Source organism: Xiphophorus maculatus, chromosome 23, assembly GCF_002775205.1.
Source record: "Xiphophorus maculatus strain JP 163 A chromosome 23, X_maculatus-5.0-male, whole genome shotgun sequence".
Lineage (NCBI taxonomy): Eukaryota > Metazoa > Chordata > Actinopteri > Cyprinodontiformes > Poeciliidae > Xiphophorus > Xiphophorus maculatus.
The window spans coordinates 4,613,132-4,901,489 of record NC_036465.1 but is presented as its reverse complement, the minus strand read 5'-3'; the positions used below and the strand labels follow the sequence as shown (position 1 = coordinate 4,901,489).

General features: G+C 38.0%; 1 protein-coding gene across 2 annotated transcripts; it reads right to left on the bottom strand.

Moving 5' to 3' along the window:
- Positions 1–128,049: 128,049 nt before the first annotated feature.
- On the bottom strand, positions 128,050–254,243 carry fat4 (FAT atypical cadherin 4). 2 transcript variants are annotated; one of them, XM_023328367.1, is made up of 17 exons: positions 248,853–254,243; positions 187,387–187,518; positions 178,750–179,011; positions 177,879–178,229; positions 173,535–174,457; positions 171,361–171,535; positions 156,716–156,896; positions 153,198–153,448; positions 148,096–152,445; positions 145,611–145,715; positions 145,050–145,357; positions 140,715–140,800; positions 139,519–139,698; positions 138,943–139,067; positions 137,285–137,502; positions 133,033–133,294; positions 128,050–131,089 (listed from the first exon to the last, which is right to left on the bottom strand). In XM_023328367.1, the coding sequence occupies exons 1-17, from the start codon at positions 253,953–253,955 to the stop codon at positions 129,177–129,179; spliced, it is 14,925 nt and encodes a 4,974-aa protein (XP_023184135.1). In that variant the 5' UTR covers positions 253,956–254,243; the 3' UTR covers positions 128,050–129,176. The 2 variants fall into 2 exon arrangements, with proteins under 2 accessions (XP_023184135.1, XP_023184136.1); XM_023328368.1 differs by lacking the exon at positions 145,611–145,715.
- Positions 254,244–288,358: the final 34,115 nt, after the last annotated feature.

Here is a 288,358-nt window from a genome sequence, read left to right as displayed (position 1 = left end):
CATCTATCATTCATCAGAGGAGACGTCCGCATCTCATTCAGGTGTTAACGCGACAAACCCCGCCTACTTGGGAGCGGCTACATATGCGCCGTTTTGGGGAATTGGTTTATCTCACAAAACTGCAATGGAAATACTTTTTTTCTTCCATCCCATGACTTACATGATCAATAGCCAGATGTTTCCACTGGCCCAATCCACAAAGAAGAATACAACAGGAAGTGGTAGGAAAATGATGGAGCATTTTTCTTTTGGCGACTTATCATGTGAGCAAACTTCTTTACATGTGATTTTGATTGTGAGTCTTATTTATTTGAAACACCGCAAATTACAAAGTTGTGTTTTTTTCCAACATTAACGGAATATGGACAAAGTTTTCTGCACGTTTGTAATGGAAACGTTGCTTTGTTTATATGTTGGTACCATCCTGCGCTCCCAGGCTGGCTAAAAGTCGTGTTTTGAGGTAAATGTGCGCGCCTGATCAGGGATGTGTTGGTGGCCTGGGCGGCCTCCCAGAGAACCTGCATGTGAGCCCAATGCAGCGTGCTTAGTCCTAATTCGGCCTGACAGCTCATGGCTGCAGCTCGGCTGCTGGCATTTATGAAGGGGGGTCTCGGCTTACCTCTGGGGTTGGCAGGGTGGCAGAGATGGAGTGTTGGGGTTCAAAGAGACCTCCAACAGTAGCAGAGATAAAGAGGGGCTACACTATGAACTCAACCAATCCTTTCACAACGCCTTGGGACAAAGAGGAAAGCTGAGGTGTAGCATTTCACCACCTAATTAGACTGCTAATGTAGTGTGAAATGAACTAAAAAGTCAATGTTTCCATTGAAATCCAGGCATTCTTTACTATATTTTTCAACGTGCCACTGAGAAGCAACGTTTTCCTTCACACAAGGTATGACAATGATGTTGTGTGGTGCCTCTAAGGTCCCCTTCTTCTGCCAGTAAAAACAAGTGCTATATAATTACTCACTTTCAACTCCCAAATCATCTCTATAGTGTTTAACACACTGACTCCAAGGCTGCTTCAGAAGAAAACAACTGCACACACTCTGGATGTCATCCCCTTGTGAACTCTCATGCACTTACAATAGCTTCCAGCTGTCTCTTTGGGACTCCAAAGGGGATAGTTTTCAAACCCGAAACCTCTCTGGCAAAAGCCTTTCTGTTGATTAGCAAGGTCTGATTCCAGAGGGAATCTAAACCAAAGTATTCGGACAGGAAATAAGCATTAATAGGATGATAGCGGTTATACAACAGCTATAATCATAGCTAAACCTTTGTTTGTTGTAATTTTATTTCTGTATTACCGTCTCCCATAGTTCCTAAGGGAAAGAATTAAGTACATTGAATTTGTAAATTCAGTTCATATATTCCATTTTTACATATTTATAGTTGGACCTTAAGGTTAGTTGAATTATTTAGAGTTATAAACAAAGGCTATGAATGCATTCTGTTATTCATGTAAACTGAGAGACTTTTTTCCAAGAACTTTTAAACAAGTGTGGTTTTAGATAACCAAAACTAAAGTATAGGGGTTTGTTTTGATTTTCTGTGACCTTCAGAATGACTAAATCATAACTCTTCCTCTCACTATCAAGCAGAGAAAAATTATACTCAAGAGTAGCATTACTTCAACATATCTTTCAAAGTAAAAGTAAAAAGTAGCCGTCCTAGAAATTAATCAAAAAAACGTATTTGGTAAAAAGTCTACTCAAGTATTGAGTAACTGATCAAATTATCATTTAATATTTAAAAAATACATTATCAAATGGATCACAATATAAGGGCAAGTGGAAGTTTTGGTATCTTAAGGATGACAATGTCATGAGGTGCGGTGTAGAGGTGGTGAGGCAGAACGCTGTAGACCCAGGATGCGATAAATGAATGATTTTAATGATGAATGTCCAGAAAATCACAGTCCAACATGGTCCAAAACAACGGGCAGCACGGCCGAGCGGAAGCCAGGGCTCGACATCAGTAGCAACCGTTACACAAATGGACGAGACGACGGACTGGGTACAAAGACGACAGACTAGAAGTCAAATGAGACGAGGACCCGACAAAGACTCACAGGTGACACTAAATACACAGGAGGTAATCAGGGAACGAGAAACACCTGGGAGTAATCGAAGGGAGACAGGACAATGAAGAGACTCAAGGACACAGAAACTCGAAATAAATACACAGAAAAACACAGATCATGACAGACAATGACAATGATTCATATATGTAACAAAAATGAACAAAATCAGGCAAAAGAAATTTTTTCCAAATCAGTATCTTTCATTAAAAACTCATGAAACTTTAACACAAAACTCCAGGTGTGTCTTTTTATTGTGAATTTTGGGTTAAAACATGTTTGTTCTTCATTCAAAGGGTAGGTAATCCAGGCATGTTAAAAGTAGACATGATTAATAATAAAATTACTCAAGTAAAAGTAAAAAGTGCAGTGTAGTAAAAATACTCAAAGTATTTTTTTTTTTCAAAAAAGTTACTCAAGTAAACATAGTTGAGTAAATGTAATTAGTTACTACCCAACTCTGCCCTTAAGATAGATCTGTGGACAAGTGTAAACATTAAAATATCTACTTAGTGCAAAACTATATTTTTACACTAAGTAGAACTACAGTACTTTGGTGTTGTTTACTAAATATGACTAAAGGTAATAAAGGCAGAGTCATGGCGTACCACAGGTCCCCATTCCTGGGATACTTCTGTCAACATTTGCATGATTCTGTAGCTCATATTTTGGATTACAGCAACTTCTTCTCCATTGTGTATGCTGACAACAGAGTTTTATATTACTGTATAACCACTGGACAGTAGTTCACAGTTGCTGAGATATTATACATCGAAATGATCCATCAGTGGATGAGTCTGAAATTCCTCTGACCCGATCCAGAAAAGACAGAAGTTATTGTTTTTGGTCCCAAAAGAATTCTATGTTAGACAGCAAATTAAACTAGACTCCATGGGGATAGAGTGGTAGCAGTTTTCAAGGACTCAAAGCTGAACTTTAACAACCAAATAAAGACTTTTAGTAAATCTGCCAGAATAAAGAGTTTCTTCAAAGGCATGAACTGGCACAGGGAACTTAACGTGGAACACGGAAATAAAAACAAAGAATCTGGCAGAGAATGGCAGAACATGAGAGGCTTAAATACTGGTGATTTCTGACAAGATGCAGGTGGTTGATTACAAACAGGGAGAAAAGACAAACAAGAATACTGTGGAAAGATGAATAATAAACCTAATCCTTTCAAGAAGCTAAACTAACATACACATTTTATTGCAATGCACTCAGTATATTGCAGAAGCATGCGACTGCCATTTTCAGGAAAGAAAAATAAACATTGATGTTATTTTTAATCAAAGCAGGTACAAAATGTCTCCCTGGCAGGTACAGATTGACAGCTCCATTTTCTACTTGAACAGAATGGTACAGAATAACCAAGCTAAAAAAATAGATGAAAAAAACAAAAGACCGAAATGTGCATTAAGAGGAGGCTACATAGATCTGAAGGATGTTCTGCGGTATATTGAATATGGTGGCAGATCTGTGTAAAAAGGTTGCTGCATCCACCACTTAACCATCGCAGATTTCACCTTAGTTTAATTTTAACCACTGAGAAAACATTTGCCATGCAGAAATTTGAGCTAAGCCAAATACGACCATTACTTTAATACTGGAAATTACATGTGGACAGGAAACACTGAGTGACATTTTGAAAAATTCCCAAGCTAATGTAAAACTCTTCTCTGGTTTGAAAGTGTTGATTGGTCCATTTAAAAATATTAGCGCATGCTAGGAGCATACAGCTGGGCTTCATAAAGAAAACAAATACTGATATTAATAGCAAGTGAACCACAAGAAAATATCACTGAAAGGGAAGAGTATGGTCAGGCAGGTCTGTGGGCATGAATGAGGTCTGGATTTCTGATTGTGGCTGAAAGAATGATAGAGCTAGACCTTTGGTTGTGTGAGATAATAACAACAACAATAATAATAATAATAATAATAATAAAAGAGCAAGGTTTTATTCAGAATGAAGCCATGGTTCTCCACCTGAAGAGGTGAATTCAGTCATTTTTTAATGAGAAGTTGATGCTGCTCCATCATGCAGCTGTTAATGTGAAACTTAAGGAGCTTGTTGATCGTTTATACACATTTTGAATCCCACACTGAACTCTATTCTGACCATTTTTCAATCCAGTTCTGGTATGACTCCGCCATCTTTATTTCTGTAGCAGCTGACTTTGCTTCATGATGACCAGTGGCGCCCTCCTCTGGATGGCAGCCAAACTGCAACACTAAAAGAATGTCTAGGCCAGTGTTTCTCAAACTGTGGTCCCTGGACCACTGAAGGTCTGTGGGCGCCCCCTAGTTGTCCACAAGGTACTGCATGTAAACAACCGTTTATTTACCATGACGACGCTACAGTCAGATTACAAAGCATTGTGCTTAAAGATAATAATGGCTAAATGGCTTAAAACTGTGTCACTGAAAACAGTGGAAAGTTTGTCAGGGTGAGTTGCAGAACTTTTATTTTGAACTCTATTACGATACAAAATGTTTTTGCCAAAGCAACTCAAGTCTATATATTTTTTACTTTGCTTCTAAATTACAAACAGCTCTAAAACATTATTAGAGGACAACAACAGTTGTAGCAGAGGTTTTTTTTATTTCATGTTGTAGATTAAAATGTTGTGTTATTGTGTGGGCAATTTCAAATTAGGTGGTCTATGAGTGTTTGTTAAATGAAGTACGTGGTCCTCGGCCTGAAAGCAGTCATTATTAATTAATTGATTGGAACTAATTTCAATCAAAGTAACCATTAATTCACAACCGAAGTTGTAAATTGCGTAAGTTGCATTGTACAAGTTAATAATAGTAATAGAAAATCTCCCAAATGTTATTATTCTTACAGGTGTTTTCAGAGGGGCCATTTAATGACCTGCTCTGCCACACCAAACCCTCTAAACATTCACATATTTCATGTTTTTCTTTAGCAACAAAATGCAATTTTTATTGGCATCCTATTTATTAGCTATATGGTGTACATATGGAGTACATCATATTGTGCTGATCTGCATGTTTGTTTTACCAAAGGTTTCAAGTCCTAGTGCTAACCTCATTATGTGTCCTAGCCTTGGAGCTGCTTAAGGAGGGCAGTGGGTTGTTTTATTGCAGAACAAAATGTGCAAAAAAGAACGTCTGAGTGGCACAAACAAACTCTGAGACGCAAACTCTTCAGTGTGTTGCAAAATAACGACCAATAAATGATAAATTCTAACGAGGCGTGCTCCAAACACAAATCCTAAAATCTTAATCAAAGAGGGATAATGAGTTCTCCACATTTACAGCCTGAAGCTGTTGTGTAATTTCTAAAATGAGCAATGAGTTCAACAGGGACCGAAAATCATTTTAAGGTTTTTCTAGAAACACTTCAAACCACTTGGTATTCATCTGTGAGTGAATCACATCGCCTTCAAACTAATTGGGTCTAATTGCTTTTGGATCCAGAATCAGGGGACTGCTTTACAATTTCCCCCTGCATTATTTTAGGAGAGAGGTTGCAGCAGGATATCTGATTCCCAGCCCGGACTTCCAGAGAGGGACGCTATCCAGTGAGTTCACTTCTCTTAACCTTTCATTCAATACAGCTGAGAATTTTGGTAATTAATCAAACTGTCATTTCTCTTCCAACACACAAAAACCACAGAGCCAAAACAATAGAGCTGAGCAGTTCAAACATTTGCTGAACTCTTGAGTAATAATGCAATTCCTGATTTTTGCCTCAGGCCTGTTTACAGTCAAAATAATGATACTTTTTGTAGTTTAATTTTAATTTACCAATGGGGGAAAACATGAAATTTGCCAAAGCCTGTTTCTCTCCACCCAATAAATGTACAGTAGCATTTTAGTTACAGAGATGCTAAAAATTCAGAGGGACAATTTAGCTGCATTTTGCCTTTAAGTCAACTAATAATAATGTCAGATTAATATTCAAATCGATATATGAAGGATGTCTGTTTGCATTTGATGTGTAACCTCACATACCTGCCATCTGATTGCCATCCTAGGTCGTCATATAGCAGCTCTCTTCAGACGTTTTTCTTTACTTTGCATTAATGCAGTTATTTTGTCCCTCATGTTTTCATAAAAATTATTTGTCTCCCAGAATACCAGTGTTTTGTGTTCTCTATTTAGTTTTATTTTCATCAGAAAATACTTATGACTCAGTTCTTCTGTGTCTCTGTCTCTTCCCATTTATGACTCCTCAATTTATGCCTTATCTGTAGTAACTGGTGCCATTAACTTTGCTTTCTGTCTTTGTTTTATGACCGGTTCAGTAGTTTAACTGTTCAACTTTCCTGAATAAAGTAATTAACTTTGCTATTAACTTTGTGCTATGGGATTCAAGATAATTCTCCATTTATGCATCATTTGCCATGAATGGAGCATTACATGTTTTTCTTTTGTTCTTTGTATCTTTATTGATTGGTTCTATTGTTGCTATGAACTTTGTACATTACACTCTCTGTTTTATTTCCAATCAAAAGCATTTTTGGGTTAGTGCTTGAGTAATTCTTCTACATCTCCTAAAACACATATAGCTTTGTTGTACATTTCTTACAGGGGATTTATTATGCAAAATCCATATTTTGCAAATTTTTGTACTTAAGCTTGATTCTCTTCTGCTTCTAAAAACAGTCAAAGAGCTTAAAAAAGCATCCATCTGTTATTTTTTGTCAATAAGTTAATGTTTTTTGGTGTTTGAAAAATGAGCTCTTTAAAAAACCTGATTGCATTCTTGTTGGTTGTGCATACTTCTACTTTTCAAAGATGAACGGTTGTATAATTGTGCATGTGTTTAAATCTTTTTTCATGTCTAAATGTAAATGTTGGGGGTTGTGGCCAGTAGCAACTTATTTAGGCCCTAAAACCACTTATTCTGAAAGAAGCTCAAAATATGCTGAACTGAGCAGACTGAAATGTCATTTCAAAGAATGATTATGTTCAAAAAATTGTAATAAACATGTTTTGTGTAGTCCACTCACCTATTCTAACCTCTTCAAGAATGCATAATTGGCCACTTTTAAGGACTTTCTCACTTTAGACATGCATCTAGTAGAAGTTTTCAGTAAATCCAGCCCTAGCTTTACTAGATAAGAGATGAGTTTGAGGAATGACAGCTAACATTAGCACTCATTCTGTCTGTGTTTATTAGACTTGTTGATAATTTGTCTCTGCAAAATTTACAGAAACAGTTGTTCTGCTTCATTAACTAAAAGCTTTTGAATGTTATTATTATTAATGACTCGGGTATGAGATCCAAGCTTTGAATCTGGGACCCTGTTATTTTGGTGACAACCCATATTTCAAGTCCATAGTTGAGAATCGGATCATAATGAAGTGGTAAATCAAGACATTGGCTTTTGGCTGAGTTTTTTCTTCACGATGACAGACTGGAGCTACATTGTATACTCCAAACATTTCCATTCATGTAACCATCTCACATTCCATCTTCTGAAAACTCATGAACCAAAACTTTAAAAGTCCTCCAGGTGCTCCGATTTGTTGTGTACCGTCGCCTCTGCCCAAAGGGTTATGAAGTTCATTACAAATTGCTGTTGGTTTAAATTTTGGAGCTGTTGCAAAATTAACCTCAGAAGTCATTTCTCATATGGAAGGTTTATAAAAGAGTGCACAGTGCAAGAGGATAATCTGTCATCCAAATCTAACTGTATATGTGCTTACTGTCTGACTTTCACTCACAGCTCTACAGCCCTGATTAATATCCGTGCGTCGCCGGCATGAATCTAAAACTGCCCCGATGAACAAACACATTCATCTGGATTTACAGAGTGAGGGAAGCTCATTTGCAGCCTCACAATCTGGGAAGCATTAAGTCCTGAATGTTTGACTTGCAGTCAGAATTTAAGATGCTTTCGGCTGCTTGCTGACAGTGAGACTGACCATGGCATCTCTTTAAATTACCACTTAAAATCTGCCCCTTCCACAGAGAATATTGGCCACAATACAAGAATTAAGAACTCCTTAGACGTGAGGATTTTGACATTGTTGTCATTACCAATACTTACCAATGGAGCTAAGAAGAGCAGGATGAACCAGACACTGCATGAAGACATGAGCCAACCTCATAATGCAGGCAAGGTGATGTTCTTTTTCCAAACATTTCTTCACTGACAGCAGTTTAGGGAGTTTTTTGATAATTTGAGTTGAAAACCTCTGGAACCTATAAGCAAACAACTAAAAAGGCCTACAGAGATTGGCACCATTATAAAACCTTTTGGTATTCTGAGTCACAGTGACAGTCCAAGTGTCAGGACATCATTGTCTGTGTCAACGCTGTAGCTATGTAGGAAAAAGAGCATGCTTCTTGTTCAAATTAAATGCAAATGCGAACGATCTGTAAAAGCAATGTGCGTGATCGGCATTAAACTGTAAACTATGTTCTTGGTTTCTTGACAGCAAAACAATAATGGTGCCGTGACAGTGCCTCAAAGCTCTTGGATTGGCTTTCGACCGCGGTCCTCGTGATCGTGTGGCTGCGCTTGGCTTGCTGGGAGACCCGAGCGAACCGGCTGAACTGAGGCGCTGGACGAAAACTTGTTTTTTTCCTCTCATATTGTGTCATAAGACAGATGAAGCTTAATATACATAGATGCCGTCTCGAGAAAAAAAAAAAGGACAATTTAAAATCACTACGCAGTAAACATGGACACATTTATGCAACACAAATTTTAGAAGACAAAAGCCACAATGTAATGTATCCTAAAAGCAGAGAAAGTGGTGAAATGCTATGGTAATGCTTTTTTTTTTGAAAACGCCATTCACGTGCTTGCGTTTGTGCAACAAATGTTTAAAGCTTCAATTTCTGGACGCCACCATCTACTGACAGCTCCAAATAAATGAGGTGCTGAGTTGCGGTGGCCATTTGTTTTTTAACCGCAACTCTTCCAACATACCTCATCACTACATAGCTAAAAATAAATTAGTGTCGTTTGATTTATTTTGTCCAGTTGGATTCTTGCTTTACTGCTAATACTAAAATGTTTCCAGAAAAACTAAACATGGACTCTATTCTTTGTATAATTTTGTTCATTCTGCACCAGATTCACAAAGCACAAGCTACTGGATTCATGCAGGAGAAAACGGTGGTCAAGTGCAGCAGATTTAAACAACTTGTAGCTTTTTTTGGTCATTGTAGCAGCAAAAAATGCAAAAATATCAGGCACACATCACTGAAAGTGAGGTCTGATTCTACACTTTGTCATGTCTATTTAATTTTTGCAGATTGCTTCTTTTTCTTCGTTGATGAAATTACTACCAGCTTTCTGCAACATCTGAAGCAGCTCTGGTTTTTAAGAATGCTTAGTCATTTTCTCTGGCTGCAATTTAAATAAATACAAATAACTATGATAAAACTTTCACATATATTTATGTACATAATACATCATTTAAATGTGATCAACCTGGTCAAACTGCTTGCATTTTTGATGTGCAAACAACTCTGTGAAAACAGCTGGTTTCTTAAGCCTGTGAAGTGTTATGCAACATAAATTAATTTTACTCATAAAATACAACTATATAAAAGCTACTTGAAAGTCCAGAAACAGGTCACAAAAATGAATGAATGATTATTAAGGATTTTAAATTTTTACACAAAAATAAGGTAAATCAGTTTCTACATCCTAAAACTTTCATCATAGTACGTTTTTAGATGTCAGAAAAAATTACATCACAGACATGAGTTATATAAGGGATTCATTCAGGACAAAGACGTCCCTTAATATATTTAAACTTCCAATTTCACGCCAGAATGTCATTGGGTGTTTTTAGTGAAAAAATAAGGTTAGCAAACTACAGTAATCTATGTTCAAATACAACAGAGAGTGTCAATCTGAGAGGCTTCAAACCAGTGGAAATTGGTGTGGGAGAAATTGGCAGTAATATTAGATAACATAAATACAGGTAATTAGTCTAAATATGCAAATCAATTGGTGTAATTTTGTGACGGAAACAGTGAGGCTGACCTCTGACTCGTGCTGAAAGAGCACTATGTTTTCAAGCTGTCTGGTGTTTTTTATTATCCCTGCCTGCAGCAACCACATTTACAGTAACAATCCGTGAATGTGTTCCTGAAAAGTCAACACGCCTACGAGTAAAAATCGCAAGTAATTACGCCACATTTAGCATTTAAACTCCAATTGCTGCTTAAAATACACACAGGAACCTTCAATCTCCAGTGAGTTTGGACTTTAAAGTTGATTGGATTAAGTCCTGAAAATAGTTGTTTTTCAAGCAGTTTGACTCGTAATAATCCGCTGCTGCAGGTCGAGCTGTGTTAGCTTGTCCCCCAGGATCCTCCTCATCAGCGTCAGCCTGCACTCAGGAACCAAGTCCCTGAATGTTCCCATTCACTGTGAAACACAATCCTTGGATATACGCACAGTAAGGTGGTTTCCGCCTCTTATTAACGTCCTTGTAAATCAAGCCAATTGGGTGTCCCGTCGTGCAGGAGGCCTCCTTGTCTGCAGAGTTGTTGCTGGTGAAGAAGTCTGGTAGATAATGGGGTTCGAGCCAACACCGAGGCACTGTGGGGGTGATGTTTTCTGGGAAATCTCATGGTTGAAACGTACAGGAAATTCCAGTTTGGGACAAACTTTTCAGCACGTCTTAACTCCATAACTACATGTTTTTGTACCTCTGGAAGTAATGGTAAAAATAGATCTCCAGAAAATAAAAATAAAAACACTTAAAAAAAATTGACAAGGTTAAAGGCAATATTAGTGCAAATAATACAATCTGCCTGTGTATTTTGTATCTTTTTTTTAATTATTGTACGTTCAGTACTTTTTTCATTTTCAGTATGAAGCAAATTTGATTTGATTGATTTGTACAGTGTGTGTACTCCAGTTATTAAGTCTGTAGGCGTGTGTTTAGCTGTGTAGCGTGACTAAAAAGTAACTTGTAGTATATTTTCTGTTTTATCTTGTTGAATCCATTTTTGTAACTCGTTAAGGGACTTGAGATACAAATTAGCTTATGCTATAATCTGGTGCAGCTCATCACACATGACATTCATGTTTGAGCTTATCCATTTTTAAAAAGTTTTACAAGTTGACGTTACATTCTCCAAGTTTTTGAAACGGGTAATTTTCCAGACACCAAAAAACATTTACTTATTGGCAAAAACCAGCCAGATGTTGTTTGTTTTAAAGCCGTAGAAACACAAATGGAAGTATAAAAATTTGCAAAATGTGAATTTTGCATTATATGTCCCCTTTTACCTCTCTGAAACTTTCAACCCAGGATTGATCAAACAGCACCAGTGATGTTAATGAATCATCTCCTGCCAGTCAAGAATCTGAACTCCAGCACAGACACATAGCATCCTGCTGCGTCCATGTGTTGTTCTCAGATTATCTCGGCCTCAAACCGACCGTAAACTAAAACCGATCCACTGATCCTCATCAGTCAAGAGCCTCGTTGTGACTGAGACACCGTATCTTCTCACAGAGGGAGATAATCTAACGCTGCAAAGTGCTCTGACTTTAGCAGAGTCTGACACCTTCACGGCAGATCGGGATGAATCTTCTTCAGCAACAAGACTACTAATGATGATGTGAGCACAGAGGGCAGCGGCGGTGCATCCATCACCACAACGTGTGGAGAATTTTATTGATTATGTGCATTTGTTATAATCCGTCACACATGTTGGGCTTGTTGTTAGAGGCCAGAGGATCACAGATTCAGAAGTAGCTACTGTGACTTAATGTCTTTAGCTCTTAGAGGAACTCTGTTTCTTTCGTGGGCCAGCTCATACATCACCTTGAGGAGAAATGCAGAAAGTGAGGAAACAGCTGCCCTTTCAGACAGTGGATGCTTTATCCTCTGATGTTTAAACAAAGCGGAGAGAAGCTGGTGAAAGCTGCAGCAGTACGTTTATCCTCCCTTTACTATGACAACATGGAGATTTAGCCTCTTATGGTGTTACTTTAGGCTTGTCGCGCAACACTAAGTGGAACACAAACCAGCATTTTCAGTAGAGGGGAAAACGGTTTGAGTACCAAGGACGATGACGTCAAGGCAGAAAAACACGCTTTCGCTTCCCTGGAGCTCAGCGACGTCTGTAACACTGTGTTTTGGAAAATTTCACAGATAAGTGTTTATCACCTTGATTAGGTCTCATAATAAAGATGGATAAATCACAGTTTTACAGGTTTTTATACATAAAGAAAGCCTAGAGCATAGTATATAGGACCTTTTCTTTATGCTTTTGTTATTTCAAACTTTATGATTATTTATAAAGTTTTTTCTCTCCACTGTCGTTGCATGCATGCTCAGGATGAAAGACTGCTGTAAAGGCGATTGTCTACTTCCATAAAGAGTGAATACTGCAAGGTTTCCTTTGATAGAAACATTTTAAACTGCTTGGAATAAATAACTGAGCGTACTGTACATTTTGATGACTAGGATCAGTCAAAATGTATGTGATTGAATTGAAATGACTTCTTATATAAAGAACCTTGATATTTACTTGACATTCGTTGTGAAGTTGTGCTATATAAATAAATTTAGTTGAGTATTTACATAAATCGACTCTGTTTTGTGGTTAAAGTCAAATTACTGAGAATAAAGTGGAAATAATTTCCTAAACAAAAGGGAAAATGATAAAGCTTCTGTGTTTTTCTCGTCCAGGTTTGACATGTGTTGCATATCAAGCATGGAATACTTATATGTTAAATTATTTCTTTCTTATCATATCTCATTCTAAAGAATAACATTTTAGCTCATTTACATCAGGTGCTCCAACTCATTTCATTTTTAATCCTGATAAGCAACAAGAACTAAAATATTTAATCTTCTTTGTGCTCAAAAAAACCAGAAGATATCCAAATTTGTGTGGGGCATAATTACATCAGATTCATAGATCACATATCTGATAGTCCCAACAAAAGTCACATTGTTACCATCTTTAGGATTCTTCTATTTTAAATCCTTAATGATAGATGGTTAATTAAATCAATGCAAAGATTGCAGCATCCATAATGCTGTGAGGCTGCAACACATGGATCAGCATCCAAGAGAAGTGAAGCTGAAAAACAACTGAAGCAACATTGAGCAGTCAATTCCATTAAACTTATTTCTATGTCAGATTTTGCTGCTCTTGATTTTGTGTGTGTTTTTATCTTGTTTGTAAAGAACTAGGGATAAACTCTGCATGTGCAGAAGCTGACAAGAAGGAAAATTTTCTTGGACTCTGAACTTATCCAGTTTTCCAAGATTTGGAGTTGGTTTGGCACTTCATCAGAAACATCAGCAACATTTGTGTTGTTGTCTTTTGCTTCTCTGCGTCATTCATAGTACCAGTTTGTCAGAATATGTGCATGTATCTTCAAACCTTCAAAAAAGAGAAAGTTGATCACAGCGTGGGAAAGAAGTTGTATTCCTAGAATATTGCAGCCAGAGATCCAGTCTGAAATTCCCACGTCTTCAAGCTACACGAGACACGCCGACCTGAGTTTCCATGGAGACATGCTACCAAACAAACAAACAGCTAGCTGCTGCGGTAGCGCCATTAGACAGGGTAGCTATTCATGCACGCTTACTCTCTTTGAGAGAACATCTAAAACACATCGCTGCGGTGATGTGAGTGGGCACCGGCGACCCGCTTCATGGTGGTTTGTCGTCACTGACATCCTGCACCTCCCGGCACGCTGCCTCGGACAAGACTTACAGCTTTACAGCACACTGTAAAAGTCACATCATATGGACAGAGCTGCTCCCCCTGACAGCGGCTATTAGATTATAGCTTTATGAGCAGGAACACTGATGGCTCTTAAAGACTTGATGTACTGACCCTGTTGTGAAATAATTTGATGGGAAACGGAAACCTCAGGACCTTTTGGCTCCAACTCTCCCAGCAGGCTGGCAGCTCTCATGATTCAAGAGGACACCGCTTCAAATTTCCAGCACTCCCATCTCACTTTGGACATAAATTTTAATGAGCTGGGGTCACTCGATCTATCGTAGTTATTTTAATGATTTCGCATCCAGGGAAGTAAACAAAAGACAAACTTAACCCTTAAAATCCCAAATGGGAGGTGAGATTTATTAGTGCAGAGCTGCAGCTGGTGTGACTGATCGGCAGGAATGCTCTCTGTTGGCCTGCATCATAAACGCATTTTAATGAAGTTAGCATTAGTTTGCGTCCGGATTCTGGTTTGTAAACTGAAGAGGGATGAATTAGGTCCAGATGTATTTAAAATGACTGTTTTATACTTCATGACTGAGTGGATTTTCTTCCATTTACACTGTCTGTAAACAAAAAATGATTCAAATGATACATTGACAAAGGAACACATGCTTAGAAACACTTTAATTGCACCTTTAAAACAGCTAAAATATTTCAATAAACAAACTTTATTTTACTATTTAATAAACTGTTTACAATTTAATTTGCCAAGTTTTAAAATTTGACATATATAATTAATCTGTAAATTATACACATATTGTTTTTATATGCACTGCTCTCCATCCGCCTGTGGGAAAATAGGCTCTGAACACTTCAAAATTTCTCGAAGATTCAGGAAACTCCTTGGCTTTATAGTCTTTTCTTACCATAGGTTGTCTGCTGAATCTAATCTGAGCCGCTGCACGTTTTCCTACAGCAGTGGAGTCTTGTGCAGTGAGTGTGGACACAGAAACCATGGTAAATTTTTAAATTACCAATTGTCTTTATGAGTAGACTAACTACTAATTCCATATCTTCCTTACGCCCTCTATGGGCGGTCCTTGGTTTGTGGACAGTGCCACCTAATACAGTTTTACTTCTGTTAGAAATCTTACTTGGATCATGGCTTGAGGTGAAATAATGTTCTTTCTTCTTCATTAAGAAGTTTTTAAATGCATCTGTAACCAAATACATCAGTATGTTTGGCCTCAATAAGATTGCATAGTTGTTGATGACATTCTTCTTGTGAGATACCTTGGAAATGAGAACATTTTCCAGAAGCTATGATTAAACCTGCTGACATTAAAATAATGTATTTTTAATAACTGGAAATTCCAAAGATACACTGAAGTATTTGGTAATCTGTGAAAAGGTTCATGGTATAGGAACAATACTTTAATAAAGCACTGCAATTAGCTTTGTTTCCATCATAAATGTGAACAAAACTTTGTCTCTTTTCCACTAAATATTTGATGTTTCTAATAGATGAGAAACACAATTAAAATCACAGGTGAATAAGTTTGTTGTCATGAAAAAACATGCGGCATCATCATCCTCCAACCACCTCAAGTCGTCTTCTTCTTCTCAGTTTGTGCCATGGCAACATCCGGTTGTTGATCATGTGACTCGTGTGATGTGAAAAATGTTTCCATCGCAGTTTTGCAAATAAACTAATTGGATACGGCCAGAAAAACCTCTTATCGTACCACCAAAGCTTTTTATTAAAAAATGAGTTTTTTCAAAATTGCCGTGTTTCCATTAAGAAAATTTATTTTTGAAATGTCAAATTACCCAATTATATGGTCAATAGAAATGCAACTAGTGATAGTTAGAAGCTAGTTACCAGTTCCTATGATTAATGCCAATGGTACTGTTTATGTTCCTTTCTCTTTCAGTAAAAGACTCAAAAGCTAAAATAATGCAAAGTAAAAAACTTGTTTTCTTGTTTATGTGGTTTCAACATGCAGTCAGACAGATCAGGAAACCAGCGCGGGACAGTTTGCCTTGCTAACATCTCTGCATCCTGTGTCTGCAAATGACTCCCAGGTGGTTTTTTCTCCAATGCTGCCCGGAGTTGGATTTACAACGAGATTATGAAGCTCCCCTTTGACCCTGGAGGCTGTGTTCAGCAAGAGTAAGACCATTTCTCCCTCCTTTCTATTTATCCACCAAGTGCACCAAGAACAATGCCTTATTCTCCTGCACAAGCGCTCCATTACAGGACCTGTGGCTTGGCAGCAGAGCAAGCCTCAGATTTCAACCACATGTAGTGCACTCAAATCAAAAGAGTCAGCTCTGGCAGTGTGGCTGCATAGCTGAGGGAGACACAGAGAAAAACTGTGAGCGAGCACACAGAGAGGGGAGAAAACAGGGAGGACAACTGCAAAAATAAGAGGAGGTGATGTAAAGAGTAAATAGTTGAGGGGACAAGGAGAATGGAGGAACAGAATAGAAGAAATATGGAGACAGTAGGAGTTAGAGGGAAACTTGACAGAGATTATAGCTTTCAAGCCCAAAGGTCAGGACACAGAGAGGTCGTCTCTCTGGGGAGTCCTTTCGGAAGGCAGAGAGGGGATGACCTCTTCTTCACCCCCACGCTGGATGTTCACATTGTAATTTCCAACTCCCATGGACAGTATCTTTTCAGCAGAGTCTAAACATGTCCACACAGCTCACACAGCCAGATTTGTGCTTGTTCGGAGAGGTTATTCGTCACACTCTGAATGTGCTTGCAGTCATCTGGGACCCTGAGAGACTCGCTGAAAGTTTGCGAAGAGGTTAAAAAGTGAACCGAAAATGAAAACAACGGGTGCTGCCAGTGTTTTCCAAACGATTGCTCACTCGTCTGGCACTGAAGCCAGCGTCTGCTTGGGCTCGAGCCGATGCATCTGCGCCTCGGAAGTTAACTGTCAAATGCAATATGAGCTTCAGAGGTAATTGTGTCAGTAATGTGACTACCAAAGTTGGATAGTTTTACCTTTCTGCCGTCAGTGGAAACAAAGAGTAGACAAACAGCTAATTATATGTTTAAACATCCACATCCATCTGTGGGGTTCCAACACACTTACCATTGTCAAAACTGTATTTTTCCAGAATCAAATTTCCAAACCTCTATGTCCTTTATGGAATGAATGGATGGATGGACATATCTGGAAGAATGAATTTATCCAAACCTGGAAAATATTGCAACATCTAATTTCAGCATTTTCCAAACTGGGGGAATCCTGCACCCAAAGCAAACGAAGCTGCTCATGGACCCAGACCTTCAGGTGCCCCCCCATCAGTGCTTGAATTTTAACACAGACCTGAGATCTAGAATTTTAACATTTATTTATTGAGATTTATAGCTCTATTAAATTTGATTTAACAGTTTCAGCAAAGAATTATATTATTCAACAATTAAATGTCTGTGCTTCTATGCACCACAACTCTGAAAAAAACTTCCAAAAAACTGCAAAACAGCTGAAACACTGAGTTCCTTTAAATCTAGACTAAAAATAATCTTCATAGTTTGACTGTTGTGTTTCCATGGCTACAATTTGATGCTATGAGTTCACAAGTGTATCCCAGTAAATAATAAGCAATTATCAGCTTTTAATTATCAGCTTTTAATTATCAGCTTTTAATTGTCCATCTTTCCCAGAGTCCACCAATTCTGTATTTTGTACATTTTTAGTGATAGTGATGTTCTTAAAGGGAAGTTTAAGGCTCCGTTCAACCTTGGGCTCGCCGTGTCTGCATCATATGATGTTTAAAATGAATTACTGCCTCCAGTGCATTCTAGTGTGAGGTAGCTTTCATAGTTCATATTTCATAGAGGAAACACAAAGAGGTTATCACCCCGTGAACTGCAGAGCAGCAGCAGCTTTCCTGTGGGAAAGCAGCCTGGATTATCACAGCACTTAATCTCACCAATTTAAGCTCACAAATGGCAACGACAGAAGTCCCACTGCCATCAGTCATCCACTGTGAGACCCCTTCTGTGGGAAAAAAAGAGAAAAGTACATTCAGGGACAGTAAATGCTGCCTGTAAGGTACATGTGAAGACATTGACCTCAGTTTTGAGGATTTTTGTTAAATTACGTCAGTGCCTGGAAGAAGCACAAGTGCATTTGGAAACTGTCTTGTGAAGAGAACTGTAGCCCTAACTACAGATAAAGCCAGCTGACACCAAAACAGATGTTCCACACTATCAGAAGACCATGTTTTCAATTTCGCCTCATTTACTCACACCCCTCTGAAATACTGTTTAATCTTAATTTCTTGTTCCAGCAAGTAGGGACCAGCACTGTTGCTTTCCTGCTGCAGGATCAGAACCAACCTGTTTCAAATAGATTTTAAATGCAACCATGAAGATGAAGGTGGGAAACGGACATAAAGATGTGTGTGGAGTCAATATCTTTTCTTCGGTCAGTTTCCTGTAATGGTTCACATCTGCAGTATTGTAACTCCCTGAAAGTCATGATTGTTTGATGTGAAGCTGTTTGATGTCAGATTGGATTTATTTGGATAAAATGTGTCAGAAAAACAGATTGTGCTCTACATCCGTCCTCTCCAAGTTGAGGGTTTTTTTGCCCTATAAATCTAGTTGAAGCTGTCCGCAGATGAGGCAGAGTCCCATCTGCTGCGGCTGAATCCAGAACAAATGTTGACTCGCAGGCAAGATGATTTAGAGAAAAGAAGTTCTTTCAGTTGTTCCACCAAACCATTCATTTTTATTCCTCCAAGATAATATCATGGGAATGGCAAGGAACTTAAAAACATTGAAGTTTCTTATTGGCTGGTCAGTGTAGAAGACATTTTTGTAGATTTCTGATGGTCTGATCTTGTTTTTTTTCTAATAAATATTTCTAATAATATAAATAATAATATAAATTAATCAAAAAGTTATAACCCATCTCCAGGAGAGGGCTGAGCTGTTTGCTACTCTGGCGTTACAGATTTGAATTCTGTTATTGTTTCTTTCGTGTCCAAAGGGAGGTTGGACTTTCATTGCATATCAGGTCTTGAGATTTTGTAAACCCATTAGTTGAGTTTGGTTTAGCTTGGTATCTTCCATTGGTGATAGAAGCCGATTCGACCTTGAAGACCCTGGTGCTGGATGCATAACCATGGCAATCTTATCAAGAAGTTGCAGTAAATAGTCCATGTTATATAGGTCATTAAGTACTTCACCACAAATATAGAAAATATACCTAACGATGAAGAGAATGGATCAAGAGTATGGACATGTGCTGGTACTGGTTATAAGAGTTCATAACATTTTATAATAACCACAGCATAAAGACCATAATAACACCTCAAAGGACCGAAATTATACGAATGCCTTCTGCATTTTCATACTCTTCTTATAAGAAATGGATGAGTTCATTGGGTTTCCAACACACTTTCATGTCAGAATCATTCCAGAAGCTTTATGTTGGCCTGCTTTATCCATTCCAGCTTTGATGTGTGTTTTTGATTATTGTCCTGCTAGAATAAACAGATATATGTCCATGATTCAATCCTGTAGATCTCAGCCGACCATAAAACTTTTTTCCAGAGGGGATTTGGCTTGTTGTTGTGGACAGCTGTAAATTTTTGCCAGATAAACTTTCCAAAGAGTTTTCACTTCTGTCTCATCAGTCCATGGAATATATTTGAGCTCATTAACATCTTCAGATGTTGTTTAATGACCTATTGGCCAGTTTGCCGAAACACTCTTGGAGTAATTTAGGTAGTTTGTTTTCATCAATTATGGCTTCTTACTGATTTTGTTGAGATTTTTCAGCTGTCTTTGATGTTCTATTTAAATTATTTCATATATCTACAGGTCAAGTAACAATCAGACTAAAGAAATGCTGGGCCTGAGTATTTCTTTGTGAAGTTTGCAACTTTTCCCAATGCATATACTGTTCTCACAGGATAATAAGGTACTTTCCCACTGTCCAGAGACAGATATATTAGGTTATTTAGTTTAAAATGTGCTTCTATGTGAGTGTGTTCTTGTTTGTGTAGTTGTGTGTATCTGTGTTTTGTCCCTGGGTTTCTGTCCAGCTTGGACCTCTTGTTGGTCCCTCTTGGCCTCCAGACAGACATAGGTGGAAAAGTCTTTTTTACTGTCAGATGTCTGAAAAAAGATAAAAGTTTCCAAATTCTTTCAGAAAGAAACTTAGAAGTTGAGACACAGGAGTGGAGAGGGAAATTTTATCCAAATTAGGTCTTATTCTGCCACAATTTAGAAGCTAAAAGCAATTACTATCTTAGATACAAACCTACTAATACAAAATAATCTCCACACAATAGCTTGTTAAACACTTTTTATTTTGCATTTCAAAGCGTTCTAGAACCAACACTCCTACATAAAGGTGTTTTAAACAGAGACCACCCCAGCATGTCCATGTTAATGAGGAGCATCTACTTGTTTTAGCATGATACAATGAAACATTTTGACTTGAGGCTGTGAACTTCAAGATGCAACATTTTCAGTAGGGACATTATGAACATGAAGTAATTCATTATATCCTGGCTGAACTGAATGTAGAAGAACTTTTTAATGGTGGACTGGCATAACGTTGTGCTCATTACTGCTGCTTGTTAAATCCACTACACCAAGGCCAACTGTTAACGGTGGAAATGGCTTCCATATACGATAAAGATTAACATGGCATACATAACTATCACCATATTGTGATAGTTATTTAATAATACACAGAAACCTGTGGTTGTGCATATGTAGCCCTTCTTTGTTTGTGTGACTGTGTCTGTTGACTTTCCAACAAACACAGTCAGATTAACTGTATTTATTTTAACAAGAGAAATAATCAAGTTAATGGGTAAGGTCAATGCAGCAGTTTCTGCTACTATTCATTAAAACACATTAACTAATCACAGAGCAAAAGCTCCCAGTATGGATATCAGTCAACATAAGTCAAACAGCGAACATTAATTATAAGAATTTAAAATATAAAAACATGGCAAATTTACACATAGAACCCTGAATATAATTAAATTAGTCTAAAATATATGTTAGAATACTTGTACTTGTAAAGAAAACAAAGAGCTGATCCTAACATAGCTACAGATGACAAAAGAAAAGGGGGAGGAGCTGACAGTTATGGTTGCTATGGTAACCACCAACTGTCAAGAGCAGCATAACAGACCTTGCACCAATAAAAGTGAGGAGAAAATAACGTTTTTGACTAAACAAAATGAATTTAAAGAATTAATAAACTAATTTTGACAAATTCACAGCTATAGCATTGTTAAAATAAAAATTTGTTACACATGTACGTATATTATGTTTAAAACATGTTTATTTTGCTCTGGTTCACAGTTTTTAAATGAGAGAAACCATGTATTTTAGTCCTAGCAGTCATAGCTCTCTGAGATTTTGTGACTTCATGATCTTGTTTGCGTAGTTTTGTTTACTAATATTAAATTTGGTTCTGTGCTTTTTAGCATTGTTAATTTTTAATATCTTAGGCTTAACAACAACCAACAACTTGTGTAAGTCATAATAACTAAAGATTAATTTCTAAACATTTTAAAGAAAAATGTCCACATCTTACAACATAGTAAGGCTAAAAAGCAGCCATATGCACAAGCAACATTTTAAATATTCTCTTGAAAGTCCTATATGTAAATAATCCAACTGATTTCTGCTTATTCCAGTCAGTGAAACCCAATCCACCCAACATTTCATCAGCTGAAGCAGACAGCAGTTGGTCCGCCGGGCGTGTCGGCATGCAGGCGACAGAAAAGTCTTGCTGAGCTGCTTTTCTTCAGCGGTAATATGTTATGTCTTCAGCAAGTGGCTGGGGATAGTCCACCCCGAAATTCTGTGAAAGGACTCGACTGGCAAATCTCCCTCTTAGCCCTTGACTTTGCCCCTTATTTTTTCAAGCTGGTCGCATAATTTAGGACTGTAAAAGTGGCTACAGTTTAACATTCCTGGTAAATCTCCATGTCGGACTGCTGAGTCCTGATGCTGACTATACCTGAGCTGTTAATGCTGCAGTAATTTACTGTTCTGCAGATGTTTTCAGTCGGTGTAAGAGATTCATAAAATATTAATAAAACACCTTGTGTTTCTGTGGTGTTCATGACCTCCGACAGTGCGCTAAAAAGCAAATATTTATGTCATCAGCCTACATTTTACTCTGCGCAAGCAGTTACCTGTGGGCTCGGACCAGAGGAGGGCATTTTCACTGATTCAATCAAAAAGCTATTTTAAGCTTGTGCAATATTCAGTGTTTCTCACAATGCTCCCACCCTCTCCTGACTGACTTAATAATTTGAGTTATGTCTTTTTGCACGCCAGAACCAAATGGAGTGCTAGCACAGCTTGAATTCCTGTTAGACGTCTGGCCTGACCAAAAACTAACAAGAGCAGTGTTTACATTTTAATCTCCAGAGGAGCACTTCTCCGTGTGGCACACAGGCCTGGTGGTGGGAGAAGTGACCTTGTGGTCTGAAAGTGGCCAGTTTGAATAAATGAAGCAGCTGCAGGAAAGAAATTGGAGCAAAAAACAAAGAACTGACATCCAGCATGAGGTTCTCTTGAGCAAGGCACTCAGATTACAACTGCAATCACTGGTGCAAGAAATAACGGAGCAGCTGCTTTTTTCATTTAATATAAAGCTAATTCTTATAATAAACTTGATTCGCTGATATTGAAATATTGGAACTGAATACTGAAAGAAAATCGTAAAAGAATTAATTAACGTATATAAAAAAAAGAAAACAAGGGGCCAAGACTAAATTATTTCACTGTGTTGCATTAATAAAAGTAAGGTTTAAATAATTTTTCATGCAGATTGATGTTAATGAAGAACACTGCAATAGGAGTAACGTTTACATACATATTAAATTAGAATTTCAACAATAAAGTTGATGTATTTCAGTGAATAAATTCAAGAAGTGAAATTCATTTAAGGATTCATTATTCACAGAAATATTTTTCAGCATTTATTTTTCTTTGATTATTATGGCTTACATGAGATGAAAAGCAAAATAAATTACTGTCTTGGAAAAATTCAGTTTTTCAGAAAACCAAGAAATGTTTGTGACCTAATCAATCAGAGGGACCTGACAATTGTCCAGCAGTTATTGACATCCTCCAGACGTACAGTAAGCCACAAAGGGAAGCTGCTATAGAATGAGTGCTGTGCAGAGAGCTGTACCCATGTATGTTGATAGTTGAAAGTTGAATGGAAGGAAAAACGTTTGTTAGAAAAAGGTGCAACTGGGAGAACCACAGCTCTGAGAGAAATGTTAATTCAAAGTGAGTTTAAGCATTTGGGGGAGATTCACAAGATGTTGACTGTGGCTTGAGTCAAAGCTTCACAAAACACAACAGATGTTATTAGACACGAGGTTGTCTAATAAACCACTGAGGCCTTCAGAGAATAGTTGTATTTATACTGACTTCAGAAAGCAATTGATTTTATTTAGGGGTATCAGTGACTAAATACAAATGAACACCATGGCTTCAGTTCACAATCATGCAATTCACAGATGAATACACAAATGTGTACAGGGGTATGAATATTTTTCCAAAAAAATGACATCACGGAGAAGAAAGGTCAACATTTGAAATAAATTAGTTTCATTATTTATTTGCAAATAAAAGAGATCAGCAATGAAGCAGCAGACTGATGTGTTCTGGATTTCTGTTCTGTAGTGTTTAGCTGCTCTCTGCTTACTCCTGTTGCTTTTTGTTGATTCTTCATACAGAGCTGTTTGCTTTGAGACATCTGTGCAGAAAACATCTAATTTTGAAACAGTATGGGTGACTTTACTCCAAAAACTCTGTTTCATTAGGGGAGCTTAGACAAACTCACCACACATGGCAGTGTGCCGAATGAGAAGGAACAATGTTGGAGACTCAGGTTTCAGATCCAGACCACTTGTTCTGAATCCCACAGCTAAAGTCCCTCGTGAACAAAAAGTGCGATGACAAAATGTCCATAAATACACCAGCAGGCTAATGAGAGCATTTAGGTTAAATGATCTGGAGAACACACATGCATAAACAAACACTGCGTTATGTTAACTACTCCCCTGATAACATGTAAGAAAATAATAATAATTGACTTTATTTGTTCAGCAGGTTTAAAAAATAATTCAACACACAACAAAAACATGTACAAATTGCACATATTTGCTATAGAAAATAAATACAAACATTATTAACTTGAAATTTGGCAGGATAAAAAGCTTCTTATGTTTTGTGTGTGTGGTCATGTATTAAATTTGTTTATCTTCAGTACAATCTGGATTTTACATCATTATGTTACTCATGTGTCTTTCTGCCTGATGACTAATTGCTTGGTGACATTTGATCAAAAACAGCAGAACCAACATCTTGCTGATGACTGAAGCTCAGGAGGAGTTACAGCGTCTGAATGCAGGTCCTGAATCAGTGGGCCACCAACGCTGCTCTTTAATGGTGTTATTTTCAAATTAAGCAAGCTTAGAATAAGTGCAGATTATTAAAATGCTGGAGAGCCATTTGCAGCTTTGGCAGGCATTGGGCAGTGCAGAAACAGTCCACAGGGCAATTTAGTCAGGCCTCATCATTAAAAAACGTTACAGATGTGTTTTATTCTAATCACTGTGGTTGTGTTACCCTCTATTTTCTCCTCTAGTCTTTTCTGTTAATGAGCAACATGAAATTACCAGGGCAGAAACTGCAACCTGGTAGCTCTCCAGGATCATTTACTGTAGTTTATTCCAGCACTTTGAGTAATCTACTAGATATTTACATCTACAGATTTATGCTTCTCTTTGTTTTGTATTTTAGCACAGACCCTCCTTTGGGACAAATGAAGCTCTGCCTTGAACTGTTAGACGCTATAAATGACCCAGCAGGGTCCTGTACAGTGAATAATGGTCAGAAAATAAAGGTAAATCAGGTTTTTACTCGTATTTGTAGTGCCTCTGAAACCTCTGATTAAGACTCCTGGTGTGATTGAGTGCAAAGCTCTAATTAATTACTACAAAAACCTAATCCAAAGTTGAATTTCTGTATTTATTCAGTCAGTGGAAAATTTTTGCATAACGAAAAAAATATGTTTTTACAAACCGTCCAGCTTCTCACAATTCCAACAAAATAAATAAATGCAAAAACTGTAAAATCAGCATTTTGAATAGATCAGATAGTTTATAAACTTTTCTTTGATAATGTAGTACTTCCTCAGTGTTGTGTATTGCTAACTAAAAAGTTAGTTGCATTAATATTATTCATCAATAATGCTAAAGCACTATCCAATCATCCATCCATTTTCTTACACCCTTGTCCCTAGTGGGGTCAGGAGGTGCTGGTGCCTCTCCAGCTAACGTTCCGGGCGAGAGGCGGGGTCACCCTGGACAGGTCGGCAGTCTGTCGCAGGGTAACACAGAGACAGACAGGACACACAACCATGCACTCACACCTAGGGAGAATTAAGAAAGACCAATTAACCTAACAGTCATGTTTTTGGATTCTGGCTTAAATACTTTCCTTAGCACTATTATTATAAGTGAAGCCGCCCAGTGTACTATAAGCCTGGCGGGCCACCAGGCTTTACTTTCCTCCCCACGGGGATGAGTGTTGCTTGTTCACTTTTGAGAGGTTTTTATACACCAGTGACAGTAATACAAAGTAAGCTAGGTCTATAGTTGAACTGAACTGAGAGTGACGGGGTGCTCAACAATTGCACCATCCCTGCACCTGCCTGTTGACCTCACATGCTATTATTTGCAAATTATGATGCCTGCTCATGCACATCCAAATTTTTGTAACCTTTAATATTATTTTAAACATAAACACACAATGGGTCGCTGGTGAACTACCCCATACCAACAGGGCTTAGCAGGTTTTTGGGGGGAACTTGGAAAAAGGACATTTTATTATTAACTGTTACTATTTTTATTAAAATGGGAACTATATTATCCATCCGTCTATCCATTGACACCTACAATATTTTCCACCTCGGTTTCCACTGTTTCCAAGTCAGACATAATCAGGACTATTTTTCTTTTTTCTTGGGACATAGCTGTCTGAGAGAGATCTCTCCTGTGTGTTTGCCTTGGACAGCTGTGTCGTCTCTCATGAATTTGACGTGCTTGATTGATGAACTTCTAGGGATATTGAATGTCTATAATTAGAGGGTTGAGTTGAGACACAGGAAACTGGTCTGTGTTATCTTTGGTCTCTGTCCTCTGTTCTTATAATAAATCTTTTGATCATTTACACGTCATTCTCTTCCCATTTGTGACTCATTTTAAAGTTTTCCATCAATCAAATAAACTAAAATCAATGTTCACTCTAAATCATAGATAAATAGTTTAGTGGGATTTAATTTCAAGCCTGCCATTATTGTCAGAGACCATCTACAATGCATATCTTTACACTTAACTTGATAGATTTAAGCTTGTAGTTTCGCTTTACTACTAAAAAATCTTGTTTGACAGCACTCAGTTTGATCATTACTCAGAGCAATGGAGAAAACCAATGAACTCCATAAAGAGACCAAAAAAACAGCAACAAAAAAAACACAGACACAAAAAAAAGATTTGTTTTTGTTATAAAATTGTTAGGGATACACAAATATGAAAACTTAGTCCGATATTGATATACAAGTTTACATGTGTATATATATATACATATATATATACACATACATACAGTATATACAGTATATATACTGTATATATATACTGTATATATGATTACTTGATTAATCATCAGAATAATCAAAATAAACTCGATTACTAAAATAATTGTAACTACTGTGGACCATATACTGGTGGACTTTCCATTCTGTCAGAAAAAAAAACAAAACCTAAAAGTGATATACGTTTGGTTTTTATATCAAACATTAAAAACCTTAAAACATAACAAAAACATTTAATTGTTTCTTTGTTTAGTTGTTGCTGGGAAGATGATAGAAACCCCCCCAACATATTTTACATATTTCTCTGTCATCTGTTACTCTCTGTGAGATTAGTGATGACAGACAGCTGGAACCCTGTTGGAAGTGTGTCCCTTTAACGTGATATTGTGTTTGCAAACCTTCATCCCTCGACTGAAGGATTTATGAAATGAGGCCACCTGAGAAGGATGCTTTTAAAACTGACCTACTTATTTCAACACAGCATACACAGGGACAGGAGTCATAAAAAGATATGTTTTACTTATTTTTTTCAGCCAGATGCATTGCTGGTTTATTTATTTTGCAGTAGTGTCATCTTTGATTGGTTTTGTAAGTACTGAAGATTAAGATTTAAAGCTGACCTCTTATGCTTCCATGAACAGATCAGGGTAGATTTATGTTCATTACATTGTCTGCTCAAACCCACTAGATAATAAGAATTTGGTCTGCTCAGTTCTGCCTATTTTGAACCCATTTCAGTATGAGCCATTTTAGGGCCTCTTGTCACTTTAAATCCAAATAAGCAGCAGCTGGCCACGCCCCCCAACTCAAAGTTTACACTCTCACGCAAAAATGGCTTCAAACAAATGTGCAATTATGAAGCCGTACATCTTTGAGAAGCAGAGGTGGAGCCTCCTGCACAACCAAGAATGCAGCAAGTGGTTTTTGAATATTAAGTCAGTAACAAAATACTTCTCTATTAGCAGCCATTGTACAGCAATAAAACCAGCTGATCAAATGTGCTGGAGCTCTGCTTGGGTTGCCAGGTGACGATGCAATGCTCATTGAATGTGACTTAACAATTGGAAAGTTTTTAAAACGGCAAATTTTCCAGACACCAAAAACATTAACTTATTGCCAAAAAATGACTGAGTGTTTTTTGTAAGTGCTTGGGCTGTTTTTAGAAGCACTTGAGACTCATAGAAGTACAATAATATGCAAAATGCGAATTTTTCAACCTGAAAAATCTCTATCCGTAGTAGTGCTTTTTTCTAAAATGGCCCTTAAACTCTCCAATTGGCTCAAAGTATGAACTTTGGCCTCCTAAATGTTTTAAATGTTGAATAAATTGTTTCAAAATAGCTTTTCTGTGAAAAGAGTCCTGAAGTGCATAAAACTGCAACATGGTGTAACTGGAACTCCAGAGATATTTTACTGATCCCTTTGCCTCCATTGGCAGAAGTAGTCCAAATATTTCAGGCATGTGTGAGTAATCAAATGGAAATAGCTATTTGATTAACTCTTGAGGAGGTGATTAGGAATCCATTAAAAAAAACAAAAAACTGTGGGTTAATTATTTCCTTTCCTTATTTTCTTTCCATATTAAAATTCACAGATTTGTCATCTTCTGTTTTTTATTACTCAACTTTAATGCATCAAAGACTGAAGCCTCTGCTTCTTCTGTGAAAACACTTCTTGCATGCAGATTTCCATCAATTAATGCATCCCACACTGAGCTTCAGCCAGTAAAGACAGACTAAGAATGGGAACCTGGAGAGATCACAGCTTAGAGCCATAACGGGAATAAAGTCAGGACCTCCTGAAGCTGAGCGTCACTCACGCTATGTGTTTGTAATCATCGCCTCCCCGAAGTGACGAGCACACAATTAACAGCATGGTGACTATCATGCTCATAATGTGACCGCTACTCACGCCCTCTCATCAGTTTCTCATTTCCAACTTTCTACTCACTGGTGCACCATAAAACCAAAAAAACAGAGAGAAACAATTTGTCTGGTTGACAACAGGAAGTGGTTGGACTGAGGGGGGCCTCCCTGGTCTGAGAGCTGCCAGATTGGAGTGGTTGTAAAATCCACCAGGAAAACTTCACCAGGATGGGGAAGGAATGAATTATGTCTAACTGGGTCAAACTGGGAATCAGTCATTGGGAGGATTTCTTTCACATAAGCTTTCAAAGCTCTAAACTTTGAATTCTCACCAGTGAATGAAATTTGTCCCCGTCTCTAAAATCATAAACACATTGTTTCCAGTCATGAATTCAACTTCTCCAAACTTTACCAACAGTGATGTCTAATACAATAAAAACCTTGGAGATGTCTTTGGATTTTATATTGTCACCTTCCTAAATTTTTGCTCTAAGTCATTCTGAGCCAAAAAAATCACCACCTCTGTTTTGTCAAAATCATATATAATGATCAAATTACACAAAAGCCAAGCCAGACAACCGTAAAATACTACTAATTTAACAAATATCAAAAATAGATATTAACCCCTGCTGACCCCTCTAAGGGACAAAGGTGTACAGAAAATGGATGGATGGAAAATAGATATTAAATTAAAAAGGTAGAAGTACTGCAAGATGCAAACATTGAAGTCTGGCACCAATCTGGAAAACATTTTTATATCCTTGAAGTTTGGGTGTTTACATTTTTTATCTGATGAGAAAGTTCTCACAGGCACAGACTGATTTATTGAGACCATATAGGTCCAAATTAGATACTTAATAATCCATCAACACATCTGTTAATCCATATTGTAAAGCCAGTGATTGTTTCCACTATTTCTCTGTCATTTACTGCTCATCTGCCTCTGTCTTACCTTAATCAGGCTGGCATTCCCTGGAATGTTTGAGCTTCCCACCCATTACAGTTATAATGCATAGCAAACTATTGGGGGATGTGGAGTGGAAATACTGAATGTTATTCTCTGATACATGTAAGTATCTTTGCAAATTAGGAAAGATGTATCTACTCTACAAAGGTTTGACGACGCTAGAAAGTCAATAACCCTAACAAGTAATCACTTTGACCTTTAACCTCAGAAAACCTCCAATTATTTTCTTTGGAGTTTGACTGAGAGCCAAAATATGCAAGATTTATGATTCAGTGAAAGGAAGACAAGAGGATTAAATCTTTAGCAGTGTGTGTTATTGTCTGCTGTAGAAAGCTTGTGGAGTAATAAAAAAATAAAATCAGCAGTTCAGAGAAAAAAAAAACAGGAGGCTTGTTGTTGGCGGCAGCTAATGTTTTTATTATTGATAATCTGGAAGTGGGAAATAATTACTATTGACTGCAGAATTCACTGTTACACAGCCGGGGTTTGGCACAATGGATGGAGAAGTGGATGGATCAACATCTTTAGAAGTTGACAACCTAAAGAGCCTTGAGAAAGTGTTAATATTCATATTTTTCTCATTTTGTTACACAGACTGCCTGAAATTTATATAGCCATTTTTAAAATGTGTATATTTTGTAAAGCCCCTTTTCTTTCTCTGCAAGTGTTTTGTATCCAACCAGCTTTGCAAATTTAGTGGTCAAAATTTTACCTCATTCTTCTCTGATTTCTTTTGCAAGGCATTCAAAGTAAAATAGGAAAAGAGGAAACTGACATCCCAATCGGATGTCATCCTATCTGATTCAGAGCTGAATCATGAATTAAAAACTGTCCTGATTAGTCCACATGTCTGAGCTGGCTTGTTATTGGGTCAGTATAGTAACTTTCCCTGTTTTTAGCTTTAACTTAACACCTTCCAGCTAAACTATGTTGCTTGTTGTAACTGCAGGGTGAGTCAAGTCCAAAGTCCAAATCTTCTGGGATGTGTGACTGATAGGAGCGGAGGAGAGTGGAGTTAGATGCGCATGCAGTGAGCTGCGGTTGTCTTCTTTCTTTCCTGAAGAGAATAAACTAACCCCTTTATTTAGACTAGATTAAGCAGAATAACTCGTCTTTATATTCTGCGTTGGACGTATCAACGGCTTAATAAAAATGAGCCAGATAAACTCACGCCAACCCAACCACCAACCATATCATTTTGGTTCAATCAAGTACAAATTTTGGGTCGGGGTAGACCATAGATCTATACACAAACCCTACACACAGTCAGCTGCAAACCTTTCCAGTTTGTGATGATGGTCAACGCTCAAAGACATCCTCCTCAAAAAGTTCATCTCTGAAGAGGAGATTCCCAAACGAGAGACTCTGTTTTACTAAACATTGAGATTATGTCCATAAAAATCAAAAGCAACATTATTGAAGCAAGTATTCATACAACAGCCTGTATAAATTTTCTATAATTTGCTTATTTTCTCAGACTTTTGTTAAAAATAGATCCAGCTAAAGGAATCTGACTCTCACCCAACAACCTTGTTTCAAACTTTTTAACCCGTGATGTCTAAATCTAGATTATCATACGCTGATTGGTCTGATTCAAACTCTGCTATTTATGGCATCACAAATGAGGTGTGACAGATGGTAAGCAAGATCGTAGCTTGATACCTTGTGTTATTTTGTCAAACATGCAACTTTTGTGTGAGCCTCAGATGCATTGAACAAAGTGGCACAGAAAGTTACAGACAAAATGGTTGGCTTTTAAACAGAAAAAGGGGAAAAATTGAATAATTTACCATAATTGCAACATTTCAGCAAAAACTAATTCAAAACTCAACACAGGTTTGAATTTAGGCTGCAGTACTCCTACATAACCAGCAGGAAATGACTGACATCAAGTCTAGACTTTGCACAGTGATAACATCATTTCCATTGGGATAAACTTTTATAAACAATCACTTACTGTGATATTTTATGCTTAGATTGTAATGATAAAATGCAATGTGATTCTGGGTTTTCCCCTTACTTGTATTATTACTTAGCTTTTTACATATGGAAAACTGTAAAATTATGAAGAAAAGGGGAGCTAGTGTCTTACCATGAAGGCCATTCCTGGGAAAATGTTACCATTGTTTTCTATTAGGAAAACACTGATGTAATGTGTTCTTACAGCTTATTGGGTGGGTTTCTAACTTTTTATTTAAACACGTGTTTATCAAGACACAAATAAGAGTTATCTGGGAGCAGGTGGGCTAAGAAATCATCTTAAAGCCTGGGAAACGTTTTACACCATTACAGGCTTAGATATTCTTGGTGGTCTATAATTAATAAGCGTTGGACTTTAACTGCTTTTTAAACATTCTCAGTTTAATCCTATATCTGACAATGGCAGAACTGGAAAGTGTTTGCTGAAAAATGATGAGAGTGGACATTTACAGGTCAGGACAAAATGGCTCAGCACTAAAAATAACTATTTCTAGCAGATGAGCAACATCTGAAACTCATGGGTTTTTTTTTTTTTTTTTTTTGTGAAGAAATAGGAAAGTTAGCCAACAAAGACCTCACACTGGATGCATCATCCTTCAGTTTTCAGCCAATTGTTGTTTGGGAATCACCTTGGTGATGGTAAATGTTATTTAATCTGCAGATGTAGGATGTTAATGACTAATCAACTGACCTGTTTTAGCAGAATTGACCTTTAAGTGGAGGAGCTTGCTGGCGCAGGAAACAGAAAATAAATATTATTTTTTTATTAGGGAACAGAAGATAAATATTATTTTTTAGTAGGAAACAGAAGATAAATATTATTTTATAGTAGTAAGAAGCGAATTAATTGATTCCACTGTTGCTATTTAGTAATGGAGAAGCCAAGATGGAAAAGCAGACAGTGAAAAAATATTTACACAAAGAAGTACAAAAGACCGGAGAACGAACTTTTAGCAGCAATAACACTCTGTCGTTGTTTTCCATCTGAATTTATCAATGATTCACGTTACTATGGGTGAATTTTGACCTTCTTTTCTCTACATTCTTCATTTCATCAGAGAGTGCTAGTCAAGCTTCAGCTCTTAAACAGATGGCCACGCGTTTGTCTCTTTCGACTCAATGTCAAGAGATACTGAGAGGAATTCACAGTTGATTCAGCTCAAGGTGTCGAGGTCCAAATCATCACCCCTCCACTGCTTCGGAGAAGATTTTACATGTTTGTCCTGATTTCCTGTGTTTAGTTTGCTCCAAACTTGGTGATGTGCATCGTGGCGAAACATTTCTATTATGCTGGCGTCCTCTATTTAAGGGCATTGGTTCATACAGATCCTGACAGAAGTATTGCAATGTGACTTTTTATCCTTTTTTCTGTGCAATTTAAATTTTCTAAACATTTAACATGCTAACTGAGGTCTGTAGAGTGTCCTAAAAAGATGAATCCCTTGAGCGCAACATTTCTCTGAATATCCCACCGTCTGAATTTCTTAAATCCGGTGAAGATGAGCAACTGTTTTAATTGCATCCAAAGTTGTTTATTTTTTGTTTATTTATTTATTTTTTATATATGATCTGCAAATGATTTGAAAACTGCATTATGACACTTTTGGATAGATAGACAGCAGTAGTTTCTTCTCTAAAGTCATCGCTGATGTCTTTCCGTTTCTGAATTGTATGAAAACACATCTCAGTGCTGCAGTCCATCACACTGGAGCATTTAGTTGACTTTTCACTTCTGCTCTTCTAAACTAAAGAGGTTCAGACAATGAAAAATATTTGTTCATTTTCTGTAAAATAAATAAAATCCCAGAACTGGAAGAAAATAACTATTTTCCGAAGAGGCTGAGCTCAACTGTTCCCTTAGCACTGATGTGAAGGTAGTTCTCATCCAGTGCGCTTCTAAGGAAGATTAAATTCCACATTTTCTTTCTTTCATAAAGATAATTTTTAAACAGCAATATGTTTTTACATATATATTTACAGCAATCTTCTTTGGTAACTATAAAAAGACACATGGAATCGTCATTATAAATGGGAGTGTAGGAAGAAAAAGATTGAAGATATGAAACAAAAGAAAAAGAAAATACTTTTAATAATTCACCAACAACTGATTTGTTCAACAGATGCTCCCGTCATCATGTCTGTAAAACAGAACATGTACCACAGGAAGCCACAAACAGAAACCCTAACCCTGAAGAAACAACAATCTGTCCATCTGAATTCTGGAGCTCAGCCTAAGTTTCAACAGGAAGAGTTTACACTCACAGAGTTTAGTTGCTAAGGATGTTTCAGCTCTGTGTACGTTGTAGCAACACCCTGGCACAATGTGAACGTTCGACTTTAAGGATATACATCACCTCAGCATAAATCAGACCTTGACGCTGTTTATTTTGGCTGCAAACATACTTGTGTGCATATTGCTGCCATGTAATGTGGTAACACCTATATAAAATGCCGTGTGAAGTGTTCTGGAAGCCATGTGTGAAATCTGCACAACATCACAGAGTGATTTAATAAACGGCTTGACTGATGCAAAATTAATTTTCATCAAATGTGATGAATGTCTTCTTTGCCAAATATCATTTCTGATAATAAACCACTACATCTGCACATTTGATCAGATAGCTTTTGAATGTGATCCATGAGTTTGCACGCGAGTTTCTCTCCAGCAGGTGCAGCAGTACTGCATGCACAAAGGCTGTTTTGTGCATAATGGTTTTGTTATTGCATTACCACAACTTGAGGTCAGATGAGAGCGTTTCTGTGATTAGGAGCTGAGACCACAAAGGGAGTCTAATATGACTTTTTAAGATATTATCTGTGCAGTTCAGATATGTAAAAAATATCCCAGTAAAATTTATATTCTGTAATCAAAGTTGCTCTGCTTTATGTGATTTGGAAGAATTGAAATTATGGTCTAATTTTAAATGTACATTCCCTTTTCACAGTCTCATGTTTGATTCTTGTTGACCACTGTATGAAACCTTTGCTTTAGTGTAAGTGTCTTAAATAAAATACAAAGATGAAGAGTTATGAAGGATGAACCATACCCCTTCCCACATTTCATCATTTTAACACTTCAGCTAAAACTGGAAAATAAGGATAAGAGTAACAGTAAGTGGCAAATTTAAAACAGGAAAATAATACTGTACAGTTATTAAAAACAGAATACCCTAAACAAAGCAGACGTGCAAAACATAAAAATTAGGAAAGGAAAAAAATAAAATTAAATACACAATGTGCATGTGTATTTGTCCAAAACATCAACAGATTTAAAGGAAGTGAAAATAGAATTTTAAAAAAGGCAAATTCATGTGTAACAACAGCACCAGGCATAAAAGTTCACACAAATAAGTTTTTAAAGTGTTAAAAACTAAATATAAACAGCCAGATTAAAGATTGTAATTATTATAAGTAATAGCAATATCATACTGTACAAAACTATAACAGAAAACTCTTTGTAGTTATTAGAAATCGGAATATTGGACTCGTGATCAAAAAGATGTACAACCAAGTCGAATCTTTTTCTAAAAATCTACATGTGCATGTGTACTGAACGTTAAAAGAGAGACTATTTACAACACAGACTGAAAAACTTCAGTTAGGTGAGAGCAGTGATGGTTATAAAGTCCATCAGAGCTGGGAGGAAGGATCTGCGGTAACGCTCCTTTGTGCCTTTAAGATGCAGCAGTCTGTCACCAAAGAAGCTCTCCAGTTCAGATCCAACTTCATACATGGACATTATATTTTAGCCAGATTTGTTCTGTCTCCTGCACTTGGTCAGAGGTCATCCTCGGACAGAGCTGGCCTTCCTGATGAGCTTTTCTAACCGTTTCCTGTCAGCTGTAAGTGGCTCTTCCAACATAGTTCATCATAGACGATGGCTGATGCTACCTAAAGTAAAAAAAAAAATCTTGATCCCTGTTAATTATCGTTCAGTTTATTATTTTCATGTAGGTTTAAAGTAAAATGAATACATGCTTTTTAAAAATATTGTAAGAATTCCAGAGTTGATTTTTGAACTTAGTATTATTAAAAAGAGTCCAACCTCTGTTTTTCCAAAGGCACTAAAGCAGAGCCATCTGTCACATACTCCTCACCCCCCATGCTGTGCTTGGCTGCATCTACACAGTATCCCAGCTGGGCCCAGCTGCTTCTGGTTAGTGATGTGTTCAGCTACCATCACTGGAACACCAGGGGGTAACGAGGTAGTAATTATCCACGTTTAACAACAATACAGGGCCACCAGTTCAAACTGTAAAGTGTAATAATATTTACATGTTTTTTTCTATCATTCCAACATTTTGGAAAATGTTACCCTGGTCTATCTTTTTAAAACTCTTGACCACCTTTGGGAGGCCTTGTTATTCCTGTAGTCTCTGCCCCTTTGATTTTAGCACTGTGCGACCCTGACCTTTGACCCTGTGCAGTAAAACCTCTGCTCGATCATGTGCCCCGGCGCCACACTCCTGTGAGACCTGAGCAGCAGCTTTAAATGCTTATCCTCGTGTCTTCTTGGGCGCTCGTGGCGTTGAGATGGGGATGTCAAATAAATTTCTGCTCAGCGGAGGTCCAAGACCAATAAATATCAGAGCCTCTCTGTTAAAGCAGCAGTATTTAACGTTTACTAAAAAACAATATGCTTCTTTTTTTCTTACATATTTCTCAAAACTATCACTATGTTGTGACAGTATGGTATGAGACAAATAATCTGTGAAGAACATCAAGCTCCTCTGCCTGCTCCCTATGGACCTGCTGTCATCTGAGCAAATCTTTAGTTGTTTCCGATGCTGCTCATCAAAACAACCAATCAGAGCCAATCGTATGCGCTGCTCACAATCTTCCCCTTTTTCTTTGCTATGCTACAGCTGGTTCGCCACAACCAGCCTGCCACAAATGCTAAGTCTGTTTAGCATGACCACCAATAATGGTGGATCAAAGGTTTTTCTGGAACCATATGTTGTTTCTCCACCATTAGCACATTTAGCAACACATACACAAGGATGATTGTGTATGTGCTGCCAATCACTCCTCCTGGCTGTGATTCGTTGTTTTTGAGTAGGAGCGGTGCTTTTCTTCAGATGGCAGTAGTAGCTCAGGGAGGCGATGGAGAAGCTCGATCTTTCATCAGATTATCTGCCTCATATTATACCATCACGACATTGTGACAGTTTCAACAAATATGTAAAAAGTAAATAAATACATAGTTACATATTGTAGCAATCACAATATGAAGACTGTAAGCATTTTTTGCTTTTACTCTTGTAAAATTTAAGAGAAAATTATCTCATGTTGATTTTATGACATCACTTACTAGGTGAAACTAGCCAGGATTTTTACAATTTACCATAAAAACAGTGACTTCTATCCACAAATAGAAATGCCAACTCTTGATCAGAAGTTTGTTTCAGTTGCATGTCCTCAGAGGTCCAGCTTAAAGCCCCAGACTGCCTGCTCCGATCCTGGAAGTCCTTTAAACTGAATGTTGTTCAATCCCTCCAGCAGCTCTGGAGCCAGGGCGTCATCATGGCCCTTGTTCCCTCTTCTGTTCTGCCATTCTGCCGCCAAACCTCTGGAGCCGACATCCAGTCCAGCCATCGTGTAAAAAGAAAAACTACAAGCTGGAAGCAACAGCAGTTAAACATCGATGGTGTGAGTAAACTGTTGCCTTCTTCTGATGATTTTTTTAGACATTTATGCTGTTAGGATCCTGAAACACTGGAGTTTTCAGTCTGGTTTATGAAGAATGTAACTGTGAGGATTCCGAGATGAAAGTCAGAATTGTTTTTTCAGTGGCCCTAATTCTTTTCCCTACTACAGCCACTAATTTTAATGTATTTTTCTGGGATAGATCAAAACAAAGCAGGACAAGAATCAGAATTGGAAGATGACTTATGAATTCAAACCTAAATATTTACAAATAAATAGTTAAAAAGCATAGTCACATTTGCGTTCAATCAATAGTAGAACCATTTTTAATTGTGGCTCCAGGTTTTTGTCAGGTTTGCATATCATACTTTTAGTTTGATTTGCTCAGTTGTAGTTTGAGGTACAAGAAAGGATCAGAACATGACTGGAAAATTAAACTCTAAAGAAAACCTTAAAAGAATATCATTTTAAAAGATCACAAAAAAATCTGGCTCAAGAGGAAAGTGGTAAAAGTTCTACTTTTTCATTTGTTTCCTTTTTTACTTTGACAGAAGAAAATATTTCTTAATAGATTTTATTCAAATTATAATATTTTTCTTTTTCTTTCATGAGTTCATCAAAAGCCCTCTAAATGTTTACTCCTAATGACACCAGTTTTCATGTTTTCTTGGTCTTTCCTGCCGCACCATGAAGTCGTCTCTTTCCACATTCGGAGACAGATTTGTTTCCCTTTTGGAAGGAGCCATGTTGCTCTGTTGGTCTCGGGCGTATTATCGTAATCTCTGCCAACATGCCACAGGCTGAGAGGGCAGCATGATGATTTACGCCAAGCTCAACAGATTTAAAAGTTCTTTAAAATGTTTTACTGAGCCAGCTTCTGTCAGGTTAGAAATCTACGCATGGAAGAAGAAGGGTGTGGATATGCATCATTTATTTATGTTTTAAAGAATACTACTTATAGTGGGCGAGGTGCTATACCCAACTGAAGGATTTAAGATGATGTATTTTAAAAAGTGCAGATATAGAAGTCATACTTTTTAAGGTAGAAATGTAATCATTTTCTTGGCTCTACACTGAGAAAAAGTGGCAGCAGAAGCTGAATCTGGTTTTGCTGAGCTGACATTGATGAAGTCTCTAAAGAAGTTGTAACCTTGTACGGAAAATCCTGCAGGCTAAACACACACAAAAACACATACTGTGTTGGTTGAAGTTTATTTTAGGAGGTGGCTGCAAATCTCTTTTCCACACCTCTGCTCCTGATGTCCTTTAAGATGCTGAAATGAAAAATGACTCCCAAAGTCAGTCAGGTTTATAGCCTTCACTGGTGACTGAACATACTACAGTGCTGTGTTGGGCAACCTTATTGTTACAAGTACAAAACATCCAGAGAGTCAGGTATTGTAGACTTGATAAAGCAGGTCTTTTTTCTCTATGGTGGACCTCAGTGTAAAATATCAACTTTCCGTTGAACTTAATCAGCATGTTCCACAGACATTACACTGCAGTTTGGCCAGAGTCCTGAGACTTTTAGAGTGTTTTCACACCTGATAGTCCGGTAGATCAAAATTATTACATTTTCAGCTGATCTGGTTCACTTTCATACTGCACTGTGTCAAGCAATCCCATCGCTCTGAAAACTCTGTGTTCTCCCCCTCATTGTGGTGGCGCTGTACCAAGAACAACTGAAGTAAAAGACACAAAAACCACAGAAGAAGACAATGTTCTTCACAAAATATAAAAAATGGAGTGGTATTAGATTTGAGTGGTGGTAAGATTTCTTTTCTGTCTTTGTAGTTATGTAATACTAAACTTTAGAGATTTCTTTGCCATCCTCCCCATTGTTTGTGTTGATGGGTCCTCATTCAGTCCAGTGGCTAAGAGACGTAGGGATTTTTCCAAATCATTTTTATACCACAGGGAAACAGAGACACAATGACCACTGAATGGATTCCTAGAAATTCAGATCAGCTGGCACAGTGTAGATCTGTGTCATCAGTGATTTTGTTGAAAAACGTGGGACATTTTCCACTGAATAAATGTTCTCACAGTAAAACTTGGATGTTTCTATGTTTTACAGTGTTGGATTATAGTACAACAATAAATTATGAGTTTGTTTTTAAGCTTTTTATACATGTTTAGCAGGGGTGCCCAGAACTGTACATGCCAACTCAGGAGATCTGCTTACACAAAATCCACAAGTGTTGGCTTGTAGAGGGTTTCAGTCTGTAACAGCCATTTTTGCTCCATATGTTAAACTTGAAGCCTCAGTAAATTTTACAACTGTAGTGGAAATGTTTGCCTCGGTTCAGATCAAACATGTCCAAAGATACAAACTCACCAGCTGTGTTGTTTGTCTGTTGGTACATCCAGAATTTAGAAACATAAACATCATAAATTAAAGAGCCACATTGATTCGTAGTAATAATCTTTTTATTTTATTTAACCTTTAGCTACTACCTACAAATAAAATGTGTAACAATGTTACGAGCTTGATTTAAGTGCCATAAAAATAAGCATTAAGCTTCAGTGTATTTGAAAGATTATTCCATGTACAAGGAGCATAAGAAGAGAACACTGTTCTAGTTCAGAAAAGATTCAGGGTACTCTAAAGTAAAGCCAACTGGAGGGAAGTAAATCAACAAGTGTTTCATAGTGTTAAGTATGCACTTAAAAAAGGGGGAGGTTACAGAGTAGAGCTTTGCACATAAAAATATAGCAGAGACACTGTTTTTCTAGGCTTAACAAGGGCCAAGAGACCACATTACAATGTACAGGATGACACATTCTCTATGAATTTGCTGTAAAATGTAAAAAGCAGTGATACACAGAGTCTAAACAAAATGTTGTGGGGGAAGCAACAGGCATATCAATATTTTTATTTTGCTTTACTTAGTCAAGAAGGTTAAATAAAGCAGATAAAAAGTCCCTACTTTACTTTTAACTAAGAGAGAGTAATCATCAGCATAAAAGTGCACTTTACCTGTAAAGTTTACTTTACAGGTATAAAGTGCACTTTACCTGTCCCAAACTAAGCTTTGAGAAAATCTTTTTAAAATTCCCATAACATTTTACTCTTCTCAATTTGCAAAAACACATTTATGTCTAACTTAAGGGTAATGCTAAACCGGTCTAAAGTCCATTCACTGAATCAGATCCACAGCAGCTCATGGTCAACAAATTCAAACATCTTAGAGTAAAACACAGGTCAGCACAAAGATTCTTCCCAATACAAACATTAGTTTTCTTATATTTTCACTTAATATGTTATTGTCAACAATGTTTCAGTTGAGATTTTATTTCATATTGAAGAATATTGACAAGAGGAGAAAGTTTTGAAATTGTACCACAACTCACACTATTTGCAATAAAAGAGCAATGCTATTGACATTTCATGATATTAATTTTCAGAATTTAAAATTGTAAGTCTAGTTTTACTACAAAGTTATTTAAATTCTAGTCCAAAAGAATGTTTTGAGTCAGGAAATTTTATTGATTGGTGGACTATCGCAGTAAAAGCAGGACTAATTAACCCTTCATAAATTGCAAAAACACTAAATGTTATCAATTACTTTTGTCTAGTTTTTAGAGCATGTATCTTAGTACATTTGAAATAAGACAAAACTGCCTTACAAGTAACTTTTCAGTAAGACATAGGAGCTTGTTTTAAATCAATAATTGCTTAATATTGATTTTAAAAAGTACTAATTCCACTGGAAAATCATTTTGTTTATTACAAAACATTTGCCGCAAGTTATAAATCAAACACTCTGGCAGTGGAAATAGTATTTTTGGTTCAATATTAAGCAAATTATAAACAGGCTCATATTTTGCGGGAAAGTTACATGTAAGTTCGCTTTGTCTTATTTCAAGAGTACTAAGACATTTGCACCAGAAATTAGACCAGAAATACTTGGTAAGATTGTGTTTTGGAGCATATAAGGTGAAAAAGTTTCTTCATATAAAAATTAAATCAGCTGATGAAGAAAAAAAATATTTTACCTCTTTTTTTAAATAACCCTATTTACAGAGGCGATTACTTTAATTAGGACCTTTGCCAGGATGTTCCAAAGCTGCCACTAGATGACAGCAGCACACTTGTATCCCTTTGCATTCTTCTGGCTGAAAACTGAGCAACACTATAAGGAAGGTGAAGCTTTAAAATTTGCAGCTTGAATTCATAAACAGAGTTAAAATACTCCTAATGAGTACTCAGCTGTGAAAACGAGGCGACCTTTACTTGTACCTGCCATGAAACTTCTGAGATGCATTCTGCAAGAACAAACAAAAGGGTGAGCTCTAGGAATCCAATGAAAGGAAGGAAAGCAGGGAGGAGGAGGAGGAAAACGGGTGCAGGAATGGTGTTTAGCTTCAGTCTTTTTACACACTGTTGGACTCGTGTTTGGAGTGGAAACACCCAGGAGAGATAAGGTGGGGACGTCACGTCTGGCTTTCATCATGGCACTGCCTCCTGCCTGTTGTTGCCGAGAGACTGGGAGTCACTCCAGTTCAGCCAAACTCCCAGTTACACAAACACTGCAGGAATCTGAGGTCACTCCTTGGAGAATGGCAGAAAGTATTGCACATTTTACATCCAAGGCTGTTTGATTCTCGTGAGGAGAAAACGCTTACCAGCTCTTTATTTTTAATCTTACAGCATCATCCTAAGTCCCACATGTTCCTTTACTCCGATGGAAGGGTTTGATTTATAACTGAATCTTCAAACTGGGTCCCCAGATGCACAACTCATCCTGACCACTTTTTATGACCTTCCATAAAACACATTTTAAAAGTTGTCTCTTCTCTTTGTCTTCAGTTTTGATTTGATCAGCAGGACTTCTCAAACATGATCACATTCGCAGTGGCATTCCCATCTCGCCACTTCCTATTTAATTTATTCTCTAAAATAACCATTCAATTTTTTAAAAATGCTATTAAAAATTACACATAACACATGAGCATCAGCTGGAGAAGCCTTGGAGTTATGTGCTGTGTCATGACTTCACTAATTTATGGCTGCATAGCCTTAACCAGCCCTCCCGCATTGTTGTTTTGTTGTTTTAATGAGGCAAACTGAGAGATGGGTGCTTTGTTTCTCCGGAGGCCTGGACGTATTTCAAGCTACAGTTGACCTCTGACCCCTGAGAGCAGGTCACGGCCCGTAGATCAAGCAGAATATTTTGAGAAGAGCGCCACAAGGGCTGCGAAGAGAAACTGCTGAAGGTTTGCTCGTTAATCTTAGCTTCAGCTTTGACAGAGAGAACCAAGACAGTCGAATTTCCAAACCAGTGATAAAAGATGGTAATCGTCACCGTACAACAAATGGCTGTGGTGATTAAGGATGTAAATGTGTATTGTTTGAGTTTTTGGATGCAGTTCAGAGAGTCACTTTTTTTGTCCATCTTCAACTCACAGTGGAGCAAAATCAATTATCTAAGCGGAGATCATTCACCCCACTTGTATAGTAGAGGTTTAGAGGTTTTTTGCTGGATTTATTTTCCATCATGAGTCATGTGATTGATGACATGACAATGAAGTAAAACTGAAAACATCTCAGATGGGAGGTGTAACATCTGCAGCAGCAGCAGAAGAAGAAGACTTGAGGACATGATTGTGTGTGTTTCTATTCTAGTGGGACTGCTAATGTAATCTCAGAGGAGGATACATGTTGAAAAAATAAACCCAGTAGTAATATTCCATTAAAATCAGAAAAGAAATTGGAGAAAATGTGGATTTTTATGGTTATTTTAGGCATACTTAATGAGTCATTCTGATTTAAGGATGAGTAATTATAAGTAAGAAAATGTCTTGCATGCAGTGGTAAAGATGTGTCAAAATCCTTCATATTAACTCATCTTCAACTGCAGTAATATAACCTGACATGTAAAAAAAATCAACCTTTTAACTTTTATTGGTCTGATGTAATATTAGAATCTTAAATGTCATGTTTTTATTTGTTTAAGCAGAAAATCATCATAATTACCAGAAGTAAAAGCTTAAAAACAAAAGTCTGTGTTGTTACTGTAAAATAATGTCAAGTCAAATTTATTGAATGGAACTGAAGACTCATTTAGCATGGAGTGAGGTATTTCAATTTCAGTGATTATGACTTAAAGATAAAGTGGATAAATTCTGTCTCTGAAAAATTTTTGTACTGTGTAAATGTGAAATACGCAAAGTTAAGTGGAAGGAAAAAGTGTGGTAGGAGAAGATTTGCTAGCAACAGGACTAACCACAGCCTTTACAGGATTGACAAGAAAAATGCACAAATTTGGGAGAAGCTTCAGAAGCTTTGGGAGAAGAATGAATGGACTAAGGCTGAAGTCGGTCCATCAAGACAAAAAGAGACCCAACCAAGTATTAAGCACACAGAAATAGACATACATTTCATTTCTGTTGAAAATATCATGTCTTTATCGTCAATGTAATATTCAAATCTTCTGATATATTGAATTAGACATGTCAAAAACTGAACTGTATTGCACTGTTTGATTACTTGGATACATTTTAGATAAAGGTTCTGTAATTGACTTGGAATCTGCATGGTTAAATTGAATATATATGATGCTTTTACTATGCTACATGTCCTGCATGTTATTGAAACCCTGAAATGCTAAACAACTTTCAGGTGGACTGCTTTTGGTGCTCATGAATAGACTTTTCTTGTGGAGCAGCTGTTTCAAAGCAGTTTGTCAGCAAGGAGTACTTGCAATTACTTATAACAAATGATTTCTGTGCAACTATAACAAAAAGTTAGAATGCAATACAGATCCCAGTTTGTTTTTAAAACTCAGTCAAGTTTCTGAGAAGAAATAACAAGGCTCTTAGCTTCACAAAAAGCCAAAAAGATTTTTGGAAGCTAATATTCAGAAGGGACCAAAACCTTTGCCATAAACAGAAGAGAGTGGATTCAGGTAAAACAAAAACAAACAAAACGAAGAGTAAAAATCTTTTTTGTTACTCGTTTGACATTGAAACTTTATTTGCTGATGCTGCACCAAGAAACTTCCTCTTGTAAGCTGCAGAACCACAGTGAAAAAAGCTGAGTGCACTGAAAAATAATGTTTTACATGCAAAGTTCTATTTTCACTGACTCAATAGCTCCGCCCACTTTCTCATTTGGGTAAATGTTGTTTTAAAATCACAGCATTGTAGGGTTCATTGTGTTTGGAAACATGTCGGTGATTACCACATTCATCTGCAATCAGATTTTGCAGGATGACTTGCAAAAATGTCCCAAAATTACCAATATGCATTTGTAGTTAGTTTGTGTTTCACTTCTCATCAAGTTGACTGATAGTTTTCCTTTCACCACAAATCAGTCATGCACAATTTAAAAATCCTCAGACATACAATCTTCCAAACGTGTAGTCAGAGATATTATTTCATTTAAGGCGTGGCAATAAAAGCAGTAAAAAGTTAGTGTTTGGATAATTGCTCAAGATATTGACAGTAAAGTAATTACTGTTCACATCCCAACATTTAGTGGTGTTTTTAAAAAAGGGGCAGATATTCACCGTCCAACAGGAAGACAACTAGAACTACATGACAGCATATTCAGTGTCCCAGTAAAAAGCCAACATAAATCCAACATAAAATCTGTCTTTAAATCCGGTGCACCGGTTATTCTTTTCTCCTCTTTATAATTATGCATCATCGTAAGTTAAAATTGAAAAATACTTTGTTGTTTTCAAAAGGAAATTAAATACCAATTACTAATTAATTTAAATACTATTGAAATTAATTAATTAATAACTTAAGTTGGTCCATATCAGAAATACCAACACAATACATTACAGTTTATGGCTATAAAGTGACAAATTGCAAAACACTGGATGGCATTTCACTATTCTGGACACTAATGGTGTTCCTTATAAGCAGCTGTGTTTATTTTCAAATACTCCACTGCCTATTTTTGCAGATGTTTGATGATAAAACATGTACATTTTGTGCAGATTCAGAAAACAGGGACATTTGTAAAAGTCCATTTCTTGTTTGTCAACCTTATTTGACCAGTAGCAGTAAAACATTTAGATGCATCATCCAGTTCAGTTTTAATGAGTCCAATCTCTAAGCTGAAAAAGTTTGCGATGTGAGCAGTTTGGGACTTTTTATTGGAATCTACCAACTTGTTTTGGACTTGTTTCTATTTTTCTTTTACATATTACCAAATGATAGTCTTCCAGACGTAACCAGGTTCACATTTTTCTCATTAGATTCTGCATATTTGTTGCCTGAGCAATGAACTGGGGTCTTTAATAAGCACTGTTGGAATTTATTAGAAAGCTGTCTGCAAGTTTTCTGTAAATGGAAAAATACATTGAAAAAGTCAACTTGGACCATAATTATAACAAGATGTTTTCAGGTAATTGGTAGTAGTGTGAATATTGTAACATACACTATGCAAGATCATTTGGGAATAAATATATATTAAAAACAGGTTTGTAATTGAATTTTACCAGTTATTTTTAAATCCTAAAATACAATTTTATACCACAAGTGAAAAAAACAGATGAAGTTTCATTGATAATGACAGCATTACCTGGAAGCTGTGAATGTTTTAGTGCATCCTGATTGATTTGCTGGCTCACTCACAGAAGCTGCAGAATGAATTTATTCATGTCATCTGCACGGATGCCAAGAGTTGCTGAGTTCCACACGAAGCCCCTGTTGCTGCAACACTCATATAATGTTTTGTTTTTTAAAAAACTTGAGCAACCAAGAGACAATCCATCATGCAAGCTTTATCTGCAGACAGACGAGTGAGCTAAAGCAGGTTTTAGTCAGCTCTCATCTCTACTGTTGGCTTTGTGCATAAATCCCAAGTAAGCCCAAGTTTGGAAAGAAGACAAAATCTTGATAATGTGGTTTGGAGACGTTGATACTGAGTGTGTGCAAAAACAATCTGACTCATTAGTGGAAGATAGTCAAATCCACTCAAATGCTCTCTTCGAAATAGACACTGAAACTTTTCGCTGAACTTCTGATGCTAAGAGGCCTGGACTTGGCACATTGAATGCAGAGAGGATGCATTTGTGCTGAAATGTTAATCATATTATATGTGGAGACTAAATGTAGTTTTTAGCCAATAAAAAAAATCAAGGTGGGGCTAGATCCAAAGCAGACAACAGTTCAGGTCAGAATTTCACATACAATCATCATAAGCATAAATGACGTGCTAATAAATGCAACAAGAGGAGGGAAGTAGTCATACAACTCCAATGTAAAAAAAAGGAGAAAAGTTAATGGGTGTCTGGTTCTGAAGAACTACAAAAGTGGAAACAACCACTCCGAAAATATAGATTAAAAAAAAAAAGGTTTTAAAAAGGGTAAAAGAAGGACTCTTTTGACTGCATGTCGTCTTCAGCTTGTTACAGATCTCTAGTGAACAACGTGTCTATATAGAGATTAAAGGGCTTCTAAGCCAATCAGAGTTAAGCTGAGCAATCAGCCCCAAAAAAGAGACACCTGTGATAACCAGGCATGACCAGAAAACATGAGATAGAAAGGAAATTAATGTTTTAGAAGAATTTAGAAAAAATAACAAAGCTTTTAATTTAATAAATACACTACAGGGAGATTCTGAAAGTAAAAGTATTAAGATTTGTTGCCAGACATTTTCTGATATTTGCTCATTGACATTTCCAGGCAGGAAGTTGTGCCTGCTCTTAAAAGAAGAGGTTACAGATAAACTATTGCTACAAAGGGAAATCAATTCTTTACAGACAAGCAACCCTAAAGTGCTTGGCTTTGGACTGTTGTCTTTGACTTGTGTGATTCCATGTACTCAGAAGTGCTTACATTTTATAGAACATTGTATATTTTTGTTGTTTGTCACTGATTATGCTCCTCTATCACAGGTTTCTCTTTTTTGATTGTCCAACTTGAGACTGACTTGCTTATATGACCTTTAATCTCTACATAGACACATTGTTTGTCACATCTGAAAGAAGCTGATGACAATATGTAGTAGAAATGCTTTGGGTGTTTTTTTGCTCTTATAGAACAGATAAGGAGTTAAGATCATACTAATTGTCAAAAAAGATCTGATTTCTAAAAAAGAATGAACACTTTTTTCATGTAACATTTCCCATTTTGAAAAGATTTTAATTTGCCAGTACAAATCTGAGCCTAAAAAGTTCTTGAAAATGCCGACGTGCGTCAAACATCTGTTACCTGCCCAGATGATCTGAAACTGCGGTCAAAGATGCACAAAATTATTCCAAGGACCATAAAGGGTCCCCTGGTCACACTGTGGACCCCACTAATTTTGATCAAAGCATATGCCTTTATTAATATAAAAAAAAAATAACCAGAACTTCAAAGGTTTTAAACAATCAAAAGCAGACAAAATTAAATGTATTCATTCAATTTGAATACAATGGACCTTACCACAGGGGCCGCTTTTCATTGGCTGATGCCCATTCTACGTGGTGTGTGTGGGAATAAATATGTTTAAATGTTTAATCATCCAACCACTGAAGCAACCAATAGACCCCAGAAAAAAGAATGCTTGTCAGTGGCTTTCTGTTTAAAAGTGAACTTTCTGATATTTAACAAGGAGTTCACTTATTCTTTGTAGATCAACATCTTTGCATGAAATATTTACAGAATGCAGAACTCGGGAGTATTAAATATCATACAAATTATTTAAAGCGTTATTTAACAACAACTCAATATACCGCTAAGAATTTGCATAATTTCAGAAATATGGTAATTACTTTCCCCCCTCACGGTAATCTGGTCCAATATTCTATTAACTGTTTATTATATCATCAAAAGCAGCACTGATACCAATGCACCTCTTTTAATGACTGATTCATTCCTGCTTTGCTATTTTCCCTTTCAGAGTTTTCCAGCAGATCATCAGAAATGGATGCTGCTCTTTTTTTGATCCTTTATCCAAGCTGAGGTCAGAACTAAACAAACATAATAAAATAAAAACACGTATCAGAGGATTTCAGACGTAATGTGGTTGCACTAATTAGATCTGCACTGCTTTCTCATTTCCCTCAAACTCTCACAATGCCACGTGGGCACACCCGATCTGCAGATCGGACCATGGGAAAATATGGTTCCCTGGAGCTGGTAGATCAGTGGCTCTATGTGTCATGGTGGTTTTAAAGGAAGGAATGTGTGATGTGTATTTCATGCAAATATTCTCATTCACTGACAGTTTTCCAACCTCAAGAAGCTTCTCTCTAATCAACTTACTCGTATTACATACTTTGCTCTACGTTAATATGTTGAAAATAATAGTTGTTATAAGCACATGACAGCTATGAATGAGATGCTATTAATACAACACAGTCATAGAAAATGTATATCTGTCGACACTGACTTGTATAGAACATTGAAAAAAAAAACCTTTTACTGCACACAATATACTTTCTGGTGCGTACTAAAAAGCATCTTATGCTCATCAGACACTCTGTGGTATGCGCTAGTTAGCATCTCTGGTGCAACACTGTCTGGAATGCACCACATAGCATCTGGTGCACACCAAATAGCATCTCGTATGCACTACAAAGCATCTCATGCGCACCATATGGCATCTTGTGCTCACCAGATAGCATCTCGCACGCACCAGATAGCATCTCGTGTGCACCATATAGCATCTTGTTCGCACCAATTAGCGTGTCATGCGCACCAGTTAGCATCTCGTATGCACCAGATAGCATTTCATGCACACCAGTTAGAATGTCATGTGCACCAGATAGCATTTCATGCACACCAGTTAGCATCTCATATGTGCACCACATATCTTGTGTGCACCATATAGCATCTTGTTCGCACCAATTAGCATGTCATGCGCACCAGTTAGCATCTCGTACGCACCAGATAGCATTTCATGCACACCAGTTAGAATGTCATGTGCACCAGATAGCATTTCATGCACACCAGTTAGCATCTCATATGTGCACCACATATCTTGTGTGCACCATATAGCATCTTGTTCGCACCAATTAGCATGTCATGCGCACCAGTTAGCATCTCGTACGCACCAGATAGCATTTCATGCACACCAGTTAGAATGTCATGTGCACCAGATAGCATTTCATGCACACCAGTTAGCATCTCATATGCACCACATATCTTGTGCGCACCACATAGCATCTCGTGCGCACCAGTTAGCATCTCGTGTGCAAGAGATTCTTCCTTGTGTGCACCAGATAACACATCGGGTCTTTCACAATATTTCAGGCTAGCTGTGTTTACTGAAAGGAAAATAGGTGACATTTCCAGCTTGGCCTGATGTACACAGACATGTTGCGTTGCTTGCCTGACAGATTGTCAATGGTGACCAGACATAAATGAAAAATATCTGAGAAAGTTGCTAGTTCTACAAAAAAATTTATTTGGTGCTCACAATATAGTATGCGGTGCACATGAGATACTACCAGGTGGACATCAGAAAGTTTATTTTTCCCTTAATGTCCCTTCAGAAGCTGTGTAGTTTTGGTGTAAATTTTGTTTTATATTTCTAAACTCTGAAACATCAAATAGTCCTTAAAAGACAAATTATGCTCCACAGAAGGAAAACACAGAAGAAGAAGAAAAAAACCCATCAAAAATATTTTTATAAAGTTTTTTATAAAGTTTATTTTTGCAAAGATTTTCCAGAAGTTCTCAGTAGGAGAGCCCATTTAGTAGAGCCTGAGGAGAGGCAGAAGACTAGCTGCATCCCAAAAGAATCAGCTGAGGTTGTCCAGTCATTTCACTGGAATGCCGCTTGGTTTCTAAGGCATGCCTCATTGGAAAGAGACTCCATAATATGGCCAAGAACTGGCTGCATATCTCTCCTGGCCTGCTAATGACTTTGAATTCCCTGGGAGAATATGAAGAGTAACTCTAGAGGAATTGAAGATCTGACTTTTCCTGCTGGTTGCGCCTCAACCACATGCTTTCTGTAGCAATCAATAAACTTTAGGCATGTCTAAGTGGATATTTGACCAATCTTCTTATCAAACTTGCTGGAGTCTATTTAAATTGTTTGATTTCCTTATGTGGATCCAAGTTTGACGTTGAGTTTACGCCATTCCAGCATCTTAATGTCAGTATGCATTATCCATTCCAAAACCAGTTTTGACTGGAGTTTTGGATCTCTGTCCTGTTGGAAAACTCAAATGTGTCAACCTTCTGACCTAAACCATTTCCCTCAGTTGAAAGAAAATTGTCAATATTGATTAGAAACAATTCAGCAGCCAAAAAGTGAAGCAATAAATACTAGGACACTAGAAGAAATGTAAGTGTTCACAATTTTCACTGCCGTAACATAAGCAGGCAGACAAACCAAATAACTATAAACCACAACAGGTTGTCAGCTAATCAAAAGTTTAGACATTAAAATCTCAAAATCTCTTCCCTTTCTGAACAGGCATTCACAAAGACATGACCCAATGAGGGAAAAAGCAAAGGATTTCAGTCTTTGAACATAGCAGGGAAATTGAGATGGACAAGCAAAGTCTATTACAATGCACCTCTGCTCCCAAAGTTAATCTCTAAAAATAAATTTAAGGATTATTTGTAAAAAATGTAAAGTGGTGAACCACAAAAAATCTCATCTATGCTGAACTGCAGGATCCAATGGATTGTTAACAAAGACAAAAACTCAAATTATGGTCTTACCTGATGTGATCGATGACATTAAGATAGACAAGTATCCTTCCAAGCCTCATACTAGCTTTTAATTGTCTTCCTCAGTTAAAGAAAACTGCTCAATTTCAAAATCTTATTTTCTTTACATTAGCAAAAATATTGACAAAGTTTTGTGTATATTTGTAATGGAAATACAGCCAATGGCCAGCTAAAGGTCCAACTCTAAATAAAAAATCCTCTCATTTTGGCATTTAGCAAACAGAACTTTGGCATTTATAAATGGCCTAAAATAGAAAAGAATAGTAAAAAAGAGTGCATACCTTTTCTATACAGTAAATCTACTAATTTTAGCTCTCCATTAATTGTTATCTTGGGCAGAGAAACACACCAATATAGTAAATAACTGTGGCTTGAATAATCAACATCACAACTAGATTTTGGACTTTCAACTACAGGTTGTCAAATAAAACATCAAAACATCTAAAAAGCTGGTTTCATTTTGTTAGAAATTTTTTGGCAACTGAAACAACCATGTTCAACATTATCTAACAAGCAAACTGATCTGAACAGCCTGCACACAGATCCAAGCCAGCAGGATATGAGGCCTCTCCTCGTTGCAACTCCTGCCAACATAAGAGCTGATTCATGCTGGCACCATCAAAGACAAGCACATCAGCAGGTGAGAGTATTAACATTCTTTGTTTTTGAACATGGGGATATGTTTACTCTCCTTTGCATGGCTAACGACAGCATCTGGAAATAAAAATCTCACTGAAGCAATCTGACCTTCCCTTTTCTGTTCTATCTGTTCTCACTTAATAAGGAAAGGAACATTTGGCAGAGCTTAAAGAGAAGCAGACACCCACCTGTTGCTGACATAATGAAACCATCAGTCATAGACTTTGCAGGTTTTAACGGGTGTGCAACAGGTTTATTTTTGTCACCCATGACCATTTGGGATTTCCCCATTGTTAAACTTGGTCACTTGAGCATTTGACAGCTGATGGCATACTTCACTTAAAGACAACATATGCACAGCATGAGTCATTCTTAAAGAAACAATGACAGGATGATCAATACACGCTGCAGGAATGGCAATAACAATTTCAGCTCATGTCATCTGATAAGATCAGATGTTAATGCAGAAAACTAAGAAGATAGTTTATAAACTAAAGAACATTGTATATATTAACTAAAGTAATTACTGTATACTTTACATTTTAGTCTATATAAATCCTGAAAACTTTAATGTGCATCTCACACAAAATATATCAGGCTATTGTACCTAAGGTGTTGATGAGACCACAAGTGCTTGTGAAGAACTAAAATTAGCACATATTTGAGACCTCTTTAAAAATGCTTATGACTGTCTATTTTAACCGTTTAAACATAAAACATACATTAAGCTGCATTAATACATTCTGTGGAAACTCTTAGTCTTGCCACTCGTTCAAGTTCAACCAATCAGCATCAAGGAGAATAAATACCTGCCAAAAACGGTCAATCATTTCTGCTTCCCATCTGCATTTTCGTTCGAATATTTTAGGTATGCTCTAAGAAAAAAATCAAATGGGCAAATATTTGGGTGTTACGTTCCACAGAAAAATCTACAGATAGGTGAATCCACAAAGACTGAATCGTGAATAGGTGGAGATCCACTGGAGATAGAGTCTGAAACAACTAACTGAACTTAATAAGAGAAAATTTGCTAGATGTTTATGCATTACTGGTTATATTGATGGCAAGAAGGAAGAAGAAAAAACAAAGAAAACATTTAAGTGAAAAAAAAATGTTTTCCAAAAACTGGAAACAATTGTTTTTGTAACAAAGTAAAAATCATCTGTTTTATTGTTTTGTTTCACATTTATTTTCATGACTTTGTTTATTGACTGCTGTGCAAACAAGGCATCGTCATTCATCTTCATTTAAGAGTCTCATCCCACTTCCATGTTTAATTCTCTTCATAAACTGGGATTTGGAAAATTAAAAGACCAACTTTATTGCTCCCAGAGTTAACAAACATTAGTGAGATGATTTACTCTGCTGCTATGTTTGCAACATTATTAATCCTACCCTACATAGAGAGGAGCCTGTTGAAACATCAGTCTGAAGGACAAACCATTTCATCCCTGGTGTGGTTTAAAAAGGCTTCACAACATTCCAGCATCTGCAATTAAGCCTCCTCTCTCCAACCACAAAACAAACCATGAATAAGTTAAAACTGATTCTGCGAGCAAGGTTAGCAGAACCATGCAAAAAAAGTTAAATGTTTTGTTTGTCCCCGCTAAACTTTATGCATATAATTCCTAATCATTTAATAAGTTTGACTTTGATGGAAATACATTGCCCCCTGAATCTCTTGTGTGAAATTAGTTTCTTGTTTATGACTCCACCAAAGGGAGGACTTAGAGATTACTCACCCACTCTTCCACATCCAATTTCAGTTGTTAAGAGGAGTCATGACAAGATTATTAAGATCTCTTGTATTATAAACATTTTATTCAGCTTTCACACAAAAATGGTAAGAAAATGCAACATGGAGCCATTAAAACCAACCAGTCTTTGCTTTCTACTTGACTGAGTTTGTGTCCCAGTAGTAATAGATGTGTAGGTGAACCCCATCTTCCTCTGCAGACACTTTTGGCTCGTCATAAAACTCACATTTTGCACGTTTTTATGCTTCTACTTGGATTTGTACTGCTTTTAAAAACAGCCTAAGTGCTTATAACAACGCCCTGTCAGTTCTTGGCAATTTAAAGTTATTTGGTGTTTTGAAAATTACCCATTTCAAAAAAGTCCAGAATGTAATCTGGATCTGTAATCACAATCAGCAGGCACTGCACCTCACCTAGCAACCCCAGTGAAGTCCAGCCCTGTTACCCAGCAACCCAAGTGGAATTCCAGCACATTTGGTCAGCTGGTTTTACAGCTGTATGCGCTGCACAATGGCTGCTGGAAAAGATAAGTGTTTTGTTAATGATTTACCATCCTGATTGTGCAGGTGCCTCTACTTCTGTTTTTCAAAGATGTGTGATTGGATAATTGCACATCTGTTTGCATCCATTTTCACATGTGAGTGTAAATGTTGGGTTGAGGGGGCGTGGCCAGCAGCAGCTTATTTGGGATTTAAAGTGAAAAGGCTTTAAAACAGCAAGGAGTTTTTCCCAACTAGTTACTGGATTGCATCCTCAGTTTCCTGTTTTCTGCTCCTTGGTCAAAGGTGTCACTTGTTGGTATTTAGTAAGTATTTACTTTATGTAAACTTTAGATAAACAGCTACATATGCAAATCATAGCAGATCAGCAACAGTTTCTAAAATACTTAAAACATTTGGCAACAACAACTTTCAAAGTCCTTTTATCACTTTTTTCCTCTTTCCTATGGTTGGTTTTATCTTCAGAAAGTTGTCTTCAACACATCTACAGTAGATCTCTTGTTTTCATGTAACTGATGTGATTTGTGGTAGTAATTGATTGGGTGTAAATTGGCAACTGGGTGTATATCTTTATATTTAAATTCAGTTTCAGATCTTTACCATCTCCACCACTGACATGAAAAGTCGACTTTTTTGCTCGACTCTAAATAGGGCGCTCTCATCATCATTTCTCTCATGTCTCTTGTGGTATTTTCCAGTATTTTTCAGTGTTTCCACAGTTTAGAGTTACAAGGTCCTTTTATGTTTTTGTTTGCTCAGACTATGTAGATTTTTGTTGGTGAATAGTAGGAAAGTTTTAATAACTTGGGTTTAAAGACTCCTTTTGTTACAATTATTTCTGTGAATTAGGTGGCAGCCACATCTGTTCTTTTTTTACTCTTTCTGGAAAACTACTCATTAAATGCGTATAACTTTGATTAAGTCAAACCATCTGGGCCTTTTATGTTACCTCCACATGCCCTTTGTGAGATGGCATACCAACCTATGAATGTAATGCAGAAAGGGTAGAAAAAGTGCTTTTGGTAACAGTAAGGAAGAGTTAAAGAGCTAATTATAACAAAAAACGTTGCTGATATCTATTGCATTTCGAACCCTGAAAGTAATGAAAGTCACTTTGCATGACCTACAACCTATAACTGTCTGTTGTTGGCCTGTTTAAAACTCACTTTGGAAATGCTTTTTATGGAGCAGGCAAAGAGTGGATGAATGTTGTACACTCTCACCATGAGGTAATCATTTTCCAAGAAAAAAAGGGGGAGAAAATGTAGGACTGTGTGTTGCTATTCTTGTTTTACTAAAATTTCTATAATCTGTAATGAAGGCTCAGCAGCCGTAAGCCCAGAGGAAGGGAAGTATTATGAAGGACCTGAAATTCAGATTTGTAACTGTTTATATTGACAAGTATAAATATTCCACTAGGTTTTACATGTGAGGGCTAGACAGTGTAACCCTCTAGAGGGCGCTAGAGAAGGAAAGGTACAGTTTCTTTATGCATTTAAAGGTATGAGTTCATCTCACAGGAAGGACTACAAAAGGGGTTCCCAAAATCAGTTCTAGAAGGCCGGCATCCTGCATGGTTTAGTTCTCTCCCTAGTGGTACTAACAACCTTTTCAGCAGGTCAATGATTTTCTTAGGCCATCATTTCATCCAGGTGCGTTAAACCAGGGAGAGAACTAAAACATGCAGGATGCCGGCCCTCAAGGAAAGACTTTGGGTACCGCTGGACCGCAAGCTCCTTTTCCTTACAACTAATAAGTAAAATATATTTAGACAACATAAAGTATTTTTTCTTCCCAAAATATATTTTATAAATATTCTATGCAAAGTTAGATTAACCTAAAACAGAGGATATTTCATTTTGGTTACCTTTCAATCACAGGTGTCAAGCTCCAGTCCTCAAGGGCCGGTGTCCTGCCGTTTTTAGATGTGCCACAGGTACAAAACACTGGAATGAAATGGCTTAATTACCTCCTCTTTTTGTAGGTACGTTCTCTAGATCCTTGCTAATGACCTAATTATTCCATTCAGATGTGGAGCAGCAGAGGCACATCTAAACGTTGCAGGACACCGGCCCTTGAGGACTGGAGTTTGACACCCTGCTTTAAATAATACATTTCTCCACCCGTTATTTTAAGTTTAATGGAGTACGAGTTAAGACCAAAAGAGGTGGAATCAATAAAAAGTTTCAGACCCAGAAAAGCGGTAGTGGGCACAGAAGAATTCAAATGGGATACATATGCAGTGGTTCAGTGAAAGTAAACTACCCCATCTAACCCTGTAACACACTCTCTCCCATTCTGTTGTTGTGGTTCAGCTGCTGGAAGCTAAAGATTGAGCCTCAAATATTACTTATTTTTCTCCTGTTGTGTTGAAAGGTAATTAAAATAAGTCATAAAATTCCTGTTGTTAGACTCTGTGAAACCCTAATAAACTCCTGGCAATTATTGAAGTTTAGACAGATTAATATTTTGAACATTCATTCCCTATTCAAGAAATTTGCCCTTTTATCTTATCTGTAATATAATTTAACACAGCTGATATTAAATATACTGGATTGTTTTTTATTTGAATTCTCCGTTGGTATATAGAGCATGCCTCCTTTTAGAAGGGAGCATTTATGTGATCATTTAGGAAACTGAGGTTAACCACCATGATGCCCTTGGATATTTAGCATTTAAAACACTAATGTGTGTTTGAATAATTTGTGGACTAAGTTACTTTTCCTTATAAGGTGTCTAGAAAGATTCAACAAGTCATTTCATCTGACTTCATTAATGGTCAGAAGAAAGAAAATTAGTCATTCTCCTGGAGTTGCCAGAACAAAATTACATTATTCTGCTTGTTCACCCCTGATTTGGGAATTGTTGCTTCTACTTCTTTACACATCATCTGGCAGAACAACTCAAAAGTTTAAATTGGATATGATTACTAACACTGACTAATGCTGGGAGGGACCAATGAGAATGATAACATAATACAAACTTCTGCATTGTATTATTGTGAAGTATGAAATAATGTATCAATGTTTTCACCTCCAAAACTATAAAAACATATTTTTCTGCATCTCTAGGATGTCAGTCCATCTGTAGGTGGGTAATACCTAGATATATTTACTCAGTCACTTTTACTGGAGTAACTTTTTGAAAAAAGAATGTCTATGAGTAATTTTATTGCACTATATTTTTCACTTTATTAAAAAAGCTATTGAACCAATATGATGAGATGTGAAGTTGCAAAAGTGAACTGAAAAGTTTATTAACATGTTGGTGATTTTATGAAGTACCATAAATGTTAAATGAATGCCTGCTAGTCAAACAGTGTCTGCTTCTTCTTCCTTGACTGATTCACACATCGCTAGGAAGTTACAAATATTTTAGAGGCTGTAAATATAAGACAATGAAATATCCATGTTCAGTATTCAGTTATTCTAACAAAGGCCGCATTGCCTGGAAAGGGCAGAATCTCTTAAAAATTGTGAATCATAAAGAATTAAAAACTTTAAGAGTCTGTAGAATAAAAAAAACAAAATAGGTAATGAGGGAATTAGCATTTTTATAAAAATGCTACTTCCAGAGCATACGTGGCATGAGAGAAACACAGCAACGTTGTGTTGAGCTGGCAAGAAGTTCTCACCCCCCAGGTCTCAATGAATAATTCCCAGTCATGTGTTTTTGATCATTTGAATATTTCCATAGTACTGTAAAGAAGAATCCCACCATGACTCAGATCTGCATGCAGCTGTGTGAACAAAGACATAAAGAAGAAAAAGAGGAAATAATGGCAATCATGGACATAAATTTATTTGTTGTAGTGACACCCTGCAGAGAAGCTCCAGCCGCAAAGTACCCGCAATCAGACCCCCATTCAACAGAAATGTTACATGTCACTGGAATGTTTGTACCCAGATAATTACCACCAATTAAGTTGAGTATGTAATTAGTTTGGAGATGTGTTCATGAGATGTGAAAGCAGTTTAGGGGTGCTTACTGGAACACATAAAGCTTTAACTTAACTTGAATTACTGCAGTAAAATAAAAAGAACCCCCCCCTGCCTCCTTAATACTTTCATTCTTATGGAGGAGAAGACTGATGTCACTTTTTTTGGAAGCGTTGGCCTGCTGATCTAACCAGAACAACAGGAATCCAGAAACCCATTATTATACCCAATTTAGCACCAAGCAAAAACAGGATATGATCTGTCATTGTCACATGTGCAAACAATAAAATCACTGCAGATGTGGAAACAAGTAAAAAAAAAAGTAGCCACAAGGCAATGTTCTGCTTTCCGCTCAGTGATTGGTGGTCTTGGGCCTCCAGTCAAAATTGGAGACTCCGATTAAAAAAAACAAAACAGTTCCTAGGTTGGCTTATCAAAGAAATCTGATAAAAAAGAACAAAGAAACACTTTTGGACAACTCTAACATATTACAAAATTACTATAGGGGAAATGTATTTTCTGTGTGTCTCTGGATTTAAACCGAAAAGGAAAAACATCATAGATAGCTTCAAGCTAACAGATTTCTGCCATTTTAAAACCATGCCAATGTTTGACTAAATTTAATACAACCTCCATCACTTTTCAGCACACTTACTTTACTTTGTGATCTTTGGTTATTTGTAGGAGAGTAAAGATACATTTGGTTCATGAGATCATAATATTTTACCATTATGTTCTAAGTAAGAATATTAGTTTTCACAAATGGGGTTTCACAGGCCAATCCTGCCCAGGACTAATCCTTACGTTCTAGTTTTCATGCATGTCTAAAAATTTGGGTTTCCTTGAACTGATCAACAAAATTATCAGGTCTCTCAGCATAAAAGAAAGAAAAATGATTCCTAGGCACAAATTCAAGCTGGGAGACTCTACCCAGCTTATCGGCATCATCCAATCACCATGCCCCCGCCATAGCCAACCAGCACCGGAGCGCCGCTCCGCTCCAGACAATCACCGTGCAAGGATTCCTTCAAAAGGACAAGCTACCTGCTTGCTGTGATCCTCAGCACACAGGTCTTCTGCCGGGTCAGAGCGCCAAAGAACTTCGAACCAAATAAAATCTTTCTAACTGATTACTTTTCTCTGTGTGAGTCTCTCCAGATTGAAATACTGGGGAATACTGGAGGTATTTTTAGTGTTTTAAAACTAGACGCTGTTAACACAACAATGACGAAACTTAAGTACAATTATTTTTAACTCTCAATAAAAGTGCCAAACATACATCTTCCCAAACTTAAAGAACTGACCACCTTCATACAGGGTTCATAATAATAATAGGTTATGCTTACTGAAACCTGATAAATATAACTACTTATTAACACTGTTAGGTCTAGTATCATCAAATTGTTTTACAGTACAAATTATTTACAATAAAAACCATTTTGGTAAATTGATTTTCCATTTGAAACAAATGGAACAATTTCATGAACGTTTTAACGTTGCAGCTGGCGGTAAAAAAGCTAATTGTGGGTCTAGTAATTAACGAGATGCTTTAGTGTTGGGGATCAAATTTCAGGAAGATCTCAAAAATTCAATCAGAAATGTGACTATGTCCATATGCAGATGAAATCCATAAAGAAATATTAACATGTGGTTTACTGTTGCTCTGGTAAACAATGGGTTAAAGAGAAGTTCAGAGATTTGTCATATTTTTGAATAATGAACCAACTGTGCTGAAATCCAATAGCCTTTGGTTCAGTTTTAAGTTACTTTTCTGTCAGATATGTTCTAAAATGCCATCCCTGTCAAGAGAAACATTCAGTCTGTACACTCAGGAATTATGCTCTGAAATCTTTAACATCTTTGACACAGTACATCCCTCCTTCTCAATTTAAAATTCATTCCCAAAGTGTTTCTAATGCAGCTCCAGCAATTGATAGCAGCTGTTCAACAATTTTTACCATATGTGAGGAGCTTAGTGTAAATATTGTACCACGGGAAGCCTGCTTTACATTTCAATTACTACATTTATGTAGTCAGCAAACATGATACACAGAAAAAAAATGAGAGAAACCTGACTCCACCTGCCGTGAACACAATTCATCTTGAATATTTCGGCATTAGTTACAGTGTTGGAGGGGTTTCTGCGTGGCTTCGGCATGAAACAACGATCAGCTGTCTCTCTGCTCAGTGTCCTACTTTGTGGGAGTGTTAATGTCACATGATGCCTGTATATCAGATTTTGTCAGAGTGACTGTGTGTCATTAGTGTCTATCAAGAATAAGTTTATAGCAAGTAATGTCTGTTAACAGTTTCTTAGCTTGATGAATAAGTATTTAAATTGGAAAAGTTTTGTTATTTTGCTGTGATTTATTTTATATTTGTTTAATATACATAAAAACAATATATCATACATGCTGACATCTAAAGTGTTATGAGTTGCAGTACAGATGTGCACAGATCCACTAGGAGATGCTAGAGCATCTGCTTTATTTCCTCTGAACAGAAAAGTGCCCTTCTGAAATAGTTTTAAGTTAATTTTTCTAAATTTTGTCTAAACAGAGCAGGACAATCAATGGCATCCCCTTCCCTGCTAGTTTTATCCAACTTTTACACCACTGACGTGGGACATGCATCATGATTCTGCACCAGAAGAAGCCAGATGGGGTAAACCCATATGTAAACAATGGTTGAAAGATATAATTATGAAATAATGAAAGAAGTCTGTCTCAGTGAAGCGCATCTCATCACAATCCCACGACTCCTATGCATCTAGACAGACTTTTCTGCAGAAGCTGCAGTGCTTTCTTTGTTGTTAGCTTCCTTCTTTTTATGATTTTGTGACAAAACTGTCGGCTCTCATTGCTCAACAACTTTAAAATCCATTCATCCATTATTACGTCTGCAAACAGCACACAGCTGTGTGACGTCTGCGTTCTTTTTCTGCACATACAGGTCACTTTGGGGTTGTAAACAGCTCACAAGTCTGATTGAGGTTGCATTTAATTAGTAGGATGTATGACCACAGGAAAAAAAAAAATTGACAACACAAACATTTTCAGTTACCTTCACAAACTGTTTTTTGTAAATTTATAAGTAATGTCATTGCCTGGTGTTAAATTGTTTGAATATATTTAGACTGGGGTTTAATTCGTAAAGAGTTGGCTAATCCCCAGTGGCTGCTCAGTCTAAACTCTGTCTACTTTAGAGTGGTTTGAAACTTTCGCATCCAGGATCCCCTAATGGCTTATAAAGCTAGAGACAGATTGAATAGAAATGCCCTTCAGCTGTGCTAATTATTGCCACCTGGTATGATTTCACCTCTCCTCTCACTGCTGAACCTCAATCATTGAGGTTCAGCAGTGGGATTGTTAATTTTATTACATTCACAATCAAAAATTTCCAGTAAAGTCATATTGGCATCAAATTGTTATAAAATTTGAGATAAACTGTAATTCCTTCCAAAGTACAGCATGAATCATCACCATCGTTATTTTAAAGATATTACTAAAATCTCATCAAATATTGCTCCAAAACAGTTTTTGCACTGCCCCAACCAGAGCAGTTTAAATTTGGTTTTCTGGAGACATTAAAATGCCTGCAGGATTTATAATTTCAAATTTAATAAAAAAATTGTAGCAAAAATAGAGCTCTGTTTTTCTAAACATTTTAGATTAAACAATTTCGGTTCAGTGTTTTCATGTTATGTATTCGAAGAGTCATAATATGAAAGACAGACTGACTTTATGTGGACATAAAGCCAGAAAATGAAATTAAATTTGTAGCCAGTATTGAGTTGTATCTTAGGAACACATCCTAAGAGAAACATGCTGTTCTGTTGTGCTGACAATGCATTGGCAGTCTTTTGCCAAGTTCTTTATATCCCTTAAACTTTTTCACATTTAGTTAGATTAAAACCAGAAACAACCATGCATTTCGTTGGGATTCTATGTTGTGTTAGATTAATACAAAGTAATGCATTATTATGAAGCTGAAGGGAAGGATATATGCTTTTCATTTTTGTTTTACAAACTCAAATCTGAAAAGCCTGTCCTGCATTTGTGTTCAGATCTGACAGAATTTAAGTTAATTCTTTGCACAACCACCTTTCTACCCGTTGTAGAAGAGAGTCTCATCTTCCCATTTACAAACTGAAATGTTTGCAAAAAAGCCCAAGTTTAGTCAAGCAGGACTGAGAGTGTCTGTGAACATTAAATTTAAAGTTTTTATCACAGATTCTCAAATGAATTGAAATGATCACATAAACTGATTAGATGCCCTAATCCAGTCCTTTAGTAGTACTATCATGCAAATTTTAGATACCGTTCTCCAAAGCACATGAATCAAATGAATGGTTGGTTACCAAGTCTCTGCATAGCTGAATGACTGAATGCTGGGAAGATGAAGCGCCACCCACTTTGATCTTTTGCAGCCTTTAATGGGATATTTTTCCATAATTGCGCTGTATTTAAACTTCATTCATCTTCCTATCAACTTTGATCAGCATTTCTGTTTCTGCTGAAAAAAATATTCACACAGCAGAGTGAAAAGTGACAATACTTCCATAATTTTTGACTATGGAAGTAAAAATTTTGTTGGATGATAAATTGTCCCTGTAATTATTGCAATAAATGATAATACTCCTTTTCAGTTGACCAAATAATTGCACGATTTGGCATTTCAGAAATAAACTTGTTTAATAGAATCATGCCAATCTCAAAGAAACTTGTCTTCAGATAAAGATTTGGAACCAGGTTGTGGTTTTTGGCTGTATTGAAATTGGTTTATTTTGCAAACTGCAATGGAAACACATTTTTTGCATCTCACAAGTCACACAATTAACCATCAGATGTTACCAGTAGCGCAAACCATAAACAAGATGATGGGACGTAGTTGGAGGATGATTGCTTAATGTTTTTTAATGTCTTACTATGTGAATAAACTTATTCACATGTGTTTTAATTGCATTTCTTATTTAATGGAAACACTCAACTGCTTTTTGGACATTAGCTTTGCAAACAGTTGTAATGGAAACTCAGCTAATGATGATTGTTCACTAAAGTTCACTAACTAGACCCATTTCACTCTGGCAGACTCTATTTACTCAATATAAGACTTCGGGAAGGTTGCTCATTATTGAAGGGTGACATTGCAAACAGGACCTAATTCAAATGCATTCCACACTTTATGAATTTCAGCAATTTTTTTATTCCACTTTCCATCAGTTGTGCAACCTGTTGTGTTGTCTTTATAGAATACATCAAGGTTGAACCTTACAAGGTCACTTGGAGCTGTAACCTTCCCCCTCCTGCAGTAAATGGTGGCTTTCGTTCTCCATGGTGCAGCTCTAACATAAACTCCACAGCTCATATCCTTTATCAGCTCATTGGTGGACGCATGTTTCTCCACAGGGGGCACCATCACTTTGAACGACGCAGACTAGGCTTCCTGTTCAGGCCACCTGCAGCTGTTAAAATGAATGAAAGCTTTATGAATGTGATTGCAATACTTCCAAGTTGGTTGTTTTTGGCTCCCATCATCCTGTGTGGTATTTCTGTTCTTTACAGGAGTGAAGCTGATGGTTTGTAGAGCTGAAGTCCCTCTGGTCCCAGAAGAGGAGAGCGGTGGTCTCCGTGGGTCAGAGTAAGCCTGCTTTTCTGCAATAAACACCAAAATATTTGTTTAAAAAAAGAAAACAAAGCTGATGTTTTCCCATTAAAGCAATAAATCCCCACAGCCAAACAGAGCAGGAATCCCTTTATTAATACATCCTCATGCTGGTTTTGGTGCCCATGTGAAATGATTTGTTGTAATGGGATAAACACACAAGGCCTGATTCAGAAACAGTCTGCTGCAGTGAACCTCTCAGCAGAGGTCAGTCTGTCTGTCTCGCTGCTTTGACTGATGCACCTGCAGCTTTATGGTCAGCAAGTGGACACTGCTTAAAATGTGAATCATTTTATCTCAATTTTAAACTGCATCTGTTTATTTAAGATTTTGACTGATGTACTGTGCGACCTGTTGAGCTTGAAATTATTGGATTTCCATACATTCTTTTTGGTGTGTTTTCCTGCTTTTCTTAAATACGTTTTCATTCTTTTTTTTGCCTCTGGTTATAAAATATTCAAGGTTATATGTTGAATAGCTTTAAGGCCTGCAAGGCCATATTTATATATTCTTAAGAGGCCAAACATTTTTTTTTTATCATTGCTTAAATCATAAACAGCAGCAAAGCTTCATGGGTTTCTCTCGTCAACTAACGGTTGTTTTTTTATGACAGGATCTCTGTAGCATTTACAGCAGTTCAGTCATATTCACGACTGAGGTTGTGTTTAAAATCTTTACCCATCCATCCATCCATCCATCCATCCATCCATCCATCCATCCATCCATCCATCCATCCATCCATCCATCCATCCATCCATCTTCTTCCGCTTTATCCGGGGTCGGGTTGCGGGTTAGCAGCTTCAGAAGGGAGGCCCAGACTTCCCTCTCCCCAGCCACTGGTTCCAGTTCCTCCAGGGGAATCCCAAGGCGTTCCCAGGCCAGCCGAGAAACATCGTCCCTCCAGCGTGTCCTTGGTCTTCCCCTGGGCCTCCTCCCAGTGGGACAAAATTCCTACTTGCTCTGACAAGTAGGAATTTAGCAAAGCAATTTTGAAGTCTGTTGATCAGTATGCTAAGTGTTGGAAGAAACTATAAGAGCTCCAAGATTCAAGATTTACCTATGGAAGATTTTTACCTATATAGCCTCCTGAGACCCAGCAATACATTTTTGTCCTCTGTGGAGCACATAGGTTTTTTGTTCATAACTCTGAAACCATACATGCCACTGTGTTAAATCCTGTTGGTCCTTAGAGAGGACATCCTGGGCCTCGAAATGTGTTCATATTTGCCACAAGAGAGTCCCGATGTCCTCTCCAAAGGACTCTACTCTAAAAAATAAATAAAAACATGTTTTGAAATTTTTTCAATTGTAGTGATGTTTCTTCACTCCAAAGAGTCATGTAGTGTAAAAAAAAAAAAAAAATTCAAAATCTTTTTTTTCTCTGGGTCTCAGGAGGCTATGGAAGATTTTTACCTATGCAGATTTTTATGTGGAAGCTCACCTCAACTTATTTGCAGAAAATCCACCAATAAGTGGATTTTTTCATGGCTTACCCAAAATATTTGAAAGACAAATTTATTTGGAAATCTGGAATAACTTGGCCCAATGATTCACGACACTTGGTAAAGCAGCCAACCCAGGAGCTGCATTTACTCTCTTGGCTGTTCCCTAAAGAGCACAAATAAGGAATAAGGACATCTTCATTACATCTTCGAACTACAGTAGATACTAACTTCTAGTGCCAAGACGCCTTCCACTGTGATATCAATGCATATCAAGGCATAGCAACCATTTACTATATTTGGTGTGTGAACTATTAAAAAAAGGCAGACATAAGCATTTTTAAAACAAGGTCCCAAATATCTAGGGATCTGTGGTTGTAGTGCAAAATAAACATGGTTAATGTAAAGAGTTATTAAAAAAATGTCTTTTTTTTTTCAAGCTTAGAGTTAGATTAATTTATGTAACCTCTGGCTTTAAGGATATCATTCCTTGTACAATCAATCAAGTTTATTTGTATATCAAATTTAAGCAACAAGGCAGTTCAAAGTGCTTTGCACTTTATGATGTATAAAAAAACATCATAAACACATCATATAATTCACAGCTGTGAAAACCAATAACAAACATTTACATTTTGTTGCATTGTAAAATAGTCAAAATGATTGAACCTTCTGAAGGAGCAGGGTGCAGGTGGATGTTTAGTAAGCAGTAGGAACAATCTAATCTAAAGTTAGAAAAGTAGCAGCAGCAGCATTGGAACCGAACTGTAAAGTCTGTGAGGAGTCCCCGCCTCCAAAACGTTCTCTTATTAAGACACTCACTTCTCTAAAACCACACTAACAATCCTTTTCCATGTTTATAAAATATTGTCCTAACTCTGCTTCCTGCTACATCTACCATCGATGTATCCTTGACCGGGACATTAAATGTAATTCTTCCCCCACTAAAAATGGTGTCAGCAGGATGGGAGTAATTTACTGTGTTTAGAGGCTCAGAGTGGGTTTTGAGAGGTTTTTGGAGGTAGGTCATCTTCATTACAAAAACTTGTAAATCCCATCAGTCCTCCCTGCAACCTTGACTGTCAGAGGCAGAAACGCACCCTGCACTGACTTGTCGTAACCCAATCTCCCAAAAAGGGAGAATATTTTTCCAGCCTTGCTATCAGAGTTGATATTGGCCCGACTGGAAAACCAAATGCACCATGTTATGAGGTTCAAGCGGAGGAAGTGTCTTTATTGAAACCTGACTTAGAAAACAGGCGTGTTGCAGAGAGAGTGGGCGACCTCTTTTTTTTCCAAGGTGTTTCTGGATCCTCTGACAATTCCTCCATCTTTCAGCTGAAACAGAACATGTGATGGATTAATCCAACATGTGCTGTTTTACATTGATAGTAGTGGGAACTTTAAACAAGCTAAAGTTTTCCCTCATTACTGTCTCATCCTATTAAGACAGCATTTGATGACATGTTCCTGTGCTGCATGTCTTAATACACTCATATCTTATTACAAAAGTGTTTATTGAGGCTGTTTTCCAAAAGAAATGAGTGTTTTAATCCAAAGAAACAAGCCAAAAGATATAAAAACAGATGCGTTCCCCTAAGGTCCTTGGTTTTTAAATAAATAAAACTTCAAGACAATGAAATTGGTTAGATTAATTGCAGTTTTTAAGTCCTTCCACAGAAAAAAACATTCTCAGATTTTCTTCTTTACTTCCTTTCTAGTTGATGGTGCAGAAAACAAGGCTACTGGGACAGTCGCCCACATCTTGGTGAAAGTCAGACCTGTTTAAACGACTTACAATCCCAGCAGACTTATTTTTTTATTTTGCTGATTTATCCACCATGTGCACATCCCAGTTCCTGAGACAGATTTGCAAAACAACGTTTGACAGTCAGATGTGATATGAGGAAAAGGAAATAGGATGAAAAAAATCTATTTCAGTCCTGGACTCTGAACTTGAAGGAGCTAATTCTTCTTTTTTCTAAATCTTTAAATTGCCAGGTGTAAATCCTTATTGGCTCAGTTCCCGACAGGAAGCAGGACTGGGTGGCAAAGTTTCTGCAGCTCAAAGCAAGCCGCTTTGAGTGGGAGTCCTGAAGTGCCTTTTGATATGATGAGTGTCAGTTATATCTTCCAGCTGCAGATGGGAGAAGACGGCTTTGATAAATGAGACTGAAGCAAATACCTGTCCGACCTTTCCTCCCGCTCTGAAGGAATTGAGCTCGGAAGATGAGCTGTGCCCACATTAAAGTCAAAAGTTTTACTTCAGGCTTAGGTTTTAACGTTCAGATGCTCCACATGTCCAGTTCAGTAAAACTTATTTCAATAAATCTGAGTCTCCTGAGAAGACTTGAATTAGCAGAAGTGAGAAGTTTCCACTTTGTGCATTTTATTACAGTCTCAAAACTGTTTACAGAATAAAATGAGACTTGCTTTTGTTTTTGAAGACAAAACTAGTCTGAAAAAACTTATTGAAATTAACTTTTATCCTGCTTTGGATGTTGATCACACTGTCATCAGGGTAGAATTGCAATACTCTGAAAACTGAAACAAATCATGTACTTAAAATTTAAGGTGACATTGGTTTGCAACAAGATACACAACAATGAAAATAGAAATAGTTTAGTGTAGATTTAGTTAGATAATCAACTTAAATACTTAAAAGAACAAAATATAATTCCTATTTGCTGTATAGACTGATATTAAAAATTTAATTTTAAAAAAGTTTATGAAAAAACATTTTTATAGAAATATGTCAGACTTTTTATAAACATTTTTCTTTGCTTTTTGACAAAAAAACTACATACATATTTTCTTTGGTTTGATTTAAATCATATTTCAAATTCTGAAAGGACATTTTACAATAAATAACTAAGGGAAACATGAATATATATATATATATTTTAGTTAGTGTGGTTTACATTTTAGTTCTTATTGTGAACAAAATAGTTTTCAAGGTCCTGTTGATGAAAACAATAGAGTACATACAAGGGACAAACTATGCAAAACAAGTTGCAAACATAGATAACTGGTAAAATGTTCTGAACTGGAACTTCATAGGTAATTTGATGTAAATGGTAAGGTTTAATACTTTCATTAATAGTTCCAGTAAGCCATGAATTGAACCAGTTAGAGTCTGAAAATAGCTCAACCAATACAAAGCAGCTGCTGGTAATGCTGCTAGTTACACCGCGGTTTTCATCTGAGGAAATACCAAACTGCTTGCAGAGGAGGTTTATTTCTTTATAAAGCTTCAGACTTTCATTGTTAATAATTTTGAGGCAGCATTAACAAATGATTAGGACTTTACTGCTCTTTTTTAACTCTGATATATCTACTGAAGTCATTGTGGTTGAATAATTGTGAGCTTGCCTTCAATAAAGTAAGAAAATTATGTTAATAAAGACATTTTTAACCAAGCATGAAGTATTTCCTTGTGCAGTGTTTCAAGATACACAACAATAGTTTGTCTCCCAGGATGCACTGCTTGTAGTAAAGTGTGATGGTATCACAGCCAAGCACTTTCAGATGCCGTTTGCTGAAATTACTTCCAAATGGGTCCGTTTCTTTTTTTTTCCAGTCTTATCCCTGTTTCCATACGTTTTTTTTCTTCCCCTGAAGGAAAACCAAACAGTGATTGTGAAGCCAGTTGAGGTCATGCGATAACAGGAGTCCACTTCATCTTCACGCTCTGGTTTTACGGCCATCCCTCTCTGCGTGATGTTGCAGCTCAGAGTTTGAGGCTGGACCAGAGAGCAGAACAGGAGTCTGGTAACAATATCAAACATCCATCTAGCACCAGAGGGAGCTTTTTGTTCTCAGTTGGCATGCTTTCCAATCACTAACCTACCAGAATGGGACCTTTTCACTGATAGCCAATGCCTTGTGAGCTTCACACTGGGGATCTGGCATATGGGTGACATCATCAAAGCTGTGTGTGCTTTTTTGTTCCCCTCCGAAAACAAATTTGACCGTGCAGGCCGGTTATTTCACCGCCGAACAGCCGAGCACCTCCTGGCTGTTTTGTTTTGGGTGGTTCTCAGAATTGCCTGCCAGCAGAATCCACATGCATACAGACAAAAGGCCAACGGATTTTCAGGCCAGTTCAGGCCGCCGTGAGGTTCCCAGCTACATAACAAGAACCAAATGTTTATGAGACACTGCTGTCTTTGACAGGATTCCACTTGAATGTTTCTCAGTGATCAGCTCATCGGCCATTTGTCATTAGGGCAACAACTGAGGGCAAAATAAACAGCCTCTGTGGAAAGATATGCAGCCAGAGAAGAACATCTGGGAGGCATTGCTCTCTTGACAAACCTAACATCTGATTTTTTTGTTAGATATCTGCTTCAAAACAGCTTGATTAAAGCTAAAACACTTTTCAACTTCACATGTGTGATGGATGCATTGATATTTAGAAACATTTTCAAAGCATAATTTGTCTGCAGGATGAATGGATGGATGGGCTATGGGAAAATATCTGGAAATACAAGCATTTCTCCCCTACAGTATTTATCCAATCCTTACCCAAACCAACGTTACTATAGTTAACTAAAACTAATGAAATAACAAAAACTGAAATGGAAAAAACTGTAATTAAAAGGAGAAAAAATAGCTACCTAGTGTGTTTATAAAACTTAAACATACTGAAATTACTTATTTAATATCTTTTGTTTTCATGTTTATGAATCTATTTATTAGCCTTTTGAACTGATGTGAAAATTTTTCCCCACACAGCTGTCGTCAAATTATGGCACTCCATACTCCGCCTGGTGACCCTCATGTCAGTCGACAAGATGGTGACAGAAAAAGTTGGGAGGAAAAGTCAGTCAGTCGGTTGTTCAACAATACTTGGATAAATTTTTTGAAAGTGGTATCTTCTTTGAGTATTCATTACCCAATTGATGTATACATAATCAAAATGCAATACTTGAGTTATTTTTTAGGTGCAGAATTCAAAAAGGTTAAAGCATGAAAAAACTAAAACTACTATAACTAATAAAAATTAAACAGAATTTAGCTAATCATAGCTAATAAAAACTAACTCAATCAAACAAAAAGTCACAATAAAATAAAATCCTGATCCAAACCTGGAAAAGACCTTCAAACAATTCCAGACTTTTCCGGACTGGGTGTAAACTGACACAAGTAAAAAAAAACTGAGTTTAAAAAGAAACTTCTGACATTTTCTCTGAAACACTGGAAGTCAGACTATTAAGGGAACAGCCACAAAACATTTCTGATGATTTCATGTTCATTTGAAATGACATTTCCTCACAGTTTGTTAGCTTAGAACAAAGCATGAGAAGCTTTGATGGAGTGGAGGATCACATGGGGAATGTGGATCAGACTAGGTCCATGAATACCACCCTGACAGTCCAAGGAAGAAATCCAAAACGAACAGTGCTTTTCACAAAGGCTGAAATGGATACAGACAAAGCACTACAAATACGCTTCATAAATTTCCTTGAGAAAACAGGTCAACGACCTTCCCTGTGAAGACCAAATTCCTCCGTGTTACAGCCTGGTCTGCATTGTTCCAATCTGATTTGGAACCAAGACTCGAAGCTGAGGAACAACTCCAAATCGCACAGGAACTAATGAAATATTTATGTTATAGCTAAAACACATCAAATATTAACATCTGGCATTTTAATTCTCCAAGTTGGAAAAAACCCTCTATCTCAATGATCTGATTTTCATGTTTAATGAAAACAGATTATATGGATGTTCATATAACCAAACAATGTTTCCTAGAGGTGAGTATGACAAAAAGAACATTCAATGTAACGCCTAAGAATGTATTTCAATTAAAATGTTTGAAAATAATTTGATCATGTTCATGTTACAGCTCCTTAAATCCACAGCAGATAGTCAGTTGATTGAAGACAAGTGAAGAGTCAGCAGTGGAGCAGATACGCACTGCAGCAAAGATCCTCTGATGGAGAGATCTCACACACGCACACAAAAAACACATGAACACCAAGGGATCCTGACAAAATATATATATGTCTTTGTATTTTTTAGCTGTTTTCATACTTAACTTAGAATGTTGTTGATAGCAAAAACACATTTATTATTGTATGCAACTGCAAACAAATTGAGACAACAGAGACTTTATTTTTAATGTTGCATAAAGACCTGAACACACATCACACACAAATATTTGCTATAAACATTACATAAACTAGTGCGTTTCCATAAATTTGCTTTATGGGAACACATTGACTTTGATGACTTTGAAGAGCCAATTTTTTTTAATCAAAAGTTTTAGCACTAGAATGAATGGTTTTTCAGCTGTATCAAAATTAGTGTATTGTGCTCAACTGCAGTGAAAACATTTTTCCCATCACACAAGTCATGCGAACCACAATTGGATATTTCTGCTAGCAGAAAGGACGAAGAAGATGGCAGGCAGTAGTGTGAGGATGATGGTGTGGTATGTTTTTAAACAGCTTATTGCATGAACAAACTCATTCACATGTGATTTTAATTGCGTTTTTTATTCAATGAAAACATTGCAATTGCAAAATTGTGGGTTTTTTGACAATAGCAGAATATTGACAAAGTTTTCAGACATTTGTAATGGAAACACAGATATTGGAACAGCCTTACAATAATAGAAAATCAATTGTGCTACAGGGAAAATACTCAGTTTCTCAAAAAGCAAATAAATATAGTGAAATAACACCATAAGGCAACCAGACCCACCAAGCAAGTTTATGACTGAGTAAATCAATGGGACATCTCAGATAGTGATTTGGAGAGAATGTTTGAGAGATGGATAAGACATCTGCAGAGGAAATATAGTAGATATATGTATTGGACAAAGAGCATTGAATATGGATTTTTAATAGAGGAAGAAACAAAAAAGATGACATAAGAAGGTCAATGATGTGGTGAGGTAGAGTATGAAGGGAAGTTGGACGACATAAGTGTAACAAAAGGGGAAAAATAGAAGAAATCTCTTTCATGAGAAAATGAGCTCTTCAGTGCACTCTCCCTTTCATTGTTCACAAGTGAATAAGTGAAGAAAAGATGCCAAACCTTTCCTATGATTGGAAAAATATTTCTAGGGTCATTTGTTTTGTTTTCAGTCATTACATCACAATGAGAAGTTTCTCGAAATGTGTTAGACATATTTTCTCTGCACAGAATTCAAGTGTACTTCAGCCCATTGTCCTTTAACTCTGATGTCAAGCTGAGTAATATTACCAATCAGATTTTTAATTAACCCATCAGAAGAACCTCATTGTTTCTCATTAATCCTGACAGCCATTTAATCCTGCCAGGACCCTAAAACCCTGTCATAATCCTATTTTAATCAGATGGTCTTTACCCTGCCGCAGACATCAGTGACAGGATTATCATTTTTGGAGACACATCTGTGACCAATTGGCTGTCATGAGAATGACCCTGTCAGATGATCCAGGAGATAAAACAGACTGCACAGAGGCCTCCTTCTAATGTAATCCTCTAAGATCCTAGTTTGGAACCACTAAAATGTATCGTATGTCCGCTAATCATTTTCTAAATTGTTTACTGAAAATACCCCTGAGTGCTGGATGCTGGACCCTGATGGAGTATTTTGACACAGAGTCATGTGGTGGAAATGTTCTGTCTGGTAAAGAAGAGAAGTATTCAAACTCTAGGTGGAAAATGGAAAAGTCCATGCATCTCTTTCCATCCATAACTTATTCATTCATTTTCTATATTCTACTTTTGTTTGTCCCCAGTTTCCCAAATAAATTATTTCAAATATCATGACCAATATCTGCTATAAATTCAGCGTAAATTTGTTTTCATTTGTATAGTTTAAAAGTATATTATTATTCATGTATTCCCACTTTTCCATATTTTTTGTTATTCAGATTTTACTGAACTTTCATCTTTCAAACATACAGAATAGAAGCAGACTCCAAACATAGACATATTGTGTAAAAAAAAGTAGTACTACCCCCCAAAAATCACAGTTAGCTGTCTATCTTATGATTTAATGAAAAAATAATAAAGTTTGATATGTTTCACCACCTCTCCATATTACCTATATTTGTATATAAGTGCTCTAACTGCTCATTTAGACTTATTGCTCTTCTTCTTCTGATTAGATAAACATAAATTTGCATTTGAATCTGAAAAGATTTGGGAACACTCAACTATATACAGTATATATATATATATGAATATTGTGCAGAAACTGATGTTTTCTCTGAAAAAAGCAGGATTGTTTCATAGCTGAGCTTTCTAATCAATCATCCATCCATGGTGTCTATCTCCAGCAGTCATTGGTCAATAAAGTCAATGGAAACTACTGTTATTGGATACAGTTTTATTTCCGTACTTTGGCTGCCTTGTCTTGAGCATCTCTGAAAGTACAAGACAACCTGCAGGGTCCTCGTGAGAGTTCAGGACATTTAACAAATAAACAATCAACAATGGAAAGATTCAGTCATATTAGAGGCATAGGAGTCTGAAAAAGACAGGGATTTGTTTCCACAAGAAAATATTAAATACATCTGACTGTTCTTAAATAATGAGAGTTCTCTGAATTTTTAGGTATGAGCATTTGACAAGAGAAACACTGAAAACAAAATTAAATAAGTGAACATTTCAGCTCAAAACTTGGTGGTTTTAAAGTTCATTTTGGGGTCTTTTCAAACTGTGACAAACCGCAAAGCGGGGAAAAGATTGGAATTGCCTTCTGTGTTCTTATTTTGCCAATAATGATGTTTTATACTTCACACAGAGAAGCAAAACCTGCCAACAAGGCCAGCTGCACAAATGTTTCAGCTGGAAATGTGTCATACCACCATTGTAATGAGGTGATTGATTTCTGGGATGCCACCAGCTTGACCTCGGTCTATTATCTCTGCATTACTGAAATCATTGCAACCAGAAAGACGCAATATATTAAAATAGTAATGAAAAAGAAAACTAAATAATCCTCCTCTGACAATTATCTCCATCTTTTGGTTTAAATTCTCTGCTGTCATGCCTCGAAGCTGTTAGAGTCACTCTTGGCAGAACAGATGTGGGACCCGCTGCAGTCATGTGCACTGTTCCTCACCTCGCCCACATCACAGCAAATCTCAAACAGAACCCGACTCCCCCCTTCACTGCTCTCAGAACATCTGGTGCTGTGCGGCCACCTCCAAGCGCCGGTGGAGGTCTGCGTCGCTGCAACACATCGAGAACAGAACCAGCTGCATGATCACAACAGAATGCGCTGGCAGGTCTGCAAAGTTCATCATGGTATCATCTGCTGCCTTGGCAGAAGCCAGAATTTTTCATCTCTTCTATTATTTCATAGGTTGAGAATAATTTGTGATTTGTGTCGTATTCTGAAGTGTGACGCAGCACCGCAGCATGGAAAGAGTTCGGTCCTGTGGTCACATGTTGGTATGAGAGCAGCTGCTTTATGCACGTGCTTTGGCTTGACTACTAAATAATCCTCCTCCTGTAACACTGAAAATTCATATTGTTTTAATCTGCCATATGTAGAGGGAAACAATGAAGTCGACAAACATGGGTGTGAGGCGTAATTGCTGATTAACGGCAAGAATTATAACCATTTGAATATGTATTATTTATTTTCTCCAACTCAGAGGTTGCACACAATGTAATTCAGAACAAATGATCTGATGCTGATTTTATTTAGACAGGGTTCACAAGACGGCCAGAATGCAGAGGCAACACAGGTTGCAGGTTACATGCTGATTGTTTCCAAAGCAGCACAACTTAGGCATTTATTTTTTGCATGTGTCATGACCGAGGCCTCAAGTATTGTTTCACAGTAATGTGTTTACACTCAGACTAAACATAGTCAAATCAGTTAAGTTCAGTAAAACCATATTAATCATAAATTTAAATTAGATATTGCAGTAACTCTCTCCTCAGAGTCTATAGCTGTTAGCTGGGAAAATCTCCTCTAGCAGTTTGTGATACAGTTGTTTGAAGGAGCCGCTGACTGAAGACATCTTTTTTAGATTTTAGCATTTTGCAAACAAGTACCCAAAATACACAGATAAAATAAAATGAAGGTAAAATAAAAAAAAACGGTTGCTTGCGTGAGTTTGCACTTGCTTCTTCCAATTGATTCATCAAAGTTTATGTCAGTGCAATCTGAGAAACCTGGAACAAATCAGGGTTTTTTTCAGGTTTTAAGGAGGTCTTTTCTCTTAAAACAAACACATGGCATGAATACTCAAGTTTATTTAGTACAACACAGCAGTTCAAAGTGCTTCACATGATAAAAACATAACACAATGAAGAAACAAAACACATCCAGACTAAAATTAATAAATGTTCTAGGTATTCTTAATCAGAGATAGCTCTATATAAATTGGTTTTTAGCCTGGATTTAAATGAATTTTGTGTTTCAGCATCCTTGCGGTTTTCTTGAAGTTTGTTTCAGATTAGTGGTGCATTAAAACTGACTGCTGCTTCTCCATGGTTCTGATCTTGAACCTTCTGCAGAGTAGATCAGAACCAGAAGTCCTGCGTGGACATGATATGACAAGAATAGATCTTTGATGTATTTTGATGCTAAGCCATTCAATGTTTTTTTAAATAAACGGAAGAAATTGTCTTCAGGTGACAGAAGACTGACTTTGTAATTGTCTTTATGTGTCTCTCATTGACATTTGCAAAGCTGGAAAGTTCTGTGCAACAGTGACTTTTAAACATCGAGACCAAAGTGGAAACATTTGGGCTTCGTGCTAATTTCATAGCATCATATTTGAAGAAAATCACAAAACACAATGGTGGAGAGTTGGTTGAGTTGACCCTGCACTTCATGAATTCCAAGGTATCTTACGGCCCCCACATACTCGGGCGTACTGTCCGCGGACGGTTGGGTCTTCATACTCGAGCGTACTGATTATTCTCTCGTGACAAGTTCCTTTATTTCACACAATCCTAATGAGAACTAGCAAGTTTGATGAACTATCTGGGCGCCCAGCTCTGTTTCTTCTCCATCTGGGAAGCCTTAACCTGCCTCTCAGTGCGGGACAGAGAATGGCAGTCACATGTCGGTTCATCCGGGAAAGACAGTGAACCGCTGCCCGGAGCCAGCACTACGCCGGTTTTAGCTGTAATCAGGGATCCATTCAATAAGCTTTGCTTATTATGTTCCTAAAGCACAATTGTGATCGGTGTAATAATTTTTGCAGCAATCAAAAATGAGCACATACCAATCATCCTTTCCTTGCCGTTGTTCGAGAAAAAAGAAAAAGTCAGACTCAACTTATTGGACCACCTCTCTGATAAAGAAGTCTGGGATGATGTCTTGTTTTTTGTTCTTATAATTCTGCATAATTCACCAGGTCAATATTTGCGTGAACATATAAAGTCTGTTGCTGTTAAGCATTTTTGCTTACATGTCTATCACGTCCCAGTGACAACTTTATGTTGACTGATATCATGTTGATGTCAACTTTGAAACAACATGAACTCATGAAACCCTTATTCTCCAACTTGTCAGCCCGGTGTCACATGAAAACCAGTTTGATGTGAACACTGTTTCCACCGGGCAGTTTAATGTGCGACACCGTGTACGCGGTCATAAAAATCTATCCTTGCGAGGACATGTCTGAAGTGCGCCCGAGTATGTTGGGGCCTTTAGAGTCAAACTTGAGGCCATCTCTCTAATAGACTTACTTGGATTACTGTCAAAAACAAGAAGAAATTGAGCCTTAAGTGTCTTGTTTAGCTAATTTTCACACGTTTCTCTGCTAGATTTAAATCACAGGGCAAGAATATTATGTGTAAAATGTGGTGCATAGATCCCAACTCATAAAGCTGCCAAGAAGCAGCAGGAAAATGTTGGAAATATATACAAATAAATGAAGGAAATGAAGGAGACGGTAGTAACTGAAATGTGCCCTGATCTTTTCTGACACTGACTTAGTAGCTCTCTGAGATTTAAATCAACGCCTCCGTCATTTCAGTTTCTGGAGCAGCAGGTCTGTGAAATTCATTGCGGTTTAATTTCAGGAGGACTGGTGTGTATCAACCCCAGGTGCTACATGTCTTCGAAAACGGTCCGATGCAAACATTTCCAAAACAGCCTATAGATCAAACTCCATTAGAAGGTAGCAGAAATATTCCAACTGACCTGCAATATTTAGGAATGGGAAAAGTAACTCAGACATGTCTTTATCCATAAATGGTGAGCAGATTTAAAAACATAACCTATAGTGCCTGCATACCTGAACCTTGATTGATGAATCTTAATGGATTTTGCTCTGTCTCTTCTTTTGGCAGCAGGAGCGGTGGCATTGCTTATCCTGCAAGTGGAAACTTTACCTCATGAGCAGATAAGACTGACAAAGGGAAACGAGGGGGCAACTGGCGGGGGTCTGCAGCTGGAATACATTATGAGTATCAGTCATCCTCTGGAGAGAAGAAAGAGACAAGGAAGAAAAGGAAGAAACAAAAAAAAATAAGAGATAATCTTCAGCTATACTCACATGTTGTTTATTAGAGAAAGGAGCCCCTCCCCTCCCTCACTATTGGATGTATTCTGGCCTCAGGAAGCAACTGTGCTTTAATTAGTCATTTTCATCATCGGTTCCTCCTCAATAAAACATACGTTCTCTAACTATTGCTGTTTTGTTACATTAATTGCTGTTTTTTGTTTAAACATATGATCAAAAAAGTTCGATATAATACATGAGCTTTTAGGCAAATTAAATAATGCTTTTGTTTATTCATTTACTAACTTTTATTTACCTTTATTGTTTGCAATTAAACTTGCTATTTGTGTTATTTGTGACCCTGTTTGTAATATTTACACTCAAAGCAAAAATCCAGAGGGAATAATCTTTTATTTTATCTCTATTTTTATTTATTTATTTATTTTTCTATAAAGGTATAAAGGTTTTGGGCATGTAGCTGTAAACATATCGAGCACCAAAAGGCTTGAAAAGCAAATAAACAGCAATTAAGGACAACAATATGACTTTGTATCTTGTAAAAGGAAGGAAATTGAAATGTATTATATAAAATAATTGGATAGAAATGTATCTTTTCAAGTTGGAGGCCATAAATCAGTAAAATTATCAAGTTACTCCCCAGTTTTACTGTGATGAATCCATGTCTACGGTCGCCATGCATATTCACTAACAAAAACAGTAAGTGAATATGCATGTGGTTGTGGATAGACCTTCATGCTTTAAACCATGCAATTATACACAAGACTAAACAGAAGTCGCCTTTTTATAGGAATTCAATTTCAATGTTCGCAACCGACTGCATTATTTACAGAACGAACTTGTTGCCCTTTGTTATAGGAAATAAACAAAACAGAATAAAAAAACTCCTACAACAACGTGAAGAACTGGATATGCACATTAAATTTAGAAAAAGCATGTCCTCTTCTTTTCCCTCAACAATTTTATTGATCACTGTTAGAGGTCAAAAATATTTCCAAGTCTCATAATAATTCATCCAACGTGTCCCAGAGCTGAGCTTGTCAGCATTTCTATCAAGTCCACAGTGTTCTGGTTGTACAGACGAACCCAAGAGGAGCAGTGAAAGGAAGTGCAGCAGCCTCGGCGTGATGATGAGGAAGCATGTGTGGGAGTGACGGTGGCGCGGCGCTCCGCTGTGGCAGCTCATACAGGAACGCTTCATAATATAAAAGCCTTGTTCGCAGTTCAGACGGCAGTTCCATTTCCTCCCCAGTGAGCACACACTCCAATTAAAACCCGTTAGGTGTAGAAAAAGGAAACAAGCTAAAAAGATTCAATACAATAAGTGTGGCATTAGTCAACTTTTTCACCCCTTTTTTCAAATGAAAGAAATGTTTTAAAACAACAAACTAAAGTCACTTTTTTTGTGCTACAATATTTTTTTGCAGTGCCTGAGGTCAATTTTTAACTGAAAAAATCAAAGACGCCACCTAGTTGGCAGTGTTTTCTAGGCTGCGTGTGTTTACAAATGTCTGTCAATAGGTGGTTAAGTTTTCTATTTCTCATTTTTCAGACTCTACCACACTCCACAAGGGTCTGCAGAGCTGCAGCAGGATTTCTGAAAGTCTGATTTGGTTGTTAGAAAGGATTCCTAACAGAATATCACGCAACGCAAAATTTGTTTGGAATGCTACTGTTCTAAACAGAACAATAGCGTTCTGAGTATAGGTAAACAGAACGCTACTAAGATACAGCTTCTTGCAACCAATGCATGAACATTTGATTAATAACTAAATCCAGTTACTAAGTCCAGGGCTTAGTATTTAGTTATTTTTAAGAAAAAATCCATTCCACTGTGGCATTGATTTTGCAAGCAGGTGATGGCAGTCTGGAGAAACAACTACTTTTGAAACTGAAGAAGCCTTTAACAGAACCAGGCCCAAACAAATGACCATGCCAGCTTCATTTTTATATTGACAGTTTCATAATCAGAGGTATCAAAAAGAGACCTAACTGAATTCTGGACATTCTCTCAGCTTCACAGAATAATTTAGCTTATTCTAACTTTTGTTTAGCTACCAGAAGGTCTCATTTTTGTTTAATTTTGTTTTGTTTTATAACACTCATGAGTCAGATGACCAGGGGCAACAAACAGCAATAAAACAAAATGTAACATTTGATTACATAACATCTAAACAATGACCAATCCCCTGCATTGAGACTGAGTAAGTCACTGAATAATATATTTTCAGGCGATTATGAGTGCACACATATTGTAATATATGCTGCTGATTAACTGAAAGACTCGCTCAAACAATCGACTTTTATGAACGAGTAGATCACAGCACACGGAGTAGAGAAACACATGCTGCCTGATCCGCTCTCAAGCTTTGAACATCAACAACTTGACAACAATCTGCTCTGTTACAGAAAAAAAAAACACAGCAAACTTTTGATCTGGATTTCATATATTTTGTGGTGTGCTGTGGGTGGGCCGGTGGCTTCATGCGATATTATATGCATTTTGCACAGCTGCCACAGACTGTGAATCTATAACACCCCCTTTTATTGGTCGGTCGGTTTGCTGAACATCCTGTCGGGACTAAACCACTTCCTGTTTAATGCAGGCAAACACAGCAGACGGGTTCCCTCTAAAATTATCCTCTTCCATGTTGTCTTTTTATATAAAATATTGGCTATAGTCTCTACCAACAGTATAGAAAAATATCTAAATCTGTTTTTTGTGTTTCAGAGCCAGATAAACCTCAAACCCCTAAAGTCTGATCTTTCGGAAGGAAATCCAAATATGTTTTCCACTCTATTTTCCTATTTCATACTTATTCAAAAGCTAAATTCAAATTCCAGACTCTGGTTGTGCTCCACCTCTTCAGTGAGAATATTTTTTCTTATGGAAAGATTCATTGCAAATGGAATAAACTGCATCTTTTGGCTTTTTAAGTACAGTAATCTACAGCATACCAAGTTTTCAGATTGTGTAGAAAATGTCAAGCAAGGCTGATGTTATGGAAGCACTAAATGTTAATCAGTCACCGTGTCCATAAACCATGGTGTTTCTGTTTGACACAGTGCTATGAACGTCAGTTTCCCATTTCTTTAAATTAGATTGCCAAACCGGATTATTTCATCATAAATTTATTTCCACCTAATCCCAGAGATTTCTGTCTTGGCATGATGCTTCTTTCAAATAAACATACAGAAAAGGGCGGACTTGAGGCTCAAGCTCTTAATCATCTTCTCTGCTGCTGATTCATCCCATGAAAACGAGACTTGTTCTGTGTATTCTCATCACTGCCTAGCTGTTTTCATTCTCAAAGGAAAGTTTTGGAAGAAGAGTCTGTAATTAGGGAATTGTCTTTGAGGTTTTGCAGGGGGGAAGGATTGTGTCACAGCATTCTCATGCATCTATCCAAGACTGTTGGTGTCAGCAAAGACATAAAAATAACAAGCCTCGGCATTAAGGCCTCCATTTCAAAGGATATATTGTAGAAAGGGTGCCTCTTTTGATGCAACAAAAAAAACAAGAATGTTATGATCCAATAAATGTTTTTATATAACGGTCTCAAAAACATTCTACGTTACAAGGCAATAAAATGCAGGCCCTGCTCCTGACACTAAGGAAACTCATCAACTCTACTGAACTCATCTTTCCCGAGGCAATCATGTTCACTGTCAGGCCCCCAATAAAGGTTACACATTTCACTGGGTGGCTTTTAGGTGTGAATATACCACAGACAAATATGAAGCTACATGCAAATTCTAGTATTTTAAAGACTATGTACATAATAGGGTGAGGTACCTCCAATGATAAGATATACTGTGTTTTTCGGACTATAAGCCGCTACTTTTCCCCACGCTGTGAAGCATGCAGCTTATAGCCCGGTGCAGCTTTTCTAAGGATCTTTCTTCAACCACCAGGGGGCTCTTTACCAGGAGGTGAATTATTGGAAGTCAAAATTGGAAATCAAATAAGAAAGCACAAATTTTCATTTAGAACAAGCACATGCTAGCAGCAGGCATGATGGAGAAATTTCTTAAAACTCATATCCCCTCATCATGGAAACCACAAAAAGAAAAAGCACTGCACTGCACCAAGCACTTTAATTGTAATCTGCTTGGGACCTCTAATCAACCCCAGCTTGGGGGTAAATGAACTGAAGGGTGTGGGTCCATTTATATTGGAACTGTGGGGATTGATAAATTTTGGTTTTTGTTTATTGTTTTGTTTTTCTTTCTTTTTTGCGCATTTTTATATGGCCATTTGGATGTTTCCACTGTTGTAAATATGTATATAATTTTTTTCACACTATAAATACAAGGCACTCGCAACTGCAACCTTCTAGTCTGTCTGCTTCTTCATGAGTTGCACTTACCTTCTGTGAAAACTAGCCCATTGATCTTATTGGTCACAATTCATTTACATTTATTGAAAATATAGTAAATTATCTTTACAAATATGCTACATGCGGCTTATAGTGAGGTGCGCTCTATAATACGGTACTGTTTACTGTGCCTTCTTGGCTTTACTGTTATAAAATAACATTAAGATAACAAAGCTTGCGTCCAAAACAGGAGGTCTCACTTTCACATAAAATGTAAGTTTTTGTCTGTTAGGCTCATTATTGGTTAAAATAAATATAGTTACTACCTCAATCTGCAAAATGATAAGCTAAAATTTCTTTTAGATGTTAGGTATTTTTGTGAAACAATGCTTCTGGCTGTTGTGTCAGAATAGATGAGAAATAAATTATATAAAACAGATTTTTAAAAACCAACCCTGACGTTTTCATTGCAGTAAAGGTATTTAGAGTTTCTGCTGTTCTCATGTCTTTTCACTGTTATAAAACAAACAAAGCATTATGAATTTAAGGATTCTTTAGTTTTTAGTACAAACCCAACAAAACCTAAACTGTAACAGCTATACGGCTTCTATTTAAGCTCAGGAGGTTGATCCATCTGGTCGATAGCCTTATTGTGAATTATAATTGATGGAGCCCGGACAGAGAGGAAAACGCCACGACGAGTCGGGATGCAGTAAAAAGCTCGAGTATGATGTGTTGGCCAACCTTGATTAAGTGTCTTGCTCATAACTTGGAGCTGAACGGCTCTCAGGAGTCGGGTCAGCAAAGCCCAGAAAACTGTTTGGTTAAAAAAGATTTTATAGAAGTTGGAGACTGAAACAATAATTTCTGTTAAATAGCTCATATTCATTCACATTATTGCTTTTATAATATGTAGTATTATTCAATTAATACTGGTGATTTTGTTGGTGCTATTTTCATTTTTTAGTGAAAAAAAAAAGTTCATCCACTTTAATAAGGAGCAGGAATATTGATAAGTTGATTCTTCCACCCACTACCTTGAATTATGTAAAACAAGTTTTGACGTTGTGCTTCATGCTGTGAGTATTTTGTTGTAATTATTCAAAAAGCAAACAAAATGATCATTCCATCCTGAAAACAGTTCACAACAAATGATTGACATTCCTGTCTGCAATGAGTGAATCAAAAATATTAGAATAAATTTACATCACTGTCTCTTATCTGTGAGCAACTTTTAAATCTTTTGTTCTCACGTTTTTTAAAAAAAAGCCACACAAAACAACCAGTTTTTCCTAATATAGAAGAAGTTCTTCAGGAGACAAAGTTTCTCCTGACAGGCTTTCATCCCACACGTCACCCAGCATCCTCCGAGTTTACACAGTAGTTCTTATCTCTCGCTTTATAGAGTCTCTCTTTACCCTGTTAGCAAACTGATGAATTTTACAGCTCAGTGCACAAAGTTCACAGCTCAGATTTAGGGTCTGTGAGTCATTAGTTATCAATCCTTTTGGTGAATAACAAACCTCGTCTTTTAATGTGGTTTGTGCGATCACGCCAAGCTGCACAAAGCAGGCATTCAAGCCACAGCAAAGTCTGGTTTCAGAAGAATCCCTTTACCCCCTGCTCTGAAGCCTCAGAACCCCCTCCGTCCTCGGTTCATGTCTGCACCCCCATTCTTCGGCGCGCTGCAGATGTGGAGTTTGTAGCTGGCACAATCTGCAGCGTATGAGTTTGTGGGCTGCGGAGCCTCACTGTGGTAATCAGGGGTGCACTGTGCTGGACTGCAGACACCAAGTGTGCTGCTGCCAGTGCTTTGAACTCTGAAAATAAATACTAAGAGCGCTAGTAGAGCTAGCCAGGCTGAGTCCTAGAGTCATCTGTCTTGGTATACACACCGGTGGAAGTGTTTGCCTTGGATTGAGGCCATTGCATGTGGTAGCGGTGAGATTTTTTTTCCCTGTTGGGTCACACTTTAATAAAACTGGATGTTGCATATTGTGGGGGAGGGTGAGAACTCGGATCCTGATCATTTCTCCTGGTCTCTGCTCCCTGGCCTTGTCAGATCCGGGATCAAACAATGGAGAAAGTTCTTGGTGTCTGTTAGAGCTGTTTGTTTCGGAACTGACAGAGATCAGTAGAGCGAGGCGAAGTGAATCCCTCAGATAAAGCAGCAGAACGCAGCATGTGGGACAGGTTGATGTGGATATTTGGGAACTTGTCTGGTGGCCATAGTTCTTTCTTTACACACACAAGGTGGACTGACAGGTGGGTGTTGTTCCCTTCATGATAGTTACAAACAGAGTGGGAAGAGATACCAAAAGAAAACATTTTAGTCTATGCATTCCCTTGCATTTATTGCTTTTATCAGCAGGAAACATTTAAATCTGCACCCTATTGTTGTGTCTAAGGATTTAAAACCACATTTATTGGAACCCAGGATAGTTCTGTCTAAAAAGGATTTTAAAAAATAACCTTTATTGCAGCAGTTCCTAGACTAGCTATTTGAAATATTTGTAAATACCGCCATCTATGAACCCCAACCAAGTTTGTTAGGTTCACGAAACAATCAGTTTTATTCAAACAAGTAGAAGCCATAGTTAAACTGGCAAAAACAACTTGGGAAAACAGTTTAAGTCGCTCTGTTTAATACTCCTGTCCTTCACTTCCATCGTCTATCATGGCGCCTTCAATGATTAAGCGACTTAGTTGCAAAGGGTCAATATAAAAATCTGGTGGTCACTTCCAGACAATGGAAAAATGGGACTTCATTGGTGGTTCAACAAAACAATGATCCAAAGCATATGGCAGTCAGCAGTTTCATTTTGTGCTTGGTTTAAAATAAATCAATTTAGAAACATGAACAAATAAAGAGAGAAAAGATTTGGCATCTCACAAGCCATGCAACGTTTTGATTTAATGAGTTACAGAGATTATAAGGTATGCCAAACAAACTTTGCACCAAACTTTGGTACAAAGTTTTGATTGGAATATCATTTTGGGCGTAAATGTTAGTATTTTCAGTCTGATTGCTCTGCTCAGACTCAGATATCCTCTAACATGTCAGACTTTATTAAATGAACACCCTGAGCCGGTGTGAAGGTTTTGATTTATGACGCTGTACCTTTGGCCACATTTCGGCTGTTGAAAAATGGATTTTTCTGAGCAAGCGTGCAACTTTTTGCTTCCATGTTATTACACATAAATATATTCAGAGTCGTGATTCAGCTGGCCACAAAAGAACTTTGCCAGTACAATTAGAATAATCCTCAACTTATGTCTTCAGAACTGGCTTTTGCTTTGAATTTAGTGCAGCTGCTTTTGTTGGCAGGCTTTATGTTAAAGTCTTATACTACTGTTTGGTATTTATCATCTTTGCGAATCAGCTTTTTTTTCTTTCAACCTAGCTTAAATAAAAGTAATTTTCTGCCTTTTGATTTTTGGAACCATAAAATAGTTAAACTGTCTTGTGGAGGATTTTGTTTGTGTGTGGAATAAGTCATTTGGAAATGCCAAAATATTCAGAGTCTCACTAAGATAAGTATTTGTTGTGGCCAAACTCCAAAGAAAGGTGAAATATGTACACAAAGTGCAACAGCTAACGTCACGCTACGCATTCTCAAATGCATTAACACCCTCTGCAATGTGAGCAGAGTCCTCCACCTATTTTAGCTGGAGACATAACATACCAAAAAAAATGCTTTGCTCCTGTTTCTCTTTGACATTTTGTTTTCACTGTCATGCCAGGAAAAACCCTCAACTTCAATCAAACATGAATAGGAAGCAGATTGGTGCGTTCCTCAATTAGAGGAACGCACCATCAAGGTCCTGGTGACATTTTTTAGTCCAAAGAAGTGGCAGGCTGCTTTCAGAAACATTTGGTCTGGTACAAAGCCAGCATCAGATTACTTTTGAATTTTTCACAGCTTCTCTTTCCACACGTTTAGAACCAGCATTATGTTGTTTAAAGCTATATGCCATCTTAAGCTACAGATAAAAAATTAAAATGTGCTGGGTAAATATGGCAACATGAGAACAGGAAGTCCCTCTGTCTTCGGGAGAAACAGGTGCTGCAGCGATTTATTTAAAGGCTTATTTGTTCAAGAATGTTTGTTTGGAGGATAATCGTAAGAGCTTCTTGTAACTTGAAGGAATTCATGGCAAACTTTCAAAAAAAGAGACTAAATGTTCATCTCTGACATAAAGGTATTATGAAAGAGATAAAAGAACCAGATGTTAGCAGTAAATCTAGATAATGTCAGCTGTGTTTCATCAGTGGGATTTTAAAAGAAGGATTTCGTACGGTTCACAGACGTTTAGGGAGCGACATCGTGTGCAACCCCAAAGTCTTTTATAAGGGCAACCAACCAACTGTTTATCCAACGGGACGTAAGAGGCAGTTGCTGCATCTTTGAGAAGAAATCAGTCAAAGAGGTTGATTTTTATAGCCACCTTGACAACTGATATATATAATTTGGACCTGGAAGGACTTACTAAAAGTCAGTTTAAACTTTTAACACTTCTCAGCTACTGTACTGCATGAAACTCAGCTGGTCATGTAAAAGAAATTATCCTCTACAAATTCTAGGGCAGAAAAAAAAAAATTTTTTTAATCAGATTTTAAAATATTTAAATCTAAGTGCATTAAATTGAAGCAGTTATTTATATGTGACTTTATTAATCTTTCACGTAATTTTATCTGACATTGTTTCTGTCATGAAGTGCGGTGTGAAGTGGTGAGGCAGAACGCGGTGGAACCAGGATGAGAAGACAAAAGATGGTTTTAATGATGAGAATGAGGTATAAACAAATCCAAAACAGTCCACAAAACCAGGCAGCACGACTGAGCGGAAGCCAGGGCTCAACGTCGGTAGCAACAGGCTAAACGAAGGGACAGCAAACAGACTGGTGCATAAGACAAGGACCCGACAAAGAAACAGACACAGGTGACACTAAATACACAGGAGGTAATCAGGGAATGAGACACACCTGGGAATAATCAAGGGGAGACAGGACAACACGGAGACTCAGAAACACAGAAAACTCGAAATAAAATAGACAGAAAAACACAGATCCTGACAGTTTCATTATTTTCATATCCCACTTTGGGCTACTATATGTTTGCTTAAAGAGGAAATCATGGCTGACTCAATACAAGATGTCCTGGTTGTGTGACTGCAAATTAAGCCCAAGTCATCATCCCTCCACCACCGTGCTTGATAGTTGGTATGTGATGTCAGAGCTGAATTTTCGTTCTTTTTCTTTTGACGTTGTACATTATATCTGATTTTTCTCATATTTCCAGGGGACAGATCAAGTCTTCTGGTTCATTCAGATGGAAGTTTGCAAACATGATTCTTCCTGGCATATCCTTTTTAAAGACAGCATGTCCTTTTATTTCAACCATGAATATCCCAATCATATGAATATTTTTCTAATTCTCATGTTATGGATGTTTGACAAATGAAACCTGCTTAATATGGACTTTTAGATGTTTTCCTTCACTCCTGTCTTCTTGGTCCAAAATATGCATGTCCTAAAAAAATCTCTAGTCATTCAGACATAAAAACAAGAGAAACTGAGCATTTGCATTGGCTGCTTTGAATCTGTCCAGTCCATATATGCACACTTCAGACTTCAGGTGACTCATTAAAACATGCCTGGTTCTCCAGGTGCAAAATGTCAAAATGCAAATAGATTTTGAGAAAATATTTTCCCACAGTTTGAATCTGAAAAAGCATGGGTCTAACTGAGGAGAGGCTGTTTGCTTTACATTGTTTGATAATCTTTTGAGAGAAAATATGAACATCTTGGTTTATTTGTAGAACCAGTCATCCAATCATTGTTTTGAGCTTATCCGAGGTCGGGCCTCGCAAAAAGTCTGGTGAAGTAATTTTAGGAAATCTGTGAGAATTTGTGGAATTCTGTGATTTTTCTTTCCTTAGGAACGATTTTGATACATAAGATTCATAAAGGAATCGTATGTAATGCACAAAATCGATTCCTTCATGACATAATAAATCACCTACAAATCCAGACATTTTATTATTGAATGAGTTATTAAATAGTTTTGTTGCTTTGCATTGAGGCAATCTCCAGAAACGTTTCATTTGCTTTCTGGCTTCAAACAGCATTTCTCTCTTTTCTGCTATTTCAACAATGTCATTTTAATGCAGGTGAAACTTGTTATTCAAGCTGAAAAGATTTCCACCTGGGGCCTATTTTGCATTTCTATTTAGGACCTCAGAGCAGCGCATTAAAGAAGGTTCCATCTTCAGGGAGAAGGTCCCAATGTGGTTTTGATCCTCGCCGACTTCACGCAGTGATCGGAGACAAACATATTACAAACAGCGATGGCCGGCGGACGGGAAGAGCTGGGAAACCTGACTCTGCTTCAACAGTAGTTTACTAAATCCTCCTGTCTGTTTAGAATTGAATCAGCAAGCAGCTGCTCCTCACCGAGCGGCTTCTCTCCAGCAGACCGTGGTTGTTCTGCGTGCCTGCTGCAAAGTGCCAGGCGGTGTTTGGCTGAAATCAGCGCCATTAACCCTTTGCCACACACATGTCTTTCATTCATACGTAAGCCCCGAACAGCAACATCTTCTTGACGCAGCAGATGTTGGTCGTTAATATCATATGTTTGTCATCTTATTTTTTCATGTATCCTAATATCAGTCAAACTACTTTCTTTCTTTTTTTTTTTTATCACTTACGCTTCCTGAGTTTCTTGGAGCCACTTCTGAGAGACCCTGATAATTTACTACCTTGTCTGAATGAAGCTCACGCAAAGACTTGGTTATAATGTTGTCCTTGTGTGAAAGTCGTCCCTCTTTCGATAATGACTGATCACCACATTACAAACGGCTGATTCTGAGGTTTTGCTTGAACAATTAATTGAAACAAGTAGGAATTAAAACAGATTTAGGGAAGGATGTGAAAAGACCTGAATCACATCGGCTCACTCCTTGTTTCCCAACAGCCTCTGATGAGAGATTACTTTATAAAAGCTAGGTCACTTGTTTGGATTTTCTGCCTTTTGTAATAAAGGATTTTATCATTTTAAAGTGATTATGGTCAAGCAACCATAAAATGTAATAGTTTTTTCTATGCAAGACACAGAGTATAGTTGGATCGATCAATGAGTTATAGTAGTGAGTGAGAAGTGAATTCACTTCCATACTTCAAATCTAAAATTAAACTCCTATGGTTGAACTACAGAGAGACGTTGCTTGTACACTACCACATATTTTCCTTCTACTCAACTTTCTGACATTCTTCAATGTACAAATCTGTGAACAGACAACTTCTTTAGACATAACTTTTCATCAATTATTATCTGATGGACAACTGTCAAAACACTATTTACATAGACAGTTAAAAGTTTTGAACTAAAAATCTTTCTTGGTGTATTTCAATATTTTTTTCCGCGCACACAAAACTGCTTCTGCAGAATCCAGAATTATGGTAATTTAACCACTTTTTGAGACAGGGATCTCACAAAGTACAATAAAAATTTTTTAAGAAACATTAGTTTTTAAAAGAAAATAAACTTTTGCTCAAATATTAGTTTTAAGAATGTTTTATTTACATTTTCTTAATCAATGGCATGTTGAATGTTATTTATAATGAGGAAAATCCAAATTGTGGACAGCTTCCCAATGACTGAACAGTCAAAAGACAGCCACTTATACAAAATCCTGACAAAATGCAACACATTTTAATATATCTGTTCTCGTGAGTGGACATTTATATCAGTGGACAAAGCTTATAAACATAAACAAAACTTTAAAAAACATCTGTCTTGTTTCAAAAACTAATTGGTAGTAATGAGGGAATGAATCCAGAGAATTTAAACAGAAACTATGTTGATGGCAAATACGTTTTCTTTGTTTGTCGTGATTGTAATGTAACACAGACATGCCCTTTTCTTCACCCTCAGGAAGCTGCTCTCCCACAATGCAGGACTGTTTTTTCCCCCAAAACTAGCTAGTCACATGTGCAACATTCCTGCTTACCTGACATTTAAGATTTAAAATTCAGACATTTACTATCCTCTTACACGCAAACACAAATCTTTAACTGCTGCAAATGCTCATTTTTGCTTACTTCCTGTTGCTGAAAGTAGCTGCATTATTTGATCATTTTTATCTTTTATCGCCATGAAAATTACATTTGCTGAAAGGAAGCATCTGATAAATCCAGTTAGGAAGAGTTGGCATTGTGACGAGGACACTAGCTTCCTGTCGTCATTGTTTCCTCTACCAACGGTGAGTTGGCTGCTGTGCTGCTGAACTGCTGGTAATAGAGACTGGCTGAGGGTGAGGGAAGGTCACTCACACTCACAGGAAATGAGGCTCTCGAGAAACAAATGGAAAATATGTGCTTTAAAACAGCCTTTCAGGCATCAAACTCCAAACTAGAGCCAAGGTATTGTTCCACATGGTCTTTTGTCTGCCTTCTGTTTTTGGAAACCATCTCTTATGTGGCTGATTTCTCCCTCAGTAGCAGCTGCTTAGCACACTGTTGCTCTCCCAGACATCTTGCAACAACATTCATGGGCTTAAATCTGCCGCCACGCGTGAGCCCCGTGCTGTAGGTCGCCAAAGCCCCTGTGAATCAAGGGCTTCATCACGTAGTTATGTGGAATCAGCTAAATTAAAAGCCAAATATACTTTCTAAAGAGAGTAAATAGCTTTATCTGAAGCCAAACCAGTCAGGGTAGAATGACTTCATTAATCTCCAAAACCCATGCCCGTGTGCAATGCAGCAAGGAAACACGCACTGTCCTCAGCTGTGTGTGTGGCACCCCCTCAAACAAAAATAAAGTCTCCAGTCGCTGCGCTGAATAGAAGTTGTGTGTTCATGCTCACTGGGGATTTCCTGTTGCAGAGTCTGACGTTATTGCATCCCAGGGTAAACCTTGATCGGAACGTCTCTGCAATGAAAATTGTGCGGTCTTTGGCTCACCGGATTAGTCAGCGAGGATTGTGTCAAAAAGGCATTGTTCTGCTCCGGCAGTAAAAACTGAGTCTTACAATAGCCATACAGTGGAGATGCATGGTGGGTGATGGAAAACATGTGGCGTGTACAGACTCCCTGGAGGCTAAATAAGGTAGAGATCAGTACCAAGGTCAACAGGTGGATGTGAATGACTCCAGAAACAGCCAATGACGGCAGAGAGACTAGCACCTTTTGTCTGAGTGGCTCTCATGCTGAAGAAGTCACCTTCTGGTTCTCATTCCTGCAAAGTAGTTAACCTTTCCACATGTGAGTTGAGCAAAGGGCCACACGCAGATTTTCCTACAGGCTCTTTGAGGCGTTGCTGTGAAATTAGAGCTTATTTAATTTCAAAGAACTCTAATCAATCAAACAGAGAAGAAAAAGCCAACCAACCCTTTGCAGAAATTGGAGCAAAATTGCCTTTCCGTAACTACAACAAAGGCTACGTTCACACTACAAGTCTTGATGCTCACTTCTAATTTTTTGTGAAATCTGATTTTCTTTGGGGATGGTCATTCACATTTCCAAATGTATGTGACTTGTAAGTGATCTGAACAATGTAAACATGTCCTTCATGCGTAGTAGAGGATCCAAGAACATCACAGGCAGCACGAGCTCTCAGTGTTTTCAGAAGTAAACATGGATGGTAATGGTGGAGCAGTTGTGGCAAAAAGTATCAATTTCTTTTTATTTTACTGGCAATTGTAAAAATTGATTACAAGAGCACAACAATAATATTAAAGTCTGCTCAGAGGAGTTGTGATGTCCTTTATTTTAGGAGATCTGAAGAACACTGGACACTGGATTTGAAGCAACATGGGCAGGTCTGTTCTATAAATGATGATTCTAGGTCTACATTTGTTGACTGTATTCAGGTACTTTAGATTTATATTCAGTTTTAAAAATGTCTTGCAGCTTTTTCAGTCCAGACACTCCTGTAAGTATAGAGAAAAGTATAGAAATCTATTTTATTGTTTGTGTGTTCTTATGCTCACCTAACTCAGGAGCGTGGTGATGGGGAGTATCCTACCATAGAGTTCATCTATTCAACCGTGTCATAATCATTGTAAAGCCGTCTCCCAGAAATAAACAAGCTAACCACAAGCAAACACAATGTGTGATTTAAAGTAAAATAGGAGCGTTCAAACAGTGTACCACACATGTGGGATTTTCCACTCAAAGTGATTCAAAACAAACCTGCTGAAATCTTAAATGGTACATGACCTTTTGTACACAGAGACGTTTGAGCACTCACATTTGGCTTCTGTGCTGCACAGCTGTGGCACACAGAGAGACGTTCACTTCAGGGAGTTTTACTCCTTTTTATCGCTGCTGGTCCTGTCAAATTTGAGCCTTACAGCTCATCTTTGCTTCTTAATGGAGAAATGCTACACCATCCTGCAGTCCTTTCTTGTCTGTGACTCACAGAGTCATATATATTTTATCAAAGTTACATACTGTAGCTTTAAGGTACTGTAGCTGTCACCACAACCTTGTACAGTACCCAATGTGTGATGTTTGCATCACTTCATCTGACTCTCTTCCTACTCTGGAAGATAGTAATCCTCGTCATACTACATGACTGTCTTCCCTTGGTCCAGACTTTAATCATTATTCTCCCTTGCAGATTGAAGCCTTTTTCTCTGGATATCATCAATGATCATTTGTTTCCAACCACAATTCTTTCTCAAAAGCAGTGGTTCTCTACTTTCCTACAGTCTTTAATAATGCGCTGGATGGTTCTTAACCCAGTTTTATTAGTTCCTCTAATATCCTTAGATCAGAGGTTTCCAACTCCAGCCCTCGAGAGCTACTTCCATACAAAGTTTAGATACATCCCAGCTGTATAAATTAATTTAGTTACAACTTTGGCATGCTATCAGGTTTGGCAAAGGCCCTGTAAAGAGCTATTCATTTGATTGAGCTGTTTTGGGGTAGGGATGTATCTAGAATTACAAGGACTGGAGTTTAAGACATTCTTCATTAGATGCTTTCCTTCACCTGCAGTAACGAAGATGTTACTTCTTCCTGCCTCTGGAGACAACAGAAAAAATCATTTGTTTTTTTCACCAGTTGCTTGATCTATATTATTCAACATTGATCAACAAGGGGACTACCTTTCATGGTTTTACTGGTGAGCATGAAATCTGTTCATTTTTGAAGATCTTACATGTAACCCATGGTTAAGACATAACTCATGATGGAAATGTAGGAAAAAAAAACACAAAGCCTTTGTCCTGTTATGAAAGGTTCATCTTAACATATGTATAATTTGCTACTACAACAAATGATTTAGTTTTGTAAATGTATATGTAACTTATATCTGCATGCATCAATGCTGTTATAGTTTACATTATAAAGTTGCCTTTTTAGGCTTGCAACACTCTCTGAGGAGTGGGTTTGAATTAAAGACCAACAAGTGGTAAATCTGCCACCTCTATCATCCCTGTGTGTATGCCATGCAGGATTAATAAAACCTGGCAGGTGTAGCAATGCTAACAAAGTCTGGAGGGATTGTTGTGTCACTGGATTCCAGAGCTTGATAAATGTTCTCACCAAGCTTCCTGAAGAGTTCAAGGCTTTTGCAGCTGCAATCGAGCTACAGTTGAGCAGGGCCATAAAACTTTGTTTTACTCCTGCAATGTAATCGTCTAGGCAGCGACGAGCGCCATAATGCAGCTTTAAGGGATTCTGGTATCAACCAAAGTGATGATACACAGTACATCTTTCCAAATACTCTGCCATAAAATGATGATAACCATTTCGCATTGTTGGATTTCCATGGTTCATTTTGCTTAACACAACAACCACACTGCTTTCATGAACTAATCATATATCACTGTTGCTTTCTACTTTCACCAAGAGAGAAATATTCCCATCCTGTACAAATTTCATTCACAATAAGCAGATTTCTCAGTTTTATATGATTGAAAAACAAAATAAATTAAACAAAGGAACTGCAATAGTCCCATCCTGTTGCAGCATTTTAAGCTGTAATTGAGCTGAATTAAATCACCAAGGTTGAGGAACTTAATCGCTTGGTGAAGGTAAATATACATTGTAAGCTGTATTATATTATTATATATTATAATATATTATAATATTATATATTATTTTATATATATAATAATATATATTATATTCATTGACCCATTATAGCACACATTCACACACTGATAAAGCAGACTGACTGGCAGAAGTGACTAAAACAGTGCCAGATAACATGCAGTGCAGAAAAATATCACATTTATACCTTTAAATGACATTACAAAAAAATAAGAGGTAGTTATAAATAAATGTGGGTAGAAATGGAGTAATTCCTCCTGCCCACATTTTTAGTTTTTAATTACTCAAAATCTGTGTTCTTTTAAAGTACTTTTCCAGGCTTTCACACAGGAGTGTTTTTATTCAGATTTTTGGCACTCTTTTCACCCATTTTCAGCAGAGAACATCCAGACTATTTTATTTTATTAAGTTTTTGTTCTAAAGAGATTTAACTCTGATCAATGATTAACTCGGGCAATGTTTTATGTATTTCTTTGGCAGAAGATGCCTTCTCTTGCCTTTTATTTTTCTCTCATTTTGTAAGGCACAGAAGCTGGAGAAGCAGCAAAAGTCACATTTTTGAACTTTGAAAAACCTTTGAAAATCAAGTCATTTATTTGATTCACTTGTGTAGGAAAATCTATTGATCTAAACCGCTTCAAAGAATCATAACACAGTCCTTCTGTGTGAAAGTAAGGTATTACAAACCAACAAGAGTGACAGTCTGCTACTGTCCTGCAACCTTTAGATGCATCCTTGGTCCAAAGCACCTGAAACCAATACATTACTTATTTGTTGGTTTTTTGGTATGATCATATGCTGAAGATCTAATTTAGTTTATTTAATTTAGGTGTATGTGGGTGGGGATGCATTGTAATTTGCAGGAAAATGACTCAAGCACTGGAGTTGGAGACCTCTGAACAAGAGGTATGTTAAAGCCCAACTGAATTAGTATGTTAGATGACATAGATATTTGTTATTGCTACAAGTATTAAAAACGTTCTGCTTTAGGGTCCTGTTATTAACAAATAATAGAAAAGTAGGTCTTAAAAGGAATGTGTAACACGTCTGAGTAAATGCATTAAATGAAAGATGCTTTTTAAATAGTTAAGAAAAGCATTGAGGTGTTATGTGAACAGTTGATGTCCAGATGAGCATGATGTGCTGTAACATAAGTAATGTGAGATCTGGTGCCTTTGCAGTGGGAACAAATGGCATAAATCAAGCCTAGGATGATGTCAGATTCCTGTAAGTGAAAAATTACACATCATTGCAAGTTGTCCGGAGAGTATATTCTCAGGGTGACATACTAATTTCATGTTCCTAACATGAAAAGATGCAGAAAACCAACCTCTAAGCCTCTGGTCCTGCAGAGCTGAGTGTTCCAAGAACACGTTATTGAAAATCTGTTTCAGATGCTCAGCTTGGACTTTGGAAAAAACTGGAAATTTTAACAAAGCATGAACATTTTTAAGAAAAAGCGTAACGGAAACCTTAGATTACTTACAAAACAATAGTAACCATGAGCAGTCCACATATACTCGTGTTTGTTACTTGTGATAAGCTCAATAAACATTCAGGAATTTATTTTGGTGAAACTGAAAACTGCTTTGTTCCAAGCTATTTAACATTAGATAACGTAATATTTTAACTATAGCAACCTGTCCAAATAATAAAATGAGGAAACTACCCTGACTCTATCCCACAGTTTTATGTGATAATTCTGGTTTACAACAAAGCAGTTGACTTGTATCTATGCAGCAAACTTGATGTTTAGTTTATTTCCATTAGGATTGTCAGTATTTTTGTTATGCAGCTCTCATGTTACAGAGACACAGTTTTAAATGAGATACTTCCAGGAGCTTTAACTATACAGTGGACCCCCAGTATTTGCAGGGGTTAGGGGTCATATATCTGAAATAAATTAAATCAGATACCCGCTCTAAAACTGCTTGTCACTGCTTTCTAAGTTTCCTAAATAACTGACAGCCCATGGCCTGCTAACTAGTCATTTATTTGATTCACTTGTGTCGGTAAAGTTGAAGGATTATAGCTGTCAAGAAGTCATATAGGCCCTAAGTCTCCGACAGCAGCAGTATGGGATTCCAGAATATTTATTAGCTCTATTCAATACTTGCATGATAAAAAGGAAAACCTTGGTCAAGATTATTGGGATGAAGTTTAGCTTTCTTCCACTGTAGGCTGGAGTCCTTTGCCCCTTTGCTAAGGATTTGGCTGGTAGTGTTCATTGACAGAATCTTAGAGGTGACATATTAAGCTTCCTTAAACCAGTTAGGTTAGTATAGGTCTATGGGCTATACAAAACATGTTATTTACATTTTTTGCACAATATCATTTTTAGATAGTGAGAGTTTAGTCTAGTCAGTTCTGCCTATTTTGAGCTCTTTTCAGAATGAACCATCATAGAGCATCTTGTCACTTTAAATCCAAATAGGCTGCTGCTGGCCACGCCCCCCAACTCAACATTTACACTCGCATGTGACAATGACTGCGAGCCCAATTATGCAATCGTACATCTTTGAAAAACAGAAGTAGAGCCTCCTGCACAACCAATAAGAATACAGCAAATGGTTTCTGGATTGTAAATCAACAGCAAAATTCTCATCTAGCAGCTGTTCTACAGCGCATACAGCAATAAAACCAGCTGAATAAATGTGTTAGAGCTTGGCTTGGGTTGCTAGGTAATGGTACAGTGCCCGTTGATAGTGACTCAAGAATTGGGAGGCCGTTGGTACTGCTCATTTTTTATGGAGAGACTCAAGAAGTACACCATTACCCTTTACCCATGAGTTGAGGTGTCTCATCTTTATCTTTGTCCATTGTCTGTTGCTCTTTTACATGCAATAAGAAAATGGTTAAAACCAGGTGATGTGATCTTTCACAGCATCCTCTTCCATTGTTCACATGCGTTAGTGTCACAAAGTAACCAGCATGGAAAACATTCAAACTTGACTCATCCCCAGCAACATCCCACACAAATTAGAAACGGAAAGAGTCCCAAAATGTGTCGTTTATAAGTTCCTGTGGTGCATGATTAAACTCTTTGCCCACGTTAACTTGTCTGCTTGAGTTAGACGTCACAGTACAGTTCAGAGAACGATCCCAGCAGGAAGACTCCTGCTACAACAGAGAACCAGGCTTTGAGAGGATTTGAAACAGTTCAGATGACACAGATGGGGGGTGAAAATGAAGGATTGATGGCAGTGATCTTTAACTCTCTAATCCCTGTCTATTTCAGAGATTAAAGTTGTTTAATCAGAGTCATAACTGTTAAAAGTCCATATGAGAGGCTGTGAAGAGGTTTTTGTGTGTGGACATGATGGCAGTTAATTGTTGAACCCCAGAAAGTTACAGGTCAATGTCTCTGAGCCTTGACTCATCCTGTTGCTGTGCAGGACCAATTTTTATGTTGCGCCAACAAGAGCAAATTGGAAGGCAACCAAAAATAGACCCAAACTGGTCTCCATGATGAACAATCGAAGAGGCATATGACTTTTTTGTATTTTATTTATTCCAGAGTTTGAATGTTTATGCACAATAATTTAAAGGAAAATAATAAGCCCAGTATTATTTAATGTCTGTTAGATCTCTGCACCATGTCTGTCATGATCTGTTGGACGGCACATTTAGTTTTGTGGCTGCTCTGGTTCCCGTGCCTTGAGTTACTGCTGTGTTTTGATACGTAGCTCTGTGTTTCTTTATAGCTCCATTTGTTCCTGAGTCCTATTTGCTCACTTATTTTCTCTGTGCTCCTCTCTATTGTTTATTTGAGTTCTGTGTCAACTCCTCTCTCTTTCTACTGCTGCAACTTCAGATAATTTGTCAACTGTTCGCTGTTCAACCACTTGCTCCTTCCAGTATTCATGCTCTTCTCTGCATTAATTCCTTGCTGTATTTACCAGTTGTTACTCGGATGTTCTCGTGTTTTTTTTACCTCCTGTCCACGTCTTTGGTTCAATACCACTTAAACCAATGATAGTTTTATAGCCAAGGCTAAGCTTCAGCTGTCAAACAGATGGCTCCCCATTCTAGAAATTAGAATAAATATTCTTTTATTGCCCCACAGTGGGGAAATTTGAGTGTGATAGCAGCAAGTTAACCCCAGTTCATGATTGGTTCAATAAGTACAAGACTCCCCAGATCCTGTGGCTGCAAAACAAGCCCACACGTCACCTTCCACTAGCATGCTTTAAACTTAGCATCAGCTGTGTGGGTCTTGTGTTCACTCCCGACTGCCATTTAAAACAAAACATAAAATAATTGATTGCATAGTTATTCACACTGTAAAAACAACCATGTGTATACTGAAAAACAAAACCTTACCAAGAATTTTTGCATAAACTGTAATCTAAATATCTTACAATACTTTCCAAAAGACAAATCTAGCACACAGGTAACTTTTAAGCAATATATAGGAGCTTGCTTTAATTCCTTAATATTGGTGAAAAAAATGTTAGTTCCATGGCAGATTATTTCACTTAACATGAGAAAAATGTCTTGCTGTAAGTGAAATAATCCATCAGTAGAACTAGTACCTTTTCATCAACGTTAAAGAATTATTGACTTAAAATAAGCTCCTCTACCAAAGCCAGATTTACAGTTTAGGATTTAGTTTGGGTTTTGTATAAATTAGTTTTTATGTGAACTTTTTGAGATGTCCTGGGAAGAGTGACGGCTGTCTTATGTGTTTTCCATTTGCTCGTTAACTTTCACTTTGCAGAATTATGGCTTTTCAAATGCATCAAATAGTCTTATAAGTCTTTCCAGGTTAATAATTAACAACAGTTTGTTCCTTCAGTTCATTGCTAAAGTCTTTGCATCTTTATGTTGAGCTAAATACAAAGCCATACCACCAAACCACCAAAATATTTTCTTTTTAGGAGCTTCTAGTACTCATGATCCATTACTCAACTGGTTTTAATTAATCACCAGCTTTCTACTTTCTCTCAAATTCGTTTTTTTTTTTTTTATTTTGGCTTTTGTTCTGAATTGCATAAAATATCAAAAGTACACAAACTGAAAAAAAAACAAAAACATAAACAATGTTGTAGTCTCTGCAGGAAAAAAACAAGTAATACTGATAGTCCTCATGTCTGCACTTTGTGCTTTCGAAGTGGTTGGTCCCATAAAACTAGTCCTCCTTGAACGTTGTTTCTCTGTCGCTGTAAATTTGTCACATTGTGTAGTTTCTTCAATGGGGTTTTGATTTGTAGTCATGCTAACTCAGCAGCTCAAGATGTTTGTTATATATCTGTCTATCTGCTGTATCTCACTTTTACTTTCCTAAATTATTCAGCCACAGTTTAACAAACTATGTCAGCGTGCCTGCAGCTGTGGATTAATGTTCACACTTTCAATTGGGCGACATAAAACAAAGCGTTCACTTACAGTGGAGCAAAGGTGCGGCGGAGAAAAGGAAGATGGCTGCCATTTTATAGGATGAGTTGAAACAGGTGGAAAAAATCTCGTTAATTTAATTTTGATAAGACTGGAAAACATTAGGAGAAGAGGAGGAGTTCCCCCACTTCACAGGCTTTGTGTTACTGCTCTAATAATCAATCTTTTTGGAGCTGCATAGTTAAACTGGCTTGATATGTAGTGATTTGACAGGTCTGGGAAGCGAACAGGCTGTCTGCAATAGTCAGCTTGGCATGATGAAGCTCACATAGATGAAAGAGAAAGGAACTGCTTTTGTCGTCAGAGGAACAGGTGGAAACATTAACAGCAGTTGGCAGGTTGGGATAACAAGCTGGAAGGCGTTTTGGAGACTTTCAGGGATGTGTGTGTCTGCACCACGGCTAATTAATCACAGACTACTGACATAGTTAAAATGAAGCAAATGGCTTTGCTTCTCCTGAAACAAAGGAATAAATCGGTTCATCCGCCATAATCAATTTATCATTTTCATACTTCAAAAGCAGCTAATATTTTCATCAGATAACACTCATGGATGCCTCCAAAAACATCACCTAAATTAAACAACGATAAATTTAATTCAAGGGGATAATGGCCTTCTAGCAGCGTGAGTAAGAAGGAGACAGATAAAATATTCCCTGCAGGCTTTTGTTCCTTTATGTCTTTGGGTTTGTTTAACATTTACACAGCTTTGAGAAACTGGGAAATATAAGAAGTTGTAGATGTTAACTTAAAAGATTCAGCCCTATTAAAGATCTGCAAAAAGCAGCAGTCTGCAAATTTTAGGCTCTGTAATTAAAAAAAAATATTGCATGAGATACTAAAAATTGAAGCTATTTGTCACAGTTTCTGTGTGTACATAACCTTTATTATCCCACCAGTTTGTTTATAGTGATTGGGGTCCAATTACCTCACTGAGTTTTCACAAAGGAGCCTCTCTGCTGATGCTGGACTACAAGCAGCGTCTCCATGTACCGTCTTTGTTTTTTGGAAATCCCACAGGGGGTCTGGCCCAGATTAATCCACATTATCATTCATACTATAAATAACCTTTTTGCATTTCAGCTGAGAAACTTTCCAGCTTCAAGGGCATGATTAATGATTAAGAACCAAAACTTTTCATCTTGAAGACTTCAAAGTTGTTCATCTTACTGTTAAGCTTGGTTTATATCCTGAAGCACTGCTAAAAGCACTTTCAATGAAAGTCTGGCAAAAAGGAAAATTGGCAAGTGAACAGAAAGCCATCACAAACGTATTTCATTCAAGCATGTTTATGCTATGAATGTATATTCAGTTCAGTTTGAAAGGAGTGTAAAATGCATGTGAACATATAAATATTAGGGTAACATGCACTCTTTTCCATAAGGTTTTCCATATAGCTAATGGTCCCTAACTTAAAAAGCAGGTGAGGACATATGCATAAATCATCCGTGTGTCAAGTATAAGATATACTGTGAGTGGAAACTAGGACATAAAAAGGAAAACAAGAATCGTAGGAATATTGCACTTTATTACTTCCATGCTATTAAAATATAATTATTCTGTATTTCTATATATGAAATTGGGTACAGGAGTAGATTAGACTACTTTCAACGCTAAAGTACTTCATCCATCCATCCATCCATCCATCCATCCATCCATCCATCCATCCATCCATCCATCCATCCATCCATCCATTTACTGCATTTTTTTCTGAGATCAGAAGGGATACATAGTTCCTCTGTTGAGTTCTGGTTTGGCACCAGGGTCTCATTCTAATGGGGCATGCATGAATCACCTCCAAATGAAGATTTCCGGCAGGCAACATGACCAGATACTCGGACCATCTCAACTGATTTCTCCCAGTGTGGGGGAGAAGCGGAAGATCTACTTTGAGCTCCTGCTGAATCATGGAGTAAGAATATTTTGGACTTTTGCTGTCAACGCATGCAATTAATTTACATAGTTTAATGCATTAATATTGCACAATGCAGATTAATTATATTGTTTTTTCTATTTTGACATAAAGGTCTCTCTCTGGTGGAGGGTTATTTAGTTCAACCAGCCCATTACACTGTCTTCTGCTGCGTTCAACAATCCAGAGTTGCAAGCACAAGTGAAACATAAAATACTTTCTTAAGCATTTTTTGAAAATGTGCATTTTTACATCTAAGTCTTACAAAATCATAGTCTTTAATTGTGATTATTCACAACAGTAGTGTGATTAATCTGTAATTTTAATCGATTGATGGTGAATACACAAACAAAATCAATTATGTTGCCAATAAGAATAAGCTAATTAATTGATTATAGGTTGATAATGGTGAACAGTGGAAAAAGTGAGAAAACACTGGAGATATATGATGATGTATATTTAAAAAAACAAACAAAAAAGACCCATATGAAGAGGCACCCCAGGGATCCATATATTGAGGGTTTGGCACATGTGAGAAGGAAGTCTAATTGACATGGATTCTCCCCCAAATGTAACATTTAAAGCTCTGTTTCTGCAGGAGTGTTATAAATAATTCTGGATTTTAATCATTTACATAAGAAGATGAATATTTATATTCAAAACATGCCAAAAACTGTGTTAAACTATGAAATAAATGTAAAATATGCATATATAAATGAACACACCTTTAGTGTAACACACTGATTGGTTTTGGATTTGCAGACATATTGTAGGTCTTTGCAGTGGGTCTATAATATTCATTGTTTAGTCTCAAACACAGGAATTTGTTTCTTTACCAAAACCACAATAACTAACAACAGATTCCTTTACTGGAGTGTTTTTCATATATCAACATTGTGCCCACTAGCAGCCACATGCTCACTCTGGAGAATGTTTTAAATTCAAAATAAAGAGTCAAATAAAGGTCTGTGTCTGATGAAATTTGCATTTCTGTTGAATATTTGGTGGTGTGAAAAGCTACAGATGTGAAAGTCTCCTGGAAGAGATAAGAGCTTTAAATTGTCACAGATTTTGGGCTCTGGAGTTCAACAAGATACATCTGACCCTGTAAGACATTCAAATAACTTAGGGTCTATAAATTATGTATAAAGGATTAAATAATTGAATGTAGCCCTTTGTTTTTGTCTTAATGCCCTTATATGTAGAAAATCTGAACACCCACCAAGCCTGCAGAGGTTTGAATGCCGTTCTTGTGCCGAGTCTTATCACCAACATAAAAGGAGTTGAGATGTGAATGTGTGGAAATCCAAGAGGAGCAAAGAGTGATGATAAAATTCATATTAACTGCAAGATAATCCATGTTTTTTTCTATCCAGGCAATTTACTGCAACATCTATCAGCTGTCTTGGTGAAAAAAAAAACTGGAGAAATTAATTCAAAAATTATCTCATTGGACTGCTCAGTGATCTCACCGATCATTAACAAAAATGCAACAGCAGTGTTTTCTTTAAAAGTAAACTGATCTGTACTTAGTGCCAGTAAAGCTAATACATATATGAAGCTTTGTTTTTTTAATCTTTAGCTGTGTTTAGTGAGAAAAAAAGTTTTGTTTTTTTTTGAGACTTTTAGAAACTGACCAGTCATCACACAGTGTTAAAATTGTTTATTGTAATTCTCCAAAAGCATATATTAATAGTAGGCTTGTTTGTTTGTTTTGTTGGAAATGTGCCAAAAATTAAAAGTTTTATGGAAATAAAGTATACTTAGACTGGCCAATGCAAATCCATTCGATTCTCATCTCATTTTGATGTTTCATCTGAGATTTCTCCCATTGGCCTTGATTTCTCCATTGGAATTTCAATCAGACCAATCAGTAAACAGTGGGAGCTGAAAGTTCAGACTCACTGTAAGAAGAAAAGTGTAGAAGAAGAGGCCTGTTTTGACAAAATTAAAGAATACTGTTATTATCAGTATTTGACAAACCTTCATATGTTGAAGCAGAACCCCTACGTATTACATCGAGGAGTCTGATTTTTGCTCCGAGGTGTTCAACAAGTCAAAAAAATAAGCCAGCAAACATATGGCTAGCACACTTGTCGATGTAAACAGTCTGACCTTTTGTTTTTGTAATGAAAGATCAAAGGGACAAGTGACACAGAGCTACATTAGCAGCAAAAATCAGGGTTGTCCTGCATGGTAGCCGGCTAATGGGCTGTAAACAGGACATTTGTAAACAGTATTATCATAAACATTGAAGGACAAAAATCTTTCTTAGCCGATTCCTGTTATTTTTGTGGTAATAAAGCAGTTTGGGAGATTGCTGTAAACATCAGTAGACACCCTTCTGTACATTTACATTATCTATGTCCATAGAAAATATCATTTAAAATAACAATGAAGTCCCTAAACATGAAGATACACATAAATTATTTAAAAAAATTATTTGAAATTTTTTTGTAATTGTATTTTTGATTATATTTTTGTGTCATAGACCATAGACAATATAGATCATATATGTCTAAAAGTTAGTCAAAGCCACCAATCAAGCTTCTCAAACATTATAAAACTTTTACAAAAGATTCAATTCTATAACAAAATGACATCCTATTGAGCTTACAATACAGTCTTCATTGCCAAGCTGGTTCAGTAAATATTAACAAAATTATTTTCATTAAATACCTAACTAAACATAATGTGCTTCGGACAGTGAAAAAAAAAAAAATCAGGGTTTTTCTGTTTCATCTTGATGAACAGATTATTTCTAAAATCATAATGCAAAGAACATTGAAATATAAAATGAAACTCATCTTCTACAAATGAAATCTGGGCCAGTTTTCGTCCCCATAGGCTGCTCAGTCACGTCCAAATGTTTGTAGATGCAGAAAACTGGTAGAGACAGACCCCAAAGACTTGCAGCTGTAATTTTGGCCAAACATGACACTATAAATTATTTACTCTTAATTCCTCAATACATGTATACACCACAGTTTTTCAAATTTTGTTTGTAAACTTTTGGAGACCATATGTAATCCTTTTTCCACTTCACAATTATGCACTACTTTGTGTTGGTCTATCCCCACTGAGGTTTTTGGTTGCTACATGAGAAAATGTGGAAAAGTTTAATAGTTTTACAAGGCGCCATATGCTGTCACACCAATGTTAGATCCTTCCAAGCGATAACTACCTTCATGTAAAAGACGTCACCTCAGTTTTGATCTAAAAATGTTTCAGCATCATAGTTAACAAAATGTGGCTTCGGGCTCATCGTGATCATATCGTGCTCGTTTTCCACTGTTTTGACCATCATGAACCAATCTAAACCAAGCTGGGGAATGTGCCCTGGAATGACAATTAAACTGAACAAAGAGCAACCTGTGCAATGAACCAAAGCAAATGGGAAAAGCAAGCTGCTGCCAAAATCTATAATTTTATGCTCAGTAAAAGATTTATATGTTTGAGAGTATGAAGTGATCCAGATGAATAAAATACACCTGCATCCTTTGTCGTGTTATCAAGTGTAGCACTAACTCCTGTTTTAGTGGTTTGTCCCCAATATTCCTGTAATATTTTCTTGTTAATCCAAATGGGATTAGTGTGGTGGGTCTTTGAAGTTGTATGTTCTTTCCCTGTGGTGAAATATTAAGATGTGGTGCTTCTTTTGATCAGTGCAACCAGAATCAACTCTGAACTGGTCCCTGCTGCGCCGAATCCCATCCAGGAAGAGAAGCTTCCGCATGGCTTCACCTCCACTGTGAAAGCGACGGGATTCCCATGTTTGAAATTAAAACATGTAGAGACCTCTTGATTTACTGTTTAGATTAAACTACATCAAAAAGCAGGTAATATATCTTAATTTATTTTATGGTATTTCAAACTAAATGGAGGAAAATTTATCTAAGCAACTAATTACCTCACATTCAGGAGAACATCGGTATGAATATTTGCCTGGACATCGGAGCTAATTAACGCTTTTATTCAGGGATGGAGGGGGCGATGGCGGGGAGGTTTGCATTCTCAATCTACAGCTTGATTCACAAATTTCACCTCTGGGGGTGTTCGTTCGTGAGAACCAGCATCTAGGAGTTGTTTAGAGGAAAGTTCAAAGTCATTGAGTGGAGGAAGGCTCTTTGTTTCTCCTTTAATCACTCTGAAAGGAGTGAAAAGCTTCACCATGACGAGCTCATTCATCTGTGAAAATAAAAGCTGCTGTATTTTCTCTATCGTTAACAACGAAGCACGTTACGATGCAGTAGAGTAGTTGTGTAGAGCAGAATCAAGGAATAAGATTTCGATCCATTTGTGATTATTTTTTAATGTGTTTATTAAAAAATAATCATGCTACTTGATATAAAAACATATTTTTAGTAGATGGTAAATCTAGTGGGTGAAATTAAAAAACAGCCTTTCAAAGAATTTATTTTTGTAGGAAAAAAATCTTATGATTTCCAGTTGATTTCCACCATCAAGTGTGACCACCTCTATAAAACCATGAGCTTTGGCTGAAAGAGAGAACAGGTTGTTATGGTATGAAGAAAGAAGAAGTGAATATTTGGCTTGCAAAGTTCCACAAGACTTTTGAAATATTGTCCTCTGGACAAATGAAACCAAAGTGGAGTTATTTGAAAGTTGTTTGTCGCCATAATCCATGAAAGCTGTGAGATGCATTTACTTCCACACAAGCACAAGTTCAAGATAAACAATAAAAGATGCTTCAGAATGGAGCGAGACTCTTCCCATGTGGTGTAGTAACTGTCATAATTTTTAAAGTCCTGAGAAGGTTATGCTGATTAAACTAGGGATTTATACAGAGAGTGAAACACTGAATATTTGTCTTCACAAACCAAGCAGCATGTGGCAGTGCAGTAATTAAGTCCGTAGTTAAACGTCCATCCTTGGTACAAGCTGTTGTGAGTGAAATTTATGGCTCAAATTACATCCATGGTTTATTACATCCTGAGTGATGAAGAGCTAATTTACAACAGTGAGCGTGAAATCCACCCAAATCTTCTCTACAACCATATTTGTCCATATGGACTCATTTAGGGTGGACATGTGTTCCCTACGCAGCGCTCAAAGAGTTATGAATTAGCTTGTGACATGCAAACAGGTGCAGGCGGCCTGAAGTATCCACGAGCTAAGCTAATGTTTATGCTGAGTGAGTCACGGCGGGCATAATGATTATCATTCCACAACCTGTCCAACATTCCTCGTGCTGTATTAGCAACATTAACAATCACAATCCCAGGATTTGTGTTGATATCCAATCAGCTTGTTTGAATAGCAGCAGGACATGTTGATTCCAGATGCTGCGGACTGAGAAAATCTGTGCACGCAACTTCTTCTCATCCTACAATTTAACCCTGCTTTAAGTGCGTAATGCCTGCAATTACTTGCACACATTTTTCTATTAATTGTCTTTTACATCATTTAGAAAAGTTGTAGTTACTATAATATTATGTTTAGGTTAAAATAAACCAAGTGCACATGGCTTTGTACTATAATTTCTCATTGCAATATAGCTTTTATGAATCTAAAGACCCCGTCTGATGTACTGCATCATAAGTTGGAAAAGGAAAGAGTCATCAGAAAAAAGTTTGGGTTGAGTCAGATCTGAAGCCATGAAAACCAAAAAAGTTTTTAGACTCTCTGCTCTAATAGTTATTTGGTCATCCATTGCTTTTCTAAGAATTTACATCTTCTCAGAGCAGCTTGACTATCGCAGCCGAGCTCTTGGCAGACTGACCCACAAAAACAGCATCCGCCCTTGGCTCACATCTCAGCTGCTGATGAGATTTATTTCATCCAGAAACTGGACCGAGAGCTCAGCTTAAGGAGAGGGCAACAATTTATGGGTGAGAAGATATGTGAGCGGGTTACTCCTAAAAGATGAGTATCTTTAAGTTATTGTGTTCTGTTGTACAGAAAGGAACCAAAAACCTGTTGAGGTTTTGCAGATTTGCAGAAAAACTGAAAAAAATGTAAATGGTAAAAGGACAGATTCCAGTAGTATTGTAAGAAAATTAAAACCACTCTCATCCATTCTCTTTACTTTTGACTTTTTCTATCATGCCAATGTCTTTCAGAACAGCTGTAAAATCTGTTTCTACCACTTGAAGCACAAATTCCCTGAAGACTTGGACTGGTATCACTTTTTCCTGTGAAAAAACCGAGTTGAGGATGCAGTTTTAATGCACTATTACTCGGCTGTCAGGCAGCAGTTTGATAAAATATATCTCTGAAACGGAGCACTGTAAAATGAGCTCTTTGGAAGATTTACTCATTTTATCTTGCAAGTGTGCCATTTAACTCCACAGGAGGGAGAATAAACAGTAAAATGCATGAAATTAAGGTGGTTATAATGATTTATTGTAGGTTTAAAGACTGAAGTGAGGAAAAAGTGTGTCTGCAGCCAGAGACTACATCATATCTGTCTGGTTCGGAGGGCAAAAGGTCAATACACAGAATTTTGTTCAAAAGTTTTAACCCCAAAATAAAACTCAGGAGTATTTCTTAACATTTTCATTTATTGTCTCTCTCAGTCTGCTTCTAAAAATAATAATCTCATGATATGTTGTATGTTTTAGCAATGAGCTGACACCAACTTCAAATTGCTAACAATATTTATGCTGTTACACTCTGCTGCAGTCTGGTGAAGGTACATTTTTCATGCTGACGTCTACACTTTTCTGTACGGATGGGAGATGTTTCAGCAGCTTCTGTTCCTCTTACTAACGTTGGCCTTGATGTTTGAACATTCACGGGGGAGTTTTCCATGGAGCCTTGGGGAAAACACAAGCCAGTGAGGGATGTAATGCATTCTCCAGAGCTGATTTCTTCAACACAAAAAAAGACTTTGACAAACCTTAAAGGAAAAAAAAAATCTGTTTTTGAAAATGACAGTGCTGCTGCTTGTTTTTTAAGATGAGTAATCTGCCAAAAAGAAACAGTTAAAAAGTTTTTATTTCGATCAGATTCATAAAGATTTTGACTCAACATAACTTGCACATGAGATTGTGTAAAATGCAAATTGACATGAGTAATGTTTTTAGGAATTATAACACATTAAAGTCGATGGGGCCTTGCAGACTGCTATCCGTTCCCTGCAGCTGCTTTTGATTAGAGCCACACAGAAATTTGTCAGGAAATGTCATGAGTTTGACAGGAAGTGACACAGTGGCAAAGTAAAACACATCCACTTTGGGGGAAAATAAGAATCAGGTGGCCTGAAAATATGTGTATAGGTGTGTCTCCAGTTTAAATACGACATCATCATCTGGACTTTCATTGTTTAAAGAGATAGTAATCATTCTGTATGTGAACTTCTGTATTCTAAGACATTATGAAATAAATCTCTGACATATTGTCACATTTAGCAAACATAAATCATTTTTGTAATTCTAACTCATCATAAAGAAGAAAATCTGATTTAAGTTGAAACAGTGAGAAAAAAATGAATCTTTTCATTTTACATATGTAAATATCAGGTTTCTAAGGAAGAGGTTTAGGGCCACTGACTTTACTCTCAGAGTTCTAACTTTTTCTAATTCAGTGACTTTCTGATTCTGTGTCAATCTATGTAAAAATTCAAATAAATAACCAATAATCCTTAGGTCTATGTCAGCTATGGTGTTTGCATAATGAAAATAATAACTGTACTTTACTTGTTATACGATTTGTAAACCTTCACTTTATCCACACTGAAAGTTTGTCCCTTTTTTTTTTTGGTAGATTTTAGTTTAAGGTCTAGATTTGTCTATTGGTCCATAAACAATTTAAATTCTAATTTACATCAGTAATATTAATTACTCCATTAACATAATAGTGACCACTAAAATCATGGGACTGATTGTGTTCCTGTGCTATTGGAAACTGAGACAGACAAACAATATTAAACCAAATGGAACTTTTTTTGGATTTATAAAGTGCAAGCTGCAAAACTCCCAGCACAAAAAAGATCTAAATTTCTGTGGATGTTGGAAATCTTTTCTTTTTTATATATCTTTCCTGTGGTGCTGGCTGTTGTGTTAACTTTTTTAACCTGGCCCTGGCTACCGTTGTTCTCTTGATGAAGGATTAACTGCAGGTGTGTTCTGTTTGACTCACTGAGAAAGGGCTATGTTGAAATGATTTAAAATTTTAAGAGACCTATTATGGAAAATTAATTTTTTGAATGATTTTATACTTCCATTTGAGTTTCAACTCCTTCTAAAAAAAAAAGAAAAGCCACTCAGCTTTTTTTAAACAATGAGTTGATGTATTTTAGTGCCTGGAAAACAATCTTGAAAGTTGTACTTCACCATAATCACTGAAAGCTGTGGGGGGCAATTATTTTCAAACAAGCACAAATTCAAAACAAACAATATAAGAGACTTCAGAATAGAAAATAAACAATTTCAAAAACCTCCCGATTGTTGAGCCCATTACCTAGCAACCCTAGCTGAGCTCCAGAATGTTTGGTCATCTGGTTTTACCACCGTATGTGCTGTACAATGGCTGCTGGAAAATAATGTTTTGTCGACTTACCGTTTAAAAACTACTTGCTGCATTCTTGTTGGTTGTGCAGGAGGCTTATGCAAATTACTCATTTGTTTGCAGCCATTTTCACATGTGATTGTCATTGTTGAGTTAGGGGGCGTGGTTAGCAGCAGCTTTCTTGGATTTAAAGTAACAAGAGGAGTTAAAACATCTCATTCTGAAAGGAACTCAAAATAGGCAGAACTGAGCAGAAGAATGTCTCATTATCTAATAATGATTTTGTGCAAAAATGTAATGAATGTGTTTTTATTGCCCATAGACCTATTCTAACCTGTTCAAGGAAGCATAATAGATCATTGATTTTAGACCATGCCATGTCAATAAAGGCACTGAAGACGTTCTTTAGATGGAGAGCCTTGAAATTTTGTGCTATTCAGGATTAGGATGATTTATTTTATTCATTTATAGTTTAAAAAGGGTACATGTTGACAAACAAAGGCTGTGAATGAAATGGAGTAGTTTAAATAAATAAATCCGGTACAGCCTTCCCCTTCTCTCAAAAGTCAATTTTCTATACCATAAGCAATTTACCATCAGTCAATCACACCATATAGTCAGTTCATGTTTTTTTTTCTGGTTGTTGATATGAACAGCATTTTTCTGGACTTTGTTTAAAAAAATAGTTTCAAAAATGGACTAAATTACTTTGGCTTAATTCATTTTCCTTTTATCCAGGTGTTAAATAGTTATAACTTTTATGAGACCACAAAAATGGATCAGAAATGCTAATTAAAAAATGGGGGACAAATACAATTCATGTACAAATTTATTTACTTCCATTCTCACAGTTTGGAGGTGGAAAAAAGAATGAAGACATAAATCTTGCAGGTTAGTAACAGAAAAGCAACTCTTTCAGCTTCCATTTATAGCGTGGCAATACTTCCTGCCATTGTGTGCCAGGAAAACCCAGACCTTCCCGACTGCTCTCTGATGTCCTGCCTCTTATCCAGCCCGAAAAAATACCACACATTGATACACCCACACATAACCTCTCCTGGGACTCAGTCCCAACCCACTAACCAGATTAGTGAATGTGGCTTTTGCTTGAACACCCCTAACAAAGTGCTTTTCAAGTCGACATTATTTGAAATCAAACCAGCTGCCCTGGTGCCCCATCAGGAAGACCAGATTCCTAAAAGTCACTAAGGACTATAATAGGAAGGAATATTTTTCATTTGGAGAAAAAAAAAACTCGTGGATATCACAGACTGTTCTGTCAGAGAAACTACAAAGGAAGCATATCATTGCTGCACCTCATCAATGAGCAACAGGCTGCACAGATTAGAGATTCAGACTCCAGACTTTGCTCGCTTTCAGGATCATTCGCCTCTCCTTCATCTGAGCCTCTGGCTGGGCAGGCTGGCTTTGTTTCCAGCGCCCGGGTCTGGGAGTTGGGAAACCCATCAGGACACCGTAAATCATTTCTGGGCCTGAATGTCAGCCAAAGCCTCTTCAATTACTGGACCACATCCCTGCAGAACACAGTTGTGGTCGACCTCTAACTTTACATGTCTTTTAACATCTTTGTTGTCAAAGTGTAAGTCTGAGTCTCTCTGCTTGCTGTGAGTTTATGCTGACGATCTAATTGTTTTCACACACAGCTGATCACAGCTCCTGAGTGAAACCATCTAAAAATCAAATATCTCATACAGTTTTGCATAAAGATGCATCAACATAAATAATTTGTAAATATTTTCCTATTTCAGATATTTTGATTATCGTGAAGGAAAAGATATGAGATTCAAGGTTTTTAAATTTGACTAAGAAGTGTAATATTTATTTATTCTGTATCTTGTTCTCTGTATATTTTTTATATTCTATCTGTGTGAGTTTTTGCTATTATTGCCTGTCACTTTGTTGCTGTTGCACAGAAATGTCACCATTGTGGGGACAATAAATGAGATTCTATTCTATTCTAATGTAGAGAATTAAGTCAACTTTACAATACATTTATTTTAAACTTACAAAATAAAATTACTACTGCAAGAAGTAACATGGGGAAAAAAATGTGTTAGTTCATAGTTGATTAAACAACTGCAAGGCCTACTTTGGCTCCAACACACACCCACATCATCATACCTCCACCACTGTGCTTTAGACTTGGTGTGAAGGTGCTTGTTTATCGGTTCTTTATGGCCAGACTTCTCTAGTCAGGTTTCATCTGTCTGAAGCACCAGACGTCTTGTGATCTGTTCAAATGCAACTTGGCACAGGTGCTGCCATATTCTTTTCACAGAGAAATTATTTTGTACTCCAACTCTTGTTGGAGATCTCGTTTCCCTTGTTTTTTTCTGTCTTGCACAGTCTGACCTCAGGGTGAATTTCCTGAAATGTCCACTCCTGAGAAGATTGGAAGCAGTCTTAAATGCTTTTTCACACATGAATAATCTTTCTCTTGTCCCAAGGAAAAAAAATAAAGCTTTCAGAAAGCCAGAAGAAATATTTATGGAGGAGGTTTAGGTGTCTGATGTCCCGAAATAAAATTCAGAAGTAAAAAAATAAACAATGAATGAAACCAAGCAGGTTGTGAAAATCAAAGTTTCTGATTTGGCTCCTGAATGAATCTCCTAGCCATAGTTATTGGTATATTTTGAAGTCTGGTTGAATGAGTGGAAAGTAATAAAACCAGGTTTTGTTTCAAAGTGGATGGAGTCAGACAGTCGCTGTGAGTAAAGGCCATGCACACTAACCAAAATCCTGTTTTGGATCAGTTCAGATTATGGCTCCTTTTAGGACATTCTGCAAAACCTACAGACACTCTGTTTCCAGCTTTGATTACTTAAATGCCTTCATGTCTCTGATGAATACTCTTGTTTTTGCCAGCAGATGTAGATTTCCAGACTCATAGCCAGAAAGGACTTTGCAGGACCAGTAAAGCTATCACAATTTTACATTTGCCCTTACTAATGATAATAGCATGAAACAAAGGAATTTACTGCTATCTGTTAACCTTGGAAGCACCTCAGTTTGCTAAACAGTAAAAACCTAAATGTAGGTCATCCTGACTTTTGGACAGATGGAAATTCATACCGCTATCTAAACTTTGTGATCACGAATCATGTATGCCGACACTGTTCAGAAGAGAATCCATTTGAAGAAAAATTGGTGCCATAAATCCTTTGAACTCCCTCATGAAAATACCTGACAGACTTTAAGACAGATTTTTTTCAAACCACTGGTACAATAAAAGGCATTAATAAGGTCTCGTAATTGTTACTGTATAGACTGTTTAGCTTTTTGTCTCCTCGCCTGACTGCCAAACCTCAATAAATGCCTTTTCCTCAGAAGGCCTGTCTCTGCACCTCACCCTGCTGTTCCCCGTAGACTGTTTTGAAGTATTAGCGTGCACTGCTTCATATCTCAAAAAGCCAAAGCCAAATAAGAGGAAGATGCTGTGTCCAAGGAAAGCAGATTGGAAGGATTGAATTCGGCCCAGGTGCAGTTTGAAGGGTCTTCACAAGCCGCTCGCTACTGAACCTAATCACATGGAAATATTTATGCAAAGCCTCTTTTTGTTGACTTCATGAACTCCAAGATCTCTCTTTCTTTGGTCACGTTTTAAAGTTATTAAACATTTTGGATAGCTAGTTCAGTAATATACATTAGTTTAAAAAGCATCTACTTCCATATGTTCTTTTAAATTTTTGTCAGACTTGTTGTTTTAGATCATGAAACTGATCTTAATATTAAAGATAACCTGAATAAAACCAGCAAGAGATTTCAAATGATTTGTTACCAAAGAGGAAAAAAACTTTCCAAAGGAACCTGACCCCATATTAACATAAATCTCTCTATTACACTATAAATTAACTGTGATCAGCCATGTCTATTTGCTTCAATTCAGAAGCAACACCAGACCTGATGACTGTCTGACTCTCAAACATAAAATCACCTTAATAGAACCTGTCTGACATCAGGAAGTAGGATAAAATATCTCAAACAGCAACACATCATGCTCTGGTTTAAAGAAATTCACAAACACAAAAAACCCCAAAGTCAATAGCTCAGTTTAAACATAATTGCGCAAATTGGAATTACAAAAATAAATATGCTTGATGGAAACACACCAATTTTGAAAAAAATTAAATAAATAAATAAATTTTCCGTGGTAGAATTATATGGTTTTTAAAGTTTGTGTATTTCCCAAAACTGCAATGGAAACATTTTTTTTTCGCCATGTGATCAACAACTGAATGTTAATATTGCCAAAATAGACAAAGAAGCCGACAGGAAGTGGCAGGAGGCTGATGTTTTCAATGACTTATCCTGTGAATGAACTTATTCACAGGATTTTAGTTGTACTTCTTATTTAATGTAACCTTAAACAAGTCATTCATGGATAAAACCTTGGCTGAATTTAAACAATTTTGTAAGAAAGCTGCACCATTTTCATCAATAACTATAAAAGGACCCACTCTCTGTCACCACAAATGCATGAAAAGGTCATGTCTTTCACATGGAATTAAGTTGGTTTGAACTGCTTTTTAATGTTATAAATAAAGTAAACATTTGAAAATGGCATTTGGTATTTAATTTTTCTTTGTTTTGCTTGGTCTAAGGTGTAATTGCAACAGGGTAAAAGCTAAATCTATTAAGTTTTTTAGCATGTAAAAAAGAAACTGTGTTCTTCAACGTGGTCTTCTGCTCCAGCTGGCAGAAGGTTTCACAGCAGGATATTGGTGTACATGTGTAAATAAGTCATGTTTTAAACTAGATGAATTTTTCATTCCAACATTGGTCCAACTTTGAATTCATGTTTTTATCATGAATCCAGAATCAAGATGGTTTTATTCACACGGTGAAAACTTCTGTTACTTTTATTTTCAGCATCATTTTTGATTTCTCCAAACTTATCCTTATGTTTGTGTCTGCAGCTGGTGAGGCGCACTCATCTAAGCTCCAAATGGATTTCATACAGAAAGACCAAAAGTAATTGAGCTAATGGTGCTGTAGCAAACTGTGTGGCCTCCAAGGTGAGGGTCTGCAGGACTGAGCATATCAGAGGAAAACCTGGGTGGTACGCTGGAAGGAAAAAGGAGTGCTGGTTCCATCGGCAGCAGACTCTTCCTTCTCCTGAAGTATCACATGCAGGATAGTACTATCGTTGCATGCATAAATAAGAGGCTGAAAGCAAACTCCAAAGAGGCATCTGCTTACATTGGCTGAGACGACGAGATTGAGCCGGGGAGTTCAGAAGCAGGTCAGCCGCAGTAGGAGTGAACTTCAGCATTTGTGGACGAGGAGGTCGTCTCCCTTTTGATTTCATGGTGTCTGATGGGAACCAAAGGGAGTGTTTGGTTTTCTTAAACTGATCAACACAGAAGTGGTCTGGGGTCATCACTTGGAACATCACACACTGGGAAGGGAGACAGACAAAAACAAAGTCATAAAGACAATTGAATTGGTTTGGTGATCTAAATGGTTAAAGCAGGGGTGTCAAACTCCAGTCCTCAAGGGCCGCTGTCCTGCAACCTTTAGATGTGCCTCTGCTGCACCACACCTGAATAGAAAAATTAGGTCATTAGCAGGACTCTGGAGAACTGATCTACACAAGGAGGAGGTAATTAAGTCATTTCATTCCAGTGTTTTGTACCTGTGGCACATCTAAAAACGGCAGGACAGCGGCCCTCGAGGATTGGAGTTTGACACCTGTGATTGAAAGGTAACCAAAATGAAATATCCTAATTTTATATTCTCCACTGAAAAAATTTAAACACAAACAATAAAAAATAGTGCTTGATTTTCTGATAAACTTCCATCTGCATTCAAATGTACAGCAACATTTTGGCATTTCAACCTTTTACATTAATTTCTCAAGACTTCTATGAGTTTTACTCTCAGAGCAAATGACATGATGCTGCAGAGAATCTGTAAGAATTAACCAGATTGATCTGAATTCTGGCATGATTGCATTCTACATAACCAGATATTGAACCTGTTGAAACGTAATGATACATATAATGGAACAGAACTAAATTCCTAAAATGTTTTGTCATCAAACTTGCATTAAGATCAAATCTTGTAAATAGGTAGTAACCAGACAGAAAACATGGAAATAAGCTTCTTGGTAAAGTAAACAAACAACCTATGCTTTATGATGGTTTATTTTTTTGTTTTTTTAACATAATTTGTCTCTCAGCTCTGACCATCCACCAGTGATGAGGGTGAAAAAAAAATTATCTCTTAAAACATACGTTTTTGCTCATCTTGTTTTGCAACTAAAACCCTCTGTAATTTTTCAATGAAACCAAACCAGTAATTCAAAAGATCCAAACTTTTTTCAAGCCTTGAACCCATAAGTGCTTCTCTGTTCCCTAATCAGTCAGGACACTTATTTAAATCAGTTTGTTTTTCTTCCGCCGCTCGGATAAAATGGTCATTTTTTGGCTTTAATTAGGTGCTAAGGCCGAATGACATCAGCAGTGACCAAGTGAAGCATTTAAACCTGAGAGACTTGCTTTGGTAACCTTCCACCTCTCTTGACTGGAAATCATATATAGGATTTACATGAATTGGAGTGTAATAAAAGCTCAACTTAAGCCCACAGGAGAACAAAAGATGTCTTAAAGTCAAACTGCAAACAGAGCCTCTGAGCAGATGTGTTGAAAGTGTGTGGGAGAGTATAGAGGTTTAAACCCTGAGCCTGCTAGCATCATTTTCAGCGTGGGAATGCATCTTCAAACCTTGTTATGATTACTGAGTGCTGGTGTATGCAGGTTTGATTCCCAGGAAGCAGCAGGCTCCATCTTGGGTTTTGCAGACAGCTCAGTCACAACTAGACTGTTAAAGGTTTAAATGTGGGAAGTAGTTCTGCCTTTTCTGAACATGAACAGTGTTTTGGAAGAGGCTGCAACCAACCTGATTCTGAGCACCTTGTTTCTGCATTGAGGAGTGACTTCATAAACCATACCAGACGGTGCAGACAGGCTGTTCCTTATGAGAACTGGCGGCTGGAAGCAAAAGCTTCTCAAGTCCAACGTGTGAATCTGGCTGCTGTGTTGAGTAGCTTTTCTTCTTTCTGCTACCAATTTTAGAAAACATAACAATTGGATTTTTTTAAACTGGCACGGCAACTGCTAACGGTGTGACACCAGAGGTGAAGGAGGACCATTCGTCTGAAAAGTGATAGATGCTGCATTGACAGTTTTGCGATACGGATTGAAATGATGCCGTGCTTTTTTGTGTTTCCAAATAAAAACACATGCAGAAGCTGCGCCAAGAGCAAATATTTATGGTCAAGTTTTAATTAGCACAGCAATTTTGCAATGAAATTAAGCATCTCAATCATAACTCATGCCCTGTAATGCAGAAGCTTGTGCACACAAAATCCAGGGAAGAAAAAGGGCAGAAAATGAGAAGAAATGAAGTAAAAATAGCAACAATGTGGAAGCAATTTATGCTAATTAGGCCTTTATTTATGGTCCAATAATTGGATGCATTTGAATTGTTGATGATGTTTTTTCTCCTTATTCCCCCTTCTTTCTTGCGTTCCCCCTTTGCTCTCCTTCTGAGTGAAGATCAAAGCCTGTGCACTTGAATAGATGTTAATGGTGCAAGGCTGTCGTCTTAGTCCTGAGCAGTTGAGATCCCTCCAGTGGGAGAAAAACAAAGAAAAAAAAGGGCGTATTTGGGTCTTCGTGGACACAATTAGAAGTAAATCTGCCTTCCTTTCACAACAGCACTTTCGTTTAACCCACAAGAAGGGCTCTGCATTCATGTCGTTGCTGATTTTCTTAACCTTCACCTTCCTTTGCCTTTTCACTGCTTCTGAGAACTATGCATCAAATTGTCAGCAGATGCAGAATCTAATTCAGGAATACAGTCACATTTTGTCACGTTGGAACCAAAACCAAAATGGGTTTCATTCATATTCTGTGATAGACCAGGGGTCTGTAACCTGTGGCTCCAAACGCAAAAGTGGCTCTTTGGACCTTCTTCAATGGCTTTTATGAAGATATGTTAACATAAGAACATCATTGAATCAATGAATAAGTACATTTTATTTCCGCAACAGAATGACACCAACAGTACCAAATAAATAAAATAAGTAATATTTTTTAGATATTTTTCCTCTCAGGTTGGAAACTATGTGCACATTTCAACATCCCATAGAAGAAAATGTATCCATCCTTTTTGCAATAAAGAATGTCTTGCCTTTATTTTAAAAACTAACTAACAGAAATAAAATGTTGGCTCTTTAAAAATAACCCAATTCCTGTAGTGGATATTTTCAAAACTTATAAGGCATCTTAAAGGAAAGGTCACATAACATTATTGACTCCAAAAGAATTTAATTTTGCTGGACTTAGAGTAAAAATAGCTCTTTTGCTAGCTCTAAAGGGTGGAAATCACTGTGACAAGCAGACCTTAAGCCTTTTTTTAAAAACTTTTTTACAAGTCAAAATCTTCAAAGTATCAATTTTCTTCATAATCATAAAACTTTATAGACCAATCTTTTGTTGCAACTACTGTTGTAGTTGTTATATGACTAAAGCTTTACGCATTGGACAGAGTTGGTAGTATCAGTCTTCAAGCTCTGCCACAGATTCTAAAATTTAGAATCTAAACTGTATTTAGGTCTGGGCTTTGACTGAGCCACTCTAACACATTAGCTGCTGTGGGTCTGGCTGTAGGTTCATAGTTGATGCCCTGCTAGAAGGTAGACCTCAGTGTTTTCAGCTTCTAACAGTTTTCCTTCCAGGATTGTCTCGTAATCCTCTCCTCCTAAAAGAAAGCATCCACACAGAATGATACTTCCACTACCAAGTTTCATAATGCACATGATGTGTTCAAGGTGACGTGCAGTGTGGGCTTTCTCTTCACAAAGCATTTCACAGGCTGGTGAAATTATTAAACCTTGATCTGATTTGACCAGTTAACTGACTAATGTCCTCTAATGACCCATGATGCCTTCACAGAATTATGTAAAATTAAGTTACACACTGGTTGACTAATTTACTAAGGTAACATTTGACAATTTATTTCAGAGTATTAGTTTAAATATATTTAAACTTTTATTAGTGAAAAACTCAAATAAAGTATCATTATTTTTTCACATCAAACTTATGCACAATTGTGTTCCTCTATGGCATAAAATCACAGTAAATCATGCAGATGTTTATGGTCATAGTGTGATTAAATCTGCAAAAGGTCATGGATTGTTAAAACCTTTGCAAGTCCTTGGATTCAGTAGCGCTGCAATAAATGTTGAAGAGAAATTAAAGATCTCACATTCAAGTCATCTTTCAAAACGCCCCGCCCACAATCCCACCCAGAACTTTTAATAGAAAAGAAAGGGAAGTAAATATTTCTTTGAGTGCGGTTGTTCTGCTTTGCCTCACTGTAGCCCAAGGCACAACGTTTTACAGTCCGCCTCCCTCCAGAATTTAAATGTGCGAGAAAAACAGCGCAGCCCAGACTGAGTGGAGGAAACAAGGTGCATTATGTAGGTGGGAGGTGACCGTGCCATTGAGAGACAATTAGCATGAAGCCCAGACCTTTGGAAAAGGCGCGGAGGCTGCCGAGGGCAGGCCTGACAGAATGAAAAGATTAAGACTTGAGAAAAGATAGTGGGGGCATGGGAAAATCCAAAGGGAAACTAGTGACTGAAGTAGCCAATAAGCATCATTGCGACAATGAGGCAATAAGCATTTTTTCCCCCCATCTTTTGCTGAAAAATGTTGCACTTCCTTCAGCTGCCAAGTGTGTACATTCCTCCATATTTAAAAGGTGCCATTTATTTGTACGTGACATTTGTTTCCTAAATGCATTTAAAGCACGCCTGTCAGGAGGGTGAAAGACGAGTGAACTGGAGTCTTCCTGCAGACTATTCAGCTTCAAAATTCCACCAGGTGTTAGCAGAGCGGTGGATCTGTGGTTAAATGCCTGTCATTTGCCAATGAGAAGCCCATAATGGCCTAATGGTTTTAATGAGTGTGCCTGCCTTTCACATGTTGCTGCATTTTGTTTCTGGAATTCCAGTTTGGACGACTGCAGTCTGTGTAGTTCTGCTGTAAAACTTCAGGCACAGCTCCATCGAAATGCTGCCAACTCCCAGGCCGGCCGTTTTTGTATTTTTTTTAATGCAGGAAACAGATTCTCCACGCTGGTGCTGTGGATTGTGACATTTAGCCCTTTGCCATTTCCTACAGACATCATAACTAATAACTTGCTGTGTCTTCAGCAGCGAAAGAGAAGAAGCACGGAGGTCAAAGGGAGGGATTACAACTGCTTTTGTATACAGATTGTAAATTGTTTGCTACTTCCACACCTGTGTATGTGATAGAGAAAGACTGGCTGTCCATAATTTATAAAGCTTCACATCCTTCCACCACAGTGTTTATGGAGAAACACTTGGTATTCATAAAAATCACAACAGCAAACAGCAGAGAAAATGTGGTAAGTGCATTCACTTTAGAGCAGCTAGTTCTTTAATTTCTTCTCATTCTAAGGCTTTTAACACTTTCTTATCAGGATATGAATGGAGAAATGGATGAATAAACTGTTTTTTTCATTCTTGTATATTTAAAATAAAATACATAAATGCACATATTTGTTTTTTTAAATATGGTAATTTGTTAATAAATGGTCAGTCAGTGCTTTAAAAAGTGTCAAGATATCTATTGAGAAGCAGAGAAAACTATCAAATTTAAAATAATAATAATAAAATACTTACATGTTTTATCAGGTAAATAAATTAATTCAGTTCCTTTATTTTTTTCACCTGAAGCATCCAAACTGTGTTTTTAAAGTTGTGTCTTCATAATGAAAACACCTCTGGGCATCTTTCACCGGGAGCCAAATCAAACATCCCTGTTGTTCTTTTCTAAACTCAAATGCATTTAAATAATTTATCACTCAATATGCCACAAAATAAAAAACAGATCAAAAAGCAATTGCACTTCCGTATAGTTCTAGAAATATATTAAACCATAAGGCTTTCTATAATAATGCAAAAAAAGAGAGCAAAATTAAGTTTACTGCCAGCTGTAGTCCAGCATTTGTTTTTTATTATATGAGTCCAAATATGATTTGCGATATGTTTGTAAATTTACAAAAAAAAAAACAAGCTAAAAAGACACAAAAAGGAGGCACTTTGCTGTCGTTGGAATTAAATTATGAAATAATGAAAGCATGGACAGAAAAGAGTGCCATTAGACATTTTCAAAAAAAATTGATAAAAATAGAAAATATTTGATGGGTAAAAGAGAACGTAACTTCAAGTAAGTATTGTGTCTGTTTTGGTCTTGGACTGTTTTCTTTCCTTTAATGTTTCTGATTAGTGATTTATATATACATAGTGATATGCTTTGGGGTTTTTTTTCATAGAATTTATTGATTTATGAAGGTAATTTAGCTTAATTTGACAAGTAGGACAAGCATAAATATAAGTCTTATGCTTCTGCCTGTACCTTTTCAGTAAAGTTGTTTAAATTGTTTTGAAGTATGGATAATAAGTAATTTGACGACTGACTGAATAAGTAAAAAATCAGTCATCACAAGGTAACATGACTGCATCACCTGCAAACCTGCATTCAGATTCTGGACACCAACACAGACTCTGAGCATAATCTATGAATGTATGTGTTTTAGTGACATGTCAGCTGACTTGTTTTTATATAATCTAAACTTGAGGTGAGGTATTACTTTACTCCTGCTATGAAGAAATGAATGTCCCCCTTTGGCCTGCTTGATGATGGTTTTTTGTGTTTGTGGTTTGGACTCAGAAACAACAACCTCCCTCGGCCCATTAAGGCTGTTTGTTTTGTTCTGCTCAGACCTTGGCAGTGGAGCAGCCATTGTTTCCTGCTTAAATCTTCTCGCTTAAGCACAATAAGAGAAATTGCCCTGACCTAACCTGCAGCACACAAAGAGAAACGTTTGGTTTCTAAAAGTAAAAAAAAAAACTAAACACACCCAACACATTTTACATTACTGTTATTCCAGCAATGAGATATTCAGGTTTCAGATTTCACCTTATCTGATGTCATCAGACAGTTTAAAGTGTATTTACTAAAGAGTGTCCATCAGTAAAACTTGTCCCCTCAAGTTCTCAGTGGGCGGGGCTTAACTAATAGTCTCTGCTATAGTTTTGTTGAGAGGCGGATCTGAATTAACCATGGGAATTTTCACAATCACATTCATACATTTTTTGGGACAATAATTTAATGTTAAACTATGAGTTTATTAGTCCTATAGACAAAAAAATACATGTTTGGAATCCTAACCTACAAGGTTAGAAGTCACCTAGATTTTATGGATTTGGTAAGAAAATGATTATGAGCCTTGATTCTGAATCGGAGGGGGAAGCTACAAATTTGACTTGGAAAAATGACTTGTGGACATTTCTGATCCAGTTCTTTGACTTAGATTTGCTGCACAGTTAAAAGTTGGAGGGTCCTGACCCCCAAGGACTGGCATTTGAGACATCTGCCCTCTCAGGAGATTATTCGAATATGTGTGCAAAAACTTGAATAATGTGGATTCTCATGTCAATTTTTACCACTGAAGTGCTTTCATAAATGAGGTTTGGTGAATGTGTGGCCTTCCAGTAGACAATTTATTTGGCATAAGAAGAAACAGAATAATGAGCACCTACATTTCAACAGGCCTTCACATCATCTTTGGCTTTAAGGTCTAATAACTTTTTATCTTAACCAGAAATGTCAGTGATAATGTTGCCTCTGATGAACTACTATTATTATGCTGGTCGAGTTCTGAAGGCCTAACATATTGTAGCAGGAGATCGTTTAAACTTACCTAACAAGCAGTAAACTTATAGATGATAAATTCTTTAGCAGATTTGGCCAGATGGGGACATATGTGTGTGTGTGTGTGTGTGTGTGTGTGTGTGTGTGCAAGTCCGGTAAGAGAAAACTACCAGCCACTAGAGGTCCTTTATAGATGTCAAAACATTTTTCTTATTTTGATTTCAAGAAACCAGACTGTATTATTATTTGGACTTTCACTGCTTTTCCACTTCATTTTTGAAGTGTGCATTTTCACAGGAATGTTACAACTCCGACTTGTGTAATATTTAGTTGTAAACTGACTGGCAAAAGTGGCCCAAATCCAACTTGTTTGACCTTTTGTGTGCCTGGGTTTGATTTGAGCAATACAAATCAGATCCAGTCCACTTCCATGTGGGATCCTAAATCTGAAACTTCTGAGGTTTTTCAAAACAACCTCAGTCTGAACTGCTGTATTTTATGCCGCTGAATTGTGACTGTACAGCAAAGGTTGTGACGAGCAGGCACCAAACACAACATTGGTGGAGCTAATTATAATTTTCTCTGCTCTTTGTGTACATCAGGAACACAAAGTTCACACTGGAGACTGACTGTGGTTACATAAAAATGATCATAAAAAGTTACAAAATAAAAATGTATTTATTCCCAGCAAAAAAAAGTCACTCAATATACCTGTGGGTTAAAGACATAATGTTTTTTTTAAAGCTTGAAAAAATAAAATACACTTTAAAAAGATGTACACAAAGGTTTTAACAAAAAATGGCAATATTTTCTTTCCTATTTTTCAAACCTGTAAGTTTTGCCCAACTGAATGTGCCTGTCACTGTTAGCTTTTGCTTTGGCTTTTGGGTATATATGGGTTTATATATCTGATAAGTTTGTTTGTGTTGACTTCAGTGAGCTGCGATGTGACGTGTGGTTGATGTTGTTTTAAGTCATTTTTTTAATTTTTGTAAAAAAAACAACAACTTTAAACTAGAGCCTTGTATTGCTTATTTTGATGCATTATTTGGCAGTTTTATATTGTGCGCCAATAGGTGCATTTGTTCAATAAAGGTTATATATTTATTATAAGGTTGGCTCTAATAAAAATATTTTTAAGAAAAAAGGAGAAATGAAATCCTACTTGAGCATTAAGTCCTACAGCATTAACATAGTCTTACAAGTGAATGTGCATTTTAACAGGTGAATCTTCACATGAACACTGAAAACTGGGTTTGAAATGGATAAAGCACGCCAATCTTATTGAAAATTTTTGGGTGACGTTTAGCAACTGGGTCTGTACCAAACAACTAGTTTAAATGAATTCTACTGTTTATGACAAACGGGGATCAAATTTAAAGATCAGAAATATGCCAGAAGTTTGATGATGCATGTAATGAAGGTGCAACGTTTTCAAATAAATTAACAGAAAAACAGCTGAAGTATCCTTTTTCTTAAATGTTTATAGTGATTGAAAATGATGTGTGATTAAGCCAGCACTTAAGTCAGCATTATTCGATATGTTATTAAACAAAACAAAGAAAAGGAAAGTTGCTGAGCGAGCAGAGCGTCACGAAGTGGATCTAAAGCAGATGTGTTGCCTCTGCAGAACATCCCAGAGCAGTTCTTCATGGCGACACTTGAGCCAAAGATCTCAGGATGACAATACTGTCTGTTTAGCATCAATCATACGCCTCCGTAAATGTTCTCAAGCTTGTGGCAACCAAAGCCTGGGTCAGTCCAAACCCATCTGAGCTGTAGTCAAACCGCAGTTTTACAGAGTTAGATTGCAACTTTTCCAGAGTCGGGACAGACATCGTCTTCCTCATACAGCCACGTACTCGCATGCATCTATGTTTCCCTTTCATTTTCAAACAGCTTCAGCTCCTCATGGAGGCTTTAATGTTGTTTATAGGAACCTCTGGCTGCAGAACACTCAGAATTAAAACCCTTATCAAAGGAGAAATTTATAGCTTTGATGCAGTTGTGACCTGAAGAAGACTCTCAGGACTTAAGGCTAATTTTGTAGTGGGTTAATTATGTGCCACATGAGCCTTCTGAGGACAAAGCTGTGTTTTGTTTATCTCACAGCAAAGTCGTATGCAGATTCTGCTAATGAGGGGGCAGGAACTGCAACAAACATTAAAGTTGCATTTTCTGTTTAGCTTAACATGAAAACATGAACTGGTATAAGAACTACATCAGGAGTTAGTTCTTAGTAAAGTGTCCTGCTTGTTTGGATGTTGCCATCATGAGTTGGCGATTGTTGCAGAGCATCCAAAGTGCAACAACAGCAGGTATGGTGGAGTGATGATGAAAATGGTTTAATTAAATTTCAAAAAACACTTACAGCCAACTCAGAAAAATGTCTAGATTGATGCAAAGATCCAGCGAGGATCCTTCTCACTCAGATGAGAACATATTTCACTAATCAAGGGGACGAGGAATAACTGGAACTAACTGCAGAGAAAGTAGGAGACACATGAGGAGGGCTGAAATAATTAATCAAAATATAAAAGGATAAAATTCAGACAAATACCTAAGTCTGGTCCATGCAGAGACGAAAGTGAATATGTATCCATCCGACTGGTTGCAGCACCAAAAACGCTGTAACACTACCACAGAATAACACACGCTAGCGCCATTTTTGTTATTTGTTAGAGTGAAGTGTAATGCAGGATAGAGAGAGAGATGGAGCTACAACATCATTGTTTCAAAACAGATGTGATCTGCATGTACACACTGAAATTGATGTACTCTGGGAAATGTTTCCAGAAATAATAATTTCTGGTCTCCCAAAAATCTTAATCCATGTGGAAGCACAGCCTAAACAATATGAAACCATTGTGGATAAACCTACTCTAACACAGCTGAACTACCTCCTAAGTACGTCATCAAGTTGTGAACAGACATGAATGCAACTGAATATTTAATAAACTCACAGGGAAACCAAGTTTTCAGTGCCAGAACATACATGAGTTAAGCATGTTCAAAAGACCAAGTCAAAACCTATCAACAACCCGAGTCACCATGGCAACCACTAAAACAAGCTGCAGGGAGAGAAGTTGCCTGAATAAATATGAAACTTTGAATGCACTACGGAGTTTATTCCTATATTAATGTGTGGCAGACTGCCTAGATTCAAGATTCAAGAGTGATGGACAATATGAAATGTTTTTCATATATTATACAAAAAAGCAGGTTTGGCCCAGTTTAAAACTCAGAAAGTTGAAAACATGATTCTATATTTTACAAGCGATTTCAGTAAATATTAATTTTCTTTTAGAGGTAACTCAAAGTTGAACAGAATGATGTTTTCTCAAACATGTTTTGAAAGCTGCCGACAGAAAGTATTTTAATTAGTAAAATACTTTCTGCAAATAATTAAATGATGTTTCAGGCTGAAAATCTGCAGGGTTTTGTTGTCCTCTGACAGATTTTAGTTTCAGATTTTAGAGAACAAGTCACACACTTGTTCTCTAAGTGTCACAAAAATGTCTTGTACCAACCATGAGCTTCCATACAGAGTCAAATTTTCATCTGAAAATGGTGGCAGTAACCAAGGCTCCAGTCCTGCACACATTAAAACGTTTTTGAAATGCCATCTTAGGGTCAGGACAAAGCAGCACCAAAGAGAGACACAATATGGCGACATCGAAGCACGAAAGGAGGAATAGTTCAAAGATTTAAGTCCTCACTATGTTCTCATTAATTATAATGTGCTCTGCATCATGCTGGGTATTGACGATGCAGAGAATAATATATGAGTTAAAACATGCTTTGATGCATATTATAATGCATGAGGTTGTCACAACATGAACCATGAACAGGGAAGAGAACGGTTTTTAATCTAGAAAATGCTTTGGATGAAGCTACAGGGCCATGCTAGAAATAAGGAAAATAAATCTTTCTCATCTTGCAAGACAAAGATTGCTCCCTCCTTCCACGAGTACAGAGAAAACTTTTGAGTCAGTTTGGAAATCAACACAAGGCAAGTTTTGATGACTTAGACAACATCAGCAGAGAAATAAAACCTACTAGACAACACTCCATCATGGGAAACTCAATCTCATTTCTTTCACACCTTCAATTCAGGATGAATAAGTTGCTTCTCACCACTGTGAAACACATCACAGCTGACATTTCAAAATGAGAACTCAGCAGTCATTTTTAACACAGAGAGCTCACAGCTCTGTGAAATAAAACCACATTTACGCTGACAGGAATAACACATGTTCAGAGTTCTTCAAGGCTATGTCCCATTATGTACCATGCAATGTTTGCTCTTAAAGATATATGTTGCAATTAATTCTTAACACATCATAACCTCCTCTACAAGCTGGTGAAGTCAAGCAGACGTCTGGAAAAAATCTAAAAGCGGCATTTGTGGGAAAGAAAGCAAGAACACCCCTGAAAGGATCACCAGCATGCTGGCCTCAAGGACAATCAGGAAGACAGATTCCCTTCTGTCCTCATTGATGTTTTACATGCTACCACACTATGCCAAACAATGTGGTCTTAATGTTGCTGGAGGCCCTCTGTGACACCTATAGAGAGGATGACGAGGGAGCTCTTGACCCTGGTCCTCCGTGCCCGCTGTCCTGCAGGTTTTACAGTTTTTCCTTCTGCCACATACCTGATATACATTTCAAACCCTATTGGGGCAGAGTTATGCCGAATTATTCTGCTTTGCATGCCATCCTGATATTCCTGCCAAAAAATGGGCACTATACCTGTAGCAGGGCATTCTGGGTCAGCTGCAACTGGCTGATTTTTTATTTTTTTAGGTAAACCTGTGCAGACACTGTTGCAATAATAAATTCAACCAAAGATGAACGCATTAATGAATTTTATAGATCTCGCTGGGACATGTCTCTTGAGCCTGGAAATGTTTTTCAGGCGGTAGAAAGCTGACTTTGTAATTGTCTTTATGTGTCTATGAAAGTTTAAATGCCCCTCCTTTGGTGGAGCCCCAAGACGGAGCCACGGAGAACCCCTTATTTCATCTCTTTTACTGTTAACTCTCATATAAACTTACCTGTTGACACAAAGATATGCCTGTTCTTTAAGTAAAACTCAGATTGGTCAAGTGAGGTTCAATAATGTCAGCACTGTGCTGACGTTCACGTTATTGCAGTGAACGTCAGCAATAACGTTCACTGTATTTCGTTCTGAATAACGTTCTGTATTTCTGTGGATCTCATTCAACATTTTGATAGGGTCAGTCTCTGCATGGTGATGAGCATGGAAGCTGGCCTAAAAGACAGCAGAGTGGTTGGTTATTGTTTATTTATATGGGGAGAAGTGTTAAAAACAAATACTGACACTATAATATTTATAGGCTAAACTACTTTTCTTTGTTAGGAAGAGGAGAGGGTGCAAATTGAAATTGGATGCAGCTGCGGGGGAGGCAATTTTCCACTTGTGCAGCAAGTTTTGGGATTGGACTCAGTTTCAGCTTAAAGAGAAATGTTTAACATCCCAATGGTATGGTCGCCCTAAGATCAAACTTATTACAAAGTCTGGTTTTCCCTAATGAAGGCATCAGTGTTGAAGCACTGCCATGAGACAAACTCGCCGGACCTTCTCGCACTGCGTATGGAGTGAGACGATCCGACATTGCTACTTCCCAACACTAAGGGTAAGTTTGTGGATAGTTCTGTCATTTAACAAATTACAGAAACATTTGAAAACAGAACTTACAATGTAATTTAATTTGGACAAAAAAAGCAAAATCTCTGCCTTTTTGCCCCCTCCATTGACCCAGACTTTCATTAATGCTAAGTGTTGCCACTTTCACAGCTTCAGAGCATTTCATTTGTCCAGATCCGAGCTGTCGATCTTCTCTATCCTCTCAGGACCCCTCTTTATATTATAAAACAGATAAGCATGCAAAATCACTGAGCTATGATAAAAAAAATAAGGGTTCTGTTTAATAAACCACATGTAAATAATTGCTCAAAGCAATAGGGAGGCCTGTGTCATGGGGTCCGCTCCCTGTTTGGTTTGGCTGTGAGCGGCGTAGCTCGGTTTCATTTGGGTCCTGAAATGCTTTCTTAAATGTTTTGTTAAGACTCTGTATCATTTAAAATTCTGCACAGATGGAGAATAACTCGGCTCCCAAATGATTTTTATCTATTTTTAAAAACTGCAGATGCTCAAATGCACCCTAATGAGCTGCTGAGAAAGAAGGAACGAGAAACCTTTTAAATAAATACCTTTTTTTATTCTGTTATTGGCTTTTTACAGGTACAAAGCATACAGCATGTTATAGTTTTATCAAAAGTGGAAAATATTGATGTTACATATGTAACAAATGTAAAAAATAAGTAATCGATCTTACTTTCCTTGAAAGTAAGAACATAACATTTCAGCGTATGAAAATTTGCATAAAAACACTGCTAAAGTAATTTAAGTTAATAAACAGTACAAAAAATGTAGAAACCATACATGTCAACATAATGAACAAGAACACCACCAACAAGACAAATGACTGTGATTTTTCATAAAATAAGAAAAAATGTACATAAGTTCATTAAGTTTTAGTTCAGGTCATGTTTACAGGATCAACATTTTTATTTTCATAAGTGCCAGAGAGAATATTGGCTGGTCAGAGAGTGTTAATGCAATTTTTTCTTAACAAACACTTTTTCCCCAAAAAGACTATCTCCTCAGGCCAATAAAACAGAATCCTCAAATGTCTGTAAGGCAGCAGACGTGATTAACTTTCACTCTTGGGACATTTAGCCAGTCTTAGAGGAGGAACCGGAGTAAGGCAAAAAAAGATCGGATCATTGGTGGGGTCTGAAAGTGATTGTTTTCACACAGAAGGGCTGCGTCAGGTGCTATTTGATTAAACACACATGCTTCTTTTTAAAAAATTAATAATGCATCCCTAAAAATAGACTCCTTTCATAAATGTGGTCATGAACTTCTGAGTTCCTATTCAGCCACTTTCTTATCTCTTGACAGAATATTTTGGGAGGGGAAATATTATTGGTAATAAAGAACAAAAATGCTTGATCAAGATAATGTAAGCTTCTAAATTGAACTCAGGTGAGGGTTTTCTTCCAAAAGCCATCCAGTATCCATAGATACACTTAATGAGGTCTCAGCGAGATGAGTGCAGTTTGTACAGTTTCAACCTTGAAAAGACTGGTAAACTATTCCAAGGTGGCAACGATGAAATCATTCCTCGGTTTTCTGCCTTACCGCATTAAAATTCGTCTTTTTCTGTTGAGTATCAATAAAAACATACACTTCAATTTACTCACAAAATATACAGCCTTTCTTTTTTTAGAACGAAGATTGACAAAATTCTACAACACTGTAATAAATAGTCTCATACATATTGCTCAGCTTCTCCTTCATTAAGAATGGTTACTGAGCCATCCCCGCTGTTCATTTCAATGTCTTTTGCTGCAGCATTCTCAGGAAGCGAAGCTAAGTCCTTAAAAACGTCAACATAATGTCCAAAGCCAGGGCCCCAGTTCAAAAGATTGTCCCAGTTGAAGCCCCCAGCTTGCTGGCCCAGTTTGTGGGGCAGTGTGTAGTGTTGCTCAGCGGAAGGTGTCTGGGCGATGCCGGGCCCGCCTTCTGCCCGCCGGCTAGAATATCGCCTCTGCTTGAGCCTCCCGCCGTAGTCCTCATCATCAGCATCTGACTCGTTGACTTGCGAGAGCTTGGGAACTCTGGAACTGTAGGAGACGGGTTTTTCCCTGTCGTACTCCATCTCCGAACAGGTGAAGGAGTCATGTGAGTCACTTTCAGACGAGGACTCTGGAGCAGGAATACCATCAGCTGGGTTGCGGACCCTTGACAGCGGCCTGCGGCAGTCCTCCTCTGAACTGGAGCGCCCGTGGTCAGCGCTGCAGATGCTGGGGTTGCGTGGACGTGGCGTGTTAAGCCTCTCCACCTCTTCGATGGACAGCCCCACTGGAGGCCCTGTCTCTAGAGGGATCTGTTCGATTGGCTGCTTCAGCCGGCTACCCGGCCTGGAGGTGTGACCGTGGCCGGCCATCGTCTGTGGACTTTTGCTGCGCCTCCCCAGCCGGGTGGCGTAGTTGAACATGGGTGGGGGTTGGCACATGTCATTGTGCATGTCCAGTGGGCTGCCTTCACGGCGAGCCAGGTTGAGGTCTCTGGTGGGAGTGTTGCGGTAGAAGGAAGAAGGTTTGGTGAATGGAGCTGGGGAATGTCTGGAAAGCGGATTGGGTGTAGGACAGGCAGAGTGGGAGTGGCTGAGTGGAGTGGACCTCAGGGCTTGCGTGTACTGAGGCTGATAAGTGTAGCTTGTTGCACCTAGTGGTAATGGCGACTGTCTGGCAAACCCAAGCGGGCTGTGTCTCTGGATAGAAAACTTGGGAGTGTGGCTGCGGAACTGCTTGTAGTGTTGGATGATGTCTGCATCTGACGGCGCAATACTGCTGGCATTGTCAATGTCATAATGTTCAATATCTGCCTCTGGCCCATTACAAGGTGCACAGGGAGCACTGGGAACAGTTTCATTGTTGTGGGGAATGTCTGTTTCATCATATATCAAGTATGGGTTCTCCCTCTCAATAATGTCTGGCTTAGGGTTCCCTTCTGGTTGCTTTCGTACTGTCATGTCATCTCCATATGGTGGGATGTTGTCTGGATCATCGAAAGCGACATTCTCACTACCCTTCTTCTTTTTCTTCTTCTTTTTCTTCTCACTAGGTTTCTTCTCCTTAGGTTCCTTTGGCACTTTGGTTTTGTTGCGGTCTTTGCAGTGGTTGCACAGGATCAGGCTGAGCACCACCAAGGCAAGGACGGTAGCACAGCTGCCGACAATAGCCGGCACAGCCCAGATGGGTAGAACCATGGCTTCTACTGTAGGACTGGGACTGCAGACAAAGCCACCATTGTCAGCTGTGGTGCAGACGGTACCTTGAGGGCACTGGACGCCCAGACAGGCCACCAGAGTTTCGCAAGTCTTGCCAGTGTAGAATTCGGAGCAGATACAGGTGAATCCAGAGTGGGGGTCTGGGATGCAGCTGCCGTGGTTCTGGCAGGGATTAGAGGCACAGTCGCCGGGCGGGACACATTGATATGTGTACCACTGGTTGACGCACATCAAGCCTTCTAAACATGGGTTGCTCTCGCACAAGTTGGGCCCTCTGCAGCCAATCTTTACAGATGAACTGGTCTTCGTTAACGCCACAAGGCTGTGCTCTCCAGTAAATGGCAGGTTCTCCCTGTTGTACTTCACGTATGCCAGGCAACCGTCAAAACCTGCAGAAAAATATGGGAAAAACAAACCGGATTACTTAAGAACAGCCAGCAGCAGGTACACAACAGAGGTATAAGGAAGAATCATTGGGCCTGGATCAGTTCCTTATAAACAGCAGGAACTTCGAGCTATAATCAGAGGTTAAGGAATTTTGTTTGGATGGGTAATAAGTTCAAGCTTAGGACAAAAACAATGAAACTGGTAATTTCTCATGGAAAGCTTCTACTGTAACAAAAAAACATATTTTAAAAATCGGGCTGCATCCATCACTGGCCAATTTGAAGGAAGACATGAAATGTTTTCTAACAGAGAATCCATCGTCGGGGCCATTATGGCTTCAAGACATGCATCTGGGTTGGATGAATGTCTCTGTGTCTAATTCAGCCTGTTGCCTAACAGCGCTGCCTCACAGATGTAAACAGGTTTTTATTGAATTTATCCCAGTGCAGATTAAATCCATTTGTGTCTTTTCATTAGCTTAGGAGCAGCGAGCGCACAATAGAACCCAAATGTTCAGACACACAGTGAGGTAAAGGCTGGTTAACAGGCAGCCTGCCACAGGTCTGCGTGCTGAGAGTGTGTTTGTTTTGAAACGGTCCCTTTGTAAAAGACCTCAACAAATCATTCAAATGGCTAATTTTTACCATATTAGTACATAGTGTAAGCCTTGTTTTTCCCTCCCCTTAAAATCCTAAAATTTACTGTGTTGCATTACCTCCTCCTGGAAACCCTCTGCTTCACCTTTTCCAAACTTATACTCAAGGACATCTGATCTGGGATTTAAAAACCCAGCAAAGAAAAGCTGAACTGGGAAGAAGTTTAGCATGAAAAGTCAACATTTTCCAAAATGAAGTCAAGTTAAACTAATGTTGGTTCTGGTCTGTGTAATTGGTAAAAACGTCACTTTGTCAAAGTTTTGCGGAATAGTAGCTCAGTTTTAGATACAACTGCCACAGGTTCGTTTGCCTTGTATTTTTATACCTTTGCCCTTATGTGACTATAGTTTAGTCTTGAAGAATAACAGGCATGAATGGAAATGCTTTTATAAACCTACATGTTTCCATAACATAAAGACCGTATTTTAAAAATAAATCAAGATTTTCAGATAGATGGCCACTATCTTTGTGTACAAATGTAACAAGCATGAGAATTCTTTTGTTTGGCTCTCGGTTCTGATGAGATGATCAACTTTGTTGAAGAAAACATGAGCTACAGATGTTTTGGGAGTGTCTTCAGCAATGCCACGTTTCAATTAATTTATCTTTTCCTAGATCAATGTATCCATCCAATTCAAAAATTCCTTTTAGTTTAACAAACAATGCTAATTAAAAGGGGTATTCAAATGTGTTATATATGTATTTATCTTCCCTGGAACATCATCTAAGGGTCATTTTGAAAAACTGGGGAAGAGCCTAGAAATTATTCTAATTTAATAACCAAAACACATTTTCTTTCTTCTATTTTATTAAAAAGTCTGACCTCCTTCACTTTGGCTGCTTGTTTCAAAGACCCAGGTGTATAGAAACTGACTTGATATAGTCACTGCTGTTCAGAATAAATTGTTTTTGAAGGCAGCTTGATGTTTGAAATTTGGACAATTTAGTTATGAGACTCCCTTTTTGGTTCATCTCCTTCACAAGAGGACAAAGCAACACCTTCATTGCTGCAGAAGAAGCTTTTATGCATCATTAACTAACTCCTTATGCTCTTGTTTTGAGTTTGAAAGTATTTTTACTTTTGCTAGTGAGTGGCTGACGTCAGCATTTTGATGATCGGGTGAAAGTAGGGGTGGTCATATCAGCCTAGTGGGAAAACTCTTATTTACTGTATGGATAGTTTGACAGTTTGCTTCACAAAACATGACTTGGGGCCTTCAGTGACTAAACCTGAAGTAACACAAAACTATAAATGATCAGGGGAAAAACTAACAGAAGAAAGTTTTTACCTGCTCCAGTTTTCTGCTGAGCGGGTCCAGGTGGGATCCCACCTAATGAGAAGGTCAGAACACTGAGACCTCCGAAGTCTTGGGTGGCGTGTTGGATGGGTCTGGGGAGCCCACCGTCCACCTGGAGGACAGTGGAAGAGCCGTTCTTAAACATCCGGAGGATGTGCCACTGGCCGTCCGACAATACAGCGTCTCCCAGAGTCCTCTCCACCTTCCCACCAACACCAGCATCCGAGATGTAGTTGATGTTGCCATTCCTCAACTGAGCAAGAGAACAGAAATAAAGTTTGGTTATGTGGTCCTTGATTGCAAATGTTCCCCTAGTAAAATGAATTTTTTTAAAATTTTATTTCTACTTTTATTGTGACAGCCCACTCAGTGAGCTAGTGCAGAATGTTACACTTTTGAATGGATTGTTAGTCAGCTTTAATGTTTTAATGTTTTTTTTGTTTTTTTTAGGAAAGCAATAACCCACAAGAGAGCTGCCCAGTCAGACCAACAACCTTCCTAGTTTCAGGTTCCTTTCTACTCATTAATATCGTATAACTTTTAAAAAAAATTACGGAAGATGGAAGACAATTTTATTATTTTTTATGTAAAATTTAGGGGTTAATTTCACAAATATAATGAAATTTGAATTATGGAAAAAAACTCATCTCAAACATTCACTAGATTTACATTTAGTATTTATGAGTTTACTATGCAGAATATTGTACTTTTTCTTTATGTTGTAAAAACATATCTGAGAATAAAATATTTTGTTCAATTTTGGTATAACAAAAACTAAATAACACAATAAAACATAATTGAAGATGTTTTAATACATTAATTTATTGAATTTGTTTTACATTTTTAATCTGTTTCTTCCTGATCCATGCAGATATAAATTAGTAATTTTCCTAGCAACTGTACAAAATGAGAAAAATAAGAGAGTATAAAAGGCAGATTTGCGGTGTTCTTAAAAGGTCAGAAAATTGCTCCAAGAATTATTTAAAAAGGCCCTCATGTATATTGTCAAGCTTGAGGGGAGGAGATTTTCATAAATATCTGTTGTAGAATCAGAGAAAAATATAGAGATGATGTACAAACAGGAATTCCTAAGTTTTTCCCTCTGTTTGCTCAAATGTGAGGAGAAGTATTTTTTTTCTCCTGGCATATGAGGATTTTTGTTGCCCAAAGCCCTAAAATCAAAGGTTGTATTTCTTAAACTTTTTTAACGTATGACTGTGCCACTGCAACAAAAGGCACATTTATTTTAAGGTTATATTTGCTCTTGTTACTGTAAAGGAAATAAGCTACATGACTGTTTTATCAACATGTGAATATAAACATTTACGATAAAAATACCAAAGATGACACAGAACAAGATAGTCAACAAAATGCTTACTCCCACATTTTTTTCACTGTCAGATAAAATTTAGAGAGAGAGGCAGCTACATAAACAACAGCAACAAAACTGCAGCTTCTCAGATTAATGCAATGCATTGTCATGCCAACATTCATCAGGACTGATGGGAGGAAGCCTTTCCTGAGTCTATACCAAACTGCTCTCAGAATGGGATGCTGAGGTCAGAGATCAGAAACAAAAATGCAGCTTGACGGTCATAAATCTTTCTCTTGCCAGGACACGCTACACTCTGTCATGTTCTCACTACTTGCATGCTTTTTACTCATGCTGTTCACCTACAGGATGATCACAAGCCTGCAAACAAATGGATTCACAGGGAGTGCAATGCTTCATTCTCTGACTTAAGGGAAAAAAGCACACAATGTGTCTTAAAGCAAAATTAATAAACCTCCTTTTGGCATCGGCTATGAGTTTGTGGCTTTCTCTGCGAATGGTAATCTCGTGTTCTCCTCACTTCGATGGAAAAGTAATCTTGTTCTCCTCCCTTTACAAAGAACCCAAAAGTCAGCCATGATAAGTAGCTTCCGGAAGAATTGATTTAAAATGGGAAAAGCACACCAAGCCAAAGAATACAGAGTTCTCTGAAGCTGGAAAACCGATCATGAGACTTATTTATTAAACATCTTGTTTTTTTTCACATCACTGTTTATGTAGTTCTCTTAAAATATATACCTGAACAGTATGCATTCCCACACCAAGGTTTTTTTTTTGTTTCGTAGTTGTTTTAATACTTTAGAAAGCTGAGATTTGATGAGCACCAGAAGCCATTCTGAGCCAGAAGACCAAATCAGAGCTGAGAAAGCTTCATGTTGCAGTGGGAAGTGGTCGATTGGGCTGAGATGTCTGAAAGGAAAATTGAAGGCGTCGAATGAACGTTCGGGCCTCTTTGGGCAGCTGCCCAGGATCAGTCAGAGAGGGACGGAGGAGAAGAGAAGAGGAGAGGGATGAAGGGGAGGTGTCTGAGAAAGACCGGTGGACTTTTGCTATGCTCAGTCTGTGCTGATGTCTGCTGGTGTTTTAATACATTTCTGGTTAGAAACAATCAGCCTCAACACAGTGGCAAAACATTTCCCTAGTAAGTCTAGACAGCCACATTCTTTTAGAATCAGGAAGTCCTTTGCACGTTCTGCAGTACCTTGATGGTAAACAATATCAACAAGATTTTTGTTTGAAATAAAATGCCTACAGTGATCTTTCTTTAATACTTTCTTAGTTTTAATGTTTTGTTGTTTTTTTTTTTAGGAAAGCAATAACCCACAAAAGAGCTGCCCAGTCAGACCAACAACCTTCCCAGTCACTTAACACTTTATTTTCTTTAGCTTTTTTGTTGTAGATTTGTTGCTGTGGTTGGAACTATTGTCCTGTTGATGACCCAGTTGGGGCGAAGCTTTATCTTTAAAACTGACATTTTGGTGTACAGATGAGTTCATGATTGACTCCATGAGGGTGAGGTACCCTGGTACCAGGACCGGCCTTATTAGTTAAAATGAGGCATACTGTTCTGTTTTTCCTCAAACAGACCATCTCTAACTTGGTTTCATCCATCTAATGAACATTGTTCATTGAACATTGAAGTTCATTGAGATGCAACTTTGCAAATGTAAACCTCTCTGCCATATCCTCTTGGTAAAACTTCCAAACAATGATGCTTATTCAGTTTTTGTCCATCCATCTAGCTATCCATTGTCTACACAGGCTTCTCCTTGTAGGGTCATGAGGAGTGATCATTTTTAAGGTTACTGTTGATGTCTTTTCAGCAAGGCATTGTACTAATACAGATCTGAGTGCTCCAAACTGCTAAACCTGCTGCCTTTGAAAAGGTGATAACAGTGATGATCATTTATTCAAGTGCATTTGATTTGAACAATGTAGTTTTTAGCCAGTGCTATAGAAGCAGAAGGGTATGGTTCATTTTTACTTTGGTTTATTAAAAAAATGACAGCGTGGAATCTGTTGTGTACTTACTTTGTAATACACTCTGATGATAGAGCAACTTTAGTGCAACTTTAATTTTGTGCCTTGGAGGCCTTATACCCCCCCCACACACACCCCAGTGCCATGTTTTTTCTCAAATTTAGTGAACAAAGTCAGCATGTTTATGCTCTTAGCAGAAACATGCTGCACCCAGCAACTTTCACAGTTTTCTGTGTGGCCACTGGGCACATTTTAAGTAAAAATAATTTCCAGAAAGGTGTAACTGTGCAGCTTTTGCTATACATCTATCCCACAGATAAATAACCAACAGACCCAGCATCAGACCCAAGTATCAAAGGTGTTATGCTTTTTGTCTTGGTTCTTGGCTGATGAACTGTCTTCCCTGGCTGAATTGATGAGGATACATGTGAGCTTTAGGGTTTGCTGTGCTTGGTTTGGCATAGTATCACCAAGACTTTACCTTTCAGTACTTTCCCAGCTCAATAAACCCAGTATTTTTCTACAGTCTGTGATCGCTTTCCGTTTTATGCTGCATCCCACAAGCCCGGTCGTAACAAAAAATGACTGCCGGTTCAGGATTTAAAACTTTTAGCTCATCGTTGGAACACACAGGCTGAAACGTCAATTTGTAGGAGCCAGAACTGGGAGTTTACTGGTAAAATTGTGCTTTTATCTCTGCCTTGTACTGCAAGGTTATTGAGTGTGAGATCACTTTTTTGATGAGGTGCAGGGATGAGCAGACTAGTGAATCACGCAAACTTTTATCTGGAGATATGCTCCTAGATTTTCACCATTCATTGCCTCAACTGGGTGAAAACCTGAACTTAGAGGTGTAACAACAGAGTTGAGAAGTACAAGAGGACATATAGGCTCATGAAAAACAAACCTTTTTGTTGCTTCTTTCCTTACCTTAACAGTGGTGTAGTTGCTGCTTTCCTGAATGTGCAACAGAGTGCCAGTCTTGCTCCGTGTCCTAAACTTCACTTCCAGGCTGCTCGGGCTGATCCCGTTGGATGCCACGCCCTGGAGCGACTGCCTGAGCAGGACGTCACGTTTGGGTCCCTGCTTCAGGGCGTAGTCGAGGCGGCCGGTGCCATCCAGAGACAGTGCAGTGTCTGGTGTCATGTCTGCAGGAAAAAGACATAAATTACTCAGAGTCCCTGCTGACGTTACAAACGTTTCATATGCCAAGTGAAAATTTCCTCTTTGCTCTCGGCGGGCTGTGAGTATCGAATTATTTTCCCAATTCCTCAGCCACAGCTACATATTTGTCCCCATACTCTCACCAGCCATTACAAATATCCTTCTAGTATGCGAGGGAATCCCCAGAACAGCCGATTTGTCTTTGAGTAACACATTAAATCCTCACATGCACGCTCTCAGGAACCGGGACTTACAGAAAGAACCGTACCAAAATGCCTGAAATGTGAATGTAATCCCCAAAACCTAATGCAATATAAATGTATGTGTTTACTAACTTTTTAAACCGTTAAGTGCATGATATGATTTCATGTTCCAAAGCACTCTAATACCTGTACTTCAGCCAAATATGAGTTTAACAAACACAACATAAGCCTTGAAGCGATCATACGGTCAGTATGTGCAGCTGAAAATCTGTGAAATCAAAACTCAAAATTACATGTCTCTATATGACAAGGATTGAAATGTAAAGTGCAATCAGTTGTCATCCAAAAAGTTTTCTTTTGACCTGATGACCTTTTTTTTTTGTCATTTAAAACAACAAAACTGTGGTTCAGTTCTCACTGTGATATGTTTGGAGGAGACTGACAACAACCATAAACATACAGCCAGGGCCACAATGCTCAAGTCAAACTCTAGAACTAAAAAGGAAAATGTCTAGATGTGTGTCTTGTAAATTTATATCAATCTTAGAGTATTTCTCCCATTTTTTTTTGCAAATGTTTGATTTTATAACTTTACTAAACTTCAGTGTTTTTCATTAAAATTTCTGACTTACAATGTCAGTGAATATCCTGATTTTGAGGGTTTTCTCAAGTTCTTGATGGGGGTAGAGAGGGCTGAAATTCTTTCTTCCCTAAATGGGGCTACGGCATAAAAGGTGCTTCATGTTTTACACTAATAAAAACCTCCATGAGGCCAAAAAAGGCCTCAGTGAGTCGCTTCTCATTCTACGATGACCCGAGGAGGAACTGTTCTGGTTCTGATTAGTGGTATAATTTTTCTCCTAATCTGTCATTGCAGACTCTAGATCTCCTCTACAGCATTTTTTTTGCACACGACTGCGCTTGGATTAAAAAAACATGGTTCTGTTTTTGCACGCTGTAAAGTGAACCAGCAGATTTCCCACCAAATTGAACCTGATGGCAAACACACAACAGTTTCCAGTTTTCTCAGTAATGCTACTATTTGTTTCCAGTAAGAATATGTAATCCACAGAATTGATGTGTACTGGTACTTCACCAATTTTGACTTTACGAATTTATGCAGGAAAACAAAGGCAGTTTTATTGGTGGCCATTTTCATGAGTCATGGAGGACCGATCATATAGAATTGAGAAAATTACAATTCAAAGGACAGATACTTACACTTTTCGCAGAATTTTCCCGTAAAACCGTCCACACACTGGCACTGCTGCCAAGACCAGTGGTCCAAACAGGTGCCCCCATGTCTGCAGGGGCTGGCAGTGCAGGCTCCTTCCAGTCTTGGGCATCTATAAACACACAGCCATACAAAATCCCCACAGTCAGACGGGCACTTTGACAACTCAGCCTCACAGTAAGAAGCCTGGGGGTCTGCAGGAAAAGAAACTCCAAAAACAGGAGCAGATGAGCTTTGATTTGTCTCCCAAAGCGGCAGTACAAAAACCATTAAAGAACCCTAGAGGATTAGCATATTAAAAGATCTGCTTTTGCCTCACCATTCACTGCTGAGATAGAAGAGAAAATATTCAGCAACTGCTTTTCCTTCCTCAAAGGTCTGCCATTTGTGGTTTAAAAAAACATCTTTTTAAAAACTCTCGGGAGGATTTGAGAGTGTGAACAGATGTCCCACAGCAGGAGCCGAGAAGGTTAGAGAAGATGGTTGGACGAGAAAAGAGGGGAAGAGATAGAAAAATGGAGACAGTGAAGGCATGTGGGGGCCCGAGGGTTAGTGCTGCGGACCTGTCAAGGATGCCACGCGATGCCAGGGCCTGACTGGGCTCCAGAGGGCGGCCATTGACGGCGAGCTCCATGATGCAGCCGACAAAGTCGTGGGTGGCGATCTGACCACGGCGATGAAGGACGGGTTCTATCGACCTGACGCCGCCGACAGAGAGCCGGTTGGGCTGCACGTCCAAAATCCTGCAAATACAGGCACACAAACATGCTCACAGTCAGATGCATTCGAGCAAAAGTTTTCACATGCACACACACTTTCATAAAACGATGCTTTGAGTCAGCGAGTTTCCAATAAAGTGTTAACTTCGTTTTTATACTCACTTCCACACAAACACAAACAAAAAAACATGCAGTATAAAAATGTGGCTCAGAAATCACAGAAAAAGCAAAACCTTTCATCTTGCAGCAATTTCATACTTCCAGAGAGTTTTGCTGCGACAAAACTCATATGTGCAAATTGATAGTAATAACATATCTCATACAGAGAATCTTCTGGAAACGGGCAAATATGCACTTTCAAAAATTAATTCTCTAGTCAAACATCAATTTAAACACAAAAATCAACAACTGAAACATTGCATTTTTCCAAGTGCTGTCACTACACATTAAAACTTTGATAGTATTTAATTTATTACGGTACTAAAGCAATTCTAACCAGGTGGGTTTTTAGTCTAGGTTTCAAGGAACACAGTGTTTTGGCTGTTTTTCAGTTTTCCGAAAGTTTGTTCCAGACTTGTGGTGCATAGAAGCTAAATGCTGCTTCTCCATGTTTGGTTCTGTTTCTGGGGATGCAGAGCAGACCAGAACCAGACCCCAATTCAAGACCCCACTAAGCAAATATAATAAGAAGGAAGATCAATGTACTTTTATTTAGTTCTGCATTAATTGATATATCAGTTTTTCTGTTTTGTAAGATGTTGTCATAGTGTTGTCTTTGTTTAACTGAGGAAAATCACAAATTTATTTTAAGTCACACAATGGTTCTACAAAGCTAAAGACAACAAATAAAATCTTAAGATTGTTTGTCTCCTGGAGCACAGAAAATAACCAACAATCACCACAACAGCTTTAAAAAACACAACATATTTTTGCCACAGCACATAAATGATGAGCAACATTTTCTTATTTACATTTGGACCAGTTAAAGAATCAGCTGCTGTGGGTGTGTGTATGTGTGTGTGTGTGTGTGATTCTCATACCAGTCAGTGTGAACAGCCACGTTGCTAACGGCGCAATATCCTGGTTCCTGATCCTCACCGCACAGATCCACAGTAAGCGATGCTGCCTGTAGAATGACAAGAAACAAAAAGAAGGTAAAACATTGAAAGAATTATGACCAGGGATGAACCTAAATATTCCTACCAAACTATTCCTGACACACAGCTCTATCTTTCCCAGCTTCACTAAGTGTTCCCTTGGAGAGCCAATCCACCCAATAAAAGTCTTGTAAAAGTATTTATTCCTCTGTTTCTCACATTTTGTCCCCAAAAACACAAACTTCAGCATGATTTTTATTGTTTTTCTGTAAAAAGGGGAAAACATAGCCAAACTTGTAAAGTGCGAATCTTAAAATATACGGCATACATTTGTAATCATCCTCCCTGTATCAGCCCATAATTTGCAGCCATTACAGTTGTAAGTGCTAAGGGTGTCTGTCAGTTTTTAAATTGTTGTCCATTATTTATTATAAAACAGCTCAAGCACAGTCAGACCAGTGAACATCAGTTTTTAAGTCCTACAAGAGATCCTGAATTGGATTTAGCTTTTCACTTCAACATGAAGATACTTTTTGTATTGAGCTCCTTTCAATTTTCTATCAGTTCTGACCAGCATCCCTGCTATTGCTGAAGAAAGATTTTTTTTCTGTGATCCTTTCGGCAGATCAAGTAGATATAAATATGATCTTTAGATACAAATACAGGCTTTTGTGACGAAAAAAATGGGACCATTACAAACAATTTAAAATCTTTCCCTCTTTTGATATGTATTTATCCAAACAATTCAGCTGAAAACAAGCAAATCTGTTCAGGGGAAAATATATAAATGCAATATTGCAATAAATGAGTGGGAAATAATAATAAAACACATTTCTTTAGAATAGTTCAATAACATGAAACTTTGGTTTGTATGTTCTCATGCAGTTAGATTTCTTCCTCCAGGTCAACAGCATGCATGTTAAGATTAATTGAAGTTTTTAAATTGGCCGTAGAAGTTAGCCTGAGCATGCCTGGTCATCTGTCTTTTTTTTTGTCCTCTGATGGACAAATTGGCTGTTCAGGGAGTAACTCTCCTCTCACCCAGAGGCATCTGGGTTGGGGGTCCAGGACCCCCTGCTAACCTCCAAAGGATTGATAAGGTGCCGCTAACAGGATAGATGCAGAACATACTCCAATGTTAACTGATTAGATGTAACATGTCCTCTGTGCCCAATTACCTTCCTTATTTCTACAGGCCAATCAAAATATTCAGTACAAAAATAAGCAGATTTATTCCACTCTTTATTGTGATTAACTTTTAAAAATGATTCACTGAACAAACAAAATACGTGTTACTTAAACAGCTGTTAACATTTTTCGACAAAGTGATTATTTTACTCCTTGTAAAGAGTTAGGTGAGAAGATCCAAGATTACTTCTGAGCTCTATGTTGTAAAAATACACCATCTGATTGCAGACAGAAGTGGTTTATTTTAGTTTGGTAGGCAGATGAGAAGCAGAACTGCTGTAGGGAGAAAAATCTAAGAGCAATATCAACTCTTAAAAAAAATGTAAATGCTCCTTCAAATTTGCCTGAAAACAACCACAGATTAGGCATGAACTTGGCTTAACCTGAAATACATTAACAATAAATTGCGGCATACAGATGCACAACTAATAAGGGAACCCAGAACCACTCAAAAGGGATCCCTTACTACCTTTCAAACCTGGTTTGACTTGATCTCAAAGATGGATGGCTGGATGATAAAACAACCCACACCTAAGTCAGAGGCAGGTTCTCCATCAATCCATCTTCCTCCACTCGTCTAATGCCAGATTGTTGGAGCAAAGGTGATATCAAACCTTTTCCACAAATGTAATCCATTTGGTTTACTCTGATGTGTTATTATCTCTCACTGGAATATTAGTGTACAACATCACAGTAATATGGACACATAGGGGTTGTGTACAACATCACACAACCCCTACTCACCTGTGAATGTGGAGGTGATTGGAACACCCTTACATTAATTTGGAGGGATTCTCAATAGTCACAATAAAATCCAAGGACAAAATTATTCCATAATGCTTAGATGTCTGTTTTTCCGACTACTTATTTGAATAGATTAACTTCAGGTTTTATTAACTAATTATTTGTTCTTCTGCTATAAATGTCTTTAATTCTGCATGTTCAGGACTGAGAATGACCTCAGTCCTTCACAATGCATATAGACCGACAAAAACATTTTATTATTTGATTCATATATGTGATAAGAATGGCACAGAAATGCCAAACATTTTTCTGTTTCCCTACAGTTTCCTGTTTTCCTGTCAATGCCAGTAAAGCATTCGCCCAGCTGTGTGTTGTTGTTTCTGCATTCTGATGTAGGGAACGAGCCCAGGAGGAAGAAACGAAATGTGCCGCTGAGGAAACTGTCCGGAAAAGTGTGTGAAAGTGTTGAAAAACCGGAGCAATCACGCTCCACCTCTCCTGGAGTTTAAGTAAACACGGACCGCACCGGCCCGGATCTCTGACACAAATCATCCCCGCAGGGCAAACATACACACACACACACATACACACACACCCAAAATCTCTGTTCAGTCAAACACACACATGGACACAGTCAAAGTCTGCAGAGAGGTAAAAGAGCATTCATGGATGCTTTTTCTTCAAAATAATAAAAATAAACAACATTTGAAATTAGGAGCAAATTCAGATAAAAATATGAAGTCTGCTTTTTGTGTTCTGCTGACACTGATTTAAAACTGCTGACAAAGTTTTATTGTTTTCCTCTGCCAAATTTAACAGAGCGACCACAGTTTAGCACTGTGCCTTTGCTGTCCTACATCTGCTTTTCCCCTTTTATTAGGACAAATAATTCACTTAATCAAAAGCTTGTTCTTCATGCTTTTTGACAGTTTCCAAAACTAAACTGTCACACTTTATTTTCAATCTGCCTTGGAAAAAAAAAACATTTGAAGTTTTCTTGAATTGAAAACAAACTGTTCTTGCTTATATCAACTTGTTTCTGTTCCCTCTACTGTCAAGTAATCAGTAAGTGTTTTTACATTTGTAATTTCATCCATACTTTGCCTGTTGTCTTTCTATCTTTCTACTTTTTCCAAAGGCTTTCATTAGATAGTTACACTGGCATTCATTGTAAAGACACTTTGAGTTTTTAGAATAATGACTTAGATTATAACTAACAGACAAATCTGATCATTTTGAGGAAACATCTAGCTAAGAGTTAACATTTTTTGTATCTACAGCAAAGAAGTTGAGATGCGTTAATGGACAACCAGAAATGTTAATATTTTTTAAAAGTTGAGAACCACATTCTAAAATTATTGTAAGAAATTTCTCCATGGTGGATGAATCACCCAGCTTCGCCTTGATTTTCAATTGTTTTTCAAAGCAAGAAATAAAAGTGCTAATGCATCATTTAAAATGAAATTTAAACATATCTATTATTATTTTATATGATTTTATGCATTTGAGGAGAATTTGAAAACAGTTCTGCATGCACACATGATGCTTATAGCCTTGATTTCAACACCGTATATGACCTCTGAGCTCTGTCTGATCACTCTGAAACTTCAAAGGGAAGTCAGTGGTTTCTGCCTGTTTTTGACATCATAACTCTGGAGCAGGAACTGGAAACTGACCTGATGCCCGACCACAGAAATGACCCGCATCAACTTCTGCAAACATGGCCATCAGCATCACTTTACAGTGCCTGAGGGACCCGGCGTTACAATCCTGACATTTCTCACTCACTCTTCAAGAGCACAAACACCTCAATTTTCACAGACTCACAGTCCTCAATATGAGCTGTATTCCTTTCCAGGCCATCACTCTGCAACATTTCAAAACTGACAATTTAACGATTTTACCGGCTTCCTATGAAACCCCACTGCACTGCTGGAAACGACAGATCTAAAGTCCAGCAGCAGCGGAACATTTGGAGAAACCTGACAAAACCCACTTTGACTTTTTTCCCCTCTTTTTGCCACTGTGCTGTTGGCATTGAGGAGACACTCATTCAGAGCCCAGGAGACAAATTTTCATATTTCAGGGCCATTCTAAATCCTGGTATCATAAATCTCAGCAACCAGTAACATGTAATTACACGCTATAAAAACTATAAGCCGAGCTATCAGTGGTTTGGGGTTTTAATTATCATCTGAAGAGACTAAAGCCAAATATGAGTGCAGAATTAAGCAGTAAAAGCTCAGGACATTAACATTGTTGAATGCAGTTCTTTCAGTTTCATCACTCTTTTGGCGACTTGAAGCTAATAGTAATCATAAAGCTGTAGTAAGAAATGCCTCTTACCATCCCAGCTCTCCTGGCGATGACTGTGTGGAACTGGCCATCTGAAACTTTAATCATGGTCATCAGTTTGTAGGTCCCGCTGCCCAGGTTAAAGGAAAAACGCAATCTGCCCTCGAAGATCTCCAACGCCAGGAACTCGGCCTTGTCACCAGTCTGATTGTCGTGGTTGTACATCAGCAGTGCGTTGCTCATCAGAGTGGCAAACTTGATGTAGATGTAGTTATTGTTGGGATCCAGAGAGGGAAACTCCATGTAGGAGAGCTCCTCAAAACCATAGCTGTTCAGTTCACAGTGTTTGCCAAAAACACCTGAGGAAAACATAGATAACAGATGGCTGGTTCAAATTCAAAATCTACAGAAATTTACAGACCTAAAATGTATTCTTACACTACATTAAGCAAATCATCATCTTGTTAGATCTTTTGGCATTTAATGAAAACAAAACATACAGAGCATGAAAAATGAAGATGGTGGCAGCATTCGCTTAGGAAACTAGGGTTTTAGAACAACATTTATCTTGTTTTCTTTTGTTTTTCTTGTAACTTTCCTTTCATTACTTACCAAACGGACAGTGACAGTAATATCCATCCAACCGATTCTGACAGGAGCCGCCATTAAAACAAGGGTTACACTCACAGTGATTGATGATGGAGTCACACGTTTTGCCTGAGTTCACAGAACAACACAAATTAAAATGGATGGGGTGGTGAACAACACAGTAAAAATGCAGAAGACAGAGTTATGGAGGCCTTTCATGACACCCAAAATGTTTCTGGCACAGCTTCACCGACTTCCAAGATGCATGGAGAAGGTCAAAGATCTGATGAAGTGAAGACTCCAGTAAGACTTGAAGTGCTGAGAAACAACTTTAGTAGAGCAATGTGGCCTTCAATGACCCTGACGAAGGCCACAAGCTGAAATGTGCAGGTCTAATAATAAAGTTGTTTCTAAGCACTTCAAGTGTTGCTGTGATCTTCTTCTTATTGTGCCCTTCATGACATCACAGCTGAGTACTGCTCTGCAAAACAAATAGGTTTTACCATTTAGTGAACCTTATGTTGCTATCTACTGTAATGGGAAAGTAAAAGAAAGTACGTCCACCTAAATTTCTAGGAAAATTACAAGGGCAATAACCATACAATTAGAAAACAAAGTTGAAGACAAAATGGAAATGCTCTTCCTTACAGAAAAAGTGATGTGTCATTGCTGATATCTTTCTGTCTTGGCATTGTGCTAACATATACCTCTGTGCTGCAAATCAGTAAATGTACAACTCTATTGCTTGTTTTTAGAAGTGTTCACACTGATAAATCAAGCTGACTGACTTTGTACAACACAAATTAAGGTTTAAAGATCAAACCCTTGTTCTAACGTTTCTATGGCTGAATTTCATCTCTTTGGTTGAATTTCAATTGTTTATGAAATTGTTAATGTAATTTCATAAACAACAAACTTCATTAGGGAAAGTCTAATGATCTCATTGAGTGGGGAACAATCAGGCTTAACAACCTACTGCAGGCTGTTTTTTTGGCTATTTATTGCAGTGCAGACAAACAGCTGAAATGTACATGGATGGCTGCCACAGACGCAAGCAAAGGTTTAACATCTTGATAAGGAATGTGACAGTGGTAATAAAAACAACAGACAGAAATGATGCGTGGCACATGGTACAAAAGAAACAAACTGACTGTGAACTCTGGGAGTAAATTTAATGCTGTAAATCCTGAGACATGTTGCTTAATGGAGATGGATTTAGCTGCCAAAATCCAGTTGTGGAGTACAGGAAGTTAAGAGTTCAAAGGGAGGGCACAAAAACTACTGTTGGTCACTAGGTTCATTTCTGCATGAGAGTAGTTCATCTTGATAAAACTTCTAGATTTGTGGCCATTTTTTACCTCCATAATAAAAAGGGACAGTAATGACTTCACTTTGGGCAAAGCGCCTGTGCAGCATGCTTTCAAAATGTCTTTCAGATGCTGCAGCCAGAGGTTAAACATCACACAGGATCCAAATGGCTGTTCAAACTAGTTCCACTTAAAATCCACTCCCCTTTAATTCAGGTCAATAATGCACTGTGTTCATTACATTTCCAAATTAAGAGGCCTCATTGGATCTTTTATAAAGCTGCCCATTTGTCAAATAACTCAAAATGAAGCCAAATAAAAAATTCATGATGAGGAAATCTCTCTTTGTGTAATACAGTCAGGGAAGGATTCCTTGTGTCTGTGTGTGGTCAGAACTGCCAGTGCATGAAGGCACAAATGAAAATGAAACCCCAGTGAACTGTATGTGTGGTGAAGACTGGATCTCTGACAAAGGTCAGATTTGTATCATCCTTTTTTATTAAAGCAAACACTGCAGGCTGATATGAATCACAGCTGATACTCCCCAACTAGAAACTAAAAACCAAAAGAAATGGCTACGACATCTACTGGAAACAATAAGAAGCAAATACTTTGAATGTGGGCGAACTTACTCAAAGATATACAGTGCTTTGCAAAAGTATCCATACCCTTGTATGTTTTCCGCACTGTCATCGCCATTTCTATATCACAGATCACAATAAAGTTGTGTATTATTTTAAAGGGCAAAGGACATTATACCTATTCACTTTGTGTTTGAATAATTCATAGTTACATTTTATTTTATGTTATATAACTAAGAAATTATTCCTTTTTACAGCTATGGTTTCTTTATAGCATTACTGCTCTAGCAATGTATTAAGAATTCATTAGTTGTCTCACTGTGTTTATTAAAATTGGCTTACATATTTGAAATAAAGATCAATATCTTTCAAACATTAAGCCTTATTTTTGACAAATCAGAATCTGAAAAGTGTGGCATGGATTTGCATTTACAAATATTTTATTTATTTATTTATTTCACCATTATGCTGTATTTTCTGTGGGATTACGACACAAAATTTGAATAACATATAAAGAGGCATATTGTTTTTGACATATAAATGTGAAAACATTCAAAGGTTATGAATACTTTTGTAAACAGCTGGAAAAGACACAAAAAGTGACCTCTGTGTGATTAATACCTGCAAACCCAGACTTGCAGAGGCAGTTGAAGCCACCGGGGAAGTTCTGGCACAGCGCCCCATTCTTGCAGGGATTGGAAAGACATTCGTTGACATCCCTCTCACAGGCCATACCGGTGAATCCCTCAGGACAGGTGCAGGTAAACCCCCCAACCAGATTGTGGCAGGTGCCACCATTGTGGCAAGGAGATGGCTGGCACTCGTCAATGTCCATCTCACACAGGGCTCCTGCGTATCCCGGCCTGCAGCTGCAGGCATATGGCTGAAGGGGGTGGTTGGAAACGAGGATCACAGGGACGCTTTCTTCTGTCTTCATATCAGGCCCGACACTGAGACGCCGCTTGCAGCTGCCTCCGTTCTGGCATGGATTGTGCGTGCATGGATCATGGTCTACTGCATCTATTTGCACCCCACTCTGTCTGTATAAAATGTCTTTGATACTCTGGAAGAATGTGGCCACGCCGCTGGGGTTCACATATTGTCCGTGGCCCCGTTTCACAGCTGCCATCAGGAAAGTCTGATTGTTGAGCTCAAATGCTCCATAAAGCAGCACCCCTGTGCCTAGTCCTGCTAGCTGAGAGTTGGCAATGCGTAAGAAGCTGAGGTAGTGATTGGTGAGAAAGCTTTTGACTCCATCAGAGTGCAGTCTGATGAGGATGCTATTGTCTACAGTGGCATTGTTGAAACCCATAAAGAAAACTTTGGCTGTGCTACTAACCGATCCATGGACACCATCACTGCTGCGAATGGTTAGTTCAAATGTTCCATCTGTTGAGCGGGCTTTAGCGTTGAGGTTACATGTTCCTGTGGGGATAGCAAACAGGCCAGATGATGGAGGAATAAGGGAGCAGTGGAACCGATCATGGATGTCAGGATCTTGTGGTCTAACATCTCCCAAAGAACCTCCAGAAAATGTGTTTCCAAAGTAGTGGACATAGATTTCCATAGATCGTGACTCTGATGGGTTGTCATTCTGATCGTTTATCTTAACATGAACCGTTCCAGTGGAGGACATCTGAGGTACACCAGAGTCCTTGATCACCACATAAAGGTAGAAGTCACTAATCTGTTCTCTGTCAATCTCCCGGCTGGTGGTCAGGATGCCAGCTGAACTGAGACTGAAGTAGCTGTTGGCAGAGCCAGAACTCAGAAGACTGTACAGGAAAGGGCCCTGGTTGGGAGGTAGATCCAGATCTGAGGATGTCAGGGTAGTGACTGCAGAGCCAGCTCTCTGGTTCTCCATCACCTCAGTATAGGTGGTCAGCAATGTTGGACCGTTGTCATTGATGTCTTCCAAATTCACAATGATGGTGGCGCTTCCAGTGGCAGGAGGCGTGCCCGTGTCAACTGCAAGAACTGTCAGATTATAGACAGGAGTTGTTTCTCTGTCCAGCTGTGCAGCCACAGACACCTGACCTGTTTTTGGATTTATTGTAAACACATTTTTGTTAAGTTCAGGATCAATGGAGTAAGAAAACCTGCTCCAACTGGGGACAGAGTCTGAATCCTCAGCACTTACAAAGGTGACAAGCCCACCAGGGGATAGACCTTCACTGACCTGCACGTCGTACAGGTCTTGGGTAAAAACAGGGGGATCATTGGCATCAAGAATAGTGACATTAACAAACACTTCATCAATATCTGCCCCGTGGATGCTTCCTGCATTCTTCGCCAACACCTTCAGGGAAACCTTTTCTTCTTTCTCACGGTCCAGAGTGCCTGTGACATAAATCTGACCAGTCTTCTTGTTGATGCCAAAGCCTTTCTTTCTGCTTCTCCCAAATATGAGATAATAAACCACTCCATCCTCTCCCTGGTCCCGATCACTGGCGAACACTTCCCCGACAACAGTGCCTCTTGGAGCAGCTTCTGAGATCTCAAAGTAGTACTGTTTGGAAACAAAGCGAGGAACGTATTCGTTGGCTCCCTTCAGCTGGATGTTGATGTTGGCGAAGCTGCAGCGCTCCTCATCAGGGACATTGAAAGCCTTCACTGTTAAATGGTAAACCTGCTTTGCCTCGTAGTCTAAGAAGCCCTGGGTGGTGATGGTACCCGTGTTTGGGTCGATAACAAACAGATCACTGTCTGATGACTGAATCACATACGCCATGACAGCGTTTAATCCTGAATCCCGATCTGTAGCATTCATTTTGAGCACAGTGGTGCCACTGGGGACGTTCTCCTGCACAGAGGGGAAATACTCATCGGGATCAAAAACAGGAGGGTTGTCGTTTACATCAGTGACTTGTACTGTGACTGAGACATAACTTGATTTTGCAATCCATCCACCATCAGTAGCTGAAACTCTTAGTTCATGTTGGTGCTGCTCTTCATAATCTAAAGAATTAGCTAAGGATAACACACCAGTTTTACTATTCAATGTAAACAAACCCTTATCATTGCCTGAGGTTATACTGTAAGTGATAAGGCCATTCATTTCTTTGTCTTTGTCTCTGGCAGAAAGAGTTCTGATTGCTGTTCCCACAGCGAGGCTTTCAGGTACTGTGGCAGAAATTTGGCTTTGTGAGAACTCTGGTGTGTGATGGTTTTCTTCTGTCACTACAATTTTCGCCGTTGTTTGTGCAGACAAGGGAGGATTTCCTTTGTCCCTCGCAGTGATGTCAATGAGGAAAATCTTATTTATATCAGACGTCAGGGAAGCAGCAACTGTAATCCACCCACTTATTTTGTCTAGTTTGAATTTACTGGAGCTGTTCCCTCCTGTTATCAGGTACTCAATCTCAGAGTTAAGGCCAAAATCTTTCTTATCATAAGCTGTGATTTTTATTAGTCTCGTGCCGACTTTGACACTTTTAGTGACAGGAGTGAAGTAAGTGGTGGAATCAAACTCAGGAGGGTTATCATTACTGTCCACTATATTTACAATCACTGTTGTTTCACTCATTAAAGGCTTCACTGCTCGGTCTGAGGCTGTCACAATGAAGCTGTGCCGGTTTATATTTACACTGGCAGCACCAGTCGAGTTCTGATACTTTAACTGCTGCTTAATGAACACCTCTCCAGAGCTGGCATTGATTCTGAAGTACTCTGACTGGGATCGGATGAAGTAGAAAATTTTGCCGTTGACTCCCTCGTCTGGATCTGTGGCCAAGACTTGTGTGACCAGAGAACCAACCTCTGTGAGCTCCGGGTAGTCCAAGTAATAAGATGGACGGCTGAACCTGGGAGCATTGTCGTTAATGTCTGTTATAAATATTGTTACGTCTGTGCTTACTGTCCAGCCAGAGTCATGAGCAGACACTTTAATGATGTAGTGATCTGTGTCTTCTCTATTAAGAGGCCTGCTGATAGTTATGTCCCCTGTGCTTGGATTAATACTGAATGGAAGGCTGTTATCTGTAACAGAGTAGCGGCTAACGGCGTTTGAACCAGCATCCTCGTCTGTGGTTGTGACTCTGGTAACGGTGTAGCCAACAGGTGCATTTTCAGCCACTGTTGCACTGAATATCTTGGAAAACCTGGGAGCATTATCGTTCACATCCAGCACATTAATTAGTACCTTAACTGCTGTGTTTTTTGGTGGTGAACCTCGATCAGTGGCTTTCACTTTTAGTGCATAAAGCGCCACTTTCTCTCGGTCCAGTGGCCTAGTGGTTCGTATTTCACCAGTGGCTCGGTTGATGCTGAAACTGTTCTCCTTGTTGCCCTCGGTTATAGCGTATTCCAGCTGTCCATTGTTGCCACTGTCCAAGTCAACGGCGGTGACCATCAGGACGCGCTGTGGTGGTAGGTTCTCCAGTATCTCAGCATGAAACGGGTCCTTATCAAACACTGGGTGGTTGTCATTCACATCCAGAACATTTATTTCTACTTTCTCATAGGAAGAGTAAGGGGGGAAACCCTGATCTCTGGCTTCAATCCATAGAACATATTTGGAAATGTGCTCGTAATCCAGCGGATGTCTGATGGATAACTCGCCTGAGAGCTGATCTATGTGAAAGGCATAATCAAGGTTGCCACTTGCTATGTAGTATGACAATGGTCCACCCCTCATAGAAGACCCTGTCACTGTTGTGACAATGTGGTTGGTGGGTTGATTCTCCAGAAAAGTAAACGCCCGCTCCTTCAGCTTGATAATGGGGAAGTTTCCTCCCGTAACAAATCGCACCGTCACTGTGGTCGTATCCATTTTTGGGTTAGCTCCACCGTCCTTTACACGGACTGTCAGCGTAACCTCTGAACTTCCAGACAGCCTCTCATTGGCAGTGATGGCGCCTCTTACTGGATCGATCTTGAACTTCTCTGAGTTCCGACCCATCAGGGAGTAGTGCAGCTGGGCATTAGAGCCGGAGTCCTCATCAGTGACGGTAACAGCAAAAACCAGCGAACCTGAAGACACAAAAAAGAAAAAAATGATATATTTAACCCTAACAAACAAATGAAACACCAAAGGAAGAGAATGAAAGCTTAATTTCTTGTAAATATGTGTACCAATGCATAAACAATACAGCCACTTGATCACTTAACAGAATTTTCATGTCTTACCCTCTCCAACAGTTTAATAAAAAATAATACAAAATAGTTATAATTAATCTAATAAAAAAAATAAAATAAACGTTGGACTGTATCTTGCTGAATAAGCATTTAAAATCTATTATGTTTTTAACATAATACAGTACTTTGTAATAAGTATTTGAACATTTCTGATTTTCCCACAGAATGTTTAGCTTGAAATACATTCCAAAATATTCTGAAACTTCTTAATTGAAAATGTTCAAATGTTCACAGGTTCTTCTCACATGTTAATGTGTATCCATGTTATGAACATGTTGCATAACAAAGACCTTTTAGTCTCCATGTGAAGGTCATCCATGACTACTGGACAACTGGAAAATCAGCAATCTCCCTCATGATTGTGTATATAAGATTTATGTAATAAATATCTTTTTTTTGTTTTAATGTTCTGAGAAACTGAATTTCACATTTTCATTTTCAGCTACAGTCTTTTGACTTTTTGACTATAATTTCTGAAATATATTATCTTTTCAGTGATACATTATTTTATAACCATGTCAAGCAGATTTGAGGAGTAAACAGATATACCAGGTGGATAGTGTAACATTTTAGAGCCCCTAACTAACCTGTTGCAGTGGAGGCAGGGATGTGGGTCACGTAGGGGTGATGATGGAAGCGTGGAGGATTGTCATTGATGTCGGCCACCGTCACGGACACGGTGGCAGAGCTCGACAAGCCCTGGGGCTGCCCTCCATCTGTCGCAACAACTAGCAGCTGGTAATTGTCCCTCTCCTCTCGGTCCAGCAGGGAGCTGGTAATAATCTGCCCTGTTGCAGGGTTGATGGAGAACTGGCCATGTCCCCCACTCAGACTGTAGCTGTAAGAAATAAAAATATCAGATATCAGCTGTGGTAGTATCATGTTTATTAGCAAAACACCTATTTGCTTCTGGATTGTGGAGCTGCTTTGGGTTTTAATAAGGTATCAGAAATGAGTTATTACAGGTCAAATATTCCAATTAAAAGAGGTTTTATGTGTAACAGTTTGTCTGAATCAAGTCACATCCCTATACGTAGGCATCCCGTCACATCAGATACAGATACAGTTTTCTGATTTATTGTTCAAAGAGTCACAGTAAGTTCAGTGTGTTCTTTTGACAAGAGCTGCAAAAACCTTCTGTGAAAAGCACTTGCCCCATGACAAATTTCTCATATTTTTATGTCATACCTAAATCTTCCAGAATCTCAAAATGAATTTTAGTAGAAACATAACCTGAGTAAATAGAAAATTGTTTTCATAAAATGATTCCACATATTATGGGAAAAAGCTATCCAAACCAGGCCCTACGATGTTCTTGTTAAATCATGAATTAACAGTTATTAATCACATTTTGGGAGTACTTCACTAGTACTTCACTAGCCATACTAAGGCCCAGTTACTGTCCTGTAGAAGTTAGCACATCTGTCAACATGAAGTAGCCTCAAAGGCTCAAAAAGTAACATCTTATGCTTTGTAATGAAAAAATTCAAAAACAGATGAGAAACAAAATTATGGATATCTGTCAGTATTACTACTGTGTTGTTACTGAGTACCAAAACCTACTAAGGAATTGGTACTCATGCAAACCACAGTGGAAACATTGATGAATCAGGTTGCCAGGCAACTAAAATTACTCAAATAGCACAATAACAACTCACCAAGAAGGTCATGGGAGAAACTAGAACAACAGTTTAAACTACAACAAACCTCATTTGCCTTAGGCAAGAGTCCATGGTAAATTGCATCCATGGGAAAGTTTCCAAGTGCAAACCACATTTGCCAACCCCACCTGAACTAAAATGATCCACAAGAATTTGGCAAAATAGAGACAAAATAGGAAGTCATTGGAAGGTGTACATTGAGATAAGTCTGATGTAAAACCGTTGCAAAAACAAAACAGCAAGTCCACCCCTGACTGGCTAAAATAAAATAAAGGTTTGGAGTGGCCTAGTCAAAGGCAGGACTTGCATCTAATTGAGACATATTGGTGTGAGTTTAATTTGGCCATTTATGCTTGAAAACCATCTCATTGCTCATTCGTAGTTATTTCACTTTATGACAGCTGCCTCAACAAATTATTAGGTTTAGAAAGCAAATACTTCCAGCTCAGTTTGGATATAAAAAATCATTTTGCATTTATTCTGGTTAGCTCTATCTAATTTTAGAATTTGATTTCTCTGAAGTAGAAAATAAATCTGTAACAGAACAAATACCTGTCTCAGTACCAACTTAATATTTTTGTATGAAAGAGTGAGACATGGTTTAAAAATGTACAAAAAAAAACTTGAGAATTGCACTACATACAATGCAACCAAAATATGGCTCCTTTAACGACATGAAGGGTGAAGCTCATCTGGACTGGGAACCAAGCAGGGGGCCACTCACTTCTATTTTCAAATAAATATTGTGTTTCATCCTTTAGCTCATGAGTCTCCATCAGGATACCAGCCTTAAATGTAAACTGACACATACATGTTCACACCAGAACATATTTTGAAAAGCTTTCCCCCTACAGAGCTAGCACTACAAATGGCAGGACAACGTGTGAACTTCATGCAAAGCTTATTTAGATATTCTCACCAATATAAACTGTCCACAGATGCTTGTGGTTCAGTTCAAGTTTTATGTGTAGATGAGTTGTGAGAATGGAAACTAACAAGTGAAGGTAACCGGTTCTGGACTCTATAAAAGGCCTCGAACCCCTGATGGGCACCATCTCCTACTGTCATCAACAATTAGCATCCTCATTACTGTGTTTTGGGAAACTGGAACACGCTGTGGTACCCCCAATGTGCACTCAGTGGGGTTGCTGAGGAAAGAGGAGGGGCTGGACCTGAGTCAGCATCCATCTTTAGAGAGATCAGGCCAGAGGTTCTTAGAACCCACCCCCACCCCAATGGCAGAAGCTATGATTATGAACACAGTTTTCATCCAAGCTTGGAAATAACAGCCTAAACAAAAACTTTGTTTTTTCACTAGAACTCTGCAAACTGAACCACTGTCATGAACTGCAGTCACCCCAGAGTGTCATAAAAGCCAACCAAAAAAAGGTAAAACTGAGTCATGATCTGAACTAAGATGACATTATAAAAGCAGTTTGGAAACAACATAAATTCCAGAGGCAATGTGTTTGCAATAAAATCAAACTGAAAACTATTCCTTGTAAACTATGTCCACATAATACAGTTGTCTTTCAGAATGATTCTAACTTTACTGCATCAAGCACATCATTGCCAAATCTAAACAGTGTGTTGGCTGATCCATTGAAAATGTTTTCCATTCATGGAACAAACAAGGTACATCCCAAGATCTAGTCTTTGACTGGAGCATTTCAACACCTTGATTCTTAGCATTTTCTGTCATTCTGTTATTGACCCTATGTTGTTTTAGGAATTCTTATCCTTTAGACTAAACTTCAGCTTGCACAGATTATGTCACATTTGAATATATAATATTTTTATATGTAGAAAAGTTCATGGTCAACGCCTCTGTTTGTGAAACAAGCCCAAACCATGAGTCCAAACCATGAGTCCACTGTGCTTTACAAAACTAGGTTTTCTCAAAATATGGGGCAAAATAATGGTTCATCATCTTTTTTTCGCTCTTATGTGTCCAAAGGACATTTTTCCATAACTACTGTGGTTCATTCAGATAAAACTATGCAAACCAAAGATATGCAGCTGTACTTATTTTAGAGAGAAGAAGCTTTCTTCCTAATTTATTCCAAACAAGTCATGTTGTTTCTCAGAGCATTGAACTGACTGACCTCAAATTGAATTTAATGACAATATATGATGCTTTCTTAAATATTTTCCACTTCTGAATAATCTTCAATAACTTCTACTACTCTGGACCTGACCTCAAAACCATTAGTATTTTTATGTGTAGACACAATGGCTCTTTTAAAGTCATTTATGATGTCGTTCCAGCCCTGCATTGTGTGAGCACACACTTGTATGGTGTAGACAAGAAAATGGCCACAACTCCTGTGTTTACAGAGTTGGTAACATTTGCAGATGATCAGTTAATCAGGTGTGTACTTACTATTTCCCATAACTGGTCTGTATAGTCACAATATAAGTGCATTTTTTTTTTATCAGTCTACCTTATAATGCCGTTGTTGCCCACGTCTGCATCAGAGCTGTTGACCAGAAGCACGTCCGTTCCTGTTGGGGCGTCCTCCATGATGGTGGTGTGGAAGGTGGAGGCGGTAAAGACGGGGATGTTATCGTTGACGTCATCCACTAGAATGGTTACCGTCCCCGTCCCACTGAGGGATGGAGAGCCTGGAAAGGGAGGAAGTAAAAGATAAAGTTATTTCATTACAATTGCTTTAAAGTACGCTTTGTGCCACTGCAAGTTGGGAATAGAAACATCTGAATGGCATTATGGGTCCAGTTTTCTGATGCAATCCAGTGATTTACTGTGTCGGACTCATCATGTAGTGGAACATATACACTGAGCCAATTGGTATCGTGAGAGTTTGTCCACACTTCTCCTGCTTCATTTAATTCAAGCCAGTGTGTTTAAAAAAACGTTTTGCATTTCCTTTGGTTCTGTCATATCAACCCACTTCAGAGGAGAACACATGAAATTTCTCTGAAACCCAATCTGTTAGTCGTCCTTCCTGGGGATTTGGACACCTATAGATTTAATCTCCACACTGAGGGATCTATTTTAAGGTGCACAGCAGTCAGGCAGTCAGTCAGTGGAATTTGAGCGAGGAGAAGTGCTATTTTCAGCAGAAATCCAAACATCTTTTCCTCCCAGAACTGGTGATGAAACGGGCCAAGCTAGGCCCTGTGGGGTTGGATTTTAATCAATAGCAGATGAAAATGAACTGCAATGCAGGAAAAAAAAATCATACATCTGCCTTCCTTGAGCTGGTCTTTTATAATCCTTCCTCAAATGGCACACTAAACTGCCTAATCTATATTCCAAACATAAACACAAGTTCAGCCTCGTTACGGAGAGTCACTCTGTGGGATTTGGGGACATCTCTGAGAGCCTGGAGGTATTTTCACTTCTTAATGATGCGCATATGGCTTGTAGAGTAAATACTGAGCACCTGAGGAGGGAGAACAGGCTGAGATCTGAAAGCCTTGAGAGGCATTTTCATCTCCTGTAAACATAAAGTTCATCCCTTCCAACTCTCCTCAGGAATCTGTGTGAATGCATCAATTATGAAGAGCCAAGATAAAACCATAAACAACTGGTGTGTACACAGCTGTGGAAAACATCAGCTGCTTGAAAAACTGTACTGCTGGGGGTCTGTATTAATAGGAGACAAAAAAAAACAAAAAACATTGATACGGTGGCCACAGAAAGTCTCTTTAAAGTCTCTTCTTCTTGTGGTGGAATTTCCAAACAAAAAGAATCAGAGAAGAGAGAGTGTGTGTGTGTGGGGGGGGGGCAGCGTGAAAGTGAAGAAATTCTGCCTTTATTATTTGGCCTGCATAGATGAATAAATATCAGAAAATAAGGGCAACATTCTTGTACTGGTTTGTAAAACTTTAGTTTAGAAGACAGAACTCAGTCTCTTTATCAGAATTGTGCCACTAGAAGATCATAAAGGGAAAACATGCTTAAAAGAAGATATCATCTTTGTTTTGAGTTAAAACTCACATGAGAGTTATGAATTTAATGCTTTGGTGCACAACTGTGAATAATTTTGCAATCTTTTCGTTTTCTTTTGGATCCAAAACAATTTTGATCACTGTCCTTTGTAGTCAACGTTTGTTACATTTCACTGTTGAATTAAGACAACATGAACACAGATGAAGTTGTTTTTGTTTGTGTTATAGTCCTTACAAAGAAAATCCAAATCAGCCGGTCGGACCTCAAAGAAAACAAGAAATCAGCATCAGCTGGTAAAAGCCAGATTGAAGTATCTATTGTATTGGTCTGGTGAATATCAATGTTGAAAAAGAAAATTGAAAAAAAACAAGACTTGTCAGTCAGTCAGTCCGTCCGTCCGTCCGTCCGTCCGTCTGTCTATCGCACCAGAAAATTGACTTTCTTAACAACAAACAAAAAAATTTAAAATGAAAACATGATGTGGATACATGGCAAGATATTTTGGTATTGAATGATGGCCATTGAAGTGTAATATGCTAATTATTTCCAATGAGCTTGAGACAATGTTGTTAAAAATTAAATAAGAGGAAACTGATGTCATATCTTGAATCATTTGCAGGTCCATTAGTGGTGATTATATGTTGCATTGATTTCAAGAATAGGATTTTTCCCCTGAAAAAAAATGTTTGTGACAAAGGGAGGGCTGCTTTAGTGAGAGCAATCATTGGGTTTTGTCCTGTGGCCTATCAACCTCTGTTTGAAAAATTTCTGTTCAAACAAAATTTCAACACAACCTTATTGTAATAAAAGTACAGCAAAAAAATAATGTATAATAAAGCTATAGGGATTGATATACAAAACTCAGTAATAGCTGTTAAAAAAAGCTCCTGGGCAAAATCAAAGAAAATCTACTGCAAGTGCTATGGCTGCTGTTAAGTTGTATACACTAGCTCTGACTTCCCTGTGGGCAGAAAGCAAAAGGAAACTTTCCCAACGAATGTCAACAAAACTTAAGATTATCATTGGGTTTGGAGACCCCCGGAGTCTCTTTCAGGAAGGGAAAGGGGATTCCTCAGAAAATGGGATTTGAGGTAGTTTACTGGAACCTCGCATAACAGCCTGGCTTTATGATAATAAACAGAAATTTGACCTGAAGCTTGTAATGCATCCAGGGTTTTCTGGTCAGAACAGAAGTGGCTAACATGCGCATTGAGAATAAACACAGCTGAATTCCAGAAGCAAAACAAATGACACAAACAGAGCGATCAGTAAACAGTCTCCATCCCAAAAAGAGAACCAGAAACCATACCACACTAATCTTAAGTGACTCATCACCACAGCGAGTCATCTATCTAAGACTTTTCTGACTTTTTAAGGTTGCCATGTTTATAACCATCCAAACTCAATGTTGAAATCGAAGTGATTATGCAATTCCTACAAGGGTTCACGGATTCTAGAATTTAACTTGCAAAGCAAATATTATGAAATCATTGCCAATTTATACAGTGAAACCTAGCTGCTAAATTTGTGAAAGTAATTATCTGCACAAGTATAATATTGTGTAGTTCAAAATAAATAATAGCAGAACACCTGCTGACACAAAAGTACTTGAATAAATGTGGTCAGCAGGGTTAGTTGATTAATATAACATGTTAATGTTTGCAAATTTCTATGCAGGTTTTTGTAACAACAAATCTATTCCAGCCCTAAACTGAAGCCAGTGCATGCTTAGGATCAAAACTTTCTGTTTTTACTGGTGAAAAACACTCAAACATGTTAAAAAGAAATTAAATATTTCAGCTGAGACCAGAGCTAGCGATGGCCTTACAGGGATCAAAAACCAGATCAAATGAGCTCCATGTCGAAAGTTAGTTTCATTCCTGAATTCCTTATACACAAAAAGTAAGATTAGCAAAGGAAAAACAATAATTTTATTATTACTTCTCTAGTTGAGAATATTGAACTGGATGTTGGAACTGAATTTGTAAACTGAGTTGCCAGTTCTATATATAAATAAGATATTTCTTTTACCATCACCAGCCAGTGTTTGTAAATCACACCTAATCGAGTTTGCAGCGTTGTTATAAATTCAGTGAGGTCCTTTAATATCACTATCCGTTTGTTTCTAAATGCTGCTTAAATCAGTATGTGCTGCTTATAAATTCAGGTAAAAGACCAAACATGTTGGTCTGTTATGTTCATTCACAACACACCAGTTCTTGATTGAAACACCACTTGCATAATGAATATTTAATACATAATATATGTGATATTAAGGCACTGGTCAAACTAAAGCATAATATTTGGCAACAAAAATGTTTTCCTCATGATCTGAGGTCTGTATAACATAAAAAGCATCTTTGGAAACTCTAAAAATTGACTTTTTTAAATGTTTGAGATTTTGGTAAACGGAAGTTGGGAATTTGAGTATGAATCCTATTGTTGATTAACAACAGCATTGCTTGACATAAACAATTATCCACTTTAATGTTTGGTCCCTACATCAATTTTATTTTGAAACCAGATTTGAAAAAAAAAAAAAACTGAAAAGAAAATTGAAAATAACGTCATAATAGGCGTCAGTTCCAGGACAGCTTCTTCAGCAACATGAGTCATCATTAGGCTGGTCGCCATGGCAACAGATTAGAGCACCTCCTCCTCAGTTGATCCTCCTTATCGAGGAGCAATCCAAGTCAGCAAAGTGTCTGTATCACTTTAAATTAAATTAATCCAGGCAAAGTGTGTGTGACAGTCAACAAGCGGCTAATACGGCTGTTGATCAGAGGCGGTGTGTGCAGGCTGCTGGAACGGCCGGGCCGATAAGTGGCTCGGGGTGCTATAAGTGGCTTTGTCTACAAAAGCCATTAGCTCCAGCAGAGGGACTGAGAGCATGGAGAAAATATTTGGTTTTGATATGAAGCCAGCTGCTGTATTTTTCTGAACTGTAGCTGCCTTCTGCCACACAGAGAGCGCTGTGGCTGCATTTCAATACTATTGTTTCCATACTGAGGACGGAAGCAGGCTACAAGGCTAGGCCTCTGCTTGTGGGTGTGTGTGTGTGTGTGTGCACCCTTCTTCCCGGCGTTTCACTTTTGTGCAGGATGTGATGTCACAACCTGTTTACTTCCTCGGGAAAATCAACAACCTCCGTCGTTCAGAACTTTTGACCTTTACCTCAGTCCCCTGAACTCATCACAGAGACTCCAGTTAATCTTTAGAAAGCACAAAACAGACACCTCACTCTCATAGCAAAAAGCTAAACTATGCTCAAATTGTCCCTTTGACACACTTCTGACCCCAGTGCTTTGGTTAGAAACCAGCCATGAAGGAGAGTTTTTCCAATCTTGGTGCATCGACTCACCAAGCGTCATGCGTCTCCATGCGGCTTTATGACGCGTCTTCTTAGCCTCCTGACGCTTCCACATATCACATTTCACCTGGCAGCTGTTGCTTTAGCCTCTTCAATCCTCCTTGTCCAAGTGCAAATAGTTCAGATATATCTGCTTACATTGCGTGGGACGACAGATTTAGTCGAGGAATACTATATCTTGGCAGGTACGCGAAAGGCATGTAAATGTCAGTTGTTTCAAGCAGTTAAAGTTAAGGTGGTACATTTTTGTGATTTATGGGACAGCGGCTGCTAAATAACAGGAACATTGCAACTAAGAATGTTGAAAGTTTCCGTTTCTTAATTTTATTTTACTTTTTACAAAGATCTGAATCGGCTAAAAAAAAGAAAAAAGAAAAGCAATCCTGGAGCATTTTCTTCATGAACAAACTTTACCCCCTTCCCCTTCTTCTTTTTATGGAGGCAGTGACTCAACGGGAGAGGAATGCGCTCCAAGAGTGCAAAAAAACGTCAGCATCTCCTCCAGATTTACTGGAATCGAGCAAAGCTTGAGGAATACTGTCAGGATAAATGAGAGATAACTGCAGCTGAGGAGGGTGTCACACCTCAAGCACGGAAGGGATAGGGCACCAAAATATGTCCATATCTGGCAGTGTATAAACTGGACGGTGGTTGCAGAATAAATGACATCATTTAGCCTGGAAAAAGAGCTATTGGAAATTTGCAGAAGGAAGTCAGCTGCCTACCGGTGACAGCCATTCACTGTGGTTAGGCAAGTATGTTTCCATTGGCAAATCCAGTCCCCAGACTCTTTATTCCTTCCCCTTTAACTTGTTTTAATTATTGTACCTGAGGATATTTAATAAAATATCTTCCATATAAATAATCTCCATGAATAAAATCAATTTAGCAAAATGTCAATCAACGCTTATATAATCCTAACTTGTGGTTACAGATCAAGCAGTCAACCTCTGAAGTTTGTACTGAGATGATAATCTTATTTCAGAGGTTAATCCCAGGTCAGTAAATTGCCACAATCTTACTGTGATGGTGATTACACCCCATCATCACTGCTTTTACCTTGAGCCAAGAACTTAAAAACACCCTGATTAAGACAAAAGTATCCAGTCTATCTGAATTTCTACATGACAGATTAAGATGTGGATAGGAAGGGGCCCTTGTGGGACAAATGCTCCAAATCCATCTGATGTAATACAACTTGGACATGCTGAAGGTCTAGAGGGGCAGGCGTCTAACAGAACCAAAATAATAGACTTTCATTTACAGCTAGGGCTGAATGACAGTCAATCTGGTAAACACATAAGAGAAACCATCTACACCCTTGAGCTATAGTCTTATAGCAAGATGGTGATATGCAAATTTTCTTAATTAATTGACGCTCTTCAAGAGGGACCAACTATATAAAAAAAGGTGTGACAGCAGTTTTATGGTTAGGAGCATAATGGTGTGTGTTAGAACAATGTCAAGACAGATTGGGAAAGACCTTACAGAAGCAAGTGTTGCTATTAATCATCCTGGGGAGGTTTTTTAAGGTAATTGTCATCATTTCCAGCAGAAAGAGAGAAATTACTCAAAACTGGAGCACATTTAGGATGTTGGCTTGTCCCAGAAAAATGACAGAAGTTAGACAATGCTCAGAGAAACTGCAAAACCCCAAAACCAACTCCCCTATTTGTTGGTTCATTCATATAGCAAATCTCAAATATTCGACAGAAAATTCAGCTTGGGAAGCTGAATTACCTATGAGCAATGCTACTTGATATGGTATTAGCTGTTGTTTGCAAAAAAGTCTGTCGTGAATTTAGATTTTCCTTGGTTCTAATCCCCAAGAATGGAGAGAGGGAAGACTGTAGATATTAGCCTCTGCTTTGGTGCTAAGACAGTTTCCACTGAGTCTATTAATGCATACTAAGGTATATTTGGTTGGCTGAACTATTAAAATAGCTCATTATACATGTTTTAAGACAGAGTCTCAAATAATCATGAATTTCAGCCCCATGAATACCAGGTGTCCACTCTATAAGGAAACTGCTACTTCAAGCAACTGTTCTTTCTTAAAGTGATTCAACCAGCCATTGAACCAGGATGCGTTGTTAAATTTTCTTAGCATCACAGATCTGATATGAATGCTAAATTGCTGTGATAACTCTGTCTCTGTGACTTTTCTCCTGAGAAAGATATCTGACTGATCGTACTCAGATAAACGTTTGATCCTATGAGCCAAAATTACAGAGAGGGATAAGGTAAATAGATGCTGGTGTCAGAGAATCTCCAATCATGCGAGGCGACCTGATCTATAAGGGACCTCAAAGCTCTCAAACAACGTAAGAGTCCCTCCCTGCTTTAATTCAATTTAGAGAAACAATTACAAGCAGGACATTTCTTACACTGTCCATGAAGCAACAACTTAATTCAATCTGGGAAAACTTGTTTGCTAATACTTCACTGCAGCAGCATAGATCTAAGATCTCTTCTCCAGTGAAGAAAATGGCAGGACCAAGAATAACCTCAACTTCCAGAATAACAAACGGAGACCAAAGGAGAGCAGCTGACCATCTGTTACCTCCTCTTCCACAGAAATGATCCACAGACAGTTTCCTCTGTAAGCCTCTCAACCCAGAAACCATTGTCTAGCATAAACATATGGCAGGGTCTAAGCACCTTATCAGTGTACATTACCACTGGACAAATCACATTAACCTCCAACAAGGTGATGCGTCCGTACTTCCAGAGCCAGAGGGGGTACAGAGACATGTGTTAATAACAACTAAGCTCTGTGTTTTCTGACTGCTGCAGCTGCCATGATTGTGGATGGCACTGTGAGAGCTCCGCAGGGGGTCGATCTGCAGCAAACAGCAGCAGCACCCACCTCCTGGGAAAGACCTCTAGTTACCCTGAGTCTCTTAGTTTAAGCTGTGTTGAGAAGCAAGTTTGAGTGTCTGTGCTGGCACAAGAGATAATCTCCTCCTTTAATAAATGAGTGGCTGATGCTTGATCAAAAATAGAAATACGCTAAGCTTCACACAGGAAGGGTAAAGCTGTGGTGTCCAAACAAGCTGAATTCATTAAACCTGGAAGTGCAGGACAGGTTGACTGAGGGAAGACGGATGAATGTGGGAATTTATGAGACAGCCCATCTGTAGCCTGAAGCTTAAGGCTAAACGGTTAATTACGCTTTATGGACTACGGCTAGATTGTGCTCTGAAGGGACGACGTAAATAAAACACATCATTACTTGGAGAAAGGGAGAGAATCGGGTGCCAACGAGGGAAAATTGACATTTTTTGCCTCTGAGAACCTGTTGCTTTGCGACAAAGCTCTTTTTAATGCAGCCCTCATGAAGAGCCATGAAAGGCCTCGTGGAGCTGAGTGCAGGGTGCGAGCTGTCCCACTGCACAGTTTGCCAAACAGAGTAAACAGAGGTTTTCTCACAGTTAACAAGCAAAACAGTGAAAGGGATATCTCAGAAGAGTTTCCAAAGCTTCGCACTAGCACAAAAGAGCTGAATATTTACATTAATACTGCGTACTGAACTTTTTCACAATTTGTCATGTTGCATACAAAAAGTTAATTTTATTTTATTACGATTTAATATGACAGATCACAACACAAACCAATACAAAATTTAAAAAATCTTGAAAGTTTGAATTTATACTTAGCCCACTAAGGATGCATTCACACCAGTCCTGTTCAATCCGCTTTAGTCAAACTCTAGTTTGTTTGGGGAGGTGTGAAAGCAAAATCAAACTTTGATGCAGACCAAAAAGCAAACGGGTCTGTCTACAAACCCAGGTCTCAGTTTGGTTGAAGGGAACTCTGGTTTGATTTGAATGCAGATGTGAATGCCAAGTAGACCGGAGGCCGCTCCAAAAACAGGAAGTGGTCTAAAGCACAGGGCATTCTGGGTAAATACAATCAAAACAAACTCACATTTCTCTTGCAAGTAATAGACTTGCAGGTAATAGACTTGCAATAGAAATAACTTGTGGTCTTTTGATAAAAGAAAAATCCTACAACTGCTAAACTCTCACACTACATTTTATGAAGAAGAAAGATGCATTTAGTGTCTTTTTCAGGGATTTTTGTGCCTTTTCCTCCAGTGGTTCTTATGCAGCGTCAACACAGGTGAGGAGTAAACAGCTGAAAATGTAACAGATGTTGTAATTTTGGTCCCTAATCGCACCAGGTCTGCTGGATTACCAGGTGTGAAAATACCCTTACTTTCCACTTGACAATTATATACAGCTCTCTGTGAGTCTATCACATAAAATCGTAATTAAATGCTTTGAAATCTGTGGTTGAAGGGGTATGAACACTTTTGTAAGGCACTGCTTGACAATTTTAGAAGCATCAATCCAATAAACTCACTGTGAAGCCAGAATAAAGCTTTACTGTACAGCCTACTGGTTATTTATAGTGTTGTGTCTGAATGCTTTCGCATAATTTCTTCCACATATGCAACTAAAAGGGTTTCCGTGGTTTGCACACATGCAGAAAAACAGGTCTTTCTTTTCATATTTTAGGGCCTGGTGGGAACTTTTTTCATTTTATTGCTTTGCAGCTTTTATTTGCTGTGTTGTTGAATATTCGACAATCCCAAAAAATGCAGCATTGTTCCCCGTGGACCCAAACCAGCAGGTCATAACCAGCATAAGACGTGGGAAACTCATGCTGGCAGTGTAGGTCATTCATAACACGACTCTATAATGTTCATACATGGACCGCATAAAGATGGATTGAGACCATGGAACACTGTTTAAAGTCATACATGTTTAAACTCATGCACTCAAAAAGAAAGCAAGTTATTTTCTGACAACCTTGCCTTCAGAAACTAGAACTAATAAACATCATTACTGCATAAATTTTGCCAGGCTGAAGCACTAATCATCCAAGCTACACCACTATTTTAATACCCCACCACCAACACCACTAGTGCTTGCAAAGCTATTTTCAAAAACATTCCAATCCAACAATTGTTAAAGGCTGGAAAAGAGAAAACAGACGATAGGAAAAAGCCCTCCGAGGCCACATTGTTACTGCAAAGCCTTTTAAGAGCTGATCCAGAATGTTACTGCTCTGTTAAAGTTCATTTCAGGAACCTGATATTTTCTTTGGCTTACTCTTCATGTTGCCACTAGGCTGCAACTGCCTGAAACCTGCAGAAATGGACTCCATTAATGATTTATTATCGTGAATGTTGGATGATTTTACGCTATCAGTGTTTGTTCTTCGTTTGTTTTATTTGCTACGTGTGTGTTCAAACGTGATTTCAGCCTGGAAAATGACAGATTTCTGGTCATTTAATCAAGATTGGAAAGTTTGTAGGTTGCAGATTCATGGCAGCCCATAAAGAAAACAAAAGATCTTGTTTTTTAAACAGAGAAGGTAATTAAAATTCTTTATCTCCTAAGCAGTCTCTTAGGCTTCTAAAACATCTCTTCACCCGGCATCAATAGGCCATGGACGAACATGGAGGTGCTACAGACAGAAGTGCTGGAAGGATGTGGAAAACGATGGATTCATTGAGCTTTCTCTTGAATAAATGCAGTAAAATGTCATGCGTGTCAAAATGAATGAAAGCAGTTTCCACCATGTCACTGTTTACTGAAAATAAAAATGTATTTACTAATCAGTTTCTGGAGAAACAGTTACAAGTGCAAGTTTTAAATGTTTTCTTTGTTTTTTATCCCTTATTTTTCTTAGTTCATTTTTTTATTAAAGTTATACTTTGCTATGATTATTATGAGCCCATTGTGGACTTGTATGCTCAGTGTGCATGCAAAAAATTGCAGAAACTTTGCTCACAAATTGAATTATGAAGATAATTTAAAGTGCAGAAACCATATTAATGCAAATATGTATTTTCAGTTACTGGTGTAGAATTACATTTGAAATCATTTTTTAAAATTCCGCAAAAACCTATTTATGGGGGCGTGCTGTGGTGGCGCAGGGGGTTAGCACGCCCCACGTTTGGAGGCCTTAGTCCTCGACGCGGACGTTGCGGGTTCGACTCCCGGTCCCGACGACCTTTACCACATGTCTTCCCCCCTCTCCTCACCCCCCTTCCTGTCTGCCTACTGTGGAAAAAATATGAGCCACTATACTATGAAAAAAAATTATTTAAGGAGGACTATGTACAATATATATTTAAATGGGAATGGTCATCTTTATTTATTCTATCACACAGGTAGGATAGTTTATAGTATAGTACTTATAGTACTATTTTTTACTTGGGATTTTTGTATATTTTTGTAAATTAAATGTACTGACATTTTTTTTATCTCTTGTAAAGCATGCCCATAAATATGTTTATATAAGTTTGATGTATTATAATTGTTTTATTAACAAGCTTGCTCCAGCGTATGCAGGTGACTGTTAGTACAACACCAAGATGGAAAGTTATTATCAATGACCTTAGAGATGTAACCGTTGCTTCCAATCAGTCTTGAAAGGTTTTTTCCAAACCTTTGGACTAGAAGAATTTTAAAAGTGGAAAACATTAGGACACCTCAGCTTTGTAGATTTTGCAGCTAAAAGGAACTGGGAACCTTGCATTGACTGAGTCAACTATAAACGTTTCCTGCAGACCAAAGTATTTTGAAGTCAAATGTGAGGCGACCTGAGCAACAACCGAAGGTTTTTTCATCATTTTCATCAAGAGGGTGTACTTTTCACCATGATTGCACTAAACTGCATTGTTGTACAAATTTAAAAAGTACACAAACACTCAGAGATAATTCTGACTGATTCAAACCCAAGCAAAAACATGTACAACTATACAGACAATCATTCATCATGCTCCTGAGACCTTTGAATCTGTTATAAGAATTTAAAAAAACAAACTGAAAATGATGGGAACGAATCGATGGAACACCAAACTTCCATCATGATTTGAGATGTCAGGATCTAAGATAGATGACCCAAAGTGCTTCAGTTCGGATAAACCTTTACACTAAAGAGACAATTACATGTAAGGAATGCCTGCATGACCCAAAACATCATCTAAACATCATTGACGTTGCCTGGATTTTAAGCACTTTTTAACAATGTCCATATGAAATCAATTCATAGTCAAAAATACGACTATTTGCAGTAACTCTTACACTGTTAACTTGATACCCTATTTTCTTTAGCAATAGGGTCTAATTCAGGCTATAAAGCATACACTTAACATTTAAACAAAAAACAGTAGGCAATATGTATTGGTTTAAAAAACATAGCAGAGTAACAGCATAATTGTGTTAACTGAGAAACCTCCATTTGTGTAACAATATGTTTTCTATAACAGGAGATGTTTAGTTAAAGCCATTACAACAAGACTGCTTGAGAAAAGCAATTCACTCTGTTGGAGAGCTCATTGCTTCACATTCCTCCAAAGTTGTGCATTACTCAGCAGTGGCTTAAAAAATCTGATTTGCCTGCAGCTGATCCCAGATGTTGGCTGAGCTGCAAGATCAGTCAGGGACAATGCAAGCTCTCAAGTGTCTCTGTGTGTCTGCAGATGCACTAAACTCATAAATGCAGCGAAACAAATTTCCCTAAATGAGGACAATGGAGCAATAAAAGTAACTTAATGAGACGGAAAACACCTTTCAGGGGAACGGACCAGTTTTGATAGTTATGGTGCTTTTGCAAAACAGTTGCAACTATATTACTCAGTTCTTCATACGCAGTGGTTAATGTCTCTACAGATTCTTCAAAATTTCTTGGTCAATATTTCCCTATATTAGTTGTATAAATAATTTACTGCAGTAAATGTCTTCAAAACAGTAAATTTTTACAGTCAGTAAAAACTAACTGTAAAGATGTATGGATGTATGGATGGATGGATGGATGGATGGATGGATGGATGGATGGATGGATGGATGGATGGATGGATGGATGGACGACATTCTGGACAGAAGGGCAGATGACATTGATGGACGTAGACGGACAAATGTACAAAAAGATGCAAATGACAGACAGAGATGGACACATTGAAGGACTCTTTTCTTGACACCTTTAATCAAAAACTACCGGAAAAAGTCTCACCGACTGGAGTGACTTGTACGGAAAAAATTCAGACACTTATCATATTGGCATTGGGACAGGGAATAAGTCCTGGAACATTTTTTCCACATTTTATTTTAACATTTTTCCCTCACTGATTCACACCTGGAAAATAAATAAATTCTCATACTTTACTAATTTTTCTGACTGTTGAAAAACTTTATTCACTAATTTCATGACAACTGAGCTGCTGCTGAAGATAGATGGTGCTAAAACTCTGTTCATGCTGCATTAATGAGATTACCTTCAAAGGAGGTTGCCTCAGAGGAGAATTCACTGAAGCCCAAAAGTGAAGGGACAAAGTCGTTAAAAAAGATGAAGATTTATTTAAAATTCAAACACAGTTGTAAGTTGGAGTCGTTTATCTCTTTGTCAAGTTGAAGTGTTTGTTGTGCGCTGTGGTTCCAGCTCAGCCTCTGCTTTCAGACAGCACCAAAGACGATAGCACTTCATCTTCCTGACAGACAGCAAGAGCCTTTTTTTCTTACAAAATACATTTTGTAGAAACCAAAGCCACTGTGACAAAGGCTGAAAGTCTTCTGAAACACGCGGGGACAACCAGGGACTTCAACACGAATGTCTGCGGTTCAGAGTGGGTCACGGAAGACAGAGCACTTGGAGACATGTCTGCTTTGTCCACCTTGGAAATTTCCTGCCAGATAGCGCCTGGGAGAACCATTTCCCCTGGTCGTCTGCGCCCAGGCCTCAAATATGTGAGAAAATGCTGCTGGGTGATTCAGCCTGCACTGTGATTATGGGCTTTTTGATATTTTGATATTCTACCCCCAAATCCCTCTTTTTGCCTCAACATTGTGCTTCAGTATCCTGTCAAAATATTTTGGAAATGTTGTCAGGGCTCTAAATATGGCGTCCCCGCGAAGAGTACAAAACGGGATCGAATCATAATTAGTATGTTGGCTTGTTGGGCAACTCCTCTAAACACCATATGAAGCAATAGCAATAATATGTCTTCATTATGGTATAAAATGGCCCTTTTGCTGCATTTAATATGAAAAAATTCTCACATTTAAATCATATTTAAATTACCTAAACTATTAGAAATGCATGAAATATTACATCTTTCTCCACATGCAGCAGCATCATTGCATGCAACATAGTCCCACATCTCACCAAAGTCTGTGAACAGTCAAAAATATACAGCTTTATGCACGGTCACATGGCCGGACCAGGAATGAAACAGAACCACCCTCAGACCATGACAACTCTGCCAGAGAGGCTCGGGGAAACGTATACTTAAGTGGAATACCATGTGATTTGGCTACAACGGGGATATGCATGTAGTTCTTTAACTGCACATTAACTGGCCTCCGTGCAATAACAAGTTAACCTTTTATCTGGCTATAACAAGCTCCACCACCATATCCAAATAAACACAGGATGCTATTCAATTGAAGCTGCTGAAAAGACTTCTGTGGAACAAGACAAAATAAAAGACACCCACTATTTTGCAAGCTAAAAACTCCAAAAAATGTTTATGTTATCATGCCACACAAAAAGATCAGTGTGCACACTCTGAACATAAAAAATATGTTTGTTGACACTGGTGTTCATGGAAATCTCCTGCTTCAGCATCATTTTGCAAACTGATTGCCAAAAATGATTTAATGTTGAAATAAGGCAGAAAGTGTTGCAGAACTCAGACCTCTAGAGCAGAACAGATTATGCAAGATACTGTGGCTGATTTAAAACATGTAAGGATATGTCTGATGAGCTATGTTCAGCTGCAGTCGTACCTGAGTCAGTGGCAGTAATAAGCAGGGTGTATTTCCCTCGAGTTTCCCGATCCAGAGTCTGGGTAACACTGAGCTGTCCACTGGATGACAGGGTGAACGCTCCCTCATCGTTCCCGCCGCTGAGCATGTAGCTCAACTGTCCGTTGGCTCCTTGATCATCATCTCTGGCAACAACCTGAAAATAAGATTATTGTACTACAAATTTAATAAAAATCAGAAATTTCTGTCATCATTAAATTGAAGTTTTAATAATTATTGGTCACATTCAAAATCCAGACAATGAATTTTAATATTTTTTTCTGTAAAATCTCAATTTTTAATGTAATGTAGAAATTAAATGCACACTTTCAACAATAGATGAATAAATATGAACAAATTACTCGTCTTCCTCACATTCTGAAAGACGCTAAATGAAAAAAGTTAAATCAACCTGATTTATTTGAAGTGAATGTTTGGTTTTCTGGTGTGGGGTTGTTTGTAGTAGCTGTGAGCAGTCAATGTCTAACCTGCAGTAGCCAGAGTAACATGAGGAGTGTTTCCACTAATTAAAGTTTGGAGATAATACTTTAAACTGAAATCACTGCCTGGAATTTATTGTAGGTAAAAAACTTATTGCTGATAACTACTCATTGATTCCAACTGGAAAAAGATGCCTTGACCTTGAAAGGCACGAATAACCATAATATCTATATATTATATATGGTATAATTACTAGTATCCCTAGAAAAGAGGTGTTAAATGCCTGAGAATAAACTCTTTCTCCTTTTTAGCTCACTACATGTTTTCTAGATGATTTTAAACTCGGCACTAAGATGGCCATAAAAGGAGGGGGATTTAATGTCTGGTCACCCATTTCTGTGTTGATTTGCCTGTTTATTTTTCATCACTGTTCTTGTAAAAGACCCTATGTCGACCCATTTTTCTTGTATTTTTACTCAAAATTTCTGGTATTAAAAATAAATCCATGATGATATGCAAACTAACAAGGCTCCAAGAGGCTTTGGGAGAAAAACTCGCCTAGTGCATCATTAATGAGGGTGTGTTTTACAATTTTATCTATTGGTTCAAACCAAATCCATCTCAAGGGTTTGGTGCTTGAAAAGCCAAACAAACATTTTTAGCATCAAAAGTAAGCTCCCTTCTATTTTCTACTGGCAACATCTGGATTTTTATCCCATAGAATTGAAGGATGCATTTTAGAAAAGCTTACATTGCATAATAAATGTAATCCAGCTGATGTTACTGCAAGAACATTCAAATTTATTTTAAGGCTTTTTACACAACTTTACCAAGGGTGGCAATAATTATGGTGTATGTTGTAAAACCAACCTTCCAACTGGGGATAGTCCAGTTTAACCACTGTCCTCTCTAAATCATTCTAGTAAAACAGATGGGGGTAATTACCAGCAGTGGCACCATGGAGGTAATTGTTGAGGCAAGGAAGATCATTACTTATTCATTTTGTCTAATCAGACTTTCTCAGAGAATCCACAAAAAGGAAAACCAGAGAGTTGGTAAGTAGGGTTCCCTTACTTTAGGCTGCAAATATATTTTTCATTTCATTTTTCTTTGAATAAAAATAATTTACAAGTCCAATTTTTAGCTGCATCGCTTCTCATACCTTCCTGATATTGCCATTATAGCCAGGTTAGCACAGATGTGAGCTCCTGCTTGCAGCCACCATGTCTGGACCCTTTCCCACCACATAACTGTAGTCTCATTTCCTGTTAATGTATACACGTGAAGGAGAGCACAGCTGCCGTGCTACTGGAAAAAGACTTTCCCTGCTCCATATTTTATACATGCCTCATTTAGTCATCAGGGTGGTTACAATGTTAATTGGCTCGTCATGCAGTTTAAAGCAGTTTCATATTTTGTTGAAATCCTATAAAGGCTTAATTGAGCAGAGCAAATTGCTGCCATATATCATTTCTTTATCATTTCAGTCAGGTATTTGTCATTTAGCAAAGTAAGACCACTGGGCTCAGTGCTTCAGTGAACTTATACTACTTACATACCGGCACTTATTAGGTTAGTATTACAATAAATTTAGTTATGGCATTAGCTTGTTGAAGGGCTTTGTACTGGCATTTGAAATGGCATTCGTTTCGGAGCACTTTCTGTGAAGGTAAAAACTCAACAAGTGAGAAGCTGAGAAATAGAAGAAGACTGACCTGCAGAATATTTTTTGGTAAGTTCTCAAGGTTCTCCTTGACATTGATGGTGTAAGGAGAGAGCTCAAACACTGGTGAACAGTCATTAACATCCAATAAAACAATGTTGACAGTTGTGCGATCCATTCTGGGGCTGCTTCCACGGTCTGAAGCCTGGACCACCAACGAATAGGATGAATGTGTCTCACGGTCAAGCTGTCTGGCAACTGAAATCACCCCTGTGACTGAATCGATTCGGAAATCATTGTTGGTGTTACCTCCGGCGATGGAGAACCGGATCTGCCCATTGGTGCCATCATCAGCATCAGTGGCAAACACCTGGATGACATCAGTGCCAGTCAAGATGTTCTCCTCGATCTCAATGTCATAGATGTTTTGTGAGAAGCTTGGCGTATTGTCGTTGACATCCAGAACCATCATAGTCACGTCCATGGTGGAGGAGAGAGAGGGCTCACCTTTATCTGTAGCCACAATGGTAAGGGTGTAGTTGGAAAGTTCCTCTCTGTCCAGTTCTCCAACCAACCTGACATCCCCAGCGATCACACCAATGCTAAACTTATTACTAAAAGTTCCTCTGAGGGAGTACTCCACATAGCTGTTGGGTCCGCTGTCGGCATCTGTGGCCTGGGCGGTGAACACCACTGTGTCCACCGGTGTGTTCTCCTGAATGTAAGTCATCTTCTGGGAAGTGAAGGTGGGAGGGCAGTCATTGACGTCTAGGAGGATGATTGAAACCTGGGCGGTGCTGGTGAAACGGGTGGCAGGAGGCGGTGCCAGGTCGTTGACAGTGATCGCCAGGTTGTAGAAGGACTGGGTTTCTCGGTCGAGTGCCCTCTTGATTTTGAGAACACCTTCCTTGGTGATAGCATAGTGGCCATGAGGATCACCAGATGAAATTTTGTAGAGAAGCTGAGCATTTGGACCTGAAAAACATAAGATTTTGGTGATTAGAGAAAGTTTTTGTTCACTTTATGTTAAACGTGAGTCAAACAGTGGGTCAAGTTCTTACCATACTCTATTTATTCTGTTATATTTAATTGGGGTCCCTGGAATATATAGTCTTGTGATAACATAGGAAATTTTAAGACCTTTTATTACACCACCAGGTAACTTTAAATCTAAGATGTCCATAGATTGATAAATGATTTAATACCCAAACCATCCTAACCGCTTGTCAGAAAGTAATTGCCCCATAAACCTAATATGTCGCCACTGGCATTAAACATTTGTGATTTCTGTGATGAGTCTATTTCATCACAATGGAGTGACTTTGGTCCAATTTTCTTTGTGGAATTGTTTTAATTCAGCCACATTGGGGAATATCTGAACATGAAGGGCCTTTTCCAGGTCCTGGTGCGGCATCTAAATCCAGAATTTGGATTTACAAAGCCATTCAAATGTGGAATTGCCATATGCTTTGGGTTCTATTTAGATGTTCTGGGATTTTGGAGACTTCTAAGAAAAGTCATCTATATTTTGTTATAGTAATTTTGGTAATTAGTGGTTTGCTGTGGTCTCAGTCGTAAAAATGGGTTGTTACTCTTTCCAGACTGATAGGTGTCAATGAGTTCATTCTTGAGTTTAGTCAGGGGCGTGATTTATTGCTTTTTGAGACCTTTTTGAGACCTACTTTATGTTTTAAGACTTGTTCTGTTGAACTGATTTCTTGTTCTCAGAATTTCACGCATTTTACAAAATAAGTAAGTCACTGTTCAACTCAAATACAATTTTTTTAGCTCCAGCTTGTATTTCAAAATGCTTTACACCTGGGTTCCCTGACTTTAACACTTTGTACAGCATTCACTTGGAGCTGCTTCATAATGGTTATGGTTTTGTTTTTAGCAAACTTATTTTCTTGCCAAGCCTCTTTAAATTCACTGTTGCTCATAAAGTTGAAATAACCTCTTCTCCTGAAATAATGGTGACAATGTGATTTATTTTTGACAGATTAAGTTTATATCCACTTGAAATTTTATTGATCAATCTCTTCCAAGCATATCACTGTGAAAATTAAACCACAATAAAAAAGAGGAATGCGACTGAAAACAAAATTATTTCAACTTTATGGGCAACGGTGTAATGTATGCACTTTTCCATGACGATGGAGTTGCTGGTGGATAACTTAACAAGAATATTTTAATTTTATTTGGCTGAATGAGCCATTTTCAGTCGGATAAAAAAGCTGAATATCTAGGAGAATAAGAAAAAATGTATGCAGAGAGACTTTTCATGACTCTAAGAACTTTCACAAACCCTGTTTGGAGGCACATAAAAGTTACAAATGATTAGACCTACAGTAAAGACATGAATGTGAAAACAAACTTAATGAAAATACAATTTGAAACAGTCTCTTCTCCAATAAATCTATATGTCACAATTTAACCTTGAGTTGAGTAAAGAAAACAAAGAGAACCTGATAACCAAAAGAAAGCATGGCGTAACGAAGGTCAAATTCTGATATTTCTATTGTTCATGATATAAAAAACAAAATACTTTGCATTGGGCATTCATGTGGATAATCAACATCCATTTCCACAAATTGTACATGTGCATCGACTGGCTTCTCCTCTTGACCTCCAAGATTTCAATCCATTCATACTGCATGACAGATTGCTATCAAAATGGAAACCAAACTGTAAGCCACTTCCACAACTGATAATGCCTTTCTGCATAACTGGTTCACATCTGAGTGGATTTGTAGAGCAAATCGCCTAACTTTGAAATCTGGCCTAATCCATAGCGCTCCCCAGGAAGTGGTGGTTAAAATGAGCTTAAATTGAGTGTGGGTTATTCAATTCAACGGGTATTGAAGTGGAAAGCTTTTACGCCTTTCGAACTTTATGCGCATTTACAGTACACAAGTAATTTATTATCAGGAGACCTGCTTCCATCTGAGTTTAGACTATTCTGCAGGGAGACAAAGTCTTCAGGTCAGGGTCAGAGCTTGGGAAGTGCTAACAATGGCGGTGTTTTATTGTGACAGTGAAATACAGTAGCTCTGTATCTGAAAGGACAACGTGGTCAGATTATGTGGAGAAAAAAGCCAGGCTCTGGGTTAAGAGAGCAAGGCAGCGTATTTCCCAGGAATGTAGGTCACGATAACCACATTAGGCTTGGATAAAGCTGTAATTACAGCAAGAGAGAGAATAGCGCCAACCGTTCAAATAGCACACTCACTTTTGAATCTCAGATGTCCCTCACCTTAGAGGCAGAAACAACTCACGTCAATAAATCACATTGTTTGTTTAATCAAAATAACTAAATCTATTGTAGAGTCAGGAAGTTCTGTGTAATCAACCATCAAAATAATGGGACAATCTGACATTAAATTAATCTCCTGGGGCAATGAGTGCTGGGTTACAAGGTGGAGCACTTAGTGGCTTTGAATGCTGGTCTGGTCTCTTTCTGCAAGTCCTCCCACTGCATGAATGCCTTCTCTCTGGGTACTCTGGTTTACTCCCACTATCCAAAAACATAATTCTCAGGTTAACTGGTCTCTCTAAATTTAACTATTCATGCAAGGCATGAGTGTGTGCATGACTTTTGTCCTATGATGGACTAACAACACATCCAACGTGGCTTAGAGAATAGACTTCAAAATAAATGTGTTAGTTCATAAATCCCTGAACACATTATGGATTTGTTGTGTCAATCTTTCAGACCACTCAGCTCATCTGGTTCAAGTCTACTTTGCTCCCTCAAAATTCTAACCAAGCATGGAGAAGCAGCGTTCAGATGGAATCCTCATCATAAATTGTAGTCTGTCAACTTTTCATCTCTTTCCCTTATTTAACCACCATTATGTAATATTTTGCTTCTTTGTTTATTTTAATCATGTAAAGTGCTTTGAATCGCCCTGTTGTGAAAATGTGATATACAAAAATATTGCCTAATGAGATTCTAGAAACAGTACTGTTTTTTTCTAGTCAAAGCATACAGTAAAGCTCCCCCCTCCCCAAACTGTTGCTGAAATATATTATTCAGCTGTTGTCACATCCAGGAATTAAATTATCCAAACTGAGCAATATTATTTGTCTAAATAACGTTTTGTAATTAAAGTTTGTAACCAGCAACCACCCAGACAGCGAGTGTGTTAAAACACCGGCTATTCTCGGGTCACTACCAGGCCAGATGACCTAGTTAATTAACTAGCTAACATACATATCAGACTCCCAACATTACCTTACACAGGAGAAAAGATACATTGTTCAATAATAAGCCTTAATTTAGAAAAACTGTGACTTTAGTTCAGTAAATTTGTTTTGCTGTTCCATTTCTAATTAAAACCTGGTGACCTGGAGTTGTTTGGCGTTTCATTACTTTAGTATGACATTTCTGACATACCATCATCAGCGTCACTGGCCAGAACCGTGACGATACTGGATCCAGACGGCAGGCTCTCGGAGACTGAAGCGCTATACACAGTGGTGTTGAAGATGGGGGAGTTGTCGTTCACATCCAGCACGTTGAAATAAACCCGGACCGTACTGGCCTGTCCACCACCGTCCTCGGCTTTCGCAGTTAAGATGTAGTACTGCTGGGTCTCATAGTCCAATGGACGTGTCACATTGAAAACGCCCGTCACTGGGTTGAGGAGGAAGGTCCCGTCTTCATCGTCTTCCTCCAGCGAGTAGGTGACCTCTCCATTCACCCCTGAGTCGGAGTCACTCGCCAGGATCGCTGCCACGATGGAGCCTGAAGGATGACACAGGCGCAATGTTAACTGCTTTCTTTTAAAATATTATTGCTAGAGGATTATTTTTAATACAAGTGAATGACTGATTGTTGAGCCAGCTGCTAATTCTGTCTTGGACTGCTGTGACTGAACAAACAGATCCTTATTAAAGAGTTTCTGAATGTTTAACAGGATTATAATTCAATGTCATCTTCAACAGACATTTTTCTTTGATTACCAACTCTTATTCAGTGCTAAGAGGGGTGAATGAGGTCTGCCAGACGGTTGTCAGAGGATGTAAATCAAATTGGAGTTATTCCCCATTTCACCAACTAAACGTTTGATTTCCCTCTTGAGAAAAATGCTGAATATTTCAGAGCTACAACACATAAAATGCTTGGAAAAAATGCACAAGAAAAAAAGTTCCCCTTGAGCTGTGTTAGTTTGCTCTGAGAGGTTTTCCAGAAGACAAAACATCGCCTGCTCCGTCCATTTCGGCGTCTTTAGTTTGTAACCGGATGCTCCATTAAGCGACCTCACCTGGCGCCATGTCCTCGAGGATGTCAAATGAGTATGTCGCACGGGAGAACTTGGGCGTGTGGTCATTGACGTCTTGGACAGTGATGTTCAACCTCATGTCAGACGACTGCTTTCCATCGTCCGCTCGCACCAGGAGAGAATATTTGGAGCGCCTTTCTCTGTCCAGCTTCTTGGTGGCAATCAGGTCACCAGATTCGGGATCAATGCGAAAGCTGTCGTCGGCCCCACTGATGATGGTGTAAGTCACTAAAGCATTGGGACCCTAAGAGGAGAAATAGAAGCACATTAGGTCAAGTTTATTTTCTTTTAATTTGCAGTGTCTACTTTCAACTATTTTTTATTACATTTTCAACACCGAATTTTGTTTTTTAGGTTTCAAACTCGCTAAGCCAGAACGTTAGCCCCACTTTTATACATTTTCCTTTAACATGTCATCCTCAAAGAACAGAAAAGCAGAGTGCTCTGACCAGTGAGGATCAAAGAAACTGTCTGCCAGCAAAACCAGACTCTTCACTTTCCTTGTCTCCAGATCAAACTCCAGACTTGCCAAGGATGAATGAAACCTTTCTCTGCGTCGTTTTTCCCAGAGACAGTCAGTAAGGAGAGAGCTTGTGATTTAGATTTTTCGAAACGTATCACAAATGCGGATAATGAAACCAAAACCAGGACAAAGGTTAAAGGGCTTTAATCAGAATGACCATAAGAAAGAAGATCCAAACAAGATTTGGGATTAAAAACATGAGGTATTGAGGTTCATCTTCTGTAAAAAAAAAAAAAAGTAATTTGTGTTATCCTTAAAAAGTTGGCAGGATTGAAGGTTAGACAAATTCCCAATATTAAGGTAAAACTGTTTATTTTTAAGTTACACTTTTAAAAATTGCTAATAATTTTTTTATCATACAGTTCTCAAGCAGAGGTACTCCAAGTTCTCCATACTGTCCAAAAGTATGTAGGTCACTGTAAGTTGCTCTTAACAGTTACACAACATGAAAAATAACATTATTAAAATGTTCCTGATGTATGAAACTAAAACACTACACCAACACACTATTTAACAGTAGTTAAAAGAGCTAACTTCAATTCAAGTCATGTTCTCCTTTGAAAGACTACAATCCTTGAGCACCAATTTAATTTTGATAGCACAATTTACATGTTTCATAATGTCATTAGATATCGCATTTATATTTTGTTTTGTTCTTTACTGTGCGTGTTTTATTATTTTCATGTATATTTCTTCTTTGAAATAAAGTTTTTTTGGGGGAAAAAGAGAATGTGAAGAGAGGAAACTTATCTGCTAAACTGTTTTCAACCAATTCAAAATAAGAGCATGAATATTAACATCTAACTACTTGAAGAAAACAGTTGCTAACCAAAACTTCAACCCTGATGTCAAACTTTAACCAACTGAAAGCTTACAAAACAGCCATGTAGATTTTATCTGGAAAAATATATTTCTGGGAAGATAATCGTACTGAATATTTTCCAAACTAAACAAAAACTGGTAGATTAGGTTTTGTCTAAACTAGCAGAAGTGCTGAATAAAAAATTTACGTTACTATTTCCACATTAGATTAGAGGAAGTCTACCCACAATCAGAGTGTATATTTATTATAAAACATAGTTTCACAAAAAAATCAAAGAAATATTTATGATAAGACAAACAAAAACATATAAAATTAGATTTTGTTCTATAAGCCTTGTTCATGTTGTATGAATTCGTAGTTTTCCTTTACAAAATCAATTACCTGGTCCCATATTACTTCAGAAAGATACAGGCTCCATGATATTCACGATGGCCGTGATAAGAGGCTTTGGAACAGGAGAAGAGGACCGAATGCGATATGACATCTGAATGGGCCTGGCGACAGAGCTTGACGTTTATATTTGTGTTGGGACAATGAAAGATCAGACAACTGTCTCTCTTTTGTATCTTCTGCCAAAAGAGCTAATGCGACTTCAAAAAGCTTACTGCTATTCATTGAGAAGAACCAAAGGTTCCAGTTACAGTTAAACTAAAAGAGACTCTTTCAGCTCTGCCTGATGTCCATGTAACGCTGTCTGATCCTATCTGAACAGTGGGGTTGCTAATAAAGAGAGGTGTTGCATTAGGTTGTTTTATATTGACATATTTATTGGCTTGCTGGACAATGCTCACATAATCTGGATTTTAAATAGCCGTTTTAATAGTATTGCCAGGGTTCCTAGATGCCTTTTCAAAATTTCCAACTCATATCTTCTATTAATTCTGCATATTTTTTTTTACATTTCATGTATTTTCATATTTAATCTACCCCATTACTTACAAAGCTGGATGAGCAAGTATGCATCTGTTTGTTCTTCTCCTGAAAATAAAGTGGTCCAATCAGAGTTTTTTATGTTGCATTATTTAAAAATATTCACATATTTACTCAGCATTAAATTTTGACATTTTTTATCATCTGTCCATACAGTATTTCACCCATTAAATGTTTGACAGATATATAGAAACAAGACATATTGTTTACATTTATTTTTTAAACACTATGTTTATTTTAGACATTTAATTAAGGAAAATAAAAGTTTCTCTATTCCAAGATGGAACTGTGAATAAAGTGTGGGAAAAAATGTTTTTTTCATAATTTATTTTTATTCTTTCCAACACAACCTGAAAACTGCTAAAAGTTCAGCTGTTCTTAGTGAGTTCACAATCTTAAACCTCTACACAGTTTATTTTAATTTTATGTAAAGGGCCAAAGCAAAGTAGCAAATTATTATGAAATGGAAGGAAAGTTATACTGTGATACTCCTAAATAAAACCCAGAACAACCTACTTCCTTCAGGAGGGCTTAACAGTTTGTTAGAGGGAAATAATCAACTTCATGACAAAGACGGGTCAGGGATAAAATTATGGAGAATTTTAAAGCTCCGTAAGGTTATAAAAAATATGCAAAGCTTTTGATCATACCAATCAATCATCTAAAAATTGAATATGACAAAATGCAAACCTACTGCCACACAGTTTCCATTTAAACTGACAGGCCAAGCAAGGACCTGGCCTAAATCAGGGAAGCAACCAAAAAGCCCATGTAACTTTGGAGGAGCTGCAGAGATCTACAACTCCGGTGGAAGCATTTCTCAACAGAATAACTGTTTCTTGGAAACGGTACATGTCAGGACTTTATGGACGAATCAGAAGAAAAAAAATGTTGCAAGAAAGCCATAAAAAGTCCTGACTGCAGTTTGCCACAGGACATGTAGGCAGACATGTCAGAAGGTCAGATGAGAAAATTAAAAGCTATGTTTGGCCTAAATGCAATGTGCTATGTTTTGTGGAAAAATTTTAGCAGGGACAGGAAAGCTGGTCAGAGACAATTAGAAGATAGATTGAGTTAAATACAGGGTGACCAAGGGTGCAAAAGGACTTTGGACAGGGACAGAGGTTCATATTCATGCAGCCAGAACTGCAAGCATGTTTGAATGGCCCAGCCAAAGTCCATTTGTTAAATTTAATGGATCATTTTTAACGTAATAGAGTTTTACAGCTTGGAAATGTTTACCTATGGACATTTTATATCCAGTCACTATGAGCTTGGGTTACTTTGCAAAGGAGGAAGGTCAAAATTTTGTCTCCTTACTTACAAATCTAGTGAAGACACAACCCAAAAGACTTTCAGCTATGTTTGCAACTAAAGGTGCATAGTATTGACCCAGGGAGGCTGATTTCTTTTATTTGTTTGTGTAAGAATCTTTTTTTTTCCATTTTACAACTGTAATTGTATAAAATGGAAAAAACATTATAGTTTGCAATTAGAATCTGAAAAAGTTTAAATAAAAAATATTTACCAAAGCTACATACTAACTACTGAACACTTGTAAAATTTGACAGAGCATTAATAAAGTCTTATCGATATTACAGGTCAAATGTTGCACAGCCTAAGCAACTTCATAGCAGCAGTCTGTAAAAGTCCTGCTGGCGTCCTGCTGCTGGAGCCCTGCGCATTGAGACAATAAAAAGTTACGTGCAAGTGGAACAGATTTTTAGCATTTACTTAATGTTATAACAGTTTGGCTGGATTGGATAAAAGATAAAGCTTGTCTCTCACAAAATCAAATAAAACATTTTTCTTTTTCGACTCTTTTAAAACCTTTTAGCCAAAAACTTTAGACAGACTCGGCATTGTTAGGATAAGTTCATGACTTACTCTTATCTTTTTTTTGTGCTGTGAGTGAGTGCTTCTTTAAAAACTGTGTCTTCTTGACCTTGTCTCTCATTGCATTACCAGAACTTTGTCTAGGTTCCAGGTCCAATGGAAAAAAAGGAAGGAGAGCAAAATTCTGCTCATCTAAGGACCCTGCTGTCATCAATCATTTGCTCCGGATCTGGCAATCCCATTAGCCACCTGCGCCGTGGTCCGGAACCCAACACCCATGGTTTGCCAATTAATTTTCTGATATGGTTCAGAGGCAGAGCAAGAAAAGGTGGGAGATGCTGAGCTGGGGGCTCATCTGAGCACAAAGATCTATAAAAAGATCTCTGCTGTCATTTTAATTCATTTACCTTCCCCAAATAGTTTGGTTTCTTTCAGTTCACAACCATAAGAGCCTCCATGCACACAAATACACCACTGCTCAGCCCTCTGACCTTGACTCTGGTTGTCTGCTTTATAGTCCCCCTTTGAGAGAGAAGGCTGTTATATAGGAGGACACTGCCGACCAGTTAAACTGTGGTGTTTTGAGAAGATGTTGCACCAGACTGGGGCATAGGGAATTCATTTAGCAGATGATGGCTCTTAGCTACTAAGAGAAGTGAAAGGTGTGAAGCAAGGACTGCCAGCAGGGACACATACCCAATCACAACACAAACTCCTACAAAACAAGTGATGACAGCTCAAGGATAGAGAAGTTGTTAGAAAAAAACTGGACCAAGCTGCTGCAGTGTAAGTGTTTAATTCAATGTTTTTTCATGTCTTCGAAATACACTCACTGGTCGTTTCATTAGCTGCATCTTGCTAGTATGCTGGGCTGGACTATATGGATAAAAAGTCATTACACTATAAGGGTTTTATATCTGTCAATATTGATAATTATTGATTTGTTTTTTTGTTTTAAAAATCTGAAATACTGCCAACCTGTTGGTTTGACCTTTCCTGTTTTATCCACAGTTTTTTCTCACAGTTTTTTAAATGTAATTTTAAGCTGCTATGAGACACGGTGCTGAATCCAGAAACTGCTGCCGTGACAGTTACTCAACAAGTTGTTGCTAGGTAACCACAAGTTACTCAGCAGGTTGTTGCTAGGTAACCAAAGATTGAGTGAGATAGTTGATGCCAGCAACCTTTCTTAGCTAGTCTTGAGAGTTTGAGCAGCTAAAACCTTCTTCTCTCTACATCCCCCAGAATGCCTTGTGGTTCTTCATCATAGCTCATTGAAATGATTGAATATTCTATCATACATAAATACTCCCCAACAGCATCACAACAACCTAAAACATCAATAAAAGGCAGGATGGATCTATGTTCTCATTATTTAATTTATTTTTTTTTTCTTTCAAATTCTGGCTTTATCTGAATATCACTGCTGAACTAAAGACTCATTGGACCAGGCAAGTTTTTCCAATCTGATGTCACCCAGTTTTGGTTTGCTTGTGTGAATTGTAGTCTCGTTTTGCTGTTTTCAGCTGGCAGAAGTGGTGCTTTCTGCTGCTCTAATCCATCTGCTTAAGGTTTTAAAGAGTTGTGTGTTCAGGGATGGTATTCTACCTGGCGTGGTTGTAACTGCAGCTTTTTATTTTCTCCAACCAATTTGCCAATTCTCTGACAACAACAAGGCGTTTTCACCCACGCAATTGCCAGTAACTGGAAATGTATTATTTTACTGATCATTATTTACTAACCAGAGAGAAATAGTGATAACTACTTTCTGAAATACTCAGACCAACAACCATGCCATATTCAAGTTACTACTTCCAGTCAGACCTCTAATAAAAGATTTAAATTTGAAAGGGCAGGAAAGCCAATAAGAAACATTTTCAAGCAGATATAGTTGTTTTTATTGATTTTATGTAAACCCAACTAGAAATGTGAGTGGGGAAAAACAGATGCGTTGAACCAATATTGAAATCCCCTCACACATGAATCCCACATGTAGCGCTGTTAAATGGGATGGGATCATTATGGCGTCTGAACTCAGCCCTTTAACTGGCCAACGTTTTGCACTCTTGGCTACTCCATGCTGGCTTCGCGAATGTGGCTTTCCCACCGATGTGCTCTGAACGCTGAGTGTCAGCGCAACTTTAGTTTCCTGCATAAGGATGTGGGCAAAGACTTGGCTGGATTCATATCTGGCTCTGAAGAGAGCCTGGATAAAATACAGGCTTCTATTTAGCAATCTATTCATGGGAGCGCTGCAGTTTGGAGTAAACATCGCTATAATCTGTAAATCCTAAATAGGCTCCTTGAAGTTGTACTCTTGTTTATTTCAATTTCTGTATCAAAACAAGGTTTGACTTCTCTCCGCTAAGTTATTTTACATAATTCTCCAATCATTTGTTATATGCAGACCTCTAAGGGAATGTATTTAATTCGAAACAGAGATCATAAGTTGCACAGCTCAGGCTTTTCATAACTTCACACAAGGAAAAGTGACCATGGATTTAATACCTTATATTAAAACATCTACGATTAAAACTTTGAATTCTTTGGCTCTCATAATTGATTTAAAATCAAATAACCTACCTAAATCCTGTTGGTAAAAAAAAGACTGTAGGTCTTTGTGTGACTTTTCTCACATTTAGAGCAAGGAGAAGGGAGTGAGGCAACAGTTGTGCCATAAAAATCTGTGCCTCATAAGTTAAATCTGAGTCCAAAGGCCTTCTTTCTAATCTCTCTCCTCTCTATGACTTGAATTTTTTCATCAACTTAAAATGTGTCCTTTGGTTTGAAGAAGGGACCGCAGACATTTTGAGGTGCTACAAGGCCTACATTTTACCTCTTGCAGAATTTAACGTCCACATCTGCGTGAAGCAGCTGAAGACGAAAGCTTCAGATTACTGAGAGGGATGCTGTTGAAGTAAAGAAAACGACTGACTTCACAAAGACACAGTCATAATAGGGGGCTGGAACTCTCCTTAACAGGGTTTTTACCAGTATTACAGTTATTTAAGTGAATTGGACCAACCTGGCCCTAGGTGAAAAAGTACTTGTAGTCTAAACCTCATCGGTTTGGAGGGATTAACTGCCAAAATGTGGTTGCTTTAACTGCCAATGAGTTTTTTACATTGTTAAAAAAGAATTTTGACTCTGTATTCCTTGCAAAGTTGCTTTAGTTTGACCATGAATGGTCAGGCATCAGAATCTAAATCTGAATTAAAACCAGACTTTGACTAGGCCTCTCCAAAACCTTCATTGTGCGGTCTTAAGCAATTCTTTGTTGATATGGTTTCATATCATTGTTGTCATGGACTGATTGTTGGAGATTCTCCTTAAAGCAGAAGTATGGAACTTTCATAAAAAATGTGTTTAAGATCATCTAAGATCTAAGATCTAAGATCAAAGATCATCTTCCTGGATCTGACTGGTTGTTTTTGACTGGGAGTGGTGCATTTCTGCAGATTACAATATTAGTACTGGGAAAAATTGGAGGAAATCTTTGATCTTTTCACAGATTAACTGTCTCATACTGTCACAATATAGTGACAGTTTTAACAAATATATGAAAAACATATATTTGTTAATAAAAAACAAAACAAAAAAACATATAAACATATTTCTGGATTACAGAAATTCCAGTATTTGGAATTTCTGTAATCCAGATGCTGTGTTAGTTAAACACTGGATGAAATATAAAACACACATTCACAAAAATGTCATTTTTTGAAAATTATCTTGGAGGTCATCAAGTTGCTATTTGGTAAATGTAAGGGTAGTCTGTGTGTTAGTTTTCAATATCAGTGCATCCCATGCATGCTGTTTTTAGCCAGTTTGTTGAATCATGAAGCCTGGTCCTAACTAAAGCTCAGTTGAGCTTGAAATGTTCTTTTATAATCTCCAGGGTGAGTCATCAGTGTGCTCTTGGAGTAATTTTGGTAGGCCTTATTGGAAGACACATTCCTTTTTCATGTTCCCTTCAATTGTGAATAATCACTCTCAATGTACTTCACTCAAGTCTCAATGATTTAGAAATGACTTTGAAATTATTTTAGCCTGATAGGTATTTTAGATTGGTACTATTTTGGTACTGCATGTTGTCAGACAGGTTCTAGTGAATTATTTGCTCTACAGTTTCATTCCAATAAAACTCAACCAAAAATGTGGTTAATCACAATGATGCTCTAAAGCCATGATTTCACACAATGCAGGCCTGGTTTGGATAGATAAGAATGAAATCAATCACTCAAGCTGATCTTTATGGCTAAATATTCACAACTGAGCCACAGCTTTCTGGAAATTAACATTTTATTTGAATGACTTTTTTGGTTTACAATTTCCAATTGTTGCTAATAAAATGTGACCTAATTGAATTTAGTGTTGCTTGAAGAACTATTTGGATCACATTTTTATTTCAAATTGCTTACATCCATTCTGGAAGCAGCTAAATGGAAAATGGGCACAGTGAAGCACAAAAGCAGTCAGACAGAAAAGAAAGTTTGGGAGCCATTACCTCATCTGCATCTGTGGCTGTTAGCTGCATTATCTTGAAGCCATCTCCAACATTCTCCTCAATGGTCACATCCAGAATATCATTAGGAAAAACAGGTGGGTTGTCATTGATGTCCTGCAGAGTGATCTCCACCTGCAGAGGAGGAAGAAGAGGAAACGCCAGAGTGTTTTATTAAAACTTTGCCAAATGGCTGCATTCTACCTGCTGCAGCTGCAGAGATCACAGCAAAGCAGTAACCTTTTGTGCCTTCTTGGATTTCATAAGATGAAGGAGCTACACTTGCAGAACAAATGTGCTGCTATTTAATTCCAGCAATAATAAAATGAGAGAAAAACTGAAATTGTGAGGTGTTGTGGAAAGGTGAAAAAGAAGTTAGCAAGGTCTACAGGGATGAGAAAAAGAAAATCTACATTTTTTCAGCTTTAGCCTCGGCACACAGTGAAACATTTTCAGTTTCTATTATTCACTACCCATTGCGATCATTTACAAAACAAAAACAAAGCCAAGAAGTTTGTATAACACCGAATACACTTCAGGGTCAGGTGAAACAAATTGTCAAAATGACTTGTTTGTTTGTAAGGTTTGAAAGGAGAACGCATTTACTTTGTAAGAAAAGTGTGGCTGCACATCTTAGGTTTGCAAAGTGGCTTTTGAATGAAGGGATATCTGACCTTGATGCAAAATAAAATACAGTTTAACAGTACAAACACTCAATACCAACAGAAAAACACGGAAGGGAGAGTTTATTAAATATATTCTTCAATCTTGTGTTTTTTGTACAGTTATGGCTATAATGCTATTTCTTTTGGCTTCGTAAAGACTAAACAAAGCTATAAAACATTTAATAAATACTTAATTAATTCTGTTTTGATTTGTTATACTGCAAGAAATATAAATGTTACCATTCAAACCGGAACATGTGGCTTAAATAAGGATTGCACTGTGTCTATGAACTGTCTTAGCTGTTGGTAAAGTAACATATGTGATAACTTTAGCTTTGGCTGCACTCTGTCACATATGTCTTTCTCTTTTTTTACCCAACTATGACAGCAAAAGAACTTATTAAACCACACAGATAAGGCTGTGGTACAGTGAAATGGACTAAAGAGTCTGACTCTATATTTAGTTTTGGCTTAGCTCAAAATTATTTTTTTATTAAGTTTTATCCAAAGTTCCATCTAGCCTGTGTTTTCATATTTGCCCCATTCAAGCCAACAAAGAAAGCAGGAGTTTATTAAGCTGCATCAATAAAAGTGTGGTTCAGTATCTAATGGAAAAAAAAAGTGGAGTAACTCAATATGAAGCTTTCAGGAAAATGAAAATAAGTATCATAGATTTTGTGACTTATAAAAAGAAAAATAATATTTACAAAATAATTTTTGCTTAACTAAGCCTAAACTTTTGCAACAAAATCAACTTCATTAGAGATTGTTTCAATGACTATAATTAAACAGTAATAAAACAACACTGATTGAAAAATAGAGAATAATTGAATAATTATGTAATTGCAAAGAAATAAAACATAAAACATGCAGTAGAAGTAAAACCCATTAAAAATAGGGGCAAAATGTTTTTGTCTTTCTATTGCAGTATATCTACTGATTTCAAATAAAAATAAACAATAACAAACTATTGGATCATAACCTCCTATTACTGATATATAAATACTCCATTAATACTGGAGCTTATGCTAATCAAACCCTTTAAAAATTAATTTCAGGCATATTTCCGCAGGGATAAGCAGTGAGTGTAGCAGCAGAGCAAGCTAACTGCAGCTCAGGGAGTTTCACTTTCAAGTCCTCCAAAACAAAATAAACACGTATTACAGCAGACCACAGACCCCCCATGTGGATAAACTTTGCCCTGCATACAAAGAGATTCACTCTGAAAAGTTAGATTCAATACAGATGGAGCAGTGGTGTGAGCGAAACCTCCAATTAGGTCAGCTATTTATATAAATTACGAGATTTCATGTTAATCAAAGTATGGTGTTTTTTTTTTTCCTTATTTCACTCAGAACCACATGGGGACCGCATGAGGATCCTTAAAGATTCACATTTAGAGAAGGTCTGCCACCAGTAGAGCTGGTGGTGAAGCATTCTTTGGTTTGGTTTGGATAAATTGACCTGAACAAGATTTAAGGGTTGAAATAATGAAGATGGTATTGTTGACAAGCTGATGTGTTACATAAATATGGCTTAACCTAAAAAAAACAAACCTTTTTCAAATTACTGTGATTAACTATTCAGTTATGAGTTTTCCTGTTTACTGGCATCAGACTCCAACTCTATGAACGTTTTTCTCCAAATCTACTATAAAGCCAATAAAGCAAATTATGGAGGAAAACTCTTTACATCAAACCTGCTTATAGCTCAGCAGCAAAAAGGCAATTATACAAGGTTTAGTGTCCAGTAGTCTGGGTGAAAGTGGAAACTCTTGAGACAGTGAGAGTGAGACATTTATGGTTTCAGTTCCAAGTCTAGAGTAGCAATATTAAATTTCCAGTCATATACCACAACTTAGACTCCTGTCCCCACCATTTCATCCTCTAAAACAAATATAGATTTCAAAGCCAGTAAACATGGCAAGCTCTGGAATCATAACAGACATTTTGGTGCATTTTATGTGTTTATTGCTTCTATAAACACAAAAAAGCCTTGCTTAAAGTTTCCAGTGATCAGCTCTTCATTAATGTTGACAGTGATTATGGTAATTTCTTTAGCATTCTTGAACCTTTGTTGCCCAACTTCCTATAACAGATGCTCAGAAAAAAATATGCATTTTTAAGAAGAAAGAACAACAATAATTGAGCTGGAAAATGTACAATACAGAGTTGTGAAAACATTTTCATCCTACAATTTTGCTTTTTTGTAGCACTCAAATGTGTTTAATCGCCTAACAAATTTTAAAATCGGACAGCAGTCTGAGCAGAAAAACTGATTTATTTTGTTAAATCAGAAATGAAATGTGATTTATTTTCATGAACCACACCCAGGCTAGAAAACTGCCTGGGTCTGGTTATCAGAAAACTGCCAAACTATTGGAGAACCAATAAATCCATTAAGAAGAACCTCTCTGACAAGATGAAGTACAATATACCAAATATTTGCCTGGAGCCATTGTCTAATAGCCATTGTGAAACAACAGTGAGAACCATCATCAACAGACGGAGAAAACATGATGAACCTTCCCAAGAAAACCTGGCCCACCAAAATTATTCAAAGAGAACATTGATGGCTCATCTAGGCAGTCACAAAGGAACTGAAAACGTCTCAGATGAAAACTGAGACGTTTAAAATTGCTTTTTTAAGAGAGATTAAAGTTGAAACTACAGACTAAAATGAACACAATTTAAAACTGGAAGGAACCAGAAGTTCTGCCCGCTAGCAGAAAATTCTCAAATAGAACATCACTGCGTGACCTTAAACTCGAGCCCTTTTGGGCACAACCAGTAATTAGGTTTATGGGGCAATTACCATTTTAACAGGACCAGGTTGGTCTGGGAAGCAATTTTTCCCTTCAACAAATGAATCATTGTTTTACAACAGCAGTTTGTATTTACACAGGTTGTCCTCATCTGATATGAAAAGTTGTAAAAACAGACATCTGTAAGGCACCAACAGTCTAGGTGTAGGTTTCTAAAACAACAGTCCCTATTAGGAACTGAAAAGGCAAACAATGGCCCTCAAGGCCAAGTAGAAGGTCAGACAGAGGAACCACTTCATGTTGTGCTTTTAACAGGAAAAGCTGTCTTTAAATGTCCTACAAATCTGCCTTCCAGCCAACAGATGCAGGAAACTCGGAACAACAGCTGCCACTGACTCGCTCTGGAGTCAGTTCAGCCTCTCTCATTAAAGGCGGCCCAGAATCGAACAGTTGGAGGGGAAGATTGCTGAAACGGTGCCACAGCCTAACGTGATGAAGGCGCCTCTGCTGTTTGGTGTCGTGACACATTCAGGTCACAGGTCACAATTACGACAAATCACCTCATTCAGAAGCCATTCAACTGATCGGGCCACGCGGGAAGAGGATGTTGTCCACTTATTAAGCCCACTATGAGTCGGTGTCAATCTGTCAGCTTGAGTGGGGATAATTACAGGAGAACAAGGCGGATTATGTTCTGGGGCACCAGCGATGCAGAAGTCGCATAAACAAGTCACAATGACAGCGGCTCTTGACTCAACTTGCGCCAGAGCCGAGGGAGCGGGGGCAAAGTCAACAATGAATATTTATCTCCATGCATGTCCCCCTTGATGTGTAAATAATGCAAGGCCAACTTCTGAGGAGTGAACTAATTAGTGCAGAAATGCAGTTTTTAGAAATAATTACACTTCATGCTTCCAGTTTGCACTAGCCAGGCCCCTGTGGGACAGCGATGTATCAAAGAGAATTTGGTGAAGAATTTATCTGAGGAAGAGGAAGCAAGGTCAGGACAGGGAGTGAAGTGGGGTGGGGGGGCAGGCGGGAAGAGAGAGTTTGTTCCCTCAAACCCAGACGCCATGGCCCAGGCAGGTGAAACACATTAGTTTACAAGCAATAAGATTGTGTTTCACGAACTACTGTTTCAAGTTGCAGGTGCTGCTAACTGGCTGCCAGGGTTTTATTATTTATGGGGAGGTATGAATGATTCACACGCCGAGACTGTAAGTGATGGAGGATATTTGTCCAAGAAGTTGAGGCTGGAGCTTCAACTCAGCTGTGATGAATTCATCTTCGTGAAAAATTCCCAACGCTTGTGTGATATATGTTGGAATGACAGGCGAGATGATTTAGATGTCTGAGCTCAAATTCTATATGTTGCTCTGTGTTCTCGCTCATAAAATTTAAATTTACAGGTTCATTTCACTCAAATTACAGAAAGACATTTATTTTCTCAACCCTTTGGAACCACATGGCTTTGCAGATGTTTTTTGTTTTTTTTATATTTGCAAATCTTGGTGGAAAATCTGTCTCTACGTATTGTTTTCATTCTATTTCACAGTTGTGCACTACTTTGTTGGTCTACCAACTTAAAGATGACCTATTATGCTTTCTTTTAAACCTGAGTTAGAATAGGTCAGTAGATAATAAAAAAGTTCATTACATTTTTTTGCACAAAATATTTCTAATGAGATTTTAATCTGCTCAGTTCTGCCTATTTTGAGCTTCTTTCGGAATGAGCTGTTTTAGGATTTAGTCACTTTAAATGCAAGTAAACTGCTGCTGACCAACTTAGTGTTTACAGTGACCGTAACATACACCCACACTTTATATACATGAAAATGGCTGCAAAAGAGATGTGCAATATACAAACATACATCTTTGTAAAGCAGAAGTAGAGCTACCTGCACAATCACCAAGGATGCAGTCAGGATTAAAACACTTATCTTTTCCAGCAGTCAATGCACTGCACATACAATGGTAAATTCAGCTGACAAGCTCTGGCTGGGTTGCTAGGTAACCGCACAGTGCCCATAAATTGTGACTTAACAATTGTGAGGTTTTGACATGGCTTGTTTTCCAGACACCAATAAACATTAACTTAATGCCAGAAAATGACTGGATGGGGCTTTTTTAGCCCTTGCTCTGTTTCAAAGCATTAGAGGCCCGAACGAAAGTACAAAAATGTGCAAAAAGTGAATTTTGCACATCGGGTCAGCTTTAAAGTCTCAATGGAGTGCTTTGATGTTTATGTTTGTAATGTGACCAAATGTGAGAAAGGTGAAGGGTTATCTATACTTTTGCTTGGATGAGAATCAGGAGAATCTAACCCTTTAGGTTCTCATCACTTTACTTGCAGAAGTTTATTAGAAGAAATCAAAGCACAGACAGGGTTCAAGAGGAACAAAATGAGCTCAAATGCGGTTGTTCCAGAAAAGGAGAAGAGAACAGACTTCATGGTTACAGGAAAGTGTCACCTTCATCAAGGAAAGCAAGCAAATAACTTTCTCTATGACTTTAAAAATAAAGCAGCACCAGTTTATAAATGTATCACACTCACTTGCAGTTCTACCAAGTCCAGAGCAGAATGACAGACAGACGGCTGCAGCAAGATATCCTTTACTTAAGCAGGATTTCATGCAGGCTGCAGTGCACATATTTTAGCAGTTACCAGCTCTGTTGCTTTTAATAACTGGTGGAAAGCCTGATTAATTAGGTGAGTAATGGTTTGCATTATAAATGAATAACACAGTGCATGCCTGCACTACTGCTCACTAACAGCCTCTGAGTAAAATCCACATCATTATTAGCAGTAAAAATATCCTCCAAGCCTGATGGAAAATATTGAGAGCTCTTAATGCAGCCGATGCAACAGTTGGCCTGTAAATGTTGACATCATCAGATCATAAAAATGCAGAACAGAGCTGCGTGCGCCTCCTGCAGGAACTCGCCATCTCAAAATGATTAAGACTCATTAGCTGGAGCTGACTAGTTGGATTCAAAGTCTGACTCTGATTTCCACTGGTTATTATACTCTGTCTCCAGGAGTCAACAGATTCACATTGCCTCGTTGTTTTGCATGTGTTCAAAAAGAAGGATGATAGAGCAATATAAACCATGCACAAAAACACTCTATAATAAGTGCAATTTATGGTGCAACGTACACATGCATATTTTTGGCCTGTGAGATGAAGCTGGAGTACCTGGGAATAACCCATGAATGCACAGGAAGGTAGGAATGGGTATTTAACGCATCATTTTTATTTTCCATGGAAAATTTCTTGTCATGATAAGAATTTTGATTTATCGTTGCTACAATAAATTAAACTAATTTTTATATTTCTGCCCTGTTTTTTCCATGAGAGCATCAGAAAATATCAATACATTCAAAAATAGTAATATAAATCACATTTCTTTAAGTATGTGGCATCTTGAATGTTGTGGGAGGTAGTTACCTAAAAGAGAAGTAAATGTTTTTTTATCATCTTTTTTGTCATTATCACCAAAGTGCTACAAACTATTTGATTGTGAAACATCCAAAACTGAACGTATTCAAGGTTCTGAACATGGCTGGTTTACAGTGACATGATTGTTAACGAGGGTTATGGCATGTTGCTGCTGAGATGCACTGATTTATGATTTAAAACAATGCCAAAAACATCATTAATGACCATAGAGAGGGATCTGTTGCTACAAATGAATAAGTTCTTATGAGTCCATTTGAAATTTGAAATCCATTGTTCTACCCAGAGAAAGACTATTCATAAAGGAAATTGTTTGAGGATAGGATATCTCAGCAATTTCACCACAAAGTCAAATCATATAAAGCTCAAAAAATCTACATATTCCCACAATTTGCATGGAAAATAAGATATTTTATAATAGTTTGATTACAGAATAAACAAGTGTTGCTCAATCAAAGAAGTTGCCAGGAGAAAAGGAAATACTAACACAACTTTTTGTCAGCAAAAATGAAGACTTTTGGAACAGCATATATAGTATAAATGAGACCGAAGTACAGATACCGTATTTGGTAATACAGTATATCACCAAATACATACGGAGAAAATCAAATGAAAAGACTTCATATGTGGAGTATGGTGGTGGAGGAGTTATGATTTGAGCTTGCTTTGCATCCAACAATCATCCAGTTAACATTGAGCCCATCTGCCCACAAACAGACCTCAATATTGAAATGCTTTTTTTTTAGAATCTTTGGAGAGAAACACTGAAAGGAAGGATGGGAGGCTATCTTTATCCTACCCCTGTGCATACCAACTACTAAATTTGAACACTTCAAGAAACTGTAGACATGGAGATTATTTCAAAACATCCCAAATAATTCACAGAACTTCTTCAACAAATGAACTTCCAGAACTTTCCAACAACCCTCTTACATCTTGTAAAAACATGCATTCCTAATTCTTACACCGGGTTCATTGGACTTGGAGAAAAAATCTCCACATTGGAAACTGATTATAAACTGTCTAGAACATCTCTACAGACATTTCTGGTTGTTTTACTCTCAAAAACATAAATAAGGACTGCTGCACATGTGATACATTTCATGCTATGTAAAATAAGCAATAAGATGGGGTCTGGGCTTAAGAAAGTCCACATTTGGGGTGGGGTAACTCACCAGCTGGAGCTCTGGAGATGAAGATGATCATTACTTCACTTCATCTCCACCTCCACCACCATGTCTCCTTAAAGTTGTTTTAAATGTTTAGACTAAACGTCACAGCCTCTTGGGTCCAGATTTATGAAGCTTAAAACCTCAAAGGTTCTGCAGGTCAAGGGCATTGGTAAAAGCGCAATCCTGATTTGGTGTTATAACAACACCAGGAAGCACATCTAAACAGTTACGACAAGGTCAAACCAATCTCTTCTCCACAGCTTCTTCAGCACGTGTACAGTCGCAACTGGCTCGATCTGTCAAACAAATGCCTGCAGAGTAATCCATCTTCCAACCGCAGTCATCAGGCTGAGCAAAGTGCATGCGAGCTCAGGAGAGAGGAATCCAATGGGAAAGTGCCAGGGCAATAAGCAGACAAAGCTGGTCGTCTGCCAAACCGAATCGCAAAGTGCAGGAGAGAAACCAGGATAGGATCATATCCCCGTGAAAATCTTCTGTAGCCAAAAAAACTGACCAAGTTAGAAACAGACAAAACAAAAGTAGAGTCTGTATATTATCACAGAGCACCTTCACTTCATGCAACCAACAAGGAGACAAGTGCTTTCAATAAAGGGGATCAGTCTCCTCTCAGTGGGCCACTTCACCAACTGCTAAAAGATTGTTTGTCTACAGGAGGCCCCCCTCAAGCTCTGTGTGAGCTCCTGCCAAACGAGGTTCCCTACAAGCATTCCTACAGGATACATAATCCTAACGGTATCAACAACCTAGCAGGTCACAGGGGCCAAACCGTTGCTTCATGCACACACAGCAGAGTGGAAACAAATCATGACGTGGTGACAATATTTAGAGTCCTGTATCTGCGAGAAGTTCTTCTTTTCTTTATAAACTGACTCTCAGTCTTACCTGTGAGAGCGGGATGGGAAATCTAATCAGGCCAAGATCAGAGTAAAGCTAATGGAGTCAAGGCGAGATTTAGGTCCCCTTCAAGGTGAAGCATAATTCAAAACCATCATCCAAATTACCATAGCCTAGCTTAGATGAAGCACGCTGCGAATCCACGCACCGAGAGGTTAGAAGAACATCAAAACAAGCATTCTCTCCTTGGTGTGAGATGAAAGCTCAAAAACAAAATAATTAGCCTATTTGTGAAAAGCTATGCTTTGAAGATATAAGGAACGAATTGTATTTTCGCTTTATCGGTTGTCTGTCCTTTTTAAAAGGCTTCTTAAAAATGGAAGGAGACCGTAACTGCAGTCTGCCGCCTCCCTCGGTGTTGGTGCCACTGATTCTGCGTGAGTCTGTGGCCTTATCGCTCCGCACTCGCCACAATTACCTGAAATTACGGCATTCAAACCATGCAGACCATGAAAAAGAGAGAAACTGGGGGAACAAAGCTCTCGCTAATTGCTTATCAAATCCCCCAAAGCAGATTAAAAGTTAAGATTTCTGTTGTTTCTTTAGATATATACTTTAATGTCTGAAAATATGCATACTGTATATTTTAAGACTCCACATCCAAAATGCAGAAAATGTGCCTGATATAAAATGTTGGACTTAAAATAAAACGATGTTTCATTACAGTAGCATAATCTCCCTTTGAAAACTATAGGAAAATGTATATTGAGGGGAAACTCTAGGCAAAGACATTATTGTTTTTAGCTAAATCAGCTGTGATACCGGACCAATTTCTACAAAATACATGTATTTTTATTTTTATTTTCTTACACTCTGCATTTTAATGTTGATCAGATTTTCAATGAACTTCTAATTAGTAATTCCTGACTTTCTATTTCCCTATTTATGACATTCCCACTGATGTATTGATTTACACAGAAATACTTTTTTTTTCATGGTCACCTCAATCCGCATAATCCTGTAATAAACCTGAGGGCTGAGATGAAGGTAAGGGAGCATAAAGGGAACCCAGGATGCCAGATGATTTACAGAGATTGTTCAAAGAGGCAAAGATGTCTCTCTGTATGCTCCAAGGAATCCGAACTTCCTGATCAGAGCTACCAAATGATTTGTTTTAAATCACTAAAGCCTCTGCTTTAAGATATCATACACATAATTCTTCTATTGATTGATTTTTCTCATTTATCATTTGAATAAAACTTTTATATATATTTAACTTGAGATAAAGTAAAAAGTATTAAAGTAATAATTTCTGTTCTTATGCATGTAAGAGGATAAAAATACTTTGCAATCTTTTGATAAGAATAGAATTCATTACCTAAAATGTAAGGATAAAAGAAATCTATACAGTGAGAGGAAGAATATTCAGTTTACTTGCATAAATATGAACATTTTTACAGTGTTAGGTTAAAGCCCAATGGAGCAATCATGAGATGAAACATCCACCTGTAGGTGAAAACAGATATAATTTATTACAATGAGAGCGTATGTGTCATACTATTTGCCTTACTTACAATAACAGAGCACTATGCAAATTTTGCTTAAATTTGGATATCGATATCATTTTTATTCCAGAAATGAATTTTGCTTTGATCTGCTGCCACCATCCTCACAGATGAAGTCAGATTTTCCTTCCATAGGATTCTCACTGATGAATCTTTAATCTAAGTGAGACACAGCAGATATCACACATCCTTTTCCTGAAGCCAGCTATGGCTTCCACGACTTCTGAGATGCTTTAGAGACTATTATGGTTTCAATTTCAGAGTTGCTGGGAAAAATGATGAATGCATGAGCTTTGCAGAAGCTCGGGGGACAAGACGCACATCAGCAGGAGGATGTCTGTTAGAATTTGATCTAAACTCCTTCAGAAAGTTAACACTGTAACCTGAAATCCCAGGTTAAACAATCCGTCTGTGCAGAACTTTGTGTTAATGTTACGGGCGTTTCCAGAATTTGAATCTACCCATTGGGAGGGGTGTAGTTCTCCATGCATTAAAGTATACTGTAAGTCAAACTATGTTTATTTAGAAAACTTTAGCTTTGTAGCTTTTTATTGGGGCCTGCCATGCAAAGCAATGGCAGGAACCTATTGCTATTCTCCCAAGAAAAGTTTCTTTATTATTATTATTATAATTCTTTATTTTTCATCCGTAACCGTTAATGCGGCTCATACCGCTGCGTGCACACCTACAAAAGAGGTATCAAAACCTGCAGAAAATTCACGCCATTCCAGCTATTACTTTTGGTGGGATTCGGGATGAACATGGCGACATAATTCGCAAAAAACTACGAAAAAAACCCCATTATAATTCAATGGGAAAACTCCTACAAACGCCCTAATACCCTACTGGCTAAAACAGAGAATTGTCTCCCCCAGCTGGCTCAAATGAAGTATTGTAAGTCTGAAAAGCGAAAAGAGCAAGTATGAAAAAAAAAAAAGATTGTGCCTTGGATATACTGGATTAAACAAAACTTTAAATTTGATTGGTAAACATCCAACAGGTAGATGTGAGTGTGGTATGGATATGGAAACAGTAGAACATGTAATAATTAATTGTGGAAAATATAAAGCAAGTACAATAAATTAGGAAATATGATATAGAGACATTTAAACTTAATAAGATATTAATTAAACACAAAATAAATAAAGCGGTTATTACATTTTTGAAGGTAACAGGATTATATGTAAGACTTTAGATTGGGGAGCGGTTAACTGAAACGTGGGGCGTGCTAACCCCCTGCGCCACCACAGCACGCCCCATGAATATTTATGTTATTTCATAAAATTTCTTAAGAAAACTAAACTGATAGAAAGGATTTAGTGTTGTTTTTTTTTTAAGTTGCGCCCTGATCCACACTCCATACCAGTAGGTGGCGGTAATGCACACCATTAAGTTGCTTGCCAACCGCCATTAAAAACAAAAAGAAGAAGAAGAGCTTTCTGCTTCCGACTGCTTGGTTAAGGTAAGTATTATTAGAACTGCTTACAGTTGTTAAATGTAATGTGTTCTTTAAGAAATGTGATCGATTTTAAAAGTTTGACTGCTGTGGGATATTTTGTTGTGGCTCTGATAGCGTAGCTGCTAGCTTGATGGAACCACAATTTGTTCACATGTTAGCACTTTGCTAACTGGCTTTCGTGAAACCTGTTAGGCTACAAAATCTCTGTTAACATCAATCTGATCAGCTGAAATAAGGCAATTTTGTTTTACCTCAACCTAGAGCTATTGTGACTTGCAGAAATTGCCACAAATAACCGGAACTAGCATATTAAGCTACTTCACTGAATCAGTTGCTTCGGATACAGATACTCTCAGCTGCCGTCTTGTGCCGACAGTGAAAAACAGCAGAACTACATAATATTAGCTTGGTATGATGTAAATTATAATTTTTGTTTGAATTACATAAAATAACTTCATGATCTGAGTTTTTTTTCATTATGCTTGGCCTATCAATAATTTCAAATAATAAAACATAAAATATCTGGGTTTATTTTGTTCATCCGAACCAGAACCTCCAGGTTCTCCGTTGTAGAGTTTTACTGAAAATCAGCGGAGAAATATCTGTAGCGCAGCAGCTGCGGTACAGTCTGCCCACTAGAGTAGAACTGAACCGAACCAAACATGAACGTATTTCATCGCCTAACGAAAGACAAGGAAGCAAAGAGATTTCGGCTAAAGAAATCTGAACTTGATTACATTGCAGCATCCATTAGCGTCGATGCCAATTTGTAGCGTGACGACGCCGGGCACAAACCAGACGGGCGCGCCTTGGCAGGCCCCGGCTAAATTTCTTCAGAAATTTTGTTTTTCTAGTTTAAAGATTATGAGCATGTAGAGAAGTTTAGAATAACAACAGAATGTGTATTTTCAACATCTGTGCATGTGTGTGTGATAACGTGTATGTGTAAGATAGGAGCATGTGGTAGTTAAACTTGTTGACTGACTGACCTATGACCCAGGGTCAACATTAACTGCAACCCAAGACCCCACATAATGATAACTCACAAGTACTTAAACATATCAATGCCCATATTTAAATTTACAGAGCCGAAAAAAAGTGATTAACTTTTTCACATTTTTAAATTTAGAGTAATATACTGAAGTTTTATGAGACTCAATAGAAAAGTGTGCAAAGGTTAAGTGGAAGGGAATTATTACAGTTTTAGACACTTTTTTCAAATAAAAATCTATAAAGCACAGCATGCAAATGTATTCAGCCTCTTCACTCAAATACAATAAAAAAAAATTCAACTCCTGTAATTTTATATCTGCATATATGCAGCTGCTGCATAGCAGCCTTAAAGGTCCAATGTCACAGGCTAAATATTGGCCAGTGCTTGAATAAAACATGACAGAAATTTAAAAATATAAACACCCTCCACAAAGAGTGACAGATGGTTTAAAATGGTTTAGACTGACCATACTGGTGGGTTAAAGTGGTTCAGTCAAAGTCCAGATCTAAACACAACCGATAATCTGACAAGAATTAAACATTGATGTTCACAAACCTTTTACATTCAGTCTGAGATTGAGCTACTTTGTGGAAAACCACAGGCAAAAAATTCCGGAATTAGATTCTTGATCTAAGTCATGTATCACTTTATTTGTGCTTAAAAATATTGAACTATTTTGTCTTGGTGCTGCACATAAAATCTCAACAAAATACATTAAAGTTTGAAATTACGAGTGGTGTGCTCTGTGATGGACTGGCGACCTGTCCAGGGTGCTGGAGGTAGGCACCAGAACCCCTGATAACCCCACTGAGGAGAAGTGTGTATGATAATGGATGGATTATGAGGTGTGAAAAATGCATAAAAGTTTAAGGAGAACAACTATGGTTCACACACAGAAAAAAAACTGTAAAAAACCATTTAAAATCTGTCCACAAGAATCCCTGTTTATTTTTACCATCAGGTTGTGGTTTGTACAATGAAGGCCACAAGATTGTAAGCAAAGTTTAAAACATCAGCATGTGGACTTGAAAAATAACCTGTAAGGTCAAGGCTGAAGTAAGATTGTATAAAGAGAGCAATCCACATACTCCATCAACCATTTCATGACCAATTCTTTTTTCCACTTAACATTTCAAGTTGTTTTTTTTTTTACCTTTAGCTTCATACAGCTTGTTCATGGTAGATATGAACAAACATCCCAACCTCTTTGTTTCCATATGAGAAATGATAAGTAAGCTGAAATTTTGACCAAACATGGTTTTGTATATGAACACATACCACTGACTGAGGCTAAGAGCTTATAAAGATCTCCAGTTTACTTTAGGGCAGAGCATGCAGTGATGGATGAGAAAACCAGTGCTCACAATAAATCTTAGTGCCCATCATTTACACTCTTCAGCATTAAAACACCATGAACATTTATAAGCAGTATGCATACCAGCAAAGTAAAAAAGGATTGATTATCCTAGTTTAAAATTGAAATAAGCAGATAAACAGCAATTATTTTATATTTCTATATAAAATTCTGAACATTTAAAAAGTTGCTGCCAATTAAGTACCGTAAGCTAATATATCCCATTGACATTTTCTGACTCCAAATCTAGTTGTTGAAGTGTTAAAAAGTATCTTTAAGAGTGCCAAAAGTGAGAGCTGCTTTTGTTTGCTCTCAAAGAATGTCAAACTTTTAAACAGTTTTAGCCATGGAAAAAAAAAAAAAACTACAGTGTCATTAATGTAGAAAAGCTAGGTTGGAAAGGCGTATTCCTGTCTCATTTATATAAGAAGAAAACTACAATGGGCCAAGAACTGAACCTTGTGAAACACTATTATGAACCATGTACCTGGGTTTCTGAAAAGAAAAAGAAAAAACATGTTTATTGTACATGTGGAATGTGGACAATGCTTACTGATTTATTAGTTAAAATTATTCATGGTAATAATCAAATGTTTTGTAATGACATCGGACACATAAAAAGTAAAAGCCATGGTAAAAGAAATACTGTTCTCATCTGATAAACTTTACACTCACAGACAACAGGAATGGATACCTTGATAATACCTTCCAGATTGGGTTATACGCCCTAACTATTCCTTGGCTTTTTTTAATGTCAGAAAAGTGCATTAAGTTCATCTATTCCTTTGCAAACCAGCTTCAAGACTGACTGAAGATTTTTTTTTTTAGTTTTATAATTTCACAATTCTAATGTTTTATGTCTCACCGACCTAAAATCTCTTTGTTGCATATATGGGGTGGTTTAGTCCTGCTATTTTAATAATCCCCAAGAAGCTTGGATAAGCAAAGTACTTTATAGAGCATCATGCACCATGTGGTCGGGGTCCAATTTCTTCTACCCTTCATTGTCCTTTAAACCTGTTATTTCATAGCCCAACAAATACCTTCCTCCACTTTCACTGATGCTCATAAAATATTGTGCTCTCTCAGTGTGCCGTACATCTGCCGTGGTCATTTAGGCTTTAGCTGGATAAAGTATGGCATGAAAACCAGATCTAGAGAGTTCTCTGGAGCAAAAGAAGAAAAAATGAAGGGGAAATGTTGATGAATTGAACATGAGGTGGTGTAAAACAAGAAAGAGAGATTTTTGCCAGATAAGTCGACAATAAGGGACAGTTTCCCCCCCACTGAGGCCTTTCCTGGAAACTGACTGGAGGGCCTGGACAGAGCACTGCCTCTTTTCACACATGGATCCACACAGATGAAAAACTATGCACCAATCACATGGTGGGCGACGACATACTCATTCAGACATGTGCGATGGTTAAGCCACCCTCCCCCCACTTCTCCTTTTTTTTCCATCCCACACATACTTCCACAACTACTTCCACACTACAAGGAGGTCTTACAAGCTTCACATGTTTAACTTTCTCTTATTATCATGAAGATGAGCCTTTTACAAGTACTATCCATCTTAATTAACAAGCCATTTGTATGCACTTCAGACCCCAAGACAAAAAACATAGCATGGGAAGAAATTTGGTGGCCAAAGTTGAATTCTAGGCCCGTAAGACATCATTAGTGGACTTAACAACAGGAATGCTTCAACTATTCTCTCATATTGCCTGTACATCTCATTATCTCCCTCTGTTCGTGGTTATTTCTAGTTTCATCCTCATGTTTTTACAGATGTCAGCTAAAACTTTCTCCATAGAAAGGCATGAGCCCTCCCTTCCCACTCCTTTTAAAGTTCAACATAATTTGAGGCACCCTCTTCTTGATTTACTGGTCGGCTTTAACATGAATGCCTCGCTGTCTGTAAGGCGAAAGCCGCTGATGTATAGCATGCCGATGTGCGGCTACTGCGACGGACGAAAATAATGTCTGCCTTCAGATGTCAAGCCCGAATAAACAAACGTCAGCCTCAATATGATCTGTTTTCTCTCACCGAATGTTCTCGCAATAAGAAGAGCTGCTGAAAGATCTCTGTTTTAAAGTGTTTTCAGTTCGCAGAATAGTAACTTTCTGGGTGTTTGTGTGTATGCATGAGGAAGGCTTGCCTATAGAGCCTATGTGTGCAAAACAAAAAGGAAATGTTTCAAAAAAGCAGCTTTAAGGGTAATTCGCCATCGCAACCATTCTTTTTACTTCTTTTTTTTTCTTCCTTTTGTTGGTCGGCACGCTTGAACGAAACTGAAAAGCTAAGACACAATTTGGCTCAATTCAGCTTTCAAGAGACCTACAGAGACTATTAATTGTCAAACTCATAAAAGCTCCATGAGAGAAAAGAAACGGCTCCTACTCCAGGACTTTTTTTCTCCTCACTCCCCTCCTCCTCCTTTATCTCCATTTCTGCTATCATCCATAACACCTTTAGGTTTTCTCCGGGGTTTACAGGGTCAGTGCGCGAGGTCAGAAGGTGATGATTTATTCCTCAGAGCAGTTGCATTGTGGGAGCATTTTTGCTACAATGGGGTCGAAAGCGCAGTTTAGTACAAGGCTGTCATTTGTAAGTTGACCTTTCCTGCAGATCTGACATGTATATTGTGAATCAGGAGACACAGATGAAAAGAAAAGGCTGCTGATGCTCGTTTCAATCGCTTTCTGGTTTTAAAAGATTACTCTGCAAAACGATTCAAACAAACATCTTTATTGTATTCAGCTGGGATCTTATGTGACAAACCAACACAAATCACTGCATAAGACTGAACTGAAATTTATTTTCAAATGTTGCACTTCACGTAGCTTCATTGAAGTTTGATTTATGGTGAAATTGCACTACTTAAAACAACTGAAATGAATTCATACCACTAAACAGAAAAAGACATTAAAAACTGGAAGAAGGTCTGATGAAACTAGAATTTGAATTTTTGATTGTGGTCTGATGAAACTAGAATTTGAACTTTTTGATTTACATGCAACCATATGTGCAAGAAAACTAGCCTTGCCACAAACACAAAATCTGTGGTACGAGGCATGGTGGTGGGAGCATTATGCTGTGGGGATACTCACTTCTCAGCTTGCTTGAGAAGAGTCAAGCAAGCTGCTCATAGATGTTGAGAAGAGAGCTTGAGCTAAATACAAGAAAATCTTGCAGAACAAGATCCCTCAACTTATAATAAAATGGTTGAATCAAAACATATTCATATCTTAGAATGGCCTAGTCAAAGTCTAAAACTAAATCCAAATGAGAAATGTAGCCAAACTTCAAAATTGCTGTTCACATCCAGTCCGATGGAGGTTGTGCTATTTTGCAAAGATTATAGATGAAGTCTGACAGCTGATTAATACATTAATACATGTGGCAGAAAACATGGACACACACGTGAGATGAACAGCATGTCCGGAGCTCAGTCCACGCCCAAGCAAAGACACAAACAGCCATAAGAAATGGTAAACTAATTTACCATTTAAACAACAGTTTAAACAAATGAGCCTTGGGGAAAAGCCGATTGTGTTCGCATCTAAAACCTCTGTGTGATGTGTTTAGACAAAGCAGCTTTGGATAACATGAGCAGGACACTGTCCTGGGCAATCAGATGGGCTTTTCTTCGTTGATTGGGACAGTTCTATAAGAATGTCAATGAGAAATCATTGCAACAAAGAAATCATTTACCCACAAAGCATCTAACCTACTCTCATGGCGTTCTGTAGAGAGAAATTGCCAGAAGGTCAATGCTGGTTTGTTGGTTTTTGCGTCATCCAAGGCAGGAGGTGAAACAAAGAAGCTGCTGCTGTCTAAGCCGAAGGACGTCTGGCTGCTGTCAGTCAGTGCAGAGGAGAGGATTTAAGACGAACCGCGGCGGGGTAAAAAGGGATTACGGTGTCACATATGATCTAGTCAGCGACAGAAACAGTCACCACCTCCACCTCCATCCGGCCAACCCCCACCAAATGCTGCAGGCCGGCATGCACGGATGAAATCAACCACTTGGCTTAAAGTCACAGAGAGTAAACTGAAGCTCAGAGGATGGAAAAAAGAATGAGGGCAACAATTCAGAGACTAAGAGGACAAGGAAGGTACTAGAGTCAATCAGGGTTCTTAACCTTCCACTTTTCTCTCCTCTTGGCTTCTCATGAAACCTCCTCTAAACAATTTCCTATGTGTAATTCAAACATCTTGATGTTTCTCTTCGAATTTACACAAAATAATTTCAAAGTTTGAGAGATATCTAAAAAATGAATTGTGAGTTAATTTATTGTTCCTACAACTTTACTTGGTGCTGAAGGCTTGTGCTGAATCTGAAGTCATAATTTCATAGTTCGCTACCAGCATTAGTGTTTTTTTTTTGGGTTTTTGTTGCTTAAAATGGATATTTTCTTGTTTGGATCTGTTAACGAGAGAAAGATGAAAACCAGAAGCACTTATTCTCATGCAAATCAACTCAACACTGCTTCTGTCTTTATCGTTAGCGGTGGGTAAAAGGTTAGATCAGCTCCTCTCTAAATGGCTTTAGCAAAAACAGGATGGTAAAAAAAAAAACATTTTTATTCATGCATACTTTATAATTCAGAAACTAAGTATATGAAGCACAGTTATATGATGCTCAATGTCTTCTGCTTAAGAAGTATTAAATTCAAAAAGACCTACTGGCAATAACTACGCAGAGGTTCTCTCCATCCACTCTCATTTGCACATCACTCCATCGTCTCCATCTGTTAGACCTAATTCTTGTTTCTATTTTTCCACCACAAACCAGAGCTCCTCTTTCATTTGAGATTCCTCTGACATGTATCTCAGGTTTCAAGCAAATCCAGCTCTTGGCCGAAACTGTTTATCAAAACCTGTTTAAACAATGGCGCAAAAGTTAAGAAAAATAACAGACTATTTCTAACAAAATAAATGCGACCGGACTCCGTGGCTCCATTCTGCAAAAAAAAAAAAAAAAATAGCACACCAGACTGTGACACAGCGAGGGGTTTATTTTCTATTAGGGTGATATAATTTCCATCTGACACAAAGTTCTGTACATCAGTGCACCATTGAATTCTCATCTTTCCGCCCACGGAGAGGTTTTGTTGACCCAACATTCAAGTTGTGTACTTCAAGTTCTAATGGCTATGCACATTCACACCTAAGAGATGTCCTCTTAAAGCACCACCAGGTTCTGCTGGCAACAACTTTCATCTGAGCAGTTTGCAGCCCAAATGAGCAGTCAAGTGCCTTCCTGAAGAGCACCCAAACGTCATCAATTGAAGAGGTACTTCTTACTCAAGCCCTCCTCTTCAGGGCATCCCAGCAGCCCAAACGTTCTTGTCGTTCAAGTATTTGTTTATTTTTTTCTTTTTGCATAGGCTTTGGCACAACTGACATCTTCTTCTCGACTGGCAGATTCATTAAAATGTAAAAAGTGGTGGCAAAACAGCAGACTCTTGTCCTAATATTGTGTTATTTTCACACATAAAAACAAGAACAAACATAAGAAAGGGCAAAATGAGAACAGAAATATAAATGTAAGACAATTGACGTTCAGTACAGATTTCTATGTAGATTTTCAAGTTTAAAAGACAGATGCTTTGGAAGTTTCTTGACTTATTAACCACTTTTTAAAAAACTTATCTTTATGGTGTAATGTTCCTTTTTTTTGTTCATATTTTTTCCAGACTTTATGGATGTTTCCAAGACGGCATTCTGCAGTTGTTTGGTGATGTGTTATTATTAGATATGCACCGATCCACTTCTTCATGTTTGATATGATACAGATCTGCCAATAGAGATCCAATACAGAAAAACAATGCTGAGCTGACTTAAAGCATTTCTTTTATTATATATATATATATATATATATATATATATATATATATATATATATATATATATATATATATATATATATATATATATACTAAACTACAAATTTAGTTGATAACTCTGCACTCTCAGGTGCTTAAATACACCAATAGCTTCACAACTTATTGGTCAAAGATGTAAAAGCATTTTATTCATTTATGCAATTATGAGTATAGCAGAAAATGTAAAGTAAAAAAAAAGAAACTGAAACTGACAAAAATGACAAGTTGATTACCTTGGTTAAGCATGTAAAATTACAAGAAACCTAATTTTAAATGGATTAGAAAGTACAATTAGGAATTCAAAATACAAACTGAAATAAATAAACAGAGCATAGAATTAGACTGAGTAGATCTGCCCATATTGACCATGCACATTGTCACCAATGTAGATGTTTAGTTTTTTTTTGTTTGTTTGTTTTTTTATATATTGGGACAAATAATATTGGATTGGTGCAATGTGTTATCTAGAAACACATTGCATGGGTTTGATGGCAAATTTAAAAAAGGATGCATAATATTTAGTTCTACAGAAAAACATGCCTAAAACCTTTAAGTAAATCAAGACATACCCATCTGCATTTAGTTTTCAAAGTTAGAAATTGAGCTCAAGAAACATCCCTAACTGATATGAAGATTGCGTTAAAACATTCTAATTAATTTTCTAAGTGTTTGAGTAAATACAGAGAAAATAACTCGGCAAAGCTGTATGCAGAAAAGAAAATAAAGGAAAAGAAAACAAGAGGAAAGAAAATAAAAGGAAGGAGAAGGAAAGAAAAGAAAAATCTGTCTGAGCCAGATGGTTTGGCCGGACAGTGGAGAATTGGATTCCCACGGAGGAAACATTGAGGCTGGATCTTTCTCAGCTACGCTTCTACTTCCCTCCAGCACTCAGTAATGCCACGATTCAAACTCATTGGGCTGCGTGATGTTTAATTGAACCACAAGATGTTAATCCAGGGAAAGAAAATCAACTAATCCAGATTAGGGTCAGCCAGACGGAGAATGGAATTGTCAAAAGCACTCCCCGGCCTGCTGGGCACCTTTACAGATCGGGCTCATTACTTGAAAGCCCAAACATGCTCACGTGAAACAAACACCAAAGAGACTGAAAGGTTTTTGTCGCTCTGTGAGAAGATTCTGCCATAATCTCACTCAGCTCATTGTTGGTCTGTTTATTTTCTGCCAAATCAAGGATCCGAATCAGGAAAGGATCAGTGTGAGAAATGTGTGACCAGTCTGATCCATGAAAGGAATTTTAACAGGAGAGTTTTTAGGTGTGAGAGGCGAGCAGACGGACGGTTATTTGATAGCATTAACAGATGCCATTTTCACGCCTATCGGTTTCATTGCTAAAACACTGTGTCTAATTTGTTCTATCCTCTTTTTTTTTTGTCTGGAAACTAAAGCATTTTCTCAATGATGTTTCTATGCAAACATATTTCAACTCACTTCTGTACTTAAACAACATGTTCTCAATACACTGGATGATACATTCTCTGAATGCTTTCATGATATTTTGGCTCAAATGTAATGAAAAATAATGTAGGATTAAGGAATCACTGAGATTGATGAGGGAATAAGAACTTTTTGTCTTGGACTTAAGTGGAACAAAAAAATAAAACACTAAAAAAAAAGCATAAAAAAGCCCAGACAAAAAAAAATTGTCCAGGTTTTTTTTTTTTTTTACTTTTTTAAAACCTTTGACAGTACTGAGTTAAATCACATGGGTTGCACAAATTAATTTGAACTGCCTGAAAGTTCACCTCCACCCTCTTCCAGTTTCTGAATCCCATCTGCTACAATCAGTTCTCAAAATAAACTCAACTGGTGTTTAACTCCTCACCATTGTGCAAAATTTAAATCAGGATCAATGCCAATATTGATAAATAAGCATTGATTCTGGTGATTCTGCATCCCTCTTTAACTGTGGTCCATTGTAGGACAGTGTTTAGAGCATATAATGCATTCTCCTGGGTTTTTAAAGGTCTTACGGCACCATGAGGTGCTGTGGATTAATCTCTTAGCAATGACAAACCCTATTGAAGTGTTGTACTTTATATTCTGCAGCTATTACCACATTCCACAGGGAGCCAAGCAGGAGAGTAAATTAAACATGTGGAGGTAAATCCCCATTAGCACCGTGACACAGAATCAACATTCAGCAAACCTGCAGGCTTTAAATGAGAATTTAGTGTTCCCTCCAGTCTCAGAATGTGGTTAATTTCTACTGCCTTGAGTAATGCTGGTCAGAAAATAACGCCACATCAGCACATTCCAAAACATTAAGACTTAACAAACAAGCTCAATTATTTTTAAAACCCCTCGCTTACATATCTTTTTTACAAAAACATTTTAAAGCCTCGAGGCACGTCAAAAACAGGAACTACTGCTTGGTAAGTTAAAGTTAAGAAAGGTCAAACAGTTAGATACCAAAAGGTATTTCCAATTGTATCCCAAAGGCATGTCTGAGTGGTTTCAGGTGGGATTGGACACTAACATTTATCCACAAAGTCTTTCTTTTTGTTATTTTTCTCCTTTTCTGAGCAAGATAGAGGGATAAAACCAGACCGTTGCAGCTGTGTTTGAGAAAGGAAGCTATTTCTCAAAAACAGGGGGTGATATATGCTAACCATAACTCTGCGTGTGTCGTCTCAATCTGCAATCGGACTCGAAGATCCATCACGGCTAAAGGAGACAGATACGCTGCACTCTGAGGGCGGTGCAATTAGTGCATCAACAGCTGGGGAAGTCATTAGACACTCCTGGGTGTTTGCTTCATCCACTTTGTTTAGAGAACGCAGAGCAGCATGGACAAATACGCAGCTCTAATGAATGGTGTCTCTCTGAGTGAGAGGGAAAGGCTGGATGGAAAGTGGCAAGTCTTTATAAGAGAACGAAATGACAAGAAAGGAAAAGAGAAGTGACGTCAAATAATCTGTGGAGAGCTGTTTGGAAAATCTTATTAAGATGTGTAATTTTTGCAGATGTTCATTATACTTTGGCCATGGTTAGGAAAATAAGCGGTTTTCCAGTTTTACCATTTGTCCTTAGAGAAGAACTTATTGGCTAAAGTGTCGACAAGGAGACATTTGAAGCCACTGTAGCACACAGTGCCTTGTAAAAGCATTCATACTTCTTGAACTTTTTCACAATTCGTCACGTTACAGAAGAAGCCTTTTGGTATTTCATTCGGACTTAATGCGAGAGACCAACATAATCACTACACAGTCTACATTTAAAAATCTGGAAAGAGTTCATTTGAATTTAGCCCTTCTGACATAATACTTTGTAGAACTTTACAGTCTTTTGGGTTATGTCTCTGTATTTTTGTCAATTCTTCTTTGTAAAAAAAGCTCAACCTTGGATTATCTGGAGAGTGTCTGGGAACATCAATTTTTGACTATTGTCACTGAATCTCGCCCTTCTAGGTCATGAATACGCTTTCATCTAAACTGTCCGCATTTGCTAAATAGGTTTTCGTTTTTTCCAGGATTGCCCTGGTTTTATCCATCTTCCTTCCCATCAACTCTGAACAGTTTCCCTTAAGCTAAATTGTCTTTCAAATGTCTGTAAACACCAAACAGAGCATCTATGGTGTCTTTTTCTGTCTGTCTTGTTCTGCAGCTCCTCCAGAGTTACCATAGCTACCACATGACTGATTTTTTGATTTAGACTCTTCTTGCCAGGTTAGGAAGTTAAATATCTTGCTAGGTTTGCAGTTGTGCCATAATTTTGGCATTATGATGTAATATTAGAGCTCTGGAAGATGTTCAAAGCTTGGAATGATGTTTTATGACTTAACCCTGCCTTATAGGTCTTTCTGTGTTCTTTGGTCTTCATGATGTTGTTTGTTCACTAATTATTTCTAAGAAACCTTTGCATCCTTCACCTACACACACACACACACACACACACGCACACACACACACACACACACACACACGCCCACACACACACACACACACACACACACACACACACAAGGGGACTCCAGTTAATTCTGAAGAAAACCGAGGAAAACTTTTTCACTCAAGTCTACAATTAAATGCTACTTATTTGTTGATCTTTCACATGAAATTCCAATAAAATACTTTAAAATTTGTGATAGCAGTTTAAGAAAATGTAAAAAAGTTAAAATGGTGTGAATTATTTTACAAGGCACTGTAAACCCCAGCCTGCAGTGTACATTTAATACCTCCAGGCTCAATCTGATTTTATGACGGTTAAAAACCTCCATAAAACCATAATGTTGAAGGTTCGCTGTTTCTACTCCAACTTCTCATTACTGAAATACATCTGCAACCATCCAGACTGCAGGTAGAACTCAAGACGGTGAAGATGGAGTAACAGTGAGAGAGTGGGAGTCTGAGAACTGTCCACCTTATCTTAAAGAATAAAGATAATCCTGAAGTGAATCATTCAACATGGCCGGAGCGTAATCTAAGCCCAGGCTGACGTATTCTGCATTATCTCACCTACACTCACACACTGGCTAAGAGCACACCCACACACACACACACACATGTATGAAAACAAACACAGATTGCAGATGGAGTTTATCTTCGATAAGTCAAACTGAGGGAGCGCACAGAGGATAAAGACTTTACTCCAAATATCCTAAACATGGTAAATCTGCTCTTAGGAGATACTGGAAGTGATGAGATAAGGTGGAGTGTTTGCATCGTGCTGCCATGGCTTCCAATAGAGTGACGGTGCTTATTTTACTCTCCAACTTTTGGGCAGAGTTCAGGTTGTAAATGTAATCCATCCTGAAAGTAGTGCACTCCTCTTTGCAACACACTCCCCTCAATGCTGCTGCTGGCAAATGATGCAGAGCTGGCAATCCAGGAGAGTACGGCTATTTTCTGTTAAACACGCCTTTCTTTTCTCTTGGTCCCTCTCTTCTCATCTATTCTTGAAATGTTATACAGCGAATATGTTGATTCTTTGGTCAAGTGTGGGTTAGAAATCGAAGCCCTGTAATCAGTTTTCCGAGCCTCTCTGCCTTCGCTTGGTCAGGCTGTTTATTTCGAACTTGATGACATTGTCCAAAGTTGATTCATGTTCATCAAGCATAAAACATCAGGAGTCTTGAGCCCACACTCATGTTTGGTTTATAACGTTGACAGGATCGCTGATTTTTTTTTTGTTTTTTTGTTAGGAATCCCACAGAAAGGAACATGAGAATAAGTGATCGGGCTGGTTCTGCTGGGTTTAGGCATGACAAATTCAGAATCCATCTTTGTCAGTTTACAAACTTACCCACTGTTGACACAGAGGGTTTTCCACAATTCTGACTTAGAAGATAAATAGAGTCATAGCACATTTAGCTTAAAATTCTATTTTATTCATTTGTTTGAATTGAAAGTTCTAGTTTTTCTTTTCTAAAAGAAACAAGTCAAAGATCTGTTTGGATTTTCCATCTATCCACTCATAGTCTTCTGGTTATTTGAAGTTGGGTTGGGATAGGTAACAAGTTCAAGTTCTCTCTTTCCCACTCCATCTACATTCCAATGGAAATGCCTTGGGATCCTTTATAATTAGCTGGAGATGGACGCTGGGGTGAGGGATTCTTAAATTTCCCTCTGCCGCCTAAACTCAAATCATGCAACATAGTCTTCTGTAAAATCAACCTTTTTGACCTTTGCATCATGTAGTGACGTTATTTCTTCATCAAAAACAAACCTGGGTGTTGTTTTGATTCTTTACCGAGAAATTCTTTAATCTCCATAGCAACCATTCAGGTGTGCAAAATGCCCGAAGGAACAAAGCACCACCTTCAAGGTGCTGCTCCTCCACAGAGGTGCAGTTTCCAAGCTTCCACCTCGCAGAGCCCCACTACACCACGACTTCCCCAATTAGCTCCTTCAGATTAGCCAGCAACAATTAGCACACACCTGGTGGAACTGCTCATTTGAAGATCTCATTACACAAACTATTTATCAGTTCAACACTGCAAGTTGTTAAAATAGAGGAGCAATGTTGTGATGACTTTAGAAAGAGCAGGAGCTTTTAAAGGAACAGAGGCCCTATATAAAGGCATCAAATTACAAAATCAAATGCATTTGTTTGACTTACAGGAACTCATATATATATATATATATATATATATATATATATATATATGTGTGTGTGTGTGTGTGTGTGTGGGGGGGGGGGGGTTGTGATATACATAGTATTTTTATAACATCTGAAGTCTGAAGGTAACAGTTGTTATCTTCAATGCACAATCAAGTGTATTTTATAGCACTTGATTGTGCTATAAAAGGCCACTATCTGGCTGGAAAATGCATAACACAGTCCATTTTAATCAGTCTGTGATTTTTTGAAACCTTTATTTATAAAAACAGAAACTTGTACTTTGCCTAAATGTATTGCTAACAGCTTGTGTTGTTTATAAGTTGGAAATAGCCAACCTCTTTGTATGATTCATATAAATTAATTGATGTAATATTTACATACTACACAGTATTAGTCACTATATGCTCACATGAGAAGCACTTATCTCTGTGAGGATTAGCAGAAAAAAACTGTTTGATGGTGCTCTTAATTCCAAACAAGCCTCGACTGAAAGTTTGGGGGAAACAGCTGGGACAATTATCAGTCACAGAACTGTTTATGGTAAACAAAATGATTTACTACCTCCTCTGTCTGCGAGGGGAGGAGGTGTGACACATCTCAAGTGGCGTCTTTCTACACTTTGGAACAAAAGCTTCAAAGGAAGGGGAGCTTTTAGAAAACCACTTTTGCAAATTGTTCCAAAGAACACTATGTGGAGAAAATAATAAGCCTCTCACTGAACTTTAGAAGAGCTGACAAAAAGCTCAAGAGGAGCAGCTTAGGATGAAATATTTTGCACCAAGCCACAGCAGACATGCTTCTTCTTTATTTTGCTATCAAGAACTTGTCAAATTTATAAAAGCTAACCAACACTACATCCCCATTATTTGATCTTTGCATCTACTTTAGGAAGGAAGTGGAGAAACAACCAGATCCTGAGTCACAATGTGCCTGGAACAATACCCAGCGGCGCTGTTCGGTGTCACAGAACCCCGGGCCATGTCTGTTTGGGGCGACACGAGCCTGAAGGAGGTCGTTAAGTTAAGTCAGCACAAGAAGGTACCCAATGGGACACAAGGGTGGGGATTGTTGGAGTTCTTGCTGCACCGCCAGCAGAGCTTCCTGTTATTTGTTTGGTAGTAAACGCTGCCTCTCTGGGGGATATGACTGACCGTGTTGCTGCGGGACACAAGTCGCCATTTGTCCTCTGACCGGCTCCATTGCCTGTTTGTTCATGTCTCAGAGCATGTTTCTTGTGTTTGTGTCAATTGCCTTCAAATCAGAACTCAAGTCAATCTACACAGCCCTGGAAGTTGCCCTTTATATTCTAAATCTAAATCTTGCATCTTTATCTATCATGGTTAGCTTTGTTTCTCCAAGCTTTGGGTAACACAAGAGAATGTGAACTCTCTGAACTCTGCATATGAAAATATTTTAAAAGCTAAAATGCTGAAAACCTCCTTCATGTAGCAGGAAGGCTGGTTTCCATTTCATCAAGCTAGATGACAGAACTTGGATCAAACCAGAGAAGATGGAACAACTTCTGAAATGTAAATATGTCACATCAAGTTTTTCTCAAATTATTTTCTGCTTTGATTGCATTTTAGGCCAGTCAGCTGATTAAATCCCACCTTCCTATACACTTAGTTACAGGAAAACACTACCATTTTTCAATGCAATATATTTTATCTCAAATGTAGAAAAGAGGAAATAAGTGATTTATTCCCTGATGATTTTGTAGTGTGATCTCTGGTAGTAAAATTGACAATATCCAAATGTCTAGTAGTTAATTAAATCAGTATTTTCATATTTCAAAAAATTCACCTTTGGTTTCAGTAAAGCCCCAGACCATGAAAAGTCTAGTTGATAATTTTTACTTAAAAAATCCCTTCACAGATTTTTCTTTGTAGAACTCAGATCTAAATGAGATGAAACCACCTTCAACTCGACCAGAAGATCAGTCCTAAAGCATAGCGTTTCCACCTCCGTGCTTCATGGTGGGAATGGTGTTCTTCAGGTCCACAGTATTGTGACTCTTTTCTAAAAACCATTTATAGAAATAATGCATCAGATTTATCCATGGGCTCATTTTACTGCTGCAAGATAAAACAAAATATGTTTAAAATAGCACCGAAAATGTAAATAAAAATATCAATGCATGGTGACAACACTAAAGCCACACTTTCAGTTTTTATGTTTCTCCTTCATTTCGCCTTGATTGTTGTATTATTATTTTACTCTCCACATAAAAGGATCAAATACTTATTTGCCCCACTGTTTATTTCGCACATCAAGATATGGCGAGGAGAAAACAGCTTGTAACGTTCTGACTAAACTCAGCGAGCGTAAATATTTGTAGTGTGGAATCTCTGCAGTGTTCAGCAGCGTGAGTCAGCACGTCGCTGTGTTTACTCGCGTGTGATTTGACTCAACCGACTCGACGCCGCAAGAACAAGAGGGCCGTTAAAATCTCCTGCTCTCTCCTCCATCGGTAACTAATGGGCCGGGACCTTTCTTCGCCTCATTATCTGGTTCTGCTTCTTCTCACCAGAACACAGGAGAAAGTGGAAAAACAATTAAACAAGTGAAGGGAGTTAGCAAAAAAAAAAAAAAAGACAACGGCCATGTAACAAAAACAAAAGTACTAAAATGGAAAGAGGGGTGAAGATGTAAAGAATTGGCAGGGTCAAGAATACTTTTTGGGAAATAGTAAAAGTAATTCAGAGTAAGCTATGGAAGCCTGGGCAGACTCTGTGGCGTGAGTTTTATTGTCTAACAGCTTTAATTGTAAAAAAAAGCAGGCCTCAAAGATGTGAGCAGCCATTCATTCGCTCAGACAGAGTGATTAATCCATGCTGGGATCTGGGAGTGCTGGCTGTTTGTGTGTCTGAAAGAAAGGAGGAGAGAATAAAAAAAGGCTCTTTCTTCTCTATTCTTCTTCCTGTCTCTCTACTCTGCAGCTCCTAATTGGATAATTTCATAAAGTATTCAAAGGGGTGCTCACCAAGTCTCTCCCTTCATTTTACTACAAAAACATCACTACCTGGCTGTGAGGGATGAGAGTCGCCATCCCTTAACAGGAAAATACACCAGGGAGTTAATGAGAACGCTGCTCAGCCAAGCCATCGAGTTTCCTTTGAGTCCAGTTCTGAACTGGTCACTTCCCAGTGTTTTGTCAAAGGGAGGAGTCCGTGACCCGCTCGTTATTTTACTTGAGGAGTACCGCTGTGATATCATCGCTAACAAGCTGCTCGGGGAACTGAGCGAAACTGATGCGATGCCTGAAAAAGTTTATTTGAACAGAACGCAGCCTGTAGTTTGCTTGTGTAAACAGTGGGAAGCCTGATTTATCGGCTCTTAGTGCGATTTCAGCTTACAACACTTCACAAAAGTAAAAATTAAGCTCTGCAGTAACAATGAGCTGCAACACACAGGCAAGCTTCCTGCTGAGTCCTGTTGGTACTGTACCTCAGCGACTAAACATGGTCAATAAGGACAGCAGACACAAATGCTGATTGAACACTAACATCTGGAGCAAAGTTTTCAGGAATAAAGAGTGTAAACAGATTTTTCTTTAGCTGTTCCATTTGGAAACTGCCCACATTATTTTGACAACTGATGTTTGAATAATTTATATTTTTTAGGAATTCCCTTAGCTACAGTAGACAGAAGTCACATTGAATTGAGTTTGTAGAGAAAGAAAGGAAAACAGATGCTGCTGTTTTGTCAGCTGAACTGCATTCATGTTACCACACCAAATTAACAAATACACTGGGGCTGCCAGCTGGAACAATCTGGCTGATTAGATGAAACTTTTAAATCTTAGTCTGCCTGCTGTGAGATAAACTTTGGGAGTTTGCATCAAGCTGTCACTTGTGCAACGGCATCAACGGCTGCTGTTCCAGTTCTTGAATTGGTTTGGAAATTGTCACTGCATAATGGCTTCACCAGTGGTAATAGCATGTCATTACCTGCAATAATGTGATAATACAGACGATGTTCGACTTAGAAAAAGATGACATATATAGTTCAGAGATCTGCAACTTGTGGCTCTAGAGCTGTGAGTGGCTCTCTGAAGATTCTGCAGTGACTCATATGACTTTTACTGGAAACGATAAAAGAACCCACTAATGTTTTACGTATAGATTTAAAAAGAAAGGTAGCTTTTAGCAGTTTTGTCAAATTTTTCATTGAATTATATAGACATTTCTCAACAGAAATGTGTCAATCCACTTTTTGAAAAAGTTTTAAGTTTAAGTTGTTTTTTGAAACCTAAAAATAGAAATAAAACAGTGGATCTTTAAAATGTACAACAATTTCCTTATAGAAGATGTTTTTTTTTTCTTCAAAAGGTCATGTGACACTTGTATCTCTGAATGAGTTTTATTTAGATGGACCTGGGAAAATAATGGATCTTGCTGCTAATGGTTGCAGACTGCTGCTCTGGTCTGAGATTTTAAAGTAGCTGTTAGCCTTTTATCGCTTTGTTGATTTCTTCACTTGTCTGCAAAACCACATCAACAGTACATCCATCCAGGAATTTGTTTTTGCTGTAAAAAACAAAACAAAGTAAATTCAACCTATAGTTTTATTTATTTTTTTTTTAAACAGAATCCATATCACTCAAAATGACTGCACCCTCCAGGGAATAGCACAAAAAACTCATATCTGTCCTCAAAACTACTACTTTTAGCAAGTGATGATATTAAACTCCCATTTCCGCTTTACATTTGCATTTTTTAAAATCCACTTATCTTTGTAAGTAAATCTCCGTACGGACCCTGGGTTATGTATTTGTATCTACCATCTTCATTTTGCGAAATAACCGTCTGGCCTGTCGATTTATTTTTTTCCTGGAAATCTTTTCTGACTCATCTTTGTTAATTTGCCAACAATGGAAGCAGCTGCTTCTCCACGAAGCTGAAAATAGATGCAGTATGCTTAAAGTAACATTTAGTGAATGATTTGTAATTATCCACAGCACAGCCAACAACAATCTCATCAAATAGTAAAAAATGTCTGCACCCAGACATTGAATTGTCTGCATCAGTTACTCTGACCGCTGCAGTCGCCAAGCGCTTCTCTCTTGGAACAAAGGTGCGATGGAGAGCTGCTTATCAAAGGTTGGGATCGGAGTCTTGAAAGAGTTTTACTCCCAAAGTGAGTAAATGAGCCAAAACTTTGGGCTTGTGTTCCTTCTCTCCCCCCAGGACAAACTGGACTGTGCATGCATGTCTGCTCCACAGAGAAGATACCATCGCAGTCAAATCTGAACGCATGTGACAGGCGTCCTGCTCACTTTCCACCCACCTTGACTGATTATCCCTTTCATTTCTTCTATTTACATGATTTGCAGCTTTTACAAGAGAAATTCCAGCCTCTGCATGAGGCGGAGGACCCTTCACAGCCGATAAAAACTCAAAGCATAAACACGCTCCCATTAGGGAACTCGCAGACAAGCAGCCCTTACCTCGGAGTGGTTTGTGTTATCTGCATGCTGGCCTCGGTCTGACTCTGTGTGATTCACTGCAGGGACCCACTGTGGAGAACTTTGAGATGAGCCAGGTCCAGCTGCAGCCGCGGTCTAAAGGCCAATCTGTCTCCATAAAATTGACTAGTTTGCTCAAAACGAGCGAGCAATCAGCATCATCGTCGTGTTTGGATCCACGCACGCCAGCTGCCGAGGCCTCACTACCTCTGCAGAGTGTAAGCTCTGTTTGTGTGCATTAAATCAACAAGTATGAGTCTCACGGACCATTAGGAGTCTCCCACTGAGCCAGACGCAAACCTGAAAAGAAGATTTTTTTTCCCACTTAAGAGTTGATAAATGTTGTCCCCGGTTTGCGGTTGGCGGGGATTTTAAATCGACCACTCCCAGTGATTGCGAGCAGCGCAGAGCCACTGTGCTGCTGTTATCCATCAGCATCACCGCTGCGGTTTACAGTGCTGTAAAAATGTTGCTGCGTCTTTGGCTATCAGTAAATCAGGTGTGCAGACATCATATGTAGCATAACGCTTGTAAACTGGCAACTAAATCCTAATAAATAACCTATATTAAGAAGGTGGAATGGCAATAAAAATGGAGACTGTTGCACCGCGGGAAACCCCGTCCTGAGGCCGATTTCCTCTAAAATCTACTGGATATTTAAAACTTGTTTGAGCTGGATGTGCAAAACAAACATTCACATCTGCATCTCTCTTTCATCTCTACTTTCCGTGCCATTAGCCATGACCGCTGCTCACATTTGCATATACATACATTTATGCTGAAACTACTTCATTTTTTTGCTCATTGAAGCTGCTTATCAGCTGCTGTTTTCAGCCCAGCATAAATCCTGAGGATTAAAGGACTTACAAAAAAACAAAAAAAGAAAAGTTTGTGATGGTGTGGAAGGAGGGAGGAAAGGGGGAAGAACCGACAGGATGAAAAGAAGTTGGAGGCCCATACAAATGCTAAGGAAGTGCTTTTTTTTTTTTTTTTTTACCCCAAGTCGCTCAGGGGTAGGAAGTTCCCAGCTCTGCCACTTCATTAATTCATGCTATTTAACAAGTGGGATTGTGGTGGGCCTTCTTCGGCCCCCTTCACACTGGATCCAACAACAGCCCCATCAGTAACTGACAACCCCCTGGGCCGAGGGGCTGTGGCCTCCGGGGTCCGTGCTGCAAACAGAGCCACGGGAAGCAGAACCTTGCCATTCAAGAGTTCAGCTTTTATTTGTCATCCCTGGTTTCTCCCCACCATACATCCCCGAACGCGGGCCTCCGAGCGAGGGGGGGTGCAGATTGCAGGATGAATCTCCCCTGTTTCCTATTATGAGGGGGGCGATCCTCATCAGAGGAATCAGTATGCTCATCCATAACTTCTTAACGCTCGCTGACCACAGAGACGCTGTGAAAGGAGGAGACAAGTGCCAACAACCAAAAAAAGTCCGACGGAAACAACAACAAAAATGCTAGCTGATGTGCCTAATGTCAAACTCATTCACCTTCTGGGCTGGATTTTAAATGAATTGCACAGTGAATCATGTTTTCTCCCTCTGGAGCAGTTGCACGAGATTTACAGTCTGTGAAAAAAAGTTCATTAAAACAATTCTTCACAGATAGCGTGGGTTATAACCCGCATGCAGGCGTCACAAAAAGCTATAAATCACCCATCCAGGATTTTGTTTTTCAAGCATTGGGGTCAGAAACGTTTCCTTGAGGCCACAAAATAAATTGAAGCCACTGAAAAATAATTTACATACACAGAAAACTAAATAAGGCATAGTGTGACATGAAAGGCTGAATACTTTGGAGTTTTGGCCTCCATAAAGTGATGTATATATGTGTCATGAGGTTTAACTCAAAGTCTAGACTGAAGCACAAAGAAAAAACTCAGAGAAAAAGAAATGAATTAAAATGAAATCTGATTTCTTAAAACTTCAAATAAACACGTCAAAATATGATCTCACTATATGATCTTCCCATAAGTTCAAATGAGCTTAGTAACAGTCAAAATATCGATGCCACAGACTCTAAATAGGTTGTGACAAGTGAAATCTCGGGAGCTGGACTGCAGACATAAATATTATGGTAAGTGGTCTGCACTGAAATGGCGCCTTTAACCCAAACATGTTTCACAAAGAGCTCTACAACTTTCACATACACAAAAAAAATCACATATTTTACAATGATATGTTTTAAGAATAATTTGTTTAACAATTGCAGCAAGGATAAAAATCAAACCATTAATTAAACAACAACTCTCTGAGTTACTGAAACTCTGATATATTGGATCTGAAGACATTTTTTTTTGTATTTTACAGTGTGGTAAGTCCTGAGAAGATTGGCATCTGTCCTAAATGTTTTCCACTTCCTTTATGTAGAATGAAGAACTTTGACTTATAGAAATGATGCTTCATAGATTGTTGCGCATAAACAATTGACAAGTTCAATGCTCCTGTGTTTCCATTCTGGCATTGTGGTCACAAACTTCTGTGCTCCAGAGTTAATCAGCTGGATTTGATTCGAACTGACTGATACTTTTTCTCTCGATTCCTATAGAAGCAAGTGTAACTGGTTGCTCAAGTTACATTTTAATAAAATTAGCACATAACAACCAGCGTCACTGCCTTCTAAGGTCCAAAATCAAAATTATTACAAAAAAGGCAGCAGGTTTAAACAGTTGGTTTGTTTCTTGAACACAATTCAGAGTTGATTGTTTGACAAAATATAAGCAGTTTATTTCTACAAAAATACTAGCAAACAAAACTATAACAAAAAATTATCATACAACTTGTATGAAAATTAAAGTTATCTTAATTTGAACTTAATTTATAAAAACGTCTGCCGTCATACCAGACATTTGACGAACAAAAAAGATCTCCATCACATTTCTCAATCTTATAAATTATTTGTCTAAAAGTTAATCACAACAATTAGAAATACAAAAATTTATTTCATATTTTGGTCCAAACTTACCTACTTTACCTACCTAAAGAAAAAAGTTAAATTGATAGATCTTATGATTTATAAAAATTCAACATGCATTTTCACAACAACCAGGTTTTTTATCTTTAGAGCAATAACGTGGTTTTAAGTTAATCGAACCCAGGGGTGCTTTCTGATTTTGAAATAAAAATGGGCTTTTCTTGTTAGCGAATCAGTGACCACTTTTAACACAACCCAGTGTCCTTCACCCACAAAGGCCCACCATCATTCACCATATCTGAAGGTGTTGAAATCTGGGCTGAAATTCCCGTATCTGGAAGCTGCAAGTCTAAATTTCAGCTCATTTATTATCCTGCACAATTGTCAAGAGACGACTAGGAAGAATAAACATTGCACATGGCGTTATAGCACAAGCAACGTTATCGCTTGCCTGTTATCTATTATGGTGAGACCATAATGAATGAGGGTTAAAGAATACATGGATGATGTCTTCTCACAGCTCATTAAGCCTGGCCACAGTCAGCCGCGATAGGGAAAGAGGGGACAATGAGCCGGGCCAGCTATACGTTCCAGCCATGGCTTGGCCTTGGCTCCTTAATTGCTAATATAGTTATTAAGGGATGCCAGTGGGAAGACCACCGGCGAAGATCGTGTCTGAATTATCACAGTTGCTTTCAGGGCCGTGGAAATCCTCTAAAGGCCAGTGATTCAGTGTCTCACAGAGCTTTTTTCGCTTTCCCACTGGGGCCCAGGAGGATCCCCACTAAGACCCACAAAGCAGAACACCGACCTCATGCCCGCCCACATTCAGGAACTCACAATATTAATTTTTCAAGAGAAAGAGAACCATTTTCTTCTAAGGTTTTGATGCTTTTGTGTACCTTAGATTAAAATAGCCCGGATATTTTTCTATTTCTTTCATTGTTACTCAGGAAAAAGTGGAGGGAATATGTGTCACAAATTAATCAATAAATTAATTTTAATAAAGTAAAATGGTAACGGGATTAAGCACTGAACAAATAGAGAAAAGAATGCCAAGACATTTCAGAAACCAAACCTAATTCCATCAGTGCAAGTTAGTATCAGTCCTACAAAAAGGCCAAGTTATTGCACTACAAGCTCTTGATCGGTTAATGCAGGGGTGTCAAACTCCAGTCCTCAAGGGCCGGTGTCCTGCAACTTTTAGATGTGTCTCTGCTGCACCTCACCTGAATAGAATAATTAGATCATTAAGGCTCTGGAAAACTTATCTACACAAGGAGGAGGTAATTAAACCATTTCATTCCAGTGTTTTGTACCTGTGGGACATCTAAAAACTGCAGGACCGCGGCCCTTGAGGACTGGAGTTTGATACCTGTGGGTTAATGAAATTACTGTCTGTGACCTGACACTGATGGCATTGATTACAGAAATATTTATAAAATTCAACCTGCTCCAGGAATCACCATTGAGACAGTAATTTTGTTATTGTGGGAAGACCATTGTTACACCAGAAACCAGTCACAACTAGAAGTCTCTTGTAAGATTTCTGACAGAGGAGTCAAAAGAATAATCAGAAGAACGGTCTAAAGAGTGCAGTTTTTCCCTTGAAAACAATAAGCAATACGCTCGACTTTAATGCACATTCACCGCACAAGACTCCACTGCTGAAGAAAAGACACATTGAAGCTTATTTAAAGTTTGCTTCAGAATAGCAGACTAGCTAATCAATGCTGTGGGAATATTTTCTCGTCTGATGAGCCCAAAATTTTGCTCTTTAGAAGTCATTTCACAACCTTTATGGAAGAAAATTGACACTGCACATTAAAACTCACAACAGAATCTCCAGAGATGTTTAAGAATGTGAAACACCTGGTGTGGAAGAAATGGTTAAATTCATTGTATATAGTTAGCTTTCAGAAGTTGTCTTTGTTAAAAAAGTTTTCCTTGTATTAAATACATTTCAGCAAGCATATTCATAGCTTCCTCCCTGTGCCATTTCACTTTATTACAGCAAATTTATGCAGTGTTTAGTTTTTTTAACATTTCTATCTGCACATTACTTGGATAGTTACCAATATCTGGAGTGAGGTTGATGTCAATATTCTTGGAAATATGTTTACTTGGAAAAATGTTGATGTGATATATGCTTATCTTCCCAGGTATACATAATAAAAAACTGCAATAGAAATCTTGTATAGGAATATGGAGATAAGATGTATGAAAACTACATTTTTAGGCTTTCAGAACATCAAAGGTTTGTGTAAAATAAGCAATCATAAGTCTCACTAGGAAACATTTAAGATTAATGACACATATTCATTTAGGACAGATTTAACCTTTAAGTAGATATTTGTCTTGTAGCATCATAAGAGTAGTTTTTCTTACACGTACATTTAAAAGGAAAGACAGACCACTAATATATACAAATCTGCTCAAAAGTAAACTTCATCCCCATCGCTAAAACCTGATGTAAAAGAAAGTACGACCTCATGCCGGAGTTTCAAACACTATTACGGATGAGACAAATGTGAGGTACAGTAATGTTCAACATTAACATTAAGTAAGATTAAAGTAAGATTAAAAACAGTTCTACATAAAGCACCAACATTTTTTCCCATTTCTTCTTCCAAAGGGCTGATGACTTTAGCACACATGGATGGACACAATATGGTTACTCTTTCCTTTCGCCTAACAAGAGGAAATGCCTGGGAATTACCTGTTGGGCCCAAGAGATCTTGGCAAGCCCCATGCCAGGCCAAAGAGGGGTGCATTGAAAACCTCCACTTTCACAAACAAAGACTGAGGCGGACCCAGGTCTCCAGGGCAAAATATGCTGATTAATTCCACTTTGCTTGATTTTTCACGGTTTTCACCACACACTGACTGACTGACAGGCTCTGCTACAAAGACAGCATTGAGACATCTTCACTAATGTGGCTGAATTGTTAAGGTTTGATATTGTTAATGACGTGCAACTGAAGCTGAGAAACTGACACTTTGACCACGAGTTTGGAAGCTGAAAAAGTTTCCCATCCGCCTCCCGTTAGCTTGGAGAAAAGACTCCCCAACACACTTTTTCCAAATTAGACACAATATGCTCTTACATCTGATTGCTGGAGTGGGATCATGCTCGGCTGTGTTAAATTAACCATCAAAAGGGTTCAGTGATTTCTAAAGTTGTTTCACTGCCAGGAAGGACAGCGGCTCACAGTAACTGTCAGGGAAAAGCGGATATCATGCAGTAACATTTTTTCTAGGTCACTTCATAGAGTGCGAAATAAAAAGGAAGGGGAAAAAATATTGGCTGATCAGATGTGTTACAGTTCATGACTTGGGTTTCTTTATCCACCCTTTATTATTCCATGATATTTAGAGCCATATTCACTGGTGGAAAACACTGATCAGGCATCTCCTTGGACTCTTGAAACGGTAACATCAGTGTTCCCAGTCGGACCATCTCCGAGCTTGCTCAAAAGTCAGCCAAATGTCTGATTCTCATCAAACGGGGTAAAAAGAAAGCAAAGACTCATCACAATTTGTCTAGGAGTGAAACGTGTCAGCGTACTCGGAGGAGACAAGCCAGCTATGAAAACAGTCTGCCTCAAGTCTTGAAAGTGCAGTGAAGTTAATAGAGAATGATAAGGCAAAGGGTCTTTCCCCAAAGAGGGTAGGTAGGTAGGTAGTAAAAGTTTTTAAAGCAATTATCTCAATCTCTTTTACAGAGGAGGCCTTAGAAGTGGCATTGAATGAGTTAGGTTTTGGCAAAGTTTAGTTTCTCCCTACTGGGACAGTACCTGCCAACTAACTTCTGACCTATTTCACCACCTCTATCCATCCAATCCATCCACAGTGCCCGTCCCAACTTCTTTTGTGTTTTTCTAGCCCCTCCTTCCATTCCAGGAGGTTTAACCTTGGGTCACCACCAACTTCTTAATCAGGTCTGCACATGACCATTCCTTTCAATCCCCACATACCAGGAGAGGAGCGCACCCTGATACAGTAAATTATGATAAAGAGCTCACGACTCAAAATCGAGCGACCATATCCCACTATGAAAGCTAAGGGGCCCGGGATACATCAATAAAAAGATTTGGGTGGTGGGTCGGCAGGATGGGGAGGGGCTGAGAAGCCACTCCAGAAAATCCGCACTTCAAAAGAAGCCAGTTTTAGGTTGAGGGGGGAGGAGTGTGTGTGTTGGATGTGCGAAGGATAAAGTCGTTCTATAAAGTCTGCTAGGCCAATCCAATGTGGTCACCAAAGCAAAGAGAAAAGGGAAAATGAAAATACAAGACATTTACGTGTGTGTGTGTTCTTGAAATTCTTTGAAGACCTGAGCTTCAAGAAAAAAAAAGACATAATGATTACCAGTCGGCTTATCGTCGTTTTGACGTTTCTGGTCTAAAATTCATGAGCTGTGATCTCACTCTGTCAACACAGCATGATTTCAAAGTGTTTGGCTCTCCATTGTGTTCCTATTGTGGTTCTTTCACCAAACGTCGGAAGAACGGTATGGACTCGCTGTCAGACGGGGCAACGGCAATTTCCTGGGTTAACCAAAAAGGTTACCAAGGTCAAAATGTGCCCAAAAGGTCATGGTAGGGTGAGGTTAGAAAATTACCATTCAGCCGATTTTTTCAGTGTTTGATGAGAAAAACTGCCAGATCCACAATTCAGTTCATGCAGTTTTCTTGAGGTTCTTTGGTTTTAAACCACTGTGAATATTACAGATTAAATTAAATTGGAAACGATATAAGTAAGCCTGACTGGCAGTGATTATGTGATGCTAAAAAAAAGAATACTTTTAAGATGAAAGTTTAACTTTTTCAAATATACTGAGAAAATGAAGCAATGTCCTGAGGGAGTAGAGTAATAATTAATTCATTTCCAGCCCAAAACATATTAGGTCAGCTTTTAATGGATGACTTTGGTGATGTTTTATTTGGTATTTTGGAACACACTGAAATACGCAAATCAAGAAACTCTTCCATCTTTCAAGCACATCCTGGAAGTCTGCCCAGACTGAACCCACATACAGTATTTATCAGCAGGAAAACGGAGCCAGAATGCACTTCAAAGAGACGCCTCGATAAGAGCGCCCCGATAACCTTAAACTTAGACCAGCCTGCTGCACTGCTGAACAGTGCCCAGAGCTCTTTATCTGACATGAACTTGTTAAACTAAAAGTGCTTAAGAGTACGTCTTGGATAGCAGCAGTATCAAGTATCAGCAGGTATTATTTAAAGCAGAAGACCTAATGCCTATATTTCAGTCTTACCTATACGTCTATGACCAATGTTTCTCAACCATGGTTCTCAGGGCCCACAGTGATTCATGTTTTGAATCAGGTGCTCCAGAACACCTGATTCAAATGACTGCATTACCTTTTTAGCATATATAGTATTAAGTGTAAAGGCTTATCACCCATTTATTAAGTCAAATGTGTGGCAGATAGAAAACACTTAAAGCATGCAGGACATTGGCCATGAGGAACAGGGTGAAGAAATATTGACTATGACTATATCCACTTGTCCTAACCAGCTAATCCAGGAGAATTGTAAATTTTGCTTTGAATATTTGCAATTTTACATTATCGAGTATTCGGTCTCAAAAAAACAGATGATGGGTATACAGTAAAGGAGAGGTGAATGAAAGTCCTCATTCAAGAACTAGAATCTCATCATCAGACAGGATTCAGTCTCAGTCAGGATTCAGTCTCAGTCAGGATTCAGTCTCAGTCAGGATTCAGTCTCAGTCAGGAGTCAATCTCCTGATTTCCAGCAACCAAAACACAACAATCTTCTCACATGGAGGAAATATGCAGTAATATTTTGTCTCAGCAGATGTCTGCAGTCAAAATAAAGCTCTGTATTTGATTTAAATATTTTATTTGGTTTACATTTTTACTAAGGATGTCAATGTTAATGTGTTAATGCTTGAGTTTAATCAGAAAATTTTAATGTGCAAATATTATATAATCCATATAATTTAAATTACTTATTTTAACCTGAACGCTTCTCTCTCACAGAGGGTTATGTAATTCACAACAGCGTGTTGTCAGACTGGACAATTATGGCATTAGTACTCAAAATTAATATATAGTGAGAATCACCAATTCACCAATGCTTCAAGGAGTGAAATGAAAACTGGCTTCAATCAAGTGAAAGAACTTATTGGTGAGAGGATCTATATAAACTCATTTGGTTTTAGTGTGGAAACATCTAAGAACTAAGTCTACTCTCAACCTTTCTCTCAACTGATGAGTGCTCTTCTGCAAATGAAGATGACAAACAACCTCTGCACTGAGAGGCGACGGGACTCAGAGAGACAGTGTCAGGGGTCAGCGAATGAAACGGCAACACCTCTGCCGCCACTTGACAGCTTGAAAAACCGGGTGGCAGAAGAAAGTGCAGGGCTGTTTGAGAGAGGGTGGGAGCAGCACTTGAGGCCAGAATGGAAGACACAAGCCTCCCAGCAGCAGCAGTCAGAGGCAAAGGGACACAGGGGCTACTGTTCCCATTGAGCCCTTTGTCTCCCCGGCGCTCTCTTGTTTTTCCTCAGCAAACCGTGGGCACAATGAAGGCGGCATGCTCCCCTCCCCTAGCGCAAAGGGGCTGTCAATACCGGACCTATCAGACCCTGAATGGCCGAATCAGGCTTCCCATGAAAATCAAGTCAATGACCTGCTTCCCCTGGCTCTCCTTGTCGTGAAGTGGGTGACAGCTATAATTTCAATAAGTGAAACAGACAAGGATAGAGAGAGAGGGGAGAAGTTTTCTCACATGTTGCTGAGGATACTTTGCCTTGGACTCAGCATCCTCATATAAAATGCATTAATTCCTTCGCTGTGAGCTCACCATAAATGATTTGATTGTAGCCAATTCGACATAGTTTTCTGAACTTCCCTGAGCACCATAAAACAAAAAAAAAAAAAAGGAGAAAAGGGGGAAACAAGATGCTGGGAATGCAAAGACAATTTTGAACCAAACATTTAATTTCAGCCTTCTGACCCAATCAAGTGGAAGAGAAGACAGGCTTTGTCCACCTTGGCCCATCCAAGAAAAAGTATAAGATAGAAGAGGAAAAGAAACGTAAAGATTTTGCCAAGATTTAGTCACGCCTTAAGGACTTGCTTAGTCAATTGCTGTCAGATCAAGAAGAAAAAGAGAGAAAAACATCCATGGTTGCCTTATATAAAAAAAGAAAAACACTTTCTCTTTCAGCCAAGTCGGGAGAGTCTCCACAGCCCGAATTACACAGTTACTTTTAAAGGATTTGCATTTAAAAGATTGCGTACAGGGCCTGAATGCGGGTCGTTTTTCTGTGACCATAGAAACACTAGAAAAGGTGGAAAATTCAGTCTGCTGAACTTTAAACGACTTTATTAAAGTGTCACTAATCAGACGTGAAAGACACAAGGTTTTAGTGTTTGTGCTAACTTACAGAAAACTGAGGGGGAAAAAAGGGCTTAATGACCTGTTAAGAGCATTACTTTGAAAAGCCTTGTTGATGTCTCGCTTTGTAATAAAGAGCGAAGCATTGCTCAAGACAGGAAAAAATTAATTCCCAAAAACATCCAAAGAATTTTGAAAGAAAGAATCTAATTTCAGGCCAGCAGGCATGTGAAAACAACTAATAATACCCGCTGTCATCTTAGTTCACATTATTGCCAATCAATAAAAAGATATATTACGCTTAATTCAGCAAACAACTGACAACCTAAAAGACCACCAGTTGTGAAAATTGAATACAATTATTAAAAACTGCAAATAATAAATGCTTGATTTAAGAACATTCTAGCGTGTATTTCCCTTTAGAAAAAGCCAAATTCCTAAGCAGAAAATTGCTACCATTACAGCATAATGGGATAACAACCCAAAGAATAATCCCTTGCTAACAATAGCGAGGTTTGAAAAGACTTCTTTGAGCCTTTTTTGGTGTCTGCCAGCAGAGCGCTGCATTTTACGGCCACCAACCAGCGATGTAATCTCCGCTCAATGGAGACCTGGAGAGACGGGCTCCACACAAGGTTTTCTTCCACCGCACATCCATCTATACATCCATCCAGTGATTTATCCATTTCATCCCAAAGGAAATGGAAAGACCTCATTTACATCTGACACAAACCGGGCAAAGGAGTACGAGGCCTTATGATTGGAAGAAATAAAAACCTCAAAACAACAGGACACGATTGTGAGCATGGGAGCTGAGAGGGGGTGATGGTAAACAAATTAACATCAGAGCAACAGAATAAAGAGAAGCTCTGATCTCCTAGGCTGCTCCTAATCATATACACCCTAAATGAACCATCTTGGGACTTCTCGCAAGTTAATTTCAGTGCAAGAATTAATTAAAGCCAGAGCAAACTGCAGAAGAGTAGAAAAAAAACATCAACAGCAACAAAAGGCAGTGTAATCATTGCACGAAGTTAATTTGTGTCATAATGGTATAAATTTGATTTTCTGAGACAAGCTGAGCTAATGAAGAAAATACAATTAAAAGTGAGAGGTTTTGATATGGAAAGTTTAACTTTTTTATCTTCTGAGGAGGAATAATGAATTGAAGGATGCGCTGGCGGTTGGGGAAACCCCGTTTTTATTTTAAGATTGAAGTCAAAAACACGCTGGAAGAACTGCTGCAGGTCATCTGAACAGTGCTGGTTACAATACTGAATTTAATCAAGGTGTGCTTTGAAGCTTAATGCTTGCTTCTACTTTTAAAATGAAGAACATACTGGGATAACAATTTGCTATGTGATAAACTCTAATTTAAAATTTTTCCAAAAACTCAGAAGGGGACAGAATTATTCAGATTGTTCCTTTTGGTTAAAGAAGATAATCAGTAAATGCCACGTTTACATTTCTAAATATGATTGCACAATTATTTGCATACTGTTTGGCAATACAGTAGCATAACTATTTCTCTGCAGTAGTTTTATTTGTTGTTGTTGTTGTTGTCGTCTTTAGTTTTATTTTCAGAGCAGTATGTGTCGGTATTGTAAGGCTTTAACTGCATGTGGTTAGATTTAGTACCAAAACCCCTGTGATGACATTTTCACATTTATTTTTATGGATGGTAATTTTTTCTTCCACTCTTTTTGGTATGCTTTAGTTGGTTACTAAAAGACTCCAGAGTAATGGTTTCAAAGTGGTGGGAACTTCTTCAATCATTTTGGATCAGTGTGTATGACATGTAGTACTTGTTAGTTGACTCACTGGACAACATATCAAAAACTAATTCTTGTTTTACTTTAAATTAAGAATCCAAAACATAATTTGGGGTTCATGATGATATTAAACTGAAACAACTACAGCTTCACAAAACAAGCTTGATTTTCATGAGAAATACTGTGCAAAGCTAGACGTTGTGCCTTGTCCTTAATTTTCACAAATTTGCCTCAACAGTTTGTTTTAAATTTTGCAAACTGTAGAAAGCCTACTTTGACTCAGATGTTCTATTAAACCACCTCTGTCTCATTTGCATAAACAGTATGCTGTCACTGTTGCTATGACAAAATCTATTGTTTTCTATGTTTTTCATAAAATTTCAAGCACACTTCAAAACGAAATATAAAGTTAATGTCAAGAAGAAAAGGCAAAAGGAAAATCTAATCTGACTAAATGTGCTGCTAAGATTTAAATCATTAGCATTTGATCCTATTTTAAGTTCAAAATATGATATGTGTTTGTGATATGTGTCAAAATATGATTATGTGTTTCATAATGAATATGTCATCATATTTAAATTATTATACTGCTGAAAAGTTAATTTGTTTCTTTAAAACAACAGTGAGAAAACATTTTATAGATTAATTAAATGCCAAAATATGTTTTCAATCCTTTATTTCTGTTAATTATGATGACGTTTAAGATCAAAACAATAAAAAACTATTTGTTAATATAGAAATTTGGGTTTATTGAAGAGTATTTTTAAACTAGAAGCTTTTATCTGACAAATAAGGGTAAGAAGAACACATATTCTCACTTATTGAATATGATTATAATTTATTATTAAGGTAGCAGATATACCATAATTTTTAAATTATTGGCTTCTGACTTGCTCTTCTTTTTTAAAAAAACAACAACTGAAGAGCACATAAAATATAAAACATTCAGTCAACTCTATCTAATAACTGTACATTCACGGTCTTGCTTTGACAATCAAATCTCTAAATGTTTTGAGAAGAAGAAGGAAAATACAGGCGTTAATACTGAGCAGCACCATGTCCGCCCAGCCTTTCACATGTGGGGTGTTTGCTGGGGGCAGACGGGACGTTTGACAGCGAGGGAATCAAACTGGTTCCATATGAGAGCAGCTGGCAGTACTCCAGCCTCGGGGGCAGCGACGGCTTCCTCTGAGTCAAAGAAGGGGACTCATGTAAACTCAGCAGCAGGGGTCATGCATAAAGCCAACAAATGAATCTTGAGTTTCAAAGACAGTTTGAAATTTGATGCGCTTACTCTGTTTCTGATTGATTTTCTTGCTCAGAGTTGAATTCCCATAGTGGATATGTAAAATTAAAGAGCCAAACGATTAAAAAAAGGGGCAAAATCTGCTAAACCTCCACCAGATCTAAAGCGTCTGTTGTTATCCAAGGTTTGCAGCTAAAGTAATAATGGGTATTCAGTTTACTGTGTCTTTTGTATTGCCAAACTTGAGAGTTTTTAAGACAGCAGTGTGTCCAGTGTATTTGCGGCTAACCAAACATTTTACGAGGATATGAAACAATTAGCCTTTTTTGCTTAAATGTGGAGCACAAGTAAAGAATTTATAGTAAAACAGTCAAATTACTCATACTGTAACATTTAAAGATTTTACATGGGTTTTTGTTTGAGCCATCATGACAAATGCCAAAAATGTATGGTATAGGTGGCTTGATTTATAACAGAAAATGGAACAATTATTCCTACTAAACTGAAAATAGTAATTATTTGCAGAAACAAATTACAGAATAAAATCTGCTGATTTCATTCAGAGAGCAAATCTACAGTAGAAAATGCAGCCTGGAAAGCTGACATACCTAAGCCCAGTGCTACTTGCCACATCATTTACTGGTATTTGCAAAGCAGCCAGTCTGATGCCCATCAATTTCCTTGGAGCTGACTCACTGTACCCCCAGAAAACAGAGATATGAAATACTGTGAGATGTTTTTGTGTCGTTTCCTTCAGTGGTTCTTGGTGCAGTGACCCCACAGGTGAGGGGGTGAACAGTCTTTTCAAAGGGTTTGGTTCATTTGGCACAGTGCAGCGTGAAATCGAACCACGCATTTGAAAATGTAACAGATGCAATCAATCAAGCAAAGTCTACATGTGAACACACCTTAAGGAAGGATCGACTGCCTGGTAATGCTTCAGGTGCTACATATCACTACAACCATTCCCATAATGTTTCACAGGGCTAAATAAATACATCAGTCAGCTTTAACATTTGACCTTTGACAGGTAAAAAAACGTCTTGTACTGACTCATTCACATGGATGGTACTTTCGCCAACAAACTGAGCAATTTTGCTGACCAATCATGCCCCCTACCTGGCAATAACGCTCCCCTGCAGAGGCAGCACCCTTCATCAGCTCAGGAAAGGTGAAAAAAAGAAAGCATTTAAGGTGTTCATATGGTCCCACTACACAGCAGGTAGAAAACTGATAGGCTTTAATATCAGAGGTGGGAGGCAAGAGACCTGAAAGATCTGATGTTGCTGATTTTCTTAGCCTCACTCACTCCAGAACAAAATTCTCTAAGTATAAGGTCAAGGCTTTTTCAACAGCAAAAGTGGAACCTACTCAGTACGCTCTTGTATCCAAACATATATCCTTGCATAAAACTGCTCAAATGTGACAGCTTTGAAAGAAAAACATCTTAAAGCACTGCCTTGTAACTGAGGTCCAACATCTGTGTCAGAATGAAAAAAAGGCTTCAAAAGAGCCAAGTAAGTCCAGCACTCTGCAGGCAGCTGCTGAAGGACACCGAGAATACAGCGTGAAGTTTTACGGTCCGGCCTGCAGCGAGGCATGATGGGAAGTAATAACCACATCATTACCAACAGGGCCTCGGCCTTGTCAGGCGTCAGAAGAATAAAGAGAGCATGCAGAGTTCACACTCGAGCTGCCAGTCCATGGCGCTGTGGGACTCGGTCCCACGATGACATGCTGCGACACATACACAAATATTTATCAGCCTGGTGAAACTCAACCGTGCCTTCTGTCTTCTGAAAGAGTGCATCTGCCTGGACACACATAGCTGCTCGTCTGGCTGCCACAGCTCTGCTTCCGCTAGTGTTCTGCCAAGTCAGGTCAGAGTTCACAGGTCTGCCTTGGATGGCTCCTGAGAGCCTTGCTACTCATCGGATCGCTCACTCATTATCAAATAGCTGCATCAAGTGGCACGAAACACTCCGCGGGATCATGTGTAAATCTGCAAGAGGAGGGATTAGCACTGAGGCAGCTGGCATGCCTGAAGTCTGCAGGCTTTCAGCGGGAAGATGGAAACATACATAAAGAATGCAAAGACATATACCAACTGTGTACCGCACTTACATAAAGAGTCCTTTTGAAGGATTATGATAAAAACCACTACATATTCCAGGAAAACGCTTGTCAGTCTGCTGACATTATAAAAATAAAATAGCTGTTAACAATGAAATTTATGATTCAGATACTGGCAAACCTCAATGACTAAGACATGACCATGAAACCTCTCCAAAGCCACAGGAGATACTAATCCTTATTGGACAAGCAATGCTCTTCAAAGCCAGGAGTTCCCAACAAATGTATTGTTTGTTCATTTTATTTCTTGTTAACAAGTTCACACAAAAATTTCTTGACACATTCTTAAGACAAGATTGGAACATAGACAAAGAAGAAACTGTAAAAGTTGTAAGTAGAGCTTTGGTTTTGCAGAATGTGTTAAGCAGCTTGCAAATTAAGAGGTCTAGCATAACTTTAAATTATGTCTGGACTCTTAAAAATGTTGTGAATGTGATTTTTTGTGGTTGCTTTTCACTAACGTTATTTTCCATCAAATAAAAATACATTAGAGAATATTATTTTATCTAATATAAAATTAACTTTCAGAACTACAGGACTACAGTTCAGCACACATAGCAGCTTAATAGTAGAAGAAACAATGATATTTGCTGGAAAGTCAACCTGCAGCAACTTACAGCAAATATCCAGCACTGTGCAAAAACTCCCGAGTCATCACTTACACTTTATAATTTGCTTCACTCGGGTATAAATGCCTTTTCATATGTTAAAGAGTTCTTTGTAAATATTTCTGCAAGCATTTGTGTATGCAAGACAACAAACTCTGACCTGTGAAACAATTGAGCATAAAAAAGCTCAAGGGATAAAAGAGTGGTGTTGTTTAACAGACAACCTAGCAAAGAACCAATCTATTATTAAATGCTTAATCACTTTGAAGCCACCATCCTGTCTCAAATACATCCATTGTTACAATTTCTTTATGTCAGTATAGATGATCAATAAAGGATGATGCATTTCTTGAGTCAACAACATCTTTTGGTGTTAGACGTTTGAGAAAAATAGACTTGATAAGATTTAAGAGTTCTTGCAGAGAAAAACTGAAAGTAATGCAGACCTAGGAGGTAAAAGCCCTGTGGAAAAAGACAGACTGCAGAGCAAGATTTGATGCAAATAAAAACCCCAAGTGACAAGAGAAAAAGTTGTTTGTTTAAGTTTGATGCAGGTCTTATTATCTGAAACAAACTTCCACCCACTTGTTTGGTAATCACATTTTTTTTCATGTTTCAAAAACTTCTTGGACATGTAAAACCAATGATACGAATTTTAGTCTTGTGCTAGAGGTGGGCCAAGCGGAGACATCCCAAACACGTGTATGTCAAATGTGCCAAGTATAGGCACTTGTAATGAAGCGTGATGTAACAGCATTCACTGTGAGTTGATCAAACGCAGATCAAACTTCTTACATCTGTTAAAGACAAGACTTTCAGCTACTACTCATCTGCATCTTCATGTGTATTTATGTCATTTAAGGACTTGTTTTCACAGCCAGGAACAAGAAAAGTGCAAAAAGGAGACTTGGAAAACTTTTAGATAACCTGCAAAATTATAGTTGAAGTGGCATATTTATGCTGTAATCCTCTTTTTCATTTAGCCACTTTAGCTTTCACATTCAGGCTGTGGAACTGTCAGTGAAGGCTCAGCAGGAGCCCCCTGGAGGAGATACAGATACACACTTCTGTTATATCTGATCACCCCCTCTTTGTAATACCATAAGAACGCAATGTCCTGGGAGGGAGAATTCATTACGATCTGCCTCTCAACAGCAGGCCAGCCAAGTTTAGACGTTTTTGCATGATTCATTTGAAGTGGATGGTTTTATTTTTTTTTTTGTTGTTTTTTTTTTCCATCTCTGTGAGCTACGTGTCAGTGCCAGAGAAGCCAAGCAGGATAACAGTAGAGAAATGAGAAAAGGGTGCCAAGATTTAGTGGGTTGTTGAGAAAGTATACAGTAACGATGGTGTTTATGGTTGAAGGCATGTAACAGGGGTATACAAACACAAACACGAGCAATTCAATTTAAAATGGTTCATTGTTTGAAAGGGAAGAACGTAGAGTCTGCTCTAAGAACAGCACTTTGTTAAATTACACCTTGACATCCCAACACAATAGACCCTGGTGAAAATTGTGGCAAATAGAAAAATCAAAGAAACAAAAGAGCCAAAATAGCCAAAATGTCAATAAACAAAATTGAAGCCGCAGCTTTCCCTTTTGTCTTTTAACTTCCCCAAAAAGTCAACAGCTCAGGATGCAAAAAACTTTAATAAAAATGGCAGTTTACTCAGACAAAGCCTGTAGCGCTGCAGCTCAGGTACCTCAGTCATGAGCAGCAGCCTGAGTCACGTTGACTAGACCCCGCACAGCACTGCCCAGAGCCCTCACCAGCTGCTTTCAATTAAACTGACCCAAATGGAGAGGGGAAAGGAGGCCTGCATTCACCCAAAAACGTTTAGCTGCTTCAAGCCAGGAGCTCTTACCGCTCTCTGTGTCTGACAGCAGATAAGTTGTTCAGAAATTGAGTAAACAAAAAAGTTTTGTTGGTTACCCATGAACCAAACTCCTCTAGATGCCATGCAAGAGAAAATGTTTACAGGCAATCTTTGCATCCAGTCTGTGCTGTGATACTTGACTGCAGAATTATAACGTTCAAATACAGAGTAAGCAGCGCCAAACACAACACTGATCCAAGAATCTGCCTGAATGAGATAATAACCATGCTAGCTGAAGATCATACTTTGCAGTTATTGTCTCTAAAACCACAAGCTTTTTTTTCTGAGACGTTCGACTCTCAGCAAACAACCGCAGACTTTCAGTGAAATGACCCCTGGCAGAAAAACGTGGAAGGCCAGTTTAGCCAGTGAAGAACGGCCGGCTTTGTGTTGAACGTGCTGCTGCACGGAAACACCTGAAGAGAAGCACCTGCTAATTGTGTAAAAGCAAAAGACAACCTGTCACAGTATGACAGCTGAGGGAAATTAAATGGTCATCTTGAGTGAATCTAATGTTCCAAGTCAAAATGTTGACTCCTGTCATTGAGGTGGAGGTGATTTTGACATGCAACATTCTTGCAGACCAGCCCAACATTCCTGTCTCCTCCCGTTTTACAAAGGCTGCTCAAAAATGGCTTGAGGATCCAAAATTCTCCAGTCGCTAGACCAAATTGATGTCCTTCAGTAAATCCATTGTTCATTGAAAGTCTCTTCTACAGTTTATTTATTTAACACCAAGAAAAGGAATCTTGTATCTGATTTAGCCACTAGTTTTGTCTGTTGGAATTTAAATCAATAAAAACAACACATCGTCAGAAAATCTGAGTTTATCAAATTCATTTCTTTATCCAATGTAGTTTTCTGACTATTACAACTACTGCATCATCACACAAAAACAGGAGGCAGTTGGTGCCAATATCAGAACTTAAGGCAATCCCATAGGATAGAAAACAAATGACAAATTGCATTTAAACAACACAAAGAGTTCTAAACATTTTCTTTATTTCAATTAGTCAGTTTTCAAAATACTTAATGGGGTAGAAGTACTGAATAAATAATTAAATCTTTCCCACCAAACAGTTCAATAAGAACAGGAAGGAAAGAATTTGAAAAGCAATAAAACACATACAAAAAACTTCTACAATGGGAAAAAAATCCCCCAGAAGAATTCAGCAGACAATCGTGGATACTCAAGGTTTTCGAGGAGGCCAAGCAGCTGTCAAACGAAGAGCATGAACAGAGTTAAGACTACCACTCTGTTGCACGATTTAAAAAAAAAAACGTACAACTTGCACAGAAATTGACTGCCGGAAAAAAAGTCATGCAGGGACAATCTGTGAGGTGAAATATTTCAGTTTCAATATTGAAAGCAGCTGCAGATCAGCTGTGGTTTGGCCTTACTCTGAGCTAAGACTCGCACAACACACTGAGTAAGAAAATGATTTTGCAAGGTTAAAGAGTAAATCAGGTAGCAAATAGAAAAAGCAGTACGGTTTAAAATATATGCTTAATTTTCTTAATAAAGTTGTATTATTCTGCTTGCAGATCAAGAGAAACAGCAGATCTCCTGTTAGGAAACTCATGACATAACACTGGGGATAGATTTTTAAATTTTGTTGTGCTTTCTTTCTTACACAATGACAATAAAAGGAATTCTGATTCTGATAACAATACAGTTAAGCTGGACAATAAATCAATAACAATATACATTATGATAGAGACATGGTTAATACGAATAGATAATCTGAGAGAAATCTTCAATATTTACAATATTCACTAAACTCTGATTCAGAACCACACAACATTATGGGGGTTGTAGACAGCTATCATGGCCAACTAAGCCACGTTGGCATCAAATAACTCAGTCATTGGTTACCTGGTAACTCACTGATTATTTGGTTATCTAGCAGCAACTTGTTGGATAACTTGCACAACAGCAGTTTAAGGTTTGCCATTGTGCCGCATAACTGCTTAAAAATAAACGACATGGAGATGAAACTGTGGATAAAAGACAAAATACTGCCACCAGTTTGGCAGTATTTCAGATATTTAAAACAAAAAACAAATCAATGATTATCAGTATCGACTGATATGAAACATCATGACATGTTTTCCAGCCATATCGTCCAGCCCTGCCACAGCAAGGTTCTCGCTGTCTGGTGCCACTCTATCTTTGCTCATTCCTTTTCTTCACCCTGCTGCTCTTCGCTCTTTGTCCTCCATCCATCCCCCACATCACTCTTAAATTATCTGTCCAGGCTGCAGGAGATTCCCCTTCCTGCCTGTGGGTCGCTTGTCTTACTACAATGAGGTGTTTGCATGTGCACCCCTGTCTGCATGCATGAGAACGCAGCCGCTCTGTCTCATCGGATGTCCCCAGAGGCGGGATGCTCTGGAAAAGGGCCGGTTGTACTCAAAGTCACTCAGGGGTGGTGCTGATTGATAGCTGGCTGGAAGTGAGATGTGCAAGAGAGCAGCGATCCCTTTCACTTCTTTTTTTTTTTTAAAGACATGAAGCAGAGTCAGGTCAGCTCTGAAAACAATGGAAATTGGCTTTGTGTATTTCTGCATGTGGATAAGTTGGAGTATTTGTTGATGCTAGGGAGCTCTGTGAGTCACGTGGAAGAATAAATCACCCCATAGCTGGGATCCATTATTACCGCAGAGAACTCGTGCCAAAATCAACCCAGTGCTCTGCTTCTTTCTCTCTAACTCCATTCGTTTTACAAGTGAAAGTAGTGGAACATTTTTTTTTTGGAGCTGGAGAGACTTGGGCATTTTTTATGGTCTCCTCACAGTCAGAGTAGAACAGAAAGAAGGGATGAAGTCTTCTCTGAGATGGAGTCCTAACAGGGAAAGACTTATTTTCTCAGTGAAAATCTGCAGCTCAACTGCACTCAATCAAACTTACTTCGGTTCAGTTGATGTAAAGCTTGGAAATTTAACTTCACAGCTTCTGACGCACCTTTCTGATTGCACTTAACGAAATCCTAAATGGCTCCCTTTTGATCTCGCCTAATTCTGCAGACCAAAGCAGAAATGCTTGCCCCGAGGAGGTTCTGACTATTTTGGTCTCACATTTGGTCGGCGACTGTGCGCTTAAGACTAAGGAATGACCCCCACCCAAATGAGGCATGACAATCAAAGTTGCACTACAACAGAAATGTATCTCTGATGTGAAAATAAACCAGATGATGCAAAACTCTGACCAACGAGCATGTGCACAGCTCAGGCCACAGTCATTTATTATTGTAACTTGAAGTCCTGCGTCAACTTTGCATGAGTGAAGAGAGAAAAGCTGCGGACAGTCGACCACAGAGCAGACAGACCTTTTCTTTTAATACACATTCGCGTTCCCTTCACCAGCATATTTTGTGTTTATAAATAGATGATGTGAATAATGTGTGTTTTAACCTGTTTACAGAAGTGTAGGGCAGGGCTACCACACAGAGACAATTCAGTTTGCCACAGATGACAATTCAAGAAATGTCAAAAAGTTTAATTTCGAGCTCCATTGTAATGTTGTGTATTTGAATCTTACACTGAACATGTTTTATTTAACTGTTTGGCGAAACTGCAAATATGATCCCTCCTTTAAGTGTTGACTCTTTCATTGTCTCCTCACACGATAAACCTCACGTCATAAAAGGGATTGACTAAAGAGTATTCAGGTTTAATGTAAGGCTGTTGGTTCTGCTCTACCCTACTCTTCCCTACTGCAAACATTTTCACAAACTCTGCCCTAAAATGGCCTCTCTTGGAAACTCACAGACTCCAGGTAAATCCTACAGGACAACTCAGTTTTGTGGACCAGAAGCGGCCTAAAATCCCCATTCTGAAAGAATATTTGGATAATTATGCATGATTATCTGACGAAGGCTGAGAAATTCTTTAACTCCTCTAATTGTTTATTTTATACAAGAACGTTAAGCTAAATTGACAGTAACAGAACATGAATAAACTTCCTCACATCCTGATCATCCAAATCTTTTTGGATACAAACCCACAGAACCAACAAAGAGCTAAAACTGTGAGTCTGCAGAATAAACAACAGTGGTAGAAAAATCCATTTTCCTCATTGCAGATTTGTCCTGTTGCTTTTGGTACATTTAAGTGTAAATCTGAGTAAACAAAAAATGCAGCTTTAAAAGGATGATTTGATTTATTGAAGGAAAATAATATATCTTCCCCAACCTGGCTCAATGTGAAAAAGTAATTTTTTCCTGTTAACCTAATATCTGGTTGTAGATACTCTTATCAAATAGGTTTTATTCAGGAGATTTCTTGATTTTGCAGCTCATATGTTATTCAGGTCTGGGTCTGGCTGGTGAAATTGAACAGAGGAGGCCAAGTTGATTTTGATTGTGATTTTTTTTCCCTTTAATAAATGAAATTATGGCTTTAAAACTTACTTTTACATTTATTCAAGTTGGATATTAAAATGAAACTTATGATATAAATGACAAAAAAGAAAAGATGGAAGAAATATGTCAAGGTGAAAGTGCTTTTTCACCTAATGCTTCGAGCAGAATAACATTTTTCTGACCTTGTAAAATCCTCTTGACAGACATGAGATGCTGTTGTCCAACCACAATAACAGATCCAAAGACTTTAATGAGCTGAAGTCCTGATAAAGAACTGAAGAAATGTTAAAGCTCGTCACCGAGGATCAAACAAGGTGGAGAGCAGCCAAAGATATTCAACACTTCTGAATGGAGAGACATAAAACGAATGAAGCAAGACAAACCCAAGCAAACAAGAAAAGACTCACAACAAATAACGGTCTTTGATAGCCACATATTCATAATAAACTACATAAAACAGACTTATTTTGCTTGCCACAACCATTCAAGTGTTCCTGCAGCTGATTGAGAGTTTGAACTTGTGGCCAGCGTGTCTGTGTGGCTTTATGTGTTCTTGGCAGCATCTGCCTGCATGCATCTATGCACGACTGAATGTTTATCCGACTTTTATTGCGATGGTGTCTCGTAAAAAACGTTGTGAGACAAGCCGGCCCTCCTCAGCACCGGCCGACCCGATGTCTGCTGGGACCACCTACGAGAAGACCAGCAAGCAGATGCCTCACCTTGTCGATGACCATTTAAAAAGCGCTTGTCCGTCCAGATTATCCTGTGAATTACAACTTCGGTCATGGCCAGTGCATCACAGCCTCTGCTAAAGTACATGCGGACAATTAGATACACAAAATAGTGCAATCAGACCGTGAATTACAATGCACAAGGATGTAGTTTGTTCTGCATCATTCCTCTTCCCTCCTCTGGGAACCCTGAAGTCTGCGTATTAAGTTCTGTTCATGAATCCCAGGTTTGGTTTGAGACAAACAAAGACGAGCGGAGCTCTGATGTGTAACAATGGTCGACCTTTCCCTAGAAACTGCTGTCATCAACACTTCAAAAAATATTAATACTCTCACGCAGAGACAGAAATATACAAAACCCAGCATCCGTATCAAATCATCCAGCTGTACATGACCTTCTTCTGCCGGCTCGCTGACCTGGCTGGCTGTGTCGGTTTTGTGTTTCAGTGAGTCTCTTTTTCTGGCTTCTCTAAAACCTTAACACGGTCTCTGATGACTGAATCACTTTTTCTCTGGTGTTCGTATTCAGGATAATTTAGTATCACAAGAATATCAAAGCAGCACAAAATGGAATCAGAAAGACAATTTATCGATTTTTAGATCTTGATGCTAAACTGTCTAGATTAAATACATAAATGAATTGCGTAGGGACATTTGTATCTCATAATATATTCAATATCAGATTAATAAAGTTATAGCACATTATCTGATAAATAATTTCCACCACAAAACTCATTCCCAATTAAATCAGAATTTAATTGGGAAATAAATGTAATAATAATTGAATAGTAAGTAAGAAAGAGAAAAAAAGTAACATTTAATGTTTTTTTGCATATTTTGTAGGATTGTCTGTCTCATTAAAACTGTAAATATTAACATTTTGGAAGATTGTATGTGACACACCAACACAAAGCAGAAGATGAATATGACATGAAAAGAAATTAAGACATAATTTTGTTTGCTTTAATAATAAAATCCATCCTTCAAATTTCTAACAATTAGTAAATAGCATTCATCTGTGTGTAATTTAATATGAATTTATACTGAGAAGCAACCAAAAATGCCCAGGGTAAATTTGGAGGAACAACACAGATCAACAATTCAACTAAAAGTTATGCACTTTACAAATCTGGAGTGATAAGGAAGAAAACATTGTTTAAAGACAAAATTGAGAATTATTGATGAGTCCAAAACTAAGCTTTTAGAAATGAAGGAGGAAAACAAAGAACACAATCCTGGAGGAAAAATGAAGAGGATGCGAAAGACTTGAACCTGAGGTGGAGGTTCACCTTCCAGCAGAAAATGTCCATAAACATCAGCAGACTGATGCATTAAAATTATCCAGATTTGAATCTAACTGAAAATACTGTATGTGGCGAGATTTGATAATGTATGTTGACAGATGTTCAGTGGCCTGTTTTAAAAAAAAGAACTTTCCAGATGTGCAAAGCAACTACAGACGTATCCCAAAAGTTTTCCAGCTGGAATTGAAGCGAAATGTGGATTACAGAGGATTTTAATCAGGAAGAACAAATATAAACGCACACCACACTTTTCAGATTTTACATATAAAAATGTTCAATGTTATATTTCCCTTATATTTCACAGTTACGCACTACTTTATGTCAGTCTGTCACACAAAATAAAATGCATTGAAGTTGTAAGTGGTAATGTTACAAAACTTAAAGCATATTAAAGTGTCTAATGAATTTAAAGGGAATTTCAACTATTGAATAGAGTTTAGAGTAAAATGTTTTGGGCTTTTCCAGTGTTATCTCCAAAATTACCCAGTTCCTTCTGAAGACCCTGAACTGTTCCCTCCCTGCTTTCTTCCCATGACTTCTTGCAATAAGCACCCTTTAAGAAACCCTGTCGCCACAACACTTCCTCCATTCCTACAACTCCTAGCTTCACCACTTGACATCTCCAGAAGAAACCTTGAACACACTCTTTTCTTAAATCCAAGTACAACTCTTACAGGTGATGAGAGGGGAGGACAGCTGGCTGTCAGGAGAATCCATGCACACTCCTAAATCTGCCAGGGTGAGACGTTGGCCCAGAGAAAAGAATAATAATAGTCCAGCAAAGTCCCTGACGGGGCAGCACAACACTTTATCTGAAAAGCCAGAACAAAGGAGGGCCTGTGAAACGCTTCCACTGTGTTTACTTTACAGGGGAACAATGCCTTTAAGAGGAGGGGGCAAGAAGTGATGTGGCACTTTGGGCCTCTGAGAGAATAACAGCACTTCAATTTGATTAGAAGGGAGTTCAGAAAGCTTTTGTTGCTTGCCAGTTTATGGCTACAGAGACGCTGGGATAAAACATAGGTAATAAACAGAAAAAAGGGAGATCTGCATTATTCTGAAGAGGTTTTCTTTAGTTTCTGTCAGAAAATAAAGAAATGTCTGATGGAATACTAAACATGTAGCTTGATAAACAGGTATTGAGTTTAAAAAGTTTTTATAAGCATAGTGATGGAAAAACTTAATACACCCAGCTGTTTATAAAAAAGTGTGGTCACCTGTCTAAAAGCATGGGTGTTTGGTGGTTTGCTGATTTTGGTTTTTACATAATTTCATTCAACCAAGACATTTTATTCAGTTAACAAGGCTGACATCTCTCAAAAGATTATAAAGAAATGCAGGACCATTAATTTATATAAAAAAAATAGCTTTTCTTTACATTTTTTGAAAAATAACTTGTTTGTAATCACAAAAATACTTCTCCAAAATCAATTTAAAACAATTTATCTTTCGTTCCCATCACCCTAATCCCTATCTCCGATTTCAGGCTGAAGTTGGTATTCTCCCTGGACAACTTCAAAAAGTTAATCTTTCCTTCAGTCAGAAGAAACACCTAAATGTGCACCAAAGTATGAATAATTTTGTCTTAGCTGAACAGGTATTGACCTTAAAGAAGCTAATCAAATTGTCCAGTTGCACAGTTTAAATTGTGAAATTGCCAAAAACAGAAGATGATTCTGCAGGCCTCAGTTAGGATGTAAAATGTGGAACCCTGGATAGTCAGAAACTGACTGAACAAGTGTGGCTCAGTTGGCATTTGAATGAACCAAAACACTTCTGGAACATTTACATAAAACCATTGAAAATATTTGGCGATGTTGCACAGCATCATGTTTGAAGAAAACCAAACAATACAAACACTTCGTACCAACTTTCAAACATGTTGATGGAGGAGTCATAGTTTGGGCTTTCTTTTGCAGCAGCAGCAGGACTCTGGGACCACAAGCATAATCCAGTATTCTCAACTAAACTTGGTCATCAACAGGACAATGATCCCAAACACAACAGCTAATCTGTCACAAAAGGGCTGAACAAGAGAAGAAACAAGGTGTTGCAACCATTTAGTTGAAGTAAATCCATCTGTCCATCCATTCATTATCTTCCGCTTAATTTGGAGCAGCTTATCTGCAATCAAGGATGTTTTATTTTATTTATCAATAATCAAGATACTGCTGGTGGAATAGTCATTTGTAGGATCCTTTCAAATATTTCAGAAAGTATCATGGCCCAAGTGTTTATTTATGGGCTCCTTCTGAGAAATACAACAGCCAGAGTTTGGTCCAGCCAACCACATCCATGTAAACAAACAAAACTTGTTAAAATAAGAACTGGGTGCAATAAAATAAATTGCACATTTTATTCTGAATTTCCAACATTTGGAGAGCAGGCCAGTCTCCTCTTTGATCAGCTCATCTAATTGTCACGAGTCAAACCATTTTTGATCAAATACCAGTGGTTAAATAGCCCCTTTGTGAAAACTAATCACTTCTCCTGTCATTTGTTTGTAAATGTAACAAACTGAAGGCGATTCATATGAGGAAGGTGGCACACAAACCCCATTCCAGTGATCTGAGGCTGCTTAACGGCTGATGAGAAACACGTGCTGTGACACCAGTCGTGGCCCAGAGTGGAACGGAGAGCGTTGGATGGGATTCAGATGTGAGTGAATCCACTGGGAGTTCAGGGGGTGGAGGTTCTCCCCAGCTCCAAACAAGAGCAATACAGGATGTGATGAGGCAAAACCTTTGAACAAAATAAAAAACATCCTCCTTAACTCCGCAAATTCCTCAACAACAATAGATAAAATGGCTGCCAAGATTTTTTTTTTCATCATATTTACCAAACGTTGCAAATAAATAAAAGATTTATGGGTAATGAGGTCATCCAAGAAGAAATTAAGTATTGCCACTTTGAAGCTACTAAATGGAAACATCCCATTATGGCTGTCTAACAGTGTGTACCACTGTTGGTCTACATGCAGACTGAAATGAGGTTTGCAGCATATGACCCAAATGCGATCCAGAAGGAAGAAACAGTTCTGCAGGGCTGATGCAAAGAACAAAAACTGACAAAGTTTGTGAGGTGTTTAAGATCGCTGCTCCCGATAAAGCATCTCCAGCCGAATTCCTTTTGTCCGAATTGTTTTTAAAACGTCACACATGCCGCATAACAGAGCGTGACATGCCAGCTTTCCCTCATGCATCCAATCAATGGGGGGAAAATGAGAAACTGAGAATGTGAAGGGGTCACAACCCCAGGGATGGAAGTGATCCCCCAGTTGCTACTGGGTATCCTGTGTATAAACACAGCAGTGGAAAAACATTAGTCTAAGTCTGTAGGTTTATGCTGTAGTGCTATTAGGTCTCACATACAGAGAAGACACCAAACACTTTCGATATGACCTGCTCATTCATCCTGGATGTTGAGCTCACTGCAGTGCAAAATTAAACCATGTTCATATGAACTCATCCCCTTTTATTACTCTATAACAAACATCTAACTTCATGCAATAAATCAATAAAGTAATCCATAATTTGAAAGTAGGAGGACAATGACACATGAATTCTAAAATTTTCACAAATAACAATTTGAAAAGTGTGGGGTATATTTGTTTTCTGTCACGTTTTACGCTGATGTAACCTAATAAGGAAATGGATTCCTCTGGTGTGCAAACTGATAGGCATGCAAAAAGAGCATTCATCATACAAGCATCCAAGAGGTAAATGGCAACTCTGGTGGTGCTGCACATATGCACAGCTCAGGTGAGAAAATCTGTCGACAGAACAGCTATGAGTTGTGCAACTTAAATATTTGGCTTATTTGATAGAGGGACAAGAAATGTGGTCAGAGTTAATAGGAAGATAGATGAAGCTAACTAAAGGGGAAACTTGAAATAAAACTTCTTAGAGGCAGCATCTGACTTACGATGAGAGAAGATAATGACCCTAAACATGCAGGAACAGTTACAAATGAGTTATTTACATCAAAGCAGATTTATATGCTACAAAGGCTCAGTCAAAGTCCAGACCTATATCCAACAGAGGACTTGGGTCATGACTTAATAATGAATGTTCACAGATGCACTCCTAACCTGACTAAGCTTGACTTATGTCACAAAAACACAAATGACTTGAAGGTGTTATTCATAGTATTAACTCAAAGGCTAAGGAGGCTAAATACAAATGCATGCCACACTTTTCAGATTTTAATTTTTTAAAATATTAAATAGCCACTTACAGCTATGTTCCACTTTTTTGTTATGCGGCTTATCACATGAAATTCCAATAAAACACACCAAAGTTTGTTTGTATAGTACTTTATAGGGCACTAATAATGCTTTCCAGCAAATGGATTTTTAAAATGACACAATTTAAGCCTAGACTGAAACCAAACCAAAGTGTAAGATTTGATCATGGAAAAGTGAAGCTCTTTATTCTCTATTTAACTCAACAACCTTGTAAGCAGAGAAGCAGATTGCTATCTCAATTGGAAGAAAAATGAGAGAACATCTGGTATTTCAATATGACATTCACAAACTGTTACAGTTACATCTGCTAACATAATATCACAGTTTGTCTCTGATATTTAAAACTAACACAAACCCATCTCCAAGAAAAGAAGCAGCTTGCGTCTTTTTGTTGTTTTTTGATTGAAGCTTGTCATTGCAAGGTGTATGAGGTCTGGTTAATGGTTTATAAAGTAATTTTTTAAAAATCACATTTGATTTTGATTTTACTGGCAGCAAGCCATCAGCCAACCGAATCAGGCCTAAAGTTCTTTCATTACATATCAAAAAATGAAAAAAATGCATCACATTGTGAAAACTCACAGGGCAACTTAAATTTCTCTTAGACCTCAACATCTTTTTATAAAGTCTGTAGAGATCAGCCAATTTTAATGGTCACTTATTGACAGTGGAGCAGTTCCTGGTGGAATAAAGGTACCCCAGGACCACCCCAGTGCCAAAACACCCTCAGGCAGCTCAAACACAGAGAAATCCAGGCTCTGGTATTGCATACCTGCACGGCAAGACCACATGAATAACTCTTTTTCATTTCTACAACATATATTATATGAAAGCACATCATATAACCACTGATAAGAATATGTTGGTGACGTAAAAGTAACAAAGGAGCTTGTAAAGCAGACATGCAAGACTGCCTTTTTATCAGGGCTATGATAGCAAAATAAAAGCCTGCTTTACTGATCTCCATTAGAATGCCAGTTTATTATACAAGTACTTTGGAATTTATTAATCATATTGTGTTGATGTCAAATAACTGCGTTCATGTCCTTCTCCTGCCAAGTAGATCAAACAAGCCATCCTTTGCTAAATTTAAGCTCCCTGTTAGGTGCTTTCAAAGAGTAAAACAGTCAGCAATGTTCTTACCTCAGCACGCTGTGTTCTGGGCTGGCTGGCATCTGTCTCAATGGCGTACACGTCCACCAGGTACAGGTCGGACCCTTGTTCCCTGTCCAGCTCCGCAGCAGTCTGTATCACTCCAGTGTGGCGTCCAATGGTGAAAAGGCGTCCAACGGCTTTTCCTCCACTCCGTACTGCCACAATGAAATACTCCACTTTTGATGAAGAGCCCCTTGGACTTGAGGCATCCAGGGAGATGACATTTGTTCCTGGCGGCTGGCCTTCTTTAAGGATGGTTATGTATTTGGGCTGAGAGAAAACGGGTCCATCTATCCCTTGAAGGATGATTGTCAACTCAGTTCTGGAGGTCTTACGGTCGGTGCCGTGGTCTGTTGCTGACACTGCCAGGGTGTACATGAGTCGAGATGGGACCAGCTGGGAAGCCAGGCGAATATCCCCGCTGTACCTGTCCATTATAAAGGTGTCTGCATCCCCTTCCAAAAGTTCATACTCCACTTCCCCATTTTCCCCATCATCAGGGTCAAGGGCCATCACTGTTGTCAGGATGGAGCCAATAACAATGTTGGGCTCAGCCACAAGAGCATTCTGGGATACAAAAGTAGGAACATTGTCATTCAGGTCTGTGACCCATATTGTGACATTTTTTAATGCGAATCGTCGGAATTCAGCTGGAACTGCCTGATCTGTGGCTTTGATGGTCAGCTCAAACAGGTTGGAAAACTCCCTGTCAATTTCCTTATTGGTGTAAATGAGCCCAGAGCTTGGGTCGATGTTGAAGTGGCTCCCTCGAGGAATCTGCTGAACAATGGAGTACTGTAGCTGCCCGTTTATGTCTGCATCCGTGTCGTGAGCTATAATGGTCATGACCGAGGCTGAGAGAGGAAGATTTTCAGGGATAGATTTGAAAATGTCTCCAGGGGCAAATATAGGAGGATTGTCATTAAAATCCCGGACATGAATGACCACGGGTATGGATGAGGAGCGAGGAGGTCTACCGTTGTCCTTTGCAGTTATGTTGAGTTTGTAAAGTGATTGTGTTTCAAAGTCCAACTTTTTAATTAGAAAGATGCTGCCAGTGTTGGGGCTAATACTGAAAGTGCCGTGGTTGTTTGTGGCTGTGATGCTGTATGTTATGTCTGCATTCTGACCCGAATCTGCATCCGTGGCAGTCACAGACGCCACAAGCTCTCCTATCCTCATGTTTTCTAGCACATCCACAGACAGGGAGGATTTAGGGAAGGATGGGGAGTTATCATTTTCATCCAGAATGCTAATGCTCAGCAGACAAGAGGAAGACAATGGCACCGTTCCAGCATCAGCAGCTATAATTTTAAGTGAGTAAGAAGAAGTGGTTTCATAGTCCAGCTTTCCAACTAAAGTCACCTGTCCAGAGCTGCCATCTATCATGAACTGATGTTCCTCATTGCCCTCAATAATGTGATAATGAACAAGTCCATTTTTGTTCTCATCCACATCTGAGGCAGAAACCCGCAGCAGCTGAGTCATGTTTTGAGCTGACTCAGAGATGGAGGCCTGATAAACATCTTTGGTGAATTTTGGAGGGTTGTCATTGATATCTTGAATGTAAACCTGTACCTTGGCCTGATCTCTGAGGGGTTTGGGGAGACCCTGATCTGATGAGACGACAATGAAGCTAAACACAGCAGCACCCCTTTGCCTCATCAGTGATTCACGGTCCAGCTGCAGCGTGCTGGTAAGCTCCCCAGTGATAGTGTTCAGCTCAAAATTGGGCTGCGGGATTTCAAATGTGTATCTGACCTCACTGTTAGGGCCAAAGTCCTTATCCTCAGCAAAAACATACCCAACAACTGATCCTCTCGTCTGCTCCTCCTCAAAATGAAACACATAATTAGTACTATTAAAGAGAGGACGGTTATCGTTCACGTCATCCAGGATCACAGTGACGTTTACTGAGGCGCTCAGTGGTTCCACAGCCCTGTCTTTGGCTTCAAGCACCAAGTTATATCTGTCCTGAATCTCTCTGTCCAACTCTGTTTTGATGTATAACTGTCCATCTGGAAAAATCCCAAACACATCACCCATGTTGCCACTGGTGATGTCATACATAATCTCCCCGTTGAGACCAGAGTCTTTGTCAGCGGCCTGCACTTTAAAGAACCGGCTGTTGACAGGTTCGGACTCTAGAATGATGACTTCGTATGAAAGCTGATCAAACACAGGTGAGTTGTCATTGACATCATAAACGCTGACGATCAGGATTAGGCTGGAGGTTAGCCGGGGAACCCCCATGTCTGCAGCTATGACTTCGATCTCGTAAGAGTTTGTTGTGACCTCCAGCGGGCCAGTCAGTGTGATCAGACCATGCCGCTCATGGATGTGAAACAGGCCTTTTGGGTTCTCTTTCAGGCTGTAGATCACCATGCCGTTGGGACCTTCGTCAGGATCCGATGCTTTTGCCTGGAATATTGCATGTCCTGTACTCCAGTTTTCCACAGCGCTCACATGCTCCATATTGTGAATAAAATGAGGAGCGTTATCATTTAAGTCCTTCACAGTTATGTTTACAAATGCCTCTCCTGTGATCTCGCCGGCTCTGGCTACAATTTTAAGCTGATAAAATTCTTGCTCCTCTCTGTCTATCTGACTGGATGCTGTGATCTGGCCTGCATTGTTCACAGAAAAAAGCCCCCTTTGATCACCTGAGGTGATCAGATAGGAAATGTTTGTGTTTAGGTCCAGCGTGGTGGCTGACACGGTGCCTATGACTGTCCCAAGTGCTACATTTTCAAACATGACAAAGCTGTACACCCTCTGATTGAAGACAGGTGGATTATCCTGTGTGTCTATAACAGTTACAGTCACAATGGCCTGGGTGTGTGAGCGCACGCCCCCCCCATCTGCTGCTGTCACCTGCAGCTGGTAAGCAGTTTTTTCCTCTCTATCCAGGGGTACTAGGGTTGTGATTTTCCCTGTATTGCTGTTAATACGGAATTTGGAAGTGTCTCCTGCTGTAATTATGTATTTGACAGTTCCATTTCTTCCCAAATCACGGTCTGTGGCTGAAACAGTGGTCACATAAGAACCTGAGGGTTCATTTTCTTTCACATTGGCAAAATACTGAACAGGGTAGAACACGGGTCTGTTGTCATTGATATCCCAAATGGTGATGTTGACATTTCCTACAGAGTGCAGTGGGGGGCTGCCTCCGTCTTCTGCACGGATATGGAGCAAATATGAGGCCTGATGCTCCCTGTCCAGCTCCACGCCTGTGCTTAATCGGCCCGACACGGAATCCAGACGAAACAGCTCCTGGATGCTGGCAGGGGTCTCTGCATCAAATGAAAAACGGATAGTTCCATTGGGCCCGAGGTCGTCGTCTGAGGCAGACAGCAGCACCAGCTCAGTGCCAGCAGGAGCATGCTCCACCAGAGAAACATGATAGGTGCTCTGAGTAAAGGTAGGCACTTGGTCATTCACATCCGTGATGTTAACTATCAGTTTAGTGTAGGAAATCTTGGGCTGCAGCCCCTGGTCTTTGGCACTAATGTTGAGCACAATTTCAGATGCGATTTCTCTATCCAGCAAAGTGGCACTGGTAACCAGGCCACTGTTTTCACTGATGGAGAACCAGCCCAAAGTGTTTCCAGACACCAGAGAGTATCTCAGGTTGGCGTTCTGCCCAGAATCACCATCTGTTGCAGAAACCCCTTTAATGTAGCTGCCTTTTGGGGTTCCTTCACTGATATCTACTCTGTACAGTGTTTCCTGAAATATTGGGGGGTGATCATTAATATCATTCACAAAAATAACCAGACTAGCAAAGGAGGACCTGGCCATAGGTTTGCCATTATCTGAAACAGAAACAGTCAGATTATATGAGGAAATCCTCTCTCTGTCTAACACACTCGCAACTTTAATCAAACTTAGATTGGGCACAGAAGATGTGTGCACTTCAAAGTGTCTCTGCTCATTGCCTCCTAAGATTGAAACAGATATGTTGCCATTAGCTGTGGATGAGTCTGAGTCTGAAACTGTGAGCAGAGCTACAACGGTGCCTATCTGTGCATTTTCATCAACAGAGGCAAATTTAGAAGTGGTGGGAAAATATCTGAACTTCACAACGGGGTCATTATCATTCACATCTAAAAGTTTTATTGTGGCTTCTGTCCGGCCTGACAGAGAGGGAACACCATTGTCTACAGCATGAATGGTCAGTGAGTACTCTTTCTTAATCTCATAATCCAATCCCTCCTTTATAACAATAGTACCTAATTTAGGATCAATTTGAAAAGGCGTCCCCTCATCTAAAAAGTACCTGATTTCAGCATTGGCTGCCTCATCCTGATCTGATGCTGTGATCTGCAGGATGTTCGAACCTACAGCTGCATCCTCGAACACACTGGCTTGGTACTGATCTAGATCAAAAACAGGGGGATTGTCATTTATATCCTGAATAGTGACGTTTACTTGCAGGTAGCCAAACTTTTTCGGCTCTCCTTTGTCCTCCACTTCGATCAGGAGCTGGTAGAAGGGGGTAACTTCTCTGTCCAGACCAGCGGTTAAAACGAGATGCAGGAATGCCCCCTCCCCGCTGGGATTGACTGTAACATCCAGACTGAATCTCCTCTGCTCGTTCCCCTTCACTATCCTGTAAGTGGTGTGATCCACTCCGTTGCTTCCAATGTCAGAATCCGTGGCAGTGTCCAGGATCACTTGTCTCCCGCTGCTGGCGTCCTCCTTAAAGGACACCACTATGGACGCGTCTGGAAACACCGGAGAGTTGTCATTAATATCCAAAACCACGATCCGGACCTCCGTGGGGTAGGTCGGCTGGCTGGACAGCACCACTACGTTAATTACATCACTTTGCAAAACTTCTCTGTCAATCACCGATGATGTGGAAATGACTCCCGTGGTGCCGTTAATCGCGAAAAGTTTGTGGTTTTCGCTGAAACGGTACATGAAGCTGGGCTTGGTCTCTATCGTGCCCACATAGGTTCCGACAGGCTGCTCCTCCAGGACACGGAACTCTTGGCGGACTTGACTGGACGCGCAGATCCGCGGCAGAGTCCACAGCATCAGCAGAACAAAATGAAACCGGCCAAAGCCTCTAACTGTGAGCGCCATGGTCAGTCAACCTGTCCACCTTTCTCAGACAGAGTCCATACCGATGATACATCAACTTTACAGAAGTTAGAGCCTCCACAGCATTGTATTCCACAAAGTGTCTGCAGCCAAAATTCAATGAGAAAAGCAGCAGCAACTCTTCCCCTCTATCCGCACTGAAGTGTCCCAGAAGTACTCCACAAGTGTTATTTCATCCAGCTGCAACAAAATCCTCTGGATGGAGGAAAATTATTCCTGCAGATCAGGAAAGTTTCATTTCAGTTTCTCTGATTGCCTTTTGTTTTTTGAGGGTTTTTTTTTTTTTTTTTTTTGCGCTGCTAGAAAAAGCCAGAAAAAAAGTTGCCAGATCCTTGGAGATGCATAAAGAAGTTTATAAAAAGTTAGGGCGCGCTGAGCATACGCGCACCGTCCCGGGGAATAACGGTGCTCCAGTCATATTGCGCTCAGGAGTCCCAGTAAGTTAGAACAAAGCTGGAGTGGAACAAATTCCCTCCCATCACGGATCCCATTGGATGTCCTGTCTTCTGTCTGCCCGCCCTCTGCCGGCCCTCCTTATGGCAGCTCAGCTGGTGGTGGAAGGTGTCAATCAAACATACAGGTAGCAATATCCCCCGGAGATCTTAATTATTAATAATTGCTTGTTTTAAAACTGGATTAATTTCCAGAAGAAAGACAATATTTTATACACATTCAGATTTAAGAGGGGTGTTCAAAATGAAGATCTTTAAAAAAAAAAAAAAGATACAAAGGTTATTTGAATACATTACATGCCTTACATTGTAAAAAATACAATGTCAATTTCACGCTTTATGTTGTTTAGTTTCAACATTTAAAGTCTTATAATAAGTATCTAGAATGTTATTTATTATTACAAGAAGTTAAGTAAAAGGTAAAGAAAAATACCCCTTAAGTGTCAAAAGTTGTAGCAGATTACAAATGCAAAAGTCAGGTTGTGGTCATTAATTTGCAGTCTACATACATTGACTGGTAAATAAATATAGCAGTTTAAATTGTCTACTCTAACATAAAAACAGGAGTGTAGTTTTATGTCTTAATATTGGTCATCTGATATTTATTTTACAACTTTATGTCAAACGTTGTTAGTAGGCTTACAAATATGAGTATGCACCACCATCTAGTGGTCATATTGTGGTACTACCAAATCAAAGTAGGTAAGAGACGCTGATGACGATTATTCGTTTCAGCATCATAAAACGAGGACCTGCATAATGTTAAAACATGTATCACTACTTATTATTATTATTCATGTCTCTTCTTCTACCAGCCTCGTATAAACAGTACAAGTCTTTAAAAGTACAGCAATAACAACTGAATAGAACTGTAGGTGAAAACTGTAACATAAAAGCATGAAAGAGAGGGCATACATAATAATAATAATAATAATAATAATAATAATAATAATAATAATAATAATAATAATAATAATAATAATAATAATAATAATAATAATAATAATAATTTCAGAGGCAAAAAGCAGTTTTAATGTGGCTTCCTTTCTTTATAACAGTTAATAAATTTTTTGTTAGTTTTTTTGTGTACTGAAATAAATTTCAAAATTATTTTTCATGTATTTGATTTCTTTTATGTAGATTTACAATTTCCTATATTAAAGACAAAAGCAACAATTACACAGTGCATTTACACTGTGTAAAAGCACTGTGTATGCTTTAATAAAGTGATTACTACATTTAGGTTTCTGTGTTTCAGATGAAAAAAAAATTGACAAAGAAGTGGTTCACATATTAGTCAAAGCATCTCTGGGATAATTCAGGGAGCTCTTTGGAGATGGAAAAAGCACACCCCTTTACATAAAATGTAAAGGGGACAAAGTCACATCCAACAGTGACTTTGTCAAAAACAGAACATAGTAGCAAAATAAGAACTGAATGTCACTGCAATCTAAAGTTAAGCAGAAATTTAAGGTAATTTCCCATAAAGTAAAGCAGAAATCTAAATCCTACTCATTTGTGCTCAGAGATCATTCTTTGGATCTTTGACCACTACCTTTTGTAAAATCTCTGTAAATCTTCCAGAGGTCTTCAAACTGAGAAGGCAAAGGCAAAAGGCCTGGCACACAGTTCCAGTTAAAGTCCAAGTAAAGCAGTAGTCTCTGAACGTTTTGTCATGGCAGTCAAAAATGTCAAGTTGAAAGTATTCTATGGCCAAACAATTGTTCTTGTTTTCTATTTTGTAAAATTGCAAGAACTACTATTGTTTAATTTTTTATGCACAACAATAAACTAAACACAAGGAAAGTAGTCTGGTTTCTGTGGCAAATGGATCTGTAAATCATTGTAGATCCAAAACATAAACAGGGTCTTTCAGGTTTGGCTGGTGAAAAAATAAAATAAACACAGCTTACAATCTCTCTAATTTTTCGACTTGACTATCTTTGTCTAGATTTGTTTAATGTGGCTAATTTCAGCAACAAGTACAACATTTGGTTCACTCTTGCTTTATTTAGCCACGTTTTATAAATAGGTGTGCCCACGCGCATAATACACTGCATGTAAGACAAGGAGGTGGAGGGGGCACCAAAAAAGTCTGACTGAATCATGATAATTACTTGTAACAACAACAACATTTGAATGAAAATGTGTGAAGCATGTTAACAGACATAAGTAATACAAAAGTAACAAATTGTTCCAGTTGTTTAATTTGTTCTGCTTCAAAGATAATTTTCTATGCACCGCAGTATGTGAATCCAAAATAATTTAACTTGCCTTTTTTGAATTCAGACCATTTTGGTATTTTTAGGTTTTACATCAAAAAAGTACAGCATGCGAAGGTGTGGAGCACCACAAATCATTTATGCGTAGGGCACCGAAATAGATAGCAGCGGCAAAAGCAAAAACATGGTTGGCAAAAGATGAAAACTTCTCCATGTTGGGAATTCTCTCTATCTATCTATCTATCTATCTATCTATCTATCTATCTATCTATCTATCTATCTATCTATCTATCTATCTATCTATCTATCTATCTATCTATATATATATATATATATATATATATATATATATATATATATATATATATATATATTTCAAAGGCCTCTCATTTGTAAAAAAAATAATTCTAACAATTTTGTTTAAATTTGTGTATTCATCCACGACCTGAGCTGGCAAAACAAATTTACAAAATTTTAGAACTGTGGTTTACGCTCACACAAAATTGTCCTGAGCACCACAAATGACCCCCAGAACTCTCTTTGGGCAACCCTGCAAAATAATTGTAATAAGACACCATTTTGTCATTTTTTGCTCTAGATCTTACAAAGAGAATCAAGGTAGCAGAATAACGTTAATTCAGGATGAGGATGTTCAAAGTTTTTTGCACATTGAACCAAACATCTTGATCATTTCTAGAAACAGCTGCGTAATGTCTGTTTACACGTAAGAGAGGTCGAGTTCAGGTCAGACAAGTTCAAGGAAAACTCTAACTGGAGAAGGAGGGAACTGTTTAAATTTCAATGAAATTACGCCTGCTGCTGAACTTCTGCACTCCTGTGAAATAACATCACAGAGGGATAATTACAACCCCTCCTGGCTTTGAGCGACATAAATGTTTATTCAGGTTTGTTATTTGACATTTTGTGGCTTCTGTAATCAGAGCACTTATTGCCTGGATGTTAAGTAGGACATGAGTCAAGCAGTGCATGTGTGTTCATAGATTGGGCAGCACAGGCGCTGGCTGCTTTGACACAGATTCAGTGTTCTGGTCGCGGACCGAGGATCAAAGTAGATTACCTCTGCACAGGAGATGCTGAGTTAACCGGATTACAAGAGTAGACCAGCGGCTCTCAGGAGGTTTTGGATGCAAACATCAACATGAAGTTATGTTTGAGTTAATTTACTTAGGATGAGGCATGGAGAGAAGATGTGTTTAAATGCAGCAAGAGAACGTTAGTAAAGATGGATAATGTTTAACTGCTTCGATAAATATTCCTTAACATCCATTTGTTGTTTTGTGCTGCTGTTTCCAATTTTTGGAATAATTCATCTTACTTCATTTCTAAATATGTCATTTATACAAAACAGGTTCTCAGACTTCATGTTTGAAGGTTCAAATTTGCTGTCCAGATGAGGACAACGGTCCAGAACCACTACTGATAAGCACATCATTTTTTATTACATTTTCATAAAATCTAGAGAAACAAATCACACTTTCTGTCATATGTGTCAAACTCAAGGCCCAGGCACCAAATTTGGACCGCCAAAAGTATTTATATGGCCCTCTTGCCTCAAGAAAGCCACATAAATAGAACTTTCAATATAAAAGTTGAGTACTCAAATATTAAATGTATCAAACAAATAAAAAACGTTTTTATATGTATTCTTCCAAATTACATCAATGTGAAAAGATGTTTACTATTGTTTAATTTCAAGAATAAACAATAGTATACAGAACTATTTACTAATAAATAGTTCATACAGTGCATACAGAACTATTTATTAATATTTTAACAGTTTATTAATGAGTACTTTTGTAAACACATTCTGACACAACCAGTCTTTGGAGGCCATTTTTGATCTTGAAACATTCTCAGCTGTTTGTAGAGAACCGAAGCTGCTCTATTTTCTGACAACACAGCAAAGTCAATTCTTCATTAGCATAAAAAATTTCAATTTAAACAGTTTTCCACAAAAACCAGCTCCATTGAAAGAGTCAAAAGTTCATCTTTCCTGTAATCTAAATAAGACTCATTGGATTGAGGCTTTCTGCCCTTTAAAATGATTGCCAGTCATTTAACTTTATGGTTTGTTTTATAAGAGTGCTATTTTCCCAGAGATCATCAAGGCAATGGAGTTCCTCACTTTTAACTCCAATACTAAACCAAAGGAAGCTCCTTTCAGCCAATTATGCTCTGGATTTTGTTTTGTTCCAGTTGTGTTATTTGGTACTCTTTGATTCACTTTATAGTGTGTTATTTTGTGAAAACCTGCTCGCTTGTTCCTTTCAGTGCACCTGGTTCGAATTGGTAATCAACACACCTGCAAAGCAGTTAGTCCTTTGCTCCTTATTTATATAACCTTTAACAATGTTCTGTTTCTCTCTGTCCACATGAAAAGTTTGGGTTCAATCACACAGAAAATGATAACCTATACAAGGTTGACAAGTTAAAAGTTTAGAGGAAGATAGCATTTTTAATAACTAAAACAACTCAAAAATCAAAACAGTACAAACACAGATCAAGATCTAGTTACCTCCAATGCTGTAATGAAGCAATTATGTTCGGAGGGAATGGATAAAGGATATTTTATACAGCAGACTGTTTCCAGGTTAAGTGGGTTTCCTCTTGATGTGGAGAACAACATTTTCTCTCCAGCATGGTGTTTTAATGAACCCAGATCTGAATTAAATCGGAGAGCTAGTCTCCTATAAATAACTACCTTCTATTTTAGGGGAGTTAGACTGCCTAATGCAACATGCAATGAGAAAGTAATGCTACGAACAAGAACATCAATTTGTGAAGGGCTAGAGATTAAATTGCTACCCTCTGCTGTGTTTCTCTGAGACACTGAGGAAATTAAAAATGAGTCAGATGCTTTAAAAGTTGTTGCAGGATTTTCTGATAAAGACACTAATGAAATTTTCTCTGGGGTTTGGAGTACTCAGTTAAATTAAACGCAAAGGTCTTTTATTAAACTTTTTTAAAGTTCCTACTTTGCTTAATTAATGTCTATTTCCTACTTCAAGCGACGGTCTTATGTTAAATAAGCTGATTACTGATGTTAACAGTTTAGTGATTTTAGTTTTTACTGAGTGGAGTGGTGAATTTAGTAACATTTATTATGTACATTATTAGCAGATAAATAATTCTCTGATGTTTGCTGGTTTGCTTTATCCTTGTATAAAGGGTTGTACATGGGGCAAGGTTGCTGCTGACCAACACATTACTAAAGTAAATACACATAAGGCAAAGTGTGTAGTGTTAGCCATCAATAACTAATACTAATTTCAATACAGTCGAAAAACCATCTTTTCGTAGTGCAAAAACCTTATCAATAAACGTGAGTTTTTTTCAGAATCGCCATGCTTCCATCAAGTAAATTTATTTTTTCAATTCCAGTTTGGGCAGTTATATAATCAATGGAAACACAGCTACTGATGTCTTTTGTACCCAGTCTCCATCTTACGGTCGACTCATGAACATTAGCTAACTAAATACTCTTTAAGCTAGCTAAGCTTTGGGCCACATTGAAATTGGTTTATTTTGCAAAACTACAATAGAAACCCTTTTTTGCGTCACACGAGTCACATGATCCAACAGCTGGATGTTACTACGGCACAAACTACAAAGAAGATGACAGGAAGTAGTTGTAGGATGACTTATCGCATAAACAAATTTGCTCACTTATGATTTTAATTGAATTTCTTATTCAATGGGAACATTGCAACTGCAAAACTGTTTTTTCAACATTAATGGGGGACAAAGTTTTGCCCATATTTGGAATTGAAATGCAGCTTATCGATCTTACCTGAGGCAAGAGAGGCCTGTTGTGCTTTAGATATTGTGACCTTTGATTTGTAATCAGGTTGTTGAGTACTTTTAATGGGCTTTGCTTTGTTAGTAGACTTTGTTCCTTAATCTCCTAAATTCAGGTCATCATTTGTTTTGATTTTTTAAGATCTTTTAGCCTGCTTCATGTTGCCAGTTCATTGAAATTACAATATTAAAATACATTTTTATATTTATAGGAATACAAGAAATCTTTAGGTGGCAAACATTTTTATATTGCTACAAGTGAAGCATATGACCCAAATGATTTGGAAAGGGTAGATAAAAATATTGATGCATTTTCTTAAGATTGTTTTGTTGTGAAAGTTTATGCCCATTTTACATTAGACAAGGAAGCTGCTAATGTTTAGAGAAAGGACCCTAGCTTAGAGAAAACTATCGGATCTCAGAAAATGCAAGTGCGACACTGTTCTGCTGAAACTGAATGAACTAGCACTGACAGACTAAATCATTTTGATGATAGATCAAAGAGAAATATGTCTTTGTAGATGTGTCAGGAAGAATCATAGAATAAAAGTCAAATGAAATAATCTTTATTCTACAGAGTGGAACTTTAAGAGCAGGCAGATACATCAGGGAAGTAAACCAGCCTCAATGAGATTACTTCAAACCATCAAAGGCTGTAGGAAATATCTGTTGGTCGGAAAAAACCTGAGTGCAACTAAAGTGCCTATTCTCATTAAATCTATTGGAAAGTCATGGCTCAGTCATAAAGATCAAATGCAAACTTTGATGAGAAGATGAAGGGCTGCTTTAAGCCACCACAGCCATCCCAGTTTCACTCTGGGTGAAGAAACGAGTGAACCAATGGACAAAATACAATAACATTAAAGTTGGGGACAATTTGAAAATAAGGACAGATGAGATTTCAATCACCATAGTTTGATTTTGTGGTCTTTTTTTAATTCATAAGAAGCTGCAGAGAATCCCTGTTGAAAAGGAGAGTAAATTCTGACTTCGTCCTAGTTTTAGTCTCAGGGAACCGAACCAGAACTCGACTCAAACAGGCATTTAAAAACCAAGCCACAAAAAGGTTATTGTTCGCCTCTGGGAGGTGAGATCCAGCAGAACATTGCCCTCTTTTCTAATAACCAGTGTGTGAACGGCCAAACATTATTGCTGACAGTGGATCTATGGCATGTCTGTATTTATTTAACATACTTATGAGTTTTAAATTGTCGGCCTGGTTTTTCCTGCTGCAGTGACCTGACATTTCTGAGTCTAATGTGAGAGCCTGCTGTTTCCTGGTGTGCATGCATGTTCGCTCTTTCCATCACCGTGGTCTGCCCTCACTGAGGAAATATCAGGGCAGGGAAATAAATATCAATCAGTGAAGCCTACTGTTCAGTATATTAAATGGGCGTTGTGCAAGATATCATTTCCACCAATATTTGCCGAACAAATGAAACAGTTATTCAGAACAGGGTGGAGGTCCATATAGTACAGGAATGTGACTTTTAGTTCACAAATCTTGTGATTAAAAGTGCAGAAAGGCGTCAAATAAGTTCTCATTAAAAGTCCCAGAAGAAAATAGAATGTTATTGCATTCTGGAGTTTCTGAATTATCACGAGGCAGGAAGATGTTATATAATGTCTTTATGAAGTTAAAAATTCTGAAGAACCTGTGAGGCCCACAAACCTTTTAACATGGACATTATTGTCAACAACTGCACTGCTGCACAAATAAAACTAAGAACTTTTTAACATAATATGCATTTAATTGTTCTGTTAATTAACTGTTCTGTCTTTTTCTAAGACTCAAGCCAGCACATGTGATAAAATAAAGTCCAGTGCGCCAGGTGTGGGAGAAGCGGTAGAGTGGGAATTCCCTGATAGGAAGACTTCTACCTCAGTTGGGTACATTTTAAGGACCCCAGATAAGACCACCTTCAGGGATACACACTCTGCTCAGGAAGCACTGTAAATGACAACCAACATAGACTTGATTGGAGGAACTTTGGAGGTCTTCCTGGTTACTGAAATTGCCTTCCTGGAACAACAATACTGTGCTCTCCAAAGAATTATAGCTGCTAAGTGCTTTCTTGCCTTGTTGAACCTCAAGTTTCAAAAACACAAACTTGCTGTAGTTTGCAGCTTATACACCAGATGTCCCCAAATCTTGTAAAGCACACACACAGCCGTCGTAAAGTTATGCATGACAAATGCATGATCTCTGACTGATAAAGGCCTCACAGACCCTGTAATGGCAGCAAGTAAATGTTAAACTCACATTTTCCTAAAGACAGAAGCTTCTAGAGAAATAACTGATACTTTAACTGCAAAACACGACAATCAGAACACCTAGAAAATTCATACGAATGCAGACGTAGTTGCACCAGAAAGTGAAATTGCTTTTCCAACAACATGCAGATGTTTCCCTCTGGTATTTATGAGTTACTATTGAATATTTTAATCTATTATTCATACAATTTGTAAATTACACAAAGAAGACTGTAGTTTCTGGGGCTATATCTGACCAACAGAACACACTGGTCACAGATTATTATGGCCATCAAAATCTGTGACAATGTCAATTTGGCTATTTGAGGGTTAAATATTGTTATAAATACACTCAGATGGTGGGAAGAGAACTCTGAAAAATAGTTGTTTTACACTTGACATGAATTACAGGCCTGTTCAGTAAGGTCACAGATTATTATGGCCATCAAAATCTGTTACCGGTGTGATCCTGTCTATTTGAGGGTTAATTATTGTTATAATTTGATATGAATGTAATGAAGAGGTGGCAGAAACATGAAAAATTGTGTTAAAAACTACCAAAGCACTTAGAATCATTTCTTAATCGTTTAACAATTTATTAAACGGCCACAGTTTGTTTATATATTTTAATGAAAGCACATAGGCATTCCGTGCAATGGAAAAACAGTTTACAGAGTCAAATACGAAGTAATACATTATATTTTCTCCGTTAGTGAGATGGTAAGTAAGGTGCTGTGAAGTTTACAATCCCAGCTGTATCAGTAGTTACGCAGTTTACGTAAATACTCTTCTTCTCGTTGATCTTCAAAACGTACCTGCTCTCTATTGCCCTCTGCGGTCACATATTTTGATGCAACACCTTTTTGAATCCAAGTTAGAGAATGAAAACCGATGACCAAAGGAACGAAGAGCCCGTTAGTCATTAAACATGTCATATTCTAACTCACCTGCAGGTGTCACTGCTGCACCACTAAAAACCTTGCTTTTATCATCTCCGCTGTCACAAGACAAAATTCAACTTTTGAAATGCGTCTCCCCCACCTCCCAGACTTATTCCTCAAGAGATGAGTCTGTTTATAGCAGAGCTGTGCTGATAGAAATCTGGGAAAAAACAAAACGCCTGTTTTAAACTCCACTGAGAGTCAATGGTCAGTTCCCTGCTTGTTCATCTGATGATGTCTCTTTGAAGTCACAAAGCTTCAATGCTGGCATAAACATAAATAATCTTCTTATCTTTTAAGAAATAAGTGAACAGTGAGCTACCAGCCAAGCTGCTATAGACAGTCAGAAAGAGCAAAAATAAAATATCAATTAAAACCATGTTTAAAGGGAAAACAGACAAGTAAAACTATATCAGTTTTTGGTGCAATTTTAGGTTTGACTGAGCAACCACTATTGAAATTCATCCTGGGAGACTTTTGTGTAAGTAAATATCTTAAATAACAGTTTCTTCTTTGATAGATCTAGATGGAGATCAGACAGCTGAACAGCTTTTATTCTTGCTCTGCTAATTGCTTTGCTCACCTGTTTGCTGATCCTGAATAAAGATAAGAAAATAAAAGACACTCTGCTCTTTGATTCCTTTGAAACTGATATGAAACTGTTCACTGATGCAGCAAAAAAGACAGAGACAAATCGAGGCAAACTGAGTGTGGTACATTTCATTGGACCTCATATTCTTCGGACGCCCTTTCAAAGTCACAATGCACAAGTCTAGACTCACACCAATCAGGCATGAAGTTTATAACCACCTGCCTAGGAATTTGATGGTTCCTATTTGATTTCCAAGCTGTCCCATCAATGAATGGACTCTTAACTAGATCCCTGAAATGTGATGTGGTAAATAATCCGTTAAGTCTTAAAAGTTGCAAGAAGGGGCACCAATGATTGGACTTGGTTGTCCAGTACATCCCAGAGGATGGAGTGGATTGAGATCCGTTTGCCTTTTGGCTCTTGTATTTGTTCAACAAGACAAAGAGCAGCACCTTCATTGCTGTAGACAAGACCACAATAGATTCATCCACCTCTGTTCCATCCTACTATCTAGTACAGGTCACCAAAATACCTGCAGTTCTCTTTCTCTTTTCTGAGACAGAGACTGATCTCTGAACTGAAATGAATATCCACTTTTTCCCATGGCTTAAGACTCAAAGGACATTGCTCGCAACCATGCTGCTTCTCTCTCGCTTCTGTCTTGACTGTGTTTCACTTCAGTGCAGTCATGACCTGCACGTTGAAGGTCATAACTTGCAGATGCCAACAAATGCCAATACTTTGTATTTAAAAATAAAGTTCAGACTCAAAAGTTCTCAATCCAGAGACTTTCCTCTCCAACCTTGGGCCCTGAAGTCCTCAGTGTCAATAGACAGCTCTGCTAGACTCCAACACACACTGGGAAAAAGTCAGACTTTGAGTTGAAAAGAGACTTAAGTCTTGCTTTGGTTATACAAGGACCAGATACAGACTTTAAGTGCATTACTGCCTCGGGAACATGGTTGTAAACCCTTCTATGGAGCCACAAAACACATTGACCAGAAAACCAAACTTCTATGACCCCAACAGTACCTCAGTAAGTCCTCTGGTTCAAGGTCAAAATGGAATCAAGTGGTATGCCAGTCTGCAGGTGTTCCTCCAGTGATAGAACAGCAAATGTCAACCACAATAGCCCCACAATTTCCAAAGCCTTTTGCAATTTATTTTACTTCTGGGGTCCTGCCATTGGAATACTTTGTATCCACTGCTGTCATGGTCATAGTCTGCCATATTACTGCCTCAAATTGTAAATCAGAGCCATAACAATGTAAAATACACTCATAGCACCTACTTTACCGAGTGCATTTCACTTTTGCTGGGTTGGACTACTTTTTGTCTTCAAAGCTTCCTTAATTCTTTATAGCATAGATTTTTTTTTTTTTCTAAACTATGCCACGAAAATACTCTGAAATTAATGTTGCTGTGCTTCAGTAAAGTAACATCAAAGCATTCTGATTCTGAAGTAATGTCATTGTACCACCACAAACTTGAATCATTGATATAAGGAAAGATGGATAATGTTTTTATACTGTTGTACAAAAAAATTCTGACTATCTGAATGCCATAGCTAATATTGTCGCCCATCGAACCAATTCTTTTTTTTTTTTTATTTTAGTGGGTTTGTGAGAGTTGTATCCTCAAGTTCCTGTTCTTTGTTGACAGATGTGGTTTTCCATGTATTCTGACATGGTATTCTTCATACCTTGGTCATACTGTTTCTTTTTAGACATACTCATGCTTCTCTATCATCTTAAACCAGTATTCCCATTCCTAAATCATTCAGTCAAGAGAAATTTCATCATCCTAAGGGAAGTTAAAGTTGTACTGCTGTGTGCCTCTTTGTATGGAGTTTTCTGTACAAATCTCACTTGGAAGAGACCACAGCAAAGACTTGGAACATTCTGGAAAATATCATTTTTGTCCTGGGAACACTTCAGGATCCTCGCTGGAGAATGTTCTGGGGTTATGCTTTTCTTGATTGACTGCAATCTGAAAGAAAAATAGAAATGTTTTCCACTTTTGATCTGCAGTGAATGCAATAAGCATTCACTGCAGCTTATTGCATTCATTTTTAAAAAGGAATTAAAAATTCCTTTTTAATTTCTATTAAAAAGGCATTTTTATAGGAAGGCTGGATCAGTGAGATTATGTCCCCAAATTTAAACTTCTCATTGAATAGGATCATTTTGGAACCATACAGATATTCTAAGTTTATCATATTCCCAGTAAGTCAGGCACCAGAACAAGTGAATTTTGTCATAATATATTGTCTTTATTTATCACAGCCACATCGTCAATCTTCTTTGTTAAAAATGCATAACCAGATAAAATATATCAGCCTTTCAGTTTGTAGCTGTGAATGTGTTCAAGACATATTTCATATTATAAACCAGACACCTCTTAACAAATAAAGGAAATGACTTGGCAATAATTAAATCGAAAGCATTGTGTTACAACAGCAGAGGGACCAATTTCTAAAACTAAATAATTCCGGAAATTGTACTGATGAGAGCTTTTAAAATTGATTTAATAACACGGTCTGATAAGAGATCTGAGATAACAGCTTGTGTTAAGTAGTAGTAGTAATCCCTCTAATATTGATCTGATTTATTTTAACTTGGTCTAGACCTGAAGCAGTGCAAAACCAACCAAGTTTATTTCCACTGTCAAGCATGGCGTTTTTCCACTGTGGGATACATAAAAAGAAGAAAGAGGTCATTGTATAATTATCTTTATAAAAAAAAAAGAAAAAAAATAGAACAAAAGCCGCTCCTGCAATTAAATTCTAACAGTACACCCAAACATAATGTTGCATCACATTGGAGGCCTGTGGGAGGATTTATGGTGAGCTAAGAAAAATTTCCTACAGTTACATCAACAGATGAAACACAGGTTAAATCATTAACTGATGGGATTTCTATGGTACGCTTTAACACAAACTTTACAGACTAAGAAGTTAAACATTTGAAAACATGATCATAGAATCCATCTTTAAGCACCACTTTTACATTTCTTTATGCAAAAATATTAGCATTAAACTGTTATAAATTCACTTAGGACAAAAGCTGTTTGCAAATGAATTCAGCTTTAAAGTCATAGCTAGTAGTCCTCTTATTTTTTATGGTATTGCATATTAGGACATGATAAACATTGTTCTTGCATAATTAACAATATTTTGACTTCAAGAATACAAAACAGATTCCACTTATTAGAGGTTATTCATTAAGCAAAGATGAACCCAAAATGTAAAAGTTCTTTGGGAATATAATGTTTCTGCTCCCATAATATTTAAGATGAAAAGTACCAACTAAATACTATTTATCATTGTGAGTTTAATGGAAAAAGATACCAAATTGAGATAATTTTGTATCTTTAGATATACTCAATCTTCTACATCTTTAGATAATATGTACAATTGAGAGTAAACTTATTCAGATAACTGGCAGATTCAGATTGAAAGTAATCTTTTAAAAATCTGGTAATTTGTTGATGACCCTAAATGGTAATGGGAATTGGGCCTTCTAATTTCAAAGACTGGGAGCCCATCACCAAAGATAAGGCATTAAATACCTGAGGAAACATGCAAAACGTTGGTCTGCCTTTATAAAAATGGTTTGACTGGTGATATTCCAGGTTTTTCCATTGATCATTGACAAGGGCATAAATAATTCCAATGAAATTGAGATTTTTCTTTCTAGTCAAACTCCTTATAAATTGCTTTTTCATTTGCAAGAGGCTTCTTTCCTTGCAAGCTTATGGATAAATTTGGTCTCAACTGTTAAAAGGTTCCAGGACTAGTTGAACATGTTGGCCTAAATATGTTGCAATTTTCCAATTACCTAAGAAATTGCTGTTTGTGATATGCCAAAATTCATAATTACTTAAAAAAATGTACATGTTTTGAGATATTTTTCTCCCATGGAGGTCACCATTTTTTCACCGATGGGTTGACGCGTTTTGGTCCATTCTGTACTGGAATCTACAGAGTAAACACGGGAAGGCCAACTTTACCGGAGTAGCTGTTTAACATATTGCGTTTGACTGGGGTAATTTTAGAAAATGCCACACTGTGTCACTATTGGCTGTAATTAAAAAATTCTAAATTTAGGCGAATCTGGATAATTTCCCACATAAAAGAAAGGAAAGCAGAGTGGGAGAGCCGGAGTGGAACTCAATTTCCAAAGAACATAATCAGTACCCTGGACCTTTCTCCAGAACACAGCAAAAGTGATCGTTACTTTAACGAGCTAAAAATAAATGCTGTACTGAGACAGGCAGAGCTGGCCGCTCTTTGAGATGCTAACAGGAGCTATACTGTCTGCGGTACTGACGCCACCGATCCGACCGGCCCCATGGAGGTCCGGTGTCGCCGTTACCACCGTGTAAAGTCCGGTGTCGCCGTTACCACCGCACCAGACTCTACACAGAACAGCTGATGCCAAACCGCACACGGCGCTACAGACGCTGGGAGATGTAGTATCAGGCTATCGGTGGATAGGAACCTTTGTGCTGTATTGTGTTCGGGGGCGGACCAGAATAAAAGAGTACCTGCTAAGATGGAGATGTCTCACGCGTGCTTCTGTGTAGCCTCAAGATTTTATTAAATATACATATCGGAGAACAGAACAGGAGAAACGTCAAAGACAAGCAGCGCTAATGGAGCTAGAACACTGGTATCGTGAAACCACTACCAACACCTAAAGAGTTGGTTCAACCGTAAACAGAGTTATAGCAGTACTTACTGGATCACGCAGTCCGACCAGAGGTAAGTGTCATTCATTACTTCATTTACGAAGCTGAAGGCAGCAGCAAAACACCAGCTCCTATGGCCAACTCTGTCCTCTTCCTCTGTCTGGTCTTCCTCCTCCTCATCACCTCTTGTGATTTCTACATTCCGAAAGATTTCAATGCGCTCCGGTCCAAATTAAAAAGGCTTAACATTACTCATCACTGTTTTGCCTGGAGGAGCCAGGCAGTTGGACCGTTACACGCCATTTACCCAGAATGCATTGCAGCATGAACAGCATGGTGACATTCCTGTGAAAATATTTTATTAAAATTTATAAAAACTAAATAACCTACAGTATTATTACTGCATTGTTTTTAGATATAAAATAAATATTTCCAAAGTAAGCTCTATTTTTATAACTAATAGTGGATCCATTTAACATCTCCAGTGTCTCTACATTCAAAAAAAGTCTGGATTCCCCAGCAGCTGTCCATCAAATCTGGAAAAATGTAGATAGTTAGCATGTCAAGTGAAGAATGCAAACAGTCTTTCATGATGCATTGTGAGTCAAATGCATCACACAGTCCAGACAAGGCACACCTTATCTATTTTCCCAGATGCAAAGCATGCAGCTCTGAGTGTGCTATCAGTTGCCACCATGTGAGAGTGGTGTATCAGACAGATAAAAACCTGAAGCTGTGTTCTGTGAAGAAGTGTTTAAATCTTTCACTGAACATCCAGCCACCTCTTTTAAAATGCCACCCGCAGTTCTTTTATTGCAGGGGCATAGATTTCATGTTTGTCACGGCAGAAAATAATAGCCTGGAAAGTGCTACTTTCAACCGTGATGAATGTGAAAAAGAAGAGCTTCATTTGAATGTGCTGACTGTGGGCGAGTGCATCCTATACCTCCCATAAAGACGAGGGCATCCCTTGATTTGTCATTTTACTCAGTAGGTGGTGTTGTGGTGGGAGGAAATAGGAGCAGAGTGGCAGATGGATCCCACAGGCATCCCATTAGGCAAAGTTTGCTTCTATTTCTTAAGTTACCCTGGTATCAAATGCTCCCTAAAGAGCTGCTATGCTTTTTGTAGAAAGTATCTGAGGTTAGCCTAGAAATTTCTGAGTTTTTCTCTAGCAAATTTTCAACTTTCTAGAATATTTCTGAGTTTTTTGTTGGACGTTTGTGCCTTCTTTTCCCCCTTCTATCTACAATTGCCCTATATCTCCAAAATGGGAGATATTGTTCACAAATGGAGAAAACATGAAAAAGTAGTGAACTTTCCAAGGTGTGGCCATCCTACCAAAATTGCAATGGACCCCTGCCTATTGATAGTTCAATATTTGTGGATTCATAAATTCTGTGGAACAAAATTAATCATGGAAAATCTGGATATTTGTGTTTTTTTTACACAAAACATGTTTTAAATATTAGAAATAAAATGCAGCTGGGAATCTGAAATACATATGTGCAGTGTTCCTTGATCCACTATTGGCTGGTGTTCATTTTCCTAGGTTTTAATTGGCTGAACCCCTTAAGAGTTGAGACAAAGAAGATTGTAGATGTAAACATCTGCTGTAGTGCTGAGATGGTTTCCACTGTTGGCATTAATGCATGTATACAATGGGGCAGTTAAACGTTTATAGGAAGGCTCTCAATATTTGTGGATTTTAGCTCCTTTGGAGCGGCTCTGGTCCCTGAGGTTCACTGTACTCAAAATGCAGGTTAACGGGCGTGCCGCGGTGGCGGAGGGGTTAGCATGACCCACATTCAGAGGCAACATGGCCTCGACGCGGCTGTCAGGGGTTCGACTCCCGGACCAGACGACGTTTACCGCGTGTCTTCCCCCTTTCCTTTCAGCCTACTTTGAAAAAGGGACACCAGAGCCCACAAAAAGACCCCTTGCGGGGCGATAAAAAACAAATATAAACATTTTTTAAAAAGCATGTTAACGACTCATCCTGGAGGTCACTAAGCAACATCTAAGTCAGTGTGGCTCTCTTTCGCATCAATTAAGGTCAGACCTCATAACTCCACAGTAAGACAGAGACTGGTTAGAAATGACCTCAATTAGAGTTACAAGGTGAAAACCACTGCTCTGATTTAAGTGTAACAATAAAGCAAAATTTGATGAAATATGCAAGTGGAAAAACTTTGCATACCTCTGTAGGTGTATAATTACCATTAGACCTTGAGGTAACATTAAAAAATGCTGAATAGGAGTATTTTTAAAAATCTAAATTGCCGTCCTCAGTTTAAAGCTAAAGAAATATTCAGTATAATAAAACTACAAGTAACCTTCAGATTGAAAGGGCGAAATGGCTAAAAACCATTAGTCTTCAGGATGCTGGGGCTGAAAGTTGGCAAGCTCCAGCAGAGTTCCACTGAGGTCGGGAGATGTTCTGTAATTTCCGACCTCGAGCTAATCTGTGCAGCATGCTGTGTGGTGAGAGTGAGATTTCTTCTACCCGGGGGTGGGGGGAGATGAAGGATTTGTTGCATTTGAACTCCCTCATGTCTTCCTTGTCATGTCTGTAATTAAATATGTGCTCCCTGGGAGACAGCGGGGTTCTGGGTAATAAAAAGCCTGCTCTGTGAGCTTCCACCTTGCTCTCTGCCGCTACATTCACGCTGTTTTAGCATGGTGACAAACCTCAAAACAGACGTTACAAGCAGTCTTAACGCTCACAAAGTAAAATGTTTGACTCAACCTAGGATTATATCTGCCCAAACCATGTCACATATTTTTTCATGCAGTTGAGTCCTCTGCATCTAAGAAAATAATCTGAACAGGAAATTCTTTCCATGTAATCTTAGGTAGGACATTTTTTGCTTAAAAGCTGAGCTGTGCTTTAGCATTTTCTAGTGATTTTGTTTCCTTTTGCTTCCAAGGAGACAGAATTTCCTGTAATTTTACAAAGAGAACAAGAAATATGCTGAACAACTGAAGAGTAGTATTTAAAATATAGTATATATATATATATATATATATATATATATATATATATATATATATATAATTTGATAGCAGGAACCATTTTCAGAAAGGGTTATTTTCTTTTACTCATTTGAACTTTTCACTTTATCTTCATCAGAATAAAAAATGATTACCAGGGTAGAGACTTACACCAGAAAACAGTGCTAGTAGGGAGGTGCCACCCTTTTATTCAATATGACCTATAGACCTGAGTTTTTTGGAGGAGGGTGCTAAATATTTTGGATCTGTTTAATTCTGGGAGCATTTTAAGTTTGAGCATCTCCACAATAATTTACAGTAAAATTAACTATAATTGACATAAAATCATATCATCCGTCCTGTGGTGGCATAAAGATCAAATCTTCATTAAAAGAGAAATTATTTTATTGTTTTAAACTGTAATGTTATATTTTTCTGCATTTATGTTTTGAGCTACTCAAAACATAAACGTTAATGAGCTATTCATTAACAGCTCTGAATAGATTTTAAGGTTAAAAGAAACCGGCAGCCACTGATTTATGTGTTGTCAAAGATCCTTTAGGATTAATTTTCTAGACTTTAAAAACTTAAAATCTGTAAATGTTGCAAGCAACTTCTGACTTTGAAGTGACATCAATTCTGTTTGAGAGTTAAACTGTACTGTGAAATTATCACCATTTCTGACTGCAAAACACAGGTTGTGATCCTTTTGGAGTGACTTTGAGCTATGAAATGTAATATGCTGTGTGAGAATCACTGAATATAGTGTCATTGTTGATGGTTACAACAATGACACTGTGTTCATTTAAAATCCATTAGTTTCACATTTTCTTCATATTTGGAGTGACCTTAAATTAGCTTTTAAACATTAATAAAAAAAATAATTTCTTCCTGGACGACTGTTGCAGTGGTCAAAGATCTGTCCTGAGGTCACTGGAGGTGATCACGCCTGCAGCAGGATGAGCAAAGAGTAGGTTGATACTTCAGTGTCCGTCAACTGCAGTTCATTTAACACAGTCTCTGTGTTTCTCTTTTCTGAAATTGTTCACAAAGTTACAAAAAAACAGCCAGAAACCCCCCTAAAAGATAGAGTAACACGGGAGACCTAATTCTCACAATGTCACAGGAGTAAAACAAACAAAAAATGGTTAAGATAAATGTGATCTTCATGGTCACCTTCAGATTACAGAAAAAATCTGACTGAAATTATGTGTGGTGTAAAACTCACAGAAACTAAACTTGATCAAAAGAATTATTGGTTTTAAAGTAGCTTCATACCACATTTTTTGCAGATATTTTAGAGGAGTGGTGGGACACATGGACGTAGAATTCAAATTGGACTGACGATTTTCACCCAACTGCTGTTTAGAGTTCAAAATGAATGCTGAAGTGTAGGTAAAATAATAACTCCTTTGACACAAATCTATGTTCAGTCTGACATTCAGGCTCTAAAGATTAAAATTGTTTCGAAATTAAGTTGCTGCAATGTGAGCCTCTGTTGATATGGGGACACAGATCTTTGCTTTTATAACTCGGCATAAATCCACTTTTATCGCTCCTGCATTCCTCAGGATAAATGTCCTCCACAGAAAACTATTGTTATCACTGTGCAAACAATAGCACAGTGCATGTGTATCCTCCTCTCTCTCTTAAGGTATTTCTATTGGCAGAACTGAATGATTTGTTTGGAAGGTTTATCTCATATTACCAACTCAGAAGGCAAACGATCTGACTCAGAGTTCACCAATACTGGTTCATCAATGTTTCCCTGTGATTTATACGGTGATGATAAGTAAGACTGCAGATTTGACAATAGAAAGCAGATGAAGGGAAATGCAGTGCTTATTGCATTAGCTTCGATTCATCCTGTTTTAGAGCATAAACTCTTAATCTTTTGGCACAACCTTTAGGCAAGTCTTATCTTTGAGATTATTTTTTTCAATCACCAGGTACGGTGGTCTTAATTAATAAAAAAACATTGGTAAACGGTAAACATGAATGTTTTAAAAAGTAGAAGTGAGATTTTGGCTTCCTTAGAAAATATCAATATGTGCATAATTATTGGGCAACTATTATCGTACAGAACTATTACGCAGCTAATTGAAAAACACATTTTCCTATCTCAACTTTTTTATTTTGATCTATTTAAATGAGAAATGTAATCAATCACACAACTCAAAGCTTTCCAATACATAATTGTTGACATAATTAGGTCTGTTGTGGAATATAATTGAGTGTAGAGATTGAATGTTTTTATTTCTTTATTTAAAGGAAGTGGTTCCTTCCCACTGTTGCCTGATGCTTTGTAAAGATAAGGTGTTTCTGTAAAGGTCAAGACTCAGTCTAATTAACCAGGCTTCTTTAGATAGCTAACGTCTTACCAATGGCTATTATAGCATCCACTGCATTTGACTATATTGCATTAGAATTACAACATTTTATGTAATTGAATCCACATCTGTCTATATGACTGAAAAATAAACTGGACTTATGTCAGTCAATATAACTGGAAATGAATAAGACCTGTTTGTCTTGTGCCATTTACTGTGAACGGGTTTCCAGTCTGTGACAAGGCGACATGGAAACACACAGGACAGCCAACCATGCCCACACCCACTATTCAAAGTCAATTATACACCACAATTCAATCCAAATATAAACCAAATGTATCAAGTTCAGTTTATTATTTCAAATGGTAAAATTTCCTGCTAAGGAAACCCAGTTGACTGCAACAGGTCAGAGTTTGTAGTAATCCCTCCTCCTGAGCATGAACAACATCAGACTCCCTTTAGACAGGAAGAAACCTTCAGCAGAACTTGGCTCAGTGTGAGCATCCATCTGCCTTGGCCGACTGAGGGTTTGAAGTCAGTTGGACTTTGCTGGCTTGCACACTTTCATCATTGTTTTGTTTACAGTTATTGTTAATTTGCTTTTTATCAACTTGTTCAGCACTTTAAGTTACTAAAGTTCTAGGTACACCTTTGGGGAATATTTTTAAAAGTTTTACTAACAAATTTGTTCCAGAATCATTCAGATTACGTTAGATTAGAATCATCTACTCTTGTGCCAAAATCCCTCACAGGTGTGGTTTTCCTGCTCTTTAGTGTAATGTTGCTGAACTGGGATCATTGTTTCAGTCCAGCATTGTTTCCAGACAATTCCCCCATTACCAAGAGCTTTCTTTAATGGACAAATGTAAGCCGCGGGCCAACACAATCATTTTCAACTCTGCTGCTCTGTGAAATGACTCACCATTAGCTCCACTGAGGTAGCTGTCAACGCTCTAATCTCTGGCCTTTTAAAAATCTAATTAAAGGAGAGGCTTTCAGGGTGTTTACACAAAAACACGGTCATATTCTTGAGAACAGTGGCCTTGTTGATGAGTAGGATCATTGAGTTTGCCCTCGAGTCTTTACAGCATGTCAGATAGTTGATGGTCTGTGTGGGAGGCAGGTCACCTGCATCATCCACCCAACCCCTCCACCCCCCACACCACCTCCAACCTCCCTCAGGATGGTGAGGGTGGTGGACAGATGAGTGTTGACTAAGTGATGCTGACACATCATTACTTGCCCAACTCTGTTTGGCTGAGGCTAAAAATCCTGCATGTTTGTGTTCCCAAGTGCAGCGTCCATTATTCCCACTGAAGGTGGAGCGCAATCTGTTCCATGACATTAATCAAGAATATGTACATGTCTGATATGTAACTGTATTTCAACAGATTTTAAACGAAGGAGAAAAGATGGACATCTAACTTGTGGCAAACAACCTGTTCGTTAAAGATGATATACTTCCTTGAACAGGTTATACTTGCACTTGAAAATGGCTGCAAACAGATTTGCGAATATACAACCATCCATCTTTGAAAAGCAGAAGTGAAGCCTCCTACACAACCAACAAGAATGCAGCAGACAAAAGATTTGTCTTTTCCAGCAGACATTGTACAGCGCACACAGAATTAAAACCAACTGACCAAATTTGCATGGAGCTCAGCTTCACTTGCTAGGTAACGGTGCAGCGAACTTAAAATGTGACTTCAGTGAATCAGGAGGATTTGAAACGCCTCATTTTCCAGACACCAAATAACATTAACTTATTGCCAAAAAATGACTGGGTGGTTGGTATTTCTAAGCAAAAGCAGTTGAGACCTAAATGAAAGTAAAAACAAAGCAAAATGTGAATTTTGCGTAATAGGTCCCCTTTAAGCTTCTCTTAAGGGTTGATTCTGGAGTGGCATTGGCAGGGGCAGATTGGCCACCCAGAGTTTTGATAGGTTTTCCGGTGGGTTCCATGCCGAACCACCGGTCGGTGGTTTTGCGTTTGTGTGTGTGTTTGCTTTGCTTTCCCTCCACAAAGGCAGTGCAAAAAGCAGACTTCCAAGACAGCTATGGCTGGGATGTTGGTATCTTTGAGATAGTTGAAAAGGTGTTATCCGCACCTTTTGCGGCTGATTTGAGCTTTGGCTGTCTAAGCGAAGGATATAGTCACAACAGTCTTAAGATCCCCCAGAATAGGCTGGCGAGTGTTGCTGGTGAAGGATGTTGGCCTCCTCCTCCTGAGCTGTTAACCCCACAATCCAATTTTGTATGAATAGAAGATAGGGGAATAAATGGACAAAAAGAAAAAGTGAAAAAAAATCATGAGTTAGGACTTGCAATGATTAAAGAAAGGAAAGAAAATAAAGAAGAGGAACAGAAGACATGATTCTAGAGAAGAAAGAAAGTGAGTGGGTTACAAGAGAGGAAGAGGAGTTGAATGTTTGGTGTCAGCTTTCTGCCGCTCTGCCTTTGTGAAAGCAGAATGGTAATGCTGCTGCTGCTGGGGGTTGAAAGTGGGTCTCTACCTGTGACTCAGTGGCCACAACTGTCAGTCAAACTCAACCTGTGTGCCTGAGGAATATGGTAAACCTGCCAGTGTGGTCCCAGAGAGCCTGAGAGAAGGGAATCTAACAGAGCAGCAGTGTGACGGCTGAACCAGACTTCCAGCTGCTCGCTGCAGTTCAGGGAACACCTGCAGGTGAGAGACACAGAACATACCCCCATCTCTGCAACTGCTTTGTAGTTTTTTAGAAGGTGTAATAGTATGCCAGGTTCTTCTACCTGCAGGCGATGTTGGAGGTAACTATTCAGTCGGCTAACAGTGCACTTTTTCTCCTTCTCAAATTCCACTTCTCCACCTTTCATTTATTAGGTTCAAGAGGCTTTTTTCTGCAAGTTCAGACAAAACAAAGTTGGTTTATTTCAGACAGCTCTGTACCATATTTTATGCTTCTTCTGCTTTCACAAGATTAAGTACCAAATTTCAAATTCTGTTAATAAATGAGTGGTCATTTTCCAGTGTCAGGTTTAAGAATCTAATAGATGTTGAAAGAAAATTGTGCACAAAAAGTAATAAAATGAAAGCAATTGTATACATAAACATCAGACCAGATTTAAATCATGTTTGCTGTGTTCCCTACGTGGCTTGACCTACCTGGAAATTGGATTTGTTTTGAAAGAGATTGAGAGCTTGAGAGATTTTTTAGGACCTAACCCAGTTTTAAACTTCTCAACAACTCTCTTCCTTTCATGTCTACTGTGGTCTTTGGTCTTCAGTATGCAGTTTGTTCAATAATGCTCTCTAAACCTCTGAGGTTGTATTTATTTGATATAATTACAAACAACTGAACTCTTATTTCCTCATTAGTTGATTAAAAGGCATTTAGAAGTTGCAAAGGGCACTGTCTACAACTGAACTACACTTTTCAGATTTTTATTGCTATTCCACTTTTAGCCATAAAGTGCTGCCTTGTGTCTATCATATGGAATTCAAAAAAATATGAATGTAGCTGTAACGTGGCAAAATAAGTGAAAGTAGTACTTACCCAATGGGTCAGATAGACAAATATGAATGTAATCACAACAAAAGTACCTAATGCTACAAAAAGAATTTTGTAGCATTAAGTTTAGCCACAATTAAGTTGTTTTTCTTATTTGACTCCAATAGAAATGCCTCCTTTCACTTTCCATATATATTAGGAATTTGATGTTTTATGTTTTTGCAGGTAAACTGCTCCGTTCTCTGTTTATGTAAATGAGGCCCTGATCTAATTTCTTTCTGGAGAAAAAAAACGATATATTCTGCAGTTTTTTGCCCTTTGTCTGACATGTATTTTATCCAGAAGGTTAAAATATTTCACTTCCTAGAGTATGCAGAGTGATTAGGGAAAGTGAATCTAAATGACTTTCAGTAGGCAATAATTTGTCATTTTTACTTGGCTGCTTATTTCACTGTTTGAAAGCGCAGCTTGAAGCTTTAATGTCTATTTTATGGCACATTGGCACAGGATGCCATCTTTAATTAATTCTGGTAAGTGCCAACAGTTCTGCCATTTTTGCCAAACCCCAGGAGGAGTTCAAGTACTACATAAATGAAATATAGCAAAATAAAATAAAAAATAAGCAGAAATATTTTACCTGTAAATTTCTTTGACAGTACTGGAATATGCTAAACATGTGCTGTTGGTGTGTTTTGGATGACTAACTGTTTTTCTACTTCTTCAGTCCACATTGAAAATCAAGAAATTTATTAGATGGCTGACAGGAAATGTAATTTAACAGCTACTCATAACCCAAGATAAATACTGCAAAAATTGTAAAGCATTTTCCACTTGCATCCTCTAATCCAGTGGTGTCCAAATGTTTTGCTATGTCGGGCAGAAATAAAGTTTTATGCTGTAGTTCCTGTTGGAACTACAGTTCTTATACTTATATAATACAGTTACTTATAGATTACTATAAGTAACAATAAAAAACTATTTGGATATTTTTTACCAGCTTAAAAATAAACTAAAGACACAATATTTTTAAAGAAGGAGAAAAGTAACTGACAATCTCTAAACATGAGCTTTATTGAAGCTGTTGGCACACAGACAGACGTCTGTTGGTCTGTCTGTTGACAGTCTATTGACAGACCAACAGGTATAGATAATAAAATATCACTGGTAGAGGAATTGCCAGTGATTGTCAAGGCAGATAGCAGAAAAGACTGGATATATTATATATCTATCAATCTGCCAATCTATATTGCCACATTGTCAGAATAAAGGGTTTCTTGTCAAAACAGGTCACAGAAAATCTGGTGTGTTACTTTATTTTCAGTAGGTTAGATTACTGGAACAGTGTCTATGTGTAAGCTCATCCAAAATCCCTTAAGTCAGGACTGTAGACATCTAGCAAAGGTCATCCTTAAACATGGGAAAGTATAAATACCAACATGCACAGTTTTTTCCAACAGTAAAGAGATGACGATAAGTCCTTGAAATGGAGGGAAGAATCAATGCATTATCACAGCGTTGGAGTTGTGGACTCACCCTGACAGCCTGTCTTTTCTCTGCACTGTCACATTTAGCAGTGAAGAAAATCAAAACGCTATCTGCTACAACTCCTTCTGGCTCACATCAGCAAAAGAAATCCCTTCCGTCACTAAAAACTGACAGATGCCACAGTCTTTGTGGTTCCGTCTCTTTAATCTCAACTTACTGCTGCATGAACATCATGGTGGCAACACTGCACACCTTATACATTTTGAACAAGCAAATAAATGATGCTGATATATAAGCATATAAGATATTTGCAGTATATGGAAAGGAGCTACTTTGGAGCTTCTGATTTGTTTCAGTAAATTAGCAGATAGTTTTCATAAATAAATATTTTTCAAGTATTTGTGCTTTGAGGATAGAATTCAAATAAACATTGCTTTGACAGTAAAAAATCAAACAAAGTTTGTGAAGGAATTTTTATTTGACTTGCAGCAGTTGCTGCAGAAAATTCTTGTTAGACAATTGCGCATATTTCAGTCTGTCGACTTTGTTCTGATCAAACTTTGACAACTTGTCGTTTCTGTTCTCATCTTCAGTCAGTCTGAATTTTTCTCTATTACCAATTCCTGTACACCAGAGCACAGCTTCTTTTTCTATTTGAATGTAGCAGAAACTTTCTAAAAGTAGCTGAACGACATCTACAAAATGTAATACAAGTGCAAACTGATTGTCTTTGTCCTATAAGGTCAAACTTAAAAGATTTCCTTGTTTTTTTTTTTGAGTACCACAAGGCTACTGGCATTTATGATTTTAAACAAGCAATGGTTAAAATGTTTTTGAGTTGTTGTTTTTTTTTTTTTTTTTGAGTGTTTCCTTATTTGGAAGCGCTCTGAAAGTATAATTATTAATTCCAAGGTGCTTTTTTACTGTTTTTTGCCTCAAATAATCAACTGACTGATGGACTTTGGATTAAAACACTTCCATTCGAGATACGATCAAAATGATTCTCAGATTAATTCTCCCCATTATTGTTTGGAAATTCTCATTTGTCCAAGGAAAAACATGTGCAAGTTATGCCATCAGTCCTTGAAAAGCAAGTTAAGAAAATGAAACCAACAAACTGAAAACTTCAAGAACCACAAGAAAAACAGCTCTTAAAATTTATGACCCTTGTCATAAATTTCTGAAACATATGCAGCAAAATTAAAACGTGTCATCACCAAAGTCTTTGGTGTAGCCATGTTATTGTGATTTAGCATTCGGTTTTGATGATTTTGTATCAAAAAATAAACTCTGGAAAAAAAAAACATCATTCTTGTGAGGTGACTCCCAAGGCATACAGACACATTTGAAGCATCATGTCCTGCAGTCACAGCTGCTTTATCTGCTGTCACAGAATGAAAGAGGAGAGTTTTCTGTGAATGAGGAGTCCTGTGATTTCTGACACTTCCTTTCAAAGAAATCAAGAGAAAGCATGTAAGTTGAAGCTTTACTGTTGAAATGGTGTGACAAGAACTCTTGAGGGGAACATTGGTTTGAGAAGATAAAGCATAGTTCAAAGTACCAGAGTGCGTTTTGGGTGATTTATTCACAGGTGGTGCTACTGAGACATGAACAAATACAAAAAAATCTGATCAGATTTACCTCCTGGGTTTCCTTCAAATTAAAAAAGAGAGTCTTTATTGATGAAATAATAATAAAAAGGACATAAACTGGAAGACAGTTAAATGAATGACTTGTTTTCATCAGTTGTTCTTACAACATACAAAGCTTCAGTCACAACCAAAACATGTTTATATTAGCATAACTGTTTAGACGAGTTATCTGAATTTACTGGGATTTTCATATTTTGTCACCTTAAGTGGTTATGAACATGTTTGTTAGTTTAGAGTGTCAAGATAAAGAAAAGGAGCCTTGTTTTATTAATAACTAACTGTATATTTTGACAGTTTTCAGAATGAGGAAGGAGCATTTCTTTCTACAGAAAACCTTCCAAATGGTCAATTTAACTAAAATATAAAGAAATGTTTTTAAATATTTTTTTTTACAATTTGGGAAAATCTGTTTATCAACATCTATTTAGTATTGATTAAAAAACAGCAACGACTCATCTACTCTACATAATATAGGGGACGATGATGGAAAAAAGCAGCGACACAGATGTGAGGCCATTTGGCTCGGGTTATTATGCACCGTTCTTTTGGCTGGAAATATTGGACAGGTTGTCAACTGTGAGTAAATTTTTAGGTGACATTTTTACGGGTGATACGTGAGAAACATGCAGCCAAAAGTAAAAAACCTGGTCAAATATTTCTGAGCAATGTTGCACGTTAGCAGCTCTAAATATAGATAACACACTAACAATATTTTATTCCTCAAAAGTTTTCACACCTATGAAAGATGTTCATATTGGGTCACATTACATCTACACTGTCCATTGTATTTTATGCAATAAACCAATACAATGTGGTGCATGATTGTGAAGTTGAAAGAAAAAATGATAAATGAATTTCAAAATTCTTTACAGATAAAAATCTGAAAGTGTGATGCACCTTTAGAATGACTCCACATTGAGTCCTATACCACTAAATAAAGTTTTGCTAATTAGCTTTGTCTTAATGCGTGTAAGTTTAACTGAGTATACATTCACTTTTCCTCCTGAATGGAACCAGCTACAATGAAATTATTTTATATCAAAGTTTATTTCTGGGTTAGAATGGTCAAGTTAAAGTTCAAACATGAATCCAATTTAAAAAAAAAAAAAAAAACAGCTGTTTGGGCAAAATGTCACTCTATTGACAGATTTTGGTCTTGGGTAATTTCTCAAATATACTCTGTGACTCAGAGTATATTTGAGTTTGCTGGTCACATAAAATGAAATTTGAATATATGGAAATGTAAAAAAAGGTGAATGGGTTGGGAAACTTTTCCAAGGCAGCATAGAATATTGATGGCTTCTTTCATACATTCTTGGTTTTTTTTCCCCTCTTAAATGAACCGTCTGGAGACATGTTGCAGGACCACCTACTGATCTGACGCTACTCCAGGCAGACATCACTTATCTGAACGCTTCCCACTTTTAAAAAAAAACCTATAAACAACCTCGTTAAAATCCAGTACAGCTGTCAGCAATCAAAAAACAAACATCTGTCTGCTGGAACTTTTAGACGATAGGATTTATTATTATTATTTGGGAAAATGTTTTCCCCTTTTCATTTGGATTATATACATCAGTGTATTCACTGAATGCTGAGGTATTTTGTATCTATTTGTTTTAATTGTTTCTGAAGCTGATTATACCAATATATATCTGAAATAAAAAAATATGCATATTTGCACTATTGTAACCTGCTTATACAGTGTTCAGAGATACATACACATATGTCATTTTATTCACTTCAAAATAAATGTTTTTATTTTGAAAAAAAAACATTTATTTTGAAAATAAATGTGATCGTCTCTCTAGATTTATTTCCGGTTTGGAAAGGAAGCGTGATCCTGCGTCTCAGTTGGGTTGTTCAGTCTCCTTAAAACCCCACCTCAGTATGTTGACTCCCGATTCTTCATTGCTTCTGTTTCTTTGCCTGCTATTCCACTCATGCTCCACATTTCATGTTTAAGTTCTGTAAGTTTTCTTTTTACTAGTAAACTTTATAATTTGGGCCAGCACCTGCCCCAATTCTGAATCCTTAAAGGAAGCACAAACACTTGAAGCTCATTACCAAAGATAAATGGTCAAAACACCAGCGGAAACATGCAAAAACGCTGGGTAGCATTTATAAGGAGGATTTGATTGCTGTAATGTCAGTAAGAATTTTTAAATTGATTTTTGAGAGCAGTATAAATAATTCTGAAATGCTATTTTTTAAAATGATAGCTTTTTATTTTCTAAAAATACTTTTCAAAAATTCCTTTATCTTTTGAGAAATGTCTGTTTGATTTTATATCAGAAACACACTTCTTGATTGAATGAAAACCAATTTAAATCTAAATAATCTGAAGAAATGTGGGCTTACTTATATAGTTATGTACGATACCTAGCAAAAGAAATCCTCTTAACTCACCTCTAGAGTGTGATTTTGCATGCGAGTCAGGAAACTAAATCCCAACATGGCAAATGGATAGCCTTGGAAAAGTATTCATAAACTTTCTAAAACTTTTTAACATTTAAGTTACTCAGAAGCTCTCCCTCCAATCTGAGTGTGGGCTGCATTTCTATTAGCTCTTTCAAACATATTTTATGAGGGGCCGTTTAGGACAAAATTTACGTTTTGTCTCTCACACACTACCAAAAAGTCTCGCATACTCCAAAAAAGTAGCCACGCACACTCCAAAAAATTACGTTTTGTCTCTCACACACTACCAATAACTCTCGCATACTCCAAAAAAGTAGCCACGCACACTCCAAAAAATTACGTTTTGTCTCTCACACACTACCAAAAACTCTCGCATACTCCAAAAAAATAGCCTCGCACACTCCAAAAAATTACGTTTTGTCCCTCACACACTACCAAAAACTCACGCATACTCAAAAAATAGCCTCGCATACTCAAAAAATTACGTTTTGTCTCTCACACACTACCAAAAACTCTCGCATACTCAAAAAAATTACATTTTGCCTCTCACACACTACCAAAAACTCACGCATACTCAAAAAAATAGCCACGCACACTCAAAAATTACTCACGCACATTCAAAAAATACTCAAATTGCGTATACACACACTACTAAAATGTCACACACACACACACAAACGTTAACTTTCTCGCTCACATACACTACTACCAGCTCGCTCACATACACTGTACTAACAGCTCGCACATTCACAAACGTTAACTTTCTCGCTCACATACACTACTACCAGCTCGCTCACATACACACAAACGTTAATTTTCTCGCTCACATACACTGCTAACAGCTCGCACACACACAGACGTTTATCTCTCACATACACAAGACTAAAGTTGAACACACACACAGTACTAAGACTCGTTTTATGTATGTGTGAGAGCGAGACTTTTTATGAATGTGTGAGAGCAAAACTCTTTTTGAATGTGTGAGAGTTGTCACGGAAGAGGCGGGGCATAATTTTTGGATCAAACTGCGCATGCGTAGATCCTAAACTATAAGTTTCGATTGTTGACTCACTGTATGTTCTATTACTTAGTATATTTGTGCTTTTAAATATATATAGAACGTTTAACTTTCTTGTAGATTAAATGTGCTATAGAAATAAATGAATCTGATTGATTGATTAAAAAGAGCAAAATTGCTGTAGTACAATCTGTCCACTGGGTGCCAGTATTACAGGAATTATTAACCGGCGCCAACTAGTGCCGAAGAAGAAAGAGTTTGCTATACCGAACATGGCTAACTCTAATTCGAAACGAGAGAAAATTGGTCAGGCAGCTGCCATTTTAAACACCGCTCCGGAACGGAACAGAGATGAGAGTTCTGAATCTACTGTAGCACTGCGGGCAGTCGTTGAATCGTTTAATGCGCCTGTCAAAGTGCTGGTTGCCTCCGGAGAAGATAGAATGGTGTTTAAAATGGCAGCTGCCTGACCAATTCTCTCTCGTTTCGAATTAGAGTTAGCCATGTTCGGTATAGCAAACTCTTTCTTCTTCGGCACTAGTTGGCGCCGGTTAATAATTCCTGTAATACTGGCACCCAGTGGACAGATTGTACTACAGCAATTTTGCTCTTTTTAATCAATCAATCAGATTCATTTATTTCTATAGCACATTTAATCTACAAGAAAGTTAAACGTTCTATATATATTTAAAAGCACAAATATACTAAGTAATAGAACATACAGTGAGTCAACAATCGAAACTTATAGTTTAGGATCTACGCATGCGCAGTTTGATCCAAAAATTATGCCCCGCCTCTTCCGTGACAACTCTCACACATTCAAAAAGAGTTTTGCTCTCACACATTCATAAAAAGTCTCGCTCTCACACATACATAAAACGAGTCTTAGTACTGTGTGTGTGTTCAACTTTAGTCTTGTGTATGTGAGAGATAAACGTCTGTGTGTGTGCGAGCTGTTAGCAGTGTATGTGAGCGAGAAAATTAACGTTTGTGTGTATGTGAGCGAGCTGGTAGTAGTGTATGTGCGCGAGCTGGTAGTAGTGTATGTGAGCGAGAAAGTTAACGTTTGTGTGTATGTGCGCGAGCTGGTAGTAGTGTATGTGAGCGAGAAAGTTAACGTTTGTGAATGTGCGAGCTGTTAGTACAGTGTATGTGAGCGAGCTGATAGTAGTGTATGTGAGCGAGAAAGTTAACGTTTGTGTGTGTGTGTGTGACATTTTAGTAGTGTGTGTATACGCAATTTGAGTATTTTTTGAATGTGCGTGAGTAATTTTTGAGTGTGCGTGGCTATTTTTTTGGAGTATGCGAGACTTTTTGGTAGTGTGTGAGAGACAAAACGTAATTTTTTGGAGTGTGCGTGGCTACTTTTTTGGAGTATGCAAGACTTTTTGGTAGTGTGTGAGAGACAAAACGTAAATTTTGTCCTAAACGGCCCCTCATATATTTTTGAACTCATGCATTATTTGAAAAGGTTGAAAATTATTGGAAAAGGTCGAAAGAAAAAAAAACATGGATACTCAACTTTAATTATTTTGAAAAGAGATGGTGCTCATTAGGACTGAAAAAAGCTGCAGCAGTTTGGATAAATACCTTAGTATGTTTTTAACATCCATGCTCATAAACTAAACGGACAGATTGTTTAACATACCGAAGAGCAACTTCAGACCCAAAGGAAAGCAGCACAGTAAAGGAGAGGTACGGCTTTTCCTATTTAACACCAGGCTTACTTTATCTTTGTCGACCTCCACATGTTAACTTGCTGCCTGCTGAACAGACAACAGAGAAATAACCTGAAGCCAACTGCTGATGACGCTCCTCATAGCTAGTCCGTTTACAGTCCGTTTGTTACATAATGCAGATCTAAGAAGACGAGGGCAGTTTCAAACCCTTTCATGTGAGTAGTGCATTTGTACTTAGTGGGCAAAGACACCACGATCTGACACACCGCTCGGTTTGGGTGGGGTGGCGGTTTGCACAGAGCGCAGTTGCTCTTCAAGAGGGGACATCTCAGCCATTAATTGGCCTTTTTATTCCCCTCCAGATCCAAACCGTCTGTGGTTGCGTGGTTAGATGAGGGCAGCCCCCTGGGACGTAGCGCAGCGCTGAGGTTACGCTTTCGGGTTCACAGCTAAAAATAAAAGATCAAGGAGCCTCTTCCAGACATGCTGGGCTGGTTAGACTCACAATCCAACTGAAAAAACGCCTGAAAAAGCAGCGGTAAGGGTGTTGCATGTGCACTGGCCTTGTGACCTCATGGATATAAAGGAATAGTTATTTTTACCAAATAAGAAACCTGAGTCTACTATGTTTCTCCTTTCTTAGCAAGAAGCTGGTTTGAGTACAAAACATATATTATATTTTGCACACAACACAAAGAAATTCACAAAGCAGAGCATAAGCATGAAGTGATAAGAAAATTAGGCATGGTTTCACGTGTTTCTTTATAAAACAAAATGTGAAAAGTGTGGCCTATATTTGTTGTTTTGTATACTTATAAAAGTAATAAAAAGTAGTTTAAAAAAGTAAATTCTTTTTTATTACTTTTGATGGTTCATGAAAGAAAACAAATCACAGAAGCAACACATCAATTTGTTCTGTCAACTTTACTGTCTGCACAAAAATTGACTGGTAAATAAAGTGTATTAAATGAGCAGTAATGATGACAGTGTTTACAGCCTTACAACAATAATCGCTTCAAAATAACGACAAACGTTTTATCTTCATTGTTCTGTCTTCCATCAGCTCTTTGAATGTGTCAGGATGAAATATTTATCCTAATGGGATAAAGAAGCTCAGGCTGCGACTGAGCTCAGCCCATCGGGAAGCAGATAAAAATTCATCCGACAGAGAAAATGAGTCTATTTTTAGAGGCCTAACCGAAGTCCCTAAACTTCCTTGGCATCCTGGATAAACATGAAATTAAATCTTGCAACCAAGTCTTGCAGAGGCTGATTAAGTGTCGTAATTATATGTATATTATCATGCAATCATCAATCTTACACTTATGTAAGGTAAGATAAGGTTTGTGAAGGTGAAGCTGCTTGGTCTCTGATGGAGATAAGGCGAAATGACACCATCCTTCAGCCTGTCACACTCTACACTGTGCATATTAATTAGCCTGTTTAACTCATGAGCTGATCTGAAGTGAGAAAACTCATCAACATGTCACAAATCTGCCACCTGAAGATAAAAACAGTGATTTATTCTGATTGGATGAATTGTTGGTGTGGATAAACCATAAAATCTCTCAAACACTTTTCATGACTCATCTTGTTTTAGTTTGAGATTACTTTTTGAGGTCTTCACTAATTCAGTTATCTGAAACTCTGCCTTGTAATCAAAGATAATGTTTCTAAGGCATTTGCTTATTGATGATATAATATATATAATCTTTGCAGTATAAAATATTATAAAAGGAAGCCAGAATACTCCCTTTTCCATGTCTTTTGACTCTTGGTGGTGTATTCAACAGCTGCTATTGTTTATACCTTTCTTTTTATGTTACACACCAGGTATTAAGAAACATAAGAAATCTATGGCTGTACTCTAAAATGTCAGCACTGTAACCTAGCTGAATGGCAATTCAGCCTGTAAACAGTTTAGTTTTTGTAGTAAGGATGCCAGCAAGCCAACGAGGAATAAAGTTCAGTGCAAAATTTAAACAAAGGCTGTCTTAAAAATTTGTAGTTTCAATGTAATTGGCCAGAGTCATCCTTTTATTTATTTATTTGTATTTGAGAGATCAGGAAAGTAGTTTAAAACCATTTCCTGCAACTGAAGAGTTGTGTGAGCTGAAAGCAAAGGTTGACCAAAACGTCTGAGCTGTTGGAACAAATCATTGAATGCTTAGAGCAGTAGCTCCCCTCCTGCTGTGAATTTGTTATCACAAGGCTAAAAACAAAAGATATCAAAGCTATTTCATGGCTTTAGCCAGTGTACAATATGATGACTGTTCAGCCACATTCACTATAGAAACATGTTCTATGGTAGTGGCATTTAAATCTGTATTAATTGCTTTCAAATTCC

What these genes read in the sequence shown, in the direction of transcription:
- fat4 (XM_023328367.1), bottom strand. Translation starts at nt 253,955, where the DNA reads ATGGCGCTCACAGTTAGAGGCTTTGGCCGGTTTCATTTTGTTCTGCTG. An exon ending in CTGCAAGTCTGGGTTTGCAG is followed by an intron (nt 145,716 to 148,095) that starts GTATTAATCACA and finishes CTGTGAACTCAG; the next exon opens with GCAAAACGTGTGACTCCATC. An exon ending in TTACTGTCACTGTCCGTTTG is followed by an intron (nt 145,358 to 145,610) that starts GTAAGTAATGAA and finishes TGTTTTCCTCAG; the next exon opens with GTGTTTTTGGCAAACACTGT.